This window comes from Rattus norvegicus, chromosome 3 (assembly GCF_036323735.1).
Source record: "Rattus norvegicus strain BN/NHsdMcwi chromosome 3, GRCr8, whole genome shotgun sequence".
Lineage (NCBI taxonomy): Eukaryota > Metazoa > Chordata > Mammalia > Rodentia > Muridae > Rattus > Rattus norvegicus.
This window is the reverse complement of record NC_086021.1, coordinates 57017339-57254981: the sequence shown is the minus strand read 5'-3', so window position 1 is coordinate 57254981 and position 237643 is coordinate 57017339. Positions and strand designations below refer to the sequence as shown.

General features: G+C 42.5%; 1 protein-coding gene, 1 long non-coding RNA gene, 1 other non-coding gene and 2 pseudogenes across 50 annotated transcripts; 4 read left to right on the top strand and 1 right to left on the bottom strand.

Annotated features, from left to right (window-relative positions):
- Positions 1 to 6458: 6458 nt before the first annotated feature.
- On the top strand, positions 6459 to 7161 carry Cdk4-ps3 (cyclin-dependent kinase 4, pseudogene 3; annotated as a pseudogene).
- A 6689-nt stretch (positions 7162 to 13850) lies between these two features.
- Positions 13851 to 14459, top strand: Myl6-ps6 (myosin light chain 6, pseudogene 6; annotated as a pseudogene).
- Positions 14460 to 14850: 391 nt separating this feature from the next.
- On the bottom strand, positions 14851 to 30068 carry LOC120101548 (uncharacterized). Its single transcript, XR_005502149.2, has 3 exons — positions 27162 to 30068; positions 23963 to 24050; positions 14851 to 15511 (listed from the first exon to the last, which is right to left on the bottom strand). It is a non-coding gene; the product is annotated as an uncharacterized LOC120101548 (long non-coding RNA).
- A 4161-nt stretch (positions 30069 to 34229) lies between these two features.
- Neb (nebulin) lies at positions 34230 to 232160 on the top strand. 48 transcript variants are annotated; one of them, XM_063283607.1, is made up of 166 exons: positions 34230 to 34351; positions 34912 to 34993; positions 35500 to 35564; positions 39165 to 39206; positions 40799 to 40999; positions 42662 to 42769; positions 43211 to 43315; positions 44244 to 44348; positions 44972 to 45076; positions 49671 to 49775; positions 53407 to 53511; positions 54109 to 54216; positions 57543 to 57659; positions 59025 to 59129; positions 59224 to 59331; positions 59436 to 59540; positions 59985 to 60083; positions 61176 to 61280; positions 62451 to 62558; positions 62784 to 62897; positions 63855 to 63956; positions 64051 to 64158; positions 64250 to 64354; positions 65530 to 65628; positions 67644 to 67748; positions 68284 to 68391; positions 69023 to 69136; positions 71447 to 71644; positions 73740 to 73847; positions 75940 to 76038; positions 76301 to 76405; positions 76486 to 76593; positions 78203 to 78514; positions 78591 to 78797; positions 79779 to 79883; positions 80605 to 80712; positions 82222 to 82533; positions 83454 to 83660; positions 85303 to 85407; positions 86973 to 87080; positions 87800 to 88111; positions 88990 to 89196; positions 89619 to 89723; positions 89825 to 89932; positions 90475 to 90786; positions 91935 to 92141; positions 94526 to 94630; positions 95495 to 95602; positions 96764 to 97075; positions 97207 to 97413; positions 97998 to 98102; positions 100619 to 100726; positions 104001 to 104312; positions 104508 to 104711; positions 108204 to 108308; positions 109438 to 109545; positions 109863 to 110174; positions 110516 to 110719; positions 110953 to 111057; positions 111139 to 111246; positions 119125 to 119436; positions 119833 to 120036; positions 120486 to 120590; positions 123517 to 123624; positions 125792 to 126103; positions 127904 to 128107; positions 128406 to 128510; positions 129911 to 130018; positions 131101 to 131412; positions 131838 to 132041; positions 132849 to 132953; positions 137411 to 137518; positions 138537 to 138848; positions 140076 to 140279; positions 141727 to 141831; positions 143097 to 143204; positions 144447 to 144758; positions 146250 to 146453; positions 147580 to 147684; positions 147823 to 147930; positions 148449 to 148760; positions 149367 to 149570; positions 150823 to 150927; positions 151850 to 151957; positions 153418 to 153729; positions 154461 to 154664; positions 155644 to 155748; positions 156369 to 156476; positions 157310 to 157621; positions 159621 to 159824; positions 160138 to 160242; positions 163444 to 163548; positions 163656 to 163967; positions 164839 to 164943; positions 166250 to 166348; positions 166513 to 166614; positions 166728 to 166835; positions 167495 to 167806; positions 168832 to 168936; positions 169047 to 169151; positions 169562 to 169666; positions 170605 to 170712; positions 170816 to 170929; positions 171351 to 171548; positions 171817 to 171921; positions 172615 to 172719; positions 172818 to 172922; positions 173204 to 173311; positions 175102 to 175215; positions 175699 to 175896; positions 176220 to 176324; positions 176904 to 177008; positions 177969 to 178076; positions 179642 to 179746; positions 181182 to 181289; positions 181800 to 181904; positions 182005 to 182109; positions 183032 to 183130; positions 183505 to 183615; positions 184202 to 184306; positions 184894 to 184998; positions 185440 to 185544; positions 187526 to 187630; positions 187761 to 187865; positions 188588 to 188692; positions 189845 to 189949; positions 191307 to 191411; positions 192051 to 192155; positions 193551 to 193655; positions 193984 to 194091; positions 195149 to 195253; positions 196652 to 196756; positions 197111 to 197215; positions 197885 to 197989; positions 198080 to 198190; positions 198810 to 198920; positions 199137 to 199238; positions 199330 to 199434; positions 201915 to 202025; positions 202503 to 202607; positions 203306 to 203410; positions 204748 to 204852; positions 207199 to 207309; positions 207774 to 207884; positions 208468 to 208581; positions 209484 to 209588; positions 210443 to 210547; positions 211147 to 211251; positions 211873 to 211965; positions 213023 to 213115; positions 214983 to 215075; positions 215519 to 215611; positions 216499 to 216591; positions 217497 to 217589; positions 219317 to 219409; positions 220205 to 220297; positions 220815 to 220907; positions 222511 to 222603; positions 222914 to 223006; positions 223336 to 223428; positions 224248 to 224355; positions 224686 to 224869; positions 225118 to 225210; positions 226175 to 226327; positions 226892 to 226998; positions 231377 to 232160. In XM_063283607.1, the coding sequence occupies exons 3-166, from the start codon at positions 35529 to 35531 to the stop codon at positions 231548 to 231550; spliced, it is 22665 nt and encodes a 7554-aa protein (XP_063139677.1). In that variant the 5' UTR covers positions 34230 to 34351; positions 34912 to 34993; positions 35500 to 35528; the 3' UTR covers positions 231551 to 232160. The 48 variants fall into 48 exon arrangements, with proteins under 48 accessions (XP_063139677.1, XP_038962186.1, XP_038962187.1 ...); XM_039106258.2 differs by lacking the exon at positions 191307 to 191411; XM_039106259.2 differs by lacking the exon at positions 192051 to 192155.
- Positions 197631 to 197703, top strand: Trnaa-agc59 (transfer RNA alanine (anticodon AGC) 59). Its single transcript has one exon. It is a non-coding gene; the product is annotated as a tRNA-Ala (tRNA).
- Positions 232161 to 237643: the final 5483 nt, after the last annotated feature.

Here is a 237643-nt window from a genome sequence, read left to right as displayed (position 1 = left end):
TTTAAAAAGTCAGATTCTCCCTTGCTTTCCCCATCCTATATAAAGGGGACGGTATGTTTCTGTGGTTAGCTTCTCCTGGGGTAATCCCCCAAAATACTCCATGCTATCATTAGGACTCCAAGACTAGGGTCACAAAAGCCCTGAACAAGAGTTTCTTTAAATGTTAAAAAAACAAAGTGTATCAAAGCTGAGGTTATCAAGTTGGCTACCATTTTAAACTATAATCTAGCTAATGACTTGGCAAACTACTGAAATTCATAGCACATGGTAGGTAGTTGGTCCTGAGTGATCATTCAAAGGAAGATAAAGCAAACCTCATATCTGAGGTCCTTGTGCCTACAAGGACACATCCCAGGGGCCAAAAGTTGCTGGATTTTCTGCATCCTATTGTTTAAACCACACCAGGCAGGATTCTGGTTACTGAGCAAGAGAGGTCAGTTTAGAAGTAGCAGGGCGCTCTTCTCTTTCAGTGACTGATGTGTGTGCTAGCTGCTCCAAGAACTTTTTTTTTTTTTAAACTTTTTCTCGGTTAAAATGGTGAACAGATGGTAAGTACATAGACACTCTTTCTATCTGATGACCTCGTAACTGTGGCTGACCCGGTGACTCCAAGTTCAAGCCATGGTTTCTCTGTTAGAAATAACTTAATTGGGATTTAAAAGCTATTTAGAAAATACAGCTTCTGGAGAGGCATAAACTGGGTACTTTTGAGGTTACACATTTTTGAAAACCTTTAAATGTCCGAAACTTCTGGAAACTTAGACTTAGTGACTTCGTTTCTCTTTTACCTTTCTACTTTTGTTCATCATCTTTCCATAACTGACTTCGGTCAATTGGCTACATTTGTGGTAACACTTGTGTTACAATAAATGGAAAGAATATAATATATCAAATCAAAATGCATTGGCAACATCACACCTACCGTCCACTTACATGTATATGTGCATGCACCTGTACAGTGTAGGAACAAGAAGGAACACTGAACTACAGCTTCCATAAACTCAAATGTGATCATGGCATTGAAGTCATTTTTTAATTGCAAGGATTAGTTTTGTAGGGAAATCAGTGAGGAAAATCAATATCTATAACTTGTCTTTAAAAAAAAAAGTCGCCCATGAAATTGGGCTTTTGACACAGACTTGTAGTCCAAGAAAGTTGAGGCAGAACTGAGTTCAAAACTAATCAGAACCACACAAATGATTCAAGGCTAGCTTGGGCGATTGAACAAGACTAGTATCAAAATAAAAAGTCAACACAGGGCTGGAAAATGGCTCAGTAGGTAAGAGCACACACCATTCTTCCATGGACCTCCCAGTCCCCATGTCAGACAGCTCTCAACTGCCTGTAATCCCAGCTCCAAGGCCACCCAACAGCTCTGACCTCCATGGGCACCTGCACTCACTCCCTCATACCCAAACACAAACACACATGCATATGCGTATTTTAAATATCAAATAAATTTGTCTAAAAAGTAAAAGCATAGCTGTATATACCTGGTAGAATGCTGGCCTAGCATGTTCAGGACCCGAGGTTCAATCCCCAGCACCACAACAAAGCAATACCACAACACCAACGCCAAAGGTCAAGGGCGGAGCTAAGGTCTCAGAGGTAATGAATATCACTGAGGCCAATGCAGTGGGACCGACTGTGGTCTCAGGCTCCACAATGTTCTCCAGATCGGTTTGCTGCTGCCCTGCTTTCTCATTTTGCACATTCACATTCCTACTAAATGAGAAAGAAGCTCAATCTGAATGAACTAAAGGTCAAAGTGGCACAGTCAGGGTGGATCCCTAACATTCTTAGAGACTCATCCCTTTCTCAAGCCTGCACTGCAGAGCAAGCTCTATACACTGAATGGAGATGAATAGCTCCCACCCTGTACAGCAGCTTAGTGGAGGCAAATGCAGTCAATGCAGACGAGCCTCTTCCTGGATCACCAGGGAAGCTGGGGAAATAGGCCATTCACCTGGACATTCAGATCCTTAAAGTGCTGTAGCGAACTGTCTCACAGTGCATTGACTGCACAGACATGTATTACTTCAGAGTTCTGAAAAATAAAAGTTAAGGTGGGGTGTTTGCCAGGGACAGGCTCCTTCTCTGTCCACCTTTCCTTCCTTTCTTCCTTTTTTTCCTTCCTTCCTTCATTTTTTCTTCCTTCCTTTCTTCCTTCTAGAGTCTGAGATTTGCTGTTGATCTATGGTGTTCCTTAGCTTTTAGGTGTGTCATTCTAACCTGTGGTTTCTATGCAATGTTCAGTCAGAGTCTCTCTTCTTGTAAGAGCAGAAACCATACTGGGCTAAGGCCCATCCTATCCCAGCATGACTTCGTCTTGACCTATTATACTGTTAACAAGCCAATGTCCAAATTCAGCCATAATCTTAGGTCCTGGGAACTAAGACTTGAACTTATAATTTTTGGGGGACACAATGCTCCGTGGTCTAGTTTGAAACACTAATGTTGTGGGAGACTCAGCTCTTGGCTTGTCTTTGCTCTTCTTCTGTTTCCGAGGTGTCCAACTTCGCTGAGTGTGGTAGCTTATGACTGTATTTCCAGCACTCAGAAGCCAGGCGAGAGAATTGAGGATTTGAAGCCAGCCTGGACTGCGTAACTCTGTGCTGTAAGTAAGTAAGTAAGTAAATAAATAAGTAAGTAATAATAAAGTAAGTAAGTAAGTAAGTAAATAAATAAATAAATAAATCACTGACTGACTGAAAAAAATATTTGAAACTGCTCCTACAGGATTAGGAGGGTAAAGTACTGCTGAAATACGGTAAAGTCTTAAAAAAGCGAAGTGACTTGTAACACAAAAGTGGCGTAATGCATGTATGTGACTCACAAAGGCAACTGAACCATAATGGTTGATAGTGTACTTTCAACAGTGGGATCTGAATTTTAAACTTCAGATGAGTGGTAATTTGAGTTCCCTTGGTTTATGTTTGTCAGCCGCCGTATGCCTCATTAGTCATAGCGTTGGACACACACCCTCAAGGTTCTTTGTGCTTGGAAGAAAGCCACTTATAATGCAGTGTTCTGGTTCTTTTTTCTCTACCTGCTGAGATAGCCCCCCACTGCCCTCTCTCTACTCCTGGCTCCCACTCCTGGCTCAGACCAGCATCTGCCCTCTCGCATCTGTGTCCTCTTTGTTCTTTGTCAGAGGGTGGACATGCTGGACAGCCAAAGCTGGCTGCTATTTACAGCAGTGAGCTCCACGGTCAGGCCTTAAGCCTGTGTGCTCTTGTCTCATGACTCCAGAGGGCACTAGGCCAGCATGACTCTTCTGACTGTTGTGAGTGGTCTGTCCCTGTAATGGTTACCATGCTAAATTCACCATGTATGACAGAGGGAAATGAGGACAGAAATATTTCCTGAGCATCTGTATGTCACAGGAACCACTGTCGTCCTAAGGTTGAAATCTAAAGCACAAAGCTGGCAGACTTGTCCAAGTTGGCGTCTCTGCTGAGCAAGATCATCCCTCATGGTGGTTAGAATAAAAATGATTCCCATATGCTCATATATTTAAGTACTCAATCCCCAGTTGTTGAATCTGTTTGTGAAGTATTAGGAGGTGTGGGCTTGGAGGAGGTCTGTCACTTGGAGGTTTGAGGTTTCAAGAGCCCATGCCATTCCCAACTGGATCTCTCTACCTCACTGCTGTGCCTCATGATGTAAACTCTGAGCTACTGCTCCAGGGCTGTGCCTGACTTTCTGTTGCACGCTCCAAGCTCCAGAGGTTATAACCCTCTGAAACTGTAAGCCCTAGGTTAAATGCTTTCTTTTATAAAGAGCATGCGGCTATCAAGGTGTTTTATCCTAACGATAGAAAACTAAGATACCCCAGACAGGTAGGTGATCTGACCCCAGAGATCAGACTTTTGACCACTGTGATTCTGCCTTGACTCTTTTGGCCGGCCATAACAAAATATCATAGACTGGGCAGCTTGTAAACAATTTTATTTTTCATAGCTTTGGAGGCTGGCTGTCCAACACCAAGATGCCAGCACATTTGGTTTCCACTAAAGGTCCGTCTGGTTATAGAGCACCATCTTTTAGGTGTAACTTCACAAGCTACAGCTTCTCCTCTAAGTGCACTATCCTATATCTGAGAACTTTAACTTCCAAAGGCTCCACGTCCAAATAATCTCACAGGGACCTGGATTTCAAGCTATCAATTTGGGGACAGATAACACTCAGACAACAGCAACGTACGTCTGAAAGTTTAGAAGCCTGATACGTTTTTAAGCTAGGATAGGAGCTAGATGGGGTTAGAAACCAGGTGGCCTGACAGATCCCAAGAAAAAGGCCAGTTCTTCATTCTCTCTAAATGAGACACCCCAAATTGCTCTGGGCTTTGATTCCCCGAAGTCTTGATGCCACCCTAGAAGGTTGCACTGCACACACCTATTGCCTGTTTGAGAGGCACCAGATTGGCTGTTAACGCAGATGTCCTGGGTACTTTGAGAAGCACTAGAGGGATCCAATTTGCATTTTAGGCTGGATTCAGAGACACCAGCTGGGAAGCCACATTGGTAATCCAGGTGGGCAATACTGATTGGTCTAAATGTGACATTGAAGGGGGAGGTGGAGAAATGAAAAAGAAAGAGGAAGAAGAAAGGAAAGAGGTGGTGTGAGAAAGTTTTAGGTCGAGGTAGTGCTAGACCTTTGCCAAATCTGCCAGTAATAGTTGCCCATATGCGTATGGTGAGTGGTGGGGAGTTTTGCAGTTGGACTGAAAATGGGGAGAAATAACTTCCCAGTGTAGCTACCATTGGGCCAGGGCATGTACATGAGTCAGTTAGAAGACTGTTAAAGTAAGGTTGCTGCATGGTCCTGGTGGTCCATACCTGTAGAACCCAGAGAGACCCAGGCAAGGGTCTAAGGCTAGCCTGAGCTATGAAGAGAGACCTTGTCTCAAAAACAAACACTGCCACCCAAACATTGCTGATCTTGAGACCACAATCGAAAGTCATAGTCTTGTGGAATGCAGAATAGTGTAGGTAGGTTTGGGTGTGACTTGTAGGATGTAGTTAGATGGAGGATGGTTTTGTAGGCTAAGGAGAACACTGTAGGTGAGTTAGGTAGTGTGGACCTGGCCACTGGGCAGCCTTCTGAAGAACTGGTGCAGGTTCTTCAGATCATGGTGCCTTCAGATCATGGTGCAGGTGAGGTGTTGGCTTATAGCTTGTCTCTCTGGCTTTGAGACTGTTTCTCCCTTGGGCTATACAATGGCTCTGGGAGAGACACTGTCTTGGAGTATATGGGATGATATCATTATGCAGGTGAGGCAGGTACAAGATAGATCGAGGCCTGTCATTGAATGAGAAGGAAGGATGGGCAGGAGAAAAGTTTGAGGGAAGAGGAGGAGTCTGGGATGAGAGGCAGAGAAGCCGCAGAGAAAACATGGAGGCTGATGTTAAGATTCCACTCTGTGTATTTACAGGTCGTTATGACTATTCTTAAGGGATGGATGGTACAGAGCTTTGTATGTTTAGGTGGGCAATTATATCTTATCAATTGGATCAGAGGTTATTGTGTTGTGTGTTCTTTCATGTGGCAATTTAAATTTAAGAGAATGTGCAGTGGCTGGGACACTAAGCCTCCACAGAATTGGGATGTGTGTTTCTGGCAAGATATGTAACAGATATCTTAGGGCACTATGGTGCTGGATCTAGTGGGGATAAAAGAGTTATATTTTTTATAGTTTTACAGCAACAGGAGTAGGTTCATCTGGGTTAGAGTGGGTGGAAGTAAATATATATCATTTACAAAAGGTAGAGCTGGCAAGGTGACCCAGTGAGTACAGGCATATACCTACCAAACCTGACCACCTGACCTCCATCCCCAGGAGTCACATGGTGGAAGGAGAAAACTGACTCCTACAAGTCATCCTGGCATGCAGGTGTGCTTACATACAAGCAAGCACACATAGACGAGCAAGTATAATTTTTAAAAATTAAAAAAAGCACAGGTAGGCCTGAGGCTATAGCTCAGGGGTAGGTCATATTTGCTGATCATGAACAATGTATCTTGCCTGGATCCCAGAATGTTTAAAAAAAAGTTAAGTTTAATTAAAAAAAAATCCCCTCTTGGTTTGGCTACCTCTTTGATGGCTTGTCACATGGTAAGAGTCAGGTGAAGGGACAGTTCTAGTAGCCTGTGTCTATGGTTGAGTCCATATTAGGATCAAACACAGGTTGCTCTCTACCCCACATCTCTTGGTCAGTTGCAAAGGCCTGATCCAAGAATGGCTACCTACCCCTTGATATGAACCAGTAGATGAAGTTGTTATTGGTTCCTATGGAGCAGTTGAAAAGGATTATGATTAACAAGGATTATGATTCCCTAGGCTACTTTGTGGCCATCAAGATTTGATATTCCTCAATGGAGAAGGTGGTGGTGGTGGTGGTGGTTGTGGAGGAGGAGGAGGAGGAGGAGGAGGAGGAGGAGGAGGAGGAGGAGGAGGAGGCCTTCCCATTAGCACAGTTAATTCAGTAGCCTCACTGAGGAGCCTGGAGGTTTCTGAGTGTCTCAGTGCTGTCCAGCTGATGGCGGTCTGTACCACTTCAATCTGACTGTGAGATCAAGGTGACCCCAGTGGTCGTGCATAGGAACCAGGACCTAAGGATGTATCTGGACAAGGCACCATTTGAGACCATCACAGATCTGATGTGCATATCTGGTACACGAATTGCATCATTTACTGAGACCTGAATCCAACCCAGAGAAAGTTCTAGTAAAAAGTAGTGGGACAGTCAAGTTGGCCAACTTTGGCCTAGCCAGAATCAATAGCTACCAGACAGCCCTTATGAGTGTACTGTCACACTCTGTACCATGCCACTGAAGTTCTGTGTCAGCTGTATCTTTGCAGAGATGGTTCATGGGAAGTCTCTCTTCTGCGGAACTTCGAAGCTGATCATTGGGCAAAGTCTTGGGTCTGATTAGATTGCATCCAGAGGATGACTGGCCTCTAACTGTACCTCTACCTGAGCCTTTTCCCCTAGATGGTTTCATCCAGTGCAGCAGGTAGTGCAGGAGGCAGAGGAGCCTGGAACACTGCTGCTGAGGGAAATGCTAACTATTAAGCCATGGATGGATCTTTCCTTCCGATCCTGCAGAGTTCTCCCCTACATGAGGAATAAAGCAGCTACCTTTCCCACTTCCTGACACTTAAACTGGAGTCCAAAGACGACCCCTGCCTTCCTCTAAAGCTGGAGTGGACAAGAGGGTAAGACAAGGGGGTATGAACCTGTTTAGAAGTACTTCCTTGGGGAAATTCCAATCTCTCTTTGTCAGGATACCAGCCGTCCAGTTCAGTAGTGTCAGGATAGCAAACCAAATCAGCAGCAGTGGCACAATCCAGTAGAAACTGCCAGTCCTCTGCCACCAAATCAGCATGACTCAGTGGCAGTGACCAGGACCAGCCAAGATGCAGAGGTCAGCAGTTCTCTGCAGTGCCTCTTTCAATGAAGCGAAGATCAGCAAAGATGGAGACGCAAGATCAACGAAGCATTGCAAAGCTAGCTATGCAAGCCCGCCATCACTGTCTGTTGAGTCCTACTTATACTCTCTCCACACATCACGTGTCCTGCCACATGTCTCGACTCAACAAAACACCATGTGAGGCCATCTTAGCAAAATACCGCATGAGTCTGTATCATCTGACATATCCAGAAACTTCCACTTCACTGGGAGGCCGCCTCCATATTTTTATGGAGAATATCTTAAGCTTTAAATGCATTGCCACCTCCTTTCCCTTTGAAGCTTATCATCTATCTCTTCATCCCTCCCTACTTTATACCTGGATCATTTTTAGATATAAAACAAAATAAAAGGAGACAAAGAAAACAAATTCAGGTTATCTGGGTATACTCGTATATGCCTACAATCCCAATATCCAGGAGGCAGAGGCAGGAGGATCATGTTTGAGGTCTGCTTTTAAGACAGACTCTCAAAAAATTTAAAAGTAATACAGCCAGCTCCAGAAGAAACAGCATGTTACATAGTAATGAGAAGGGAACTGCTAGCCAATACTGATGCTAGGATGAATTCAAAGCACAGGTCTCAAATTATCCAAGAGAATTGGGGTGTATACCACTCTGGGTAATAGGGGAGGCATATTAACTCCTGGGCATGTCTGTTCTTCTATTTACTCCATAGTAGCTTACCTTGGTCCTGGGCAAAGAGCCTCGTTCACCAAGATACAGATACTGGTTTTCGATGGGCAGAATGCCTTAGATGGATTGGATCTATTCAAAGATCCAAAAAAACTCTGTAAATAAAACAACATGTACCAATGATGCTCTTTGACAAGGTCTGGGCCAATGGGTGGCAGTGGTAAAGCAGCAAAAGGCATGGGATTCCATGTTCCTTCCCACTTGGGCATCTAGAGAAAGAGAGAGCCAACTGGGTGAGAGGAGGTAGGGTAGGAGGAAGGATCCTAAGGGTGCCAGGTGTGCCAGGTATATTTTGCCTCCAGAAGGAGGAATGGGTGTAGTTAGCCACTGCTGTACATAGGAAGGGTTTTTATTTGCAAATGGCTGATTTTGTTTGCTGCTGATGCTCTTTGTTTTGTCTGTCTTAAAAGCAAAAGACTGTTTCACGCTGAGCAGGGCCCCAGGGCTTGCTTCAGTTCTTCACTTTAGATGAGCACATTTCTATGGTAATTTAGTCTCATAGCTTCTCATTATTGCTTTTTCTCAATGGGGCATCTTTCCTCAGGGAATTAAGTACTATCTTAGTACTGCTTACTATTCTGAGACACCGTAGCATCAGTGGCTCAAATAATACAAATGTATTTCTCCTAGTTCAGTAAGAGAAGCCTAGGATCTGCCAGTGGGCTCTGTGTTGGCCAGGAGCCTCCTCCTGGTTTACGGGTGGCCATCTTCCCACTGTGCTCTTCCGCAGCAGAGCAAACGGTCTCTTTCTACTTCTAAGTACAGTAGTCTTGTCATGAGGAACCAACACTCTAATAGCTCATCTAAATTCAACTGCCTCAAAGCCCCATGTCCTGATCTCCCATTAGGGGTTACAGCTCTAAAATATGAGCTTAGGGGTGTGATAATTAACTTCACTGTTGCCTTGATGGGTTCCAAACTAAATAAAGAGAGAAATGAAGCTGAACACTGGCAGTCACTGCTCTCTTTTCTGACTGTGGGCACAGAGTGGCCAGTGTCCTCGAACTTCCTGCATTCTCCGCTAGGACAGGCTATGTCCACCAGAGTTATTGTTGTTCTTTAAATCTTGGCTCCCACCCCTATAAAGCACACCAAGCCAACATGGTTCCACGTGGAGAGGTTTAATGAGAGAAGAAGAGGAGAGGAGAGGAAAGGCCGGCCATGAGCACGTGGAGGGAAGGGGGGAGGATAGAGAGAAGGGACAGGGAAGGGGGGCAAGAGCAGAGAAGCGAAGAAAAAAGAGCAAGAGAGAATGAGGAGGGGGCAATCAGTCCCTTTCATAGTGTCAGGCACAGCTGGCTGTTGCCAGGCAACCGTGAGGCACAGCATACCTGGCAGTTCTTAGGTAGTTGTGGGGGTGGAGCTTAAACAGAATACCAACAGTTACGAGCCATAAAAATCCCCCCCCCCCTTTTTAAAGAAGTATATTTTACAAATTAAAAATGTTGTGTATAGGTGTTTTGCTTGTATATATATATATATGCCTGTGTACCATGTGCTTGTGCAGTGTGCCCATGGAGACCAGAAGACAAGGTAAGATCCCCAGAAACTAGAGGTATAGACAGTTGTTAGCAACCATCTTTAAGCAATCAAACCCTAGTCCTTTAGAAGAGCAGCCCAGGCTCTTAAATACTCAACCATCTCTTCAGCTCCAATATACCTTTTTCTTTGTAAACACCTGCCTCTTGTCAGGTAACTTGATCATGAGAATGAGAAAATTAACTAATCAGGGAAGCACACAAACATACAGTCAGAAATAGATATTCTTCCCTGGAAATTATATTCTCAGGTATCTACGTTGGATTTGTACTCTCCTTTTGGCTCCCTAGCCTCTGTAGCCTCATAATCACTTAGTGCTTGATTGGAATGGCGTTCATTCACTACCCTTTAGAGTTTAAGAGAATGAGGGAGGAACCAGATGTTTCTGTCACTTGTTAAACTCCTATGGTGATTGAATGCTCACAACAATAACTAATCAAGAGATGTGCTAATGATGTGCAAGGCATCTTCTAGACAGTTAAAAAGAAACAGAGGATTTTCAGGTTAAAACTCATCATTAGCCCCAGTGACTCCTGTTGTCTGAGTCCATTGACATTTCTCTTAGACATCTTCTGTCCTAAAAAATTTCACCAGGAATTGATTAGCTAGAGATTTTTAAGATATTTAGTTAAAGTAAAACTCAGGGCTATATGTTTCTAAAATAAAATATAGGTAATGTGTAATGTCATGGTTTAAAGACAGTAAAAACTGATATTTTTCCTTGGAGGTCAAATTAGTCTGGTTTGAAAGTTACTAAATGTCAGTCTCCAGCTATAAATTCATCCTGAGACCTGAAGGGAACATCTATTTATGGAGGGTTAGCTCTGGTGCCTGTCACTCATCAGCCCCAGGGCAGTGGTGAGGCCAAGTTTCTGAAGCGAGCCTCCCTCCCAGGAAGATATTTCATGCAATGGCAGAGTCCAAGGGTTTATGCAGTTCACTCATTTTACACATGAGGAAAATGAGTCTCCGAGCAGGAGAGGAACTTCCAAGAGTAACACAGTTAGTTGTAAAGCACATGGCGTGTGGCTCAGAGCCGGGAGAGCAGGAATCTGAGCCTTTCTTCCCAGACTTGGATGCCTCCTCTGTACTGGGCCATCCCCAAGGAGTTGAGTTCAGACTAGGGCTGCTTTCAAGTTTCTAATCTGGGTCAGAATCAAGGTGGAGAGAGACTCACGAAGCACAGTACAGGACAAGCTTTGACGACATTACTTGAAAGGATTGTTCCAAGCTAGACCAATTTTCAGACACTGAAGGTGAAATGAGCCAAGTCTCTTTGACATTGAGTTTCAGCTTCTTGGAGTCGTTACTGATAATGTGCTTGCCAATGGGGGAGGTTACAGCATTCAACTTTCCCACAGCTGCTGACAATGGTACCCTCCTCTGAGACAGCAGCTGTGGCACAAAGGCTCTCAAGAGCTCGTACTGAAAAGGCCCATCCCAGTTTTCTTGCTTACTTAGGGGGAAAGGATGCTACAGGGAGGTTTATGGAACCAGACTAACTTCCATTTTGGAAAATGATATTTATTCTCACGTGTCCCCAAGTCTTATATCACACTCACTCTGGACAGATGTCTGCTGAGAAAACTCTAGGGAAGCATCATGTGGAACTTCAGCCTGGCTCTCAGGTGGTCTGTTCTATTCATGGCCCAGGGAACTATCTTGATCCCTCCCTAAAGCACATCTCAGACCACTTCAGATCAAAGGGCTGACCTCGTCTTTCAATGGCCTCCAGACTCCTTGTGCTCAGTGGTCTAGCCAAACACTCCATGATGCACTGGGTAGGTTTCAGGACTAGACCCACACTACAGGTCTCAAAGAGCTCTAGGAATCAATCGGATAACTGACCACTATTTATCCATCCATATCTGTTATCATTAAACTTTGGACTCCAGATGTTGAGCCATGAAAAGTTAATGTAAACAAATGTGTTATTTTTTTGTTTCCTTCTGAAGAAAGCAACCTATTTTGGTGCCAACAAACAAACCTACTGGAGTTCTTTTAGTAACAGGGATGGGGAAATGATTTAGAAATTCAAACTCTGATGAGAGACTTTGGCATTCCTATAATATTAATTATCCCACAAAGAGCATGAATAAGTATTTTTTTTAAAAAATAATTATTTGGATGCAAGATGGCAGACAACATGGAGACATAGCCTGTTGGAGTCTCTAAGAAACCAGTGAGGGAAGCTGAATCACAGTGATCAGACCAGGTGGCTGGTGGCTCACTTTAGTGCAGTAAAAAAGTGAATGGGAAACTTTAAAATACTAACAAGAAAAAGAAAAAGATTGGCAGTTCTAGGAGTTTCTTTGACCCCGGGAAGAGGTGAGTGACTGGAGACACACTTAAGACAGCCTTAAAGCATGAGAACTGTTACTCTCAGTAACAGACATTTTTTCAAGACAGAGAGTAAGAGCAGGATGTGGAAGAGAGATAAAAATTGTAAAGACTTCAGGAAAACCTGTCTACTCAGGGTTCAACCAGAGAAGCAGTAAGAGTTCATTAAAGACCCCAGCAGAGTCAGCAGCGTTGAGGCCCCAGAACCTCCATGAATCACACTTAGAGGAAGTTCAGAGGGAGGGTCATTGGTCTGTGTGATGAAACTTGGGGGGGAAACTGAATCAGAACCGTGTGCCACTTAGGGAGGTAGAGACGTGTTTGTAGCCAGAGTCTTTAGGAGAACACTGACACAGTTCCAAGTGGCATGCATACAGCTGGGGACTCCAAAAGGATCGCTCAGAAGTGTGACCACTATCTGTGACTTGACCTTCTGAAGTGACCACAGAGAGAAGTGACAGTCATCTGGGAAGCGATGTTGAGTGTAGAGGATTCAACAAGCACTCAGGTGGCGCTGAAGCAGTCAGAGTCTACACCCCACCCCCACTTCCCACCTCCACAGTTAGTCCTTGCTTGGTACCGAGTGTCAGTTTAGCAGACCAGGTCTGTCCTGCTTGCTTCCCCTCCCTTTCTCTCTGTTCTTTCCTTTTCTGTCTTCCTTTTGATGGCCATTGCCCAAAACATGAGGTAGCTTGGTTCGTAGTATCTCAGTGTCTTTGCCTTCTGAGATTTGCACACATCATTCTATCACATCTCCTTACCTCTCCTTCATTCAGCCTTTAGCCAAAACTGCCTCCCTCACTCCCCTTGGCTTTACTCTTTGCCACTTTTATTTATCTTTCCCTCTTCTACTGTTTTCTATCAACCTAATACTGATAACTAGTCTTGCTTCCCCCCCCCCCCACATCACCAGAACCTAACATCTTGGTCCATACCATGCTCTCAGTGCCCCTTTGCTCCCTATAATGACTAGACTTTGAGGAGTACATGTTTGCTGTATGACCGCCTCTGTGTATTTTGGTGGCATCCTTCAGTAATAACTGGTTTTCAGACAGTATTTTACTCTCAGCGGGATTTGGGGAGCTAAGTCTGCTGCCCTGAACACCAGTCTAGAGAGCAAAATGACACCTGAACCATACCTACAACTCGGCCCTTTTTGAAGATTCTAAACACTTTCACTGGAAGAATAAAGGTTCTTAAAGAGCATAGCCCCAGTGGACAAGTCCCAACTCACAGACACAGGAAACACACAAAACAAGGCAACATGACTCATCCAAAATGACAAATCCCCCAGGTCTCCAACAAGAATGACTTCAGTGAAATTCCAAAGAACTCAAAAAAGTCTATAACTAAGTTTAAGGAAATAAAAGAGAACCAAGGTAAACTTCGAGGAAATTCCCAGACATCACTTTTGTGAAGTAACGAAGTCAATAATGAATACAGAAAAGAAATTCAATAATGAGAAATAGTGAAACAGAGACACACTGAACATTCAGAATATGAAAAAGTTATGCAAAAGGGCTAACCAATAGAATGAACCACAGAAAATATGAAATATTTGGGTTTAAAGACAAGGTAGAGAAATTTAGACATTCAGTCAGTGGCAATAATAGATTAATAGAAGTGTATAAATGCACATGAAAGATGTAAAGAAAACTGTAAAGAGGCAAAAAATATAAACAAAAGAAGAAAAATGTGTCAAAGTTCTAGGAAATATTTTCAATAGAACCATAGTTTAAAAAAAAAAAACAAACTACCCAACTCTAGAGAAACAAATGCCCACGCAGGAACAGTTAGCACTTAGAATGTGAAACAGACAAGAGTGAAAAAGAAGCTCCCACATCATAATATAGCCAAAATACTTTAAGTAAAGAACAAAGAATATGTACTGAGATTACTGCTGGAGAAGGTCCCACTCAGCAGCCGAGATGTGTGATTTCACCTCAGAATTCAAGGAAGCTTTCCAACTATTTGACCCAACAGGCAATGGCAAGATCCTGTATGACAGTGTGGGGATGTGATGAGGGCCCTGGGCCAGAACCCTACCAAGCTGAGATGCTCGGGGTCCTGGGGAACCCCAAGAGCGATAGGATGAATGCGAAGGTGCTGGACTTTGAGCACTTCCTGCCCATGCTACAGACCGCGGCCAAGAGCAAGCACCAGGGAACCTGTGAGGATTATGTTGAAGGCCTTCATGTGTTTGACAAGGAAGGGAACGGCACCATCATGGGTGCTGAAATCCATCATGTCCTAGCCACACTGGGTGAGAAGATGACAGAGAGAGGAGAGATGTTAGTGGTGGGCTATGAGGACAGCAACGGTTGCATCAGCTGTGAAGAGCTTGTCAGGATGGTGCTGAATGGCTTGAGGACATTTATGTATCTCAAGCCTATTCCTTGCCCAGTGTGAGATTTTTGGGTGACCCCAGAGACTCCCTTATCACAGCACCTTACCGAGTCTGGTTTCTTTTGGATGATGTTTGCCTTCATCAAATAAAATTTACTCTCTTTGTTCAAAAAAAAATATACTGAAAGCTAAAATAAAACCAGGCCACATATAAAGGCAGGTACATTAGAATATCAAAATATTTATTACAGAATCTTCGAAAATCAACATGACCTGGAATTATGTATTCCAAAGACGAAAAATAAATGCTAAGCCATACTCATATACCCAGCTAAATAATCCACCATGATTGAAGGAGAATAAAAAACTTTTCATGATAAAAACAGACTAAATTCCTAGCTCTGTGGAAGATATTTGAAGGAATCCCTTTGGTGCAAAGAGATCTGAGGGGGCTACAGAAAAGATAAAGAACACTGGAATTAGAACAGTAGCTAACCAATAGAGAAATAGAAAAACTTCAAAAGGCACAAAAAGCAATAACACAACAAAAATTAATATACACTTTCCTTTTGGGGATGTTTTATTTATTTAATTTTTCCATTAATTAATTTATTTATTCACTTTACATCCCAGTTGCTTCCCCCTCCCAGTTCCCCCAAACACTATCCCTTCCCTCATTCCCCTCCTTTCTCCTCTGAAAGGGTGGGTATTCCCTAACTCTGGCACATCGAATCTCTGCAGGGCTAGGCACGTTTCTCCCATCATGGCCAGAGAAGTCAGCCCAGTTAGGGGTACAGGCATCAGATTTAGGGATAGCCCCCAGTCCAGTTGTTGGGAGACATATATAACACATCTGCTATATATGTGTGGTGGATCCTACCTAGGTCCAGCCCATGTATGCTCTTTGGTTAGTGGTTCATTTTCTGAGAGTCCCCAAGGGTCCAGATTAGTTGGCTCTGCTGGTCTTCCTGTGGAGTTCCTATCCCATCTGGGTCCTTTGATCCTTCCCGCAATTCTTCCATAAGACTCCCCAAACTCCATTCAATGTTTGGCTATAGGTCTCTGCATCTGTTTCAGTCAACTGCTGGGTAGAGCCACTCAGAGGACACTCCTGTCTGTAAGCATAACGGTATCATTAGTAGTATCAGGAATTGGTACTTGCCCATGGGATGGGTGTCAAATTAGGCTAGTTATTAGTTGGCCACTCCCTCAGTCTGTGCTCCATCTTTGTCCCTGCATTTTTTGGTAGACAAGACAGATTTTAGGTTGAAAGTTCTATGGGTGGGTTGGTGCCCTTATCACTTCACTGGAAGTCCTGCTTGGCTACAGGAAATGGCCACTTCAGGTACCCTATTTCCACTGCTAGGAGTCTCAACTAAAGCTGCTCCTGTAGACTCCTTGGAGCCTCCACATAGCTAGTTTCTGGCTTATCCTATATACTCCCAACCCCCGCCCCCAGCCCTTACCAACCACCAATTTTCATTCATTCTCCCAGCCTTCTGGCCCTTTCTACTGTCTCTCCCCACACCTGATCCTGAACACTCTTACCCCCATTTCCCTTTCTATCCCCTCTCCCACCAAATTCTCCCCTCTATCTGCCTCCTATGACTATTTTATTACACCTTCTAAGTGAGATCCAAGCATCCTCACGTGGGTCTTCTTTCTTGATCCCTCCTTCTTGGGCCTTCCTTCTTGTTTAACTTCTTTGGGTCTGTAGAGTGTAGCATGGGTATCCTGTGCTTTATGGTTAATATCAACTTAATGAGAGAGTACATACTATCATACCATGCATGTTCTTTTAGATCTGGGTTACCTCACTCAGCATGATATTTTCTAGTTCCATCCATTTACCTGCAAATTTCATCATGTCCTTGTTTTTAATGTCTGAGTAGTACTCCATTGTGTAAACGAACCATTCTTTGGTTGAGGGGCATCTGGGTTGTTTCCATTTCCTGGCTATTATGACTAAAGCTCCTATGAACATAGTGGAGTACATGTCCTTGTGGTACGGTGGAGCATCTTTTGGTTGTATGCCCAGAAGTGGTATAGCTGGGTCTTCAGGTAGAACTATTCTCAATTTTCTGAAAAACCACCAAATTGATTTCTAGGGTGGTTGTACAAGTCCACACTCCCACCAGCAATGGAGGAGGGTCCCCTTGCTCCACATCCTCAATAGCAAGTGCAGTTGTTTGAGTTTTTTAATCTTAGCCATTCTGACAGGTGTAAGGTGAAATCTCAGAATAACTTTGATTTGCGTTTCCCCGATGACTATGGATGTTAAATATCTTTAAGTGTTTCTCGGCCATTCAAGATTCCTCCGTTGAGAATTCCCTGTAAGGAAATTCTTTGTTTAGTTCTGTACCCCATTTTTAAATTAGGTTATTTGGATTGTTGGTGTCTAACTTCTTGAGTTTTAAAAATATATTTAGGATATTAGCTCTTGTCAGATGTAGGGTTGGCGAAGATCCTTTGCTAATCGGTAGGCTGCCATTTTGTCCTAATGACAGGTTCCTTCGCCTTACAGAAGCTTTTCAGTTTCATGTGGTCCCATTTATCAACCGTTAATTTTAGAGCTGATTCATTTCATTGGTGTTCTGTTTAGGAAGTTGTCTCCTGTACCAATGTGTTCAAGGCTATTTTCCACTTTCTCTTCTATTAGATTTATCGTATCTGGTTTTATATTGAGGTCTTTGATCCACTTGGACTTGAATTTTGTGCAGGGTGATAAATACTGATCTATTTGCGTTCTTCTACATGGAGACATCCAATTAGACCAGCATCATTTGTCTGTAGGTGTGTGGGTTTATTTCTGGGGCTTTGATTTTATTCCATTAATCAACCTGTATGTCTCTATACCAATGCTATGCAGTTTTTGTTATTATTGCTCTGTAGTTCAGCTTGAAATCATAGATGATGATACCTCCAGATGGTCTTTCATTGTACAGGATTGTCCTGGGGTTTTTTTTGTTGTTGTTCCACATAAAATTGAGACTCGTTCTTTCAAGGTCTGTAAAGAATTGTGTTGGGATTTTGATCATGTAGGGAAATTGCATTGAATCTGTAGACTGCTTTTAGTAATATGGCTATTTTTACTATGTTAATCCTACCAATCCATGAGCATAAGAGATCTGCTAATCTTCTGCTAATCTTCTTCAATTTCTTCCTTCAGAGCCTTGAAGCTCTTGTCATGCAGATCTTTCACTTGCTTGATTAGAGTTACATCAAGATGTTTTATATTATTTGTGGCTATTGTGAAGGGTGTTGGTTCCCTGATTTCTTTCTCAGCTCATTTATCATTTATATAATTAGTTTTGTATCCAGCCACTTTGCTGAAGGTGTTTATCAGTGTAGGGATTCTTTGGCAGACTATCATATCATCTGTGAAAAAGCAATACTTTAACCTCTTCCTTTCCAATTTGTATCCTCTTGGTCTCCTTTAGTTATTCTATTGCTCTAGCAATAGATAGGGGAGGAGTAGACAGCTTTGCCTTGTCCCTGATTTTAGTGAGATTGCTTTACATTTCTCTCCATTTAATTCAATGTTGGCTATTGCCTTGCTGTATATTGTCTTTATTGTGTTTAGGTATGTGTCTTGTATCCCTCCAAGATTTCTAACATGAAGGGATATTGGTTTTGTCAAAGGCTTTTTCAGTGTCTAATGAGATGATCATGTGGGGTTTTTCTTTGACTGCCTGCTGGATGGGGCTATCCTGATGAGGGAACTGGCTGCTATTTGGATGCCTGAGGTAAATACCACCCACTTTTATTCTTTCACTCTGATGGGCCAGACTCCCTTACAACTCCTACACCAGGGAAAGAGGGATTTTGGTATTACAGCTGCCATCCTTGTGGCCATCATTTGCAGGCCTTGCCCAGGTGACAACAGCTGCTGTTGTCTTGACCCAGTCAGCCACCACAGTGGAGGGATACTGTCAATGCTGTAGTCTCTAAGGCAGCTGAGGTGTTACAGGCATAGGAGGTACTAAATCAACATCTTTATCAAACCATCTACGTTTTACAACAATAGATTGACTTACTTGCAGGGATGTCTGCATTGGCATGTGACCCCAGGTTTCATTTAATCTGCCTAACCCCTTACCAGGTACATAACGCCACTGAAGCCCGACAACAGTTGGCTCAGTATCTTTATTTTTATTTTTTTGAGCATTTTTTACTGGTTATTTTATTTATTTACATTTCAAATGTTATCCCCCTTCCCAGTTTCCCCTCCACAAGCCCCCTATCCCCTCCTCCCTCCCCCTGCCTCTATGAGGGTGCTCCCCCACCCACATACCCACTCCTGCCTCAGCATCCTAGTGTTCCCCTATCCTGGGTCATCAAGCCTCCACAGGGCCAAAGGGCTCCCCTCCCAGTGATGCCAGATACAGCCACCCTCTGCTACATATCCAGCTGGAGTCGTGGGTGGAATTCCTGTGTATTCTTTGGTTGGTGGTTTCATCCCTGGAAACATTGGGGGATCTGGTTGGTTCATATGGTTGTTCTTCCTGTGAGGTTGCAAACCCCTTCAGCTCCTACAGTCCTTGCCCTTGCCTTAACTTCCCCACTGGGGTCCCCCTTCTCAGTTCAATGTTTGGCTGTGTGCATCTGCATCTGTATTGGTCTAGCTCTGGCAGAGGCTCTCAGAGGACAGCTATCCCAGGCTCCTGTCAGCAAACACTTCTTAGCATCAGCAATAGTGTCTGGGTTTGTTGTCAGCAGATGGGATGGATTCCTAGGTGGGGCAGTTTCTGGATGGTCTTTCTTTTCAGTTTCTGCTCCACTCTTTGTCCCTGCATTTCCTTTTGACAGAAGGAATTCTTGATTAATATTTTTGAGGTGGGTGGGTGGCCCCAACCCTCAACTGGGGGCCACACTTATCCACTGGATATGATTTCTACAGGTTCTATCTCTCCTTTGTTGGGTATTTCGGCTAATGTCCTCCCTGTTGGGTCTTGGGACCCTCTTGAGTCCCTGGCATCTGGGATTTTCTAAGTGGCTACCCCCAATTTCCCCGCCCCCACGGCTACATACCTACTTTAAATTCCTGGCCCTCTGTACTTCTCCCCAGTATCTGAACTGGCCCCCCTCTTCCCTCCGCCCCTCCTCTCTCCTTCCCAGATCCCTCCTGAGTGAGGTAACCCAGTCACAAAAGAACACACATGGTATGTACTCATCGTTAAGTGGATATTAGCTAAAAAGAAGCCCGAAATACCCATGACACAACTCACAGACCATGTGAAACCCAAGACGAAAGATCACACCAAAGGGTGGATACTACAGTCCTATTCAGTAAAGGGGAGAGAATAATCTCTGGGAAGTAGAGGGAGAGAGGGATTTGGCTCAATATCTTAAAGGTACCTGGTCAGACAAATTCCTTAACTATTCTGTGCTGTTAAGGGAGAACATAGCCAGTGTCAATGCAACCTGGGTTATCTGTGCTCTCCCTAGATGCCAGTTTCTAGGGTAAAGTGTGAGACAATATTAAGAGGCTGTTTGGCCCCTTGTGGTATGATGAGAGGAACTGTCATACTGATAATTATTTTGTTTGTCTTGCACAGAATGTCTCCAGGTCACGTTCCATAAATAAGGTGACCCTCTAGGTGCTGATGGTTCCCAAAGATCCCAATTGTGAACCCCCTAAGGAAGTGATCAAAGCATGGATGACAGAGATCCATGAGACCACTGTGTAGGCTGTTCCTCAGTTCTCCCTTGTGTGGCATGCCTCCAGAGTGACATCTCATTGAGGGTTGGCAGTCAATGACAGGTAAGATCCTGGAAGACAGGACAGCCTAAGACAGGCACAGTCCAGTATACTGGGAATCCTTCCAGGTGGGGTCAACAGTGTCAAGGCAATGGGACCCTGGTTCCCACTAGGCTGTCAAAATCTAAAAACAAAAGGGTACAAATGTAGGAGAAATGACCTGGCCACCTCTATGGTAAATGCCAGGGGTGTGCAGCTGCAGGAGGACCTAATTGAAGACTGCCTGAGAGACCAAGGATTGCTAACACAGACAATGCCAGCCAATCAGAAACTGCTGTTTAGAAGAGATGCTCTCTTGAGACCAATGGGGTGCAGGTAAAGGATATTAAAGGAGCTTGCAGCAGTGTTCACATGAGCTTGCTGCAGAGTTCCTTACCTGCTCCCAGAGTCTGTGTCAATGACTCTGCACCACCTCATCTCCAACTCCCAAGGGCAGGTAGGGTCAGGTGGCAAGTAGTCCAGGGCACAGGCAACATTGGTGGATTACTTTGATGGATTCTTTTTTAATATTGAATCATCCCTGCATCCCTGGGATGAAACCTACTTGATCATGATGGATGATATTTTTGAGGTGTTCTTAGATTCAGTTTGTGGATATTTGATTGAGTATTTTTGCATCAATGTTCATAAGGAAGATCGATCCTAAGTTCTCTTTGTTGAGTCTTTGTGTGGTTTAGGTACCAGGATAACTGTGGCCTCATAGAATGAGTTTGACAATGTTTCCTTCTGTTTCTATTTTGTGGAATAGTTTAAGTAGTATTAGAATTATCTCTTCTTTGAAAATATGATAGAATTCTGTGCTAAAAACCATCTGGCTCTATGCTTTTGTTTTTGTTTTTGTGTTTTTTTGGGGGTGAGACTTTTAATGACTGCTTCTATTTCATTATGGGTTATAAGACTATTAAAATAGTTTACCTTATCTTGATTTAACTTTGGTAACTGGTATCTATGTAGAAAATCATCCATTTCATTAGATTTTTCCAATTTTGTGGGGTACAGGCTTTTGAAGTAAGACCTAATAATTCTTTAAATTTCCTCAGTGTGTATTGTTATGCCCTCGTTTTCATTTCTGATTTTGTTAATTTGGGTACCATCTCTCTGCATTTTAGTTAGTTTAGCTAAGGGTTTGTCTATGTTGTTGATTTTCTCAAAGAACCAGCTCTTGGTTTTGTTGACTCTTTGTATTCTTTTTGTTTGTTTCTAATTGATTGATTTCAACCCTGAATTTGATTATTACCTGCCCTCTACTCTACTCCTCTTGAGTGTATTTGCTTCTTTTTGTTCTAGAGCTTTCAGGTAAGCTGTTAAGTTGTAAATATGAGATCTCTCCAATTTTTTGTTTTATGAAGGAACTTCATGCTATATATTTTCCTCCCAGCACTGCTTTCATTGTGTCCCATAAGTTTGGGTATGTTGTGCCTTCATTTTTATTGAATTCTAGAAAGTCTTTGATTTTTTCTTTATTTCTTCTTTGACACAGTGATCATTGAGTAGAATATTGTTTGGCTTCCATGAATTTGTAGGCTTCTTTTGTTTCTGTTGTTGTTGAAGTCCAGCTGTAATCCATGGTGATCTGACAAGATGCAAGGGGTTATTTCAATCTTCTTGTATCTGCCAGAATTTCCTGAGATGCTGAGAAGAAATATATGTATATTCCTGTGAAATATTTTGTAGATGTCTGTTAGGTCCATTTGATTTATAACTTCTGTCACCTTCATTATTTCTATTCTTAGTTTCTGCCTTGATGAGCTGTTCATTGGTAAGAGTACAGTATTGAAGTCTTCCACTATTAATGTTCTATGTGTGATTTAAGCTTCTGTAGTGTTTCTTTTATGAATGTGGGGGCCCTTGCATATGGGGCATAGATGTTCAGAATTGAGACATCATCGTGTTTGATGAATATGAAGTGGTTTTCCCCATTTCCTTTTATTATTTTTGATTGTACACACACACACACACACACACACACACACACACACACACACACACACACACACACTTGAATCTTTAGTCCTGCTTATTGGTGCCCATTTGCTTGGAAAATCCTTTTCCAGCCTGCTACCCCTGGAGTAGTGTCTAGCTTTGTTGATGAGGTATGGTTTTTGTATGAGGCAGAATGATGGATCCTGTTTTCATATCCAACATGTTAGCTTGTGCCTTTTTATTGGTGAGTTGAGTCACTGATGTTGAGAGATATTGATGATAAATAATTGTTAGTTCTTGTTATTTTGATGTTGGTGGTGTTAGTATTTGTGTGCATGTGTGAGAGATTTTCTTCTTTTCATTTTCCTGCAAAATTATTAATTTCTCGTGTTTTCTTGGGTGTAGTTACCTTCCTTGTGTTGGAGTTTTCCTTTTAGTATTCTCTGTAAGGCTAGATTAGTGGAAATGAAACCAAGTGTTTAAATTTGGTTTTGTCATGGGATATCTTTGCTTCTCTATCTATGATGATTGAATATTTTGCTGGGTATAGTAGTCTGGACTGACATCTGTGGTCTCTTAGTGTCTGCAAAACATCTGTCCAGATCTTTCTGGATTTTATAGTCTCTGTTGAGAAGTCAGGTGTAATTCTGATAACTCTGCCTTTATATGTTACTTGACCTTTTTCCCTTGCAGCTTTTAATATTCTTTCTTTGTTTTGATTATTATGTGGCAGGAGGTTTTTCTTATCTGGTCCAATTTATTTGGTGTTCTATAAGTTCCTTGTACATATAGCCATCTCTTTTTTTAGGTTAGGAAAATTTTCTTCTATCATTTTGTTGAAGATATTTTCTGGGCCTTTGATCTGGGAATCTTCTCCTTCTTCCATTCCTATTATTCTTAGGTTTGGTTTTTTCATAGTATTCCAAATCTCCTGGATATTTTGTGTTAGAAACTTTTTAGAGTTGCCATTTCTTCTCTGGTATCTTCTATGCCTGAGATTCTCTCTTCCCTCTCACGTATTCTGTTGGGGGTACTTGCATATGTAGTTCCTGTTCTCTTTCCTAGATTTTCCATCTCCAGGGTTGTCTTCATTTGTATTTTGTTTATTGCTTCTATTTCCATTTTCAAGTCTTGAACAGTTTTATTCATTTCCTTCACTTATTTGATTTTATTTTCCTGTATTTCTATAAGGGATTTATTAATTTCTTCTTTATAGGTCTCTATCATCTTCATAAGACGAAATTCACGGCTTTTGTCATGCCCTTCAGGTGTGTTAGGATAACCAGAGCTTGATGTAGTAAGAGAGCTGGGTTCTGATGACGCCACATTGCCCTGGCTTTTGTTGATTATGTTCTTGCACTGGCCTTTGGCCATCTGGTTTTCTTTGGCTATTGGCTGGCCTGGTAGTCCCTAATGGCAGCAGGTCTCTGGTTGGCCTGGGTGGCAGCAGGCTTCTAGGGAGGCAGGCAGGGCTGTGGTCTGGGGAATGCAGTGCAGATTAGGGATTGCAGGTATAGGTGTGGCCCAGATGTACCAAAGAGTGGATAGGGCAGACCTCATGGCTGCTGAGCTTGCTGTAGGCCCAGCAGATGGGCGATTGGGGCATGTATATCTCTCCTAGTTTTCCTTGGTGGCAGTAGGCCACCAGAGAGGTAGGCTAAACTGTGGCCAGGGAGTGGATGCAGATCCAGGATTTCAGGTACAAGTGTGGACTGGAAGAATGGGCACATAGGAGATATGGCTACTGTACACTTTTCATTAATAACTTTGAACTTCAATGTCTAAATTCTTCAACCAAAAGCAACAGGCTAGCAGATTGGACTGAACAAACAAGCAAAAACAACACCCAGGGACCTCCGAAGAAGTAATAAATAAATCTTACCATCAAAGACAGATTCAACCCTAAGGTGAAAAAAAGAGGTATTGGGCAAAAGGACAAAGGAAACAAGCAAGTGCCACTGTTCTGATATCTGAAAAATCAAATTAAAACCAAAATTAATTCAGATGAAATAAAGATAAAGTACTTCTTACTGTTTATGAGAACACTCTATCAGGGCATTTCCATTAAAATATGTCAGTGCATATTAACTCTGACACACTAAATAATGGGTGACATTGATAAATTCTATTGCTAGCAATAGAAAAGACTCTGAACAAAACATAGAGAAACGTCTCAGTTGAATTACATCATAGATCAAATAAATCCCCCAAACACCTACATAACATTCTGTCCAGTCATTATAGAATACAATTTTTTCTCAGGATAGAACTTTCCCTAACATAGATATGGTAATATGGTACAGAGATAATCCTAAAAAATACAAATTGATATACTTCCACACTGTCTGGCTGCAGTGAAACAAAACTAGAAATCAATAGCAAAAGTAACTCCAGAAAATGCACAAACTTGTGGAGACTGGACACACTATTGAATAATGAATGAGTGATCAAAAATTAAGAAGGAAATAAAAGGTCAGAAGAGAATTAAAAATTAAATACAATGCAGCAAAAACAGTGGAATGCAATGAAAGCCCTAAGAGGAAGTTCATGGCTTTAAGTGTCTATATTAAAACAAACAAGCAAGCAAACAAAATGAAACAAACAAACAAACAAAACCCACTGCCAACAAAAACCGAGAGAGGAAGCCTGCAAGGACTCTCAAAACAACAGAAGCTTTTTTCTCCTGCTCTTGTTTACCTAGAACCAGATGGCAAGACCATACTGCTGGGACAGAGTCAGAAGCTTCCTCCCCACTGAGTAGCATCCATGCTTCTGGAGGGTGTGATGCAGGCTGTTAGGGGAGAGAAGTCATAAACAAGTATTCTTACCTAGCTATAGACTATGTACTATAACTCTGACCTTCCAGGCAAGATGTGCCCATTGGTACAAAAGTGTCACGATAGTGGTATCAATGGGTGCAGGTGGAAAGCAGCTGCTATCTGATTGGATTTGAGGTTCACTCCACAAGAAACAATATATGTTTGGTACTGTATATCTCGTCAAATGCCTAGGGCTGGGGAAGTCATAGGTCTTAGAACTTTATACTGATGTTTTGCTCAATAAATGTGTAGTCAAACTACCATTCAAACAGTTCTATTTATACTCTTAGACTAGAACTGCACTCAGCCTTGTACAGAGAAGCTTCTTTGTGAAGTGGGCAATGATTAATGCAGAGACTGGTAACCGGTCAAAGTGACCACTGAATACTCAATCTTGAATAAGATATCTATATCACTGTCCAAGACCCAGGGATCATCCCAAAAGAGGAAGCAGAACAGTGTGAGAGGCAAAGGCTTGGAGAGAATGCCATGAAACAGTGTCTTCTGGTTATGGCGTGACAACCATCAATACGCAGCAGTGGTGTCTACTCGCACAGACATGCACATCATCAACAAAGCATGCACACAGGACAGGAAAGTAAGGGTTCATTAGGAATAGTAAGGGCTAAAAGAAAGGAATGAGGGTGACCATATTACATTGTATGCATGCATGGAATTCTTTTTAAATTAAATAAAATTTAAACTATTAGATCTTAAATAAATTGCTTAGCACCTTAGGATTCAGTCAGATAGCAACAAGCCAAAACCCAAACCAGTAGATGAAAAGAAATAATCAAGAGTAAGACAGAAATTACTGAACTGGAAATAATACATAAAAGAATCAGTGGAAAATGAGTTGGTTCTTTGAAAAGATAAGTAGGATAGAAAAACTCCCAGCCAAATTAATCAAGACTCAAATTATATAAGACTCAAATTAATAAAATTAGAGATGAAAAGGGGTATATTAAGACAGATGTCAATGAAATTCAGAAAATCATTAGCGCATAACTTGGAGACATACTTCACTAGACTGGGAACTATAAGAAGAAATTAATTAATTTCTAGATGGATATGACTGACTAAAATTGAACTGGTACAAGCTAAACAACTTATTGAGATCCATAACAAGAAATGAGATTGAAGCAGTAATTTTTAAATTTCCTGACTTAGAAAAAAATCCCTCTAGACCCTAATGGATTCACTTTTGAATTCTATGAGACTTTCAGTGAAGAACTAATAGTGGTTTTCAAACAATTTCAGAACATAGAAAAAGAAGGTATTCGCCAAATTCTCTCACAAGTCAGTATTACCCTAGATCAAAAACCAAATAAAGTCAAAGAGAAATGGAGGGAGAGGGATAAAGTGAAAGAAGAGAGGGAGAGAGGGAGAGAGGGAGAGAGGGAGAGAGGGAGAGAGGGAGAGAGGGAGGGACAATAAATTATAGACCAATCTCCATGGTAAAAATAGATGTGCAACTTCCCAATAAAATACTTGCAAATTGAATTCAAGAATACATGAAAAATCATAATGATTAAATTAACTCCATTCCAGAGATGCATGGCTAGCTCAACATACAAAAATCAGAGTAATACATCACATAAACAGACTCAAGGACGGAAACCACATGGTCATCTTTGCGAAGATGCCAAAAATACACTGGAGAAAAGAGCAGCTTCTTCAATGCTGAAAAAACTTTTTGACACAATCGAATATCTTTTCATTTTAAAAGCCCCGACTATTCTAGAAATAGAAAATGCAGAAATCAACATAATAAAAGCTTATATGCCAAATCTACAACCATCATTATTCTAAATGGAGGGAACTCAAAACGTTTTGACAAAATCAGGAAATAGACTAGGGTGTCCCCTCTCCACAGTCTTAATACAGTACTGGGAGTCTTTGCTGGATCTTCTGTTGTTTTGGGATCAAGGAACATGTGACTTAAAAATCGGAGCTTTATAAATAATAAAACTTGATGAAAGAGCTCACTTACAAGACAATAGCCAAATCCCAGGACAATGGGCACGGGAGGAAAAGAAACTAGACATGAGTGTAGAGGAGGAGGGAGAGAAGGGGGAGGACAGAAGGAGGAGGAGGGAAGAGTAGGGGACAGGAAGAATACTTAGAAGGAAGAATGGACAGCATAGGGAAAATTGACTATGTTTAACACAGTCCTTAAAGAGCAGACAGTTCTCCATAGGACTGACATCCGGAAGCTCCCTTGACTGTAAACGGACCTGTAAGAGAGCTGTGTATTCTTACCTGTCTTCCCACTGTGTCACTTCATCTGCCTGTCTCACGGGTGAATGTGTGTAATTGCGTGCTGTATACTGGAGTTTGGGTATATTTCCACTTTGCTAGTGTCTGCCTGATTCAACGTGTCGCCTGCTGTTGAATACAATAGCAGCACGCCTGTGTCAGATGCTACCTTCCGGGGCTGGGCTGAGTGGGAGGCTTCTCTGGTATGTTGCTTCACAGCAGCTGCTTAGAAAAACTGTCAGATTCATTTCTCAATTCCCTCAAGTCATGCCACACACCTTCCACCCCAACACTACTAATGCCCCAGAACGTTCTTCCTCATCTCTAGCTCTCAAAGCCCTACCTAAAATCCCCCTAGAATCCAGTTCTATGCTGTAGATTCAACTTGGACATTCCTCGAAGTATCACTGTTTGACCTTTCTTATGATCGTAAAAAAATTGCAAAAAGTAGAGTTAATAATAGCGAATCAATATCAACAAATAAAACAAGAAACGATAAATAGCATTTGCTAGAAATTGCACATGAAATCTCATTCACAAAGGCAGCAAATGTGTTACTGCTACCGTACGATAGGAATGTGAGTCTGGTGACTGGTTGCTGTAATTTTAGCACTTGGGAGACTGAGGCAGGAGGATTGCCATAAATTCAAGGTTAACCTGTCCTACACAGTGGATTCTGGGACAGCCTGAGATATAGAACCAGACTCTCAAACAAAAAACATGTAAAGAAAGAATTAACAAAGAGAAAAAGCTAGAATGTAATGTAAGACGCATGTGAAGGCGTCAAAACTTTGCTTATGGGTTTTAAAGGGATCTGGGTGGGGAGATTAGTTGCATTAAAAAAAAAAACCAATGAGTAGACTCTAAACTACTTTTTTTTTTAAATCAAGTATCTGAGAGGCCTGGCCCTGAAATATCAAAGTACTCAAGTCGACCATAATACAAGCAGGAGTATTAGACAGACGATTTGAGGCAAGAGCCTGCACTTTCCCCAGAGAGTTATAAGTGGATGAATTTGCTGTTGCAGAAAGGCATTGTCAAGCCACAGAACGAAGGCCTTCTCGTATCAATGCTGAGTCGGACAGACAGGTTGGCAGGAGGACAGCAAACCCAGGAGCTCATGGAGATGAGGTCAAGAACGATGGCAGGAGAGACCTTGGCTAGTGAGGAAAGAAGATGGCCAATAGACACTAGGTAGTCCATTAGCTAAGAAAATAAGATTAAAACAGTCCTTATGTCACATAAAACTAACTTACAGGTTAAGTGAAAGATTTAAATGTGGAAGGTGAAACTCTGGGAGGGCATATGAAAACACCTCCATGACTATGGGGTATAAAGTCTTCTTTCTGAAAGCACTGGTCATAAAGAAAGCACCAATGAATTCGACAACATAGAGTGAGGAACTCAACATCCCTATGAAAGGTAATGAGTAGCCAAGAGGTGGGGTGAGCAGTCAAGAAGTGGGGTGAGCAGCCAAGAGGTGGAGGAAGCTGTCAGTCACACAAGGGATGGACAGATGAGCATCCAGGACAGACTTACAGATCAACAGTTAAAAAGGTCAACAATTCAGCCAGAAAATGGGCAAGAGTCCTGAGCAGATTCTGGTCAGACCACAGAAACAAAATTCAATGATGAAGAAAGCTCTGGAAAAGGCGGGCTGCTGTGGACATCATCGGTGGAGTGCTTGCCTAGCATGGGTTCAGTCCACACTACCATATAAATGGAGAGAGGGAGAGAGGAAAAGAAGGAGGGAAGGGAAGAAGGAGGGAGAAGGGAGGAAGGGAGAAGGAAGGGGAGAGGAAGGAGGAATTAAATTATTTAACCTCATGAGGTTTCATAGAAATACAGTTGAAATTAGAAAATTGACTACTACCCATCTGTCATAAAGCTGAACTTTGGAAAGTCAGTTTTAAGTAGCGGTGGGTGAGGAGTATGCTCGTCTTAATATAAATTAATGTTAACACTGAAAAAACAAGTGATTGAGAAAATTAAAGAGTACTCAACAAGTATTAAATTCTGCATCTCCTCGTATGTTCTGGTGATTTTTGGGTTTACCCACCTGAAGAACATCAGAACAAGCTATCCCCCAAATGTCACTCTGACACGCTGATTCTTTTGAATTGAAGATAATTGAGAAAAAAATATGTTAATAGTGCTCTTAGGAGGTCATGATAATGTGGGCCTGAAACTCTGAATCATGCAGAAAGCTAGCGCTCTCTCTCTCTCTCTCTCTCTCTCTCTCTCTCTCTCTCTCTCTCTCTCTGTGTGTGTGTGTGTGTGTGTGTGTGTGTGTGTGTGGTGTGCAGGGAGTCCTTTGAGGTCTGGAGGTTTATAAAAGTCACCCAAAGACTCATCTTTCCATGTGGGGGCTGACCAGATGATGTGAGTGACCGATAGATCAGGGAAAAGAAATATAGGCATTTTGTTAAACGTGTAGGGGAGTATAACGAGACAGTCAGTGCTGTGAAGGGGCTCGGAGGTAGATGCTGATTTAATTAACCAGCTGTATTCATTGCTTTTCTATTGCTGTGATAAAATATTATAACGAAAAGCAAGCTATGGGAGAAAGGGCTTATTCTGCCTTTCATTTGTTGAGGGGCTATGATACAACGTAGTCAAGGCAGGGAAGGCATGGAGAAGGAGTATGAGCCCATCCTGACAGGGTGGGAAGCAAATGACCACACTTCGTCTGCACATTGGAAGCAAGGAAGGACACACAGACAGACAGACAGACAGACAGACAGACAGACAGAACAGGAAGCCATCAATTTACAGGCTAGCAGTAAAACCTCAGATTATACCCCCTACCCTTGTGATACACTTCATCCAGGAAGGCACCACCTCTAAAACCATCCCACACAGTACCACCATCTGCGTGCCAGCCATACAAAACTGTTTGATTACTAACCTATGTACATATAATCTACTCAAAAAATGCATAAAGCTGAAGAAATTGCAATCAGAAAACTTCTATAGCAACCTCCCGTCAACACCCCATCTTCTCACAGGCACTGTTAAGGGAACAGTGCCTCAAGCTCACCTTCAGGGCTTCACCCAACCCTCCTACATTTTGTGGTCAACCCCCATCAGTTCTTAAATTCTCAGACTGGCTGGTTTCAGAAGTCTTGGGATATTTTGGTATTTCAGCTAAATGCAGGGTAGAGAAGTGAAAATTCGAACAGAAAGTTAAAAGTAGTTAGAACAACTTAAAAAATAATAGTAAACGTTCATTGATCACTCTATATTGCAAGGCATGTGACAAGTATCTGTCACTAAGCCAGGGTTTTACTCTTGTTCTGCATAAGAGGCCAGGAAAACAGGCCATTCTGAGAGGGCACAGTTCAGGTAAGCCTCTTCAGAGCTCACTAAAAGCATGGCAGGGCAGTGTACGCTGCTCCCTGGTATGTGTGTTCCTGGGTGACCATGATGGGACCATGACTAACTGTGACTCCCAATCCTTATGTGCTTTGCAAACTATTGATACAACAGAGAGCAGACAGATTTAGCTGGGAATTTAGGACTTTCATTTAGGAAGGATTGGACCCAAGAAGGGCAAACCCTTAGGTTTGAACCTAAGAATCAAGGTTTGAACCTAAAGGGTTTAAAAAAGAACCCTTAGGGGAAAATATTTTCATATGGGCTTACTCCCTGCCTTCTGATTTGTTTCAGCCTGATCCTGAATGTACTGTGTGTACACAGAGTTCAGAAGTTCCATTCCTCTGCAGTCTCCGTTGACTGCCATGGAGTTTTCAAGGTCCCGTGTCTGGAAAAACAGAAGACCATAAGCTGGGTGGGGTGTAGACAACAGAAATGGACTGCTCAGGTAGCACTGGAGCAGGAAGTCTGGGGCCAGGCTGGTGCAGGATCAGGTTCTTAGGAGGCTGCTGTTGCTGGCGGCACATTGCCAGCTTCTGGTATGGTGACATAGTGGTGGAAAGAGGACAAGACAGCAATTCCTTGCCCAAGGGCCGCACTCTCAGGTGAGGCCACCCAAAGCCTCACTTTCCAATAGGATCATATTAGAAGATAAGATTTCAACATGTTCATTTTCTGAGATGCATACACATTCACCCTTCAGCAGAAAACTGACTGTTTCCTCCAAATAGACTGTGTGCTTTACAAGACTGATAACCGTAAGGTAGCTAAGATGCACGCACAATGGATGAGCTTGTCTAGTTTGGATGACTATTTGGCAAAAGCTATCAATTTTCAAAATGTGCCTATAACCTGGGACTTGGTGATTTTGTTTCTAGAAATTTATCCCACAGATACATTCCATGCAGCTAAATGAACTTATGGTGCAGGGGTGCCTACTGTGTGTTGTGTTTTCTTTAAGGCTGTGCTGTTTTATTTTGTTATAGCAAAAAAATCAAGACCCAAAACTAAAACAAGCCATGGTGCAGCCCTGTGGTCCCTGCCCTGTGGAGGTTGGGACTAAAGGCCTTGAGTCTGAGACCAGGCTGGGACTAAAGGCCTTGAGTCTGAGGCCAGCCTGAGCTACATAGTAAGAAGTTGGGTCAAAACGAAACAGACAAGCAGAAGTAAAACAACACAAATGTTCACAAGTGAAGCAATGATTAAACAAACCATATCTATCCATTCAATAGAATTACCTGTGCCAGTGAGGTAGGACATGTCTGTGTGATTTTTATAAAAGGCTATTACAGTTCTTATGTGTAAATTTGTACTACCTCCACTAGAAATATCTGAAATTTAACACTGACTACCTTTGAGAAAGTCTGTGTTTAATTTTTTGTAATTTTGTACTTTAAAAAGAATAACGTTTCTAATGTTTGTTTTGCTTTTTAGACAGAGGAACCCAGATTGTCCTGAAACTCATGGGCAGTCTTCTGCTTCTGCTACTTGAATGTTGTTTACAGTATGTCTCACCATGCTCTTGTTTTTTTATTTAACTTGTTCTTTCTATAGTATATATTGAATAAGCAAGCTATGTTTCCAGTTTCCAGTCACCAAGAGGATGATCTCACATTATACAAATATCCCTTGTTCGTAAGGTTCACATGACTGTATGAGATGATCTGGTATATTTAGTTAAAATGATAAAGAGAGGATAAATATTATTTACTGTCATACAAATCGTGCAGCAAGGAGCACAGAGGGGTAAATATCTTCAAAGTATAAGACGGCTTTGTAATATTTCACTCAAAAAACTGTTTCCGTAAGATTGGTGTCAATGAGAAGACCCCCAGGGTTTAGGCCTTGGTTCAGAAGCAAGCCAGAGAAAGATGAATTATTACTTCTATATGAGTTTATAGTTTCTGTGCTTTGTATGACGACAGACAGACTATAGCCTTAAACAGCACACTAGATCAAAGACAGTAAGAATGAGGGTCTCAGGCAAGCTTTAAGGATATTGTTGGATGGTTTTGTCATTGCTGTTGTTATTTTGGTCTGTTTCTGATTTTTGATTTTGTTGTTTGTTTTTGAGACAGGGTCTCATGCAGTCTAGGCCAGACTTGATCTCCTTTCCAAGTGTTAGGACGGAAGGCTTGACCTACCATATCCAGTTGTTACATGGTTCTGGGCAAAGTAAGTGTCTTACACTGTGAGTTTTCCAGTAGACCATCATTTTCTCCTCCTGTAGTCATCTCCTGATTTCCAGCTGATCTGTATTTGCCATTCATAAATAGAGCCTTCAGGGCCAGCATTCATGATTTGCTTCTAGGAGGAGGGAGTCAATTAAATATATCAGCAACTCAGTTACCATGGAGAGGTGAGGCCTTGTATCCCTAGCAGCTGGGTATTTGGGGGGAAGAAGTTGGACCGAGCAGGCCACACCCTTGCCTCAGAACCAGGAAGTCAATGCGTCCATATGCTCTGATTACACCTGTGGCTATGTCACCCAATGTTACAACCAAATATTGTCACCTATAATTACATCGCATTAAAAAATTTGCTTCTCTTTGAAGCACTACTTGGCATCTCCTTCCTTGGAGGTCTCACTGTTTAAACATAACAGATTTGATAGCTTGTTGGTAAGGTGAGGTCCAGCTTGTCTCCACTAGGTCATCTTCATGTGAATCCGGTGGTTATACGGTTTTGTTCTAGGGATATTTCATTTTTTTAATAACGGTTTTAGCTGACATTCATGGAGAGAATGAATCCTTAGAAGTGTGCCACTAGTGAAAGGAAATCCTGTCTAGAGTATGTTTCTTTACAAAGCTGTGTCACACCATCCTTTGGGCCCTCTGCTGGAAAAGTAGAATCAAGTCTCAAATAATGCCTTTTAAATTGTATCCTCTAGTATTATAGATGTAGGACAGTACTGTATCATACCTCTGTGGATGTAAAATAGCTTGTACCTGCTTTATGATACGTAGTAGTGACCGTGCTTTATCAGAGCTGTTTTTAATGATGTTGCTCAGAATGTTTTCTTTCCAGATGATGATTGAGAAGCTAATTTAAAAAAAAAAATGGTGCCAGGTACCACAAGAGTAACAGAACTGTGCTGTTTTCTCGGGTTTTGTTTTTTTACTTTTTTTTTTTTTAATGGAGTGTGCTGGATGTCTCTACAGTTTTGTTCAGATGACTGCAGAACCTGGAAAAGCTGTTGCTGCTGTTGATGCATAACACACTGCTATTATTGGTCTTTTTATATAAATATAAATATATATATACAGATAAAAAAAATTTGCTTCTGACAGCTGGATGATTTCTGGATGGTGTTCCTCAGTTTCTCACACAACCGCATCGGTCTCGCACAGGCCTGTCCCTCTGAAGTTAGCATTCCTAAGGAATCCTGTGGACCTCTGTGAAGATCAGAAGGGGTCAGGCCAGCAACTGAAGAACCCAAGTTTCCAAATCCTGCTTAGTTCCTTCAAATCATTCTGCACAAGTTGGGTACTAAGCGAGATTGGAGAAAATGATCAATTAAGCCTGAACTTGACTATCAAGGGTTGGCAGTTAGGTAAAATTTCATCGCATTTGAATAGTTCTAAGCTAGCAATTTGTTACCCTTTATCCTTTAGTGGAATTGATGAACAGGTGGTTTGCAGAAGATCACCCAGTATATTTAGCTTCTGAAATTTGAGCAACTCAAGATCTGATTGGCTGTTCCTGCCACATGATAAGTTGGGAGCGCCCGTACTCCGGTGGCTTTTGCCTGGGCGTCTCAGGAGGGGAGAGCGGGGAGAGGATTTGCTGCTGGCCAGGGTTATTCACATAGCTCGAAGGTAAGGACCTTTATGTCTTCTTCTGGAGTGGTCTCCTGAGAAAATGTTCCATGACTCCCCTTGAATTATTTTCCAAAGTTTTGAGTATCTAACTGGGGAAACAGTGGAGAGAAGTGGCTAGGAAGGCCTTAGTAGTCATCTCTGACACAGCGTGTAGGAGTTCCTGCCTTCTCCAGCTATTGCTTGACCTCGTTGGCTGCCTAACCCCAATTTTCTTCTTCATTTTTGTCTTAACTATATTCCTATGAAGAAAGCTCTATGGTCAGTGTTCCTATATTTATCCCACCGTACAGAGCTTCCTCTGTTCTCAGAAGGACCAGCAGTTTCGCTAGCTTAACAAAACCAGCCACTCAGGGTATTGGTTTACAGTCAAGCATCTCTGGGAGAGGTACAGCTGCTCTCAGACATCACATAACTTGTATGGGGTGGTCATTCTCTGGCGTCAGGCCGAAGGGCCTTCAGCCTTTCCCCAGTTCCTGAATTAGAAATCTAGGCCAAAGACTGACAAGCTTATGCACACTTCAAGCAATGCTTCAATTTTTTTCTTTCTTATTTTTCAGACTTGAACAAGAGCTACAGAAAGGAAAAAAAATCCGTGGAAGCCAATGGTTTTCCAGAAGAAAATAACCCCGTTGCCTTGAGGTTTCTACTTACTTACTTCAAAATTTATGGAGAGATTTATTCTACATGGTCTAATATTAGATATACTTCATATAGCATTCTAGACCAAGGCAGAAAACTAAGTTAGTCTGCCTAGTATTGGGGGTTTATGAGGCAAAATTCCAAGCACTGAAAGCCACATTCAATTTTCTTCCGCTAAACATTTTGCTTGAAAATATTTTCTGTCTAAATGTTTGGTCATTTAAATTCCATCTCTTGAGTCTAAACTGCCTTATCCTTTTTTTAAAATTTGAATTGAGTAAATCCTGGATGGGTAACAGTGCTCAGGGTATTCTGAAGGTATTAGGAGAGAAAACTGAAGCTTTGATTTAGCCCATTACATTATTATTACTACTATTATATTGATAATATATTAATTAATAATGTGTTAGTAATATATTATTAGTGTAGAGTGGGTTGGTTTTGCATTTCTTTATGGTGTTGTGAGAAAATGCTAATATACTTTCATTTGTATGGCATGTGGAAAGTTTGTAGGTACCACTACTGCTCTGGAAAAATGGCGGATGAGGAAGAGTATGAGGAGGTGATAGAGGTAAGAAGAAAGCCCCTCTGGCAGCCAAGCACTCTGTGTAGCGACAGCTGGAGCCAGGGGGTGAATCAGCCATTCGAGAAAACACATCATCTATTATAATGTCCCAAAGACTCACCACTGAAGTACAAAGACGATCAGTTTCACCATAACTATGAGACCTAGAAGTGAAAGGGAATATCTACTTCCCAGCTTTACTTTTTCTTAAATGCTCAAACACCCACCCCCCAAATCTATCTGGGCACAGATAGGTCTTACTTTATCATTTAAAAGAATTGCTTTCCCACCGCCAGTGATCAAAGGGCCCTAGTCATGCTTCCCAGCATCTGTATCAAGAGAGAAGGAATCTGTTTCAACTAGCTAAATTGTATGGGGGAGGTGTTACACACAGGAGGAGCCATCTACGAGCTGCTTGTGTGTGGTGTGTGTGTGTGTGTGTGTGTGTGTGTGTGTCCATACGATTTCACAGATACACATGGGAACCCATGAAGGTCACAGAGACAGCTGGAGTCACTTCCGCACCAACTCTGTCATACTTAAGTAAACAAGACTAGCTTTTGAATCTTGACTGGGAACTAACTACAGCAGCTCTCTTGAAAGTGTACCCCCAAATCATTGGTGGCCACCTGTGAGGTTTGCAGAATTAATGTGTATGTCATGTTAGTATATCACATGGTTGTAACTCATTGTTCCTTCTCCTTAGCAGCTCTTACCTTTAACTTTATCTTCTAAAACAGAAACCCAAAAGCTGGTGGTTAATCCATGTGAATACATTGCTATGAAACTGAAAGTGCCTAGAAAGTTCCAATTAACAACGATCTAAACAGATGAAAATCTGTAATTTTTTTAAATGATTGAAATTAACTAGGAGAGCTGTCCCAAACAAAACTCTGATAAAGGTGCAAAATTTATATTTGCTAATTCATCTTTATTTAGGCAAAGAAAAAATTTCGATTTTTAATAAATAAAATTACTTATTGCTGAAGAGTATAAAGACCACATTGTGTCTGACAGAGGCAGTATATATCTCTCTGACTCCAGTCGATGGTGTCATGTCAGCTTTTCATGCATTGTACCATTGCTAATGAATGTATTAATGTAAGTTCTGAGATGTCAGAACTATTGAATAAACACACTGTAACTTAGTAAGTTAGGTTATAATTATGATTAATTTCTTTCCTGTTATGATAATCAAAGGAACACTTTCAAGCCTCCAGTCAGACTACCCCTTAGCTTTTGAAGTGTTCGTGTAATCCTGGATGTTTTGTTAGCCTTGACTGAGCCAACTAGTCACGGCAGTGGAAGGGGCTATTTTAGGCATTCCATCCCCGCCATCTTGTTCCCATTACTGCTTGTGTCTGACTAGCACATACTAACTAATAGATTGCCTGTCGGGGAGTGTCGAACTCCAGTCTCTTTGGTCTCAGAAAAGATCACAAGAATGGGGTAGCGGCAGATTCAAGGGAATTGGTTCAAAAACAGCAACCAGTCTCAAATTCATAGCTCTTGGGGATCTTGGATACCTGCAATAAAATTTTGCTGGCACTGTCTGTATGGACTAAAAGGAGAAAGGATCAATAATGTATGGTCTAATTAGCAGAATAACTCTAAAAACATGAACTGTGGCATTCAAGTCAATGCCAAGCACTTGGGCGAGGTGACTTTTTTTTTAATGATCTTACTTCCAAGACTCATTTCCCCATTGTGAGACCCCAGAAAAGGTGAAACCACGTTGCTCACAAAAGCTGCTTTTACTGGGATATTAAGAAAATCTAAAATCAATGGGAATCATTCATTGTAATTTATGATTTCTTTGCAGGCTACTCAGGCTGACGAGGAGAATAGCTCTGTTTGCCCTCAGTGCTAAATAGTATTTCTTTTTTTTTCTTTTTCTTTTTTTCGGAGCTGGGGACCGAACCCAGGGCCTTGCGCTTGCTAGGCAAGCGCTCTACCACTGAGCTAAATCCCCAACCCCTAAACAGTATTTCTTAAAGTGTCTAAATGGCCTTTGTCCTGTGCTGAAGTCTCAGGGCTAAAGAGCTCTCCTCTGTCCTGAGAGCTCATGACACCTATTACTATATATAAAGATGTATACATACAAAAATTAAATTCTCAATGGAAAATAAGTACAAGCAAAAGGAACATTAAGTAAGCTTTATATAGTTATAACCACAGTGAGTATTGTAGCTGGCCCAGGGCAAGGAGAGCTTACTGAACCAAGGGCAGGAGGAAGTAGGGCACTGAGGAGAATTTTGCTTCAGTGTACCTCTGCCCCCCAATTCTTCCATGTCAGAAATAAAATAAAAATTCGACATGCTTTAAAAAACTATTTTTTTGGCCAAGAAAACGGGCTAAGTGCTTCCTTTTCATCCCTCTGTTGAGTGTGTTGACTCACAAGAGCCGTGCCTTCCGTTTGCCCAGCGGCGCTGGATGAGGCTGGGGCAGGAGTCTACTCTCCTTAGACACCAGAGACAAAATGTCAGCCAGTTCCCCTCTGTACCTATTTATTACCCGTGATGTCAGAGGACAAAACTAGAGTGGATTTGAGTTCCAGGCTGCAGGCCCAGGGGCAAACTGCAGCCTCACTTCCCTAAATGCCCTGAGGTGCCTTTTCCTTCTCTTTCTTCCTGTGACCTACACCAACTAAGCCTCAGTGACCTCCCCTTCTCCCACAGATGTTCTACCCAGGTTAAGCTAGTGAGATCACCTAGTGCTCAGCAGAGGGAGGTAGACGAGTGCCGAGTGGGATGTGGGCAGCCTTCCCTCCAGAAGAAAGCCTTAGCGATCGGGGGGGGGGGGGGGGAGGGTGGGAATAACAGGATATTAGTAAACATTTGCTCACAGTGGGTCTGTGTTTTGTTTTATAATCAGTAGCTGTGAGTCCTGCCGTAGCTTCCCTTTGCACAGACAGCACCCTGAGTCCTGTCCCAAGCAGATTCTCTGAGATACCGTGCTGGTTAATTTCTGTCCACAAAATAGTTTTTGTCCACCTGGGAAGAGACAAACCTCAACTGAGGAATCTCGACTATATTATTGGTCAGTACGCAAGTCTGGGGACAGACCACTGGGGACAGAGCCATTCCTGGGCAGGTGGTCCTGACTTGTAAAGGAAAGCAGTCTGGGGCCTCAGGGAGAACAAACCAGTAAGCAGCGTTGCTCCATGGTCCCTGCCTCTGCTCCCGCCTGAGTTCCTGCCCTGACTTCTCTGGATCGAGGACTGTCAGAGGAAGTGTAAGCCAAACAAATCCTTTCTGTCCTAAGTTGCTTTTAGTTATGGTGTTTTCTCACGGCAACAGGAAGCAAACTGGGACAGAAATTCTAAGGGGCGAATGTTTCTTGCCCTGGGAAAATAGTTTCCAGTGGCTAAGAGGCCTCTCAGATCTCTCATCTTGCTGGACAGTTTTCAACTTTTTGTTAGATTGGACGTTTCCCAAGTGGAAATGGGTCCCAGAATATGAACTGGCCACCATCTCCTTCCTCCCTGCAGATATTCCACATCCACTCAGCCAAGGGAAGCAACCTCATGGGTTCAGTGGAGGGAGGGGAGGGCTGAGTGCTGGATACTCTACTTGTCTTATAGACACTCCTGTGTTCTCTTTACAGTACTACACCGAGGAGACGGTGTACGAGGAGGTGCCAGGAGAGGTAAGACAGCCCACACTTGCATGAACTGGTTCTCATTAGAGAAGAGCCTCTTTCCGCCCAAAGACTTCTAGAGCCAGAAAGATGAGGAAAGGGAGTCTTTTTAGGGAGTGCACTCTCCTGCCCGTGCTCAGAAGTTGGTATTAAAAGACCATACTCCACATTTGATGGGCTAAGTGACATGTTTTTATATCTGCTTATCCCAGATGGCAAGGAAGGGTTCCCTGCTGCTCGTGTAGCATGGATTTTTGTGTGTGGATAGATTTGAAAGAAAGCCATGTCAGTGGCTGCCTTCTGTCCCAGACTGCCATTTGAGGGATGGCTAGGACATGTGACTGGCACAGTTTATAGCAGTTTCATTACATAAAGTTGTAACGTGTAGGGTAAAGTCTCTGCCGCCAGGCGTGGTGCTCCTGAGAATTCCAAGAAAAGGCTCTCAACAATTCCAAGTTGGAAATCCCCCAGCCTCATACTTTGCTTTCTTCGTGGAGTTGTTTCTCGTTGAGCATGACACTTACTAATCAAAGCAGCAGGCTGTGAGGCTTGCCTAAAGAGCCCGTGACTGAATCAAAAGTAGCCTTGGTGGTTTGATTGGTTTCTCACACTAAGTCATGCTTTAGTAATAATAGGCAGAGGGGAGCCAATTAACAGTGGGGCTTGTCAGATTTACAGTCGCCTCAGCAGATTTTTCTTCCTGGTGCTGATGCTAGAATTTGGCTTTGGACCGGACCGAATTTGCCTTGAAGGACATGATCTTACACAGTTCATTGAAGCCTCTGCTGTTTACCCTCTTCCCCTGCATACCTTACTTCTAGCCTTGAACTGCATTTAAACCTTGAATCTTAGCTTTTCCACCACAGCCTGCTGTAAGAAACAATGGTTTCCCAGCTACTGCATAGCTAAGCCCATTGACAGGATACTTGCCCATTATGTCGCCACCATTGTTGTGGACCCCAGTGTAAATGGTGATGTAATTCAGATTAATGAGCTAAGTCGAGAGAGACTGATACAATACTGATGTGATTCGTTTTTTAAAGTTTTTGTTTTTCCCTATGATAAACAGTACGGCTAAATGCCTATAGGAATTGCAACTGGTCCTTCTTACTCACTTAAAAGTTAATATCAAGAATTTAAGCTTTATTTTTTAACAGCCTTTCATTTCTAGGTCTCCTTTGCTTTTGCTTGATCTAAACCACTTGAAAAGATTCTTCTTGTTCTGTTTTATTTTGATGGTGTTGGAGGTGGAGCAAAGGATCTTGTACAGCTAAGCAAGGGCTCTACCATTGAGCTTCAGCCTCAGTCCTCACTTAAGAAGACATGATTAAGACTATTTCTGATTTTTTATAGTCCCTTAATGTATTTGGTGATATCTCTGAAAATACAGGTCACAGATGATGTCACAGTCAATATCCAGTCTGATGAGAGTTACGTGTCCTCATATAGATGTGTGAATATAATATGCATCTTCCTGCCTTGGCTGGTTTTGTGCATGGAAAAGGAACACGAGGGATGTCCGAGTGACTGAAACTAGAACATTCTACACCAAGGTCGCCGTGTTAGTTTTTAACCTCATACCCACATGTTTCATTTTTCAGACAATTACAGAAATCTATGAAACCACAACTACAAGGACATCTGACTATGACCAATCAGAAACTTCCACACCAGCGCTGGCACAGCCACAACCAGCAAAACCGGTGGAGCGGAAGAAGGTCATTCGAAAGAAGGTGGACACGTCCAAGTTCATGACCCCCTACATAGAGCACAGTCAGAAAATGCAGGGTCTTTTCAGCCCAGTAAGTCTTAAAGCGCTACCTCCTATGCCAGTTGTATGATTGAGACGTTTTGTAGAAATGTGTCTTTGATGTGTGACTCTGGATTTTTGAGTGGCCCATCCATGCCCTTGCAACATCAGGACGAACCCCTATTGTTACCACGAGAAAACACAGGAATGCAATTATAAAACATGTGTTGCATAGCTAATCCAGAGCAATGACAACACAAACATGAATACTTAGTTATTAGAAGTCTGTTCACAGAAGCTGAGTTGCACAGTTAAACTGAGTGCAAGAGCCTTGTAGATTAGCCAATGGCATGAATGATTACAAAACAGTGACAAGAAGAAGAATCCGTCCGTGATGCAGAAAACCAAGATCAGACTGAACTCATTTGGAAGTGAGGCACAGAGCACTTATGGGTAGCCCAGAACCATGAGTTTTCTGCACAGCTACACCAGTGGGTTCTTCTACAAGATTTAAAACTACTAGTGCTCAGGGCATTCTTGTTTAACTGGTCTGAGGATTATGGACTGGTACAAAAGGAGTCTTCAAAGCTGCCCTGTGTCCTGATTGAGGATGACCAAGGAGTCGATGCTCTCTGCTTTGTACAGTTCCGTGACCATCCTGTCACGTACAGTGCCTGCCAGAGGAGCCACACCTATTTCAGTAGATCTGATTTGTTGATGTCCATGGCAGGCTAAGGTCTCTCTAGCTTGAGCCTACGTGTTCTGGATGCTTGAAGAAATGAGCTGTAGTTCAGAGGGACATTGAATTATGTGGGATCGAAACCAATGCCTAAAGCTTCCATGTGTGCTTGGCCTCTAAAGATTCTATTGTGGTTGTATCAACTCCTGAGGATAATGAAGTAAATTTTCTAATTCGGATCCTTGAATGATCTAACATGAAAGATTCTAGACAAGACTTTCTTGCCTCCTTCTCATTGCAGTGTTCAATAAGGACAAAATTATCTCATTAATTTATTGCCATATAGTCTTATTAATTTGGGCATTAGGAACCTGGAGTTTCTGGTATTCTGAGTGGAGTGCTGGCAACCCCCCACAGATTGCCCATGGTTAGTATCCAAATCAGCAGTGTAATTTAAATTGTTGACTACTCAAGAATATTCTTTGAGGGCCTTGATCGTTATAAATGATGCATGTTATTACTAAAGCAAGGCTCCACTGAATAGCTAGCAGAAATAATAACTTTGCATATCGTTATAAAATAGCCCATAATTCAGGTTTCCCATTAATTCAGCTGGCACCGTAGCTTTGTAACCACTGCAGTTCAGCTGCAGCTTCTAAAGTGAGTATTTTTGCATTGTCTTAGCAATTAAATCTTTTCAGGCCTAACTTGTTTTCTAGACTAATTGATATTCAGGCTTTTGTATATGTATGCAACCAAAAAGAGAAAATCAAGAGAATTATTTTAGGGCGTATCCAAGACAATTGTCTATATAACAACTCTCCAGGATCCTCTCCTGTTTAGGGGGAACAATTACCGAATCTATTTTAGTTTTTGCGGAGAGAATGTGGGACAGGACGGAAGCTGTTGCGGCTGATAATTGTTATTCCTTAAAGGATTTAAAGAAAAAAAAATCAGATGAGGATGCGTGTGTTGCCTGAACTTTCTGCTGCTGCCTGGTCATGTTCCGGGCTTAATATCTAATATTCTTTTCAGAATAAATACAAAGAGAACTACGAGAAAGCAAAGGGACAGCCATACGCCATCACAAGTGATACTCCAGAACTTCGCAGAATCAAGAAAGTCCAGGATCAACTCAGTGAGGTGGGCTTCAATCCTCATTCCTCGATTAAAGGAGGGAGCACTGTGTAAATATGCCTGGCTCTGGGATCCTGGGGCTCTAAGTGTAGGGGGAACAAGGAGACGGATCACTCTGAGCTAGTCCAGACATCTACATACGGCATCATGTTTGCTGCGAGTGAATCCAGAGAGACTTTGGAAACCTTGGCTTGGCAATCAAAGACGAGACTGTCTTCCAATTACGTCTTGAGTGGCAGCGGTCTTCCACATGGAGAACAGAGAGAAGCCTCAGGCTGGAAGTTCAGCCAGCAGAGCAGACCAATAGTAGTTGCAGGTTCTCTGTGGCTCTTCCTAGCTCAGATTCAGGATCTAGGCTTTGGGTTGCAGACATAGTTTCTGACTCGTAAGAGCCTTAGATATGCGTCCGTGCCCGTCATGAACTTCAGGCGCGTGTCGTTTCTGCAGGTTAAGTATCGAATGGATGGAGACGTTGCTAAAACTATCTGTCATGTGGACGAAAAAGCCAAAGATATTGAACATGCTAAGAAAGTGTCGCAGCAAGTCAGCAAGGTAAGGTCACGTGGATGGGTAGCCCTGGGATACTCAACAGCGTGCACAGCATCCATCTCGGTGTGGGTTAAGAGCCACAGTCCTCCTCACAGAGAGTGTGAACTGGATGTTTACACGCAACAGCAGGCTCCACAGAGGACTGAAGTGGCCTGTAGATTGCTGGGGGTGGGGGTGGGGGGGTGGATTGAAGATCTCTTGACTTACCTGAAGAGGCATTTGCTACTCTAATGGGGGTGGGGGTAAGGTGCTGCAAAAAATAAAATACAGTCCTGATATCTATCTATCTATCTATCTATCTATCTATCTATCTATCTATCTATCTATCTATCTATTCTTTCATTCATTCATTGCAAGATGAAAGCCAAGGTTTTATTGTTTAAACTTTGAAATAGATTTGTAAGTTACCAGATGTTGGCATTGAAATTTTCTTTTTTTTCTTTATTCTTTTTGAGTATGTTTTCATTCATTCATTAATTTAAAAAAAATTATTCTCTCATACATTACATCCATTACATCCTGACTACAGTTTCCCCTCCCTCACTCCTCCCAGCCCCCACCCCAGATCTACTCCTCCATTTTCCTTCAAAAAAGAAGCAGGCTATCTTATTTATTTTTAAAGGGGTTTAGAAAGCAAACTTTTTATGAGAAATTTCCAAATTCAAATGTGGGTAGCTAGTTATAAGAGCTTTAGAATATCATGTACGTCAAAAGAAAACTGAGTTAATTAGCTGATCGCAGTCTTTGAAAGGAATTGAAAATCGGAATCATTAGGTGGTGGTGGTGTTTAGTAAAAGCTTACTAATGCTGAGAGGGAATACGAGGATGTTGCCATGGTCAACACTTTCCTGCTAACCCATCAGCTACTTTTGTGTGAGGCCAACGTCACTGTTCTGTCTGTCAAGCCCTAGTCCACCTGTTTTCTCTCTAGGTTTTATACAAGCAGAACTGGGAAGACACCAAGGATAAGTACCTGCTTCCCCCTGATGCCCCTGAACTTGTCCAAGCCATCAAGAACACAGCCATGTTCAGTAAGGTGAGGAAGGCTAGCTCTTTCTAACGTCCCATCGCACACTTGGAGCCATAGCTGCTGAACTTTCAACGACTTGCAACGCAGTTTCTCAGTGTTTTTGCAAGTAGCCTCAGGACTTGTGTGGGGCTGTGACTTGACAAGGAGGACCCTCAGATCCTCTCGAGGAGCATGCTTGAGCAGAGTGGCTGAAAGTCCCTGAAGAACCTGAAACTGTGGGTGGGGGCCCAACATGGAGGGAATTAAGACACACCGGGGAACCGATTAGGAAATTGACCAAGCAGTGTCTTTTTTTTTTAAATTGTCATTTGTTCTTTGGATATCCCTGGCTCTCACTCTAATTAGAAGTTTGTTTTATGATAGAAACTGGGGGAAAGACTTCCCTGTCCCTCAGGCAGGAGGCAGGCGAAGTCAGAGACAACGTCTAAAAATAAGATTTTTCAGAAGTAGGGCAAGCTACTAACTAAAATAAATAATGTGGACTGGATGGAAAGGGGAAGGTTGTCTGTGACTTTCCCTGACCTCGGCTGTCACCTTGCCCTAGGTGCCTCACGTCAGCGGTGGAGGTCAAATGATGTGTTTCGTGTATGGCTTGTTTTCTCAATGTTCCTTGCCTTTCTCTGATCTAGAAACTGTACACTGAAGACTGGGAAGCGGACAAAGGGTTGTTTTATCCCTATAATGACAGTCCGGAGCTGAGGAGGGTCGCCCAGGCCCAGAAAGCACTTAGTGATGTAAGTGGAGGACACTGGGTACCATCTGACTGTGGGGTGGGGAAAGCCTGGGCCATGTCTTTAGGTCCTTAAGAAAGATCCAACGTCATTATTACAGAGGACTACAACTAGAGTCAAAATTTATTATGTGTCCTTATCTCAGCCATAATCTATACTTTATATTAGACATAATTTCGCCAATCCCTTTTTCTTTGATGTGAGGAACCTGAGCTCACATCAGCAGTGGCAGAATCTAGACTTAAACCTCAAGGCAAACGTTCTTCCCACCAAACCATGTATCATTTTCCCCCCTTAGCTCAAAGTTGTTTTGTGGTGATGGAGGAGTGGCATTTTTAAAAAGAGCCGTTGGAATCACACCCCTCCCTTTGCGAGTTTACTTAGGGTACACAGTCACTTCGTAGTAATTATCTCTGCCCCACCATCCACCGTCCCCTGAATGAGATATTTCTCTCTTCTGCATGGGGACTCTTGAGACCTGCTTACAGAGTGTATCCCACTGAGAGAGTCCAGAAATGCCTTATGTAGGGACCATTTTCAGAGTTAGTAAAAAAACCAGCAGGCCACTTGTCAGGATTTTTATGTCTTAAGCTTTGAAAGTAGTATATTAGAGAAACTTCAAAAGGCCTTAAAATTTTCAGCACTGGAACCAACCACAGCAAAGAGTCCCATGCCCTTGTATTGAGGGGTTTGTTTTCTTCCTTCTTGGATTTACTGGAAACCTTCTAGATTTCCAAAAGATCCAGTCTTTGGCAGAGAGCTGCATTATGAAATGGCCTGTTCCCTGATGTTCAGTTGTCGTCTAGAAGAACTCAATGTAGAATTATCAAAGCAAGTTCAGTTCAGTTCAGACTTACATGAGATTTACTTCCAGTAGATGCCAGGGCCCTAGATGAATCAACATCACCATTTCACAATGTCTTTAACTTTGAGGTCCAATGTTTGCTGCCTTTCTTTGCTACCACCTGCAAATTCTAATGGATTTGTTTTAATCCAACTTTTGATTAAAATTCAACTCATATAAATTGGTATTTCCATAGGGCAGGTTAGGAAAGAAATCAGAAAGGGACTTTGATTTCACCTAACACACATCAATTTTAGAATGTATTACTTCCTGCTTGTCTTTTAAGATAAACATTTTGGTTTTGTATCTCACAAAGTCACAATTTCGTGATGAGGACACAGTCTGGCTGATGAATAACTTACAATGATATCTGTGTTTTTTTATATATATCAAATGAATGAATGTATTGGATAGCAAAAAAAAGTGAAGGAACAAATAGTAAATAGCAGGTAGGCAGCAGAACATCAACTTTGGTGCTTACAACATCCAGCACGAATGACTGGAGAAACTTTCTGGAACATTTATGCCTGACTGAGACTTATAGGGAGAGTGTTATATGGATGAGCTTCTGGCTTTCTGTCCCCACTGCAGGCACTTCCTATCATGGCATAAACAATAGCAAAAGTGGTTGGAAATGGATGACCTTCTGCCTATAGAAGGAACCCATTGGATGTTCTGTTTTCTTGTCGTGGTGTCAGGGGCCAGCCTGTCCCTGGACAAGGAATCTCAGAGGACATGAGATAAATGCTCTTAAGCCCACTACAAGCCTTGTTCATAGTACAGGTCCTGATCACATCCTAAATAACTATTTATTGAAATTTTATTACATATGAATTTAGAGTAGGATGTGAAAATTCATCCTTTTCCTTTAAAATATCACACTGGCAAGATAAAAGTAGTGTATGTCAAAGAAAAGTAGAAAGACCAGAAATATCTGATTATGGCTTTGAGAAAGGACACACATGAGAAATGATAGAAATATGGGTGATGATGAAGAAATACATTTCAGGTGCAGCAACCTCCTGACCAAAGAGAAAGGGTGACATGAGTCTGGGGTGTTAGAAAACAATGTGAGTGGGTGCCTCATCTGTAGGGTTCCTATTACATTGCTAGAGCAGGACCTTAGGGATCAGACTGATGCACAGATTTGGACAACAAATAGTCCTGAGGTGCAAATGAGGACCACAGAACAAGGTAGAATCCGAAGAGACCCTTGGCAGTCAGAGCAAGGGAAAACTCGAACTTGGGAGTATTCACGGAACTCTAATTTGGCACCATAGAAGGAGCAAAGTGAAAGGAATCCTAAGATAATACATATTACGTGTTAATGACGGTGGATATTGGAGACAGAGAACAGAGCCATAGGAAAGTTTATTATCACATAACGCATGTGTTTAAACATACGTATTGTGGAGAAAGAACCAGGTATGAAATGACAGGGAAGTGTTTGGATCGAGGCTTTTTATAGTTAAAGTAGATGCTGAGGCTGTGAACATCTCATAGACATGAGATCCGGATAAAAACTTAATGTTTAAACCTTGTCAGAATAAATGTGATAGCTGAAGACAAGAAATGTATGAGGGCAACAATCGAGGACAGAGTCCTGGAGGACACTCAACTGCAGGACACCTAGAAAGGAGCCAGCACAAGAGGGAATAGGGAGGCCGAAGGGGAGTCTGGAAATGCTATATCATGAAGAGAGCACAGGGAGCTCATGAAGGGACCAAGAAGACACTCTCTGCATGCCTCCCTTTTCCCATAAAACAATGACTAAGAAATGGCCCCATACCACTTAGAGGTATGCTTCTGAGATATCACAAAAATGAACACAAGAACTTACAATAATGAACTAAAAATCTCCACTCTAGTCAGAGTGGGAGTTGGGAGTCTAGTGCAGTTGGGAGACAGCTTTTATTTTTACTGCTGACCAAGTATGCACCAAGTATCACATTACTAGTATGGCTATTAATACCATCGTTAGCAACATGAGCTGTTACAGTCACTAGCTCAGAGACCAGGGCGAGCCGTTGTCTACAGAACAGATTCCTGTGTGTGCACGTAGCCTTCAAGCCAGGGGCCTTATATTAGTCACTCTTGTTCTCTCTCTACCTTATTACTGCATCGCCTTAAATACTATTTTCCATGCTTTCCTGTTACCTAAATAGAGACAAAACAGTTTGCTAAGATTAAGAATGTCTTTAAACTGATCTGGAGCCCAGAATTCTAAGCAGACAGAACTCTGAGCATTGTTTGTGAAAAAAAAATGGAGACTGGGTGATCTGATTTCTCGGGAACTTTTTGACAGGTTGTCACACTTGATAAACATTTCTCCTGTTTGAATGCTACTTTCTCCCTAAGGACTTAGCAGTCATGGAAAAGTCCACTCTCCTTTTACCTAAAATAAAGTTTTCATGTACTTTAAGTTAAGCAGGGGAATGTATACATATTATCCATTTTTTTAATAAAAAGTCTTTATATCCCAGTTAATTTGATGGTAGTCATGAGAGCTGATGTTATAAGTACTAAGTTGATATTATTAAGAGACATTTAGACCTGGTTAAGTATAAGATGATTGTGGTCTTGGAATGAGCCAGTTTATTTTCTAAGATAAATAAGAATGCTGTCATGTTGAGGGAAAGGAACTGTGTGATAGAAGAGTTGGGAAGATGACATTCAAGTCTGGACTTCTGCTGGAGTCGGTCACTGACCACGCCCACAAGTTAGAAGATTCAGGAAGGCAGGGAGGAAAGGAGAAAAGAGATGAAGGGAGTCTGTGATTCATGTATACCAGACCCCTTTTTTTTTAAAAAAAGACAATAGAAGCTTTTATAGGCTGAAAAGAAGGAGGTAATAAGGAGGGAGAGAGAGAAGCTGTGAGATGTATCGGGGACAGCTGATGGAGCTCTGTACAATAGTCAAGCGAGGAGATGGCCGAAAGCTCTGGAGGCCCAGGAGGACTGCTTCTTAGAGCCAGAGCAGAAGGTTAGAGATAAACTGTGAGTGTAGAACCCCTCCTTTCTCTACAAGAGAGACCATTGGAGTAGCATTGAGTTGACTGAGGACTTACGGAAGTTCTGGAGTTGAGTCCTGCTTCTGGGAGTCTGGACACATCATGGGGTGTTCAAGTTTCACTGAAGACAAAGTGGCAGTTGGGCATCATAAAGTCAGAGTGCTAGACACAGAGGCCCAAGCAAGCCCCAGGTCACAAAACAGAAAATTGGGTAGACAACCTATAGAGTTCACTTTGGGTGCTTTGGCTTGAAGACTTACTCCCATACACCTCTTACATACGCCCTTCTTAACCCCCCTTATCATGTTAGCACCATCCCATCAGTAAGTGTGTGTGAGTCTCCTCTTTACCACTCAGCATTCTGTGTAAAGGAACAGAATGATATGTAATTAGGTTGTCCAGGAGTGGGCATGGCTAAGTAGGTATGAGGAAAAGGCATGATTGAGAGTTGAAGACGTTAGCGAAGAGAAACCTGGCCATTTCCAGGGATGCTGTGAAGACAGTTGCAAAGAAACAGGTGGAGGGGCCGAGCATTCTTGGGAAGGAAGAAGACTCAAAGAAACTGAAGTGAGTGGGAGTCCTGAGAGGCAGTTGTGTAAACCAGGGGACAGTCATGGCTAGACAGTACACAACAGCTAAAGCTCGAGAGAAAACATTGGCGGTGTGAAAAGGGCTGCCTTATGAAAACAAGGGCTCTTTTTCAAATGCACGTGAACATTCCTGCCTTTTATTTTTTTTGTCAGATTGCCTACAAAAAAGGACTCACTGAGCAGCAGACTCAGTTCACATCCCTGCCTGATCCTCCTGATCTGGAATTTGCCAAGAAAGTAACCAACCAAGTGAGCAAGGTAAGTGCAGAGAGGTGGACGAGCCCTGTCTCTCTTAAAAATCCTGCTGACGGTAGTGAACTTCAAGAAGAGACACAAATACTAAGGGTATTGTTGCGTATGCCCTGCCCCCACCAAAAAACCCTTACACCAAAAGCAGCCCATGTGCTAATCGCATAAATGACTTCAGTGGTTAGTAAACTTGATGACTCAGTGATTTTTTTAAATGTCACAGTCATCCCTTGATAAGGTAGCTTATTGCCTTATTGCCACTTGACATTTTCTGAGAAAGATACCCCAGTCAGTGACTAACTATTACGCCCTCTGTGGTGGCTGTGGTTTAACTTGGGGGATGGGGAGACACCCCAGAAGTCTTATACCCCCCCGCCCCCCCCCCCCGCATCCTCAATCAGATATGGACAGACTGTATGAGTGAACTCTCAGACAAGGCTCAGCGGCCAATGGTGGGGCCAGCACTTGAGAGCTTTGAAGACCTAGCAGGCTGCTTCTTTTGCCTATATTTAGCCAAATAAAGTAACTTGGAAAGGTGCAGCTGTGGCAAGGAATGCAGAGACAAATGTTCGGCTGGTCCATAGGCCGAGCTAGTCCTGTTGTAACAAGGTCCTGTCAGTCTACCTTCTGAGACCTGGCTACGTTCATGTACCTTTCTTTTCCTCTGAAAGTTGAGACTCAGTTTCCTCTTCTGCTTCAGTTTTGACTGAACGTCAAGGTTCTTATTTTTCTGTTGTTTTTTGCTAGAGGTAGGCTCTTGAATAGAGAAGGGGAAAAAAAGGTAGAAATGATGTCATCTCCCCCGAAGTGTTTTTAGCTTCTCGTTTTGATGAGTATTGAATGTAAAACCCAAGGGCTGTGTAAGTATAGTAAAATTAATGAGGACACTGGCAACCTTTCCCCCAGGGCTGAGGAGAGATTAACTGGGGAACTTTGCATATTGGAATGGCTTCTAGATGTGTCTATAACAGAGGAAAAGATAGAACAGAAAGGTTGTTTGGGAGACATTGTCTTCCATGTGGTCATTTAAAAACAATCCATTTTTAATTTGTATGTAAGGACTATCTCAGTTCAAGTAGAATTTTTTTTTTTAAATCTAATTTGAGCATGCAGTACAGACATTTGAAAGTGACTTTTAAAGGTCGCTTTCAAACTTTCCCAGTGTCACTCTCCACAACAATTTAGGCCTGCCAATGAAATTCGTGGTGTGCTTTTCAATATAGCGGCCTTTAGACAAAGCTGACAACAGAGCTCTTAAAACATGACTAGAAAAAAACTCCCGAAATTATTAGGGAACTTGGACTCCTACAATAAAGTCATATGCAGAGTGTATTAAACAGCAGACTTTGGCTTCTCAAAGTCTCAGAAAACTGCAAGTCAGAAAGAAGTGCCATCTCATTAGGAGCTAAGAATTCGATGTATGAATTGGAAGAGGGCACATATGTGTATCTGTTTCCCTAACACTGAGAGTCTTTCACATGGGACGCATATACTGGATCTTAAATGCTTACCATGAAGTAAAGACAAATGTAAAATAGCCCAGTTTTACACCGATTGTGTGCTAGAATGGTAGTGTTTGGATCTACTGGGTTAAGTAAGATATATTAAAGTTATTTTCCAACCTGTCCCTTTGCATCTTAAGAAGTAGGGCTTCTGGAATAACTTCGTGTTAGGTCTGTTTGGACTGCACACTGCTTGCAGAGGGTGACACTGTATTAGGTACTTGGAAAGAGTTGCCCACCCAAGTTTGACCTTGTAGACTAATCTGAGCTGAGTGTCTGTAACCGAAGGTCACTGGGTTTGGCCACGGAGACAAAAGTTATCCAAGTCTTACCCAGATTCCAAGTTCTTAGTGTCTATTGTGCATCAAAAATACCAGTCCATATAGCGAGAAATATTGTGCATGGTAGCCATTGCATCCAGCAACCAGGTACCCAACCACAGAGGCCCAGGCTGCCATGGTCTTGGGTATGCTCTGTTTATATAAACAGATATCTGCCACCAAGCTCAAATCAAACTTTGGAAGCTTTAGTGTTTATGGGTACTTTATTCATCTATCAGATTCTTAAGAAACCTGATTCCCGAAAGATTAGAAGTACTGCTACAGACAGCCTTGGCAAATCCCCAAATCAATTCATTCACTTTCATTCTGTGTTGGGGATTTACTTCAGCAGAGGAGGCGTCTTAGTTAGGGTTTCTGTTGCTGTAATGGGATACCGTGAGCATGGCACCTCTCTATAAGAAACACGTTTAATTGGGTCTGCTCACAGCTTCAGAAATTTAGTCCATTATCATCATGGCGGGGTGCATGATGGGTAGCACGCAGGTAGACATGGTGACGGAGAGGTAGCTGAGAGCTCCACATCTGGATTGGCAGGCAGTAGGGAGAGACAGACCCTGGGCCTGGCTTGAACATCTGAAACCTCAAAGCCCACCACCAGTCGTGTCACACTTCCTCCAACTAGGCCACATCTATCCCAACAAAGCCACACCTACCCCAACAAAGCCACGCCTCCTAATAGAGCCAATCCCCTTGAGACTTATTGGGACTGTTTTCATCCAAACCACCATAGGAGGGCACCTGAATTAGTTATTGGTCTAATTTAGATTACATTCTGTTTTTGTCTGTTCAGGTCAGGTCTTTGCATGTAACCCAGGATAGCTTGATCTCAAGATCCCCCTGTATCGGCCTCCGGGGAATACAAGGCAGATTCGAGTCTTAGCCAAATTCAGTTTCTCTTTCTGTCTGTTTGCCTCTCTCTTGTACATTTTACAATTTCTCCATTTTCCTTATGTTACTAGCTGTCATCTTTATAATTATTGCACCATATATTTGTTTAGTGCCATAGACATACAGACCATCTTTAGCTTATGATCTTGCTTCATCTTTCTAGCAATGTTCTGTGTAAAACACTGGGATTGAGAAAGTCGAAGTGTTGAAACATTAAGGCAAAACTTTAATAATGAGAGTGTCCAGTTATGGACACTAAAAATCCAGAGATCTAAAATGGACAGCTATAAAAGCGGCCTACTGAATTAGCATATTGACCCGTGCGAAAACAGGAAACAGGGCATTTGGGGGAAAGTTATACTTCCTTTTACACTGGTTCTGTGCATCAGAGCTTGAGTTAATGGCATAACAGTGAAGGACTTTCTGTTTCCGTGAAGAGTGGTGGAGGTATAGGTGCATGCCAGCCACCCGACAGTCAGTGGTGATGTCTTTGGCATAGCTATATGAGCCAAGGAGGAGAATCACTCTAACCCTGTTCTAGCTTTGCCTCGTGGTCCCAGATCTGGGTTGTATACCTTAATTCTGTTCCAAGAACACAGGAGCCAAGATAATTCACAACTATGTGTCTTGGGTCAGTAGTAAGATAACTTCTACACAGCACATTTTGAGCTAGAGTGTAAGTCCCCAAGGTTAGCAATGAGAGACAGTCTTCTTGTCTCTCTTTGTTCCCCTTACGTCAACTTTCTGACTGAGTCAATAGACTAGAGTGCAAGATAACTTGGAGATATTTATTGAAGATCTAATATGAACATCATCAAGATAGTTAATAGCATCCTATACTCAATTCCTATTTGTCATCTCTTGGATTTCATTTTTGTTTAATTTCTTTTTTTTTTTTTACTCCTCCAGCAAAAATATAAAGAAGACTATGAGAAGAAAGTCAAAGGAAAATGGAGTGAGACACCATGCTTTGAAATTGCAACAGCGAGAATGAATGCAGACAATCTCAGCACAGTAAGCCAGGAGCCAGGGCCAGATGTCCCGGGAGGGTAGCCCTTTCTCTAACAATTTCCAGCTGCTTGAAACATCTCAAGGAATTCTAGAATCCTAGATAATATCTTGACCAAATCACATAGTTTCTACCTTAATTTTCATAGGAACAACCTGGCGAGACCCTCTCACTAATTGCAATGTACAGTTAGCATGAGTCAAAGAGGTTCTTTGTACTTTATTCTTTCCCCCACTGAATAAAACTGTACATTTATAACATTGATCGCTTCTTGGCCTTTTGGCTAACATCAAACGTAGTATAACATTGATTGATTTAGCTTCAGTGGAAAACAGAAATCTAATTTTTTCATTCATCTGTTCTGGCTTTCCAGACCTCTTTCTCAGTGGGCCTTTCCAGTTTTTCTCTCAGCCTGTTCTAATTGTCCAGACCTCTGTTAAGCTGGGAACCATTTTGGCAATGCCCCTGCATTCTCTGATCAAAACCTGGCTGGCCTAAATGAAGGGGGAGGGGACATGCAGACTTGAGGGGTTCTGCCCAGTACACAGTGGGGTAGAAGTCTGTCTCCACAGCTATTCTGAAGCTTCTTTACTGTCTTACAGAGGAAGTATCAGGAAGACTTTGAGAACATGAAAGACCAGATCTACTTCATGCAGACTGAAACACCTGAGTATAAAATGAATAAACAGGCTGGGGTTGCCGCGAGCAAGGTATGCCATCTTCCCATTGCTCTTCGTGTTTTTAATGGGGTGGACTCAGAACTCTTGCCTGGGTAGATACTAAAAATGGTGGTGGCGTAGATTCTTAGGGAAAGTACCAAAGCTGAGACTAGTGCATAGCAGAATGCCTAAAACAGAAAAAAAAATGTGTTGCAATTACAATAGGATCCTTAGCAGCAACTAATAGCCACTTTCATTCATTTCATGGAGTGGAGGGCCTTTTGCTGGCCAACAACATAAAGGGAATTATCTTAGCTAGCGGTACGTCCACCAGAAAAAAGATACCTGGCAACTTTATATGAAGCCATGTGCTTCACACTCAACACTGTCACTGCTCTTGTGTTCTTACAAGTGGGTGATCACAAATAAGACCAGAAGCCCACTTTGATAAAGGGATTCTTCCTTGACATTTTAAAGTGGTATGAGTTTTATAAAAAGCATAGATGTCAAGGCCAAATAAACTTGTTTGACCAATGGCTTTCCTGGAGACTTGGTTTTGTCAGAGGGGAGAAAGAAGGAAGAGTCCATCACTTAGAAAGTGTAAGGCAATTGTGTTTTGGGTCAAGATACCAGCAGGACAAGGGGTGAGAAATATTTAGGAAATGGAGCACACTTGATTTGTTGAAGGGTTGGATCAGAGAAAGCTTTCAGACTGTCTTAGTTAGGGTTTTACTGCTGTGAACAGACACCATGACCAAGGCTAGTCTTTTTTTTTTTTTTTTTTGGTTCTTTTTTTTCAGAGCTGGGGACCGAACCCAGGGCCTTGCGCTTCCTAGGCAAGCGCTCTACCACTGAGCTAAATCCCCAGCCCCGACCAAGGCTAGTCTTATAAGGACAACATGGAGCCGGCTTATAGGTTCAGAGTTTCAGTCTGTAATCATCAAGTTGGGAACATGGCAGTATCGAGGCAGGCATGGTGCAGGAGGAGCTGAGAGTGCTACATCTTCATCTGAAGGCTGTTAGCAGAATACTTGCTTCCAGGCAGCTAGGACTAGGGTATTAAAGCCCACACCCACAGTGCCACACCTACTTCAACAAGGACATACCTACTCCAACAGGGCCACACTTTCTTTTTTTTTCTTTTTTTTTAATTAACCTGAGTATTTATTTACATTTCGAATGTTATTCCCTTTCCGGGTTTCCGGGCAAACATCCCCCTAATCCCTCCCCCTCCCCTTCTTTATGGGTGTTCCCCTCTCCACCCTCCCCCCATTGCTGCCCTCCCCCCAACAATCACGTTCACTGGAGGTTCAGTCTTAGCAGGACCAAGGACTTCCCCTTCCACTGGTGCTCTTACTAGGATATTCATTGCTACCTATGAGGTCAGAGTCCAGGGTCAGTCCATGTATAGTCTTTAGGTAGTGGCTTAGTCCCTGGAAGCTCTGGTTGGTTGGCATTGTTGTTCATATGGGGTCTCGAGCCCCTTCAAGCTCTTCCAGTTCTTTCTCTGATTCCTTCAACGGGGGACTTATTCTCAGTTCAGTGGTTTGCTGCTGGCATTCGCCTCTGTATTTGCTGTATTCTGGCTGTGTCTCTCAGGAGAGATCTACATCCGGCTCCTGTCAGGGCCACACTTTCTAATAGTGCCACTCTCTTGGCTGAGCATATACAAACCATAACACAGACTAAGAAGCTAGTTGCACAGGGTTTCCCTTGATGGATACAGGGAAGAATATAGAAGGAGAAGGTGATTGAAAGGGATCGAAACAGGAGTTTATCTTCAAACATGTTCCAGTTCAGATGCCTTTTAGATTTGCAGGTGAAAATATCAACTTGTTTGGTTGATTGTATGTGTCTGGAGTTTCAAAGTACGCTTACAGGAATTTTATATAAAATTAGGGTATGCTAGTATGTGGATAGTTAAGCCATGAGACTGCACAGCACAAGGGATGTAGAGTGGATAGAAGCACAGAACCCTGATGTACTTCCATGGGAAAATACCAGCCAAGTGAGAGAGGAGCACAACTGAAAGGTAGCAGGGTTGTTCCATCAAGTGCAAATGGGGGAACGGTGCTGTCACCTACACCAAGTGTTCCTACCCGGGTTTGCTTATGCATCCTCATCGGCAGCCCACAGAACAGTTTGGCTGTGTTTGCTTGGGTGATAGCTGAAAGAAAAGTTGGTAAGGAAAATATTTCAGGTGGAATACAAAGTTCCATGCTGCCATGCAGCTGGGAAAACCCAGTAGAGAGGTAACAGTGAATCGACGCTGAGAGACAGCTGCTTGATGCCCTTGAAGGAGGGGAGATCTGGTTTGCTAAAGAAGGGATGGCTTTGTCATAAGCCTTAACCATTCTCCCATGTAACGGAGGTAGGTCGGATTGTAGGATTTATGAATGTCCCTTCTGCTCAATCTGTTTTGCAAGGGAGGGGGGATTACAATTCCATGAGGTAGAAAGGCTATGTCGGTCTCCCATGCCCATAGAGTAGCCTCTGTGGTAGTCTGGCTAAGCAATAGGGTTGGCACATCCGGGTCTCAGTTGTGGATCACCTGCTATTGTCTGCTAAGCCAATTGGTTTTTTTGGTAAGGTTTTAAAAGATAGTGAATTACTTAGGTTGTACAATCCAATAAATATACTACCAAATAAAAGTCTCTGACTAGAGATCATGGTCAGAATCGGGATCAGTTTACCATTCTGCTCACTCTGGACATGGTCCTGGTTACAGGTTTTTCATTTCCCCAAGGCCCCAACTCCCTACTTCTATCTTGGTTGGAATTGAAAGTACAAGGTGGGAAGGGAAAGGAAAAGGTGAAGTTGCCACCATTCATCCTCCCTGCCTCCTTCTTGTCCTGCCTGTGTATTAAATACATGCCTGCTCAATAGACAACTACATGAAGGGCATAAACATGAAGTTAATGATGCTCCTAGCTCCCTGTCTTTAAGATGTACAGGCAGCTCGATCAGCAGCTGGGAGTTGAAGCCTGGCTGAAGGTTCTGCAGGAGCAGACATCTGGGACACAATGTGCTGTCACTATTTGTGTTTCTTCCTTTGCCCCAATATTTATGTGCCTCTCTCCTTTCGAGGACAGAGACCATATGCTGTTCTCTGCTGTGGCTTTCCCAGAGCCAAGCACAGAATCAACTCCCTCTCATATTTTTGAATGAATAAATGAACGAAAAGAAAAAGTTTCCTGGAAATTCATGCACTCTCCGTACTGCCGCTATGAGTTTCTGTGGGTTTTATGGTTATAAAATGTCAAGCTGCCATTTTTCTAAAGACAAATTGATTGTGGAGTCATGTCATAATTGATATAATGGAGTAGAGGACAAAAATAACCCGCGGAGTTACTTTATTATTTCATTTCATCCTACAGGTAAAATACAAAGAAGACTATGAAAAGAATAAAGGGAAAGCAGACTACAATGTTCTTCCTGCTTCAGAGAACCCACTGCTTAGGCAGCTGAAGACGGCAGGAAACGCCCTCAGTGATGTAAGTCAACCCTCTTCACAAATGGTTTTAAAACCTTAGCTTCGAGCGGGATGGAGTCTTTCTCCCTGTGTGGTACCTGTATGCCTGTGTTCAAGGTTATAGAGGCAGAGTCATAGCAGAGCTGACTAGAAGGAACATAACATGCCTCGGTGTCTGCAGCCAGTGGACTGGGTTCAAAGGTCAGGGAGATCATCGTCTGAGGAGACTAAATAAAGGTCAAAGATGAATTTACCAATTTTGACCATCTCTCTCTCTCTCTCTCTCTCTCTCTCTCTCACAGACACACACACACACACACACACACGAAATACACGTATAGACAAACATACACAAGCTAGATATGTGATCGGTTGAGTCTTTTTTACCAACAGATTATACAAAGCTTTTTCCAAGTTTCAAAGATTTTACACAGATTAGTTACCGTCTCCCTGCTCTTGAACTAAGTCATGGTAGGAGTGTGTGCATGGGAGTAGGAAGACAAGGAATAGGGTGCTAATCCCATCTTTCCAAATCACTCAGCTATGACCTCTACATGAAATGCTTCTGCCTTCCAGGTGGAGTGCATGTTTGTAAAACCAACCATCTCAGACTCAAATCTACTTTTGTTGCTAGAAACAGGAACATAAATGTATGACAAAGGAATAGGATTATTGAAACTTTGAAAATCCAACATGAAAAGGTGGTGACAGCAGCTTTCTCAGTCATGTACCTGAGACCAATAATTGACTGATTTTTGTTATTTTTAAGGCTAAATAAATGATAGCAGTCAAGGGAAGTTAGTGATGACGCATGCTTCAAATTCTTTATGAGGGTCTCTCTTTTTTTAAGGCTAGCTATGTACTTTTTCAAATTACCTTTTCATGGATGTTTACATGAAAAATAACAAGGCTATGGACTGGTATTATCATGGCTTCTGTGTACACAAGTCACAGTTGGTGAGGGGTAGGGAGAGAGAGAGAGAGAGAGACAGAGACAGAGACAGAGACAGAGACAGAGAGACAGAGAGAGACACAGAGACACAGAGACACAGAGAGACACAGAGAAAGACACAGAGAAAGACACAGAGAGACAGAGAGAGAGACAGAGAAAAAGAGAGAACAGCTTAGAAACACAGCCCTGCCACCAAGGCTCACCTAGAGGTAGTATTTGTTGGTTTCTTAAGTTTTTGAAAATGTAAAAAATCTGGTTTTACAATCATTGCTAATAATACCACATCACCCTGTGTTTGATTGTCAGGTTCTAAGGTAGTTGACAGGTAGTATCTTTTCTTCTTCTTTTGTTTGGTGTTGGAAAATGAGTCTTATAATCAGCGTGGGAGTGACAGGATCTATTTTAACTGCTCCCCTCCTCCCTCTGCTTTGGCAGAAACTATACAAGGAAAACTATGAAAAGACAAAAGCGAAGAGCATCAATTACTGTGAGACGCCCAAGTATCAGCTCGACTCTGTGCTACAGAACTTCAGTAGTGACGTAAGTGGTCCTACGGTCGCTCGTCCTGGTTAAAGGCTGTCTTAGTTAACGAGCTGCGGATCAGGTAATAAATGAAGAACATTTTGTCTTTCAGACTAAGTATAAAGATTCCTACCTAAAGAATATCTTGGGGCACTACGTGGGCAGCTTTGAGGACCCGTATCACACGCACTGTATGAAGGTTACAGCTCAAAATAGCGATGTAAGTCCTAAGCCCATTGTTTTCATGCTCTAAGTATGACATCATAGGCTAAAGGCATAAAGTAAAGGTTGGATCCTCACATCTGATTTCTTTCCCCCTCGTAGAAAAACTACAAAGCCGAGTATGAAGAGGACAGAGGCAAAGGCTTCTTCCCCCAGACAATTACTCAGGAATATGAAGCAATCAAGAAACTGGACCAGTGTAAGGATGTACGTTCACAGCGAGAGGCTGTGACCACCATGCCTCCTCCTACACACCAGGAGATGGGCCCAGATGTTGCTGCCCTCTGTGGCCTCTGAAGGTCAAGAAACACCTAAAATGTTGACCACTTTACAAATTTGCTCAAGTGACGAGCTTGTAAGAACCAGCCTCTATTTTGTAGAACATATACTTCTTTTCCTACCCCTAGCCTGGGTCCCAAGAGCTAATTCTAGCTGTGAAGGGCTCTCAGGAATCTGAAGACACAGGGGTGCTCCTCATGTTCACAGAAGAGCCATCGTTCAAGTGATCTGCAGTCCAGCTAAAAACAAAACCAATAAATGGTTAACCACAGGATTTTTGGGGTGGGATGGGATGGGTTCTTTTTTCCTAGCTCATAGACCACCATGGATTTCACAGACTCTACTTAACCAAATTCCTTTGTTTCCTCACAGCACACTTACAAAGTCCACCCAGATAAGACAAAGTTTACTCAAGTTACAGACTCGCCTGTTCTGGTACAAGCCCAGGTCAATTCCAAACAGCTGAGTGATGTAAGTTCTTCTAAGCATTTAGGGAACTAGTTTCAGGGGGTTGCGGAGACATTTCATAAATCCATACAGAAATTTAATTTGTTCCATTTTGCCATTTCTGGGATCAAACCCCAAGCCTTGTTCACGTGGGCAAACGTTCTACCATTACATTCTTAGCCCATTAAAGACCCAACTTCTTACATTATTTCACTTATTAGAAAACTTTTGGGGTTGGGGATTTAGCTCAGTGGTAGAGCGCTTGCCTAGCAAGCGCAAGGCCCTGGGTTCGGTCCCCAGCTCTGAAAAAAAGAAAAAAAAATAAAAGAAAACTTTTATGCTTTAGTTGTGTTTGCATCTCTCTAATCACTTAAAATAGTTTCCTACCTGGTGGGATGGAATCTTTTTCAAGTAGATAACACTTAGTAGAGTTGTTGATTCAAGGAAACCGGTGTAGCTTAAAGTTCTAAAAAGAACATGAATTCTAGATAGACAAAATTGGATTTGTATCCCAGCTTCCTGTGTCACAATAGTCAAGGGACTTAATCTTTCTATGCCTCTTTTTCTCTTACATAATTTGTTTTGAAAATTAACACAATAGGAGATGTGTTCAAAATATACAGGTGTGGTGAGGATCAGATATTTACCATGCAGATTTCTCACTGCCAAATAACTTTCTTGAAAATGGAAGCCTAGAGATAAATCTTAAATGGCCTCAGTGTATTTATGGCCAGAAGTGACAGTTTCAACTGCAGTGTCAGTACACGTGATATATGCAAGGTGACATTTATAAGGGGATCTCCAGTCAAGTGATGTCAGAGATGAAGAGGAGGCCAGGACAGTGCTTCTGTGAAAGGGCCAATTGTGAGAGGAATGTGAATGAAGAGCCACCTCATTCTGTCACCTACCATGGTGGTAGATGTGGTGGCTGTGATAGACGTGCTGACAGGAGTCCAGCCCACAGATTCAACAGTGCAGTCTTCCTAGGCTCTTGTTCTTGTGATATTGGCTGGTATTTTCCAACATGTCTGAAGGGGGTTTTGTAATTGGTAAGTCCTTTTTCTTCTGAACCTAATGGTCCTCTCTCTGACCCATACCCCGCTTCCCCCTCTTTAGCTAAATTACAAAGCCAAACACGAAAGTGAGAAATTCAAGTGTCATATACCTCCGGATGCTCCTGCCTTTATCCAGCACAGAGTGAATGCCTATAACCTGAGTGACGTAAGTACCTCACGTACTGCACTACAGATAGCTGTGCCCCTGGTCTTGAGTTGCTTCACTGTGATTCAATAGCTACATCAATGTTAAAAGATGGCAAGAGCCCTTAACAGTTGTACGTTTCTACCTTTCTACCAAAATAACTTTTAACTTGCCTTGTAAATCCTTACTGCCCGTGTGTAGTCATCTTACAGGCAGCTTCATTCAGTTGTTAGATAACCTTAAGACGTTCTAATGGGCCTCTGAAATATCACCCTGCGTGTGTATTTCATTGTAAACCTTAACGTTAGATCTGTTAACATTGTTGTGTGTTCTATACTGCGGTTCAATTTTCTTAGAATATAATCTTCTTTTAGGAATGATTTCCTTTACTCGCCAGGCCTACAGCGTCCCCTTTTGCACGAATTAGACTTATTTCTACCTGTAAGGAAGCTTATGCTAACGATAGCACAGAAGGGAGATGAAAAGGGCAGAACGCCACGAATCCATCGCCAGCTTTCATTTTCCAAATTTAATTTTACAGAAAAGTTAAATTACCCTCGGGAGAAGAGTGCGTCTTAACTTCTTCAACAATTCCCCAAACGAGTACTCATTTGTGATTATCCAGCCTCAGTGGGCAGGAGGATGCTTCCTGAAATGACCTCTGAGTGCATTTAGAGGGCAAATGGATGTGATGCCTGAAACCCCAGAGAGCAGGCTAACCGCAGGGTGTGTGTACCACTCGCTGCTGTCTAGCTCAGGGCTCAGATATTAGTGAGATCACTGGAACTCAGCTAATTGGATAAAATATTCCGATGGAGAACAGGAATCTTAGAAGCTCCAGCTTGAGGAGAGTTACCTCAAATATGCACAATTTTCTAGACAATGAACAAGGTCCATTTATCTTCTAAAAAGAATGAAGTGATATCTGTGTGGTGGTGGTAGTGCAGGTCTTTAATCCCAGCAAGGGGTGGGGAGGCAGTTGTATCTCTGAGTTCAAGGCCAGGCTGGTTGGTCTATAGAGTGAGTTCCAGGACTGCCAAGGCCATACAGTGAAACAAAATAAGTACATAATAATAATAATAATAATAATAATAATAACAACAACAACAACAACAACAACAACAACAACAAGTGAGTCCTGCTCTCCAGATGTGATGACAGGCATTTCACTTTTCCTAATTCCCTTCCCAGAATGTCTACAAGCAAGACTGGGAGAAGAGCAAAGCTAAGAAGTTCGACATCAAGGTGGATGCCATCCCCCTGCTGGCAGCCAAAGCCAACAGCAAGAATGCCAGTGATGTGAGTGTGGCCCTGGGCTGGGCTGCTGGGCTGCTGGGCTGGGCTGCTGGGCTGCTGGGCTGGGCTGCTGGGCTGCTGGGCTGGGCTGCTGGGCTGCTAGGCTGGGCTGCTGGGCTGGGCTGCTGGGCTGGGCTGCTGGGCTGGGCTGCTAGGCTGGGCTGCTGGGCTGGGCTGCTGGGCTGGGCTGCCCCTGCTGGGCAGTTAGCACGTGTGGTGTCCTTGCAGGTGATGTACAAGAAGGACTATGAGAAGAGCAAAGGCAAGATGATTGGTGCCCTCAGCATCAATGATGACCCCAAGATGCTGCACTCTCTGAAGACCGCCAAGAACCAGAGTGACGTGAGTTCCCAAACCACTTCGTTTTGATGTGGGGATCCTCACTAATTAATATACCCTCAGGTTGTATGTCAGCCTACACTCAAGTCTCACATTCACATGGCAAACTAAATGTGGAGAGGCGATGGATAGCAGAGATTCACTGTCAGAGATGTTGTCCTGTGGAGGACAGTGTCATCAATCTCCTCTATGCCTTTGTTTCATAAGGAAGAAACAAACAATAAAAACGCTGTTTTCTTTATTTCTCAGTAGTGGCCTAATGTTAGCATACACAGTGCGCCCAGTACCACTGTGGGCGTTTACTCAGTGCCTGAGCTGAGGTGTTTGCAAAGACGTGCGGAAAACAAAAGCAGGAAGCGAGATCAACTGAGAGGCAGAGTACAAAACCAGATGAAGCAGAAACACAGAAAGCAACATTACAGTCTTAAGAATTTTATAACAGAGAGAATGTGAGGCAAAATATGACAGATGCACTCATTGAAGGACTCAAAACCTTAAAAACTATAAGTCGTGGGTAGTTGCTATAAAGAAGATATAAGGCTGACAAAGGAAAAGGGACTTCCAGGGGTGTGAGAAGTGTGTGCATCAAATGCTAAGCTGGTGGGGTCTGTGGGACTGCCTGAGTCCTCAGGCCCATCTTAGGCCTTAGGCTTTATTTTACTTCAACTTTTTAAGCCATCCATGTTCTCCAGGCACACACCAATGGGACAGTTATTTCACGGCATTCGTGCCCCTTCTTTTTCAATCTGAGAAACACTGGGGTAGGTAACATGAACACTTGCTGTTATTAGCAACTGACACCATACAAGGCATGAGCTTCAAGAGTATCCTTAGCGCACAGTGGAAAAAAACGGGTGGAAGAGATCGTAACAATCTTCTTACAAGTTGTTCGAGTCTGGCAATGGCACAGATGACTGTTAGTGTGTGGGATATATTTTTCTTTCTTTCTACCTCTGACAGAGACTATACAGAGAAAACTATGAGAAGACAAAGGCCAAGAGCATGAATTACTGTGAGACCCCTAAGTATCAACTGGACACCCTTCTGAAGAACTTCAGTGAGGTTCGGAAAGCCGTGGCCACCCCTTGGGTAGGAAGGCTTTCTTGCCCATTGGAAAGTCGCTATTAACTCGAAACATGTGGGTTTTCTTCGCCAGGCTAAATATAAAGATTCGTATGTGAAGAATATTTTGGGACACTATGTCGGCAGCTTTGAAGACCCGTACCATACGCACTGCATGAAGGTTTCTGCTCAAAACAGTGACGTAAGTTTGAATCCAGTTCCTCCGGCCTTGCTGTGACGTTGTTTGGGGGCAACAGCCACGCTGAGTGGGTTTTGTTCTTGTGCCATTGCAGAAGAGTTACAAAGCAGAATACGAGGAAGATAAAGGGAAGTGCTATTTCCCTCAGACGATAACCCAAGAGTACGAAGCTATCAAGAAGTTGGACCAGTGTAAAGATGTAAGCCAGCGTCCCTGAGTTCTTCAGATTGGGTGTAGGATGCTTGTGACATCTAGTGGTACATTCAAGAGGAGTTTAAATGTTGTCACCTAGTCGTCAGGAGGAGATTTTTTTTTTTTAAATTTGGCTTTGGAGGTTTCTGGTTTAACACAGAAATTAATAGGAAGATATCTATTGCCTATGAAATTCTTTTAGGTTTTATGTCTACTTTCAGTAGTGTGTGTCTATAAATTCAGGGCAAAAGGAGACTACTGGAGTTTGTCATAACCAGAGTGTTCATTGTTCAACAAAATGACATAAGGAGCTAGCTTGAGTCTGACACTGTCCTCGGTCCTGGGAACTAGGGAACAAGGCGATCCGCTCTCCCGGAAGTTGGATTGGAGTGGAAGAGATGGGCAGTGAACAAGGAGTGTTCAGGGGCAAAAGAGAGAGATGATCCAATATAAGGGGGTGACTCAGAACTCAACCAGGGTCATGGGAAGAGACCGGGGGCCTGGAGTGATCTGAGGCAGGAGTGTTCTGCTACACCAAGATCAGGGGCAGAGAAGCAGAACGAACGGCCTCAAGAGGGAAAGAGGAAGGGGTTGGGGATTTAGCTCAGTGGTAGAGCGCTTGCCTAGCAAGCACAAGGCCCTGGGTTCGGTCCTCAGCTCTGAAAAAAAGAAAAAAAAAACGGGAAAGAGGAATGGAGAAGAGTTATGACCGGGATGTGCTAGGGGGAGGATGTGACAGAGGACGGAGTGTTCAGAACTTACAACTCAGCCCAGACTGAACACAAGCTTCACCACAGAGCCATGCCGACACTGGAAAGAGTGACTGGGTGGCTTAGAGGTAGCAGAAACCTCAATGATTTATCTGCCTTTTGGCTAATATCAAGTACAGAAAAACCAGGAGAGGGGAAGGGAAGAGGGAATAGAAGGGGGAGAAGAAATGGAGAGAAATCATGTAATTCTGTTTTAGTTTTTAAAGAAAGGTGGCACATCTACAATACAGCACTGGGGAGGGAGGGAAAGGAGGGAAAGAGGACTAGAAAACAGAAGGAAGTGACACTGGATCCATTTTTCAGGGCTAAAGAAAGCAATGTTTTGCATGTAAAGTCCCCTGTCCTGCTGTGGTATGGACAGGAATAGGAAAGTGCAGTGTGCGATGTACGCAGAGGCTCTCTTCTCTTCCAGCACACCTACAAAGTGCACCCTGACAAGACCAAATTCACAGCGGTCACCGACACTCCTGTGCTACTGCAAGCCCAGCTCAACACCAAACAGCTCAGCGATGTAAGTGTCCTGACTTCTGTGCGAGGGGGTGACCAGCGTGGGGCTTACTGAAACCCTCAGTGTCTTCAAGACCTCATCTACTTGTCATGCCCCTAATGCCATGTTTCAGATTTCGATTAATACGATGCAAATGTAGCTGCTAGCTTGAACCATAACCCCCTCCCAGCAGATTGTTGGACAGCAATGCAGTCACTGATACGTTTAAACAACTCACTGATTTTTTTCATAGGATCCCTTTACTTATTAAAACTGTGTCCCATGAATATTAGACTTCTGTGCCACTTGAGAAAACAGTGGCAACCGAGACATCTATTTGATAGGCAAAAGGGGGAGCACTCCTGTTCCGGTGAAGTCATAAAGACTTTAAAGAAAGAGAAGGTATTCTTATGACAAAGAGCTACTCCAGGCAGCGATCTGGAGACAACTGAGAGTTCAGTGGAGAAAGATGCTTGCCGCTAAGTCTGAACGTCTGAGCCTTACCCCCGATCTCCTTCCGCATGGTGGGGGTAGGGAACTGACTCCCCAGAACTGTCTTCCGCCCTTCACACTGGCTATGTGCACGCATGTGCACACACACGCAACTGAAAACTAAAAATGCAGCTTAGAACATATTAAAATGTAAAAGAGCCCAATACATATACATCCTCAACACAAATCCCTATACCTAAGGCTCAGGAAACATCAAGGAAGAGGTGGGTGGAAATATGCTAGGAGCCAGAGGACCATAAAATCTACTGTAAGATAGTGTCTCTTGGGATCGGCAGGCAAGCTTCCCTCGGGATACCTCAACTGTAGGGCTAGCTAAACCAGACCTGAACACTGACACCAACCGATGTGCTAATGTGGAGCGCCACCCCTAGATAAAAAACCACAGGCAACTAGGGCATGCTGAGAGTGAGTGAGGAGGAGCCCCCTGGTTGGTTATCCAGTGGTCAGCCCCGAAATAACCGTGTACACACACAGTACTGAATGGACTCAACAGGTTATATTTGTTTATTTATGTGTGTGTGTGTGAGAGAGAGCGTGTGTGTATGTAAAAGGAAGAATTAAAGAAGAGGAGGCCAGGGAGTTTTGAGGGAGTGGTAGGGGGTAGGGGGAATTGAAGGAAAGAAAGGGAATGCAGGGGGAAACAATACAATTACGCTTTCAATAAAACACTAAGCCAAGATGCAGGGAGACGAGTGGCGAGCACAGTGTGGAACAGACTGTGTTAAGGTGTTACTGGGAATCATTCCTGGCTTCCTTACTGCTCTGACTATAGGACGTGTGGGTTTTCCCGCCCTGCAGACCCAGTCCTGTGATGCTGATGACCTGTGTGTTAGTATGGTAGCAGAAATGTCAAAGGGAAGCCCAGTCACACCGCAATTCTCCTGAGAGAGGGAATGAGACGTTGACAAGATTAAATAGCTCCCTTAAAGCATTTTTCTTAAAGAGACACCGATACCTTCTTACATAAATTCAAGGAAATTCCTACTTTGAACTATTTGAATGTCTGCTGAGTCCATTTTTTGTGTGTGTGCTGAAAAAAAAAAAAAACCCACCCCGGGTCTGAGTAATTTATAAAGAATGGAAGTTTACCAGATATAATTGCCCTTGAGGGAAATCCTACCACTCAGGAGGCTGAAGCACGGGGATCTTGAGGATAGCCCGGGCTACCTGGTAAGACACTATATCTTATATAGTGTCACCTCGCCCCTCAAAAAGAGTAGAGGTTACTTAATTCACAGTTCCAAAGGTTGGGGAGTCTAAGAGCTTGGTGCCAGTTCCAGGCTTCTTGTTGAATCATTGCATTGCCCAGGAATTGCTTTAGGGAGCTGGAGTGCAAGCCCTCCTCAGAGCTCATTTTTATAATGAAGCCATTTCTGTGAGGGCGGAGCTCTTGTGAACCTGTCACCTCTGACGGATGCCTCCTGTTAAATACCACCAGCGGTGGCTTTAAGGGATTAAGTTAAATTTGGGGACACAGTCAGTCTTCAGTAACATACATTCTCCCTCCCTGCCCACACCCCCTTCAGCTGAATTACAAAGCAAAGCACGAAGGTGAGAAATTCAAGTGCAGTGTGCCAGCAGATGCACCGGAGTTCATCCAGCACAGAGTCAATGCTTATAACCTGAGTGATGTAAGTAAGAGGCCACATGCTTGCCTCATGTGTGGGAAAGAAGTGTGTGTCTGCCTTAAGACTCGGGCTAGACTCAACGCAGTGAGCTCTGGAAATGGTTATGAGTGGAAGTGAGGATTTCAAGTCTCACATACTGTGGGGACCTACTTCATTAGTAGATATCATTTCCGTGGTCTCTGCTATTAGCCCTGTGATAAACTCTAGAGTTTTTGAGATATCTCCCATGCAAATATCTCATTTTACCTTTTATAAGTCACTGTCTATAATATAATTATTTGTGCTACTTACAAGAGTCTTTAGAAGGTTTTTAGACTCTTAAAGCAGAGTATGATGTTTATACTTTTAGTGAAATAGAAGAAGAAACTATGTAATAAAAGAACCAATAGTTATACTGCTGTTTGGTTAATACATTACTCATAGGTAAAATAAGTTTACAGATACAAGCTTTCAATTTTTGTTTTTTTAAATAATCACTGGATTCATCTGTTTCAATGTCTTTTTTTAAAAACTGATTTCTTTTGTGAAACTTTCCCAGAATGTCTACAAGCAAGACTGGGAGAAGAGCAAAGCTAAGAAGTTCGACATCAAGGTGGATGCCATCCCCCTGCTGGCAGCCAAAGCCAACAGCAAGAATGCCAGTGATGTGAGTGTGGCCCTAGGCTGGGCTGCTGGGCTGTGCTGGGCTGCTGGGCTGCTAGGCTGGGCTGCTGGGCTGGGCTGGGCTGCTGGGTTGGGCTGGGCTGCTGGGCTGGGCTGGGCTGCTGGGCTGGGCTGCTGGGCTGCTGGGCTGCTGGGCTGGGCTGCTGGGCTGCTGGGCTGCTGGGCTGGGCTGCTGGGTTGGGCTGGGCTGCTGGGCTGGGCTGCTGGGCTGGGCTGGGCTGCTGGGCTGGGCTGCTGGGTTGGGCTGGGCTGCTGGGCTGGGCTGCTGGGCTGGGCTGCTGGGCTGCTGGGCTGCTGGGCTGGGCTGCTGGGCTGCTGGGCTGCTGGGCTGGGCTACTGGGTTGGGCTGGGCTGGGCTGCTGGGCTGCTGGGCTGCTGGGCTGCTGGGCTGCTGGGCTGCTGGGCTGCTGGGCTGGGCTGCTGGGTTGGGCTGGGCTGGGCTGGGCTGCTGGGCTGCTGGGCTGCTGGGCTGCTGGGCTGCTGGGCTGCTGGGCTGGGCTGCTAGGCTGGGCTGCTGGGCTGCTGGGCTGGGCTGGGCTGGGCTGGGCTGCTGGGCTGGGCTGCTGGGCTGGGCTGCCCCTGCTGGGCAGTTAGCACGTGTGGTGTCCTTGCAGGTGATGTACAAGAAGGACTATGAGAAGAGCAAGGGCAAGATGATTGGTGCCCTCAGCATCAATGACGACCCCAAGATGCTGCACTCCCTGAAGACCGCCAAGAACCAGAGTGATGTGAGTGTCCACCCCATTTTAAAGACAGTTTAACTGGCCACATGCCAGGGAGTAGAAAGATTTCGGTTGGAGGTTTTGTGCACATGGGCTCTCCTCGAGTTCATAAGACCCTGCTGTGAGCTTTAGAGGTAGAGTGTACCCCAGCTATCACGGGCCTCACATTTGAGGGAAGACATTACTGACGGAACTGTCACCCAGTCTACTTGGAAGACTCCACATTAATATTTAACGGAACATTAGTTTTTTGTTCTCAAAGGCATCCTAGAAAAAAAACACTAGATGTTTTAATCTCATTTAGAAATAGCTTTTAAATTGATTTTAAAACTGTCTTTAGAAAAAACTAATGAACTTCCAATATAAAATCAAGTATGGCTATCAATTCTATTGATTTTATTAATTGATTGTGACCTCTACCTAAGGAAAACATTCCATTGATGACAGGCCTTTTTAAAAACATGATTTTAAAACTATAAATAATATTTGTATGCTGTTTTCTTCATCATATGCATTTTCTGAATTTCGGGATCCATGGATTGCCAAATGGTAACCCCTGGGTCACCTGTCCTTTTCCGGCTATAATTTTTACTGTAGAGGCAAAAGAAAATCTGCTATTTCCAATTAAGATGCATACTGCTTGGAAGAGATTTTAGAAGCGGCTACAGTGTTCTGCATAGCTTACGAACACACTCGTTTCCATGGTAAAGAAGGAAGATGTGGCTATCACTTGCTTGTTTTAACCACGTGCACACATGTGTGCTCTTTAAACCACTATTGTGAGCACTGCACACTGCTCATTTGCATGCTCTGCCTGTCCACCACTCCTTACGCCTTCCACAGTTCAGAAGCTACAACTAATTCCACAGCAATGCCACGGAAAGTTCTAGCGTTCTCTGACTTCGTTTGTTTCCATCCTGTCCTTGAAAACATTAGACCGGTGGGCACCAAATATACAGACACATTCTTATCAGTTGATTGGCTTTAGCAAGTGAAAGACATTACCGATGAACTGTTCTCACACAGTGCCCGGGAAACTAAAGCGAGGAAGCTTTTTCTTAAAGCCATTTGCATATCTGACAACATTTCAAAATGGATTTCTTTTAGGATAGCATACAAGGTAACTTGACCACATCCATCACAGTGTTTCACACACATGACCTGTGTCATTAGACTTTGTTCTCAAGTCATCCCGGCACTGCCTTCCCTCATGTTCCCCCACACCCTCTGATGGGCTCCCTTCTGGTTAGTCAGTCCCTCTACCTTCTTATCATATATATTCCATTTTCCTCTCTGTTTCCCTGCTACTTTAGGGGCTTTATCCCTTTCTCACCCCCTTTGTAGTTTGTGACCTAGAAACCTACACCATCTGAACACACACACACACACACACACCACACACACACACACACACACACACACACACACACACACACGCACCCCAAAACATGGCGTTTGTCTTTCCGAGGCTGCCTTTTTCCACTTAACATAAAGATTTCCACCTGCATCCGTTTCTTCAAATGTCCTAAATTCATTTTTATTTATGGCTATACAAAATTCCATTATGTGGATGAACCACATTCCGTGTATCCATTTGACTACTAATGGACAGCTACGCCGGTTGCAATCCCTGGCTATTGTGAAGAGTGCAGCAGTAAATATGAACGCGCAAGTGTTTTCTTGGTGTGTTTTGACAGCGTTTTATAGACACTGATATGTGTCTGCTGCTGAGAACATAAACACAAGTGTCAAAACAATTCAGCTAGTCACTTCGCCCCACATGCCGCTGCAGCGTTTCCTCATTAGCTCCTTTCAGATGGGGCAGGCTTTAACCGTGGGCTTGCATGCCACAGCAGGTTTTGATTTTTCCCGTCCATCAGCCAACACTTGGATTTTCTAACGAATAAACTGATTCCCTGAGAATAACAACCCGCAAAAATACAAGAAGGCAGAACAAGTTCCCTACACTAACTGATAGCCGTTCTCTGACAGAAAACTTGGTGTGGTCGCTCACGATCATGACCCCCCCAACACTCAGGAGACTGAGGCAGGAGGGTGGCCATAGTTTGACTCTCGCTTGGCTTCATAGATAATGGGCCAGCCAGAGCCGCACAAGCAAGACCCTGTTCTAAAAAAAAAAAAAAAAAAAAAAAAACTAGAAAAATAAAATTGGGAAAGTCTGTCCACCTATCATTTTCCCGAGGGATTTGGTGACGTAAGACATAGACAAAATAATTACTCTGCTGTTTCTCTAAGTTATCCTGCTTCCTGAGAATTCACTAAGGACGTGTAGAACTAAGCAGACTCTTCTTACAGCGCGAATATCGGAAAGACTATGAAAAGTCAAAGACGATCTACACAGCCCCTCTTGACATGATCCAAGTCACCCAAGCTAAGAAATCTCAGGCGATTGCCAGCGATGTGGACTACAAACACATCTTACACAATTACAGCTACCCGCCTGACAGCATCAACGTGGACCTGGCCAAGAAGGCGTACGCATTGCAGAGTGACGTGAGTACCGAGCCTTTCTCTTCCCCTCTTTGGAGGGTGAGACGGGACAGAATCTAATATGAGCCTTGTCATTGGTACCTCCCTGAAGCATCTGCCTTGCCTGTGAGGAAGCATGGAGGCACTGGAAAATGGCTGGCCCCTGTGGTCCTTAGGAATGTATGTCCTCAGGGTAGTATTCATACGTCAGACATGAGCTCTGTTACTGTTTCCTTCTGGGAAAGTTACCAACCTTGCTGAACGAAGAGGCCTCAGTTGTTAAACTGAAGTCAAAACTAAAATTGTCTTGAGTGTTTAAATGGATGCCAAGGGCCAGCAAGATGGCTCTGAGGGAAGAGTGCTCTTAGATAGATACCCCGTTCTGTCCTCTTCTGGCCCCTCAGGAACCACCTGTTCCTGTAAACTGGCTATTGCAACATCTCACATGTGTGGAATTATACAGCATTTGTCTTCGGAGACTGTTTTTAGTTTCCACTTAGCACAATGCCCTCAAGGTTTAGACTTGTTTAAGCTTTCGTCAGATTCTATCTTCCTTTGAAAAGCCGAGCCATATTCCTTTATAAATATATGCCCTATCTCGTGTATTCATTCTTCTGCTGCTGGATGTTTGGATTGTTCCCACCTTTAAGCTGTTGTGAATTATGTTTCAATGACTATGAGCAACCAAATGCCCTTTCAGCATCTAATTTTAGTACTTTTGGGTCTATATTCCAGGAGTCAAATTGTTAGATCATAAGACAGACTCTTAGTTTTCTGAGACACTACTCTTCCAGTGACTGCATAACTTACACCCCTACTGTCGTGGGAATATTAACTGGTAAGGGATCAAGCGAGCATTCAGAGAGACAAAGGAAATGACTTGATTTCACCAAGGCACAAACCAAGCTCATGCTACGTAAAGTTTAGGTTTTATAGCTCAGGGAACTGTGTGACATCTGAACGTGGTCTCTTAAGGCCCTTGCTCACCAAAGGGAATTTCCATCACAGTTAGGCACAACGCAGGATCAAATATTTGCAAGTACACATTAAAACACACAAATGCTTGCAGATAGGAAATGAGGCATTCCCTCCTTGGCAATAGGATCCGTGATAGGACCTTTGATAGCTGAAGTATATGCCAGAGTCTGCCTTTCCAAGATGAGAGGAAGGGGCTTTAACAGGATAGCACAAAGAACTCAGCACACTTGAGTAAAACTCATTCTGTTTTCTAAGTCATCTCACCACTTCCCGGCAGGCATTTCTATCAGACTATCATAATACAGAGTAATAATCTGATTTTGTTAGGTACATATACTGCAAACAACAGTTCTACCATAGGCATGATCTTATTTCTTGGTTACTTAATTTTTCTATATGTTTTCATCATAGATCTATTTGAAGTTCCTCAGGGACAAGGTTGATTTCTTGATTTCTTGTTTCCACTCCAGTTTTTTGGTTTTTTTAAAATATATTGTAAAGAGAAACAATTTTTTTAACCTTGTTTCCAGAGATAAATTTCAGGTGTCATCTATGGTCAGATGACTAGAAGAGCTCGCTATTTTATTGGCATCTGGTGACTGTCCCCACATAGTAGCAACTCCAAATAGCAACTGCCTGTTTAAGCAACTTAACAAGTAGAGCTGTTTCCAGACATTTTATTGGTTGGCTCGGACACCCCCCTAAGATTGTCATTATACATGAAGGGCAGTGTGTGCTGAGGCTTTCACAGGCAATGACCATTAAGCCTTATTAGAAAATAACTAAGATCATTCACTGTTAGTAGGGCCATTAATCCAGACCCAGTTTGTCCACAGAGATACAACACTAAGAGTTGCAAGGCGCAAACCTCTACAGCCAGTGGTCCCAATGTAATTGTTCCATTTTATTCTTTAAAATACAGTTTGGAATCAAGCATTTTCTGGGCTAGGCTTCCACACATTTCCATTAGGCTCAATCTAAGGGGGACATGGAGGTCATGGCAACCAGAAATAGGGAATCCAAGTGTTCCAAACTATCACCAAAGAACAGCATTCCTACTCAAAACTACTGAACACGCCGCGTACAGTGTCCCCGGTGTGGTCGTGCCTGTGAAGGAAACGTGACTCCACTTCTGTCGTAGGTGGAGTACAAAGCCGACTACAACAGCTGGATGAAGGGCTGTGGCTGGGTGCCCTTTGGGTCTTTGGAGATGGAAAAGGCAAAGCGAGCCTCGGAAATTCTGAATGAGGTATGGCCGCTGCTGTCTTCGAGAGCACTGGGTCCTAATACGATGCCAAGTCGTAACCAGCATTTTTTTCTACTTCAGTTTTTGGTCGTTGCTGCTGAAAAGTTTGTTGAAGTGGAGATCATTCTTGTGCCCCTTTCTAATATCCAGATCTAATCATCTAGAGCATTCAGATACAGTTGAATAACTTTGCTTGCATAATGTAAAATTTTACTTGCTTTGAACATGTATCTGTGTACTGGCTCCCACCAGGACATTTTACAAATGGATTTGTGTACTCAGCTTTAAACATAATTCATGTATTTGTGTACTCACTCCCATTGGGACTTTTTTTTTCTAGTTTTGTTTTTGTTTAAGACACTATCACTCTGTAACCTAGATTGGCCTAGAATTCATTATATCACCTTCCCTGGTAATCTTCCCTCAGCCTCTGAGTATCAGGATTCCAGGCATGAGCTCTAACACCTACCTTACAAATTAATTTTAAAATGCTACGAGTACACCAGGGAGTTTCCTCAAAAAACAAAAACAAAAACAAAACAAACAAACAAAAAAACCCCAAAAACAAAAACAAAAAACCTTGCCTGTATCTTTAACCATGGGCCATTGTTGAACTGTTCTGGTGTCTATAGTTTTATCTTTCGTAAATGTTTCTTTGACTTCTGACTTCTTTTGTTTCTTATGACTCTTTTGCTTATGCCTTAAATCCATTCCTTTTCTTTTTGTTAAATTGTATAGTCTCCTTTTGCAAAGAAACATCACATATTAATGGCCTCTTGACCTGTTGTAGATGTGTGGTTTGTTTCCAGACTGGGGTAACACTGAGTGATACAGCTGTCAAGGGTTCTTCTTTAAAGAAGGTGGGAGTGGGTGGGTGAATGAGGGATGTGTGTGCCTGGAGAGCATTCTCTCAGAGGCAAAGGGGGAGGGGAGGGGTAAAGAACTCTGGAAGGGGGTACCAGAAAGGGGGAAACATTTAGAATGTAAATAAAATAATATAATGAAAAAAATTAGCAAACAAACAAAAGAATTGTGCCTTCGATTGTAGTCTTGACGACCCTGTATTAGTTTATAGATTGCCACTCAGCCTGAGGGAAAAGGTAGTGGTGGTCCTGAGACTGTTAATCTGGCCACAGTACCAGTGCCTTCTCCATCAACAGCTGGAAGCACACTGTTGTCACATGGCTGCATCTCTGAGGAAAGGGAAGGTTTAAGTGTCAGTGATGCAGAGTGAGCCTCTCTACCGTGTTCAAGCTGGAAGCGTTCTAGTTACTGTGTGCTGCTTTTGTTTGGTTTTTAGTGAAGGCAATTTTGCCTTTTCAATGATCTTTCAGAAAATAAATTCCTAGATTGGTAGGCTCCAGAAGTTTGGATTTGACAAAGCAATGTTAAATATATGTAAAAGTGGGGTGTTCAGTATGCTTCAGGGGTGTATACTGGGCAAATCACTAGAGAAGACAGGCATAAACGTAGTGACAAGGTGTCAGTTCCCCAGCTGGGCGACCGTCCCAAAGACTTTCTTTCTTCTTAAGCGTATCAGTGGTGCAAACATAAGAAGCCACAAAAAGGCTGCAAAGTGAAACTTTCTCTGCCTCATTGATCGTCAGCTGTTTCTCTACATTAACAACTTATCCCTCAGCCAGAAAACGTCTTTACTTCAGGTGCTGATAAGGTTCTTAGGGTCATGTAAAGTCTTCAGGAGGCAGCAACGAGAGGATCAGGAGTTCAAGACCATCCTTGGAAATTCACTGAGGCTGAAGCCAGCCCTGTGTTACATTTAGATCTGGTTTTTTTTGGTCTTCTGATAACCCTTCAGAGACCTCTCTGGACTCAACATAACAGAAGGCCCTTCTTTTATGCCATAAGCCAGGAACTTGAACGCAAGCATGTTTCCAGAGAGCTGTACCACAAGTCTGCCCACGATGACACCAATTTTAAAACATTCAGTTCTGTATTGTCTTCTTCCCTCATCCAGTATTATAAAACCGATAACTTTTAATTATCCCTGTGACTTTTCAAAGGAAACATCGAGGATTTCAACATTAGCCTGCAGTGAAAATTAATTGTTAGTCTTCCTTTTTGACTCTCCAAACAGAAAAAATACCGCCAGCATCCAGATACGCTCAAGTTTACCTCCATTGAAGATGCTCCCATTACAGTGCAGTCTAAAATTAACCAGGCCCAGAGGAGTGATGTAAGTGTCCACTGTGTGTGTGCCTTAGTAGCTGTTTACTGACGTACCTGCACGCGAATTCTCAGGTCACCTGACCGTAGCTATTTTATCATCTTAAGAGCCTCCTCAGGGCAGCCATGAATTCCCGCTGTCCAGTGATGCCACGTAGGGATGATCGTAGGGACAGTAACAGAGTGTCTTTCTTAATGTCGCCTCGTGAAATGCACCTTGAAATTATTTTCCAGTGCCTTCACACTTTGTGTCTGCCCGGTTTCTCTCCTAGATTGCTTACAAAGCCAAAGGGGAGGAAATTCTGCACAAGTATAACCTACCAGCAGACCTGCCGCAGTTCATTCAGGCTAAGGTGAACGCCTACAACATCAGTGAGGTGCGTCCATCGCTATCCTACATGCCCGGCCTTTACCGACGAGGCCTTGAGGTCCTATTCAAGGGGTGTTTCTCTTTCAGAATATGTACAAAGCTGACTTGAAAGACTTAAGCAAGAAGGGCTATGACCTGAGAATTGATGCCATTCCCATCAAAGCCGCCAAAGCTGCCCGACAGGCTGCGAGTGACGTAAGTCCAGCCATGGTCACGTGTGTAGCATGGGACCTAACGGGATACCCAGAAGTCACCAAGTAGGGTGTCCCTGACTGGAAACGAGTCTGAAAAGCACCCCAAACAGAGCTCAGTATTCTTGGAGGCAGAATTGGCATAACTATGTACCCATGAGCTGCCATCAAGACTTAAAACCACTGGGCAGACGTCTGCTACATTCACTTTACTCTGAAGCTAAGAAATTCAAGTTGAAATAGCCTCTAGATGGAATAATTTTATCACTAACCTTTATTAATTTACATGGTTTTCTCTTTCCCTTCTTTCATGCATTATGCCTATTTTCCTAGGAAATTCAAGTATAACTTCTTATTGAAATGAAGTTTTCATCACAACAATGTATACTACAATTACAAAAACAAAACAAAACAAACAAAAATGACAAAACAAATCCCCTAATGTCCTCGTTCAGAAAAGTCCTCCCACCTGAAATTTCTCCCTGAGCTTCTTTCTCGTGGATGGCTCCTCCAGCCACCCCACACCCAATTCTCAGAGTTCCCTTGTATCTGCCCTGGCTTTTCCAGGATCCTCTGCAGGTCTCCCTGAGAATTCCCAGTCCCCCTCTGTATCTAATGCAAAGCCAAATTGCATTCAGCATGACTGGGCTCCGAGTTTCTTTCTTAATAATCAAGGACTCAGAGCATTTCTTTTCTGTTGAGCCTTCAGCTGTCAAGTCCTCAGCTATTCCAGGGTCCTGTCAGCAGAGAGTAATAGGTAAAGAATGTGAAATGATGCTTCGTTTCATGATTTTTCCAGTGTCTATGGAGAAAGATACAGTTTGTCACTGATGGGAATTAGGGTAGCATCTGCAACCCAACTGCCTTTGGGTGGACAGAACTAGCTATAGACATCCAAGTGGCTTCTAAAGGATGTTTTATTTTAGCATACTATGTAGGAAGCTGGTCTTTCATATCCTCAGATTTCATACCCACAGATACCTAACTATGGATTGGAAAAAAAAAACCTTTAAAATTACATCTGTACTAAACATGTACAGATTTTTTATCATTATCCTCAAATGACACAAAACCATTTAGAACTTGTTAGATATTATAAATAATCTAGAGATGACTTGAAGTATATATGAGAGAATATGCTTAGGTTACACTCTCTCTTTCTCTCTCTCTCTCTCTCTCACACACACACACACACACTCTCACTCCTTTTCTTACACACGTACACTCTCTCACATTCTCTCTCTCTCACATACACTCTCTCACATTCTCTCTCACACACACACTCTGTCTCTGTCTCTCTGTCTCTGTCTCTCTCTCACACACACACACACACACTCTCTGTGTCTCTGTCTCTCTGTCTCTGTCTCTGTCCCTCACTCTCACACACACACACATACACACACACACACACACACACACACATACACACACACGACTAGCATATGGGTGGAGGTTGGTGTGTGTATGGAATGGGGAATCCTGGAACCAATCCTCTTGTTAGGGGAATATTTAAAAATTTCTCGGAAGCTCAAAATATTCAAATTACGACCTCAGCGTCCAGTACAATCTTAAAAGCTACATTTTAAAAATATGCCCGCCTTCGTTCCCAATAGATTCACTACAAGAAAGATTATGAAAAAGCTAAAGGGAAAATGGTTGGCTTCCAAAGTCTCCAAGACGATCCTAAACTGGTTCACTACATGAACGTGGCCAAGATTCAGTCAGACAGGGAGTATAAGAAAGACTACGAAAAGACGAAGACCAAGTACAACACGCCTCACGACATGGTCGATGTTGTGGCGGCTAAGAAGGCCCAGGACGTGATCAGCAATACCAACTACAAGCACTCTCTCCACCACTACACCTACCTGCCAGACGCCATGGACCTGGAGCTGTCCAAGAACATGATGCACATACAGAGCGATGTAAGTGCCATTCCCCAGGGCACCAGCTCTCAGTCCCAGTGGGGGCCGGGGTCTCACGCCTCTTCCCTCCCTATAGAACGCCTACAAGGAAGACTATAACACCTGGATGAAGGGCATTGGCTGGATTCCGATCGGCAGCCTGGACCAAGAAAAGGTTAAAAAGGCAGGGGATGCCCTGAGTGAAAAGAAATACAGGCAACATCCAGACACACTCAAGTTCACCAGCATCGTGGACTCCCCCGTGATGGTGCAGGCAAAACAGAACACCCAGCAAGTCAGTGATGTGAGTACAGAGGGAGGGTGTGTGCACACGCGTGTGTGCGTCTATGTGTGTGTGTGTGGGGGGGTGTTGGTGATGGTGGGAGCACTTTTAGAGTAGAGTACCACTTCAATGTATTGATGCTTATGCCAATGTCTTTTCATTTCTAATTTAATGTTAAATTAAAATTTAGACTTTATACACATATTTAGATTCATATACTATTAATTTATATGATTATCTATATTAAATAGAGAGATTTAGATTTAGATAATTAGAGTTTACCTAATTATACATTAAATTATAATTAGAACACTAATTATATTCAGTGTTAAAGCCATGGGAGCTGGAGAGATGGCTCAGTGTTTAGGAGCCCTGACTGCTCTTGCAGGGGACCAGTTGGTTCCCAGCACCCATATGGTGTCTGTCGCTCCAGTGCCCTCTGACCTGAGCAAACATGCATGCAAGCGAAATGCTCACGCAAATAAAATAAATACATCTTAAATCATTAAATAAATAAAAAGAACAGTTTTAAATTTAGCATAGGCATGTTCTCTTATTCCCCTAGCAACTAATTTAAAAAAACAAAACAAAACAAAAACCAAAAACCTCATTTATAAAATCTTCCTTCTCAACTGCCACTAAAAGGCTGTCTCATTGGAGACATTTGAAAATATTCTATTTATTGCATGGATAGAAGACGTTGAGACCCAAGCCACACCTCCCAATTCCCTTCCTCTACTTCCTCCCCGTCCTCCTCCCTTACTGGGTACATCTGACAGGCACAAAAAGTTACTCCAGACCTGAGGTGGTGGCACTCTTCCTCCCAGAACATGAGCGTCTGAAAACTTAGGCCAACCTCGGCTCCGTAGCAAAAGAGAAGGCAACAAAGGGAGGGTTTAAAGGGGCAGGCGCTGCCAAGAACAGCTCCATTGAGCGTGTAGTTAACGGGCTTTCCTCTCAGCGAGGCGTGGCAGGCCTTTCACCTTTGTGTCTGTGTCGCAGATCTTGTACAAAGCTAAGGGGGAAGACGTGAAGCATAAGTACACCCTGAACCCTGACCTGCCACAGTTTCTTCAGGCCAAGTGCAACGCTTACAACATAAGCGACGTGAGTACTGAGGGCCTCTCATGGCGTGGGAAAGCTTGGTGTGACAGGAAAGAGAGCTTTAGCGAAGCCTCTGGGTAATTCTGTATTCCCGCTCTTGGGCCCCAGCAAAGTGCATCTCGGGATGCTGGCTCTTGACCCTTGACCTTGAGCTGGCTCTTGGTGAGGAAGGACCCCTTTGTGGGTGTAGCACTCTGCTCTACACGGAGCCCGTTGCCTATTCCCCTAGCGCTTCTGTTTAGTTTTCTGGTTGGCACACGGGAGAGGAACTAGAATCCTCCAGGAGAAAATGAAAATAAATGAATTCTTATTCATTGGTTTACCTTTTTTTTTCTTTAACAATAGCCTTAAAATGTGTAAAGCTGGCCTCCAAGTCTCCTCTTGGCCATCCTTCATATGACAGGGCAGCGTCATTTTCTCTCACTACCCATCACACACCAGAGTTCCCACAGCCTTTACTGTGCCCTCCTTCATCCACTCTGGATTTTCAACGTCCCTCTTCTGTGTGTGCCAAGGCCAGATTTGAGCAAATATTCAGTGCAGAGACCAGTGATCTATGCTGGATACAAAGTGCGACCCTTGGCTGATGTGGTCTCCTCAGAGAGCACATGTGATTGGGGGATCTAATCCCTTAGCTCACACACTTGAGAGACCCAGAGAATGCCAGTGCTTGGGGGACTCTTGCGCTGACAGTGCACTGACCCCCTGTTGCTTTCTCCCCCAGGTCTGTTACAAACGGGACTGGCATGACTTGATAGCCAAAGGCAACAATGTCCTGGCTGATGCCATTCCCATCACCGCGGCCAAGTCATCAAGAAACATCGCCAGTGATGTGAGTAGAGTTTCAGGTGAAATTCGAGTAGCTGCTTTTTTTTGAAAGTTCTCAGATACACGCTTGCTTGGGCGTATACAGTTAATGTCATTCAACCTCTCCACAAAATATTGTTTTGAAAACCTGCCACCTTTTCAACATTGCCGCGACTTTTCCCCCAGATGGATGCCTTCAGTAGAAATGTCCTAAGCCTGACAGTAACTTTCTCCCCTGTCTCACGCCCAAAATTACCTCCATGGACGCATTTCCCTGACAGCTCGTGTTTATTTTCAGTGAGAACATGATCCGACTGACAGTACCATGGTAAATGCATTGCCCCTGCATTCAGTAGAGTGGAGAATGGAGAATGTTACATATCTGCAGATATTTCAGAAGTCAAGCGGGACCCCTGCCCCTCCTAGGATATAATTGCAATTATTCTAGTCAATTGATATCATTTCATCTATGATTATATGTATACACACACATATATATGTATATATATGAATATTTATATACAGTACACAGAGAAAGACTCTCATCTTTATAAACACATTTTTAGGCATTCCTGTCTTGCAGGGTGACAATCTTGACTTGAGAAAAGAGGAGAAACCAGCTGTGTGTGTAGCCTACATAGGAGAAAGGGGTGTAAAGACCCTACAGCTTCCCTTGCATGGACTGAAAATGCCTTCCTCAAAGCTTTGTACACTGTACCCATCCCTCTGAAATACACTCCTGATTTACATTGAAAGCAAAAGTCTGAAATATATCTCTGTCCCTTTCCCAGCCTAGCACGTTTACAGTGCATTCTCTGATAGGTCAAGAGGTAACCTTAGACCTGTTAAGTCCTTACTTATGAATTCCTCCTTACACTGCCAGTGCTCAGTGTCTGCAGGGTTCAGGTAGATTCGGATTCTCTTGAACACTATTGAGGGCTCGAGCTAACACAGGGTACCTCAGTCTGCATCTTAATGATGGTCCCAGCAGTGAGAGACCTCAAGCAGATTTGCTTTGGCTTGGGTTTTATTGATGGGAAACCCCACAGGTTTTGCTGGAGTTCCTTCATTCCTCTGTAGTTCCTTCAGTCATGAATTTACAGAGGAAGCAGCTGATGGAGGGGGCTAGGTGAAGGCCCAACTTACTTCCATGACTGATGTTCACCTCCATGACCAGGAATTACATACTGGATTAGAAAGCACCACATCCCCATGAAGCTAAAAGACATTGATCTGATATTTGGAAAGTGGTATTCCAAAGTGATATTCTGGCTGATTTTAAAATCCTGTTTACAAATCATCTGTAGAAGCCCAGCATAGGGGAAGGTTTTTACATTTTTCATGGGACTCCCTTGAATTCCGTGCAGAGTTTAAAGGTGTTTTGCTATACATTTTCTGGGAAGCATATGGTGTGTGTTTCGTTAACACACATTGAAAAAGTCATATATCCTGTTTCCTTCTCCGTGTGAAAAAAAAATGTTGTTCCTAGTGTTCCCAGTCCTAGGACTTGGCTAAGCGAGTTTTCTCTCCACAGTATAAATACAAGGAAGCTTATGAGAAGGCGAAGGGAAAGCACGTTGGTTTCAGAAGCCTCCAGGACGACCCCAAGTTGGTCCATTATATGAACGTGGCCAAGTTGCAGTCGGACCGAGAATACAAGAAAAACTACGAGAACACCAAAACCAGTTACCATACCCCTGGGGACATGGTTAGCATCACTGCTGCAAGGATGGCCCAGGACGTGGCCACCAATGTCAACTACAAGCAACCAATACACCACTACACATACCTGCCGGATTCCTTGAGTCTTGAGCACACGAGGAATGCCAATCAAATTCAGAGCGATGTGAGTACGCGCTTCATGATAACCCAGAGACGTCTGCCCTTAACGGATGAGCCTTTCCGTCTGTTTTATTCCGATTTAAAACGCAGTAAGATGCTTGAAAAAAAAGTACACATTAGAGTAAGCGATGCTCATTCAAAAACTTTCAGAGGTTTTGCTGATTTCCCGTATTTACCATTGTAAACATTGACATTGCTTCTGTTCACTTACGGGTGAAGCCAGGACCGCGTTCTTCTAATCAAATGAGATTCTTCGATTCTCAGTTTTAGTGGTAATAGCGGCGTGACGCGGAACTGGATTCTTTCTGAATCCAGTAAAGTTTTTCTTTTCTTTTTATTAAACTCAAGGTCACACTGTCATCCGTGTAAATCTATGTAATGAGTCATAGAGAATGAACTAGGAAGCTCTACTTGGAGCATGAATCACAGGGAGCCCCACAGGGAGCTGTTTAACATTCAGGGCATTCCGTTCTGCAGATTTCTGTAAGACTCGTCCTCTGCCATTTCTGTAAGACTCATTCTCTGCCGGGGGAAGAAATAGAATCTGGTCATTGAGCTGTCAGTGAAAAGCTCCTGCCAGCTGAGATCAGGAATAACTTGGGTGCGCAGTGTGGGTGAAACTCAGACCTGCCGATTTTTTAGTGAAATCCAAAGGGACCCCCAATTTCCTGTCAAAAGGGTCCAAAAGAGGTTCACCACTCCCGTGGAAACACATGACCTAGGTTCCCTTCTGCAGTGTATAATGAACTCTCCCAGCATACCTGCTTTGGCTCGTCCTCAGTTCCTGGTTAATAAGCGGAATGGAAGACAGAACCACAAGCACAGGGGAAATAATTGCTTGCGTTTCTTTGGGGTAGAATTGCTGGTCCCAGAAGCTTCCCTGTTGCCTAGGCTGCCTTCTCATACGAGCTTCCCCATTTGCAGAATGTGTACAAAGACGAGTACAACAGCTTCTTCAAGGGCATCGGGTGGATCCCCATCGGCTCGCTGGAGGTGGAGAAGGCCAAGAAAGCAGGCGATGCTCTGAACGAGAGGAAGTACCGACAGCACCCGGACACCATCAAGTTCACAAGTGTGCCTGACTCCATGGGCATGGTTTTGGCTCAGCAGAACACAAAGCAGCTAAGTGATGTAAGAGGTTTCCCATTAGTCCACGAATAAACCCCATAGCCAAGCCCCCATACCAGGCTCCTTCACTGAGTACGTGAGGGCGCATACGAGCCAGTTCAGAAACTGTTTTCAGAGGTTAAAGGCCAGACGACTTTGGAAGTAACCAGGTTGAATTTGAAGACAGAGAAAACAGGCAGCCTTTCCAACTCTGCTGTGTTTTCCCAACACATGTCATTCATAAGCAGGACCTGCACGTTATACATGGGAGATGAGTGTTTCTATTAGCATCTTCAATTGGGTCTGAATTGCAAAAGCTGTTGATTGCTGGGAGTTCTCCCAGATGCACAGAGAAATGGCATAATGTCCTACTCTTCTTGACTAACAGCTCGCTCTGTGAGGCACTCTTAAAATGAGGCCTCTGGGGACAAGACCAGTGGTCTATTTGGTGCCGTTCTTTCTGGGACTCAGGCCCCTTTCTTCCTGTCAGAGGCAAATTACTATTCTCAGTGTGTCACATCACCTAGTGCTTTCCAAGTTCTTTTACAAGTGCCTCCTTCAGGAAGAGAAGCAGATTTTAAAACGTAAGGATCATATTTGTTTTAGCCCCAGATGTAGGAAAGGAGGGCACACTTGCCTTGCCTCAGACCTGCAGGTCATCTGTGGGTTTCATCCCTTCAGGGCAGTCCCTGCTCTTGCATCACCACAGAGCTTAAGGATAGGATCACTTCAGTACTCAGAAATGCTGGAGATTCTTTTGTGTTGAGAAAGGCGTCGCTTCTCCCCAAGTTTGAATTAGCTAGGAAAATGTACTGTCTGCTCCACCACAATAAATACCACTAGCATACACCGAGATACTCAAGCCAGAAATGTGCTTGTCACTTTGGATGTAACCTCCATGCCCCTCCCCACATCCTATCTGACGCCAAGCCTGTGTTCTGAAGTCATCTTTCTACAGATTTTATCTCTGACCTGTTACCAACCGGAGTCTCTTGCCTGTCATGTCGATGGCTGACAAGTGACTTAGATTCACTGTCTGGGCTCTCCAGTAATAAAATGCCATCTTCTTGTGTGTAAACCCTTTAAGGTATTTCTCCTTGAACTTAGAATTCAAACTCGTTGCCTTGGGTGAAGAGGCCTCTGCTCCACGGATCGCTCTCCATCCATCTATGCCACTTCCAATCCTGAGTGTCAGGTTGTCCTGAGCTCCTCCATGTGGCTCTTCTAACCGTGGGGCTCTGGATGGTTTTCTGCCTGGTACTGTCCCATCCACCCAAGTCTGAGCACACACACACACTACCCCTCTAACTCTGTCTTGGCGACTGTACAAGTTCTTGTGGGACGGTTGTCGTATTTGCAGCATATCGAAAACTCAGCTCTAGTTGATAGTTTGCGTGCTTATGCAGAAACATGCCTTCTCTATGAGACTATGAGCTCCAAGAGGAGAGATCTGTTTTTTTTTAAACTTTAAACACAGAACCCCCCCATCCCAAGTGGTGGAATGAACATCCAAATATTCCTACCCCGGCTCCCTGCCCATGATGGTGTATGCATTTGTCTTGTATATGCAAAATGCCAACCATACCCTTCCATTTTTTAGGCATGGCTACATGATGAAGCTCATCCTGTGTCAGACCCTAACATTCACATGTCTCTTTCTCTGCAGTTGAACTACAAGGTAGAGGGAGAGAAACTGAAGCATAAATACACAATGGACCCTGAACTGCCTCAGTTCATCCAAGCCAAAGTTAACGCCATCAACATGAGTGATGTGAGTAGACCTGATAACTCGGAATAGTGCTTATGCGAGCAGCCTGTTTCTAACTCTGGGTAACTCCTGTACTGAGTCACTCGGGGGGGAGGCAAACCAAGTGTAGACCATTTGAAAACTCAGATGGGAGCCTTGTACCGCGGTGGACTAGAGGTCACAGTAACATTTTGCTTGGTGTATATTCTTTCTGTATAACAGCTGTGACTCACTGGTCGATGGGAAAGCCAGTTTAGAAAATGGCACCCCATTGTTGAGAAACACCAAGTATGGCAAAGGCTAGAAGTAACAGGTCCATAGTCTGCCCCAAGAGTGAGGGCCACTCTGTACAGTTTTGTTTCAGTTATTTATTAAAACTTCTCAAAGAGTTCAGCTCGCTTCTGTAATTGCTGTGACTTCTGAAACAACGAGTTATCAGCGCTTTAAGTGGTAGTCGGGGGGCAAGTAATTGGTTACAACCCAAAACTGTGAAGCCAGGAGTTACAACACGGACTTGCAATGTCAGGAGCTTAGGACACTGGTCCTTGACACTAAGGCTGAAGAATAGAGAGAATCTCAGTCCGGCCCAGGCAGCATATTGGGACCTTCTGTCAAAAAATAAAATAAAGCAAATAAATATACAATATGAATTATAATTTAAAAATGTAATTAAACCCAAGGGGAAAATCTATTTATAAAATAATCTATTATGAAATATATTTTATGTATATTCTAGGCAGGATCTCATTAAGTAACCAACACTAACTTAGAATTCCCTATATGGAAAAAGCTGACCAGGAACTCAGATCTAGGCAGATCTCCTCTGCCTCCCAAGTGCTAGGATTAAAGTGTGCACCACCATGGCAAGCAACTGCTTATGTCTTAATGAGGACTTACTTAAAAATAATAGCTTAGTCTTAGTTATTCTTAACATTTTAAGTATTTATTTTTTTTTGGTAATCTATTATATGCATTTGGTCCATTTGAAATTTTCTCTCAGCACAGCATTAAAAGCACTTAACAATGAAGGCCACAGGAGTGGTCATGTATCTGACTTTTAAAATTTTGATGACAAATTTCTCTAACTTTAAAATGCTTTACCCTGGAAAGTTTGTCCCAACTGTGAATCGTCTTAAAGGACAGATTGGAAGTACAGAAATGTATGGAATCTCACCTTACCTTCAAAGCAGGCCTTTCCATTGCCCTGTCACCCAAGCATAGACCCCGTGTCATTGGCTGAGATTATACGGTGTATTGTTCATTGTTTTCACTGGTTTCTTTTTTGAGTTGGATTTTGTTTTGTTTTATTTTGTTTTCTGAAACAGGGTCTTCCTGTATATTCCAGGCAGGCCTTAAGCCCACCATCCTCCTTCAGCCCTTCAATGCTATGACTATTGCCCTCCACCCCCAGCCCCTTTTACAGCTTACAAAAATAACGTAACAGACACTCGGGCGATGAACTAGTCACTTGGCCTCAGGTTCTCTTAGTAGAATGGAGTGTAGATATCTTGTGAAAGATACCTTGCTGTCCAGTTTCAATTTGCCCTTTCACCATGTCAAGTGATAAAGAAGCCCTTTGTTTCTTGCAGGCTCATTACAAAGCAGACTGGAAGAAAACACTTGCCAAGGGTTACGACTTGAGACCAGATGCCATTCCCATCGTTGCTGCCAAAAGTTCAAGAAACATCGCTAGTGACGTAAGAGAAATGCCGCGTGTTTTACCGTCTGCATATTGTGCATAAGACCGTGCTCTATAGAGGGAAACACATGAAGAGATTACAGCATGAAGTGTTTTCTTATTTCCCAACTGCCAGTGATATTTTCTTATTACTTCACTGAAAAAAATGTTTTAAAACTTCATTATAAAGAAGAAAACTACTGTTTTAATTTAACAATTTATTTATAAGAAAAATTTAGTGAAACAAGAGAAACTGGGAAGAACTGTAGGTTAAATAACAATGTTTTAATTGTTTTTAAACAAATTATGTGTTCTTGATGAATTGATATAATTATCATAGTAGAGTATGAGTTCATTCATTTTAAGATCAATACTTTAATTTGCAGTAGGGCTTTGCTGAAATGAAACCATGATTACATGATTTTTAAAAGTAGTGTAAGTTATTGATGGAAATAAGGTATAAATATATAACTACTTAATAAATAAGCCTTTTCAGGAGCCTTTAAGCATATCCAAAGAATCCGCTAGTGAACAATGAAGATATAAATTGCAAATTATTTTATTATTTATTATTCTCAGAGCAAGTGTTGTAGTCATCCATTAGAAATATTTTTCAAGTTGCGCATTAAAATGCTAAAGATATCTTGAGCATTCCCTCTATTCAGACTGAACTTGACTTTGTGTAGATTGTTAAATAAATTCAGTTTATATCAAACTGTCTGGCTCTCTCCCAAACAGTGCAAGTACAAGGAGGCCTATGAGAAAGCCAAAGGCAAGCAAATTGGCTTTCTCAGTCTTCAGGATGACCCTAAGCTGGTTCACTACATGAATGTGGCCAAAATACAATCAGACCGTGAATATAAGAAGGGATACGAGGCCAGCAAGACCCGGTACCACACACCCCTAGACATGTTCAGTGTGACCGCTGCAAAGAAGTCTCAGGAAGTTGCAACCAACAGCAACTACAGACAGCCCTACCACAACTACACCCTCCTGCCTGATGCCTTAAATGTGGAGCACTCCAGGAATGCCATGCAGATTCAGAGTGATGTACGTACCAGCCAGCAGTTGGTATGGTCAGCTCCCCATGCCCATGGGAGGGAGGGAGGAGCCACAGTCATCAGTCACCTTCATCCTGTACCTGACCTAGGTCACTGTCCTTCCTAGGGATTTGCAGAGTGACAGTATTTCATTCATGTAACCACATGTGACCCAATGTTATACAGGTTGTGTGTGTGTGTGTGTGTGTGTGTGTGTGTGTGAGAGAGAGAGAGAGAGAGAGAGAGAGAGAGAGACCCACATGTGATATGTTCTGCGACAGAATTAAGATCTACAATATTATTCCCAATGCAGTTTTAAAAATTTAATCCTGTTGTTGTTGTTGCTTTGTTTTGTTTTAGTTTGGTTTCAGTTTAACCTTACATTGTACATGTAGTACAAGCTGACTTTGAACCCACAGTCCTGTCTTAGCCTCCTGAGTGATAGGATTATAATATATCATCATGCCTAGCTACGGACGTTAGTTTTTTAAATGAATTAATACCTCAAGACTTCCAGAGTTTTTGTTTGTTTGGTTTTGAGACAGGGGTCTCTCCGTGTAGCCCTGGCTGCCCTAGAACTACTCTGTAGACCAGATTGGCTTCGAAGTCACAGAAGTCTACCTGTCTCTGCCTCCCAAGTGCTGGGATTAAAGTGTGCCGCCACTGCCCAGCTTGTTTGTTTGTTTGTTCATTCGTTTTAGGATTTTCAGATCAAGACCACCATGAATACAATCACTTTCGTAACTTTTTTTCTAAAAGACTGTTATGAGTAAATGTTCTCTGTCTTCTCAGTACCGCCCCATTCCCTTTGTAATAATAAGTCTTGTAGCCAAAGAAACCCAAGGTCTACTTCTTTCTGAAATGAAATATTCTCTCTTTATGATGAAGAATCTATACAAATCTGACTTCACCAACTGGATGAAAGGTATCGGTTGGGTCCCGATCGACTCCTTGGAGGTGGAGAAGGCAAAGAAAGCTGGAGAGATTCTGAGTGAGAGGAAGTATCGCCAGCACCCAGAGAAGCTGAAGTTCACATACTCCATGGACACCATGGAGCAGGCACTTAACAAAAGCAACAAGTTGACTATGGATAAGGTAAGAGCCCCTGGGCTAGCCTTAACCTGAGAAGCCAGCCCTCTGATGATTGCACAGTGGAGCCTACAGTGCCTTTTGTATGACTTCAACACTTTTGTATCATGGTTACGTGCAGGGTGTGTGTATATATATATATATATATATATATGTGCATGTGAATGCATTTATTTGTGTTTAAAGACTACTGTGGATTTCACAATTTCACTGTATCTAGAGAGCTCTTCTCTATTGACTTTTGATGAGACAGAGCGACCAAAGCTCCAGGTCATTGTAAAGGAGGGCAAGATGGTATTCATGTCAGGAACATGATTTTTCTCGGTCTCAGACTTAATCTCTTCCACCGTGTAGATGCGACTCTCCTCTTGCGCCCGTTGTTAGAAACCACTCCGTGGTGAAGTCACATGCTTGACTTCTTATTACAGAGGCTGTACACTGAGAAGTGGAACAAAGACAAGACCAGCATTCATGTCATGCCTGACACTCCAGACATCCTGCTCTCCAGAGTAAACCAGATCACCATGAGTGACGTAAGCATATGAGCAGCAAAGAAGAGGGGGGATGCTGGAATCAGGGGCCTTGTTGTGATGGAAATAACAAGGCACTGTTGTTTCTCTGGCTTCTGGTTTAGAAACTATACAAGGCTGGCTGGGAAGAAGAGAAGAAGAAAGGCTATGATCTCAAGCCTGATGCCATCTCAATAAAGGCTGCAAAGGCCTCCAGAGACATTGCCAGTGACGTAAGTGCTTCCACTGGAACCTTCAGGATGAGTGAGGACTCAGACAAGCCAGGCTTATGCCTGATCAGGAGTAGGGATCAGCTTCACTAGCTGGACACACCACCCTAAGACTTTATCCCTCCACACAGGCCAATTGCCCTCTAATCATTTGTTCATTGTACAATGTAACAATGATAAGGCCTTGCTAAAATAAGTTATATCAAGAGTTATGAAAGACAATTCTAAGCAAACTGAAGGATATGAGCTACATACTTTCCCTATGAGATCCATGGCCTTACCCTAAGGACACACTAAGGAAGTGCACTTACGGCCTTTTCTGTGCAATACAGTGTGGGTGTGAGGAGGAAATACACCACTTTTGAGATTACTCTCCATTTGATGCACAAAGCTATTGCTTCCTTGCTTGGCCACCCCCTCTCTGCCTCAGTATAGGAAGCTCTAAATTCTTTACCCCCACCAAAGTTAAGCGCATCCAGAGAGTCACATTTTATTCTCCTGCCTGCACCATGTATATGGTTGCCCTGTTTCTTTTCTGTCCACAGTACAAGTACAAGCAAGCCTATGAACAAGCCAAAGGGAAGCACATTGGCTTCCGCAGCCTGGAAGACGACCCCAAGCTGGTGCACTTCATGCAGGTGGCCAAGATGCAGTCAGACCGGGAATACAAGAAGGGCTATGAGAAATCCAAGACATCCTTCCACACCCCAGTGGACATGGTCAGTGTGGTGGCAGCCAAGAAGTCTCAGGAAGTGGCCACCAATGCCAACTACAGGAACATAATCCACACCTACAACATGCTCCCTGATGCCATGGGCTTTGAGTTGGCCAAGAACATGATGCAGATCCAGAGTGATGTATGTGAAAGTGATTCGTGTCTGTAGCGCCTTTGCTTAAGACATAAGCTATTACCTTCCTCATAAGGAGCTCCTGAGTGACCATACGTAGTGACACTGCAAAACTCCTAAAAGAAATGCGCACGCAATTTCTTGAAGAGGTGTTTTACTCATTCTCTTGGGCTGAATTCACTTCTTTTAATGAAGTGAGGTCTACTCTAGAAGCTAAAACCTAATCTCTCACTTTTGGTGCCGCAGTCACTATTGGCTTCTGAATTCAGCAACAGCAAATATATTTGGGTTTTTTTTTGTTTGTTTTGTTTTGTTTTGTTTTTGAGAGGATCCACTGAAGGAAACAAGCCTAGCAAATAGGACGGAATGTCTGAAAGGCTCTTGGTAGAAGGGTGAAAGAGAAAGACCAGCATGGTGGTGTACATCTGTCATCTCAGGACTTGGGCAGCCTCAGTGAAGACTCCCAAGCCACTGCCATCCACTTCTGTGTCCACACTTGTACTTCTGTCTGCTGCTAATGCAATAGTTAGGAGGTGATGGGCGAGGTAGTGTCAGGAATGAGTACAGGGCAGACAGGATTCCAGAATCATTCTAAAATAATGTGCACTACAGAAATAAAAGGAGACCCCATCAAGCCAAGTCTCGATTTCTCATTGGAATAGAAACCCGGGCTATGCATTGTCAGAGAGACACCAATGCTAACCGAAAGCACCATGTTCAGCTTTAGGGGGAAATGTCTCAGCTGAGGGGAAAACCCTACACAACAGTACCGAGTGCAAGTCAGGTTTCTGGTTGACATTAGGAAATCATGATGGTACACAATCAAACACTTAGTACTGGAGAGAAAAATCTGATTTTAGGAATTACCTATCTACAAAGAAAGCTTGACGAATAACGTGTAATGGAAATTGTAATCACACAGCACAGGAGTCCATGTCTTGGTTCTTAATGTCTTTGTGAAGACATCAAGAAAAATAAATCACCAAGATACTTATTTTTAATTTCTTGTGAGAAGAAATAGGAAAGAGACAAAGGATTGGGGTGTGACAAGTGGTTTTTAATAGGCTGCAAGTGGAAATGGTGGCATGTCAAACACATTTGTGATTCTCGGGAAGCTTGAGTCCTTCTGATTATTGATTGGTTTTACTCTCTCATAGAATCAGTATAAGGCAGACTATGCCGACTTCATGAAGGGCATTGGATGGCTCCCCCTTGGCTCCCTGGAAGCCGAGAAAAACAAGAAAGCCATGGAGATTATTAGTGAAAAGAAATACCGGCAACACCCAGACACTTTGAAGTACTCCACACTGATGGACTCAATGAACATGGTTTTGGCCCAGAATAATGCAAAAATTATGAATAATGTAAGTCCTGCAGAGGTGTGGTGCGCCCCACGCATCAAAGAGAATCCGTTACATTTAATCCGCAAGTTTTGTGAAGAGTGGGGAGAGACCATTCTTGAGGTTTGCCTCGCTTAGAAAAGGTCTTGTAGACTATAAAAAGATAGAAATTACTCTTAATTAGTAGTCCCCAAATGTTTAATGAATCGTCCACATCATTGACATAACAAAATGAACCTTGTTTGGTTGGTTGGTTTTGTGATATGCTCTCAAATAGCCCAGGCTGGCCTTGAATTTTCCTGTGACTAAAGGTGATGTTTACCTTTTACCTCCTAAATGCTTGAGAGTGTTGCCAGGCTTGGCTTATGCAGTACTGGGTCAAACCCAGTGTATGCAAGGCTTGTACTCTACTGAGCTGCATTCCTAGCCTAGGGTCTGTCCTTTGACTGTTCAGATTGAGAGCAAGTCCTGCCCGTGTCAGATGAGATTGTTGCTGCTAAGCCACAGAGCACCTGTCAAGAGTGGGAGCTTTAAGTAGCATCCTCACCATCTGACATAATCACAGGGATTATTTCCATCCCATGGCTGCAGCTTTGGAACCAGAACATTCCCTGGGCACCCCTGAGAGTAATTGCCCTACATCACTGCTTCCTTTGTCATTAATTATTTAGAAAAGCCTTACTGTTTTTTCCATACAATCAATTATCTATAAGTCTATACAACTTAATTATCTATAAAATGTCAAAACCAATAAGCATATCAAAAGTAGACATCTGCATTTGAAATTGAAATAAAATATTGTGCTAGCCCTGACTGTATCAGGATCACAATTAGAAATGCCTTTGATTAAGTAAAAACATCATTTGGACCTTAACACTCAACAACTCTAGAAAATGACGGCTCTAATTGACCTGGACAGGCAGCCTGTGTGTCTCCCCTGGAGGCTGATTTGTACAGCTGACCCTGTCCTTTGAAAGGGACCTGCCCAAAAAGCAAAGCATGGATCTCAGCACCTCTTTTTATTATTTAGAACCTGAGCTGTCACAAAGATGCATTTACCTTTTAAAATATTAAGTGAGACATTTTCAGTCTGGTAGCACCCAGGAATCTAAAGCAGGAGGATCTGGAGACTGAAGCCGGCCTGAGCTACACAGCACAATCCTGTTTTCAAAGCCCAAAGAAACAAAAATTAGATTTTTTTCTTTTGTACTTCTGATATTCGTGGTGAAAATGTCAGAATGATGATATTAAGGTGAGGATTATAAAATAATGAATGCTGCTGTTGAGAGAACTTACTGATGATCAAGTTTTCCTGTTGCAGAGAAGAGGAAATGGAGCCCCAGGGCAGGCACAGTACCTCTACAGGATGCAGTGTATCAGTGCCTGGCCTGGCTAAGACAAGGACTTCTAATGACTAGCCAGTGCCTTTGCACTAGAGCTATACCACCCCTATAAACCATAAGCCATGTGTTTGTAGTGTGCTATAGTCAAATTAATGTGAATAACTTAGCCCTCTTTAAAGTCATCACGGACTCAGGTACTCAGTGGCCCTGTTCGGCTTGGGGCTACCATATTAGCTTATGCAAAACATTTTCATCATCACTGACAACTCTACTGGATAACACTAAGCTAAAACAAAGACCAGCCATGGACAACATTGCCAGAGCTGTGCCATTCACCTTACCTGTGAGGGAGTTTACAGTAATGTAAAGTTTTAATTGATATTTGTGAAAACAAAAAAAAATGGGGCTGTTCCTTATCCCTCTGAAATCTTTGTGTGTACAGACATACACACACGGGTTTCTGAACAGAGATGCCAATGTGGAATTTGAGGCTTGCAATGTTTTTTTAAAGGATAGTACCAGCAGGAGAGAGGGCTGTTTCAGAGGGAAAAAGTGAGCCGTAAGGCAGGTTCAACAGAGGCTTGGCCAATGCAGCTGACCAAGGGAATCCACCTGCTAAAAGCTGGTCCTTCCTAGACCAGAAACCTGAGTGATATATGTCCAGGCACTGTCCCTACAGTAGAAACAGACTGGACAATACCAGTGAATGTCTACCAATGGAGAATTTCTTAAATCAGTTGAATTAAACCTCTGCCGCTTCCTAGATAGAGTAAACTATTTTCAGAAGGTTCCAAGATACCTAGCCCATACTTTGAAGTAAAGAAAGAAAAGAGCAAGCTGCAGGGCATCGTGTGATATATGGCTTTGAAATAGGATGCTTAGGAATCTCTAGGAGGGAGATTTCACCTCTAGGCTTAAGACCCTTGGTCTTGCACCTACTCCACCATGTCGGCTTTTGCTTAGGAAGATACCCAAAATAGCGGTTCCTGTGCACACATGAGGATGTGTGTGCACAACGTGAGATCCTTTTGTGATTTTTAAACGCACTCTTGTGCCTTCCTCCAGCATCTCTATAAGCAAGCATGGGAAGCTGACAAGACGAAAATCCACATCATGCCCGATATCCCCGAGATCGTTTTGGCCAAAGCAAATGCGATCAACATGAGTGATGTAAGTATACTCCCCTCGTCTCCATCTTTCTGTTTAGCCTTGTTCCCACCAGTAATAGAACATTAACTCTGATTTATGAGAAGGAACATTTAAAAACTAATAGACCTTGGTCTTTTTAAAGACAAAGGAGCATCTCTCCCTCCCTAATCTTTACTCTGCTCAAATTTGGAGCAAGGCCGTCCGAGGAGGCTAGGATAGCAGTTACAGCTTTGGATTTCATTTTGTGAGGTGCCCCTTGAGCTAAGAGACCCACCAGAAAGAGAAAGGCCTGGGGCTCAGCTATGAAAACTGTCCTCAAAAGAGTTAAAACAATGGAAAGAAAAGGTTGATATTTTGAACAAACTGGGACAAGCCCTACACGAAGGAATGTGAAACCTCCGTTAGAAAATGCATTTGATATTTAACTTCATTTGCTTCTTGACCTAGCTCTGCATGTTTGGTGGGAATCCTCCAAGCTTGGCAGTTTCTTTCTTTTCATTGTTTGAATTCCACAGAGATTTGGAATTGATGACTGTGGAATTTGCACTACTAAGTAAAAGAAACAACGTAAAACTAAGACGCCCTTTTGGCATGTGATGACAACCCCTTTGTAGGCGTTCCTTTGTCTCTTATTTGATAAAAATAAACCAGTAAGAGCCTGCTGGACTTCCTCATAGAGACCAGTTCATTTCCTTTCTGTAGTGATATGTTAAAACACATTTGAGCTTAAGTAGTCACTTTGTCTTTTCTCCCCCAACAATGATGTTTCTTAGAACAATCAACCATTGAACCACCAAGATCATATCTGCCCGACAGTCTTGCTCTCAACAGTCAGCCTTCTAGAATAAAGCCATGTTTTCCCGCTGCCCCTTCTTCTCTTCACAGAAACTCTATAAACTTTCCCTGGAAGAATCTAGAAAGAAAGGCTATGACCTCAGAACAGATGCAATTCCTATCAAAGCTGCCAAGGCGTCGAGAGATATTGCAAGTGATGTAAGTGTGAAGGGCGGCCAGCAAGCAAGCAGAGCAGTGCACCCGCAGACACCAAGTGAATGGGATATAAGAGGAAACTGTGATCCAGTGCTGTAAACAGTAGATTCACTGGGCTCTGCAAATGCATCTTGACAGCGTTTGTGTGTCTCCACTGGCATTTCTGGAAAACACACAAACAAGACACAATGGCATGTTAATCATGGTAATACCCTCACAGGCCTCAGCTTCCCACCTCAGGAAGTCTAGATGAACTCTCTGCTCCTTGGCCCTGAATTCCCAGCAGGATACTTCACGGAGTGTGGTTAGGGTTTTGATCATTGGTGCTAATGATGGCTGCTCTTAAATAGTGGGAAATATCCCAGAGATTGATAAACATTGTGAACTAGGGCTCCACACACCCCGGGACAGCTAATGTATTGGGACAAGACTCATATGAAACTTGATCTGGGCCCCAGAAATCTGCTTTAGCTTTATAATGCACAGCCCTAATCTCCTTTCCCACCCTGTCCTGCACCCTCCCTTCCTGTAGAACTCTCCTAGTGCTGAGAGCTCCAAGTTTTCCTATAGCGCACTGGAGTCAGTTGTCTTTCCTGGCTCCTCCCCTGTAACCTTCACACTCAACCCCATGAAAAGAAGCAGACTAAGGGGATAGCTCACTATCTCCCATCTTTGGAAGCTGGGGGGAACAGCAACATTTCTCCTTAGTTTTATCAGTTTGGTAAGGGGAAAAAAATCCTCCAAGATACAAAAAGGTGCTCTAAATTTTGCTGTGTGCCCCACATAAGCTAATATTTCAGCAGCAAATGGCCGGCGGATTTATTTCCCTGGGCAGCAACTGGCTGCTTGTTTTTCCTCTCATTTGCTGTGATCTTCCTGTAAGAGGAGAGTGTGAGCGAAAATCACTGTAGTGCAGGATGATGTGCACCCCAGTCCTCATTCGCCCCAGGAGGTCACTCAGCATGTCATCTCATACAAAATGGGGTCTGTGATAAGGACTCTGCTTCCAGATTTCACAGGCAAACATCAAAAATGTGTTTCATCAACAGTGAAGCTGTATACAAGTGCCAATGAAGAACTGGCAGTAGAACATTGATACTAGAATGATATTTTTTTTTTAGGTAAGAAAAATTGTTCTTCACGCTATTCACATTTTCTTCACAGTATAAATACAAGCACAGTTATGAAAAGGAGAAAGGGAAGATGGTTGGTTTTCGCAGTCTGGAAGACGATCCCAAATTAGTCCATTCCATGCAAGTGGCTAAGATGCAGTCTGATCGAGAGTACAAGAAAAACTACGAGAAGACGAAGACCAGCTACCATACTCCTGCTGACATGCTGAGCGTCACGGCTGCCAAGGACGCGCAAGCCAACATCACCAACACCAACTACAAGCGCCTCATTCACAAGTACATCCTCCTCCCAGACGCAATGAACATCGAGCTGACCAGGAATATGAATCACATCCAGAGTGATGTAAGAGAGTCTTCCAGCTGAGGGGTGGCTGGGTCCCCAGCATGGATGGGGACATCACAGAATTATATACCATAGTTTTGTGTCTCAATTGAGGACTTAATTGAAGTCAGGTTTATCTCTTCTCTTTATAGAACGAATATAAGCAAGACTACAGGGAGTGGTACCGAGGGCTTGGCTGGAGCCCAGCTGGCTCCCTAGAGGTGGAGAAGGCCAAGAAAGCAACTGAGTATGCCAGTGATCAGAAGTACCGGCAGCATCCTAGCAACTTCCAGTTTAAAAAGTTGACCGACTCCATGGACATGGTGTTGGCGAAGCAGAATGCTCATACCATGAATAAGGTAGAGAGAGTGGTGCTCTTCCTTCCTCTCAAGCAAGGGGGTTAAAGGGCAACAATGGCTTTTATTTAGGGAATTGAACTGAGATCCTGCATTTCTAGGACGTTGCAAACAATTACAGAACATTGCCCTGGGATGTTTTGATGACCATCTCTTACAGTGCTTTCTCTTATCTTTTCATTGGGTTTGAAATTGCTTAGACTTTTAATGTATATATCCTAAGTACTTTCGTTCTATTCTAAAGATGGGACAGATGCAAAATGCTATTTTTCCAAATCTGACATTAAAGCCAGGTGTGAGAGGACACTTGTAACCCTATCAATTAGAAGGCTGAGCAGGATAATGGGAAGCTCAAGTTAACATATATATATATATATATATATATATATATATATATATATATATGTATATATATCTCGTATATAACCTTTTTTAAAAAAATAATATGAATTTGTTCTTTATTTCTGTAATGAATCATAGCTTTCCTTACTGGTTTCTACTGTAAGTGCATTCAAACACTTTATTTTCCTTCCTATTTATAATTAACCATTATTCAGACTTAAAAGATCTCTTCTCTCACTCTCTAGCATTTATACACCGTTGACTGGAATAAAGATAAAACCAAGATTCATGTGATGCCTGATACACCAGATATTTTGCAAGCCAAGCAGAATCAGACACTTTACAGTCAGGTAAAGAATGCATGCACATTCATGACATGCTTTGTCTCAAAACATAATAAGTTAAAACCTGATGTAATAGGAAATAACTTCTGTAAATGCTGAAACAATTGAGAAAATCAAACTCTTTATTCTAGGGGGCTTTTAAGATACTGTTAGGACCATGTGCCTCAGCTGTGTACCTGGAGTAGGCAGGAGCTGTTCAGGGAGCTTAGACCTCCTTACCCTCATTCTTTGAAGGAAAGAGTGGAGGGAAGGCAAGACTTGGTCTTGCAAAACATTAGATTATTCTCTATAACAATGTTTACCTGTCTTGATTCTAAGTTACTCTGAAGCCAGAAGTTGCAGGCCTCTGGGTGAATTAACACTTGTCAAACAGCAGGGGATTGAGAAAAAATTAATTGATAGTATTTTTTTCTCTCTTGTTCACCTCTCACTTGTCAGCCCTGAGGGAGGTTTGGAGTAATAAACTTTTATTGAACCATGCAAAGAGAGTCGATGCTTGCAGAAGGAAAAACTTTTACACAAGCAAACATGCATAAACTCATATGCATTGATATATAAATCCAAACACACATACTCATACACCTTTATACACGTCTGTTGGGCTCAGCTACTTACTTATCTCAAACTTACATACTTATACACACACACACACACACACACACACACACACACACACACACACAAGTCCATACTCACATATGCATATGGAGCAAAAGTCCAAGCACACTCACTCATTCTAGATGAAAAATGAGCTCCAATCCTTAATGCATAAAGAAGAGACCTTTTTATTGCTAAATGAAGTAAACCCAAGTCTGTAAGAAAAAAAAAACCTTTGTCTTCCTTAGTAAGACTAAGTCTATGTTACTGTTAAGAAAAGACCTATTCTGTCCCATGAAAAGAGGCTGACCTGCTCTTTCTGCTCTCTGCAGGTTCTTCTTTGTCCCTCCTCCTTCTGCATTCTGTATATTGCTCTCTTCTTCTGCTTTAGCCTAATATCATCATTCCTAGTTTTGTGTAGCATTTTTAGGAGAATAGTTAACATGGTTTTTCCAAGCATCCTTTTTCTTACAAAAGTTCACTAAAAGTTTAAACATAAATTCAAGTCATAAATTAAATAAGAAGTTTACAGCAGAGATATTTACATGTGTTTCCATTAAGAGTATCTAACTAGACATTTATTTTCTGTCGCTAGCTCCACAGGTTTACTGAAAGTTAGAAACCCATAATTCTTGTGACTAAGTTAGCATTGGAGTTTTGTATAGATAAACATAGTCAATATTTTATCTTCTGTCTTTCTACCTTTAAATTGTTAGTTCCCTTTTTTGGTTAATCGTTTTAAAGCTTCTAGGAATGTGTTCTAGGTTGTAAATGCCTGCTTTCTATCTCAGAAGCAATTAACTCATGACATGTTAAGAAGGGCAGAATTCTAATTACAGTTTTCATATCACAGAGGGCTTTAATAGCAGTCCTAATATAAAGGACTTAACTAGTATAATTTTAGGAATTCTTATAGAATCATCTTTAAGAATGAAGAAATCATCTATTTGCTCATATAGCATCACTACCAGACAGTACATTTTTGTTGATCTGCAGAAATCTGCCCAATAGAGTGAGCTAATGCCCAAGAATTATATAATGTTAATTGTATAAGGACAGGAAAGGCACATTGGCTGCAGGAATCATTTCCTGAGATTTTGTCCTTTGGGCATTGCCTCTCAAAGGCTCTACCATTGTTGTTTCACAGTGCGACATCTCAGGAATATCACCTGCTAGCTTTTAGCTTTTGTAGATGGCTCCTGACACTATGTCTGTTCCATCCATATGTTCATAGTACTTTGGCACAAAATGGTGTTGCCATAAATAATTATTAAAACATAAAACTATGTTGAACAGAACTGATAGAAGTTTGGCTTTGGCACCTACGAGCCACCTATTCTGAAGTCTCTGGTTCTTTCACTACTAAAATCAGGACTTTTGACATTGGACTGCCAGGAGAAACAAATGAGAAATTCCATAAGGTGCCCAACATAGTACCTAGCATATAGGACGCTGTAGATGACTATTTTGCAATGGCGATTTTAACATCCCTCCAACAAAGTTGACTAGAACAGCTAGCACATTTATTGCAACTTACAAAAGGCCGTTACTAGTGTTATCATGTAGGTAGTTAAAATGGTGTTATCTGATTGTCTTTTCTAATTATCATGTCAGTGTTTGTAGTGATCCAAGGCTGTTGTTAACTACAGGGAAAAGGGGTACCTTATAAACATGATAGGACCATATGATTGCTAAATAGTGGAGGCTTTGTTCAAATAAATCATCACCCCAAAATAAACAAAAATCAAAACTACATCACCCGATGCTATACCAGTGCTGAGTCTAGTCCTGTCAAGTCACCTGCTTGGTTTTTATAAGTAAGGGTAGATGATTTTAGGGTTCTGTATCTACTCTCTTGATAAACTTTGGTGTGTCTGAGATTTAATAAAGGATGAATAGTGCTCAAGAGTCTCTTTACTTTTCAGAAATTCTACAGACTTGGTTGGGAAGAGGCTCTGAAGAAAGGCTACGATCTCCCTGTTGATGCAATTTCTGTCCAGCTGGCCAAGACATCAAGGGACATTGCTAGTGACGTAAGTCCTGGTAGGGGAAGAAGAATGTATTTTCAACTGGGTGAGAGATGTAGGGTTTGTTACTTTCTAAATGTACTTCTGTCCCTTCACCTCTTTCTACCATACTTACTCAGAATTGCCTCCCCTGTCCCCCAAACATCAAAGGGAGCTTTTCTAATCACCTAGTCGGCCAGAGTCCCTCTAAGACCCAGTACAATAAGGTGCTGTTCCAGATATCACAAAGAAACTAGATATTGTGGGGTTTTTTATGCTTTGCCTAAAATTAATATTCTTGTTTTCTATTTGTCTCTTTTACACAAATTCAGCCCAGATAATAAATTGACTTTAACAAGCAGATGTTGATAGTTTTTACCTGCATATGTCTGAAAATTATCATCACTTTAATTTAGCCCTTCCTTGCACTTGCATAATTATAAAAGTTAGCTCTAGGCATTAAAAATTCAGAAAGGTTCCCTTATATTCTCTTGGCTATTCAGAGATCTGGTTCATAGAAAAACACCATTTGTACTCCAAAGGGCAGATTCCACATATGACTGTAAAAGTTGGAACTTATGGTAACACCCTACATATGGTCCCCATATTCACTAAGTTTTTTTATAAATTATATTTCATTTGCATATAAATAAATATTTCAATTTGCTAATCCAAAAAACTAACTAGAAGAAATTCAGATAATCTTGGGTGGGTGAGAGCGCATGCCTGACAATCTGAGTTGAAGTCCAGCCTGAGTTTGGGCCTAAAGAACTACATGATGGAAGGAAGAATATGACTCCTACAAGTTATTCTCAGACTTCTATATGTATACTGTGGCAGAAGCACATTCTCTCTCTCTCTCTCTCTCTCTCTCTCTCTCTCTCTCTACTTCATGTATGTGTCTCTGTGTCTGTGTGTGTATGTGTGTTAATTTTTAAAATTATAGTTATGAAAACTGCAAAGGATCTTGGTCTTAGAGTAATTAATTACCAAAATCTTATAGGGATACACTACCTCTTAAAACCTTTAAACAACAGTTTGCAAACTGGGCATATTGTACCATGCTTTTATTCCCAGAACTCAGTAGATCTCTGCTACAGAGTTTGAGGCCAGCCTGATCCACCTAGTAAGTTTTAGGTCAGCCAAAGCTACATAGTAAGATCCTGTCTCAAAAAAAATAAACAAAACAACAACAATTTGCTTCCACACATAGGCTGAGGGAGGGAGAGAGCCTAAAAACATAATCTGATAAGAAAGTCGAAGAACACAGGGGAAACTCTATGTCATTTAACTGTGGCACTCCAAAAATAACAGGAAATAATTTGAACTCTCTGACTTTCAGATCAAGACCTCATTAAATCAAACTGAAATAATGATGAGTGCACATGATAACGCAAACTCATTTTCATTTAATGTTATCTACTAATGATAACGTAGCAATTAAAAGACCATCAACAATTTCCAGGCAACCCAATGGTCAATGTTTCCCTATTCCTCTTCTTGTAAACCCACTTGAAACTTTCCAGTTAATTTGACTACCTGTGAACTTTCCCACCACAGGAGAAACTGTATTCTCTCTCAGTTTCAAATGGTTCTTTTATCTGTAACATTTCATAAAGTTAGAGGTAGGTTTTAAGACGTAATTTAACAAGTTAAGCTAATGGAATTTAGAGTTGGAAGATAGAGAGGTTGTTCCATTCAATCTCTTGTCCGACATTCTGCCTGTCTTCATACATGGTGTGGAGAGAGGAGGCTGTGCTAGGATCAGCAGATACTCACAAGCATAAGACTTCCATTATCCAGCGGCAGAACAGGAGTCTTCTCCATGGGGTTGTGCCCAGCTATTGTCAGACTTCTTTCCATTTGTATGTGGTATTTTACAATTTGCTTTAAGTCTATATTCTTGAATATTACAACTTAGCTTATTTTTTTTCTTCTACCTGACATTTCTTGAAACACTCCTGTTTCCTTGTTCTCTTTTGGTTTTGGTTTTGTAACTACAATAACCTTCTATTAGCAGTTCATCCTATTTGTGATTTTTGTTTGTTTGTTTCATCACCTTAAATTGGTGCATCAAATTTTAGTGTTTTGTTTCTACAGGAGCTCAGGCTACTTTAAAGCTTCTGGTATGTGCTTACCTGGGCTCCATACAGAATTCATGGCTCTACTATTTATAAGCGGTTTTTGCCAGGATGTCTAAGTCAAGGACTGTGTTAGGTATCTTTTGTTTCACTGTGACCAAAACACCTCAGAGAGACCAGGCAAGACGAGTAATTTTATTCACAGTTCCCAAGGCTTCATCCATTCTGGCAAGAAGGCATACTGAGTACCTCAGTTTACATCACCACAAGCCAGAAAGATGAAGATAGGAAAGCTGACTCTCATCTGCCTCTCTCCCTCTCCGTTTTCATTCAGTCCAAGCTCCAGGTTCATGGGACTCTATGACCCACATGTAGAGTGGGTCTTTTTCCATCTGGAACTACCCTTACATAAACACCGAGAGGTGTGCCTTCAGTCTTTTAGATGATTCTATATCCAATCACGTTGGCAGTGCAGATTATAACTTCCTCAATGGTATAGTCACCGTAAAGTGTTTAAACGTATGTGATCTGAGGGAGCTGAGTCTGTTATTGAGAGTCCTACTAGATGCTTTGTGCCCAACATTAAGGAACTACCACTGCACTCCTTAGCAATGTTGTTGTCATTTGGTAGTAATGTAATTTCCCCAACTAGAGCTAAGGACTGGATTTGACTTCAGTTATCTTAAATCTGTGTAGCTTACTTCCACCTACTTGACAGGATGGTGAGCTCTTGTGGAACTTTGTCTCTAAATAACATATCAAGATATTCCTGCCTGTGCCCATAAGGTATAGGTTCCTGTGTAGACATATGATATAATTGTGCAAAAATTCCCCAGTCTACATTTTTGCCTGTTCACCACATCATACATCTTCATAATTTTTTTTCCTTAGCGTTCAGCCCCTATTTTTCTCATAAGCATGGAATGAGCATTTGAATCAATGTTATCCTGAAGGCAGACAACAATGTCTGACACTTCTTCCTGCCTTTACATAGTGCCAATTTCTCACAATAATCTCCCTTGGTACTCAGCTGCACTGCGTTCTTTGGATAGAGCTAATTAAGCATAGCTTACTGCAGGAAGACAACACTTCCTCTTAGGTTAGCTCAGAAATCGTTTTTCATATCCATTCTGGGGGAGGAAGTATAGCAACAAAGCAAGTTGAGTTTAATTCAGTTTTTGTTTATGTTGTTAAAAAAAGACTCTGTTTCCTGATTTCAGTTTAAATATAAACAAGGCTACCGGAAACAACTGGGACACCATATTGGATTCCTGAGCGTGCAAGATGACCCAAAGCTTGTGCTATCGATGAATGTAGCCAAAATGCAAAGTGAAAGAGAGTACAAGAAAGACTTTGAGAAGTGGAAGACCAAATACACCAGCCCTGTGGACATGCTGGGTGTGGTGTTGGCCAAGAAGTGCCAGGCCTTGGTCAGTGATGTGGACTACAAGAACTACCTACACCAGTGGACGTGCTTGCCTGACCAGAATGACGTCATCCAAGCTAAAAAGGTCTATGAGCTGCAAAGTGAGGTCAGTGTCCATCAAATTTGATAACTTAAAAATTATTCTACATATTAATAGCCATTTATGTGAGGAGAAAAAAACAGAGATTAGAAAAAAGGAATTATTATTGACTGCCTCAAACATACCTATCTATAACTAGCATCTCTTAATCATGGTGAAGGGGAAGATGGGGTTTTGATGACCTGTTTTGTCCTTTCCTAGAATATGTATAAGTCTGATCTAGAGTGGCTGAGAGGCATAGGATGGAGTCCCCTGGGTTCTTTGGAAGCAGAAAAGAACAAGCGGGCTTCAGAAATCATCAGTGAAAAGAAATACCGCCAACCTCCAGACAGAAATAAGTTTACCAGCATTCCTGATGCCATGGACATAGTTCTGGCTAAAACAAATGCCAAAAACAGGAGCGATGTGAGTATTTCCTTAGTAACATGCAGAATCGGCCATAGTGCTTGCTACCTGGCAGTGAGGAGTATTTGCTTAGTGAGTAGGGCAGCAGCTCACCTCATTTAGCATGGCATTATCTCTTATACTGGTCTGATCTGTTTGAATTGTCAGCCACTTGACACTAAATAATTAAGGGCAGTTTATTTTCAATCTTGCTTCATCCAAGTTTCCTTACTTAGCTAGAACGTAATAAAAATTGTTGAATTTTTTTCCTTGAAACTTAAATACATTAAGAGTATAGGTATTTTTTGGTTTTGAGAGAGCATGAAAAGTATTATAAAGAAACAAGTTTGGGGTATTGTTTTGTTTTGTTTTGTTTTGTTTTAACCACAGAGATGCATCTTCCTTAAAAGGTATATTCTCTAAAGATATTTATTTGTGTAGCATGCATGAAGTTTAATTCTCAGTACCACACACACACACACACACACACACACACACACACACACACACATTGATCTTAATACATTTAATCTATTTGAATCAAGATCATGCAATAATTGCATAGCATCTATTCTGCCTTTAATGTTCCTGTCCAGCAAAATACCAGTGCTTAGCATAGAACAGGTGCTTTAAAAGTACTGACTGGATGAGATAAACAAGTGTGGACCATTTCTGTACAGAGAAGAAGCAGATACTGTGGCTTCTCAGGCTAAGCTTCAACATTGCAGGATGCTGAGCTAAGTGTGGTGGGACTCTGGAGCATGCAAGGAAGGTTAAAGAGGTACAAATGTTAACGGTGTAGGTCTTGAGAGGCTCTTTGTGCACTGTGCTTCATGTGCCTTCCATTTTCAAGGCATATGTTAGTTTTTACCCGATACATAGGACTGTATTTTACAACAGATCAGTAGCTCTTCTCCCCATAAGGCGACACTCACAGGCAACAGTACTATTTTCCGAAAGCTCTAGGAGAGGCAAGCCTGCTGGTCTCTTTCTGCCTCAATCTCCAGTTCTTCTCTTTTTGTCTTTGTGATATGCTTTGAATCCAAAGGGTAGAACAAGAAGTCACATTTCGGGGTTTGTTTTTGGTATTGTTTTTTCCCCACCCCAACCCTTGAACATTGCTTCTTTCTTTCTTAGAATTTTAATTAGGGGGGAGCTCTGGATGGAAAAGATAAGCAAGGGAAAGACTAGGCCAGAAAGCCGACCAATGCATGTCCTGGCAATCCTTTCGGGGCTCTGCACACCCAGAAACTAGATCAGCTAGGATGGTCTTCTTTCGAATATACTGATCTAAATAACATTAGCATTCATTGTGCATTCTGTAGGATCAAGGAAGCATATTATATTGAGGAAATTTCTCTACTGGGAGACTCTTGCACCTTGGAAGAAATCTGACAGTATCTAGAAAGTTTTTCCCTTTGCTTGTTCTAACTTGGAGGTGGTGTGCTACTGGCCTCTAGTGGATAGAAAGCAGGCATGGCTACTAAAAATCCCCCATGACACAAGACTGTGTCCTACAATGATTATGAGGCCAAAAAGCACTGGCATTCCTCCCAGAAAGATTGGTGAAGAACTTAAGCAAACATATATTAATATTAATGGACCTTGTTTTAGTTTTGTCCTGAAGGCCTAATTAACTTCTCTGGCTCATTTGCATGATAGAATGCATATTCACACAGAAGTACAAAATCTAAGGAATTAATGAATCCTTAAAAGGTTTATATACTGGAGGGCTGGTGAGATGGGTCAATGGATAAAGGCACCTGCTACCAAGTCCCAGCACTGGCATGTGATACCTGGAATCCACAATGGTGAACAAGAAGCTGCTCCTGCAAGATGGCCTCTTGCCTCCATGATCAAGCCATGTCACCTGAACCCTACACACTCACATACATACACATACACATACATCCACATACACACACACATACATACACACATATACCTACATACACACATACATAATACACACACATACACACACACATACACCCACATACACATACACACATACATAATACACACACACATATACACACATACACATACACACATACACACACATACATACACACATACACCTACATACATACATAATGCATACATACACATACACCCACACATACACCCACATACACATACACACATACGTAATGCATACACACACACTACACATACACACATACGTAATGCATACACACACACATACACATACACACATACATAATACATACACACACACACACATACACATACACACATACATAAAAATACACATATACACCTATACCCACATATAGATACATACACACACACTAAATAAATGTTAAGAAATAGAAACTTATTCAGTTTTACTACTAATACCTTTTGTAGTAAAAGAAAAATGTTTCCCCTGGTTGACAATGCAATCAGAGGCCACACACAGTGCATCTATTCTGTCTGGATGAGTTCCTCACTACCTCTCTGTCTTCCGAGTCTTTAATGTTTGTGATGGGTGCAGCATCTCTTTCACCTTAGGTTTTCCAGGGTGTCCTCCTAGTGATTGAGATCATGCCTTTGCATGAGGACGCTACACACTGTGTCCGGCTCAGACCTCATGACAGGAAAGCCCAGGATTTCAAGTCCTGTTTCTGATCATTTGAACTTTTATCACTTGCTTAAGGTGCCAGATTCTTCTACTGTTGAGTTAACCATTTTATCCCTTGGAGAAAAATGTTAAGACCGAGTCTCACTATGTGTTTCTAGGTGAGCTGGAACTCACTATATATATATGTAGACCAGGCTGCCCTTAACCCCACAGAGATGACTGCCTCTGCCTCTCAAGTGCCAGTATTAAAGAGGTGCACTGCCACATTTGGCAACATATCACTACATAGACCAGGAGTGGGGTTCAAAATCTGTAATTGACTTCTTGTTGATAAATTTGATACTATATAAATATCCTATTTTCAAACTTTCACTTTTAGTAAATTACCAAGATATTTTAATTTGGATTCCCATGGTCTTCTGTTGAAGACAAACATGAAAATGGTTTTAGCACATCTAAAAGATTTTGATTTTAAACTGTCCTTTTGGGAAATCCCAGAATCTACATCAGTTTACTTATTCTCCAAAATAATTGTATAATCCTAAATAGTAAACCAAGATTCCCTAATTCCTAGGCATAATTTGAATAGGTCATCTTTTGATAAGACAGTTAAACACTAAGAGGGATTTTGATGGCCAAAAAAATTGGAAAATGCTATTCTATTTGATAGTATCAACAAAGTTTATATTTCATTATTGATTTCCATAGACAGTAGTATCTGTAACTTCAAACAGGTGATCCATAATCTACACTTGAAAGGCAGTTGTATTTCAGCTAAGAAAATCGTGTCTATTTTCTTCTTATATTGTCATCTTGTTATCAACTATAATGTTTAATGTACATGAACTTACTAATTCCATCTGAAGCCAACAGTTACCATCTGAGCCTGACAACGCCACTGAAAACATTACTGTTTCTCATTTTAGAGACTTTACAGAGAAGCGTGGGACAAGGACAAGACTCAGATCCACATCATGCCTGACACTCCTGACATCATTCTGGCTAAGGCAAACTTAATCAACACAAGTGATGTGAGTTTACAAGTTCAGTGCGCCTTTCCCGAAAGCTCGGCTAATCACCTCTAAGTCAGTGAGGTTGTTTAAAAAATCTTTTGAATTCCAAGTTACTTTAATTAGCAGACGAGTGACTCCAATTCCCTACTTGGTGGGAACATTGTACATGCAATGTTGGTACTCCCTGTCTCAAGCAGCATTAGAGCGCAGATCTCTCTATAGTTACATTTCCTTATTACATGTACTATCATAATGAAGTATTTACAGCATTCTCACTCTTCCCTGTGTGGGAAGAATCAACTTTCACTGGAGCTGTATTGCTTACAACGTTTTATGCTTCGCAAATAGATTCTAGATAAGGTTTTGAACAAGTACCACTGGAGGAAATTTTCATTTTCACCAGATTACTTTGCTGACAAGTGTTAGTCCTTCAAATGTATGGATATAGAAATTTAAATATTCAAACATAAATTCAGAGCCCCAATAGAGTGGTTTTAATGTCAAAGAATATGTGGAATAATAGTACAAAGACTAAAATATGGACAGCAGTCTAACATCGGTAGGCAATGGACTCCTGGGCAAAAATATAATTTGACTATATTATTAATTATTCAGCTATGTCACAATCTGAATGAGTAAATTATAAACATAAGGTTTAAAATTCAATAAAATATTTTTTTTAATTATGAGGGACCATCATCCTGCCGGAGGACAGTCTTCCTTTCAATGGCCCCGTGGGATGAGGTAGATACTGCCTCATGATGCACTAGCTACAAAGGAGGGATAGCCATTCACTATTTTTTTTCATAAGAGGAATTCATAAGAGGATTAAGACTGAGAGGCTTTCTCTGTAGCAACCTCTAATGGAACACAACATCATCTGGAAATGATCACTTTTGTCTGGTAACTTCTGTTGCATTTTCTAAAGGACTTGGGAATTTTGTGTATTTGGTCACCAGAGAGGTTTAAAATAAACAACAGGATCGTTAGCAATTCATAGACATACTATCCAATTACATTGAAGTGCTCTAGAGTACAGGGACGATTTTCATCAACTCTTGAAGTATGCAGTGTGTCGGCTTCCTTATCCGCCATATCGTTTATGGAGAATGGTTTTCCCAAAGTGATTGTCTTCATCTCTCAACAGAAACTCTACAAAATGGGTTATGAGGAACTGAAGAAAAAAGGATATGATCTTCCTGTCGATGCCATTCCCATCAAAGCAGCTAAAGCGTCCCGGGAAATTGCCAGTGAAGTAAGATATTATGCTCTGTACATAGTGCTTTGATTGCAATGGGCAGTATTTTAAAATGAACAAAAATCACCTAAGGGATCACAGATTAAAACAGGGTGATGATCCCAGACATACAGTGTAGGGTAGAAATAAGACCAAAAGTCAATTTGTTTGTTTGTCTGTGACTGAATTTAGCCTTTAATCTTGCCTATCACAAAGCAGAAACCTATAGGTCTCCTGGCTTAGCAAGATATTTAGAATTAATAAGTTTTGAAAATTGCTACAAAAGGTGGCAACAAAAGTTTTTAAAGGAATGAGATATTCTTTTGTTCCTTTAGTACAAATACAAGGAAGGCTTCCGAAAGCAACTGGGCCACCACATTGGTGCTCGGAACATCAAAGATGACCCCAAGATGATGTGGTCCATGCACGTGGCCAAGATCCAGAGTGACAGGGAGTACAAGAAGGACTTTGAGAAGTGGAAGACCAAGTTCAGCAGCCCAGTGGATATGCTGGGGGTGGTGCTGGCCAAGAAGTGCCAGACCTTGGTCAGTGATGCTGACTACAGGAACTACCTACACCAGTGGACGTGCTTGCCCGACCAGAATGATGTCATCCACGCTCGGCAGGCCTATGATCTCCAGAGCGATGTGAGTCTAAGGTTTTCCTTTGCTCAATGAAATAGTCTGTCTCCTTTCCTAAAATAGTGAGTTTTATACAGTGATGCCTAGTAATCCAAGAAGCATTAGTCTGCAAAGAAAGACTCTATGGTGCAATGTTCTGGATAGCTGATCTAAGCAATGAAAATTGAGCCGTTCTCCACACAAGTCTCTCACTTTGCAAAACATGCTTCTAATCTGAATTTCTGACATCATTCAGGAAGTCAAATGTTAAATATTATAAACATGTCTGTATTGCGTAAGAGAACATACACTCCTGTCTCTTTGTGGACATATACTTACATTTGTGATGTGTCACTTTGGGATTTCAGAATTTGTACAAGGCTGATCTTCAGTGGCTTAAAGGCATTGGCTGGATTACTTCTGGTTCTCTCGAGGATGAGAAAAACAAACGAGCCACTCAGATCCTGAGCGACCATGTCTACCGTCAGCACCCGGATAAATTCAAGTTTTCCAGTCTTATGGACTCCATGCCAATGGTGCTGGCAAAAAATAATGCTATAACCATGAACCACGTAAGTCCTTTCTTTCCCTGGGGAAGGTATTAAATGTTTCTGACAGGAGTGGGCGCAACACTGTTCCCGTAGAAAGAAAAATCCTGTTCAGTTCCTCTCGATAGCATTAAGGTGTCTCTAAAGGAAATGTTTCCTAGTGACAGCATCGTTGAAACCTGAGCACATCTTGACGTGAACCCACAGAATGTGGTTTCAAAGCATTCATTATGGACCTGTCTCCTTGTTGCTCTTAGCACCTCTATACAGAAGCTTGGAATAATGATAAAACCACTGTCCACATTATGCCGGACACCCCTGAAGTTATGTTGGCTAAACAGAACAAAGTAAATTACAGCGAGGTAAGCATTTGTAATGCGTGGTATGGCTTCCTTATATTACACTTTGTAAATGGAACTTACAGTGACTTGTGTCTCTTGCAGAAATTATATAAGCTTGGCCTGGAAGAAGCCAAGAGGAAAGGCTATGACATGCGGCTTGATGCCATTCCTATCAAGTCAGCCAAGGCCTCCAGAGACATCGCCAGTGACGTAAGTACACTGGGGAGATGAGGTGAGCCTTAGCGTTGGCTCCAGGGTCACCTGTCTCTCTTTGGTGTATAATGGGCCAAGCTATGACATTAAAATTGTTGTTAGTCATTGATCATGTCAGGAAGTAGCTTCAAATAATGAAACCAAACTTGTGACTTCAAGCTAGCCATTAGCCACAGAAACGAACCTGTAAGTGTGCCCACTGCATGCTGAACCAACATGCGGCATGCTTAACGAGAGTTGGGATCAGCTTGTTACTTTCCCACAGGATATATTCTTACAATCATACTTTTTTGTAGTTCTTCAAAACTTAATTCATGCCATATGAACTCATGAACCTGCGCCAACACAAAGTCCAGCCATCCACATGGGCCATGTGTATGTCGCAGCCTCCAGTGCCTGGCTGAAGATCTGTGTTTTCTTTATCAGATTATACTGGGTTACACATGGCCATTTGTTTTGTTTTGTTTTTCAAGGCAAGGTTTCTTAGTAATAGCCCATGGCTGTCCTGGAACTTGCTTTGTAGACCAGGCTGGCTTTGAACTCTCAGAAATCTGTCTGCCTCTGCCTCCCAAGGGTTGGGATTAAAATCTTGAGCCGCTATACCACACATGACCATTTTTAAGGAAGCACACACACGTGCTTTGGCCATCTTCCCTTACCCTGTACCATCCCCCTTTTCAGTCTTCGTTTTCTTTTTTTTTTTTCTTTTTACTTAATTTTTATTGGTTTTTTTTTTTTTAATTAACTTGAGTATTTCTTATATACATTTCGAGTGTTATTCCCTTTCCCGGTATCCGGGCAAACATCCCCCTCCCCCCTCCCCTTCCTTATGGGTGTTCCCTCCCAACCCTCCCCCCATTGCCGCCCTCCCCCCAACAGTCTAGTTCACTGGGGGTTCAGTCTTAGCAGGACCCAGGGCTTCCCCTTCCACTGGTGCTCTTACTGGGATATTCATTGCTACCTATGCGGTCAGAGTCCAGGGTCAGTCCATGTATATATATAGTCTTTAGGTAGTGGCTTAGTCCCTGGAAGCTCTGGTTGCTTGGCATTGTTGTACATATGGGGTCTCGAGCCCCTTCAAGCTCTTCCAGTTCTTTCTCTGATTCCTTCAACGGGGGTCCTATTCTCAGTTCAGTGGTTTGCTGCTGGCATTCGCCTCTGTATTTGCTATATTCTGGCTGTGTCTCTCAGGAGCGATCTACATCCGGCTCCTGTCGGTCTGCACTTCTTTGCTTCATCCATCTTGTCTAATTGGGTGGCTGTATATGTATGGGCCACATGTGGGGCAGGCTCTGAATGGGTGTTCCTTCAGTCTCTGTTTTAATCTTTGCCTCTCTCTTCCCTGCCAAGGGTATTCTTGTTCTCCTTTTAAAGAAGGAGTGAAGCATTCACATTTTGATCATCCGTCTTGAGTTTCATTTGTTCTAGGCATCTAGGGTAATTCAAGCATTTGGGCTAATAGCCACTTATCAATGAGTGCATACCATGTATGTCTTTCTGTGATTGGGTTAGCTCACTCAGGATGATGTTTTCCAGTTCCAACCATTTGCCTACGAATTTCATAAACTCGTTGTTTTTGATAGCTGAGTAATATTCCATTGTGTAGATGTACCACATTTTCTGTATCCATTCCTCTGTTGAAGGGCATCTGGGTTCTTTCCAGCTTCTGGCTATTATAAATAAGGCTGCAATGAACATATTGGAGCACGTGTCTTTTTTATATGTTGGGGCATCTTTTGGGTATATGCCCAAGAGAGGTATAGCTGGATCCTCAGGCAGTTCAATGTCCAATTTTCTGAGGATCCTCCAGACTGATTTCCAGAATGGTTTTACCAGTTTGCAATCCCACCAACAATGGAGGAGTGTTCCTCTTTCTCCACATCCTCGCCAGCATCTGTTGTCCCCTGAGTTTTTGATCTTAGCCATTCTCACTGGTGTGAGGTGAAATCTCAGGGTTGTTTTGATTTGCATTTCCCTTATGACTAAAGATGTTGAACATTTCTTTAGGTGTTTCTCAGCCATTCGGCATTCCTCAGCTGTGAATTCTTTGTTTAGCTCTGAACCCCATTTTTAATAGGGTTATTTGTTTCCCTGCGGTCTAACTTCTTGAGTTCTTTGTATATTTTGGATATAAGGCCTCTATCTGTTGTAGGATTGGTAAAGATCTTTTCCCAATCTGTTGGTTGCCATTTTGTCCTAACCACAGTGTCCTTTGCCTTACAGAAGCTTTGCAGTTTTATGAGATCCCATTTGTCGATTCTTGATCTTAGAGCGTAAGCCATTGGTGTTTTGTTTAGGAAATTTTTTCCAGTGCCCATGTGTTCCAGATGCTTCCCTAGTTTTTCTTCTATTAGTTTGAGTGTGTCTGGTTTGATGTGGAGGTCCTTGATCCACTTGGACTTAAGCTTTGTACAGGGTGATAAGCATGGATCGATCTGCATTCTTCTACATGTTGACCTCCAGTTGAACCAGCACCATTTGCTGAAAATGCTATCTTTTTTCCATTGGATGGTTTTGGCTCCTTTGTCAAAAATCAAGTGACCATAGGTGTGTGGGTTCATTTCTGGGTCTTCAATTCTATTCCATTGGTCTATCTGTCTGTCTCTGTACCAATACCATGCAGTTTTTATCACTATTGCTCTGTAATACTGCTTGAGTTCAAGGATAGTGATTCCCCCTGAAGACCTTTTATTGTTGAGGATAGCTTTAGCTATCCTGGGTTTTTTGTTATTCCAGATGAATTTGCAAATTGTTCTGTCTAACTCTTTGAAGAATTGGATTGGTATTTTGATGGGGATTGCATCAAATCTGTAGATTGCTTTTGGTAAAATGGCCATTTTTACTATATTAATCCTGCCAATCCATGAGCATGGGAGATCTTTCCATCTTCTGAGGTCTTCTTCAATTTCCTTCTTCAGTGTCTTGAAGTTCTTATTGTACAGATCTTTTACTTGCTTTGTTAAAGTCACACCGAGGTACTTTATATTATTTGGGTCTATTATGAAGGGTGTCGTTTCCCTAATTTCTTTCTCGGCTTGTTTCTCTTTTGTATAGAGGAAGGCAACTGATTTATTTAAGTTAATTTTATACCCAGCCACTTTGCTGAAGTTGTTTATCAGCTTTAGTAGTTCTCTGGTGGAACTTTTGGGATCACTTAAATATACTATCATATCATCTGCAAATAGTGATATTTTGACTTCTTCTTTTCCGATCTGTATCCCCTTGACCTCCTTTTGTTGTCTGATTGCTCTGGCTAGAACTTCAAGAACTATATTGAATAAGTAGGGAGAGAGTGGGCAGCCTTGTCTAGTCCCTGATTTTAGTGGGATTGCTTCAAGTTTCTCTCTATTTAGTTTAATGTTAGCAACTGGTTTGCTGTATATGGCTTTTACTATGTTCAGGTATGGGCCTTGAATTCCTATTCTTTCCAGGACTTTTATCATGAAGGGGTGTTGAATTTTGTCAAATGCTTTCTCAGCGTCTAATGAAATGATCATGTGGTTTTGTTCTTTCAGTTTGTTTATATAATGGATCACGTTGATGGTTTTCCGTATATTAAACCATCCCTGCATGCCTGGGATGAAGCCTACTTGGTCATGGTGGATGATTGTTTTGATGTGCTCTTGGATTCGGTTTGCCAGAATTTCGTTGAGTATTTTTGCGTCGATATTCATAAGGGAAATTGGTCTGAAGTTCTCTTTCTTTGTTGTGTCTTTGTGTGGTTTAGGTATAAGAGTAATTGTGGCTTCGTAGAAGGTATTCAGTAGTGATCCATCTGTTTCAATTTTGTGGAATAGTTTGGATAATATTGGTATGAGGTCTTCTATGAAGGTTTGATAGAATTCTGCACTAAACCCGTCTGGACCTGGGCTCTTTTTGGTTGGGAGACCTTTAATGACTGCTTCTATTTCCTTAGGAGTTATGGGGTTGTTTAACTGGTTTATCTGTTCCTGATTTAACTTCGGTACCTGGTATCTGTCTAGGAAATTGTCCATTTCCTGCAGATTTTCAAGTTTTGTTGAATATAGGTTTTTATAGTAAGATCTGATGATTTTTTGAATTTCCTCTGAATCTGTTGTTATGTCTCCCTTTTCATTTCTGATTTTGTTAATTTGGACGCACTCTCTGTGTCCTCTCGTTAGTCTGGCTAAGGGTTTATCTATCTTGTTGATTTTCTCAAAGAACCAACTTTTGGTTCTGTTGATTCTTTCTATGATCCTTTTTGTTTCTACTTGGTTGATTTCCGCTCTGAGTTTGATTATTTCCTGCCTTCTACTCCTCATGGGTGTATTTGCTTCTTTTTGTTCTAGAGCTTTTAGGTGTGCTGTCAAGCTGCTGACATATGCTCTTTCCTGTTTCTTTCTGCAGGCACTCAGCGCTATGAGTTTTCCTCTTAGCACAGCTTTCATTGTGTCCCATAAGTTTGGGTATGTTGTACCTTCATTTTCATTAAATTCTAAAAAGTTTTTAATTTCTTTCTTTATTTCTTCCTTGACCAGGTTATCATTGAGTAGAGCATTGTTCAATTTCCAAGTATATGTGGGCATTCTTCCTTGATTGTTATTGAAGACCAGTTTTAGGCCGTGGTGGTCCGATAGCACGCATGGGATTATTTCTATCTTTCTGTACCTGTTCAGGCACGTTTTTTGACCAGTTATATGGTCAATTTTGGAGAAAGTACCATGAGGAGCTGAGAAGAAGGTATATCCTTTTGCTTTAGGATAGAATGTTCTATAAATATCCGTTAAGTCCATTTGGCTCATGACTTCTCTTAGTCTGTCTACGTCTCTGTTTAATTTCTGTTTCCATGATCTGTCCATTGAGGAGAGTGGGGTGTTGAAATCTCCCACTATTATTGTGTGAGGTGCAATGTGTGTTTTGAGCTTTAGTAAGGTTTCTTTTACATATGTAGCTGCCCTTGTATTTGGGGCATAGATATTTAGGATTGAGAGTTCATCTTGGTGGATTTTTCCTTTGATGAATATGAAGTGTCCTTCCTTATCTTTTTTGATGACTTTTAGTTGAAAATTGATTTTATTTGATATTAGAATGGCTACTCCAGCTTGCTTCTTCTGACCATTTGCTTGGAAATTTGTTTTCCAGCCTTTCACTCTGAGGTAATGTCTGTCTTTGTCTCTGAGTGTGTTTCCTGTAGGCAGCAGAATGCAGGGTCCTCGTTGCGTATCCAGTTTGTTAATCTATGTCTTTTTATTGGGGAGTTGAGGCCATTGATGTTGAGAGATATTAAAGAATAGTGATTATTGCTTCCCGTTATATTCATATTTGGATGTGAGGTTATGTTTGTGTGCTTTTCTTCTCTTTGTTTTGTTGCCAAGACGATTAGTTTCTTGCTTCTTCTAGGGTATAGCTTGCCTCCTTATGTTGGGCTTTACCATTTATTATCCTTTGTAGTGCTGGATTTGTAGAAAGATATTGTGTAAATTTGGTTTTGTCATGGAATATCTTGGTTTCTCCATCTATGTTAATTGAGAGTTTTGCAGGATACAGTAACCTGGGCTGGCATTTGTGTTCTCTTAGGGTCTGTATGACATCAGTCCAGGATCTTCTGGCCTTCATAGTTTCTGGTGAGAAGTCTGGTGTGATTCTGATAGGTCTGCCTTTATATGTTACTTGACCTTTTTCCCTTACTGCTTTTAATATTCTTTCTTTATTTTGTGCGTTTGGTGTTTTGACTATTATGTGATGGGAGGTGTTTCTTTTCTGGTCCAATCTATTTGGAGTTCTGTAGGCTTCTTGTATGCCTATGGGTATCTCTTTTTTTAGGTTAGGGAAGTTTTCTTCTATGATTTTGTTGAAGATATTTACTGGTCCTTTGAGCTGTGAGTCTTCACTCTCTTCTATACCTATTATCCTTAGGTTTGATCTTCTCATTGAGTCCTGGATTTCCTGTATGTTTTGGACCAGTAGCTTTTTCCGCTTTACATTATCTTTGACAGTTGAGTCAATGATTTCTATGGAATCTTCTGCTCCTGAGATTCTCTCTTCCATCTCTTGTATTCTGTTGGTGAAGCTTCTATCTTCAGCTCCTTGTCTCTTCTTTTGGTTTTCTATATCCAGGGTTGTTTCCATGTGTTCTTTCTTGATTGCTTCTATTTCCATTTTGAATCCCTTCAACTGTTTGATTGTGTTTTCCTGGAATTCTTTCAGGGTTTTTTGCGATTCTTTCAGGGATTTTTGCGATTCCTCTCTGTAGGCTTCTACTTGTTTATTAATGTTTTCCTGTGTTTCCCTAAGGGAGTTCTTCACGTCTTTCTTGAAGTCCTCCAGCATCATGATCAAATATGATTTTGAAACTAGATCTTGCTTTTCTGGTGTGTTTGGATATTCCATGTTTGTTTTGGTGGGAGAATTGGGCTCCAATGATGCCATGTAGTCTTGGTTTCTGTTGCTTGGGTTCCTGCGCTTGCCTCTCGCCATCAGATTATCTCTAGTGTTACTTTGTTCTGCTATTTCTGACAGTGGCTAGACTGTCCTATAAGCCTGTGTGTCAGGAGTGCTGTAGACCTGTTTTCCTCTCTTTCAGTCAGTTATGGGGACAGAGTGTTCTGCTTTCGGGCGTGTAGTTTTTCCTCTCTACAGGTCTTCAGCTGTTCCTGTGGGCCTGTGTCTTGAGTTCACCAGGCAGCTTTCTTGCAGCAGACAAGTTGGTCTTACCTGTGGTCCCGAGGCTCAGGTTCGCTCGTGGGGTGCTGCCCACGGGCTCTCTGCAGCGGCAGCAACCAGGAAGATATGCGCCGCCCCTTCCGGGAGCTTCAGTGTACCAGGGTTCCAGATGGCCTTTGGTGTTTTCCTCTGGCGTCCGAGATGTGTGTGCAGAGAGCAGTCTCTTCTGGTTTCCCAGGCTTGTCTGCCTCTCTGAAGGTTTAGCTCTCCCTCCCACGGGATTTGGGTGCAGAGAACTGTTTATCCGGTCTGTTTCCTTCAGGTTCCGGCGGTGTCTCAGGCAGGGGTCCTGCCGCTCCTGGGCCCTCCCCCACGGGAGCCCAGAGGCCTTATACAGTTTCCTCTTGGGCCAGGGATGTGGGCAGGGGTGGGCAGTGTTGGTGGTCTCTTCCGCTCTGCAGCCTCAGGAGTGCCCACCTGACCAGGCGGTGAGGTCTCTTTCCCACGGGGTCTGGGAGCAGAGAGCTCCTGTGGGCCGGGATCCGCGGGCGTGGGACTTCCGGTAAACACAGGACGTGCCCGGTCCTAGAGGAATTCTGCCTCTGTGTGTCCCGATTTCACCAGGCAGCTTTCTTGCAGCAGACAAGTTGGTTTTACCTGTGGTCCCGAGGCTCAATTTTGCTCGCGGGGTGCTGCCCACGGGCTCTCTGCGGCGGCAGCAACCAGGAAGCCTTCGTTTTCTTTAAAAAAAAAAATTAGTTTGCTCACATCGCTGAAATATTTTTATCCAGGTTTTTGTCCTTGAGTCAAAAATACCTTGTTATTTTGTTTTCAAAATATAGGAAATGGTCATTACATTCCAAAACAAATGATCAGCATAGAAGAGTTTAGTATTAATCTATAACCGTATAATGACATGCCTACTATAATTATCATGCATGTTCATAAGGAATTCTAATGACATAAAAATGCTTATATAATAATTACAAAAAGCAGGCAAAAACCATTAACTTATGACTCATATTCTAATTATAGTCATTCATACAAAATCCACAAAGAGCTCTGTGCAGTAAAATAATATATTTGCTTTCCTTTTCTTTTTAGTGCTTTGCTTATTTTCTTCATGATATAAGATGTATACTATATATTCCAAGGAAATAATTACGTTTAATGAACAGGATAATTCTGTCCTCATGAATACATTTTTCTAAAGGTCAAAGCAGATGACTAACAATCTTTTTCTTCTTGTAGTTCAAGTACAAGGAAGGCTACCGTAAGCAGCTGGGCCACCACATCGGTGCTCGCGCTATACATGATGACCCCAAGATGATGTGGTCCATGCACGTGGCCAAGATCCAGAGTGACAGGGAGTATAAGAAGGACTTTGAGAAGTGGAAGACCAAGTTCAGCAGCCCAGTGGACATGCTGGGGGTGGTGCTGGCTAAGAAGTGCCAGACCTTGGTCAGTGATGTGGACTATAAGAACTACCTACACCAGTGGACGTGCTTGCCCGACCAGAATGATGTCATCCATGCTCGGCAGGCCTATGATCTCCAGAGCGATGTGAGTGTTGATGGTCATAAAGGCGGGATCAGTGAGTTTATTCCACAACAGAAGGGTTGAATAGATGGCTCAATGCTCACCCGTGCCTTCAAGTGTGTAGGGATAGCGTGCATGTTGTCCTTTTATATGCTAATCCTTAGCATTCATCCAAAGTGAAGTAGTGCTTGAACCGGCTACCTACTAGCTTTTTTTTTTTTTTTTTGGTTCTTTTTTTTCGGAGCTGGGGACCGAACCCAGGGCCTTGCGCTTCCTAGGTAAGCGCTCTACCACTGAGCTAAATCCCCAGCCCCTAGCTTTTATTTTTTAAGAGTCTTCTAATTTGATTTTATGTCCATTGGCTAAAATTGCATTTCCAGCATGGAGATAAATATTTATGGACAATTTGTGTGTCGACAGAACATGTACAAGTCTGATCTCCAGTGGCTGAGAGGCATCGGCTGGGTACCCATTGGCTCTCTGGATGTGGAAAAATGCAAACGGGCCACAGAAATCTTGAGTGACAAAATCTACCGTCAGCCCCCGGACAAATTCAAGTTTACCAGTGTGACTGATTCTCTGGAGCAAGTGTTGGCCAAGAACAATGCCATTACTATGAACAAGGTGAGAGGTCAGAGTTCAAGGAAGCCATGTGGGGCTCCTGAAGCTGAATCCAAGAAACAGGAAGCAGGTGGAGAAAAGAGTTTTACACACTAAGACATCTATATCTATCTTTCATCATTTATTTCTCTAATCTGTTATCTGCCTAGTGTGTTATTCATATTTTACTATTGATTTCGGTTATTATTTCTTGGTTTTGGTGAAGTAGCATATTTTGTGGAAAAATGATCACTGCACTAAAATACTTATTCTCACTATCCTTTTAATTTGTATGTGTTTTTAGACTATCAGAATATATATTACAAATATGCATTCCACTATGAACTAATCAGTTAATGGCATGTATATAATATATACATGTCTCCTTTGTTTATACATTTTCCGTGGTCTTGAAATGCCTATTGATTAGACACTGGTGTTTTTCCTGATGAATGTTATGTCTTCTTTGATAGCGTTTGTACACGGAAGCCTGGGACAAAGACAAGACCCAGATCCACATCATGCCAGATACACCAGAAATCATGTTGGCGAGAATGAATAAAGTCAACTACAGCGAGGTGGGAGTAGATGCCAATACTTAAAACTCTGTGCCAGTTTTCTCTTCAGTTGATCATCCCAGGGTTAGAAAGATGGACGGCACCTTTGTAAAGAATCACCTTTTCTTATTTCATGAGAAAAGCAACATTGGCATTTCTCAGTCACCATCATAAGCGCTACACTTTATGATGGGTTACAATTTAGGATAATTTCTTTTGCATTCATTATAAAAGTTAATGATTTCAGTGATAATCATAAGATGAAGTATATTTTCTTTTATTTAACTTTTTTCTTTTTTAAAAAGCATTTTATTTTATGTGTATGCATGTTTGTCTGTGCACCATGTTCATAACTGGTGCTCACAGAAGCCTGAAGAGGGTGTTTGAGGCCCTGGAACTGGTGTTAAGGATGGCTACTGATGGTTGTGAGCCACCATGTAGGTGGTGGGAATCAAACCCGACCCGGGTATTTTGGAAAGGCTGTCAGTGCTCTTAACCACTAAGCCAACTCTCTAGCCTGGTTGTTCTCAACCCTTGGGTTGCAACCCTTTTGAGGGCCGAATGTCCATTTCACAGAGCTTGCCTAAGGCCATCTGCATATCAGATATTTATATAATGATTTATAGCAAAACTACAGTTAAGAAGTTTATGGTTAATGGTCACTACAACAAGAGGAACTGCACTAAGAGGTCAGAGCATTAGGAAGGTTGAGAACAACTGCTCTACCCACCTCTTTATTAACCCTTGAAATTAAAAACAGACTATGTATGTGTCTCCCCTCAGTGCTTAGTGCAGAGCTTCATAAATATATTTCCCATGTCTACGATATTGCTTTTAAATTGTGCTGTAGTGATAAAGCTTATGACTTCTAAAGTATAAAAATAAATTCATGATATAAAAACCCCACAGCCATCAAACAATACATTGAGAGACTATGAAGGAAACTCTGCCAGGATTATATGTGAATGAGCCTGTTTATTTTTGTGGCTAGTGAGCATAGATCATGCATCCTCATTTTAGAACTCGAGTCTGAGGTAGAGGGAGAGATCAGCCCCTCTCCATGAGATAAACTGCACTCAAGATTGTGCCACCTTGGCTTAAGAATTCCCAGTCACAAAGAGCTTATTTCATAAGTCAACCTATTTGTTCTGGAAATTTCCATTAAAAAAGTATTTCTCTTGGAGTTCTCTCTTCGAACATCCCAAAGTCCTCTGAAACTGGCAGTACCAGAGATCCTGATAACCCAGTGTACTTCCCCTGTGGGCCCCACCCCAGGTTTTCTCTGCAATCTTCATATCCTTACATTCCTAGACATTTCTTCAGTTGGTCAGATGTAACTCCAAGCTGAACAAAATACTATGAGTGGGTTATGCTCAGGACTGAACACACAAACTGTTAGTGTTCAACTTTTGAACCCGTGGCCAGCATTTCTGCACCCTGCTGGAGCACTGGCTGCTATGTCAACGCTGGTGGTGTGCATGATCTTGAATCCTCTTAGACTCTGAGACCTTCCACAGGGGCTACAGTTCATCTCTGTGTCTGCTAGGCTGAGTACGCACATTTGTAATTTATATCTGTCTCAAAGATTGCGGTTCTTCTCTGTGTAATCCCTTCCTGTTAGCTTGAGGCTACAGGTTTAAGCCTGTGGAGATCTTGTGAATCTAAGATTCTGACAGAGACGTGTTATCTTTTATTCTCTAGCTTTGTGCCACCAGCAAGCCGAGCGCCAGTTCTCTGACAGTGCCGATCAATAGACTATTAACCTTATGCACAATGTAACTCGGAGACTTTAGACAGAATCACGGGTCTAAAGTCATTTTATTTGGGAAAGACGGACTGTAGCTGTAGTGATTGCATAACTAGCTCTCTACGGTCACCCAAACTGAAAATATCAAGTCCTCAAGAAATTCTGGAATGTTTGAACCTGTACGGCTGGAAACTTCCAGAGACACCACAGTAGGGCAACAATGCTGGTGAAGCATGGTGAAGGGATCCCTTGCCTGAGTGCTAGCCCACACAGTCTCTTTTCTGCTGTTCTCTTTACACAAATTCAATTTTTTTCTGTTTTCATTTTAGCTAAGATGGGAAAACGCAGTGTAAAATTAATTGTCCTCCCCACTGTAAGATTTTTTTTAGAAGTGAGGGACAAAGTCCACTCAGTACTGGAGAGACTGAATTCAGCGCCTCCGATGCTAGCAAGCACCTTACCGTAGAGCTCTAGCCCTCTCCCTAGTGCCATTTCTTACCTGAAGATGTTCTGCCCCAACTCCAAAATCTTTTCAGTCCATCAGACATTCCCCCCTCATCATTCCTTCATGTACTCTTCCTCCAACTACCAGCTTAGTCTTCGGAAGCCTAGTTTATCATTCAAGGTAGAACCCAAGGGCAGCCTTCTGCAGGGACTTCCCTTACTCTCAGATCACATTGAATAAACTCCTTTCTGGACCACTGCTGTCTCTGTGGTTGAACTCTGTGGTTAAATTGCCTCTTGTGGTTCGGCTTCGCAGCAGTTGGTCCCTTAAGTTACCAGGCTCTCATCACTTCTCCCAGAATGTCGAGGGCTGAGGGAATCCCCGTCTTCATCCCTACCATGTACACAGCATACATAGTCACAGGCACAAAGCCAGGCTGAATAGAGTAAACTACATTCTTTAAACAACAGTTCATCTACATGTTTCCGCCTTAAGTGTTAGCTTAATTTCTCTGGAAAATTTTTCCATGTATATCTGTTTATTTAATTCATTGTAAAAGTTTAGAATAATCTGATGTAATAATCTTCACGGGTATTTTATTTGTTGCTAAAGAAGACTTGGAACTCAGAAATCTCATTATAATAGGCACTATACAGAGAGTTCTATGAATTGTTTAAACCCTCTATTAGTTTTTTAGATGTGAACATCAACATCTAACCAATTGCTTTCTTTTGGGGGGGATGACCCAAATTTAGAGTCTGTATAAACTGGCCAATGAAGAAGCGAAGAAGAAAGGCTATGACTTGCGAAGCGATGCCATCCCCATAGTGGCGGCCAAGGCCTCCAGAGACATCGCGAGTGACGTAAGCTATTAGTTCTCTTCCTATCTGTGAGCAGCATGGTGTAGCATCTTCACTGCATTAAAGCTTTACAAAGTACTTTCCATAGGCTGTGCCTGGTGGTATATGCTGGTAAAGCATTTAGGAGGCAGGGGCAAGGAGTCTGCCTCTTGTTTGAGGTCAGCCTCCACTGTTCAGTGAGTACTTTATCCAGGGTGTCTTAGTTAGTTAACATTTCTATTCCTTTGACAAAAACACCATGACCAAAAAGCAAGTTGGGGATGGAAAGGTTTATTCAGCTTACACTTCCATATCACTGTTTATCATCAAAGGAAGTCAAGACAGGAGCTCAAACAGGGTAGGAACTTAGAGGCAGGAGCTGATGCAGAAGCATGGAGGGATGCTGCTTACTGACTTGTTCCTCATGGCTTGCTCAGCCTGCTTCCTTATGGAACTCAGGATCACCAACCTAAAGGATGGCCTCACTCACAATGGTCTGAGCCCTCCTTAAATGATCACTAATTAAGACAATGCCCTACAGCTAGGTCTTATGGAGGCAGCCTCTCAACTCAGGTCTCCTTCTCTCAGATAACTCTAGTGTGTGTTGAGTTGACCTAAAACTAGCCAGGCCACAATGTGGCTTACACACACACACACACACACACACACACACACACACACACACACACACACACACACACACAAATTACCTCCTTTGTATGAAAAATTTCAGAAGCCTGGTTTTGGATGGGATGGGAGAGTTGCTATTTCTGAAAAGGATTTGTGTGTTTTCAGAGGAAAAAAAATCAGTTCCCAGGAACAGAGTGTGAGAGAAGGCTAGAGCAGAGCAGCAGGCTTGGATAGTTATGTAAGAGTAACCATAGGCTCACAAGAGAAACTGCAGTGAAACCCACAGCCTACATTCTGTTGGGGAGCTGGGTCCAGCTTTATGTGGTGTTTTAATGCATAGTATTTAAAAATGCATATAACATTTGATGTTACAACTCACCCTTGTGGGATTGTGAAGAGAAAGTATTTACCAGTATGAGGTGGAGGCTCCTAGCCCAGGCTTACACCTTACATGTAGTCCCAGGTTATGCAGTGTAGCACACTCTTTCCCTGCTTTATCCCATGGTAAGACCATTCTTCTTTCCTGGTGCCTCCCAGATTCTTGAGGAATGGATACCTGCTATAAATACCAAGGGTTGCTGTTCACAAATATAGTGGTAGACTATTTTTTAATACCAGAAGTGTATATCAGCCCCCTCCTTGCCTCAGTAGAAGGATGTGTGCCAACAGTAATAGATAATTAAATAATTTTAAGAACGCTACTAAGATCGTTCTATGTATTATCTTCATAATCTACCAAGGTGGTAGATGCTTCCTTATCTCCACTTTATGAATTATTCAAACAGCTTTATTGAAATCAGCCTTAATAGCTGGTGACATTTAAACTAGACAAACTCATGCCTTCCCACTATGCCAGTCCTCTTCAGTTATCTTTAAAATTGGAAGCCTATACTAGAGAGCGTATTCTAGGCTTGGGTTCCCCAGTGGAGTCACTGAACTTATAATAATAATAATAATAATAATAATAATAATAATAATAATAATCCCACCACTGTTGACCTATGAGGACACAGAATACAATGGCCTTAAGAGCACACTTAAACAGATGGGTTGCTATAGCAATTTTACCAAATAACCAGTCTTTATGATGATGATAGAAATTGGCCAATAATACTGAATATGGGAATCTGATGTGGAATATCTCCTTTGTTGCACAAGCTAGCTTCTTTAAGCTACTTTTCAGCTTAATAAACACATAGTGTTCCCATGTACATTCCTTTCCAGCCATGCTTTCAGTGTGTAAGATCCGATTCTTCAGGATCCCCCTGTTTAAGTGTCCTCATTCTGACTCCTATGAGTTCCCCAGTGTGTGTGTTTCCTGTTTTTGGGACTATGTCTTAGTGCCAGACCATAGGTTGCTTGAGGTAACTAACCTATGTATGTTGTATGAAATCTACTTCACCAAATCTACTTCTTTAAGACTAAAGGCCAAGATGCTGTCTGGAGTTGGTGTTCATCAGAAAAGTTCAGTTAAACGATAATGAAAGTAATAGGATTTTGTACGAGTCTTTTACATCGAAGTGTTTATAATAGAAGCCTGATTTATGAATTTTCACTTTAGTACAAATACAAAGATGGCTACCGTAAGCAGCTGGGTCACCACATCGGTGCCCGCAACATCGAAGATGACCCCAAGATGATGTGGTCCATGCACGTGGCCAAGATCCAGAGTGACAGGGAGTACAAGAAGGACTTTGAGAAGTGGAAGACCAAGTACAGCAGCCCAGTGGACATGCTGGGGGTGGTGCTGGCCAAGAAGTGCCAGACCTTGGTCAGCGATGTGGACTATAAGAACTACCTACACCAATGGACGTGCTTACCTGACCAGAATGATGTCATCCATGCTCGGCAGGCCTATGATCTCCAGAGTGATGTGAGTATGATATTTATAAAAGAGCCTCCAAGCTATATGAAAAGGTCAGCCCTTACACACCACCCATGGGCCTATTCAAGCTAAAATTTTTTGGTTGGTAAATGGCATCCTTATAAGGAAATGCCGTTTCCTAACTACATTTGATTCTGTGAAGACAGAACTCTAATTAAATAAAATGTGAAACAAGAGTCCTCGAAAGGAAAACATTTTCTTACATTCTTCAGGAAGTTAGCTTTTTCGTAAAAGCGAATTTTTAGTTTCAAAAATGACTCTGGAAGGCTGGCAATGTAACTCAGTGGTAAAATGCTTGTCTAGTGTGTATAAGGCCTGGATCTAATCCCCTGTAACACATACACACACACACACACACACACACACACACACACACACACACACACTGTAGAATTTGCTGTTGGTTTCCTCGGCAGTTCTCGTCAAGGGACTGCTAACGCCAGTGCAGCGCTCAGTCTGCCCCCAGATGATGGACGAAGCTGCTGCTTTTGCAAAGCTGTTGGATGGTTTTGCTGACATTTGCTCCATTTGTGTAGGGTGTCAGCTGCTAATGACTAACCCGAGTGCCTCTTGGCAGCAAAAGGCCATCTTGGATCTGGATGTGAGAAGCACATTTCTAACACCGGGCGTTTGATAAACATGTGAAGCAATCACCAAGCATTAGAGAGCTTTGGAGAATGAGATAAATCCACAATAATCACACGTTAATGACTGAGCTCTTCAACCACCTGCTCTGTGCTTTGTGGGTTTTCCAGAAGGGGAGTTAACAGGGGTTAGCCGCATACAGTAGCAACAGTGATAGGCTGCTGGCCGCTGGCCACTGGCTGCCAAGTGCCAGTTCTGGATTGCTTTCCTCTCGCCGTGGCTGGTCTTGGTGCTACAGGATGTATTCACTGCAGACACAGCAGTACTGTGCTAGCCAGCCTTGCTGTGTCTCCTTAAGCATGATGAACAGGCCATGCAGGGCAGTACCAGAGGCTTTGTCTGTGAAATTCCCGTTTATCTTTGTGAGATGAATGACTCTACAAACTTGTCCTATGCCTCCTACCCTGAGAAAGGGGTGGGAAAGTGAAGGAAACCCTAGCCCAGTAATGTGCAGTATTTTTTGTCCCCAATCCTCGGTTGTATGGCAGCTGTCCACATTCTGGGAACCTCAAGGGTTCCTTATTGTATGCCCCTTGTTATGTTAAGTCAACTCATTTTTTTATGAAGATAACTTGCGATATAAGAAAAAGTGTAGTGAAGGCAAAAATCCAGTTCAACACAACACCCCAAAAATCCCTGCACTTGGGGTTTTCCAAACCACATTGCTTCGCATCCCAGTTTTCATTAAAAAATATATTACTAACATTTTTACATGTCATTATTCTTAGAAAGTAAAAGTTTTGATAGCTACAGAATATTCCACGTGGATAAGGCCATACATGGATTTCTGGGCAGGTTGTTGTGGGCCATGCATGATTCTTCCCATTCTGGGTTGGTGGGCATTCTGTCCTCTGCACGTTATTTATGAACGCCATTAGCATGACCCACAGACATTAGTGGGATCATTCCTTTCCTTACAGTTAAGTATTTGGCATATTTTTACTGTGAATAGGAAAGCATTTCTGGGTCATTTTTGAACATAGTCCTTCTGCTCATCTGCCTGCTTCATGAAGCTTGCTCTCTGTGAAAACAACAGAATGCCACTCTCTTATTGATGCCCTTTGCATCTTTACCATAAATGCACTTGGCACCACTCTTTGCCCTCGATGAAGAAGGGCCTGTGGCCTCTTTTCCTCTTCCCAGAATGTGTACAAGTCAGATCTCCAGTGGCTGAGAGGCATCGGCTGGGTCCCCATCGGGTCTCTGGATGTGGTCAAGTGCAAGAGGGCCGCAGAGATCCTGAGTGACAACGTCTACCGCCAGCCTCCAAACAAGTTCAAGTTCACCAGTGTGACTGACTCTCTGGAGCAGGTGCTGGCCAAGAGCAATGCCCTCAACATGAACAAGGTGAGGACGATACCTCAGACTCCCTAAGCACCTTTCCACCTGAGTGGCTAGTGGGTCCAAAGTCCCACAATGGGACAGGATCATATTTAACTTTTAAATTGTTCTTGACATCTAATAAGTCTCATTCTTTCCTGCTTGAGTCTGGGTAACAAGCAGTAAGACCCAGACCTCTAGATAATGCCTAATATTCAAGTCCAGCTTATTTTTCCTAATTGCATCAACAATCCCATTTTAATTTGACTTTCTGGAGTGCCTATCTTAAATGGTTTTATTTCAATGTCTTACCTCATTTTAATAGCGATTATACACAGAGGCCTGGGACAAAGACAAGATTCAAATTCACGTGATGCCTGATACACCAGAGATTGTGCTGGCAAGGCAGAACAGGATCAACTACAGCGAGGTAGGGGCTGCGAAAGCCGTGGGGAGATTCTCATACAGGGTGGTGGGAGATGTGGGCACTTGATAATATTGTCCTTTCATGTGAACATTGGCCCACCCCCTTCCATTTCTGGGTCAGATGTTACATTTCATGAGATTCTGCAAGCAAACTGAACTCTGGCCTCTTAGATGTTGAAGTCATTCCTAAAGCGAACCAATAGAACAAGGAGTAATTTTTGGTACTTCTAAAGGGTCAGCTTGCCAGATAAAACAGTGGCTCATTATTTACCCCAATAAATAATATTCATTTGCCTGAAATTCAAGGTGACCTGGTGTTAAGTATATTAATGTGCTATATTTTAACTGGCTAAGTCTCATAGTGCTAGCAAGGAGTCTTTATTAATGCACATCTTTTCCCCACATTGGTCTTGAATTAAAATGAAGGAGCAGGAACTATAGTCAAAATATCACTTAAAAAACTGCTAAAATTAAATCAAACAACACAGTGTATGTGAGAGTTAAACAAACTTGCTTTACCCAACAATCAGGATCAAGTTTCTCTGCTTAGGTACAGGCTATGCCAGAGGAGGCAGTCTGTCCTTTCTGGTCTTCAGAGACGCTGCCCTTCTGAGAGGGCAGGAGACTGGTTACTAAGAGAGAGGTGGAAATGTACCTGTATTCCCAGCGGGAAGACAGATAACTGTACCATCTGGGGCAGAGAGAAAAGCAAGGCATAGAAAGATCAGAGGTAAAGGAGCTGAGGCTCTTTTGAGGAAGGACACTCCAGGAACAATGCCAATGTCTGGTTTATTCACAGAAAGTGCAATTTTATAGACATGTTTTACTAATAGAGCCAGAATCTAATCTTAGAGTTGTAATTATTGTCCACGATGCCCAAAGTTCTGTCTTAATTTTTTACTCATTTTAAACACCGTTAAGGATATTGCCTGCTATAACAAAAGTTTAAATATAGAAGACATAAGTAAAAGCATATGTCATTTAAGTGAAAGGAGTAATACTGAACATACTGCTCCCCATTTTCGTTTTTACTTAGCAGCACATATGGGTTATATTTTATCAATCTATATTACTAAATTATATGAATCTATACTGATAGTCTTTAATCATTAATCTACACATGCTATATAAACTTACAATAATGAAATATCTAATAAATTCTATCAATTTTAATACCCATTACTATGTCTCATCTATTTTACCTGCCCCTACCTCCCAAGTGCTGAGATGACAGACATACTCCACCCCACACAGCTAAATACTTTTCGAAGAATCTAGAATTCATTTGCTTTTCCCTATCACTAGAGCTTAGATCGTATCCAGTTCTACCCTTTACAAATCATGTGGTGGAAGTCACTTGATACTCTTCATAACGTTGCCCTTGGCCCTTTTCTCTCTCCGTAGAGCCTGTATAAACTGGCCAATGAAGAAGCAAAGAAGAAAGGCTATGACCTGCGTGTCGATGCTATCCCCATCGTGGCGGCCAAGGCCTCCAGAGATATTGCCAGTGATGTGAGTAGTGACAGATAGATATTATGTGGATGGATGGGTTGGGGAAGCAGGCTCAGTATCACAGTGACAAGATGCATTCAGATGCCAGTTATTGTAAATCACACAAATACTTTTTATTTTAAAGCAAAATTCATTTTTATTTCCAAAAGGTTAATATCCAGGTTTAAGATTAAATCATAATCCACAGTATTTCATATTTGTAATTATGCAAATTTGATCATGTAACCTTCATAGGCATAGAAAATCCTAGAAGGTAATTTCGTATCCACTGTCCAACAGATAAAGACCTCGTAGGGTACAGGAAACTCTACCTTTCCCCAAACTTGCTCTGTAGTACTGCCAACTGTCCCTCTGGAAATTATCTGAAATGTACTCGTCAAATTATTTAATCAAATAGAAAGACAAAGATGAACAAAGTAAACAACGATAAGCTTGAATATTCACTCCTTCCAGGTCTGAAAAAGGAAAAGCTAGAATGTAGGCTACATTAATTTTTTGACATTTCATGGTGCTTTTGCCAGAGAACATCAGGGTAGCTGCTCCCCCTACCACTAAAATGCTAAACTACTCATGTAATTTTCCCACTTGTGGAAGCCTCATCTGAGCCATATTTGGCCCAGGACATGCAACATGGAGGTCCAATCTTACCCATTTCAAGGGACTCAGTGAATGTCATGAGAACTAGACTAGGGATGGCAGTGAGAGGGTTTGTGGGAAAAGAAATAGAATCTACCAACTAAAGAACAGTATTATTGAAATCACAAGTAAAATTCATGGTTAGTGGTTTTATTGGCTAAAGATGAAGAGAAGGTAGTATATAATTCTGATTTATCTTTTTGAAAAATGTCTCTGCCTTTATGTCCAGAGACTTGGTATATGCAAGACATAGGATACTTTAGCTTGACCTGAATTCTCACTAGAGTGTTGCTGTGCTTTTAATCCACAGTTTAGAATAGAGATAGGAAATTATCCAGATAACTTTTCTCAGTAAGAACTGGCAATTTAAAAATAACAAGATTTTAAAGTAATGAAATGCTTAACCCATTCCATTGACTTAAAAAAAATGACCATTTTTATTTCAGTACAAATACAAAGATGGCTACCGTAAGCAGCTGGGTCACCACATCGGTGCCCGCAACATCGAAGATGACCCCAAGATGATGTGGTCCATGCACGTGGCCAAGATCCAGAGTGACAGGGAGTACAAGAAGGACTTTGAGAAGTGGAAGACCAAGTACAGCAGCCCAGTGGACATGCTGGGGGTGGTGCTGGCCAAGAAGTGCCAGACCTTGGTCAGTGATGTGGACTACAGGAACTACCTACACCAGTGGACCTGCTTGCCTGACCAGAATGATGTCATCCATGCTCGGCAGGCCTATGATCTCCAGAGCGATGTGAGTGCTGAGATCTATAGGAGTCATGCTTATGGTAGTAATTCATAATAACATTTATGATTAGGTAGAACCCTCAGAGAGCTGGTGTGTCTTATTTCTGACCCTCAATTTTCAAATATTCTTTGCTTTTTTTTTTTAAAGGAGAGCATTTGGCCACAAGATGGAATTCTGTGGAATTCTACCATTATATGTTAAAGACATTTCCAAAGCTTACTTTCCTGATGTTTCCAGTCCTTATTCTTCATTCTGAGATCAAGTGTTGCAATGTGTTCAGTAGCACTTGTTTTGGTTCTCACTAGATTGTAGAGCATTTATAATCTTTTAGTGGACGAGGGGAAATGACTGGGTTCCCACTGGGTCTCATGTATCAAGGGTAAGACCAACATGGATTCTTAATGGTAACATCTTTTTTTGCCTCTTCCCAGAATGTGTACAAGTCAGATCTCCAGTGGCTAAGAGGCATCGGCTGGGTCCCCATCGGGTCTCTGGATGTGGTCAAGTGCAAGAGGGCCGCAGAGATCCTGAGTGACAACGTCTACCGCCAGCCTCCAAACAAGTTCAAGTTCACCAGTGTGACTGACTCTCTGGAGCAGGTGCTGGCCAAGAACAATGCCCTCAACATGAACAAGGTGAGGACCCAGATTAGGGAAAAATAAAGCAGGGTTGAATGAATAACCATGGTCTATAAGTTATTATTTTTTACTTTATTCAGTTAAATTTTATCCAATGTACAATGAATTGGTTGAGTTCTATATATCCGTATATAAAATTTTCAAATACAGACTGGATAATTTCTGCTTTTCTGTCTGTTTATGAAATGGATAGTATTACTAATAGGATTCCTTTGGACTGGAAAGATAGTTTAGTACTGAAGAGTACCTGTTGCTCATGCTGAGAAGTCAAACCAGTGCCCAGAACCCATGCCAGGCAGCTAATAACTGCCTGTGAGAACAGCTTCAGTCGATCTGATGTCTCTGGCCTTCATGGGCACTCACACTCATGTGCATATGCCCACACACAGACCTACATGCATGTACATGATTAAAAGTTTAAAAACATATTAAAATCAAAAGTCTGTTTGGGACACAACAAGTTTTAAGTCTATTAGAGTAGTATATTGTGTAATATATTGTTTGCTATTAAATCTTCTTAAACTTATGAAAAGAGTTTTAATACAGCCATAGTAAGCATGTAGATATTTAAATATGCTGTAGAAATACTTGATTTATGATATATATCATTTTATATATATTATGTTTATAATAGTATAAAGTCAAAGGAATTAAAAAGAGTATAAACAAAATATACTCTTTTGTATTTTGTTTGTACAGTAGACAAACAGGCTGGCTTTCAATTTCCTGATGATTTCTTCCTTAAAACTCATATTTAAAACAATGGTATTTGTCTGATCCATTTAACTGTTTTATCTTTCAAAGCGCTTGTACACAGAAGCCTGGGATAAAGACAAGACCCAGATCCACATTATGCCTGATACACCTGAAATTATGTTGGCCAGACAAAATAAAATAAACTACAGTGAGGTAAGACCAACCATCTCTTTGATTTCCCTCATCTGCCACATTGACTTTTGCTGTAGGAATATCGGACTTGTTTGCATCACAGTAATGGTGTGGTCCGCTGTACTTAGTTTGGTTTTTATAATCAATTTTTTACTTTAGAAAGACAAATACAAAAACGTCAGTCCTTAGAGTCAACACATAATAAGGCAAGCAAATGAACTGAGTTCAGACCCCAGGAAACCATTTAACCAAAGATATAGTAGTATCTTCATTCCAGAACTAACGAAAGATGGAGGGTGGATACAAGGGAATTCTTGAAAATTCCCTGGCCAGCTAGCCAGGCCGACACACAAGATCCTGTCTTAAACAGGATAGAAAGTGAAGATTGACTGTATGCAAGTGCACTGTGGTGTATCTGTGCCTGGACACACACACACACACACACACACACACACATACACACACACACACTCACACACACACATACACACACATACACACTCACACACACAACACACACATACACACACACATACACACAAACATACACACACATACACACACACATACACACACACTCACACACACATACACACACACATACACATACACACTCACACACATACACACACACATACACACACACATACACACACACACACATACACACTCACACACATAACACACACATACACACACACTCACACACACATACATACACATATACACACACACTCACACACACACATACATACACACACATACACACATACACACACACTCACACATACACACACACTCACATACATACACACACATAACACACACATACATACACACTCACACACACTCACACACACATACACACACATAACACACATACACACACATACACACACACTCATACACACACATACACACACACTCATACACACATATACACACACATACACACTCACACACACATACACACACATACACACTCACACACACATACACACACATACACACTCACACACACATACACACACATACACACACACTCACACACACATACACACACACACACACACACACACACACACACACACACACATCCAGAAAGATTGTGTTCTCCATCAAGTTAAAACTCCTTTTGAAATGTAGTCTGCATGTTTGTTCTCTTCAGTTACCACACCCATTAAATCTCTATCTAGAAACTTTTCTGTGGTGACAAAATGAGGTAAAATTGAGGACACAGGATGGGAACTAGGGCCAAATAGCTGATAAGTAAATTTTAATTTCTTTTGTTTACCTTCAAGTCACCATGAAAATTATATGTATTTAATATGTTTGGAATAACAAAGTCTATTAACAAGATCCAAATGAGAATTTTTTTAATCATTCTTTTCAAAATTTCCTGAGGGTGATGAAACAAATCTTTCTAGTCATTGAAGCTTCTTAGATACATTAGAATCTAGGAAGAGAATAATTATCCTTGCAGTACTGAATTACTGTTGCATAAACAGTACCTCCCTTACTTTCTCTTCTCTGAGTGAAGAATGTATCTGATTGATCCAGGCACACTAGTTCATTACATTTTTTATGCTTTCTACATTCTTCATTTTTAAGGGACATTTTTCTTTTATTTAACAGTGACATTTTAAGCTTTCCCTCTCAAAACTTGATCAAGTTTATATTTGGTCTGTATTAATCACCCCTATTCGTAATTAAGAGAGTCCTAAAGAAAGGCCATGCTTCCTACATCCTCTAGCAAAGACGAGTCATTGACACAGGGTATTTTTCTTCCTGGAACATCACAGGACAAACTCAAGAACAAACTCATCATAAATATCCAGCTGGGCACATTATAGTGGGTTTCTCCTCTGGACCTAGCCTCACTGAGCCTAAGGCCCAAGGAGCTGACTTCTGTCCTAGATTGTGATGAGGCTCCTGCTTACGTGAGGAGAAATGAAGTGGATGTCCCCCTTAGAATAGTAATAATATACTGGGATAGGTTTTTAATTCTAAAATTTTCCATTTGGTTTACTTCCTTTAAAATTTCGAGATGTTCCCAGCAAGGGTGGCTCATGCCTTTAATCCCAGCTCCCTGCCAATTTAGGAGGTAGAAGTAAACCTTTAGTCCCAGTACTCGGAAGGCTGAGGCAGGCAGATCTCTGAGTCTGAGGCCAGCCTGATCCACAAAGTGAGTTCCAGAACAGCTAGAGCCACACAGAGAAGAAGCCTTGTCTCAAAATAACAACAACAAAACAAAAACAAAAACAAACAAACAAAAACAAAAATAAAGAAATAAAGTGTCAGGATTAATTCTCCAACCGCTGTTTATGAAAATGGAATTTCAGAATGGCTTGCTTGAATGACTGAAAGCTGCCGGGGACCTTCATCCTACTGTTCACTCTGTGAGCAAACACACAGCAAACACCTGTCAACCTTTGCTCCTGTATCCTCATGTATCTATTCAAGCTCCATGTATCTATTCAAGCTCCATGTATCCTCATGTATCTATTCAAGCTCCATGTATCTATTCAAGCTCCATGTATCCTCATGTATCTATTCAAGCTCCATGTATCTATTCAAGCTCCATGTATCCTCATGTATCTATTCAAGTTCCATGTATCCTCATGTATCTACTCTAGTCCCTGTGCATGTGTAACTTCCCAAAACAAGATCCGAAATGCAGCCTTGGAGATAAGGAAAACTGCTGCCTGCCTATGAAATGTTGGAAAATTAAGGAAATCTGACTTGAGGTGATGAGACAGATCCAAAACATCTTCTCTGGGCTACCAGGAGGACATGCTTGAGCATTTATTCTGGAATGGAAAACAGTAGATGGGTTATATGATTTTCCAGTTATAAAAGAAATATTCTGAGGCTGCAGAGATGACTGAGTAGTTAAGAGCACTTCCTGTTTTTCTAGAGGGCCCAGTCCCAGCACCAGCAGATTACAACAGCCTATAGTGCCAGGGGATCTGATGCCCTTCTTCTCTAGCACATACACACACACACACACATACACACACACACACACACACACACACACACAGAGAGAGAGAGAGAGAGAGAGAGAGAGAGAGAGAAAGAGAGAACAGGAGAAAGACAAGCATAGCAAAAAGCTGGGTGTTCACTGACGTTACTTCGTCATGAAACTTTCCTACAGGTTTTCAAAAGAAGCAAATGCCTCTGTAAAGTATCAAAACATCCACTAAAATCTTCGCCCAAGCAGGAATACACAGCAACCTTATTTTTTTTAAAGTAAAAGGTGTATGCATGTCTCAAGCACAGCACTGTATATCTAAGTGTATTGAAACAAAAATCTGAAGACAGACCGTTTAAATCATCATCGCTTAATGTGCATTGCTGTGTTATTCAGTAATTCCTAACATGAACTGCAGAGCCCATTGTCTGCATGGGATTAGTGTTGCTTTAGAATAGAGCTGTGTCAGCCTACAGCTTGGGGAGGAGTATGTTGTTTTTACTGTGGAAACAGGAATATTTCCTAAAATAAATTTAAATTGGAGTCATTGTCATTCAAAGCGCAGTTAGCGTCTCTGAAAAACACATCTCGTTAAGAGATCTAGTAAGTTATTACGCTTTTACAATTAAAATTTGTTGATGAAAGTAAATATTTTGCCAAGCATAGTGCACATATTTAATTCAACTTACCTCAGCACAGAGGAACTTGAGGTCAAAGGATTATAAGTTCCAGGCCAGCCTGGGCTATATACATGGTGAGACACTGTCATGAAATCAGAGCGTTGGTTTTGATTTACTGATGACCAGTATTAGCAGTGACTATAAAGTCTACATTGTTTCCAAAGGATACACAGTTGGTCAAAATTTTTGGGAACAAAGAAAAAATTTAAGTCTTTTGTCTTAGAAACAACAGTGATGATGTTTCCATAGTTTTAAAGAAATAGAATTTTTTGGACTCCTAAGTCTTTGGGATGTGCTATATCTGCTATGAGCTTCCAACAGCTGAGACTGATTACTAATAAACAATTAAATGTTAACAGAGAAATATTATTCACCTAGCCTCACTGCAGCAGCTTTGATTATGGACTCATAGTGTTTTGCTATATATTATACAACGGTTATACGTTGAACAATTATACAATGAGGCTGGCTGTCAGGTAAAACTGTTCCTATTTCAAATCGGGAGTTATATCATATTTCTTGGCTGTTTCACAAAAGGAGTAAAGGCTGACTGCTTTGAACAACGCTGAGAACTGCTGACTTGGTGTCTAAAATATGTACGGATTTATGCAAGACATGCACAGATTACAATTTCCTGAATGCAAAATTTCCACTTAACCTAATAGCTTGGAAAATTCCTTTTTGTTTCTGCTGTGTTTCGTTCTGGTTTAAGACTGCATCGTTCTATATCCAAGGGCTGTCCTCTTTTTGACACCCCTTCCCCAAATGCGGTTTTGCTGTTAATGTGAATTCTGCGTTTGAAAGTGTCTTCCTTCTTTCCCCAGAGCCTTTATCGCCAGGCCATGGAAGAAGCTAAGAAGGAAGGCTATGACTTGAGAAGCGATGCCATTCCCATCGTGGCTGCCAAGGCTTCCCGGGACATTGCTAGTGATGTAAGAGCTGACTTTGGAACCAGTCGGGCCAGCCACTGGCTCAGGGACTCACATCTCTGTAATACTCTAGGAAGTCATAGAAGTCCTTTGAAGTCCTTACCACCCCCCACTCAGTAGACATGGGGTAGTGGGTAACTCACTCGTGATCCCAGACTCCTGGTCTGCTTGCACTGTGCGCCTTTGATCTTGGCTTTTTTATTATTGTTAAATAGAGCAGATGCCTCACAGTGTAGAGCCACTCTTGGAATCCCAGGATACCCTCAAGGCAATGAAGCCAGAAAGGAAATAGGTTTATCTGAGTTTGCCCACACATAAGAAGGGTGAAAGATACCCAAAGTCTAATGATCCCTTTGTTCTGAGGTTTAAAAAAAATCATTATTTCTGCACTCTAAAGGTGAAGATAACAGATTCCTAGACGTGATTAACGTAACTCAAAAGGTAATCTTTTCAAGCATTTTAGTTATGGTCCGAAAAGGTGAAACTGACCACAGTTAACTGTGGTGTTTGATTCCGTAGTGCTCAGCACTTCCCTACTGGAGGGCAAAATGTCTCTGTAACTTTCACGTTTTATGAAACCCAAGCTGCACACCTAACTACTGAGTAACAGAAACTGTCCATTTCAAAACTATATGTCTTGGGTTCCGTGACACTCCTGCAGCCTTCTCTGTAGCTTGAGTGACATTTGCGTTACCTTTCCAAGAGAGACACCCCGGAGCCGTATAGGCACATGGGCAGAGGTGCTCTCTAGCAGGCTGCCAGGTAGGACCTGTCGGGCACGGGGTTAGCTCGTGGGCATGGCTACACAGTTAACTTTGGGGTTCACTTTGGCTCAATTATTGCCACCGTTTGATAATCCAAACTTGTAGAAGGAACAGTGGGGTTCTTCTTGCCCAGAGCATCTTGCTGGAAGAAACTCATTGCCCTGTGATTTCACAGAAGGCATTCCCTTGGGAGCGGCAGGCTGTGGTCCTCTCCATCACCTCCATCTTCCTTATGCTCTGGGCTGTGTCTTTTTCAGTACAAATACAAAGAAGCCTATCGGAAGCAGTTGGGTCACCACATTGGTGCCAGAGCCGTACACGATGATCCCAAGATGATGTGGTCCCTCCACATTGCCAAAGTACAGAGTGACCGTGAGTATAAGAAAGAATTTGAGAAGTACAAGACACGGTACAGCAGCCCGGTGGACATGCTTGGTATTGTTCTGGCCAAGAAATGCCAAACCTTGGTCAGTGATGTGGACTACAAACACCTACTGCATGAATGGACCTGCCTCCCAGACCAGAATGATGTCATACAGGCCCGGAAAGCATATGACCTCCAGAGTGATGTGAGTATCCCTGGTGCAGGACAAGAGCATGTCAGAGACAAATCTGTGAGATTCTGATTAGAGACAAGGGCCTAGGATCTATATGTCCCTAGAGGTATGCAATGGATATCTGAAAGGAGTTTCTCGTTGGAAACCCCTCCAAAAGTTATGTGGGAGACAGGAAATAAGTACTATCGACATTACACAGAAACGAGCTCCCTGGTGATTCAGGCTTCATTTGCCTGAATCAGCTAAAGCTTACTCCTCAAAATAACATTGCTAACCCAGCCATGGTGACTCATGCCTGTAATCCCAGAACCTTGGAAGTGGAGGCAGGAAGGTCAGGAGTTCAAGGGCAGTCTTAGGTATGCAGTAAGTTTTCAAGTCCAGCCTGAGCTACAAGATTCTGTCTAAGAGAGAAGGCAGAAGTGAGAGGGGGAGGGGAAGGAAGGAAGGAAGGAGTTAAGGAAGGAAGGAAGGAAGGAAGGGAAGAAGAGAAAGAGAAAAGGAAGTATCATTGGTGAGTTTTTACCCAGCAAAACAGAAGTGAAAAGAGAGGGTGAACCCATGTTGACAGAGGGCAACAGAGATAAGAATAAAAGTACACTGTTTTATATTACTTTACTAACTGTTTATACTTTAAATTTATAGAAAAATATGACAACATTCTTGCTTTCTCAAGAATCTCATATTAATAGTTACCTTATACTAATAGCTTATCCTCTCAGGAATAAACTAGATAAATCCCTGATAATCTTTACATCGGTACGTTTCCTTTACTCATTTGACAGTTTGTGATTTTTAGAGATGGGAATTAAGGCAAAGGCTTTTATGATCTCCATACTTCATGCCATTGGTCTGCTCACATGCTTTTATTCGAAATAATTACAACACATTTTCCAGGGCTTTAAGAGCACTGGTCCTCTGTGAAAGATCTTGTAAAATTCTTAAGGACAGAACATTGTCCTCTTTATAAAAAGGGGGGGGGGGTCAAGAAAAAGTCTTCAGGGGACTCAACAGAGCGTTAGTCAGGGAACAGGCGTCTGAGTATGCTGGCAGCTTTCTCTACCAGCAGAAACATACTTCCTTTTTCATTGATTAATTTTAAAGTTTTTTTGGTATATGTATATGTTAAGCATATTTCTACCTATACTCGCCTACCTTCTGTATTCTGCTTCTTGAGTTCGATGCGCTTTGGGATGAATCAGTAGGAGAGTTAATATATCGTTCTTACCCGTTCCTCTTCAGAATCTGTATAAGGCAGACCTTGAATGGATGAAAGGCATTGGCTGGGTTCCCATTGGCTCCTTGGAAGTTGTCAAAGCCAAGAGGGCCACAGAGATACTGAGCGACAACATCTACCGCCAGCGTCCGGACGCACTGAAGTTCACCAGTATAACTGACTCGCTGGAGCAGGTGCTGGCAAAGAACAATGCAATAAACATGAACAAGGTGAGACTTGCCGTTCGCCATGAACCATCAAGGGTGGCCGCAGCACAAGTCAAAGACTCTGGCATGCTCTTGTGCCTCGAAGATTATTTTAAGGCTAATTACACCTTTTAAATGATTTTTACTTAGCATATTAAATGTGTTTTGGTAGCCCCCCTCATCTCTTCTTGCCCCACAGCCCTTCGTGTGTTATTCCCCCCACTCTCTCTTCTGCTTTTGTGTGTCGTGTTTTCCTTCTTCTTCCCATCACTTCCTCCACACTTTTCAGCCTTTCGTAGCCTTCTCTCCAGTGTTTGAAGGCTTTGCCTACATTTACACCCATTGATATTCTCTATTGCACTTTATTTTTTATTTACTTACTCACAGTGTATGTGTTTGTATATACATGCATAGCATGAGGTGGTCATAGACAACCTGTGGGACTCAGTTATCTCCCTTTATCATGCGAGCCCCTGGAATCAAGCTCAGGTTGTAGGGTTGGCAGCAATCACCCCTACCCAACTCCTTCTGAGTTTAGAATGCCTTTCTTAATTTTTTCTACTGAAATATATGCATTATTAGGTGATACTTCAAAATACTAAACTCTTGTTTAAAATACTATGAAAAAGAGGAATAATATTGATAGAGAAATGTTTTAGAGGAGGCCAGAAGAAGTTGGAGGGAGGATTTGATCAAGATACATTGTATGCTGTTATTATCGCAATGATGAAATACCATGACCAAAGCAACTTGGGGAGGAAAATGTTTATATAACTTAGACTTCCATATCATTGTTCATCATTGAAGGAAGTCAGGACAGGAACTCAAACAGGGCAGGAACCTGGAGGCAGGAACCAATGCAGAGGCTATGGAGGGCTGCGGTTACTGGCTTACTCCCCTTGGCTTGCTCAGCCTACTTTCTTATAGAACCCAGGACCATCTGACTTGGGATGGCACCGCCCACAATGTGCCATCAATCTCCTCCATCAATCACTAATTAAGAAAATACTTGCCTGAAGCTTGGTCAGCAAATTATCAATTGATGTTCCTTCCTCTCAAATGACTCTAGCCTGTGTCAAGTTGATGTAAAACAGGTCAGCACATACACACTTTCATTTTCAAAAAATCCATTCAAAATATTACTTAAAATACAAACATATTATATACAAAACCTGGCATGACGGTCTGTCCTTGTAATCTCAGTATTAGGGATGTAGAGACAGGAGGATCCAGAGTTCAGGGTTGTATGTAATGGACTTGAAGCTAGGAAACAACAAATCCTATGAGAAAATAATTCTTTCTCGGACAGATCATACATTGCAGAACTGTTGAATTCCATAGTTAAATATTTATTTATAAATTTTAGTAAGCAACATAGGAATGTAGCTTTGATAAATTCAGTTCTGCTTTGTATCAAAGAGATCACAATTTCTGTGGACACCAAAATCATTTCTCTCCCTTTCTTTCATAGCGCTTGTACACTGAAGCCTGGGACAACGACAAGAAAACCATTCATGTCATGCCGGACACACCAGAAATCATGCTGGCCAAACTCAACAGGATAAACTACAGCGACGTGAGTGTCCAGAGAGGGGAAATGACGGGCCCTAATGCTTCCCTTAGTTAAATGCGTTAACTACTTTATTACTTATCCTATAAGTGACGTTGTTGGCAAAAGAAACAGTTCATCCTTGATTTAATCTTGAGCTATGTGGTGGGTCCACAAAGAAGCCCAGCCCTCAGTTATCAGTCAGGAAGTGGAGTGCTTATGGGGAAATAGTCTACCAGGGCCACTCCTCTCAAACCTTCTCTTGGGTCAGCCATGGGTACAAGGTCTATGTAGTCAATTGCTACAAGTGTGGTCCTGCATCTGTAGATTTGTCCCTGGTTTAAAGATACGCAAAAACACTTTAACTCTTCTGAAAGTGTATTGTGTTTTTTTATTGTTAACATTCCCTGAATCATATGTAACAACTTACATAGATTTATGTTGTATTATGTTTCATAAATAACTGGGAGATGATTTAAAAATATATAGGATGGTCAGGTAAGGTAGGTCATGTCTATAAATCCTAGCATGCAGAAGGAAAGCTGAGGCAGGAGGACCATGAGTTTGAGCATACTCTGGGCTACATAACAAGGTCTGGGAAGACCTGAGCTTTTTTAAGACTTGAAAATGGAGAGCTATACTGAGAGGTGTGCTTAGATGCCTACCCTCATTCATATAAGGGACTTGGATGTCAAAGGACTTCGTGTGGGACAAGAGCTCCTCGAACAAACCCTTTTCAGGCACTGAGGTAAAACCATTTTCAGTGAGTTACTATCCTCTTTCTCTGGTTTTCATTTGGTATTACTGCAGGTGTTTATCTGGACCAATATTTTTATAATGGCAATGACTCCAAATCAACCATGTTCCGCTATAGTAGCCCACATGCACTGGGTTTTCCAAAAAAAAAAAAAAAAAAAAAAAAACCAAATATATTCCATTTTAAAAACACTCTTCTTATTCCTTCTTATTTCATATCAAGAGAGCATTTTTAATATCCTGAGGTACTAGTAAGTGCTGGAATTTTTGTATGTGCTCCTTTGGGAAAATAAAATTTCTGCAACCAAATGACAATCTACTTCCAAACATTTTTTTTAGATTTCCCAGTCAGGCAAGCCTGACTTTTCATACACATGCCTGCGGATGTGTGGGCTGTGAAACATGCTGTGGTAGCTATGAAGCTACCAGAACATTTAGGTGATTCATTTCAGTCATTGAAATGAGGACAGAAAACAAAAATGAACAGACAGCAGCTTCATTTCTTCGGGAGTGGTGACTAAGGGCTCTTTCCACAGAAACTCTACAAACTGTCTCTGGAAGAGGCCAGGAGGCAAGGCTACGATTTGCGTGTGGACGCCATTCCCATCCGATCAGCCAAGGCATCAAGAGAGATTGCTAGTGATGTAAGTTGGTTGTTTTAAAGGACACGTTTCATTCTGTAAAACTGTTGTAGGCTGGAAGCTTTCAGAGTGTTTCTTGCTAGAACTTGCTTATGTTTCCAAGTTTCATCTTTCTTGGCTGGCTCCCCTCCAACACAAAGTTAAAGGTCAGAAGGGGTGGGGTTGTGAGAAAACTGACCCCTGCCCATTATGCCTGTCAGTAAGATAAGAACCATCCGTTGTTTAAAGACCTACTGGTTTGTTTCCTCTTGTTTTCTGGTACCGGGGATGGAACCCAGGGTCTTGCTCATACTGGGTGATGAGTGCCACCAAGCTGTGTCCTGGTCCTTTTATTTTTGAACTTCAGAAATTGAGCAATAGATAATCCAGATCTGACATTACTGGCAAATGAATCAATGTGGGTATAGTCTTTTTCCTGTGGCATCCACGTATTTACTGTAACAGGAAAGAAAGAAGTCACCAGTGGAGGCCTTGGTAGATGGTGGGCATGGTTTAGAGTCTGTCCATCCTGTGTAACTCTCAGTGAACTCTTGTAAGAAACCCCTAATGATAGTGGACAGACCGTGAAGCAAGTGGGCCTTCTTCTCAGTATTCATTTACCTCTTCTCTCCCTGTCTGTGCACAATAAACACCTTCAGGGAGAGTCTGTGTTCTGTGTATCCTTGAAATACAAACTCTTCCCCTATACCCATCCCAGACCCTAAACCCTTCAATCATCACCATGTTCTCAGCTGCTGAGCTCTCTCTGACTCTCGTGGTAAAGTGGGTCATGGCACGTTGCTTTTTACCTTTAAGAGTAGATAGATTCTAAACCCCAAGGCATGACTTTCCTGGCAAAACGTCAGTGATGTTGACAGGCTAATAAGGAGAATAATTCCTTGACACATAATCTCTACCTAAGTGTTATGCATGTACTTGACCAAGAATCCATTCCATGGTCTAACAACAAGAGAGATATTCTAAACTAATCATAATGTTAATGGTTTAAAAAACCTATATCTCTACTTGTTAAGGAATCCAGTATACACTGGGTAGTGTAGTTTAGAGAAATGAGGAGAACAAAAGGCAAGAATCCCTGCAGTCCAGGCTCTGCCCTGCTACAAACATGGACCATGGCCATCTGGATCCTGTTTTATAAACAGGGTGGGTACTGTCCATCTTCGTGCTGCTTGATAATAGTGGGGGAAATACACAGAAGTAGTATGTGTTCTTTTTGTCAGATTGGCATACCTTTTCTTTCTTCAGTACAAGTACAAGGAAGGCTACCGCAAACAGCTGGGCCACCACATTGGGGCCCGGAACATCAAAGATGACCCCAAGATGATGTGGTCCATACACGTGGCCAAGATCCAGAGTGACAGGGAGTACAAGAAAGACTTTGAGAAGTGGAAGACCAAGTACAGCAGCCCAGTGGACATGCTGGGGGTGGTGCTGGCCAAGAAGTGCCAGATCCTTGTAAGCGACATAGACTATAAGCATCCTCTCCACGAGTGGACATGCCTGCCTGACCAGAACGATGTCATTCAGGCACGGAAGGCTTATGATCTCCAGAGCGATGTGAGTGTGTCTAATGTTCTTCAGCCATATGTTCTAATAGTTTAGTGGGGGATATTAAATTATCAGTGTTATAGAATCTTTGGGAAGTCTAATAAAACCCATGAACCATTCTCAAAGCAATGTCATAAAAATCATAAAATAAGCATTGGGCTCAAAGGAAACCAATCATATTGAGAATGATTATGAAAATATGTGAGGAACATAAATATTTTAAATGATTTACTTATTTTTATTTTTGTGCACTGGTGTTTTACCTGAGTAAGGCTGTTGGATCCCGTGGAACTAGAGAGACAGATAATTGTGAGCTGCCATGTGGGTGCTGGGAATTGAACTCCAGCCAGGGCTTTCTTTGGAAGAACAACCAGTGCTCATAGTTGTTGAACCATTTCTCCAGAGCCCTGAGCATAAATATTTTAAGAAATATGCAACAGCTACAATAATACAGTAGTGTCTATGACATCTGTTGCTTACCAGGACACATGTATTATTGATACTATTTTAATCTGCTGTGCATACCTTCACTTGCACGATACTATGTTTCAGTTAGATGCTAGTAAAAACGTGGCTGTTAGACTTAGTTCTGCTCAGTGGTGTCAGGTTAATAATTCCTGATCTAAATCAAACTGGTTTTCCAAGCAGATTGATTATATGATCCTTGTACTGATACCCTTTTTTAATATGAAGCATCAGTATTAATTTGTGAATGAACATTGAGGAATGCGTCATGCAGGTTTTGGCCAATTTTCTAGGAAAATGAAACATTATAATGACCTAAAACTAAGAGAGATACTTCTGTTGCCAACAGTAGGCAACCTGTGGCCTCTCAGACACCCCCTTATTGGTATAGTCAATTCTTGCCTTGACTAGACTCTTTGATTAAATAATTGCTTTTGAAATAAAAGTAATGATTTAAAAAAAATGCTCTTCAAAAACCATAAAAATAAAATGGCTTCCCTTCCTTGTAAGAAAAGTTCTCCTGTAGCTTACTATTTGAATTAATTCAAAGAATAAAATGAATTCTAAAACAAGTACAAAGACTCAGACTAAATACAAGGAAAATACGACTCAGAAGCATGGACATAAAATGCATATGAAAACACAACTTTTATTTGCACAAAGAAATATATTTATTCATGAACCTTTCCGTGAAGGCCACTGCTGAACAAGATAGGAGCCCACTGTGTTTGAAGAGGATTATTCCCACACAGGGAAGAGTGAGCATCACATGAGACAGCAAGTGCCTCACTCTAGAAGTCAGATAGTGATTTCCTCGATGTAGTTTTTTTACCACTGAAATAAAATGTTGAACGAGGCCTTGTGGCCCTTAGAATAACAGCACATATCAGCCAACTTCAGGGACAAGGATCTAAACCATTTTTAGCGAAGATGGGTCTTCCTAAAGTTGCACACACTGTGACTTAGTAGTATGTGTTGCATCAAAGACGCCAGGGTGACTAGGCAACGTCTGAGTGGTTGACGCTTTCATTGCAGGCTGTGTACAAGGCTGATCTTGAGTGGCTGAGAGGCATTGGCTGGGTTCCCATTGGCTCTGTAGAGGTCGAGAAGGTGAAGAGAGCAGGGGAAATCCTGAGTGACAGGAAATATCGCCAGCCTGCAGACCAGCTCAAGTTCACCTGTATTACAGACACCCCTGAAATCGTCCTGGCAAAGAATAATGCCATCACCATGAGCAAGGTGAGTCCCCAGAGGTTTTTCTGCCACCCGAGCCAGGCCTCCCAGGGACTTGGCCTGTGGTGTTGGAAACGGCCTGATGAGCCAGGGGGCAACAGTCAGGAAAGGGTCCGCTTCCTCAGCCTCCTGCAGAATGACTGCAGGAATACTTGCTAGCTCTCTATGCTTTGCTCCAACTATACCCTCTAACCATGTATACATGTGGAAGCCGAGTCTGAAGTGATCTCCTACACCAACGCGCCCGCCCTCTGACCTGCCCCTGCGTGGACCACTGGCCCGGCTGGAGCAGACAGAGGCCTCTAGTTCTCTTGGTCCGTGTTCCATGCAACAGATTAGTTGCCTTTTAGCTCTGTTGACTTAGGCTGTGAAAATGCACTTTTGAAACTGAGTTGTCATTGTTGCTTGCAGTATCAGGACACAAAAGTCCCATCTGTCTCTTTATCCTTTATCAAATCAGTGGGTACATTAACATTTCATTGAATTGAACTTATGTGAATTCTCCTAACTCTGCCCAGATGTCTTTCAGTCATTCTGGAAGTGAAAGAGTTAATAGAATAAAACTCTAGAAACTAACCATACCCATCTAGGACAACCACAAAGAAGAATACACACACACACACACACACACACACACACACACACACACACACAGAGAGAGAGAGAGAGAGAGAGAGAGAGAGAGAGAGAGAGTGTCAAACAGACACACAGACAATCTACTATCACCCAAGGCAATTTACATACCATAATATCTTAAGAACCACCAAAAGATATCGTCATTCACTTTTAAATGCGCATGTGAAGAGCACACACCCTTCTCAAGAGTCCTCAGCTTATAGCAAGTCAGGTCAAGCCTCATCCTGCGGCTGATTTCTCTGTGTTTGATCTGTGCTGTTTTGAAGATATGTAACCCAATGCCCCTCCAGAGATTTTATGAGGAAGATCAGGGTTTCACTGGGTGAAACCGATTCATAGCTAGACCACTGTATTGGTTTATGAGAGCTCTAGGGCCATGTTTTTCCATGTTAACATGTTTTACTGATTGCTACCTAACCAGGCTTTATTTGTAGTAAATTTGGTGACTGTAATGTTACTGGCTTCTACAGAAGGTTTTATTTTTCTTTCTCCACAGCATTTATACACAGAGGCTTGGGATGCTGACAAAGCCTCCATCCATGTCATGCCAGACACCCCTGAAATCCTGCTGGCCAAGAGCAATTCTGCCAATATCAGCCAAGTAAGAGATGCCCTTGGGTGTTGCTTAAGCCTTCATAGAAACTGTTAAAATAAATTTTCACCTTACTAGTGTCTTCTCTGAGAGTGGCCTACTGGGTTTCTAAACTCCATTTTCTGTTGTATTTTCCTTTCTACCTAGAAACTATATACCAAGGGATGGGACGAATCAAAGATGAAGGACTATGACCTGAGAGAGGATGCTATTTCCATCAAAAGTGCCAAGGCCTCCAGGGACATTGCCAGTGATGTGAGTTCCTTCCCTTAAGATTCTGTGCTTTCCGTAGTGCTGAGAATCCAATAGTCTGGCTAGTGGACCACTTTGTAATTGCTATGTGCCTTTCCCCAGACCTTGCCCCTGGTTTTTGCAGAGAGTACATTTTGGAATTGAATTGGCTGCAAGGAAAGTTCTCAACCATGAGAATGTATCAATCGTTACAGTCTCTTAAATTTAATTTATTCTATATCGTGCGTGTGTTCCTGTATGTATGTCCATGCAACATGTGAATATTGTGTTCAAGGAGCCCTGAAGAGGGCTGCAGATCCCCCTAGTGAGTTGGCATGTAGGTACTGGGAATAACACCTTGTCTTCTGGAAGAACAACCAATACTCTTAACCACTGAGCCATCTCTTCAGCCCTGTTATTTTCACGATAGCATAAAAATGTAAACATCGTACTGGACTGCCAGGAAGCTAAGGTTTGAAATTCTTGTACATTTCGTGTGACTTAAACCTGTTTTTTTTCTGAACCTGTTTCTGGCATTTTAGTACAAATATAAGGAAGCCTATGAAAAACAGAAGGGCCACCACATTGGAGCCCAGTGTGTTGAAGACGATCCCAGGATTGTGTGCGCCATGCATGCAGGGAAGATTCACAGTGACAGGGAGTACAAGAAGGAATTCCAGAAATGGAAGACCAAGTTCAGCAGCCCGGTGGACATGCTCGGCTTGGTGCTGGCCAGGAAGTGCCAGACTCTGGTCAGCGACATTGACTACAGGAACTACCTTCATAACTGGACTTGCCTGCCTGACCAGAACGACATTATTCAAGCAAAGAAGGCCTATGAACTGCAGAGTGATGTATGTAACATTCACTGGGGAAAAGGGATATAGGACGTGGGAATCTTTGTTTGTTGTTCAACCAGGACCCCTGAGTATAGATGGGTGGCCTATGTACAACCCAGGGAAGAATCATTCACACTGTTAATACCTAGATGCAAAGCCTTACTGTGGTCATATCTTTTATTTCCAAACAATTTTTTCATGTCATTTGTAATTTCTAGCAAATCAACCAGATATAGCAAATCTGAACACTAAAGAATAATTATCACCAGTTCCAAAACACTAAACACTATATGAGTCATTTATCACAGGATTAAAATGGAAAGAGATTCAACATAAGTTCCCTTTAAATCTTTTCAATTACATAATTGTTTTAAACTTTCAAATAGTTATATTGTGGCATTCATAAATACTATTAATATAGAAAGTAGAAATAACTATGCTTTTGCAAGTGACTTTTGTCGTCGGTATTAAAACCCCTGAATCCTGTAAGAACAAAGTTCTTCCTTGTGAAGAACCAACATTCTCCTTGCTTCCCGCCTCTTTTCTCAAACCCTTGGGTCTTCAGCTAGCAGAGGGGGGTGTGTCTAACATTCAGAACACTTTGGTCTGACATCTTGGCAGAGTGTGTATAAAGCAGATCTGGAGTGGCTGCGTGGCATTGGCTGGATACCAGAAGGCTCCGTGGAAATGACCAGAGTGAAGGGCGCCCAAGACCTTGTGAATGAGAGATTGTATAGGACACGGCCAGAAGCCTTGAAGTTCACCTCCATTGTGGACACTCCAGAAGTTGTCCTGGCAAAAGCCAATTCTCTGCAAATGAGTGAGGTAAGAGCCGTCCAACTACTGAGCTTCCGTGTTTCTGAACACAGTGTTCAGATGATGGTAGAGAAAGCTGAGGAAACAGACTGTTCTCTTCAAAGAACTCCACTGAGCCAACCAATCAGAGCTTCCAGGGACTAAGCCACTACCCAAAGACTATACATGGACTGACCCTGGGCTCCAACCTCATAGGTAGCAATGAACAGCCTAGTAAGAGCACCAGTGGCAGGGGAAGCCCTTGGTCCTGCCAAGACTGAACCCCCAGTGAACGTGATTGTTGGGGGGAGGGCAGTAATGGGGGGAGGATGGGGAGGGAAACACCCGTATAGAAGGGGGAGGGGTTAGGGGGATGTTGGCCTGGAAACTGGGAAAGGGAATAACAATTGAAATGTTATTCAAATACTCAAGTTGGGGTTGGGGATTTAGCTCAGTGGTAGAGCGCTTGCCTAGGAAGTGCAAGGCCCTGGGTTCGGTCCCCAGCTCCGAAAAAAAGAAAAGAAAAATAAATAAATAAATAAATAAATAAATAAATAAATAAATAAATACTCAAGTTAATAAAGAAAAAAAAGAACTCCATTGAGGGTGCAAGTCTGAGGCTCTCTTGACTAGCTTAATGCAGTCACATTGAAAGTAGAACTCTGATGGGGGAACAGGTCTTTCCCTTCTCAAGGGGACTTTAAAGCACTTAACTGAAAGATCTCACTCCATAGCTATTCAAGGAATTAAGTATTTAACTCTTATTAGTACTAAAATGTAGGACACGATACTATGTAATCGTGTAGTGTTGCATGAGTCAAGATTTCCCAGAGAAACAGGTCCAGAGGGATCTATCTACAAATGTATGTGTAGAAAAAAGAGATTCAAACTTTAAGAAAATGGCTCTACACAGGCTGGCAATTCCAGAATCTGCAAGACAGATTAGCGGGATGGAGACCCAGGGAAGAATGACTGCTCGATGCCATGGGTGGTCTGCTGACAGAGTTCTTCTCCATGTGGGGAGTTAGAGTATTACAGCCTTCAACCGATGGATGAGGCCCGTCCACATGATGGGGAGCATTTTGTGTTATTTGAAGTCTACTGAATAATGTCAGGCTCTATGTCTGAGTACCACTGCTTATTTGAATTAAAGGATCAAATCAGCCATTATAAGTACAGATGGAAACATTTGATTTTTAAATAAAATTGTTGCCAAGGCTTAAGGTTTCCGATATCCATTCTCTGCTGCTGAGTTAAAGGGCTGTTTCCTTTTGGTCCACAGAGGCTGTACCAGGAAGCCTGGAATAAAGATAAAACCAACATCAGCATTCCCTTGGACACTCCAGCGATGCTGCAGGCCCAGATCAATGCCTTGCAGATTAGCAACGTAAGAGAAAGAAGCATGGAGTGCAAAAGTCTTTATCTCCTAGATAATTAGTAAAGCCCATGGATTTTACTGCTATATTTTCCCCTTAGCGTCCCTAGAAAGAAGTTCTGTCTTTTGAGAGGTTAGCATAACTGCATGGCTGAGTGCCTAGACTATAGATGCTCTTTCTCTACAGCCTTGCCACCATCTTCCCATAGCCAGTGTCCGTGTCTTAATACTTAAATCCTAGTCAAGCACCATCTTGTTCAACAGCATCTACTGTCATCTCAGGCATTCTGGTAACATCTTTTTGTTTGACATCCCAAAGTCAAGTAATAGACAAGGGGAATTTTTGATCGTATTCAAAGAGCAAGAGATAATATTACATTCCCTCATCAAAAAACTCCTGAGCTTTGGGCAGTGGTGGCGCACAGCTTTAATCCTAGTTGTGGGGAGGCAGACGCAGATGGTTGGGTCTTTGTGAGGATGGTGTGGTCTCCAGAGTGAGTCCTGGGAGAGCCCGGGCTACACAAAGAAACCCTGACTCAAAAAGAACAAGGGGGCAGTGAAGAGGAGAAAAGTCTAAGTTAAAGGGCAAAGGGGCAAAATGAAAGGAAAACCCCCGATGGGTCTTCCTGGACCTTAATAGAGCATCCCTGGCTTTGCCGTTCGTTCTGACATCTCCGTACATTTGGGCAGGGAGATAGCGTCAAACACACATCAGGTTGACGACAGTAGGTGCTCAGCCATTGATACCGCTCGATGCTCAGCTTTAAGTCTTACATCAGAGGTTCCCTCTACTGCAAAGTAAACACCCAACCTCAAAGGACCCCAGAGACGAATGTCTTTCTTACACCACCATTACATCATGGTCACGATGTCTGGTATGTCTGATAGGAGTCTGTCTTTATTTCCTAAACAAACCTGTGTTCTGGCTCACTAGAAACTCTACCAAAAAGACTGGGATGAAGCCAAGCAGAAAGGCTACGACTTAAGAGCAGACGCCATTGAAATCAAGCACGCCAAAGCCTCCAGGGAGATCGCCAGTGAGGTAACTTCCTTCTCTTGGCTTTGGGGTTTTCTCCTCTGGAAAACAAAGACTTTTTTTTTCAAGAGTCTCGTTCTCTTATCATAATCCATGCAAACAATCACATTTTATCTTGGGCTGCAGGCATTCTTTACTTGAAACATTAAAGGGAATAAAAATGTTACAGTTAAAATAAGTATGGTGGACATAATTTCTGCCTTGATTTTTCAACAAGGAAACACCATAAAAATACTTTTACAATTTTTGGATGAAAACTCAGGAACCAATACGATGTCATTTTATCCCCAAAAATATTTCTGGCATTCTTCACAGTATAAATGAAGATCATGCCTTACACCCCTTAAGACTTGAAATCATATTTTATATCAAGTATTTTATGCTAGAGGCTTCTGCGTAATGTCTCAGTGATATTTTCAAGTTTGCTTCTCGATAATTTAAAATTTGCTCTCAGTAACACCATTATCCTCTAAACTGTCCCATGCTCCCAGCTCCAACTTTGAAACACTCCTTCCTTAAATCGGGCATGCAGGCATCTGTCTTTTAATCCCAGCACTAAGGAGGCAGAGGCAGGTAGATCTGAGTTCAAAGCCAGCCTGGTCTACAGAGTGAGTTCCAGGGCAGCCAGGGCTACGCAGAAAAACCCTGTCTCAAAAAAACAAACCAACCAACCAAAACAATGACAAAGTGCTCCTCCTTCCTTCCTCTGGGCCCAGTCTTGGAGTTACCTGCACACACAGTCCTCCTCAGTGCTCAGTTTTACCTCTTAACCACCCACACCTTCATCCCCGTTTTCTCCCTTTGATCTGAATATTTCCAAGCTGTCTAAACACAAGAGAAAAAAAAAAGGCACCATCTTCCTCCACGGCTTATCAGGTGAAAGCTCTTGTCCACAGACATCTCCCACTAGAAACCAGTGATCTTGCTTTATTAAAAATGTGTGTTTCTTCCCATCTCTAAAACCATGCCAATGACTCTTCCCTACCTTCAGGTCCCTTCGGCACCCTGGGGGGTCTGTCTGACTGAACCCTCCCCTTGCCCAGCAACCTTATTACCCCCCTCTACTGTCTTTCTTTTGAATTATAGGATATTGGAGGATCCATCTCACAACAGCACTAGGAGACTTAACTGTGATTAAAATTGCCACTGTTTATTTTTGAACGTAAAAAAATTCACCACTTTGGTATAGAAAAACCTCACACATCTGAAGCTCTAATAGTAGGTCTGGCAAACAGTGTTTGCTCAGAAATGTTAGGTTTTTGCATTATTTTAATTCACCATAATGTTTTCTTCCTGATTCATTCATCTGCCTAAAATAGCCCTGGTTTCTTTTAAATCAAATACATAATGGCTTCCAGGGTGGAGCCAATTTGCATTAAGATTAAGATTCTGAAATCACTTAAAGAAAAATATAAAATACATTTTTGTCTTTTGCTCTGCTTTCCCCCCCCCCCCCACAATTTTAGTACAAATACAAAGAAGGTTACCGAAAGCAGCTAGGCCATCACGTGGGTTTCCGTAGCCTGCAGGATGACCCCAAGTTGGTATGGTCTATACACGCTGCTAAGATCCAGAGTGACAGAGAGTACAAGAAGGCCTACGAGAAGTCGAAAGGCATTTACAACACGCCCTTGGACATGATGTCAATCGTTCAAGCCAAGAAATGCCAAGTCCTGGTCAGCGACGTTGACTATCGCAATTACCTGCACCAGTGGACGTGCCTGCCGGATCAGAACGACGTGATCCAGGCTAAGAAAGCCTACGAGCTGCAGAGCGATGTGAGTGTGTATTAGCCTCCGGGGAGATGGAATGTGTACGTTTAACTGTAGTATATGCTCCAGGGGCATCATTCGGGCAGCAATCTAAGACCCAAGGCATTCTGCTCAGCTCATGGTAATCATAGAAGCCATCCCAACATGAAGGATACTTGATGACGACAGGATCCTATTCACCAAGATTTAGGGGGGAAAATCAGTCTTACTCTGTGTAATTAAACAGAAAGTTTCAGTCCCCCAGTTCTGACCTTTGCGTGATCTGATATCCACATTACAGAAACAGATAAAAGCATATGGAAATATTAGTTTAACTCAAGTGACACATGTAGAAAATAATATGGAATTATTTCCTTACTATACATACATCTAAAGGGCTCCTTCCCTGGTATTCCTACAACTGTTATTCTCTGTGGCTCATGAAAGACACACTTCAAGTACTAAGCACAAAATCTCAACCTAGTACAAAAATAAAAACTACATGCCAGTGTCATCTATGGTTCTAGCCATTGCTGTCCGTCATCCCACCGAGTGCCACTTGTGAGCTACGCTCTAGTTGCCACAGGAGGCTGTGAACTTCTCCTGAAGACAGGTGGCAGAGATATAACATGCAATGATTCAAGTTTAATCCAAATGATGTCTGGCCGACGTGAACAGGGCTTATGGTGGTCTTCCAAAGTCAAGTTCTCCTGGCTGACCTGCATGTTTGCCACTGTGTGTTTCTCCCCTCCACACAGAATGTGTACAAGTCAGACCTGGAATGGATGAAGGGTATCGGATGGTTGACGGAGGGTTCTGTGGATGTGATGAGAGTGAAGAATGCTCAGAATCTTTTGAATGAAAGGTTGTATCGCATAAAGCCTGAGGCCTACAAGTTCACGAGCATCGTCGACACCCCAGAGGTGATCCTGGCGAAGACGAATGCCCTGCAAATCAGTGAGGTGAGCTGGTGTGGTGTTTCCAAGGCAGGTCTCAATCAAGGGGAGTTTGGTTTGCGAACCTCCAGTTGCCAGTAGGATCTGGGGCCCAGCTGAGTCCAGATGTTCACAGTCAGTTCAGCTGGGTCCAGATGTTCACAGTCAGTTCAGCTGGGTCCAGATGTTCACAGTCAGTTCAGCTGGGTCCAGATGTTCGCAGTCAGTTCAGCTGGGTCCAGATGTTCGCAGTCAGTTCAGCTGGGTCCAGATGTTCACAGTCAGTTCAGCTGGGTCCAGATGTTCACAGTCAGTTCAGCTGGGTCCAGATGTTCACAGTCAGTTCAGCTGGGTCCAGATGTTCGCAGTCAGTTCAGCTGGGTCCAGATGTTCACAGTCAGTTCAGCTGGGTCCAGATGTTCACAGTCAGTTCAGCTGGGTCCAGATGTTCGCAGTCAGTTCAGCTGGGTCCAGATGTTCACAGTCAGTTCAAGACAGCTGGGTCCAGATTCTGACACACATTTCAATTGCATTTGAGGATGCAAACTGAAACACTGCTTAACACTTTAATCATAAAATTGTCACCGATTTGTGGCTGTTTAATCATGACATCGTCTGAGAAGTCCCAGGGCAGTGCCATCTTTAGACATCATGACAGATACTTTGTCTAAGAAAGCGAAGTCCTAATTAGTTCTGTATGTTATCAGAATTTCTATAGTATAGACTTCAGAGTCACGTAATTGCATGTGGTAATTGGACAAGTATCTCTATTACCATATTTAAATTTACATTGTATTATATATGAATTATTCATGAAGTTATTTGGTATTTGTAAATAAAAATACTGTATATATACATTTATATTATCCTCTATATGTATATATATGTATAATATAGAGGATAATATAAATGTATATATATGGAACAGCCAACAGTAACTCTTAATTTTAAATGGAATTCATGTGGTTAGTGACTTTCTAACCTGCCATACTTTTCACATTACCAGCCATTGTATCGTGATGCCTGGGACAAAGAGAAGGCCAACGTGAATGTGCCAGCTGACACCCCTGTGATGTTGCAGTCCAAACTGAATGCCATCCAGATTAGCAATGTAAGAGTCTCTAGGATTTGGTTCACAGAAGTCTGTCTCCCAAACTTTTCCTTCCTTTATATCCAACAAACGTTAGGCAGAAAGCACGGCCCTTTTATTTCTAGTTTTTAAGATCCTAGATGTCTGTATGTCTCTCTCCATTTTTTATAGGGTAGATATATGTTCTTGTTGAAAAGGCAATGGTTTCTCAAAACTAAAACAAAATATAACCTAAAGGTATTTGTGGTGTAATGCTTTCCCTTCCAGTGAACTATCGTTGTTTCTTTCTCCTTTAAATGCCAAGATATGTAAAGTTTTATGATTTTTATTTTATTATTTACTGTCTCCGAAATTTCTGTCATAAGAAAATTATTGGAGATTCATTCCTTTGAATCTTTCATTTTCCATTGAAAATGCATGTGAAATTAAACTCAGTGTGAAACTTGTCTGTCCTAAAAACCTTAAGGAGATTTATGTACAGCAGGACTGTTAGCAGTAGTCCATTTTCTACGACCCTGTAATGTAGGGTTTTATGGTCAGTATAAAATGCCACTTGCTGCTAATAGCTATTCTCCATCAGTAATGACGACTCCGCAGCTCCCTCTTCAGACTGACTGTGGTATTGCAATCCCCATTTGCAGAAACAGTATCAGAAGGCTTGGGAAGACGTCAAGATGACAGGTTATGACATCCGTGCAGATGCCATTGGGATCCAGCATGCCAAGGCCTCTCGGGATATTGCCAGCGACGTAAGAGCACTTTCTTCTCCAGGTTCAACACACTGACTTATTCGCACATAGGGAGTTTGACTTAATTCCTCAGAGTTTAGAGTAGCGTGCCAATATTTTTTTCCTTAGCATATTATTTTAAAATTCCAAATTCCAGAACAACTTGTTCAATGTTTTGCGAGGTCCCTCCACGTGCACCTAGTTCTACAATGCCTATATTTATGCACAAAATTTCTCTTCTACTCGCCCCCACATCTTTTCAACATCAATTTATTTACAAGAACACACATTTGTTGGATTAGTGAATATTGAAAATTTTATCACCCTGAAGTGTGACACATATATTATTTGTGAATAATTTGAAGCAGTACATGGACAAGTATTTTTTAATACTGAAATTTATTTTACTATAACAAACATGCTGATTATCCTCTATATTATACATTTAAAAGTCGTTTTTAAATATCAGTTTATAATTTCAAAATAAACTTAAGCAATTAATTTCATTTAAAGTGACAGGAAGTACATGGTTGTGTTTGCTTATGACAAAGCATTTGAAAGCAGCTAACAGTGACTGGACCCTGGGGGATGCTGATGAGGCCTGAGGGGAGAAATGTCCAGGAGACAGATCTTATCTTCCAGGTGCCCACAGTGTTTCCAGACACGTGCTCTTAGAAAGCAAGTTGACATAACAAACAGTGCAAAAAAAAATGATGGCGTAAACTTAGGGGGAAATGGTGTCTAAAATAAAGGTGACCCAGGGAAGGCAGGATTGTTGTCTGTGGAAAAACACTGTCTATAGGAAAAGCAAATGTGGAAAACCTGATCTTCCGTCTTGTGCCCACATTCCCCAGTATCTGTACAAGACTGCTTATGAGAAGCAGAAAGGCCATTACATTGGATGTCCCAGTGCCAAGGAAGACCCAAAACTGGTTTGGGCAGCAAACGTGTTGAAGATGCAGAATGACAGGCTGTACAAAAAAGCCTACAATGATCACAAGGCCAAGATCTCCATCCCCGGGGACATGGTGTCCATCAACGCTGCCAAGGAGGGCCAGGCATTGGCAAGCAACGTGGACTATCGGCAGTACCTGCACCAGTGGTCCTGCTTTCCTGACCAGAATGACGTGATCCAAGCCAGGAAAGCCTACGACCTGCAGAGTGATGTAAGTGCCCCCCTGGGAAGAAGTCCGTCTGTGGCTTGGCATTCTTAGCCAGCCAGTGCTCTAGAAAGCCTAAGTCTCCCCATGTGAGCACACCCCTTTACTGTTTTGCCAGAGTTATTGATTGACTGTGTTGTGGCTAGATTTGTTTGGGAGATTCTGATTTTTCACTGATAAGGTGCTACCAGAATTTCTCTGGAGATTTGCTGAGGTGCTTAACACATACGGTTCGTTCGATGAAAGACTGTCACGGCCCTTCAGCTATACACTGAAGAACAATAGGGCTGTCTTCCTGGGAATTAATTTCAAAGGTTAGGGACGTGCTTGGAACTCACCTATTTCCCTGAGCAAGATGTTCTTGGCATCACAGTGTTTATCTCAGCCAAAACATTTTTAGATTTATTCATATGACAATTCAATTTTTCTAAAAAGTGATAGATCCTATAAGGTTACGAGTTTCTTCTTTAAATTATTTACTTGTTCATTTTATGTGTATGGGTATTTTGTCTGCATATATTTCTGCACACCATGTCTGTGCCTGGTGCCCACAGAGGCACTGGGACTAGAGTTATACACGGTTTTCAGCTGCCATGGGGGTGCTGGGATTGAACTTGTATCTTCTGGAAGAACACCAAGTGCTCTTAACCACTGCCCCATCTTTCCAGCCCAAAGCTATATATTTCTTGTGTAGAATGGACGTCTTCTTTTAATTTTCTGAACTCGGCTTCCTTTTCAAAGATGCTTATTAAATATTGGATGAGATGTTAGAGGTGGTATGCCTATAAATGATTTGGGTGGCCTGGTGACAGATGTAGATTGGTTTCAGCACAAACTGAGTTAGTATATTGAGGGATGTGTTTAAATCACCTTCTTTAAAGATGGGACCCAGAACTGTGAATTTTGGAGTGGTCTTATGTAAACGCCACAGTGTATGACATCAGTGTATGACATCATCCTTTGGAGATTTTCTAGTATTTTCAGCCTCTTACTCCCACCTGACATTTGTGTCCCATAGCTAGTTATTAAAATACCCTTTCTAACCAATGGCTTTTATATTAATTGCTGGTGTTTTAACAGTAGAACAGTTTAATCTGCTTAGCTTTTACATGTGGTGTGATAATCAAAAATATGCCAGATCCCAGTTGGAAGAGAGGGACTATCTTAGATAAAAGAAAAGTCAAGTAAGGCCAAAATTGTGCAGTCAGTTTTGAATTCTTAATTATCCTTCTAAAAATACTTATTAAGTGTGCCATGAACCAGGCATTGTCTTAGCACAAAAGATGTGACGGCAAATAACGAAGGAAAAGCAACGGTGGCTCTTGAGGTGAGGGGGTTCACAGTGATACAGAAACGCTTGCTAACGAGAGTGCCGTGAAAGTGAAACGGCTCGGAACGCGAGATCTGAGGCACTGTGGAACATTCCTTGGGAGGGGTGCTGATTTAGCCGGCTTATGATGGCGAAGGGGTCACAGAGACACTCAGAGATGGCCCCTGTGATCAGTAGAGAGGGAATAGGTGAAGGAGGTCGGAAGAGTACATGGTGACCAGCACTGGATCAAAGTCCATGATGATGATGTCCTTGATCCTGAGACCAGTGGGAGCTATAGGAGGGGGATTTAGTAGTGCCAGGTTTGAGCTGAAGACTTTGAAAAGGCCATTCTGGTTCTGCAGAGAGCCATTCTTACAGCTTTGAAACTCTACGTTGGCTAGTGCCACGATCACCTAGATATCAGTCAGAAATCATCCATGCATACGTCCAATGCTTCCGCACCTGTGCACAGGCGCCTCAGTGTAGAACCCTGGCACAGGACACGTTGAAAGAAAACACTGCTGTGTATGGGAGGTGGGGTGTGGGAGGGGAGGACTATGTCTGGCAATCGTTCTTTTAAAAGTGTTGCTTGTGAAATATAAAATGCTATATAAGGAAAATGGCTTCCTTACCTTACTGTTACAATCAGAAAGAAGTAATGCTGCTTCTACATGACTGTACCTTCTCCCCCAGGCCATCTACAAGGCTGACTTGGAGTGGCTGCGTGGCATTGGCTGGATGCCAGAAGGCTCTCCTGAAGTACTGAGAGTCAAAAATGCCCAAGAGATCCTCTGCGACAGTGTCTATCGGACCCCCGTGGTGAAGCTCAAGTACACGAGTATTGTGGATACACCGGAAGTTGTCCTTGCTAAGTCAAATGCTGAAAATATTAGTATTGTGAGTCACTATTGTTTTTCTATGTACTTAAAATTGAATTCAAGCTATAGGAAAAAATGTCAATAAATGTAAGAAGCTTCGATAGCATAGTTTTGGTTTCCTGCATTCCAAGACCTAAAATATTAATAGAGTACTAATAATTTCCTTACAAACTTTGAGTAAGTTATGTGCAAAAAAAAATTCGAGAAACCCTCACCTTAATATAAAAAGATAACCCTGGATTTGACCCTCCCAAAAAAGTGACAAGTTGTTCACTGAAACTAGCAAAATTTTCAACCATCTGATTTCTATTATTTCCTGGTTCCTTCCACAGCCAAAATACAGAGAAGTTTGGGACAAAGATAAAACTTCCATCCACATAATGCCAGACACGCCTGAAATTAATCTCGCTCGAGCAAACGCTCTTAATGTGAGCCATGTAAGTATTGCAACAGACTCCATCTTGCTCAGAAAGTCCCCCGGCTGCTGCCTCTACATGACCAGGGTATATCTGTGCAGCCAAGGGGGAGAGGATCGTCGATGGCCAAGAGCAAGGAGCAGAGCAGAAAGCCCAGGAACCAAGCCAGTTACTAGTGAGCCAATAGCCACAGGACAAAGGGGAGAGGAAAGAATAAAGAAATGCACAGGCTAGAAAAGGGACACAGGGGAAGGCTCAGACTTAAAATAGTATTTGAAAAAAATATATAGGCTAATTGCAAAACCTGTGAGATATTTCTTAGGGAAATAGAAATTACCAAAATGACTCTGCAAAAATCTAGAAAGCACATAGCAACAAAAGGAGTTTTATTAATTGCTTTGTCATCTAGTGCCAAGATCCTTCTAATCATTTCATAGGATTCCTTCGGAATTATAGGTAATCGACTACTGGCGAACCTCATACAAGAAGGGAGGCGTCATAGGCACCAAAGCTTGCTACAGATTGGAAACTGCTGGGCAATAACAACAGGGAAAGCTGTGAGACGTTAATAAGTCCAATTCAGCAGCGTGCTCAAGTGATAGGATGCAAGCAAGGGTCCAGGAATAGCAAGGGGTCCCATACCAGCCAAAAACATAGATACAGTAAGACATGAGGGAAAAAAACATGTGTACCTTAGTATATTGCATGCAATATCCATTCTTGTTCTTCAATAAAACCCTAGTGAAATGAAGAAATTAAGTTAATTTAGATGTGACATTCCAAATCTGTCTGAAAGCAAAGGCCAGTGCATCAGCTGTCCACTCAGCACCGATTTGACATTAACTAGGTGATCAAGTAAAGCCTCTCATTGATAACACAGGAGGAAGAATGATAAATGAAAGCAGGTACAAAAAAGGCCAAATTATTCTCTGCAGAAGCCGTGCTAAGCCCACAAGAGAACAGGGACAGCCCGCTGGCTAGTGAGAAAGATTCAGTTACGTGATTAGCTATACATTTCAAGAGAGGATCATGACAGATGCCATCATAACCCAGAAATTGCCTGTGGGTAGAATAAGTATGACCCATTAAAAGGGGGTTCCGATCTGGAACATTTATTTTCTTTGTGAGGGAACGAGTCAGCCAAGCAAAAGTTCCTCTCCATGTGTTCAGCTCTGTCAGCCCTGCTGCAGTGAGCTACGCGGAGGTGAATGTTCTGGAACTTGGGAGAACAGTGCAACTGGAGGGCACGCACGGGTGTCTCGGGGGTTGGAGATCCAGTATCAGTGCCATAGTGTGGGACGCTCTTGGGGAATTTCTATACCACAGTGAAGATGCTTCTTTTATTCAGTTCGTAGCCATTTGGACAGAGGAGTTCTGAAAGGTCACATGTGCTTGTTTTTAATATGACAGAGTTCTCATGTGAGAATTCTAGAACCTTATCGTGAATATCACAGTTGCAAATTAGCAGAGTGTGCTAAGAGCAAACTTAGGGGAATAATGACAGTGGCTCACGTGGCAGAGAATCAGATGCCTCATTGCAATGCAAACCGCAATGTCCATTTTCTTTTCATGGGACATTACTGTCATTATAACTGATAAGGTCTGCTATTCACGATGGCGTCCATCATTAGACCAGTAGTCCTCAGCCTGTGGGCTGTGATCCCTTTGGAGTTGTATATCAGATATCCTGCATATCAGATATTTACATTATGATTCATGACAGTAGCATAATTACAGTTATGAAGGAGCAACAAGATAATGTTATGGTTGGGGATCACCAGGACATGAGGATCTTTATAAAAGGGTAGCAACATTAGGAAGGTTGAGAACCACTGATTTAGAAAGTATACCTTCTGCAGAGCAAAAATCGCTATATGCGATTTTATGAATAGCAAAGCAAATTCACCTTAAAGGGACTCAAACTCTATTGGTAAAATGGAGTAATTTTTTTCTTTAGTTAGATAGGGAAGTCAAAACTGTTAAAAGTTTGGAAATCTGTCCTTATTCTCAGAGTTATTAGGTGAAGAAGTTAGATCGTATGCTCGGGTTTGTTTCAGTTCATTGACAGAAATTTATTTGACCTTGTAAACAAGAAAGAATAAAAATATAATATGACAATAAATAAGAAAAGCTAAAGACAAAAGTAAGGTCAAAGGTAATATGGTGACTTATTTACGTGAATATGCTCTTGAATAATATATTTAAATACGGAGGTCACTTTTTCCTCTTTACAGAAAGCAAATCAATTTTTAAACTAGACCCACCCAAAATTCACACAGACAAAAATCTCAAGTAAAAGTTCATACATACTTAAAAGTATAAAATTCACCTAAAGACTCAGGTATTCCAAATTTAGGACACAATGGATAGCTATGGCACTATCATGTTTTTCTTCACTGTAGAAATCCCCGTGCTGATCAGCAGGGTTTTTAAATTATATGTTTAAATTACTGTCATTTCTGAGTCCTTCTACCATGGCCAATGTAGAATGTAGGCATTAAGATGTGTGTGACTCATGTATGTCTCAGGCACTTACCAGCCAAATGCCATAGCTTTTGATATATCACAGTCCTCAGCCATGCAAAGAAACACATAATGGAGACTCTGGTCTGTCCTTTGCTCTAACCTTTTATGGTAGTTATGGTCATCTGACTTTTAAAGTAGAAAATAAAGACCTTGGAGAGAGTGATACATTACTAATTTATTTCAATTGTAACAACAAAAATATATATCTCAAATATATATATATACACACACACATATATATATATATATATCTCAAATACACACACACACATACACACACATATATATATATATATATATACATATATATATATATATGTCCAGTTGTACTTATCAGATCTAGTATCCTTGAACAGTGTGCGCTATCAGTCATAGACGAGTGGAAAGGTTATATTGGAAAGAACCAATTCAAAAGTGTAAAGCCTCTGCAATTGTAAGAGCAGCAAAGTTGAGCTGAAGATACAGACGGTAGCCTGTAGCGTCTAACTTATCCCACCGCTATCTATGCGCTGACACTAAAAGGGAAATGAACCAGGCTTTGGAGACCACATGTCATCTGTGGTTAAGGTCAACAAGAAAGCTGCCTCGTTGAGTCTGGGTCTTGGACTGTAGATACGATTTCACATTCCAGAACAATGGTGTAAATTAAAAAAATAAATAAATAACTTCACCTCTTCTACCCTTTCTCCTCCTCAGAAACTCTACCGTGAGGGGTGGGATGAAGTCAAGATGAGCTGTGATGTCCGGCTGGATGCCATCCCCATCCAGGCTGCCAAGGCCTCCAGGGAGATTGCTAGTGATGTAAGTGAGCCTTTTATACCTCTGAGTGGGTCTTTTCTTTCCAACAATTTCTCTGTGTGTGTCTGAGGACGCTCTATGACCCATCTGCCCTGCTTCTTCATTTCCAGTATAAATACAAGCTTGACCACGAGAAGCAGAAGGGACACTACGTGGGCACCCTCACAGCCAGGGATGACAACAAGATCCGGTGGGCCCTCATCGCTGGCAAGATCCAGAATGAAAGGGAGTACAGGCTGCAGTGGGCCAAATGGAAGACCAAGTTCCAGAGCCCCGTGGACATGCTGTCCATCCTGCATTCCAAGAAGTGCCAGACGCTGGTCAGCGACATTGACTATCGCAATTACCTACACCAGTGGACCTGCATGCCTGACCAGAACGACGTGATTCAGGCCAAGAAAGCCTACGAGCTACAGAGCGACGTGAGTGGACTGTACTGTATCGTTTTCCCGTGACTCCCAGAAAGTTCACAGCATTAAGTGCCTTTGTCACAATTTCATGTCTTTACCCGGCCATGAGTTTGACAGTAGTTAGGCCTTGCAGTGTGGCATCAGCATCAACAATGCCAGGAAGGATCTAAACTTCTTGTGAAAAAATGAATGGCAGTGTAAATGAGTGTAGGTCTTGACAGAAGGACAAAAAAAAAACCCACCTACTGTGGGAAATCAATGGGAAATTTGTGGAAGTACACGTCTATAATCCTAGCACTTGAGGGTCAGAGGCAAGAGGATTTCTGCACCTTCAAGGTCAGCCTTGGTCTAAACAGAGAGATCCAAGCCAGTGCAATGGACATGTAGTTTGATCCTATTGTGAGGAGGGAAGGGATGAGATGGAATTATTATGGAAAATTATTATCTATAGCATTCATATAACAATCAAGGCTTATATTTAAAAAACTATTAACAATTCATACACAGAATCTAGGCCCAGATACGCTTTTTCCACTGACACAATTGTTCAGAGATCTTGAATTAAGTTGTCGAAATTTCAAATCAGCAAAAGATATTTTTTTTAAGCCTAAGGTTTCCTATTACTCTTGAGAATTCTGAGCCCCAGATAGTGACTGCCACGTGGCAATCATAGCCTCGAGCTGAATTGAGGCTCTCTCAGATTCAACAGAGAGAATGTCATCCTGCTGTGACAACCTGGCCTGGCCACTTGTGTTACATGTCCTGCACCGATGCTCAAATATATCTTCTGTTGCTTCTACACTGTTTACCTTGTGTTTCCTCCTCAGACTAATAGGCTCCAGGAATTAGACTTCTTAAACGGACTCTGGCCTTGTTTTCACAGGCTGTTTACAAGGCTGACTTGGAGTGGTTACGTGGCATTGGGTGGATGCCAAACGATTCTGTCTCTGTCAATCACGCCAAACACGCTGCTGATATCTTCAGCGAGGTAAATCCAAGGCTTTGCCCGGACATTCTGCACATTTCCTTAGGAAATGAGCACAAGACAGGAATCAAAATATAATCACCTTGGGTCAGCATTTAAACTACTTTTTTCAGGGCTGTTAATTTGAGTCAGGCATTTTTCTTTCTTTTTTTTTTTTATTAACTTGAGTATTTCTTATATACATTTCGAGTGTTATTCCCTTTCCCGGTTTCCGGGCAGACATCCCCCTAATCCCTCCCCCTCCCCTTCTTTATAGGTGTTCCCCTCCCCATCCTCCCCCCATTGCCGCCCTCCCCCCAACAATCTAGTTCACTGGGGGTTCAGTCTTAGCAGGACCCATGGCTTCCCCTTCCACTGGTGCTCTTACTAGAATATTCATTGTTACCTATGAGGTCAGAGTCCAGGGTCAGTCCATGTATAGTCTTTAGGTAGTGGCTTAGTCCCTGGAAGCTCTGGTTGCTTGGCATTGTTGTACATATGGGGTCTCGAGCCCCTTCAAGCTCTTCCAGTTCTTTCTCTGATTCCTTCAACGGGGGTCCCGTTCTCAGTTCAGTGGTTTGCTGCTGGCATTCGCCTCTGTGTTTGCTGTATTCTGACTGTGTCTCTCAGGAGAGATCTACATCCGGCTCCTGTCGGTCTGCACTTCTTTGCTTCATCCATCTTGTCTAATTGGGTGGCTGTTTATGTATGGGCCACATGTGGGGCAGGCTCTGAATGGGTGTTCCTTCTGTGTCTGTTTTAATCTTTGCCTCTCTATTCCCTGCCAAGGGTATTCTTGTTCCCCTTTTAAAGAAGGAGTGAAGCATTCACATTTGATCATCCGTCTTGAGTTTCATTTGTTCTAGGCATCTAGGGTAATTCAAGCATTTGGGCTAATAGCCACTTATCAATGAGTGCATTATTACCTATCATACTTCGGGACCGTATCCCTAACAGCATCAAACATACTCACTGATGCATGGAATAACACAAGTGGAAAATTTCTCTTGTCAACAATAGCAGTTTCCTGGGGGAAAGTTTATCCATTGGGGGAAAAAATGGAATATTATGATTCCAGTAATGATGAGACCTTGGGAGGTGAGAATCCTTCTACTTTAAAATCCTTGAGGCCCTGGATTCAAACCCCAATATTGAGAAAATAATCTGTAGGCAGTATATAATAGGACAGTCTGGTTGTTTGAAAAATATAAAACCAAATTGCCAAGAAAACGCCATTCACTGGTAGTACTTCGTGCCTCTGACAGAAACCCTTAATTTAGGGTCTCTCCGCTCACACATCCAGTGACTACAGTTTCTCTTTTCCTCCTAGAAAAAATACCGCACGAAAATAGAAACTCTCAACTTCACTCCTGTGGATGACAGAGTGGATTACGTGACAGCGAAACAAAGCAGTGAGATCCGAGATGACGTAAGTAGATAGTTGTAAAATCGTACAGCAATGCCGAGACTGTGGCCAAAACTCTCCTCCTGCAATGATTGAGCTAATAGTCCCATCACCGAAATTATCTATGCTAGTAACATAGAGAGATTTCTTAACATCAAGTAATTTCCCTCCATGCCTCTCATTTTTAGATTAAATATCGGAAAGATTGGAACGCCATCAAATCAAAGTATACCCTTACAGAAACCCCACTGCTGCACACTGCCCAGGAGGCTGCCCGGATCCTGGACCAGGTAGGGATTTTGCAGATGCCTCTTGCTTGGAGATGGGTCTGTAAACTTATATGCGTGACCTCGTCTTCCCGTGACCCCACACTTGACCCCTCTTGTGGCTCTTTGTCTTTTAGTACCTCTACAAGGAAGGTTGGGAAAAACAGAAAGCCACGGGCTACATCCTGCCACCTGATGCTGTCCCATTTGTTCATGCCCACCATTCCAGTGACGTTCAGAGTGAGGTAATTTATCCCAACATGACTGCACCCTGCAGAAGCTGGACCTTGCCGGAAAGGGATGCACATTGTAAAATACAGATGTCAGCTTGAGGATGCTCCATCTCAGCTCGGTAGACCAGGCTGAGCCGGCTGAGGCCTGAAATAGTCCCTCCCTTCTAGGTCTTTTCACTTAGGTTTGGGGCTTGTTTTTGTTGCCTGGTTGGTTTGGGTTTTGCTTCTTTCTTGTATCATCTGGCTGCTACAAAATCCGAAGACTCCCAAATAAATAGCCACAATTAGAGAGCAAGGATATGGGCGGATGGAAGTTCTATTTAAAATGCTGTTGCAGCCAGGTGTTACCACACAAACCCATAATCACAGAACTTAGAAGGTGGAGGCATGAGGATCGGGAGTTCAAAGCTACCTTCAACTGTGTATGAAGGCCAGCCTCCTTTTGGTGAGCAGAGAAACAGTCTAAAGCAACAGCCAAGTGTGGAATAGCTATTTCTTCATGTCTGTTTATTTCAGTGGTATTTATTTATTCCAGTGGTTTCCTTTTTAACCTCAGAATAGAAGTGTCCAACATAAAGCTGTAGGCGAAAGCTGCTGCTGTTCTTCCTTCAACCCTGCTTTGCGCTGTGGGCTTATCAAAGCCTTGGGTTCTGTGTTCAACCCCTCTGCAGCTAAAGTACAAGGCTGAACACGTTAAGCAGAGAGGCCACTACGTCGGGGTTCCCACAATGAGAGACGACCCCAAGCTGGTTTGGTTTGAGCACGCAGGCCAGATTCAAAATGACAGACTCTACAAGGAGAGCTACCACAAGTCAAAGGCCAAAATCAATATACCTGCTGACATGGTGTCGGTTGTGGCTGCCAAGGAAGGGCAGAGCCTTGTCAGTGACATCGATTACCGTCAGTACCTACACCAATGGACCTGCCACCCCGACCAAAATGATGTTATTCAAGCAAAAATTGCCTATGATCTTCAGAGTGACGTAAGTAAATGTCATTTCTCGTTACCTAGACTGTACTGTAGGTACACTGGGAGAATAATACGCAGCATTCCCTCTTTGACAGTTTAGACCATAAGCATTTAGTTTTATCCCTAAAAGGGGATGATGCTGGAGGCTAAGCTGAGGTTTTAGCACTCACAGTCATAGACAAAGACTGAAAAGCCTCCTTCCTGCTTCCTATATCACTGAACAGCTTATTCTTTAAGACACTTAAGGAACAAGAGATTCAGAGAGAGACAGACAGACAGACAGACAGACAGAGACAGACAGACACAGAGAGAGAGCTCTAAGCTGCACGAATCCAGCATCCGTCAGGAAGAGCCTTAGTAAGGCTAAGACATAGAACAAAATATGACACAGGCCACTGCACACAGAAGCCTGAGCACACGTCACAGTCCTGTCTCAGACGCAGAAGACTCAGCATAGGTCCTTTCATCATTACCAGGGAGGAAAGGAGACTGCTTCATTGATTGCTACAAAATGACTGGTGTCCAGCTTTACTCCAGTCATCCAGTCTTCATTTTGTCTGGGGAGGGCTGGGGGAATCCAGGAGCTAGGGCAGGGGGGAAGGCGTGATGGGAACAGGCAGGCTTGTCCAGACTAGAGGAGACGCTGTCCCATTCCCTAAGCCGCCATGACCATTTACATGCGCACTCTCCTTCCTTCAGTCCAGGTAGCTAACCATAGCAAATGTGGGTACCCTATCTCCCTAAAACTGCAGCCTCTTTGGTAAACCTTTCCCGTGTCAACAGCTCCTTAACTCCATTAGCACTCCCGTGATCTAGCTCTCATAGCACGTCACCTTATACTGATTCCTTAAGGCACTGAATGCAGGGCCTTGTGCAGTCACAGGCTGAAGAAATAATGCCAGGCAAAGCTGTCCCTGAACGAAGGGGACAGCAGCCACTAAAGAGAAATCCATCTAAGTCTTCTGAAAAGATGGCCTGGAATCCTCTGTGGTTATCCGGTGTCACTTACAACTCCTCTCATCTCTCCTCTCCCCTCAGAATGTCTACAAAGCTGACCTGGAATGGCTCCGAGGAATTGGCTGGATCCCTCTGGATTCTGTGGACCATGTGAGGGTTACAAAGAACCAGGAAATGGTGAATCAGGTATGAGAGCCTGTTGGATTTTTAACCAAAAGCTTACTTTCCTTACCGGCCACATAGGGATGGGTGTCTTGTGAGGACAGAGGTATCTCAATTGTCTCCCTTCGTTTCAGATAAAATACAAGAAAGACGCTCTTGACAACTATCCCAACTTCACAAGTGTGGTGGACCCTCCAGAGATTGTCTTAGCCAAGATCAACTCAGTCAATCAAAGTGATGTAAGTTCATGTTGTATTGAAGTGGCCTCTCTGCTCAACGTGTTCAGCTTTGTGATTCAGCTGCAGAGAGGTAGAACATGGAGCTCATAAGCTTTGATACGATACAGTATTGATTGTACTGCATTTGTTCATATTGAATGATTAGCCCCCTTAAGTCTAGATAGCTGATTATTAGAAACTGAGAGAGGGGCGAGTCGTAAGATAATCTTTGGCAATGGTATACACCGCGCCCGCTTTCAGGTATCTGTATTCTTGACGAGAATATTCAGTTAGCTAAGATGAATAGAAGAAAGTCAACGTCAACCAACTGGTTAGTTTTAAGTATGTGTAGATTATTATGTTTTCAGTATGTCTTAAGAAATTTTAAATATATGCTTCTACTAACCAAAAGGTTTCTCCCCTCTTCCTAGGTAAAATATAAAGAAACATTCAATAAAGCCAAGGGCAAGTACATGTTTTCTCCAGACACACCGTACATCTCCCACTCCAAAGACATGGGGAAACTCTACAGTACTGTGAGTTCTACTTTGTTATAACTTGTCTCCCTTTTTTCTTTTCTTTTTTTTTTTTTTTTTTTTTTTTTTTTTTTTTTTTTTTGGAGCTGGGGACCAAACCCAGGGCGTTGCGCTTGCTAGGCAAATGCTCTACCACTGAGCTAAATCCCCAACCCCATAACTTGTCTCCTAATTAAGCTCGTCTGTATTCATAATCTTGACTGACTTTGTAAACTCATGAGCTCAGAACGTGACCAGTTGTCTTCGTCTCTTATGCTGACACAAATAAATGGGTAATGGTATACACACACACACACACACACACACACACACACAGAGAGAGAGAGAGAGAGAGAGACAGAGACAGAGACAGAGACAGAGACAGAGACACAGAGAGACACAGAGAGACAGAGAGAGACAGAGAGAAGTGCTGTCAGGGACCTGGAGACAGCACAAAGGATGGAGCAGGTACCAAAGGGGGGTGGAGATTACATCCCTCCTTAGTAATCATATACACACAGTTCCAACCAACAAATGGAAGGTGTTTACTTCCTAATTCCTACTTAACTCAGCTAATTCAAAGGAGGGAGGGAGGGAGAAGGGAGGGAGAGAGAGAGAGAGAGAGAGACAGAGAGAGAGAGAGAGAGAGAGAGAGAGAGAGAGAGAGAGAGAGAGAGAACATGTGTGTCGATACATAACAGCGTTTGGTAAATCCTTGTATAAAATTTCTCATCTTTTTTTTCAAATGGTAGAAATACAGTCAACTTTGTATTAAGATGTCTCAGTTGTAGATTTAATCAGATAACTACCCTGTTCTCCATTAGGCATGCTAATGACTACCAATAAAGTTTTCATCCTTGCCTTGAACGTAAACCTTCCAACCCAGCTTTAGTGGTTGTATTAGTGCTATCGGAATATAGTTGGGTACGGTTTTATTAACACATGTTTCTTCGTTCCAGATACTATACAAGGGAGCATGGGAGGGAACCAAGGCCTACGGCTATACCCTGGATGAGCGCTATATTCCGATTGTTGGAGCCAAGCATGCTGACCTGGTGAACAGTGAGGTCTGTTTGATGCTTTTCCTCTCTTAGGATGAGAGTCTTTACTGGGGAACAAGAAGCTGAATAGAAAACTCCAGAAGTTCTCAATGTCGAACCCATTTTTCAGCTTAAATACAAGGAAACCTATGAGAAACAGAAAGGTCACTACCTGGCTGGAAAAGAAATAAGCGAGTTCCCTGGTGTGGTCCACTGCTTGGATTTCCAGCAGATGCGGAGTGCGGTAAGCGAGGCTTAATTCCCTGTAGAGATGTACAACCTCAGTGTGCTCTTGTGTCTGCCCATGTATAGCCTTCCCTGTGACTCAAGATTAGCTGGGGAGAGAGTGGTATGGGGCGGTCATCTTCCAGATTTCCTCACCCTCACCTGTGAACCCTTGAAGTCTGTGGACATTGTCCTGCTCCCCACCCCCACCCCCACCCCCACCTCGTTTTTTTTTTTTTGACCAAACACACTAAAAGCTTTGAATTGGCAGAAGGGGAAAACACAGCATGATAGAGGGGTAAGAAGAGTATTTTATAATTATCAGTGCTATCTTAAACACTATTCTATATGTACTGCTCTACATGGGAGACTAAATAGATTGGTTGGGATAATTCAAGTGTTAATCTCGCAATAATTTTTGTCTTTAAAAACATCTTTAGTTGAACTACAGAAAAGACTACGAGGACACCAAAGCAAACGTGCATATTCCCAACGACATGATGAACCACGTGCTGGCGAAGAGGTGCCAGTACATCCTCAGCGACCTGGAGTACCGACACTACTTTCACCAGTGGACGTCACTTCCTGAGGAGCCCAATGTTATCCGTGCCCGAAACGCCCAGGAGATCTTAAGTGATGTATGATGCCCTTTCTGTAGTTACACCACTAAGTGGCATAAGTAACCTACTCCTCCTGTCAGAATCCCCTTAGAGCCATAGGGCACTTGTGCTGAATATTTAATCTGTTTAGTACTACCCTCAGACATCGTTCCCCCCTCTGCGACATCATTCAGCCAGGAAGTCGCTTTCAGCTGGCTGAAGGCCAGGGAGCAGTAGAAAACCATCAGACAATGACCAACTGTAAGTTCTGAATGCCTGCCACCTCTCCTGTCCCTTCTTCTTGCAGAATGTATATAAAGACGACTTGAACTGGCTGAAGGGCATCGGCTGCTATGTTTGGGATACACCCCAGATCCTCCATGCCAAGAAATCATATGACCTCCAGAGTCAGGTGAGCCCATCTCCCTTTACGGACCGACTATCCAGATGTCACTGTAGTCCATGGTAGCATCTGCGGGCTGCTGTCGTAAGCTCTGATTGAGAGACTGCAAGGAAAGTGTATGATCTACGGCAAACACATTGGTCCCAATCAAACCTCTGTGGTGACCTGCTCTGGTATGAGTCTGCCCTAAGCCTGAAGGTGATGCATATTTATACCAGGAAGTTACCGGGGGCGGGGGTGGGGTGTTGTTGGTGAATGGTGAACTCAGGCATCGGCATCTTGGCTAGGTTAACATGCAGAATATAGGAAGCAAAGTATGTTTTGACAACAGGTACATATGTTTGGAGGGGGAAAAAACATCATTATCTGGGGCATGTCCCAGCATGTGGCTGAGCTGTGATTGGGCAGGTCTGATGGACTATTGGCAAGGCAAGCTGCTGCTAGGAGGACTGGGAGGTGACTTGGAGCAAGTAATAAGATAAAGAAGGACACCTCACAGAGACCCAGACCTCTCTCTCGGCCGAGGAAAGCTGCTGCTTGCTTTGGCTGTCACACAAAGTCATGGCGAGCTGTAGTGGGTTGGCAGCCGGTTTCTTAAATTACAGCGGAAACCCAGATATAAAGAAAAGGGTGACTGGGTTGCTATAAACAGCTAACGCTGCTTTTTTTACCACTTTGGGCGACTTTGGTTTTCCTTCACAGCTACAATACACAGCAGCAAGTAAAGAAAATCTGCAGAACTATAACCTGGTCACAGACACACCAGTTTACGTGACTGCTCTTCAGAGTGGCATCAATGCCAGTGAGGTATGGTGTCCTTGGCCTGCCTTGCAGGGCAAGCCCTTTCTTGTCTTAAGAGATCTCCCGCCAGCAAGGCCACAGAAGCCATTCTCGTTTGTCTGCAGGTGAAATATAAAGAAAATTACCATCAGATTAAGGACAAGTATACCACAGTGCTGGAGACAGCCGACTATGACAGAACCAAGAACTTGAAGAGCCTGTACAGCAGTGTGAGTTGTCTCTTCCTCATGCTGAGCTCTTTCCCCCTTCAGAGACAGTAAGCAAAAGGGATAAGACCTTTCCCTAAAGTGTTGTCAATTTCCCCCTAGACTGTAAAATTCCAACTGTACCTACAAATTCTCACTATACAATCAAACCTCAAATCAAAGAAATGCATGCCCTGGGGGTTGGCAAAGTCCATCTGAGAAGGACAGAGACTGGGGAAAACTTGATGCTGTGGGAGTTAACCAGAATTCAGCTCCTGTATTCACGAGATCTTTAACCCTTCTAGAACATATACAAAGAGGCCTGGGATAAGGTGAAAGCCACCAGCTATAACCTGCCAACCAGCACCTTGTCCTTGACACATGCCAAGAACCAGAAGCACCTGGCCAGCCGTGTAAGTCGAGTGCAAACATCATAGCCTCCCCTCACCCTCTGTTCTCCTCCGCTCCCCATACCAAGAATTCCCTAGACTGTTCAAATGCTGCCCAGAAGCACCCCCATCACTCTTGGGGGTACCTGACAAATACTTCCAGTAGCTGGGCACCAGAGTCTGTTCTCACTTCCTCTCAGGGCCCTGCGGTCCCTGAAGAGTCACAGATACCAGTCAGGAGGACACGGGTGTGATCTTTCAAGCTACCTATGGGCAGACAGCATGGGTAGACAGCCTCTGCTTCCGCCAGCAGTGAAGAGGGAAAGTAGACACCAACTGCCACACAGAATAGGGAAGACACAAATAAATGTCAAACAGGCCTGGAGGCTGACGACTACAAGTCCAGCACTTTCGAGACTGCAGCAAGAAGATTGTCTTTAGTTCAAGGCCAGCGTAGCCTACCTAGTGAGTTCCAGTCTAGCCTACACTACAGAGTAAGAAAGACCCTGTCTCAGATATCAAAACCAAGAATAGGGCATTTTGAGAGAATTAGGTTTGATCTGGCAGAAAGCTAAGCTATTGTATTTGGTAGCTTGTTATCACACCATTACCAAATAAATAAACAGATGTGGCCAAGGAGCATGCCTCTCATTTGGATTTTTGAATAAATTTTACAGAGCTCGGTAGAGGCTTTTCTTCTGTCGCAGATCCTTGGCAATGTATTGTTGGAACAAGGAGTGAGGGGCATAGGAAAATTAAGGATCCTAACATTAGTTGGAAATATTTTTGTACTTATATATATTTAATTTTTTATTTTTTATTAGTTATTTTATTTACATTTCAAATGTTATCCCCCTTCCCAGCTTCCCCTCCAGAAGCCCCCTGTCCCCTCTCTCCTCCCCCTGCCTCTGAGGGTGCTCCCCCACCCACCCACTCCTGTTTCGGTGCCTTAGCACTCCCCTACTGTGGGCAGCTGGAAATATTTTTAAGGAGAAAAAAAGACATTCCTTTAGATGCTAGTTTTTCATAGCTAAAGGAGTGATCAGTGCAAAAAGACTGAAGTATTCTGTTCTGGAAAGTTCCAGGGAGGATTCTGTTTGGCCTCTAGTTGTTGGAGCAGTTTCCATTTCCTCTGGGTCCTGAGAGCCTGTGTGTTACTCCTGTGTGCTGGGAGGACAGCTCTTGCCTTTCCCTTATTCCCAACCTGTGGAGTTGCTGAGTGTCTGTTGATAGGTGGCGCAGATTGGAACTCAAGGCAGGCTGAACTGCCTTGTTGAAATACTTGGAGAAAGTGAAATCCAAGAATTATCAATCGTAAGATTAAGATTCCAAGCATAGTCTGAACCTTCCACTCAGGATAGTAAGGATGATAAAACCACATCACCAAGAGATTACTGAACAGTCACTTACTAGAAGCTGGGAGTGTGGCTCAGTAGTAGACCCTTTGCCTGGCAGGCTCAAGGCCCTGGTTTTGATCCTTGTCATTATGAACATTTTAACCAATTAAGCATATTCCTAAAAGCAATGTGTAGTGACAGCAGTATTTGGCACGGGCACTTAAAACAAACAATACAATTGTATGCACTATCCAGTATAAAAGTGCTTTCAGATAGGGCCTGATATCAGTCTCACAATGACCCTTGCTGGCTCTAGTGTCTTCAAGGAAGTGATCGCTGGGAAGTGATCCAACCCACACCCCACCCCCGCATCAGCTGGATCAGGCACCTCCTATTGTTTCGTGGTTTGTTTGTTTGTTTTGTTTAACAGTAGGTCTCTACTCTTCATGTTTTAGCTTCTCTACTTGTTCTCTGTAGATCAAATACCGAGAAGAATATGAGAAGTTCAAAGCCCTTTACACGTTACCGAAAAGTGTTGACGACGATCCGAACACAGCACGGTGTCTCCGAGTGGGCAAGCTTAATATCGATGTAAGTAAGAGGCTTTCGTGCACACAGAAGCTGACCCAAATAGCTCTGTGTTATCAGAGTACTTTCCATGAAACCAGGCATGTGACACTGAGTGTACACGTACACAGAAGCTAAGTATCACCTCAGCCTAGGGGTTGGAGAGATGAGATGGTTCAGAGGGTTCCATGGTAAGGATACTTGCTGCTCTTAGAAAGGACCCAAGTTCAGTTCTCAGAACCCAGATCGAGCAACTCACAACTGCCTGGCACTCCAGCTACCGGAGCCAACATGCATGTGACACACACACATTCATACACTCACACATACACATACGTAAACATAGACATAGATCTTTCCAAAACGTCCTGGTATTAATTTATACAAAATGCGAGAAAATTCCAGCCTCCACCCCCCACCCCAGCTGCTTGCTCTGATCTGGAGAAGACAGACATTCCATGACAACGCAACGGTTTTCCTGTAACTGGGTCGTAATGGCTTTCACAGCGCTTGTACAGGTCAGTGTACGAGAAGAACAAGATGAAAATCAACATCGTGCCCGACATGGTGGAGATGGTGACGGCCAAGGACTCTCAGAAGAAAGTCAGCGAGATCGACTACCGCCTGCACCTTCATGAGTGGATTTGCCACCCTGACTTACAAGTCAACAGTCACGTCAGAAAAGTGACAGACCAGATCAGCGACGTAAGCCTGTGGCTTAGAAGGACCCCCATAGTTGCTCCAACATACTCACACCCCAGCATTGTTGAGAAGCAGGCTCGCCTGCATATCCACCTTGGCCTTTATCCCTCTTGTGTTCTGATTACCCATGAGTCTGAGGGGATTTTAGAGCCCTCCCTGGAAGCAGGGTTGGGCAGATCTCTGTCCTCTCAGCCTCATGGCCGATAGCCTTTGCTTTTTAGTTCCCTCCCCATGTCACCTGGGTCTAGGGTACACCTATTCTTTAGTACTCAAGGGATAGTCAGACTTTTTTTTTCTGATCCTCTGCATCTGCTGAAACCCCCTAGATTGTGTACAAGGATGACCTCACCTGGCTGAAGGGCATTGGTTGCTACGTCTGGGACACTCCTGAAATTCTCCATGCAAAACATGCTTATGATCTACGCAACGATGTGAGTATCCTCGTATTGTTTGTCAGTATAAACACACCTCCCTACAGTTTAGAGTCAAGGAGACAATGTTTAAAGTGAGAACAGTGCCTTGGCCCGGTTGTGAATTTAGTCTTATTGAAGACGTCATTTCTTAGCACCACATTTAGCATTTCTATCAAACAACCTGTACCTTGCTGCTCTGTGGAGAAGTCACTCCAGGATCTTCTCTCTTTTAAACTATTTTAGATATATTTAAACTATTTTGAATATATTAATGAGCACATAAATTTTATTCTATGAAAAACTCACTCGTTAGGATGATCAATGGGATATATTTGTGAGATACGGGGGAATTTACCCCACAGTCATATGATAGTGAGGATTTCAGCAAGAGCTTTGAGAGGCAAGCAGCCATCACACCACCTGTATAAGTCTAATGCCCTGTGTTAATGTAAACCCTGGTAGTGTGGGATGTTATAAAATTCACATCCATGGGCTGCACATTATTGACGGGAGTGACCCTCGAGCCCTCTGTAAAGTCTTGGGCTATCTGGTACAATGGGTGTTCCAGCATAGTCCTCCTTCTTTGCTTCCTGTCAGATCAAGTATAAAGCTCATGTGCAGAAGACGAGGAATGACTACAAGCTGGTGACTGACACACCGGTGTACGTCCAGGCCGTCAAGAGTGGGAAGCAGCTCAGTGATGTAAGTCCTCCCTGGGGAAGTGACTCTGGGTAGCAAGGAAGACGGGGCACAGCTCAGCCAAAGACTGGGCGAAGGCAGCGCTTCCTGACTAGGGACTACGCTTGGTACCCAAGAACGTCCTCGAAAATCTCCCTTTCCCTAACATCTGAAGTGTCAGTAGTTTGCAGAGGTAGCGTTGTGAGCTGAGTCTGTGAGATGCTTTGTACGTTAGAGCATCCAGCAGTGCACATGTGTGTAGATGCCCTGTCATGCCTGTGACCAGGCGGGGCAGAGAACCACCAAGCTGTCCTTTCCCAATTACATGCACAGGCAGCAAGTAAATATTAGAGCCCGCTGGTTGTCTAATCTAGTTAATCTAACCAAGTCTAACCAGCTGTAGGATCTGATCCCACCTATCACTTTGAACTTCTGGAGGGGACATGCCTATCCCTGTCTCTGACACATGGGTGGTGTCAGTACTTCTCAGGGCTATGTGCAGTTGGTTCTGAGTCCACTGCGTAAGACATAGTCACACAACAGAGGTCTCTAGGTGCGTTTGTTCCTTTTCCTTCTTTGTGACAGAAAAAATGGAAGAACTACTTAATTTGTCTTTCTGTTTTAGAGAGTTCAGTCAGTGGCTTCTTGGCCCTGTGTGTTTGGGCGGATACCATGGTGGTAATCGCATGGGGTGAAGGCTGGTTCTCTGCCTTGTGGTAGAAAGGAAGGAGAGGAAGGGATGGGAAAGCAGGCCTGGGTCAAGAATCTGCCCCCAATGACCAATTTCCCCCCAGCTAGGTCCCCGCTTCCAAAATAGTGCAACCGGTTAGAGTCAAAGGGGTGACGGCAGTAGGGGAGGTCATATTGATAACACTGAGCCAAGGGAAGCAGGCTGCCCCCTTTTTCACAGTCTTAAATATGCAGTCCCACTTAACAATGCAACTGCAGTCTGAATGAACTTACCTTACCTCTCTCTGCACCCAGGCTGTCTACCACTATGACTACATACACAGTGTCAGAGGCAAAGTGGCCCCAACTACCAAGACTGTGGATCTGGACCGGGCCCTCCACGCATATAAGCTTCAGAGTGAGGTGGGTGTCAGGAAAGGGGAATATTGACTGAAAGCCAGGCTGTGGGACCTATAGGGGTAGGTTGGTTTATGTGTCTCTCGTAAGAGAGGCAAATGCTGTTCTATTCTGTGAGTTTGGAAATAACGAACGAGCAAAAACAAACAACTTACTATTAAACTCTGTGAGTTGGAAACAAGAACCAATATGTCTTCTTGACTAATGGGATCCTCGTAAGAAGCAGTCAAACAAATAATAAACAGGCATGTAGTTGACCAGTATTTCCAAGTCGGGAAGAAGAGAGCTGGTATGCCATCACTCCTCTTAAAAACCTTAAAATCACAATGGCAGAGTTAAGTAAGGCATTTACTATAAAAGGCTACTAACGGTAAGAGACAAAGGTAGAAACTGCCACTTGAGTTTGGAAGATGATAGGGCCCTACCTCTCATTCCCTTCCATGTGTGACCTCAGGAAGCTCTTTACTGCTGTGTTGTATTTTGAATGTATCAGTTGTTTTTGTTTTTCACTCTGAACACTATTCTTAAGCTTGGTGCTCCCCGGGGTTGGGGATTTAGCTCAGTGGTAGAGCGCTTGCCTAGCAAGCGCAAGGCCCTGGGTTTGGTCCCCAGCTCCGAAAAAAAAAAAAAAAAAAAAAAAAAAAAAAAAAAAGCTTGGTGCTCCCCTGAGAGCCAGAATATTTAAGAGCACAAACAGACCTTTGCCGTATACTCCTCCACCAATATATCCGTCTTGACCTCATTCTGTGATGTCTCTATACCTGGGGAATACAAGAGGACAATATCAGAAGTGCCACATGAGAATGGCTGTCTCAGGAACCATCAATGGCTTGAGTGTCTCCCGAGGGTGTGGTTAATGGCAGAGATGGTGCTTGACTGCCTATCTTGTCTGCGTGGCCCACATTCTTGCTCCATGTCAGAAGGCCAGTCAGGTACATGTTTGCAAGCACAAACACCCTCTTTTCTATATGCCGTTTCCCTCTTTCAGCCTTGCCTTAATTTTTCCTGCTGCTTTCAGCTTTCAGGAAATACCCTGGCAAACATAAGGAGAAAAGACTGTCTTGGTTCACAGTTCAGGGGTCCATGTCAGGGAAGTCATGATGGCAGGAATCCGAAGCAGTTAGTCATATTCTCTGTTCACAGTCAGGAAGCAGAGGGAGATGAGTCCTTGTACTTAGCTAGCGTCTTCCTTCTACACAATCTAGGAGCCAAACACAGGGCACCCTTTAGGGTGTGCCTTCCCACTCTGTAAAGCCAATCAATACCCCTCCTGGATATGTTCAGAGGCTCACCTGGTGTGATCCCTCACAGGTATGCCTCTCAGGAGGTCCGGTAAAGATCCTACAGAGGTGACAGTGCCAATCCCTATGAGTCTTTTTTCCCAATCCAGTAAGACAAGAAGAACATGACTGAATTCATTATTCTTGCAACTGAACTTCTTGAAATCAACTCAGAGAACATAAATAGATCAACTGTCTGACCAAAAATCTAATGATCTGCATGTGATGTGTTCAAGTACACATTATTTGGTGCTAGAAGACATTTTTACTTGCTCTTTTTCATCCTGGCAGAATCTGTACAAGAAAGGCCTGCGTTTCCTGCCTACTGGGTACAGGCTCCCCGTTGATACCCCTCATTTCAACCACACCAAGGACACCCGCTACATGAGCAGCTATGTGAGTATTCCTCATTCTGTCAAGGTCTGAAATTTGAATGTGAAGAAATTAATATTAGTTAGTAGTCTCTTCTCATGCTCAAATTGTGCCCAGAAAGCTCAACGTGAAGGTGGAAAGGGCAGGGGCAGACGTCATGTTTCCTGGGGATGTGATGGCATTGGCTGCCTCTCCAGTTTGGGTGTGCCTAACTAGGATAGTGAGTTAGAACAGGACATGGCAGAAACCTCGGTGCAGCATTCAGTGCTGTCAAGATGCCTCTGTTTCAGCTGGCCTTAGGCTAGAAACATCACAAGCACTCCCCACATCGATTACTGGAAATGCAGCTTCACATATGCCCTGTGCACTGTGGATATAAACTTAGGAGACATTACTGTGTGTCCCTTTGAGAAGACTTCTTGCCAAGACACTGAGCCTGACACTTACCTTGCCTTTTACCTCTGTGCTCAGTTCATGGGCAGTGTCTCTATTCCTGCTGCTAGTAACTTGCCATAGGTTGCCTCTGGCACTGCCCTTTCCTGGGTTTTGTCAGAGGCAGCATAGGCCCTGAGACATGTACTCCAGGGGCAAGCCTTAGAAAGGTGTGGTAGTCTACAAGCCAACTATTGTCTGGAGAGCACGATTAAGCTCTTTCTCATGATGCTCATCTTCAGAGTCCTGGGAATTGATTCTGCAAGACAGGGCCAACATGACCCAAGAATGCACTTCCAAAGTAGATGTTAAAAGAGTTAAGAATGAAACCTGTTATTTTTAGAAATCACTCAATAAGCCATCCATCAGTATTAAAAAATATCGTCTTGGTCCTTTTTATATTTCCTAATTTTCAAGATACTTTGAGATTAAAGTGATAGGGTTTTTTTCTTGTATTTTTGCATCATATCTTACAAAAATATTTCACCTGGTAAGGGTTTTTTTTTAACCTTTCCAGACATGTCTTTATCATCCAACTAATAACTTCCAAGGCTTAAGACCATATTAAAATCATGTCATTGGGGGGGCTGGGGATTTAGCTCAGTGGTAGAGCGCTTACCTAGGAAGCGCAAGGCCCTGGGTTCGGTCCCCAGCTCTGAAAAAAAAGAACCAAAAAAAAAAAAATCATGTCATTGGGGCCAGTGAGACAGCCCAGAGGGCAAAAGCATATGTCATCCGAACCGTCACCAGGTCCGACTCCAGAGCCCATGGAAGAGGAAACAGACCCCAGAAATTGGCCCTCTGGCTCTGGATGCATGCCATACACATTCTTCACCCACAGGCATATATCATGCACGTACACGCAATAATAAAGAAATAACATTTAATTTATGTCAAGGACTAGCTCTTACAGTTGATGTTTAAAGCATAAATTTCAAATCAAGGCACAGTCTCTTTTCTAATTGAGAGATACAGTATGGTTCTTTGTTTAGCCATTACTGATTTCCATCTGGCTTTGTTTTCTCAGTTTAAGTACAAAGAAGCCTATGAACACATCAAGGCAAATGGCTACACGCTTGGACCCAAGGACGTCCCATTTGTCCATGTCCGGAGAGTCAACAACGTTACTAGTGAGGTACCGTGAACACGCATTCTCTGGGAAAAACACTGAATTTCAAAATCATGGCTTTGGACAACAGGATGAGGACCATATTTTAGTTTTGTTGCCCCTTTTAGTGGGTGGGTTTTTTTTTTCTATTAGTTAAGTCATTGTAGAGGCTTGGTTCCACAGACTATGCTGAGCTTTTTATTTTTCTAAAGAAATGATTCATTTTGGTATTTGTGTTAAATCTTTTGATTGTGTTTGTGTCTAGCTCACCACCCTGATTCTCATCAGCTCTATTTGTGTATCTGCCCTACTAAACAGCCATCGCATGGAATGTAGACTATGTGTACTCAGAATTCTTCACCTAAATGAAAGAAGCATCTTCTCTCATTCTAATCTCAAATCATTTTGTCATCCCCAAGTTTCCTCTCTTGCTCCTTTGTGTAAAGTAATTAATTGTTTGTTTAGTTTGTTTAATTGTTGTAAGATGCCCTTGTGATCCGGCCCTAAACATTTAGAATGGTTTCTCCTTTGCTGCAGAGACTATATCGAGAACTGTATCATAAACTGAAAGACAAGATACATACAACTCCAGACACACCTGAAATCCGCCAAGTCAAGAAGACACAAGAGGCTGTCAGTGAGGTAAGAGTGTGGGGAACAGAGAGACCATCTGTCCAGGGAGCAATGCTGGCCCTTTGCTCTCTAACATTATTATGTTCTTCCCCACCCCCTCCCGCTTTAGTTGATCTACAAATCAGACTTCTTCAAGATGCAGGGACACATGATCTCGCTGCCATACACACCCCAAGTGTTGCACTGTCGCTACGTGGGAGACATCACCAGTGACGTAAGCATCTTGTAGACTCTTTCAAAAGGAGTCCTACCAAGAAGTAGCATCGCTTTCAACATTTAAGATATTCGGTGTGGGCTTTGAAAAACCTTTCCCACTGCATATTTCTTAATGAAATGTACAATTTGGAGGTAAAATTGTGAGGAAATTTCCACATTTTTCTGGCCACAGGAAAAGTCATGAGAAAGCTAGAGGAGGAACAGGGATGGCTTGCTTGTTCAGTGACTGCCATTATATGTCAACATAAGATCTTCACCAACTACTCCTACTGTTCTTGTGTCCTGTGTCCTTGGTCATATTAGGTTTCTTTCGCTCCTGATCCTGTGGGCACTCCCTCTTAACATCTTCCTACTGCCATTAAAATAAAAAACAAACAGACAAAAGCTTCTTAAATATCTCCTTTTCCTGGTGGACCCACCCATTGAATCTGCAAATTTTTCCTAGACCGGCTAACACAATATCATTGTTCTCCCTTTGGCTCAGGGTTAAAGATTTAACTTACAATTTGGAAGCAGGCAGTGTAAGAAATGAAGGTATACATGTTGAATCAAGCTGAAAATTCGAGTGCCCCCTCTATCTGTAGAGGAAATCTTCCATAGACCATCAATGGATGTATCAAACCATGACTCTACTACATACTCTTGATAAAGTTTAAATTGTGAGTAAGGCACACAATATTAGTCTTAACAACTAATAATACAGTAAAGTGGCCACAACAATATACTAAAATAAAAGATATAAGTGCACAAACCACTTTTTTCTGGAATTTTCTATTTCATAGTTTTACATAACAGTCGACAATTGAAAACTGAAACCACAGAGAGCAAAACTGCACACCAATAAAGAAGTGTGGCTGTCTGTGTCTTTTTGTCTCATGTTTACACTGGCTCATAACCAGCTGTCTGCTTTTGCCCCGCAGATTAAATACAAAGAGGACCTGCAGATCTTGAAGGGACTTGGCTGCTTCCTGTATGACACCCCTGACATGGTCCGCTCCCGGCACCTAAGGAAACTCTGGGTGAGGACACACCTTCACAGTACACAGCTTGCAGCCATACACCCCATTGCTAGCTTCCAGTCAGGGGAAGAGCAGAAAGAATCTTAGGCCTACATCTACTTTTGAGGAGGAATTTGCCATCAACCCACTTGAGTAGGTCATAATTTACTTATGATCTGTGCCTGTCATAAAGGTAATGAATCCAAGTGATGGATGTTTTTGTTCTTGTTTCGTTCCCCCAAGAGGGGAAAATGGGGTGGAAGTGATTGAGACTTTTAGCATCCCAGGACACATTTAGAGCCTTCTCAGATTGCATATGACAGCCATTTGGAAGAGATGACACACGGTCCCTTAAATGACTAACCAACTTGAGTTTCTGACTTTCTTCTTCTAAGTCGAATTACCTGTACACGGATAAAGCCAGGAAGATGCGAGACAAATACAAAGTGGTGCTTGATACCCCAGAGTACAGAAAAGTGCAGGAACTGAAGACACATCTGAGTGAGGTAAGGAGGCATCGTTTGCCACTACACGGGAGGCAGACAGACCAGACGGACTGAGCTACTCAAGACTCTCGGTTTCTGTCTATGATGATCAGTACTCATTGATGACAGGGAAAGGATGTCCCTTCTGTGCTTGACTGTAGTGTCCCAATGTCTGTGCAAATCAGTAGGCTCTAGTTATTTTTCAATTCTTGTAAAAAGGGACACTAATAGTTGCCCGTCTATAACTAGGGTAAATAAGAGGCTTGACAGGACTTTATAGCTTAGAAAGTCTTTGTCTTAAACAGTTGTCTACAAACTAACATTAACTCAAGTTTTTCTGTCTTGAGTATGGGACCAAGAATACAACAACGGGGTAATTGACTATTGGGCAGCTTGATGCAATGTCTGCTGTGTTGATGCAATGGTGAGGAGGGAGAGAAAGTTCAGGAGGCAAACACTCCGGAACCATCAGTTTAGAAGGAAGAAACTTAGCCAGTTGCAGCAGCGGCTCACCTGCCTTACCCACAAGCAAGCAGTCAGGGCATCCACAGAACAGTAGCCATGCCAGCAAAGAGGAAGTGACAAAGGTGTCTCGTTTTGCTTCTAGCTGGTTTACAGAGCCTCAGGCAAGAAGCAGAAGTCCATCTTCACTTCAGTTCCCGATACCCCTGACCTTCTAAGAGCCAAGCGAGGACAGAAGCTTCAGAGTCAGGTAATGCCTATGATTAATGAAAATTGATTAGTCTTCCATGCGGGAGTCATGTCTACTTGACCGTCCTGGGCTGGTAGCTGACTGAGTTGATTGTCCTTGCTGCAGCCTACATCCACAAATATCGCAGTTTTCTTTGGGACTACCATAACTGCTCTTGGGTTTTCACAGGCAAAGGGTACCCTGTCTTCTGTGCTAAGGGCTGTCTGTTTTTGTCCTCAGATGAGTGGTCATGAGCTCTAAGTAGTAAAAGTGGTTCTTTGCTCACTTCAAGAATGTATCTGAAACTGTCACATATGCAGGCAAAGTTAAGGAGAGAGGATGCTGAAGGATCTCTCAGAATCTGCTTATTCTTCCACTGGCATTCTTTATCACATGGCTTTACACTGGATCAAGTGCAGCAGAAGGACTGTTAGACAGAGGGTTCCTGGATATGTGTTTTCAAATGTCATGTCCAGAGAAACAAATTCACAAACACATACACCAACAACCTTAGACAATCAAACACACAGACCTAGATAAAGACTCTCAAGGAAGAGGACAGACTGAAGCTTCATCTCTAACTCCTCCTCCGCTCTCTTATTACCCAGTATCTCTATGTTGAGCTTGCCACTAAAGAGAGACCCCACCACCACGCTGGGAATCAGACCACAGCCTTGCAACACGCTAAAGATGTGAAGGACATGGTCAGCGAGGTAAGATGAGGACTCCATACCAGCCCGTCCGTCAGCTAAGAAATACTTCCAAGCCTTTACCTGCTACTTCGGTGAGACTTTGCCCACTACCGAGTGTGCTCACCATCACCCAGACACAGAAGCTGTGCTCCAAGAATGAGAAGCGCTGTGCCTTTCCCTTAGATTTGTGACTCGGGTGTGAATTGGAAAGGGTTAAAACTCGAACTTGGGCTGGTGCCCTGGTGCTACTGGAAGAGTGCTTGCAGGAGAAGCCTGACGCCTGGAGTTCAATCCCCAGAACCCACATAAAATTGGGAAGAGGACTAACCCACATAGTTATCCTCAGACACCATGCATCTGCCACATGCATGTATATACACACACAAACACACACAAACACGCCACAATAATTGTAATGACATTTAAACTTGCTTGTCTCTCCCTTCTCTTTCTCTACCTTAGAAAAAGTACAAGATTCAGTATGAAAAGATGAAGGACAAGTATACACCAGTTGCAGACACGCCAATCCTCATCAGAGCCAAGAGAGCTTACTGGAACGCCAGCGATGTAAGTGCCTCTTCCTTCCTCCTGCTGTGACTGGGAGAGCTGTTCTGTCACAGCCATAGCTCAAAGTCATTGCCCACAACATGGACCAGGAAAGAACACACAGAGAGAGAGAGAGAGAGAGAGAGAGAGAGAGAGAGAGAGTGCATCACTCCAACCAAGTAGCTAAGAACTGTGTTGAGATGCTGCAAGCTATTCGTTATCTCCTGGGCAACATCCTGGGCAACAGCGTGACCCCTCCTTGTAGTTCTTGGGTGGTAACCTAGAGATACTTGATAGCTAATTTATTTAGACATAAAATCATGGTCTTGGGTGCAAAAAAAAAAAAAAACCCCACAGATTTGATTCATTGCCTGTTCTTCAGTTCTATATAATTCGTCTAATTTTTCTATATATGAAATAGGATGAGAAACATGGTAATGAAATAAGACTACACACAAAAGAAATGTGAATAATGTGTCTGTTACACTTCTGAGCTTGTTAGCGCTTAGAAAATGTTCTCTTTCTTCTCTTAATTGCCTACTGTAGAGTGTGTGAGGGCCAGGACACAGTAGCTAGAATCAGAGGAGGGACTTCTTTGTCCACCTCATGAGGGGAAAGTGTGCCTTCTACTGGTAACGACTTTATGTGTTTCCGAAGATAGGAATATTAGTCTGCTTGAGGGAGGGCCTTCTGGCTTTTCAGTGCCTCAGAACTCAACTGCAGATTTGCAATATCTATTACTGCAACTCTTAGTGGATTGGACAACTGGACTTACACCTATCGGAACCCCCAGCCAGCCATACATATCCACTGTAGAGCTCTAGATCTCATGGCTGCGTAAGGTAATTACTAGGAAAAAGACAATTCTACTGAGTGCTTAAAGTGCAAGTTGAGAAAACCACAGGTTTATTTCAAAAACCTATCCTTCAGCACAGTCTCAGTCTTTGGCATCCCCTGTCTTTATCATTCAAGGTTACAGCTGAGTTTCTCCCACTTTGTTTTGTTGACCAGGCTTTTACTTTTGTACCCCAGGTGGCCTCTCACTGTGTAGCCCAGATTAGCCTCAAACTCACCAGTCTCTCCCAAGTCCTGAGAGTACAGTTTGAGCCTCTGTGACCAATACTTGTCAATATAACTTGTATCAAATTTAATTTTCTTTGCGCTAGAGTAGCCATGCACTGAAATTGATCCCAGGGTCCGACTGTTCCCTAGAGCTGCCCCCATGGCAATTTTTATATCCTTAATCTTTAACAGTCCTCAGCACTAATTCTAAGAAACCTTAATCTTTAAAATTACCCCAGTGCCACAAGGATGTTAGATTTCATGTATCAAACATGGCTGGACCCACAAGCTCATTTTCTGACATCACCCATTTGAAGAACAAAATAGTTCAGAAAACGCATCTCTCACTGAGTGCTTGCTCAGGCAGCCGCCTAGAGAAGCGTCTGTCTTATGCAGATGAGACCAGTAGAGTCATCGTGTCACAAGACAACAGTCATAATAAAGTGAAATTTCAAGACTGCTTAGTGGAAAAGTATTTTAACAGCAGGAGGTGGGAGCCAAGACATTATTAATATGTCTTAGACAAAGCAAGGCTATGGTCTTCGCTGTTGTTTGTTTCCTCCTCATCCCCAAAATAAATTCTTTAACATTGACATATTTTTTTAAGTTAAGTAGTCTTTGATTTAAAGAAAAAGAGCAAAGACGTAAGAGAATTCTAGCCTGCCCATGGTTTTGCCCATCATTATCAACATTCAGATATTTACCACAACCGTGAACCATGGCTCCATCCATTACGATTCCATCAATCCATGTAATTTTTTTTAATTATGACATTTTCTTTAGTGTCCTTTTCTCTTCCCACATCTGGAATGGCTTTTCGAGCTTTCCCCTAATTTTATTCATGGGGGACATCTAAGAGAGCACAAGAGCTCAAACTGAACAGACCAGAGTCATTTAACATGGTCATCTTCATAATCAGTGTCCTATTCTCTCTCAACAGCTTCGCTACAAAGAAACATTTCAAAAGACGAAAGGGAAATATCACACTGTGAAGGACGCCCTGGACATCGTGTATCATCGCAAAGTCACCGACGACATCAGTAAAGTATGTCCCTGGATGTGACTGCTTGAAATGGGTTCTGTGACCCAACACCTTTTTTTTTAAGCAGTCTCGCTTTTCTAAAACTACAGGGAGATGTGCTTTGCATTAACTCTGAGTCGGCTTTCTACAACAGGTGAAATACAAGGAAAACTACATGAGCCAGCTGGGAATCTGGAGTTCCATTCCTGATCGCCCTGAACATTTCCACCACCGGGCAGTCACTGATGCCGTCAGCGATGTGAGTATTATCGTCAATTTTCACAGAGAAATCCATGCTCCCCTGCATGAAAACTGCTGCAACACTCACCTAGTTTTGCAGGGGTAGGGAGTAAGTATCTCATGCCAAGGTACATGAGAAACAGTGAGTGAATGTGTTGGGTTCAAAGGATAACTTGTTGGTTTTCCCACTACCATTAGAGTTCTTTGTGGCGTCTAGCTGGCCCCACTTCCATATTTTTTAGATCGTGGGGATGGTTATTCAAGTCAGAAAGTTTAATTACTAAGTGACTAACTAAGCCAGAGCTTAGGAGAAGAAAAATTATATTCAAATTTGTCATCCTATGTCCTCTATGTCACCCTATGCCTTCCTCTATGACTCAAAGCATAGTCTGTGCCTATCTTGGATCCTTTGAAGAGAATGCAACGGAAAGCAAGGCCCCTTTCACTGGTCTGCGTGAAAGCTTAGCTGCCAAGCCAATGCTATTCTCTATAGAAAAGTATACTGGTTAAGATTGATTTTAGTCAATAGTAAAAATGAAAATTTCTAAGTATTATAAAAAATAGTCATAAGAAGAAGCCAGTAACTCTGGAAATTCATTTAAACAAAGCAGGCTATTTTAAATCTTCCTTACTTGACAAACTTTGGGAATCAGAGTTTCCAACCTGTTCACTTGGATGGCTCCTAACCTATAACAATTAGAGATGAGTTACTAAAACGCCTTAATGCTCCTCTTCTTGTAGGTGAAATATAAAGAAGATTTGACCTGGCTTAAAGGCATTGGCTGCTATGCCTATGATACCCCTGACTTGGCATTAGCTGAACAGAACAAGACTCTCTACAGCAAGGTATACCTGTCTTCCCCATGAGAACAGCTTCATCATTAAATGTAAAGCTGAGCTCACAGAGATGAGCACTATGGGAAAGCCTTTTGTAGCCTCATCTCTGTCCTCACTTCCAGACCCTGTAACGAACTCCCATGCTGAAATATTCACTTTCTAGATATTTTCAAGTTTGTTTTGGTTTGGTTTTTGACTGGGTGTTACTATGTAGCCTGGGCTGGCCTAGAACTCACTCTGTGTATTGAGTAGCTGGCCTTGAAATCACAGAGCCCTGGCTCTCTCTGCCTCCTGAAGAGCTAGGATTAAAGGCATGTGCAGTCATGTCTGGCTAGAGATTTCTTTAGTGCTGATCTCATTCGCTGGAGTTTTATTTGTATTTGCTGAAAAAGTATCTAGTATGACTATTCCTGACTATTCCGGAATTCCCTCTCATGATGTGATGTGACTAACTCGCCCAACTAAAGCATTAATACAGCAATAAATATCAAGTGTGGCTATTTTAATCTACAATGTGGTATATGAGGTGAATTACAGTTTGGGGGGGTCCTCATTTTCCTACTTAAAAAAATAAAGCAGTTGAATTTTCCTTTAAAATAAAAATCATCCAGTTTATGATAGGTGCCAGACAGAAGATATTTTACAGTAGACTTGCTGGGTCGCATGTATTATAGCATCTATTTTCTTCGTTAGAATCGTTTAAATTTACATTTAAAAATATTCTTAATTTGTAGAACTGATTACAAACAGGTTGCAGGGTAACTAGGTCATTACCCACTCTGCTCTGAAAAACTTTAATCATCTGATTAGTTGCTAAGAAACTATAGTCTAACTAATGGACTAAAGACTGCTTTCACGTGGCCCATCAAAATACATTAAAGTAGAATTGTTGTACTATGCCAGAACAAAAGAAAAGGCTTTAGGCCTTTGATCACCATGGAATTTGTATTTGGTGACCATCTAGTGGGTGGTTTATACTACGTATTTAGGACTATTTTCAAGATGTCAGCCCCTCTCTTCCCAATGCTCCAGGAAATAAGAAAAAAATAAACTCGATAAAGACTTGTTAGCTCTGTGAATGCATCATTACAAGTGTTAAGATAAAGAGCATTGCTCCTTAAGATTGGATACGCAATCAAATAATTATGTTCTTTCCCCTAGTATAAGTATAAAGAAGTATTTGAAAGAACAAAGTCAAACTTCAAGTATGTTGCTGACTGTCCAATTAACAGGCATTTCAAGTACGCAACTCAGTTGATGAACGAGGTACGTAAAACTAATCTGATTAAACCTATTTGGTTCTCTTATATTTTTGGTTGTGAGCCTAGCCTTTAACGGTTGAGCCATCTCTCCAGCCCCCTATTTGGTTCTCTTAAAAAATTTGCAGGGCTGTTTCATTAAAACCTGATATATACCATGACAGGAAATCTGTCCTAAATGTTCCTTCCATATAAGGGCTTGGAAAGACTGTACAATGTCACTATCTGGTTGGCCCTGCCCAAACTTTGAGTAGATCCACGTTCACCTTCACCTCTGTAACACAGTCTTAAGGTGCCAGAGAGAGGAGGAAGGATTTTGTGGACGATCCACTAACTGCCTTTAACCCATGTAGAGCTTGGAGACCTGGATGGTCAAGGTTGATTCAGTAGCCCCACAAAGGCACCAAAATGGAACTGGTCAGAACCCTGACGCGCTCAATGGGGATAGTTGTGTGACTCATGCATTCAGACACATCACTGTTACTCCCACGGAATTGGATGCATACGGGTATCTATTTACACCTCCCTCTATATTCTACTCCGTCTTCCCTATACCGATTTTACAATGATGTAATTTGAATATAATTCGAGCGAGCCCAAATCATCAAGCTGTGAGCCCTAAATTGGGGAGTTTTTATAATGTTTAGATGTTTTCATAACTAAACTTACGCTTTTCTGCTTTCAGATAATACGTGGACTTGCATAAGTTCAAACATGTTAGAATATTACTAGAGGGGCACTAACAATAAGACTGTAGCCAGCGGTGCATTTCCGTGTGGCCTTTGCCAATTTCAGTTCATTTTTGTTTAATTACTTCATTTCAACACATTTCCAGGCAGGAAAAATCTAACACCAACACCATCAGCAGCTTCCTAGGACAGTCTTGATATATTTTGTTTTTCCTGTTTCATGAATAATTTCCAGGTATCTTTTAAATCATCAAGTAAATCAGTACAGTTTTCCTTGAGTAAACCTAGTTACAATTTTGGATATTATAGTTAGTTACACCTCTGTATAGCATTAATTATACTTTTAGACTCTTGCTGCCTTGTAGATGAAACTTGTAGATTATTGGCACCTCATTTTAAATACAGTGTAAGATTCCGTCCAGCCTGATGTCACTAACATGTATAATGAAAAGATAGAAACGTGACCCTACCATACCTCAGCTTGCTCTCTTCCAGGCCTCAGCCTCTCTCCGGAAAAAATCTGTGTTCGCTTGTCATTCCTACTCTCTATATGATCATCTAAACATTGTCCTGGGTATTGCTAGGTTTCAGACTCTCTGGAGTATTCAGATTGAGACATTACCATGTGCCCTCAATGTCATTTTCTTGCTATAATTTAATATGATGTTTGAGCAGAAAAAATACAGAGCTGATTATGAGCAGCGGAAAGATAAATACCACCTGGTAGTCGATGAACCTAGACATCTGCTGGCTAAGACGGCAGGCGACCAGATCAGCCAGGTATTGTGATGAGGCCGGCAGCTTGGCCCAGACAGGACTGTGCTCCGATTTCTCCCAAGGTGTCGTCCCGTCTGCTGCAAGGATGTCATAGGTTCCACCTATGATATTGGACTGTTCTGTTTCAAAATATCTGTCTAGCCACCCAAAGAGCCCGTGAGCTGTTTGAGTGTGCCAGTCAACGCTCTGTGTCCTCACTTGTGCCGTGGTGAAGGTGAAAACAGAAGCTGAGGGCCCCCTCCATTCTCTTCTTCTGCAGTACCCGTTTTGTTAACAGCAGCGGTAAACTGCAGATGGAGTTGTTAAAAACTAATTTTTAAAGTTATGGGAGAAAAAAGACAGAGGAGATCCCTACCCTACTCTTCTGTTCTGATGATGTCCTCTCCATAAGGCAATCAGGGTGGTGACATACATACTGTTTACCTCTGTCCTACCCATTTGCGAGGGTCGTGGAGGGTCAAAGCCTAAATATTTCCGGCCATTCTCCTTGCGCTCCACACGGGGGCTTCACCACACAGCTCTGTGAGTACGCAAAGTGTGTTAAGCCTACATCTCTTCACTCGGAGGTGACTGGGATATAGAGCCATGTTCTTTCTGTCTTCATGAGTCTCTCTTGTGCTTCACTGCTCTTTGCATGGACAGAGAAAATATAAGTCTAGTGCCAAGATGCTTCTGAAACAAGGCTGTAATGAGATCCTGCGTCCAGATATGTTGACTGCTCTCTACAATACACACATGTGGAGCCAGGTAATGTCCAACAGGGTGTGAAGAAGCAGGCTTAGACCTTCGGCGCAGCGCCTTCTATGCTCTCTTTGGTCCCCTGACCTCTGCCCCTGCTGCTTCCTCATGATAAAGCATATGAATGTTCATTCCTTAGAAGTAAAATTTGATCATGGCTGGGTATACTGGGCAGCCATTGTCTGCACATCTAAGGCTCAGAAATCCTCGAAGGTCAGCAGAGTCTCCATGCATTTTTTTTTCAAATTGATAGATATAACATTTACTTAATTTTTTTTTAGTGTTTGCTTTGAAAGGCAGATTGCTTAGAAATTAAGGTTCTTCAGTAGATTAGTGGCTTTCAAAGGTCCGAATATTTAATGTTTTCTTCCAATTGCCCCATTGCTCAGCTCTCACTGCAACTGTTTCAGAGAGCTGGGGCTAGCCACGTAGGCCCTGGACATTGGCAATATTCACGTCAGTAACGTTGTCACCCAGTGAGGTCCACTGAGCATGCACTGCCACCTTTCTCACAGACCGGAAGGCAAATGTGGTAACTCAGTTACCCACACGAACGTTAATGAAATGCCACTGCCTTGGCCCAAGCCAAAAGGGCTCCAGCCAATCTTTCCTGTTAGCAGATTGCTTTGTAATCTTAGTTTGTTGTCAAGTCAATATTTATGAAAAGGGATATGTCCTCACATAAATATCCTTGTCCTTGATAGGATCATCCAAACACTATGCATGAAAGTTTGTTGGTCTCTGTATCTGTCCTGCTTTAAACAGCTTATCTGCATGACAAACAAAACAAAAAAAATGGGACTTGGAAATTTCCAATAAAAAATTCATTTTGGATGTGGGGGAGAGGGAAGGTGGGAGGACTGGGAGGAGTGGAGGGGGAGGCTACAATTGGAATGTATTATATGAGAGAAGGATAAATGAGTAGAGAGATCACAGATAGATGGGTGGGTGGGTTGGTGGGTGGGTGAGTAGATGGATGGATGGATAGATAGATAGATAGATAGATAGATAGATAGATAGATAGACAGACAGATAGATGATAGATTAAAAATCTAAAATACTTTAAAAGTCATATATACTCATTTTATTGGACATAGAAAAATACCAATGTAAAATGGAATGTTAGAGTGAGGTTGTCAGTTCAGAGAAGAGTCTAGCCTTCCTCTGAGATTTACTATACACATGCCCTTGGCTCAGGTTCCTAACCTCTGAGAGCCCCTTTGCTTCCGTGTCTATGAAATACATTGGAAAGCGTCTGTCCATGCTACTACATTACGGCAATGAAATGCAAACGTTAGTAAACACCTCCAGTGAGCGAAGGCAGAAGCCACCCTCTGATATTGCATGAGATTTCTTTAGGACTTCTGTTCTGGAATGTAACTTGTCCTTTCCTCCGTGATTTAGATCAAATACAGGAAAAAGTATGAGAAGTCAAAGGACAAATTCACCTCCGTTGTGGACACCCCGGAGCACCTGCGCACCACAAAAGTCAACAAGCAAATCAGTGACGTAAGCAGAGGGCAAAGGGCCTGCATCCTCAGGCTCAGCGCATCTGCCCAGGCGGGGCCCACTGTAGCCTGCCAGGTGTCTGAGAAGCGGCTGTGAGGGGTGGGAGGCAAGAGTGATGCATGCCTGCTGCACACAGGGCTCTTCTGTCATACGGAAGCCTCATCATTCAAATCAGCAGGCAAGCCAGGAGACACAGAGGCCTCAGCAGACAGCCTCTCTATTGGGTTTATAAAATTGCCTTTGCTTCCTACTCACTTTCCATGTGTATTTTAAGTTGAAAATGGAGAAGCATGATGTTGTACCTTCCCACTTTTCTGATCTGCTTCAGATACTTTATAAGCTGGAGTACAACAAAGCCAGACCCAGAGGCTACACCACCATCCATGACACACCCATGCTGCTCCATGTCCGAAAAGTGAAGGATGAAGTCAGTGATGTGAGTACCCGTCCTTAGCCCCTCTGTCTTGGACTTCCAATGTGATGTAGTAAACACCAGATGGTGACCTGTGGAAAAACCACTTGGCAACCTAGTGCCCTAAAGTGGCAGCCCTCCCTCTGTCTTCCTTATGATTCTGAGTTGACTGGACACCGCAAAATAGGTCTGTTGCAAATGTTATTGGCCGACAACGGGGGGAACGGGGGCACAGCTAGGCCAAGACCCAAGGTGGCTCTTCCAAGACCCTTTCCCAGTGTGTCAGAGCCACACTGATGTGGATGTAAAGGGAAGGCAGATCCAGAGACATAAAGTGCAGTTGGAGAGAACTTAGTGGCAAGGCTTAGCCCAAGGCAGCAAGACAGAGCAGATCCCTACAGTTTGTATCAGAGGAAGAGACATGGGTCAGGTCAAAGGCAACTTTATCAGACCCAGGAATGTACCTGTTCCTCTTGAGATAAGGTCGGTTGGGCATGATGGCACATGTCTTTAATCCCAGCACTACAAAGGCAGAGGTAGGCAGGTCTCTGTGAGTTCTATACCAGCCAAAACTGCATAGTGAGAGCCCATCCCCAACCGCAAACAGTAATGTCAGAAGGTCCCTCCCTGGCACCAGCCTGTGGTTATAAAGGTCTATATGTCACTCCAGTGATTTTTCTCCAAGTGTTCTGCTAGGAAACATTGCAGGAAAAACTGAACTGGGTGGCCAGGGTGACCCTGGGACAGACGTGGCAGATACAATCAAGATGAGCATGGCTCTGTGAAGCTGAATGCACAGAGAGCCGTACTCACACAACTGACAGCTGATGGGCTTCTGTATAAATGAGGCCCCTTCTGTGCGTCTTTTCCATATTGCTTCCAGAGGTCATGAGTTCAATTCCCAGCAACCACATGGTGGCTCACAACCACCTGTAATGGGATCTGATGTGCTCTTCTGCTGTGTCTGAAAACAGCTACCGTGCACTCATATAAATAAAATAAATAAATCTTTTTTTAAAAAAATGTTTAATTAACTCTCTGGAGAAAAAAAAACTAACTATGTCATTGTTGTCTCCCGTAGCTGAAATATAAGGAAGTTTACCAAAGGAATAAATCTAACTGCACCATCAAGCCGGATGCTGTTCACATCAAGGCAGCAAAAGATGCCTACAAAGTCAACACGAATGTAAGTCACACAGCTTTCCCTGTCCCCATCCAGCCTTCGTCCCCTTGCTGCAGTAACAGAATACCTTTGACTGGGTAATTTGCAGAAGTTATTTAAGTTCTAGAGATAGGGAGGTCAAGCGTACGTGAGTATCTGTCGCTGTTCCCCTTACTGCATTCTCCCATGGTGGAGAGCACATGGGGCCGGAGAGCAAGTGGAAAAGTCTGAGAGTGAAGGCTTGTTCTCCTGCAGCATGAGTCTCAATCCCCCTGGAGGCTCTGCCTTCCACGCCACAGGGCCTACTGAAGGTCTCAGTGCCCCCTGCCATCCCAGTGGCAGTGAAACCTCAACACAAGTTTTAGAGATTGCTGTGGTTTGACATTTAACTGTGGGGACTTAGCCACCTCAGCAAGCAGGTGACCTTACAAATCTCTTCATGAGACGAAGCTCTGCCTGTCCAAATGAAGAGCTCATCGCCAGGAGAACGAGTAGTGAATGATACTAAAAACCAAATGATTCTGCTCTTCGTGAAGGGGCATGAAGAGCCCAGGGTGGTCTCGCTAGGCCACACGCTACATCTCCCTAGTGTTTGTGGGGCAGATGAGTTCAGATGTTAGCTCTGAAACAAGGGCAGCACTTTGGAGAGCACATCAGCATCTTTCAGTCTTTTCTCCATGCTCTCCTCTCGCCCTAAGCTCTGGTATCTGCTTCTGAAGGAGAGACCAGAGTCGCTAGCTGTCTCGGGTACACTGTCTAGACGCTCCACTTGCTTCGGTCTTCCCTATGTTGATAACATTTCTTTTGCCGGAAGGCCCTAAAAATCTCACCCACAGAAGCAACTCTGTAAGCTTAGATGGGCCCCAACTTCTTAAAACACATAAACTAGTGTCACAAAACGTTAGACATCCAACTGATTCTCGTTCATTCCAGAAGCATCCATTTCTAGGGGCAGGTAGATTGAGGTGTCACAGAGAAGCTGGCAAGAGTCTTAAGGATGCGCTGGTGGGCAATAAATGGGTAAACAGATGTGGAAGATGTGGGAAGGAAATGTAGGAAAATAGACTGTGGAATCTGGGTGGTGGCCGTATACCGTGTCTGTGATACTCTGGCCTCTTTTACAGAAATACCTGTAACTTATTCACAAATCAGCAAGTAGTTAACAATGCAGGCGATGAAGGCAGAGTTAAGGTAGACTGTGGAATCATTTCACCTGGAAGTGTTCCAAAGCTTCAATACCAATTTGGGAGCAAAGAGGACACGAGTGACTGACAAGCTGCATAGAGCAGACAGTTTTATCAAGGGTTCTATGAGCTGCGATTTGTGGAACGTTGACTGGCGAGCGTTCCCCCCCTCCCCTTGGGTACTACATATATGTGTTGACTCAGCCTGACCGTTGTCTTTCTGTCACACTCAAAACAGCTGGACTACAAGAAGCAGTATGAGGCCAATAAAGCCTACTGGAAGTGGACACCCGACCGCCCAGACTTCATCCAGGCCGCCAAGTCATCCCTGCAGCAAAGCGATGTAAGAGAGGAGACAGACCTGGGGCTGTCTCCAGCACTCACTGTCAGGGCACTTGCCCCGGCTGATTTGGGCTCTAAATTAGAAGGAAGTTTGAGGGGAGAAGCAAGTTCATGAAACAAACCTGACTGTGGAGCTGTCCTCTGACAACTGGTCCCAGGCATGGGGGCTCAGAGACCTGAAGCTAGAGAGAGAGGGAGAGTTGGTCCCAGCCTTGGTTCCTGGGCTAGAAGGGATGAATCTAGCATGTGGTAACAGTGAGAGGCCAGGAAGCCCCTCCCTTTACTCTGAGAATGGGTATTCCTTCTGAAGATGCCTCTCTGGTTTAATCAAATGACCTGCTTCCTCCTATCGCAGTTTGAATACAAGCTGGACCGAGAGTTTCTCAAGGGCTGCAAGCTTTCTGTCACTGATGATAAGGACATGGTGTTGGCCCTCAGGAACTCCTTAATAGAAAGCGATGTAAGTATCTGGCCTTCTACAGTGTCTACCCTGACTCAAGGCCATCTTGTGCAGCAGCCGTCTCCAGAAACATCCAGGACAGGACAGAAGCTCCATCTGTAGGTGATTCTAGCACATGCTGCCGCCCTCGGTGGCCGTCTATGAAATCCCATTGAGCCTGGCATGGTTCTTGGCTTGTACTGCAGCCGGCAGTTAACACAGCACAGGGAATCTGAAAGACCGGCTGGATTCTCCCCTGAATCCTAAGTTTCTGTTCTGTGGGATCCTATTCTTCCTACTTTATACCCACCACCTCTGTAAAGGAGGAAAGATTGTGTTTCTAGGCCCAATGAGTGTCAGATGACATATTTGAGAATGCGTTCAACTAAAGGCAAAGATTTACCGTGAGGTTTTCATCTTAATAAAAACCTCGGGGTTGGGGATTTAGCTCAGTGGTAGAGCGCTTGCCTAGCAAGCACAAGGCCCTGGGTTCGATCCCCAGCTCCAAAAAAAAAAAAAAAAAAAAACCTCAAGTTGTCAGGAGAAACCCGTTTTGAACGAACGTTAAATCCTTCGGTGCGGTCCTGAGTGGTGGGACCCTCTCAGCTACTATTGAGGGATTTGCGAACTGAATGAGCAAGATATTTTTTAAAAAGCTAAAAAAAGTCCCCTCCCCTTCTACTCCCACAGCTGAAATACAAAGAGAAACACGTAAAGGAAAGGGGAACCTGTCATGCTGTGCCTGACACCCCACAGATCCTCTTGGCAAAGACTGTCAGCAATCTGGTGTCTGAGGTAACCCACCCACAGCCCATCTGCTTCCCTTCCATCTCAGGCTGAGGCCCCAAGCAGAGTCATTAACAAGCTCTTTGTGGATTCCCCCAGAACAAGTACAAGGACCATGTCAAGAAGCACCTGGCCCAGGGCTCATACACAACACTGCCAGAGACCAGGGATACAGTTCATGTCAAGGCAGTGACCAAGCACGTCAGTGATGTAAGTGGCCAGCCACGGAGCTCTTGATGGCAACTATGAATTGGGTCAAGGACAGCCAGCCCCCTGCTTACAAACGCTTTCCTTTACGCATCTGCACTCTTAACCTGAGTATATGAATCCTAACTCCAGTTTTATTTTAAGTGTATTGGTATTACAGTTGTGCAGGTTGTAGCAGATGTGGGCTTTGTTCCATAGCACATTTTGCAATATAAGGCATAACTAATGCTATTAGTGGGAAAAAGCAGTGCCGATCAAAAGTGGCCTCTGCTGTCATTAAGCAATGTTCAGTTTGAGAGCTAAAAATCGCCTGGCATACCTCAGGAGTCTCTGCCAGTGCACTGCATCCTGCTGTTATAACCTGTGACAGATATCTTAAAGGTAAGAGTTAGCAATGAGCATTGAGCGTGCTTGAGTTCCGTTCTCTAAGCTTGCTGGATAGTTCTGGTGTTAGTCCACGAGAGAAAAGACGGGGAGGAAGTAGACTATGACCCAGAGATCAAAGTTCCACCCCACACTGCGATCGGGAGTCATGGACTTTCCTGAAGATCTTCTCATATTCCTCAAATAAATCTTTCCCTCACCTTCCTCTGCTCACACGAACAACTCTGATGCCGTTTAGACAAACTACAAGAAGAAGTTCGTCAAAGAGAAAGGGAAGTCCAACTACTCCATCATGCAAGAGCCTCCAGAGGTGAAGCATGCGATGGACGTGGCCAAGAAGCAGAGTGATGTAAGTTCCCGCCTCAGCATCCTGAAGGGTCACATGACACCGTGGACCGCAAATGAGTGCATGCTCCTCATGCAGTGATGTCCCTGTCTGACGGTTTTAGAAATACAGGGGTGGGAATCGGCTTACTTTTACCAACACACATGCTGTTTGTATTTAATGAAGACCATTGGAAAATTCTGTCGGCCTCAAGTAAGCGCTTTCTTCCCTCAAATCAAGGTTGCTTATAAAAAAGATGCCAAAGAGAATCTGCATTACACCACAGTGGCCGACAGGCCAGACATCAAGAAGGCCACCCAGGCAGCCAAACAGGCCAGTGAGGTAAGAGTGTCATTAAAGTTCAGTGTCACAGTGGCACTGTGTGTGTGTGCCACCGAGACCACACTTCCCACTTGGGGTCTCTCTGATGCAGGTGGAGTACAGAGCCAAGCACCGCAAGGAAGGCAGCCACGGGTTAAGCATGCTTGGCCGCCCAGACATTGAGATGGCCAAGAAGGCGGCCAAGCTGAGCAGCCAGGTAATACAAAATGGCATACAGGGACCCCGGTGTGGGAGTTTCAAAACTAGTCAGGGACAAGCGATTCCCAGGAAGAGCAGTGTCAACGAACCAAGAGACACAGGGTCTTAAACTGTACTACAGCATTTAAACAGTTCAGAAGGCCTTGACTCATTTCTTGCTAACCAACCTAGGCTTTCTAGCCTTCCACGTCTCCATTTACAGGTTAAGCATCTAGCTGTTTTTTGATTTAACCGCTCTTGGCGACTAAGGGTGCTTTTTGCCAGGCAGTAAGATTTAGATCCAGAAGGTCTGCTTTGAAATTGAGTCACCTGGGAGAGACTTGGTACTGTGTAACCATCATGATATTCTAACTTTTAAAACCTGACCATGTAAAAGAACCTTTCTCCCTGCATTTAACAACAGATACGAGTGCCCAGGCTAGGCATGGCTGAGTAGGGGTGAGCAAATGTCTTCAGGTTCTTGTCTCTGTAGTTAAATAATACAGTCTTGTATGACGAGAGCTTGGTCACAGTATGCACAGGGTGTCAAGAAGAATGCTTCATTTCAGCAGACTTTGTATTATTAAGACAGGCTCAGAAATGTGTTGTCCAAAGCAGACTGCCCACACTCCCTAACCTCTGCAATGTCTCCAAGTTTATACCGGTTTTTAGAGAGCTGTAGTCTAATAGCAGCTCTCTTAGGGCAACCTTTGGTCCATCTGAAGTACCGCGATGAAGCCTTTTTCCTTGGGTGTCTTTGTGTTAATGACCATTGGTTGGAGGAGAGTCTGTGGCTGTCTTGGTTGAAGGTTGAGGGACCCTAGGTTGTGTCACAGACACTTCCTGGGTAAAGGCAACACACCTCTCCTCACTCCAGAAAGGGCGCTCAGGAAAGACCAAAGTAATGATTGCAACAAAGTCCAGTTTGGTGAACAATGAGGTTTTTGTTGTTATTGGGGGTTATTGCTAACAAGAGTATGAAAGAAGGGGTACATCCAAGGACCAGGGATAGCTCACAAACAGATGCTTTAAAGCCCACTGCAACATGGCGAGGACCCTGGACCTCTCCCCCAGCTTGGCGGCAACCGCAGTCTGAAGAGCAACCTTTCCTTCTGGAGCTGGCTGCTCGGCCATTGTTTATCCTTTTATACTGTTGGTAGGGACCTTAAGAATCTTTCAAGGTTCATTCCCTTACCCCCACTGGCCTTTTGTTTACCCCCTGTGTACTTCCTGGGGCAAGGGTTTCCATTGGGATGGACTGTTCCAAGCCTAAGAGCCAAATGCTGCCTTTTAATTGGTTTAACCTGTAGTAGAAGTTGTCTGCTAGTGGACTTCCAGACTTGATCCTCTAACGTCAGTGATAAAGGCATCGATATGTTTGTCAATAAGCCAAGTTTTGTGTCACTCGTTATTTGGTTGAATTGTCCAATGAGCAGCCATCTTTTTCTGTCTTACCTGAGCACAATGGCCATCTCTTTCTTTCACTCACACTTTTCCATATCCTCAGTCTCATGTACTCCAGAAGTACAATGAATTTTACATCCCCTGTTATTCTCAAGTATCTCACTTTTTCTTTATTTCAAACCTGATACCCGCTGATCCATCCATCTTGTTGCCCCCTGTGAGTATAATAATAATAATAATAATAATAATAATAATAATAATAATAATAATAATAATAACAAGAAGAAGAAGAAGAAGGAGAAGAAGGGGAAGGGGAAGGAGAAGGAGAAGGAGAGGAAGAGGAAGAAGAAGAAGGAGGAAGAGGAGGAGAAGAAGAGGAAGAAGGAGAAGAAGAGGAAGAAGGAGAAGAAGAGGAAGAAGGAGAAGAAGAATTATTTATCCTATTTTAAAATAACAAATTTATCTAGCTTAACAAATTCTTACTTCTCAACCTTTGCTACTTACAACCTGCAGATCTCTGATATCTGAGGTATCCAGGTAGGGAAGCCAAAATGACCCCAGTATCACTGATAGCCTCCCTAACTCCAGCCTAAAATCGTTTTGCTTGTTTGTTTGGTTTGGGTCTGGGTTTTGTTTTTCAAGACAGGATTTATCCGTGCACCTTTGACTGTCCTGGAACTCACTCTTTAGACCAGGCTAGCCTCAAACTCAAAGATGCTCCTGCCTCTACCTCCCGAATGCCACGACTATAAGTGTGTGCCACCATCACCCAGCAGGCCTAAGCTTTTACCACTTAGTCTTGACGTGTATTAGCAGGATGCCATGTTGATGTCACCAGAGAATATGATGGCAAAGCCAGTGCTGTCTCCTGTGACTTCATATCATCCCTGCTTGTCTGTGACCCTGTGTAACTGGAACAGTACTCTCTTACACCCTTGAAACTGCCCCACTGGTGTAACAAGTTCCGTGGTCAATTATAACATGGACATAATTATAACATGGACATAATTATAACATGGACATAGTCACAATTGTTTATGTTTCCCTGGTCAGAAGCTCGGGATTGATCTAGATGTTTGCATTTGTCATCGTTAGGTTAAATACCGAGAAAACTTTGACAAGGAGAAAGGCAAAACACCCAAATACAACCCAAAAGACAGCCAGCTCTACAAAACTATGAAAGATGCCAACAACCTTGCAAGTGAGGTATGTCCTTTAATTGCGGTAAAGGTCATAACATACTGTCTGCCATTTTAATCCTACTTAAGGAGCATTAACCACATTCACGGTGCTCTCCAGTTACCACCACTATTTCCAAAGCTTTTTTATTGGCCCCAAACAAAACCATGAAGCAACCCTTACTTCCCTAAGCTCCTGATACATGGAATCCTACAATATTTCTCTCCGTGTCCTATTTTATTTAGCACAACATTTCCCAGTGCAGCATTAATTAGCATTGCAGCCCATTTTATGGCTTAGTATCAGTCCCGCGTGTGTGCCACCCTTCTGTTGACGACACCCATTATGTATCTACACTCTGGTCATTTCTTCTTTTTGGCAACTATGCACAAAGTGGTTTTCCTTTGCAGCCACCCCAGAATTCGTTTCATGAAGGGGTATCTTGACTATCATTTTCCTTAGCGCTATTTCTCACTTCCTCTTTATGTGATTCTTTACCACTAGGTCAAATACAAGGCTGACCTGAAGAAACTCCACAAACCCGTGACTGACATGAAGGAATCCCTGATAATGCATCACGTCCTGAATACAAGCCAGCTCGCCAGCTCTGTAAGCTCCATCACTGGTTCCTCAGGCACTGGCAGCTGGCTTCCTCCTCTGGGCTCCTATGGCCTCCTCTCTGTTATTGATACATTCTGCTTACCACAAAATTACTATTTGGTGATATTCCTCCAAACTACACTAATCTACCAACCAATTACCCATAAAACACCATTGGCTGCAATGCCTCTCAGAATGTAAGAATGCTCGTTTGGGCTGGGGATGTAAGTCCACAGTGTTTACCCATGGGTTTGATGCCCAGGAGGAAAACAAAAAAAATAAATAGCTCCAGTTCTTGTAAGGATGTACAAGAGTCACCTGAAACAGCCTCTTGCTTTCAGTGACAGCCACTTAGAGACAGCCACACCACAGCAGTGTTTGCATCTGGTATTTACCAACAGTACCGCACGTGGTGTTTTACCTATCCAACCATTTCCTTTTCTTTTGGCGGGAGGGGGAGGGGTTGTTTGTTTATTTGTTGGCTTTTGGTGGTGGTAGGGAGATGACAGGGCTTTCTACATAGCCCTGGCTGGCCCGGAACTTGCTGTGTAAACCAGTCTGGCTTTGGACACGCAGACATCTGACACCTCTGCAGGGATTAAAAGCGTGTGCCGCGTGCCTGGCCCTTAAACACCTAATCTAAGCAGGGACGCCTGAGACTTTGCGGAACCTTCCCACTGATGTGTTTCTTTGCTCCTTCCCCTCAGTACCAGTACAAGAAGAACTATGAGAAGAGCAAAGGCCACTACCACACGATACCCGATAACCTGGAACAGCTACACCTCAAAGAAGCCACAGAGCTGCAGAGTATCGTAAGTCTATCAAGATGGCCTCCCCACACTGAGCTTCCATTTATCACAGTATTAAAAAACAGTATCAAGTCCACTCTAGGAACGGGTGGACTCATTTTAATAGCCATTGTTTGAGAAAATATTCCCCGGTACTGGGGCTTGAATTGGGTAACATTTTGAGATTGGTTTATTGACAGTATTTATATATAATAGAGAAATATACAGCTGCCATGTTTGTTATTCATGACAGTGCTGGAAGCCTGGCAGTTAGTTCCCCAGAGAGACAAACCTCTCACAGCAACCCTATGTCCTCAGCCAGGAAACACCAATAAATTGGACAAGTGACATGATCACACCCAACACTGTAGGAGTCTCTGAGTGTTATAATTATTCTTAGAGGAAAGAACTTACTAGTAACAAAGTCTTGGTACCACAAACTCATCATTATTGGGTGTCCTGGGGTATTAGCCAGAGGGCTGAGTTATGATAGGTGCTTCCCCATCATGTGTAAAGCAGTGTGTGTCCTCTTCCTGTGTTCCATCATGACCAAGAACGCTGAGTTGAGCAACGGCATTGAGGTTATGGGTGGAAGAGCCCTTGTCTTTCTACCTCTCAGTTTCTCCTCATGCCATTATCAATAGTGTGTTGACTATAAGGAAGAGACCATTTTACCTGCTAATGTCAGGCTTACTCAGTCCAGCTGTGAATTGCTTTCCCCTTAAATGCTAAGTTATCACAAATAGTAAAGTACATAGACACTGGTGTCCCAGAGGGAGCTGTTTGCTTTTAAAGCCTCACATGTTCTACAGTCAATGGAGACCACAGGTCTTTGGTAATAATAGTTCTTATGAAAGAACTAGAGGCTTTATCAGAAATATCAAAAGATGCTATTTATTGTCAAAATTCATATATCCATATCAAGTCTTGGATGGCCTCATATACGGGCAATTTTCTCCAAACAGCATTTCCAAAAATCAATATTTTTGCCAGATAATTGTTGCCAGTGATTCTTTTGTGTCTCTAAATTAAGTATATATTAAATCTAATTAGCTCGTTCTTTTCAGATAGCATTGATTCTCCATCCACAGGCATCAGCTCAAAACGGTCTACGCCTGTAACACAATAGGAAAGTCTTTTGGCTTTGCAATAAGATAAGCCACAATAGACACAATCGAAAGTATGTAGGAAGCTGAGGCTAGAGGATTCTGAGTTCAAAGCCAGCCTGTGACACATTGTGAGAACCTATCTCAGATAATATTAAAAAAATTAAGTAAACCAATAAATTGCTGCCTGTAAATAGTGTCTCTGTCTAGGAATTGACTAGTGGCAAAATACTCAATAGACCTTCTCATCACTAGGTGAAATACAAAGAAAAATATGAAAAAGAACGAGGCAAGCCCATGCTGGACTTTGAGACTCCAACATACATCACTGCCAAAGAGTCTCAGCAGATGCAGAGTGGGGTGAGTCCTACACCGCACAACAATGACATCATCAGACCAAAGAGCACTGGCTCAGCCCCGGACCCTTCCCAGCCTCCTAGAACATTACCCGAAAGTGGTAGGAGGTACAGTTTGTAACCTAAAAGCTTGCCCACTGCAGAAATTCTACAATCCAGTTATTTTCTTTAAGATGTTTTGAGTAGTATTCGTTAGACATGATTGGCTCCCACATTGTCATAAAAATCAGAATACGCTTATTTCTAAAACTGAAAAAAAAAATATGTGGAATACAATTTGAATTTGTCTTCACTGAGTGAAAAGTTCCTACTGCACAGATGCATGTGGCTTTTCCATGAATGTCACTTGGTGGGACGCCCCAAGCCAAGCAAGAGTGGATCCACACCGGCACATGCATGGTTACCATGCCAACATTCACTCCAGCCAAGTGAGGCGATCGGCCTACTTGCCCATCAGCAGATTAATAGATACGGGAAAGTGATGTCTTATATACACAGAGGAGTTCTACTAAGCCATAAAGAGGGAGTCATGTAATTTGCAGGGAAATAGACACAACTGGAGGTCCTCATGTTAAATTAAATAAGCCAGACTGAGACAAAGGTCCTATGTTTGCAGAATCTAGATTTTTTGAAAGGGCATGAGAGAGGGGAACAGTTTGTGAAGACAGGAAGGGAAGAAGGGGAAAAAAGAAAGACAAAGAGATGTAGCCTGAGATGGGGTGAGGGACGCAGTTTTGATCAAAGTGTATTATATACATGTATGAAAAAATCAAGTCAAAATGCCATATTCCCTATAATGAAGAGCAGAGATATTCTAAAAACAAGTCTTTTTCACTTTGAATCATAATGGAGAATGGAATTTTACTTAGACTCCCAGGAAAATGAGCCTCCTGGGGTCTTGTTTGCCTCTTCTCCATGAAGCCTGTCTCCCAATACAACAGCATCTTTTTTTTTTTTTTTTAAGAAAAGTAGTTTGTGGACTTTCCTGGTATATGGAATGCAGGTCATAGAAAGTTTAAAATAGGTTCAAATATTGGTGACTCTGAATTAGGCACTATAGGAGTGCTCCGGTAACTTTGGGGGAGATTTAAAACTCTGTGAAGAAGTTGGGAAAGCACGCTTCTAATATCTGTTCCTGCTCTCTGTGAGAGTGGAGTTGAAGGGACCAGGGGAGGGGACAATAGCCCTTTCTCTCCATCATGGATGGAACCACAGAGTCCTATGCTACTGCCTCACTGTTCACCTCGTCTGTTCAGAGGTTAAAATAATAAGCCATGAGCCCCTTGATGCTCCCCTAGGGCCTAATAGGGCATGACTATGCCTGACACTGTAATGCCGGAGCCTAACAGTGCTGGCACATGGTAGATGCTGACTGTAAGGGAAGAGATAGTAAAGGAGGGAACAATAGGGCTGGTGGTATACACCTGTAACCTCAGCACCCAGGAGCCTGGTGCGGGAGGATCATGGGTTCAAAGCCAGCCTACCGCATGTCAAGGAAAGTCAAACGCATAAGGATGGGCAGTGCCAATGAGATTCAGTCTCCGAGGCTTTTCCTTTCTACTCTCATATCCTGGAGCTGCTGTAAATCCTGAAATAAAGTACTTTGTCCCTTTTAAAAACGGTAGTGAAGGAGCTGGAGAGATGGCTCAGGGCACTGGCTGCTCTTTCGGAGAGGCTCCAGGTCTGATTTCCAGCACCCACGTGGCAGCACAGAACTGTCTGGAACTCCAATCCTGGAGGAATCCAATACTCTCTTCTATCCTAAGCAGGCACAACCCCCATACACATAATAAAATAAAAGGAAGTTTAAAGTGCTCGGTGTAAAGCACGGGAAGCAAAAGCCCAACTACCCGAGTTCCATCTTGAAGACCCACAAGTCCCAAGGAGAGAAATGGCCGCTGGGAGTTGCCCCTGCCCTCCAGCAATGCACGGTGGTGTGCACATTGCAACATACGCTGTGGCGTGTGTTTGCTCCAGCGCTCACCCACAGTCACCCCTAGTAACGGAGATAAAAGTAATAAGTGGAACGGTCTCAGGAAGAGAGTAGATTTCAAGCCGGCGGCCCATCCATCTCCCCATTATGATTCGGGTCAGCTCTGTCACAACCTCAGGCGGACTTCAGGGAGAGTCATCAACAAACTTCAGAATTGCTTTGGAGCCATTCGCTGCCAGAAAAGTATTTCCAGAACAATGAGACAAGTTTCCAGCTTATGACTTTTGTCGGGACTGTTGATTAAGAGGCCAAACCCTGAGAGGAAACATACTTTTCCTTCTTTGGACTGAAACGTAGATTCTAACAGAGCCTTTTTTTTTGTTTTGTTTTTTTGTTTTTCCTTCCTACTCATATTAGAAAGAATATAGGAAAGATTACGAAGAGTCCATTAAAGGCAGAAACCTGACGGGCCTGGAGGTCACGCCAGCATTGTTACATGTCAGACATGCAACCAAAATAGCGAGCGAGGTAGTAACCACGTGGTCTTCCCCTCCCCCTTCACCCAATAATCACACTAATGACTCATTGCTGTGCTCCTGCCTGGGTTCACCTGACTCAGGCTTCCAGTTGGCATCCCCATGTTTGGTACTAGTGTCTAATCCATGGCCCGTTTTAATTCTTCTAATTTTTAAAATGGAATATCTAATAAAACATACCTACCTTAGTATCCTGTAGGGAAAAAAATCTAATAAAACATGCCTACCTTAGCATTCTATTAATTCCCAGTCTTGTATTTAATTATTAACCTCAACTGTGAACCATACACCCTGCATTTACTCACGTTTTTACTTACGCAACCACGGACTGCTAAAAATTGGAATAACTGTCTCATTTATTCATTCACTTGTTTTGGTTTGGTTCTGGTTCTTTTCACCTAAGAGAATGATCCGGGCTTTCTTGTCAGTTTTGTTGATTTCATTTTTGTAATATAGAAAGAGTATAGGAAAGACCTAGAAGAAAGCATCCGGGGCAGAGGTCTCACTGAAATGGAAGATACTCCCGAAATGCTGAGAGCCAAGAATGCAACTCAAATCCTCAATGAGGTAAGACCGTTGTCAACTGCTGTGCGTATATAATTGATAATGCACCTTCATCCTACCCAAGAAAGACCGAGAGAGAGAGAGAGAGAGAGAGAGAGAGAGAGAGAGAGAGAGAGAATAATCTTTCATTCTAAACTTTATATCCAGGCTAATTATTAACCGCTAAATAAAATAGGCATCCATTTCTGATGAATAGATATGAAAGCAGCATGGGCCTATAGAAGTTGTCATAACCAATTAGTGGCTAATATTACTTGACTTAGTTGTGATGTGTTCACAATGCTCATTCTAAAGGAAAACATCACACCACGCTGGGGTGGTTTGCACCTAAATTTAATCCTAATATGAACCTAACCAGATTTAAATTTTACTCTCTGTGCTAATGGGTTTCCCTTGGTTAACGTCACTGCACACGGAGCAGGAGGAACAAGCATGTCATACCGTCCACTGAAGGTAGCTGGCAAAGACAGCACCGGCAGCTACGGAGGAGCATGTCACGTGGACTTTTAACTCATGCAGCGCTGTCACCTACTAACAGAAGGCAGGGGACCTTTTTCTTTAAAACAAACAAACAATTCTTCTACAGAAAGAATATAAGCGAGACCTAGAGCTGGAAGTCAAAGGAAGAGGCCTGAATGCCATGGCCAACGAGACTCCAGATTTTATGCGGGCCAGGAATGCTACCGACATTGCCAGCCAGGTCAGCGCTTCCGGGAAGGCACGCCTGTCCAAACGGTGGCCTTGGTTATAAGAATGTACTGTTGGTCCTCTGTCATCTCCCTTGTTTGACAGTGACATTATATATTTAGCATCCTTAACCATCTGCTTGATGAAACATAAAGCCCAGGAACCATTGTCAGGCTGCTTCTGTCTCTGCCTTCCTGAGTCTACAACCACTGCGGACATCAGATCAAAGTGCGGAAGCTGGAGGACCAAATTACTGTGTGGAACTGGGGCAGATTCTGACATTCTCGTATCTTAGTCAGTCCACTCCTTCTGTGGCACTAAGAATGCCTTCCTTAGACTGTGTTCTTTTTTTCCCCCTGCTTTGTAAACCTACATTTTAAACACATCCTTTCAGGCATCCAGTGTTGTCTGAGGCTCCCTAGTGTCTGGTCTTTATGTAAACCACCCCTACTCTCCTATCTATCTACCTGATTATCCCTTTGCCCATAGTCACCTACATCGATCTAATCGGACAGTCAGTCTTTCAACAGCCAAGACCTTGCTGAGTCTCATTCTTTAATATAAAACAATAAACACGGACAGGAAAGATGGTTCAAAAGCACTGGCTTCTCCTGTGGAGAGCCTACATCAGAACTGCAGCACCCTCCAATCAGCTCACTGCCCTGTATAAGCTCATCTTCAGGAGATCCCACATCTTCCTCTGGTCTCTGTAGGCAGCGGGGGTGCACATGACGCACAGACATACCTACAGGCACAACACCTACACATGCAAAAATTACTTTGAAAGGTATAAACACAATAGAAAGAGATGTATCGAGTGCCAGGAAAAAATATGATCGCCTCTTCATTCAACCAAGCTAAGAGGTGCTGTGCATATTGTAAGCGTTCACCGGACTGTTGGGTGTCCTTTTACAGATTAAGTACAAGCAATCGGCAGAAATGGAAAAGGCCAATTTCACTTCTGTTGTTGATACCCCAGAAATTATCCATGCTCAGCAGGTCAAGAACCTCTCTAGCCAGGTAAGCATGTCCCTTAGGTCGAAGGTCTTCGTATTCCTCACATGCTGTTTTCTCATATCCCAGCTTCCCCCACCAAAACAGAAGGCATTACTTCCAATGCAGGTCTGAGCGAGAACGGAGATTTCTGATCAGATTTAAAGATAGACTGTAAGAAGGGTTTGGGTGTGGGTATCTCAGTGGTAGAGTGTGACGCCCTGGGTCACTAAAGCCCTGGAAGAAAAAAACTCAAAACGCTGTGTGGGAATTTCCAAGCGCTGAAGAGGGTATCCGTGATCCAATTCCTGATTCATAAATATCTTAGCATCTGTTATGATGTGGGTTTAAGGTGTGTGAGCACAAGCGGAAGACCCAGTAGTAGACCACTTGTATTGTATTGTACTGAATGAGTAACTTGAGCCACACAACCTGCGTCATCCCAGGCTGGATAGCGTCTACCGTCTACCTCCCTGCAAATCCTGGGACGGAAGGGATGGAAACTGGGTGGGGGAGGGGGGTCACACACCTGTAACCTCTGCGCTTGGGGAGAATGGGACAGGAGGCCAGTGTGGACTGAACAGCAAGACCTGGCCTGGCAAACCAAACAAATATAAAAGTGAAAATAAAGACAAACGGTGTCCTCTTCAGTGGTGATTAGAATGTACCTGCATGGGCAGGATGCGAAGAACCTCCCATCTGCTGTAGTGGGAGGCCTGTCTTAGGTTTCCTGGCACACACACACACACACACACACACACACACACACACACACACACACACACATATATATATATATATATATATATATATATATATATATATATATATATATATAACTATGGGGCTTATCCTGTCTATTTCTTGGAACCTTTCCCCAGAAAAAGTACAAGGAAGATGCAGAGAAGTCCATGTCATATTACGAGACTGTCTTGGATACCCCAGAGATGCAAAGAGTCCGTGAGAACCAGAAGAACTTCAGCCTCGTAAGTCTCTATTCCACTAAAGCCCAGCCCACAGGTGGGATCCAGCAGCTAAACTGGGGTGGCTTTGGGGACACTCGCTTGGCATCTCATGAGGACAGAAGGGTGCACATGAATCTTCTCCAGGCTCACCTTGTGTTTTAATCCCAAGTGAGCATGACAGTCTCTCCTGATCAGTAGGTGTCCCCTTGTCATTGAGTACAAACCATTACTATCTTTTAACCAGTTTTTCAAACTGGTGATGTGTCCTTCTAAAACTAATTCTAAGCAAGAGATACTTTTAAATTTTTTAATGCACTTTGGGTTCTTAAAAATTGGTTTCTATTTCCGGGGGCACACGTAGCTTGGTGTTAGCGCGTATGTGCTTCGTCAGATGTGAGGTTCCAGGTTCAATCCCAGAAAGTCTCTAGCAATACCCCAGCACTAAAACTGATTTCTCTCCAAACGTATTAAAGAATTGACTTTGGCCGCCGCTTTGTGGTTGCCGTGGCGTGGGCTTTCATTAATGTGAAAGTTTAACCTCCCGGCCACGACACAGAATAATTATAAAATGTGTAAGAGAATGTTGAAATCTTAACGGGACCTTTACTCTTTTTTCATAGCTTCAATACCAGTGTGACCTTAAAAACAGTAAGGGGAAAATTACAGTGGTCCAAGACACGCCAGAAATACTGCGTGTTAAAGAAAACCAAAAGAATTTCAGCTCGGTATATTTACTGTTTCCTTTCCTTCTAATGCTAACCTAATAATGCCGTTCTCTTCAAGAAGGGACACGGGCCCATGCTGACCCAGGCAATTAACCTCTAACTTGCCCAGTTAATGCTAATGGGTCTCTGATAAAAGCCCCCAAATTTCTAAATCATTACTCCTGAGAATATTTGGAATAACTTAACTCTAACCAAATAACTCTTCTCTTTGTATTTTTAATCTCAAAAAGTAACTCAGACAGTAACACACATTGTCTTGTTCCAAGAAGGTGGATTTCTTTGTGATGTGGTTTTCTTTTAATAGCCTTCTCCAAAATAACTGACTGACCATGCGTTTCTTTAATGAGTTCTGTGGTTTTTTATCGTGTTTTTTTCTCATCCTGTGTTAATATCCTGTGATATTCTAAATAGAACTCTCAAGAGCTGGAAACTGGCCGGCCTGGCCTATGTGGTTTCAGGCTTTGGTTCTGACAGGAGGACATCAGATGCTGTCCTTCAGCTCTTGTCTGGAAACACCGTGTAGTGTCTTGGTTTTCACAGAGGCCTGGCACTGCCCTTTCTCCAGGCACTGCCCAGGTTCCCCTCTTTGGGGTTAACACTGTCCTGATTCTGAATGCCCAGGTTTTATATAAAGAGGATGTGTCCCCGGGAACAGCAATCGGAAAGACTCCGGAGATGCTCAGGGTGAAGCAAACTCAGGACCACATTAGCTCGGTAAGGACACGTCCGTCACTCCTGCCATTCTCGACCTGATTCCGATAAATCTGTGACTTCTGAGTCATACTCAAAACCTGTCACCAGAAACAGTGTCCAAGCTAAAAGCAAGTGTCTGCGTGTCGCTGTCATCACGTGCTACATGCTAGTGCAGGTTCTCACAAAGAGGAAGGTCCATGGGAGGAAACAGAGGCTTATGAGAAACTCTATTAGCCTCAGAAAATGAGCCTTTCCGCAGACGCGTGTGGGGCTACGTCTGTCCTAAGCAAATGGACTGTTGCTATGAAGAGGCTGGCGGACAGGAGGCCTCTTCCTACTTTTGCATTCTCTGATTCCTGTCGCCTCCCAAGCCTCCCGAAAATGTGAAATGGAAAGCCCAGAAAAATTATCCTTTCTGATAATATAAATAGCTCCCATCTCATCCTACCTGGGGCGCGAATCATCCCTTCATTCAGTAGAATCCAGAAGTGCACGCTACCTGACCTCAGTAGCTGTCTGCACCGCCAGATTTTACTACTTCAGTGTTTGTGAGGAGCAATGCTAGCCAGGCAGGTAAAACGGAGAGCTTCATGGTGCTCCCTCCGTGTGAAACAGCAAAGTATTGCACAAAAGAAGTAAAAATGCCAAATGCCAAGGTTTGTAACCTTGGTTAACAGAATAAATTTTATATCTGGGAACTTGAAGTGGGGGGACGGGACCCCATGCTTGTTTGCTGCCATACCTCAGAACAGCAGAACAGGAAGCTACCATGCATGGTAAGCACTCAATTAAGAAAAAGGCTGGTGTGCGGCAGCACATGCCTTCAGCCCACCACTCAGGAGGCAGAGACAGGTGGGTGTCCTGTGAGCCTGAGGTCAGCCTGGTCTACACAAGTGAGAGCTTGTCTCGAGACTACCCAAAACTGAAGGAGAGCTGTGTGTGACTCCCTGGTAGGATGTATACTAAACATGCACCATCTCCAACCCCCCTGAGCAATACAGGACATTTATCAACCGTACATATGTGGTGGGAAGAATTCAGCATGGAGTAACACCCTGGTGTCCCCATTTCCATGTAGGTCAAGTATAAAGAAGCAATTGGACAAGGAACTCCCATCCCTGACCTGCCCGAAGTGAAGCGCGTCAAGGAGACCCAGAAGCACATTAGCTCGGTACTGCCCCCTTCTTTGCTCTGCGTTCTTTGCTCTGCGTTCGTAGAACTAGCCACCTCTCAGCCAGTACCCTAGTTTCACCCATCCCTTCCTTCTGTCGAAGGCCTCCCTCCGGTGCCTGGGGATGCTGTGACTCTCCCTTGTCCCCCTCGGGTTGCAGAAGTCGCCGGGAGACTTCAGTCATAGCCGTAGCTCACTCGTATCACTCCTTGTACTCTAACTTCTCGGTGGCCAACTTCCTGTTGAACTCTGTCCACTAACCTGAAAAAAAAAAAAAAGCAAAACGAGCCCAGGGGTTCTGTGTTGCTTTGGGTTGCAACTCCTTGCCTTTCTGTAATTTTGTGTGATTCAGGCGCTCCAACTGTCTCTGCCCCCATGTGCGTTCATGGAGTGTACCACCATGCCAGGCTTAGGCTGAAACTTAAGGCAGCAAGGAGATAAGAGATTTAGAAAGTGGGCATTCCTGAGAACGGGACCCCCGTTGAAGGATTCAGAGAAAGGACTGTAAGAGCTTGAAGGGGCTTGAGACCCCATATGAACAACAATGTCAAGCAACCAGAGTTTCCAGGGACTAAGCCACTACCTAAAGACTATACATGGACTGACCCTGGACTCTGACCTCATAGGTAGCAATGAATAGCCTAGTAAGAGCACCAGTGGAAGGGGAAGCCCTGGGTCCTGCCAAGACTGAACCCCCAGTGAACTAGACTGTTGGGGGGAGGGTGGTAATGGGGGAAGGATGGGGAGGGGAACACCCATATAGAAGGGGAGGGGGAGGGGCTAGGGGGATGTTGGCCCGGAAACCAGGAAAGGGAATAACAATTGAAATGTAAATAAGAAATACCCAAGTTAATAAAGATGGAGGGAAAAAAAACCCTCTCCCAAAAATTAAAAAAAAAGAAAAGAAAAAGAAAAAGAAAGTGGGCATTCCTTACTCTTTAATTTAAAGTCAGTTGATGATACCGCTAAAAGAAAACATAGATTTAGGGCAGGGACGGAGGACACAGTTCAGTGGTGGAACATTTGCCTACCGTGCACTAGGCCACCGAGATCAGTCCTAACAGTGCAAATAAAACACAAAAATAGACACAGGGAAAATAGACCGACCAACAAACACTGGCTTCCTCAATCCTGTAATCATGGCTAAACATTTCAGAGGAACAAAATACAGAGTATGCCCACTCATATCACTGTCCCACTAGGGATGGCCTAAAGCTTCCTTAGAGCTGGGAGTGATACGTGCCTGTGGTCCCAGCACTCAGGAAGCTGAGGCAGGAGGAATCCTGGGAGGTTAACACAAGTCAGAGCTAAGTAGCCTAAGAGCTTGTCCCAAAAATAGTGATAGAAATAGAAGGTAAAATGCTAAGGATTATATCAGGAAATACACAAAATTCTCAATGACTCAGAAGAAGTGAGGATTAGAACATCACGTGGTTAGAAAGTTGTAAAATAGACAGCATGTGCTTTGAGTACAACTATGTAGGCACACTTAGGCTCCAGACGTTAAGCCTGGGTGCCATGAAACGGTTACCTTGGGTTGCTTTGGTTTCATTTTTGTTTTGGAGGGGGTGGTTACTGGAAACTGAACCCAAGGCTTTGCAGGTGCTAGTCAAAAGGTTTTCTCACTGTTTATGAAATTTATTATCATAATTTAATGCATTTTAAGTATTGGCTGTAGGAAATGCAAATTTTAGTTTCCAGTTTTCTAGATGGCTACAAATATTTATGGACTTCTTTTCCTCCGTCCCTGAGTTCATTTTACAAAGGCAGCTTGCTTTCACGGATGCTCACCACAGCTGCCTCCCAGAGCTATAATCTGAAGCATTTGTGGTGACTCCGCTTTCTGGGTCTTCTAATTATTCTGCAGGTTATGTACAAAGAAAACCTGGGAACAGGCATCCCAACCACTGTCACCCCAGAGATTGAGAGAGTCAAACGCAATCAAGAGAACTTTAGCTCGGTATTTACAGATACATGAAATAAATTCTTTCCCGTTAAAAAAAAAAAAAAAACTACCAGAATAACCTACTGTTCAAAGTAACAGCTTAACAGCTCTGTGTGTTTTATGTATCTCCTCTGATGAAAACCACCTGACCTGGTTCAGAATAGCTCCTCTTCTCATTGCTCTCTAACAGTTGCAGCAACTGACTGGTGTGAGCTAGACCTGAAACATGGTTAGCGGCATTAACAAGCTTCCTTGGGGTGCTTGAACCCTAGATCCCAGTGCTTCCTACTCTACCTTTCCCAGACATGGCGGTGTAAAAGCTGATGCTGTGACTTTCAAAGCCTTATCCTGACTAAATACTGCTCTCTCAAAGCCCCCTCCTTGCCCACCCACCCCACTCCCTTCCTCTGTCTCTGCTTGTTTTGAATGTTTTCTGGATACTTTCTTGTATCTCCCAGGTTTTGTACAAAGAAAGTTTGGGAAAAGGAACCCCTACAGCTGTCACTCCAGAGATGGAGAGAGTCAAGCGCAATCAAGAGAACTTTAGCTCGGTATTTCTTAGGGGCAAAAAAAAATCCTGAACCCCAATTCTTATTAAAATAACGGTCGCATTAATGTCCTTAACAAACAAATGTAAAATTACTAAGTTCATATAATGAAGGAATGATGCCAGTTTTACTTCAGACTTCAACCCAAATCTAATGAAAGTTTTAATAATGGTGTGAAATTTTAACTGTTTTCTTTAAATCACTCCCATTAAAAACTATAATCCTCGGTTTCCTTCCCCCAGTCTAACTAGTATGGTAAAGGTCAAAAGTTAAATCTAACATCCTTCCCCAAAGGTCAGTACTAATCAGAATTGAATTTTACTGTGGCGTGATTTTTTTAAAAATATTTGTAGCTTTTCCTAAGCAGTCATGATTCTTAAACATCTTCGTTTGAAAACAGACCAATTCATAGTAGCTCAGAAATATTTACTTACGTCAGGGAGTTTTGTTTGTATATGAAACATTACAGGTAAGCTTTCCCTTGGAATGTATTCAGGGTTACTGGAGTTGATATTTATGTAGTTTTAATGTTTACAAGGATTTATTTAATCTCCCCAAGTCCTCTTTTTTTGTTTTTTGTTTTGTTTTGTTTTGTTTTTTGTTTCAGTGTTGTCTCTAACTCATTATAGATAGTAACTTCTGTTAGCTTACATGCTGCTTTATAAAGCCCAATCCTCTATATTTGAGAAGGTATGTGTATGCATTGGTGTCACCACTGTAGTGTAGGGACAACTTAATGTACAAAGGCAGTCACAGTTGGTCTGTTTCTTAGTTTTACTTTACTTCTGTGTAAGAACAGGAACTCGTGGTGATTTAGGATGAAATCTGAGATGGATTAAAATGGAAAGATGGATCCATGCTAATATTGACTGTTGGTTCTGTGCACGCAGATATTGTACAAAGAGAACCTGAGCAAGGGGACCCCCTTACCTGTCACTCCAGAGATGGAGAGAGTCAAGCGCAATCAAGAGAACTTTAGCTCGGTATTTCTTAGGGGCAAAAAAAAATCCTGAACCCCAATTCTTATTAAAATAACGGTCGCATTAATGTCCTTAACAAACAAATGTAAAATTACTAAGTTCATATAATGAAGGAATGATGCCAGTTTTACTTCAGACTTCAACCCAAATCTAATGAAAGTTTTAATAATGGTGTGAAATTTTAACTGTTTTCTTTAAATCGCTTCCATTAAAAACTATAATCCTCGGTTTCCTTCCCCCAGTCTAACTAGTATAGTAAAGGTCAAAAGTTAAATCTAACATCCTTCCCCAAAGGTCAGTACTAATCAGAAATGAATTTTACTGTGGCGTGATTTTTTTAAAAATATTTGTAGCTTTTCCTAAGCGGTCATGATTCTTAAACATCTTTGTTTGAAAACAGACCAATTCATAGTAGCTCAGAAATATTTACTTACGTCAGGGAGTTTTGTTTGTATATAAAACATTACAGGTGAGCTTTCCCTTGGAATGTATTCGGGGTCACTGGAGTTGATATTTATGTAGTTTTAATGTTTACAAGGATTTACTTAATCTCCCCAAGTCCTCTGTTTTTGTTTTTTTGTTTTGTTTTGTTTTGTTTTTTGTTTTGTTTTGTTTTTTGTTTCAGTGTTGTCTCTAACTCATTATAGATAGTAACTTCTGTTAGCTTACATGCTGCCTTATAAAGCCCAATCCTCTATATTTGAGAAGGTATATGTATGCATTGGTGTCACCACTGTAGTGTAGGGACAACTTAATGTACAAAGGCAGTCACAGTTGGTCTGTTTCTTAGTTTTACTTTACTTCTTCGTAAGAACAGGAACTCGTGGTGATTTAGGATGAAATCTGAGATGGATTAAAATGGAAAGATGGATCCATGCTAATATTGACTGTTGGTTCTGTGCACGCAGATATTGTACAAAGAGAACCTGAGCAAGGGGACCCCCTTACCTGTCACTCCAGAGATGGAGAGAGTCAAGCGCAATCAAGAAAACTTTAGCTCGGTATTTGCGAGAGAGTTCCTTTAACCCCATATTAAAAAGAATTCCGATAAACAAAATTCTCACCATTTGTCCGTTTATAATAATTTAACAAATACTTGGGGGGAAAAACACACACACACAAACAACTTCACCAACTGAATCCTTCTGCCTTGGATATTTTACTCACCATTTAATCTCAATGCTTTGTATTTTCTGAAGTACCCCCTAAACCTTCTTCATGTTAGACGTGTAGGCATATCTGTTCTAACTTTATGTCTGTATGTGGTGTTGTGAATTGGACTCAAGGCTTTGCATGGGTTAGGCAAGGACTCTACTGCTTGGGCCCCTCCCTTAATACTTTGAATTGGTTCCTTTCCTTTTCAACTTTGTTAGCCTTGGTCCTTTTGAAATTAAATGACTTCCAAAGGACCCAAAACCTGGAGCTCGTATTTACTTGGAAATCTTTCAGTCTGATGTTTCTGGGCTAGTGCAACAACAAGACACTGACCAAAGGCTGTGTGGGAACAGCTTACCGGCTTGGATAGTGGTGGATGACTTTATCACAGGTCCCACCAGCATGGATAGTGAAGGAAAACACTTGGTATTGGAACCAAAAGCTTTGATAGGTGCTCTAAACGAGCCATTTTATGACGAGAAACCTATGCTTTCCACTTTGTTTTAAAGACAGGCTCAGACTGTGTAGTCCGGGGTGGTTTTAAATGTACCACTCTCCTGCCTCGGCCTCCCTAGTCCTAGGACCACAGGCAGGTTTGTTTTTTAAACATGCTAATTAAATCAGAACGAGCGTTACATTATTGTTATATCGACTGATATTCCTTTAAAAAAAACTATCATAATAAATAACTTGGTATCCTTCCATACAAGGAACTTCTAGGCTTGAAATGGAAATTCACGTATCTTCTGAAAAGGTAGTTGGATCCACTGTTGGGGAGGCGCGTTGACCTGAAAGGCGCTTCATCTTGATTGAGAACTTCCTAACAGCTGGCTCTCTCACACAGTCGAGCAGTAACTCCTTTCGAGTCCACTTTGTATTTTGTCCCTAATTACTACTCACTAACAATGTCCCAATCTCCATGAGTTTTCATTGTATGTTGACATGTCTTTTGGGGTGTTTACTGTGCTGTTCTATGAGCTCATTATTCCTATTTTTTTGGGAGAGGTATTGCTGTTTAAAATTATATTTTAGTCATTTCTATATTAGTGTATTCTTGTATATCTATTTGAAACTATTCTAATGGCCTGGACAACTTTTTCTTTGCTAGAGTATGATTTGTGTCATTTACACAGGTTATGCTAGACAGACAACATTGTCCAGTGGTGTACAGGCTTTCTAGGTACGATAGGCAAGACTGTGTGGTAAATGTAGACTTTTAGATTTGATGACTTCTGTAACCTTAACAAAGACCAAAGTAGCCAGAGAGCACAGACTCAAGTCTGTAGTTGTAAATGTCTGGTATGCTGTAAGACAAATGTTTTATGTAGAAAAAAAGAACTATTTGCTAAGTTCATAAAGCTATGTCTTTCGAATACTGAGCATGTCCATGGCCTTGTGTAACTGTATTTCTCCCTTAATTCTGTAGGTTATAGTAAAAAGATGAGCAACGATTTATCACACAGCCATGCAGGGCAGTGGGTGTGGTCTTTCCTGCTAGATGTCTGTATCTCATAGGCCAAGGGGCTACTCTAACTGCTTGAATTCTCCTCCAATGCTTTCTTGTGCCATACAGGTGTTGTATAAAGAGAACCTTGGAAAAGGGATTCCGATCCCCATCACTCCAGAGATGGAGAGAGTCAAACACAATCAAGAAAACTTTAGTTCGGTATTTAAAAAAAAAAAAAACAAAAAAGCAAAAAAAAACAAAACAAAAAAAAAAAACAAAAAGCAAAACCCAAAACCTTTTAACTCATCCCAGTTTTTAAAATATGACCTGTGCTGTATCCAACTAATGCTACCATTCCTTCTGGTTCAGTCTCCTTACCTCAGTTAAACATTAATCTGATCTTTAAAAGTACTCCAGCTTTTTAAAAAAAGAAAAAGAAACAACAGCTTTGGCGTTTAAGCATCTGAGTTTACCTTGCTTTGGCAAATGTAATGTGAGCACAGAGCTTCAAAGCCCCTTCTGTGAAGATCTGACCACTGGCTCATTTCCTCTCCTAACCTCCTTTTCCTGGCACTCACATGGTCCCTCTGAAGTCTTCCTTCGCATCTTATCTTACTCTAGTGACCTTAAAAGTAACTGTTCCCAATATGCTCACCCAGACTGAAAGGTTGACTTCTTCGGAACGTCAACAAGAGTATGGATGAATCGCCCCATAGATTCTTACAAAACTCAAACATCCTTTTCCTGATTTCTGAAAATAACTTTCTTGGTTTGGTTTCTGTCTCTGTCTTTTCCTCATAATGATGACAACTAACGTCTCCTTCCGTAGTGTTCTTTGTGTGTGCTGCAGACATGAGCGCCTTCCTGCAATCCTTCTGTCTTCCAGGTCGAAGCTTTTGGCATCTCCCCCCGTCTCTAACTCCTCTTCCTCCGTCCCCTCCCACAGCCAACTGCTCCCAGGAGAGGAAGAGTGACTGACAGCTTTCTGTTCTGCATGCTTTTCTTATCATACAGGTGCTATACAAAGAAAACCTGGGGACAGGAATTCCCATCCCCATCACTCCAGAGATGCAGAGAGTAAAACTCAATCAAGAAAACCTTAGCTCGGTATTTCGAAAGGAAAGGAGGGGGTCAGACGCCATTTAACTGCAGAACCTCGTTATTAAACCCTCTTCCCTTCCTTTGCTTCTAACATCTCTTTGTTAAAGGATATCCTTTCTCGTTTTATGTTTTGATTTTTTTTTATTTCACCTGATGCTTTTAAACATTGTTTTTAAAAAGGAGTAACTATTCTAGTTTGTAGATAACAAAACCAAGTTCTAACCATCTCAAATCTATGCATTGCCTAGGAGGTATCATGCTCACAAAAAAGAGGGGGGGGGACCCAGACAGCGTGGATGACTCTAATAGCCTTTCCTAGCTAGCAATTTAGGTCCTTGCTTCTGTAGCTCACAGCTTCCCTGCCCAGTAACAGCCTCCTTAAATAGAACATGGTATCCTATGAGCATTTAACTCCTGGCTCCTGTAATATTTTTATGCCAAAGAAGTTGACCTTACCCTTAAATTTTCACAGCAAATGAAATGTCACTTACCATTGTTTCTCTGATACTTTTTTACCATACAGGTGCTATATAAAGAAAACATGGGCAAGGGAACCCCTTTACCTGTCACTCCAGAGATGGAGAGAGTCAAACACAATCAAGAAAATATTAGCTCGGTACTCTGACAAGGGAAAAAAATGACTTCTTTCGTGATTTTAAAACTACCTCAATGACTTAAAATAATTCCTATTAATCCTATTTTAAAAGGCGTCTTACATCTTGTCCATTTCTTGGCTACATTTATCCTTTGTTCCTACCTAGCCTTAACTTCATAACAGAATTGCCTTATTGCCTTTAAAATTCTAATATCGAGGTAACAGATTTTCCTACAAAATATTCTTCTGCTTATCTCTCCTGTACCCAACTTCCTCTCTGCTATACCCAAGGTCTCTTTGCATGCTTGAGAAATCGGGGCATTAGGGACCTTGATGGGTGAAATCAAAGATATAATGTGGGGGTCTTTCTTGGATGTTGAAGTCTTTGATGACTCTGACTCGCCCCCACTAGATTTGACTTTTGTAGTACATATGATCAGTCTGCGGGGCTTTGCACGGGCTAAGGCATGTTCTTACATGGAACCAGATCCCCAGTCTTGCTATGACAAACGTGGGCAAAGAGATCTTGGGAAAATAGCTCCTGATCCTAAGCCGTAGATAATGATGTCAACTTGATATGGTGTTTTCCCAACTGCATAAGTTACTGAAAAAGGAAAGTGTCAAGACTTTTTGTCTTAGTGGTCTTAATTTTGGTTTTGTCGTCTCTACGATGAAAGTCAGTGCTAACTGTAACAGTGTATTTCTTTCAAGCGTGTGCTCTCTGGTATTAATCTGTCAGTGGCTGGGGATAGAGTCTCTGGGGACTTTAGCTCTCAGTAACTGCTCAGCATTTACACTGCCTCAAAGTTTCTCCTGTTCCTCACAGTCATCTGAATGCTGGGTAAAGCAGGCGTCTGGGTCTGGCCCTTGTTCCCTATTTTGTCAGTAGCTGCAGTGTAGAGCAGAGAACGGGCATTTCTAGTACATTCTCAGCTGATACTGACCAGCTATTCAAGGACTTAGAGACCTGCTGGGGGAGAATCCCTCCTTAGTGACAGTTCCCAAATCTCCCAGATCACCTAGAAGGACACTGAGGAAGACGTTTGAGGTTGAGGGTTTATCATGACCCAGATCTATTGCTTTTACATGCTGGTAATGTAATTGCTGAAAACATCTCTCATGGCTGATAAGTGTGAAATATTTGGTGACTAAAATAAGCAAAACATAAAGATAGAGGAGTAAGAGAAACACTTGCCTGGGGGTCTACAATTTTACTCCCTATGAGTGCCTGTGTTGCAAAAGTACCAGTTAGAGTGTTGTTGTATTGGGGCAACTTCAAAACACAAACAGCCCCACATGGTAACTCCCAGTTAGGTGATGTGTCATGGGACTGATAGTCACATACTAGTGGTAAAATGATGGTAGGGCTTCCTCCTTTCTGTAACATCACAGCCCTCACAGGGCAAGGTTGTACTATAGGAATGTGTGCCTTACTCTAACTGCAGTCAGCTTCTCCTTTGAAAACATAGATTGCTGTCTAACCTTAGTGCCTAAATGACTTGGTACCCAGAGCCTCCTCAAAAGTTAATGTACTATTCCATTTCTTCTTTTGGTAATTGTAACTCTTTTTTTGTTGTTGTTGTTGTGTCTCCTTTTGGATTTTCGGATCCACTGACTCATTTAGGTTTTGTACAAAGAAAATGTGGGTAAAGCCACCCCAACCCCTGTCACTCCAGAGATGCAGAGAGTCAAACGCAATCAAGAAAACATTAGCTCGGTATTGTCTTGAGAAATGAAAGTGCTTCTGATTTTACAAAGTAACTCTTGCAGTGTGGCCTGCTCTTAACCCCCATCCTAGGTTAAAACCAAATAAAATGCCAGTTGTGCTTTCAGCTCCTCTAAACACCACACAACATTCATCATTGCCATTAACTAATTTGGCTTTCTTTTTTTCTTGAGAGCTGTTCTCACTAGTAGTCATAGGTTACACCTAATATTTCCCTCTCCCTCCTGCAACTGTATTTGTATTTAATAGAGAATATTGCCTCCTCGTGAGTGACTTGTAGGTCCACCTTTGTTTCTAACAGGTGCTATACAAAGAGAACCTGGGGAAAGCAACCCCCACACCCTTCACTCCTGAGATGGAAAGAGTCAAACGCAATCAAGAAAACTTTAGCTCGGTATTTGAGAGAAAAAATAAACCATTAAAATTCTAACAAGCCTGATCATCATGGCTACACCACTAATTCTTCTCACAGCATTTCCAAGACTTGATACCTTTTCAAACTCTTCCTTGGCCACTTAAAAACAACCACCCACCCTTGCTAGTTCGCACTGAGTTCAAGTCTTATCTCTCGCTTTCTACTGTAACAATTTCATGGCTTTCTCCTCCTGAAGTGTTTCTTATACTGTGTGACCTAATTGGGCCATAATGATAGCTGGATGATGACTTCTTAGAACTGTTTTCTTCCTTTGCTTTCTGATGTTGGGATACTCTTGGCTCTCCTAGGTATTGTACAAAGAGAACATGAGAAAAGCAACACCAACACCTGTCACTCCAGACATGGAGAGAGCCAAACGCAACCAAGAAAATATTAGCTCGGTATTTCCCAATTAAATAGAACAGTCGAAGACCTTGGAATTAACATTTTAACATCATGAAAACATGCCTTTCTCACTCAACTGAAAAACACACTAAAATTTAAAAACACTGGATAACGTAACATCTTGGAAGACTTTTTTTTAACATCATAAAAATGTGCACTTCTTTCACTGAAAATGTACACTAAAATTAACACAGCTCTGCTTTTTCCATTTCAAATTGTACTAAACATATAATAATCAGCTATAGTCTTATTTCTCTTACATTTGACTCTAAGGGAGTTTTTCATAACCAGCTATAACAAATTGACCCCTAACATCTTCCACCTTCTGTTGTTATTTCTAAGGTACTTTATGAAAAGGGTAATACTCTGAAATTTGTCTTCACTTTGATATTCTTGTGTCTGGGAGACTCTGATTTTTGATTCTGGCACATTGGTTTATGTAATCTGGGCATTATCTAAGAAAAATGGTCAGTATCAGATCTAGTGTGAAGATAACATCAAGCATTCTGGTGCTGTATCGCAATTCCTAGTAAATCCAGGAGGGCACTTTCTTCCTCCTTCAGACTTACACCGTGCCCTTTGTCTTTGACAATGAAGCATTTTCATTTGCAAAGTCAAAACAAGTCTTGTGTCTTCTGATGCAAGTCTAGCCAGTTCCTTGAGCTGATCTGGAACACTTGGTCCAAATATCTGGCTACTATCTTTTGACTTAAATTAACCTCACCAGCTTCTTTCATTTGAATCTGTTAAAGTCTTTGAGCTTAAGAATTAGAACAAGGCTATGCCATGCACTCATGCATGTCTCTCCTCCATAGGTTCTTTACTCCGATAGCTTCCGGAAACAAATACAAGGTAAAGCTGCCTATGTGCTAGATACACCAGAGATGAGGCGGGTTAGGGAAACCCAACGGCACATCTCAACAGTAAGTCGAGAACTCTTGCCTAAATGTGTATTTTATTGGTGTACCTATGTGTATGTGTACATGTGTATGGTGTGTGTGCAATGCAATGTGTATATGAGTGGCCAGAAGAAGGGTATCAAACCTCCTGGAACTGGAGTTACATGTGTTCATGAACTACCTCATGTGAACTGGGAACTCAACGCAGATCCTCTGTGAGAAAGTGTGCTCTTAACCGTTGAGCCATTTCTCCAGCCACAGAATTCTTTATGATTGGCTGGCCAGCCTGCTGAAATATATTCAAACAGAGATGGTCACGCTACCATATTTTCATGAAGTAAACTCGTATTTCAGGTGAAATATCATGAAGACTTTGAGAAACACAAAGGCTGTTTCACACCGGTGGTGACAGACCCTATCACTGAACGAGTAAAGAAAAACACACAGGACTTCAGTGACATTAACTACCGAGGTATTCAGAGAAAAGTGGTGGAAATAGAACAGAAGCGGAATGACCAGGATCAAGATACCATTACAGGTAACTGGGAACAAGGTGACCGAATACCAAATGGAAGACAAAGGACCCAAATCTGAGAACAAAAGCCCCATTAGCCAGTTTGCTCTGAGTTGAGCTCTGAGAAGTATCTTCTGTTATCTTTGTTCTGAGAAGACCAGAACCTAAGCTAAGTAGGAGTAGCCCAGCCTTCCTGTGATTGCTGACACTCTTGTTCTCAAGACACAGATAAATGCTAGAACATTTGTTCTGAACACTGGCTTTCCTTTCAGGCCTGCGTGTCTGGCGGACTAACCCTGGTTCAGTTTTTGATTATGACCCGGCAGAAGATAACATCCAGTCCCGAAGTTTGCACATGGTCAATGGTACGCACGCCCACGGCTGTCTAGTTGGCTAGAGCCAATGTTCCTTCCCTCCAGGGTCCTGCATCTTCTGAGCTTGCTCATTGACTAGTGGGCCAAACTGAGCATTGATTGGTTTGAGGAAAGATTTTGACAAACTTTTATTTCATGACTCCTTCAGAGGAGTCTCTATATTCTTCTTCTAACGAAAACGTTAGTCTTTGTTAGAGGAAAAAAAATGCACGGGCAAAGGGAACATACATGTTCATCCGGAACGTTATGAACTATTTGTGTTAGGGAATATTCATACTGTCTGCTCATGTAGAAAATAAACTGACAGGCCAGGCGTTATTGTATACTCCTTCAATCCCAGTATTCAGGAGGCAGGGGCAAACAGATCTCTTTGACTCCAGCTTGTTCTACACATTGAGTTCCATGCCAGCCAAAGCTATATGGTGAGACTTCTTTTTAAAAACAGTAAAGTTTCATGCCGTGCTGTTCTTTATAAAGAAAGCTCTGCTGGTCTTTAAACACTTACACTGTAGTCTGTGGCTAGAGACCATCAGTAACCTCTTGTTCTACCCTGACATGTATACAATTTAAGGTTGTGCCTATAAGACCATGGAACATAGGAAAGGAACCTTCATCCATCTGGAAATGAGGGAGGCCTTTCTGGAGAAACCAAAAATGAAGTATGAATATGACTGCTCTCTCTGTTCACTGAAGTGAGCCAGGAAAGGGGTGTGGTGGCAGAAGGCCCATAGTTAAAGACAGATAACTTGAATCTGATACCTCCTCGAGCCACTTAGGCCAGCTTTACCCATTTAAATTCTCTCCCATAAGAACAACAACCGTACACTAGAGGAACTGTACGTCAGCCATAGGAAGCTACTTAGAACTATGCTTGATAAAACGAAACAAAATGAAACAAAACCGCAATGGAGGAATCACTCCCATAGAAATCTTATCTTTGCCATGTGTCTCCCAGTCCAAGCTCAACGCCGGAGCCGGGACCAGTCCAGATCTGCCAGTGCACTGAGCATCAGTGGGGGTGAGGAGAAGTCTGAGCACTCGGAGGCCGCAGACCAGCGCCTTTCCACATACAGTGACGGAGGTGCCTTCTTCTCTGCAACCTCAACAGGTATAAGGAGACCTTCCCAGATGGGCATGGTCACGCACACCTGTAATCTACCATTCAGGAGGCTCTCACGGGAGGATTACAAATCTGAGGCTAGCCTATGCTATATGGAGACTTTGTCTCAAACAAGCACAACAACAAAAACCATGAAATGAATGGTACTAACAGTCAGAAGGTCAGCTCATTGAAAATGAATGGTACTGGGCTGGAGAGATGGCTCAGCGGTTAAGAGCACTGACTGCTCTTCCAGAGGTCCTGAGTTCAATTCCCAGCAACCACATGGTGGCTCACAAACATCCGTAATAAAGTTAAAAAAAAAAAAAATGAAGGATACTAACAGTCAGAAGGTCAGCTCATTGATTGTTCTAAGCAATGTGTAAAATTTAAAAGTTACTACTTCCCTGAGGAAAAAAAACTAGAATTATGGAGTTGCATGTTTAATGACCTTCATAATTTTACTAGCTCATCTCTCCACAGGAGTCACTGAGAAAAAGACACTGCTTGGCTGGTAAGCACAGATGAGCTGTCTACCACATGCCTTTACAACCTTCTTTTTCTTCCTTGTAGCTTACAAACATGTGAAAACCACCGAGCTCCCACAGCAGCGATCATCCTCAGTTGCCACCCAGCAGACAACACTGTCTTCCATCCCGTCACACCCATCTACTGCCGGAGTAAGTAAAGAGTAATGGGCACAAATTACTAGACTTGTGTGGTTTGTTTTTAATTCAGATTATAGCATGTATAAACACTCATGTATGTGGCTATTTGGTATTAGCCAATTAAGGGGCTCATTCCAGGCTAATTCTTCTCTCATCAGTTACCTACAGCTCTTCAACTAGGGGTATAGCCTTATGCTGTCATTGTTCAGTCTTGTTCAGGTAGTCATATGCTGAGATTTCATGGGTACAGCTTCCCTGTCCTATATATTAGGCACAATCTTGTCTGTAGTAGCCCTGGTCCTGTTGCTTCTTTGATGGGGGATAAGGGCTATACTCATCTGCAGGTATGAAGGTAAATGTTTAGAATGCAGTTAGAGATTTTACTGGATTAGGGAAGTGTCAGTATTGGGTCCTCCTCTAGCCTCCATTGGGTAGATGGCTAGGCATAACTACTCTCCATTGAGCTGGCCTTAAGTTCAGTTAGATAGCTATTGGTTGTGGCTGAGATAAAAGTGCTGTTACTGCCTTTTAGGGGTATCTTGCTGTGCTGGTCATTGTTGTGATTTCATAAGCATCACAGCTGGGTAGGATTGTAGCTTTTCCTCCCTTGGCAGCTTGAATATCACTTTCAGATGTTATGAGAGCTAGAAGGGACTTTGAGGTCAGATCCGGCTGGATTTCCCTATGCCCTGTATCTGAAGTGGGTATGTCTTCAGCAACAGAAACCCAACCCTACTAGAAAGCAACAAAGGCAACAGGAATAGCCTATATGGTTTTGGGGATCTCTTGGCCCCCTCTACTGACAACTCCAAAGGAGGTTTTTCATTCCCAATACTGGAGGATTTTTTCCTTAGGGGTAGCATTGCTATTCCAGTGAAGTCATCAATAAAGAAATACATTTAATTTTTATAGTATATATATTTATATATGTAATTTTAGGTAAACATAAAATAATTCCCCATGTTTTTTTTCCAAACATTCTCGGTCCTTTTTATCCCTCCTCTCCTTTCCTCAGCTAAAGCCCTCCCCTTGATTTCCCCATTCACAGCACCTGTGCCCCGCTGTTAATTCCACCCCCAATCCATGTTCCTCCTCACTTCCCTGGTTTCTGCAGTTACTCCAGCATATACATTCATTCACTCACACACACACACACACACACACACACACACACACACACACACACACACACACACACACACACAAACTTGGAGCTAGGATCTAGGATAATATGTAGTCCAACCATTTCCCTGCAGGTCTTCTTTTTGAGCTGAACAGTGTTCTATTGTGTGTAGGTACATACTCCTTATTCTTTCATCAGCTGAATGGCATTAAGTCTTTGCAGGTCCTAGCTACTGTTGAGTAAAGCAGCAGTAACTATGGCTGAGCAAGTGTCTGGAGAGGAGGGTCATCAGATGCTTTGGGCACATGCCAACCAGTGGACTAAGTGGCTCACACGGGAGCTCTACTTCATATCTCTTTAGATTCCCCACGTGGATTTCAAGAGTGGCTGCATCCATTTACAGTACCACGAACAATGAGGGTTCTTCTTTCCCACAAGCTCACCAGCATTTGCCAATTGTCTTCTTGATCTTAGCCATTGTGATTGGTGTACAATGAAATCTCTAAAGTTGTTTTAATTTACATTTTCCTAATTGCTAAGGATGTTCAATACTTTGAGATAGTTCCTAGCCATTTTTATTTCTCCTGAGATGTTTCTGTTCAGAGCCACAGCACCATTTTTAAAATTATATTGTCGGTTTTAACTGGTGTGTTTGGTTTTTGAGTTCTTTATGTATTTTGGATATCAACCTTCTATCATAAGTATAGCTGGCTAAGATTCCTCTACACTTGGACATTTCATTTGCTACACCGAATCTTTTCTGAGCTTCCACTTGTCAATTGTTGGCCTTTATTCCTAGGCAAATTGATCTTACTCAGAAGAGTCTTTTCCTATGTCTACATCTTGGAGAGTACTGCCTACTTTTCTTCTAGCAGTTTCAATATTTCAGATTTTATATTAAGTTCTTTGATCCATTTGGAGTTTATTTTTGTGCAGAGTAAGACAAGCCTAATTTCACTCTTTTACGTGTGGACAGTGTTCCCAGAACCATTTATTGAAGATGCTGTTTTCTTCAATGCCTGTTTTTTGGTACTTTGGTCAAATACCAGATGGCTGAAGTTATATGGACTTGTTGTTTACTATTTTGTTTCACTGAGCTGCATGTTTGTCCTTGTTCCAGAACAATACTGGTTTTATCACTACAGCTCTGTAATAGATCTTGAAATCTAATGGCAATTCCTCCAACTTGTTCTTTTGAGTTGCTTTGGCTACCCAGGGTCCTTTGTGGCTCCATGTGAAACTTCTAGTGATTGTGGTTGGGACTGCATTGAAGCTGTAAGCAGCATTTGGTAGGACAATCATTTTCACAGTACTAACCCTACCACTCCATGACCATGGGAAGTCTTTCCGTTTTGTAGTGTCTTTCTCAGTCTTCTTCAGTGACTTCAGTTTTCATAGTCAAGGCTTTTTCCTTCCTTGCTTAAGTTTATTCCAAGATATTTCTCTTGAGATTATTGTGAATAGGAATGCTTGTATGATCTTTCTCAGCATACTTGCTATTGTTGGCTACTGAGTTTTCTGAGTCAATTGTGTCCTGGTACTTTACTGAAAGTGTTGATTATTTCTAGAAGTTTTCTGGAAGTTTTGGGATCTATGTGTAATAGCTGCAAATAAATATGATTTGACTCCTTTTCCAACTTGAATTCCTTATCTTATAGCTATAGCTAGTGCTTCAAGGCTGTGGTTTTGCCAAACACTGCCTTTGTTGTATTGAGGCATATATTCCCTCCACACACACACCCACTAAGACTTGTATAATGAAGATATTGGATTCTATCAAATATTTCTATATTCATTAAGATATGCATATAATTTTATCTGAAAGTCTATTCATTACACTTACTGACTTACATATCATCCTTGCATCTCTGGGATAAAAACTTGATCATGGTCATCTTTTTGATGTGTGGCTATACTTGATTTGTAGGTATTGTATTAAAGATTTCTGCCTCCATACTCTATTGGCCTGTAATTTATGTTGTTTCATCTTTACCTAGTTTGGGTAATAAGAGTGATACTGTCTGCATAGAAGTTTGGAAGTGCCTTGTTTCTAATATAGCTAGTTTAAAGATTGTCTATAGATCTCTGAAAATTTGGTAGAATCTTTGCTATTAAATATCTGGGCCTGTCCTTTATTAGTTGAAAGGCTTTTTATGATGGTTTCAATCTCATTTGTTATGGGCCTGTTCAAGATTGTGTTCTCCTTTTCATCTAACTTTGGTGTTCTTTTAGATCTTCTAGCTTTAATGGAGAATAGATTTTTAAAATACATTCCCTTATAAGGCACAATTTCTTTGGTGTCTGTTCTATTTTCCTTGTTTATCTCTGATACTGTTCATTTGAGTCATTTTTGTCTTGGCAAGTTGGGCCAAAAATCTGTTAGTTTTATCTCAAGAATCATCTCTTACATTCATTCTTTTTCTGTGCTTCTCTCCTATTAATTATTGCTTTCATTTTTGTTTCATTTTTGTTTGGCTTATTGTTGCTTGAGTATCATAAAATCATTTACTTATGCTCTGGTTTTACTTAAAAATATTTTTCTTGCAATATACTTTGATCATATACTTTCCCCATCCCTAACTACTCCCAGGGCCTCCCCACCTTCCAACCCACACACCTTTGTTCTTACAACTGATTTTAATGTGCCCCACAAGTTTTGTTGTCATTTTAATTTCAAGATTTTCCTTTTGACACTATCATCCACTAATGTGTTATTAATCTCCATTGAATTGGTATAATTACTAGGTTGACTGTTGATTTTAAGATCCATTACATTGTGGTCAGAAAAAAATGATTTTGTTTCAATTGTTCTGAATTTGGTTAACATTTGGTTTTTGTCTCAATATGCAGTCTATTTTAGAGAAACATCTATGGGCTGCTGAGGAGAATGTATATTCTTTAGTATTAGTTGAAAAGTATTCTGTTGATATCAGGCCTGGTTGATGTGTGTCATTCAGTTCAGAATTCATTTATTAATGAATTAATTTCACTTGAGAGTGAAATATCTTTTCCAGTTCCACTTGACTGTTCACATAGAGAACTCCTTTGGGAAAGTCTTTATTCATAGCCTTAGCATCCTAAATACTTTGGTTGAGTCGGAGGCCTTTATATATTCCAGTTATTAAACCCACCAGTAAATGACTTGCAGATATTTTATAGGTGTCTTTGTAGTTGTTTTGGTGGTAGCTGCACATTGTCTTTTGTAACTTGAATTTGTGGGAAAAGTCATGCACTCTTACTTTCCTTTTTCCTCATCCCCATGAATAGAAAATCTTCCGTGCCATATATGACTATATGGCTGCAGATGCGGATGAAGTGTCCTTTAAAGATGGAGATGCTATAGTGAATGCTCAGGCGATTGATGAAGGCTGGATGTATGGCACTGTGCAGAGGACCGGCAGGACCGGCATGCTCCCTGCCAACTATGTGGAAGCTATTTAAGCACTTCAAGATCTCCATCAGTCTGCAGTGTCTGCACCTCTGCAGGCAACATCTCAGTGGAGACTCCAATGTACCCATGGCCCTCAAGCTCTCTAATGTTTTCACCTGTATCAGAATCACTTCATGGTTTCTCTTCTACGGAAACCACGGTTATTCTCCATGGAACCCAACATTAATTCAGTTCTTAAACTAGACTTACAACTTCATTTTTTTTTTCTGGATTGATACATGAAACTAGAGACAGTAAACATGTAAAAGCTTATTTCCAAAAGAAGCTTTTACATCATGAAACCTGTTTTAAAGTAAGCTGAAATTCACAATAGAATTTTTAAACGCTTCTGTAGTATAATGTAACCAAACCAGTCCTTCCCAATTATAAAAACATTGACCTTATTCTGAACACCCAAACAGTAAAAGAAAAACAGAAGGGAGAACCACCTTTCTCTTGTTTACTAAGTGCAAAAGCTTGTGTTTCTAATTTCATTTCTGTAAGCTATAAAGATGACAGTCAATATAAAATGTTGAGAAACTAGAAACTAATAAAACCTATAGTACCAAAATAAACTGTACACGGCTAAACTTTAATAAAGTCTGAGTTTAAGTTACCTAACAGTGAGTTGGTGTTCTTTGTGCAATCCCCAGCATCCACATGGCAGCTCACAACCATTTGTTACTGGAGCCCCAAAGGTCACACACACTTGGTACACACATACACATGGGCAAAACACCTATGTGCATAGAAAATAAAATTTAACCCAACTCTCCCATCAAGTTATCTAAGTTTTTTTTTTTAATGTACTGATAAAAATGAAGAGCAGACATTCTTAAGATGATCCATTTTACATATATTTTGGCGTCTGTTTCTTAATTCCTTTGGCCAACCTGTGTCTCTTGATTTGAGAATCGAAGCAATCCCAACCTTTTTAGGTTGGCATTAATCCAGACTTAGTTCAGCAAACTTTCCTTGATAGCGTTAGGGAGACCTGTGGGAAGCAATCTTAACTTGAAGGATTCCTGCCACCTGAATCCAAAAGGTTGACGATATGGGCAAAACTTGTGTGAAGGGACAGGAGGTTTCTACTGTCTTTCTAGAAAACCAGCAATGAACACCTAACCATTTGTTTATAAACTCTCCTTGTGAAAGATCTAAAAACTGCTCCATAACATGATAACTACATCAACACTGTTATCTGAGCAGGGTTTTTAGTTGTGTTTTGTTTTGTTTGTTGTGGGCAATGTTGGAGATCAAACCAAGGGGCTTGGGTATGCTAGGCAGGTGTCACCTTTTCCTCACATTCCTATATATGATTCTCTGAGACTTAAGGGGTTGAGTACTCTAGCAAAAATCACCCATTTGTAAATGGGGGGGAAATACCTGTATGTCAGACACGGAAAGTCATATTAATGAGAAGTCCCAAGAAAAGGCATACTATACCTATGTTGATTGTTCCATTACTACAACAAAACTGCTAAAGTAACTTAATACTTCCAGAGTCAACAGTTTTGTGAAGACTTCGTCCAATTAGTCCAGATGGATTAGAACACGATGGATTCTAATCTTAGTGATTATAAAGCCAAAATGAACACAAGTGGCAAAAGAATAGAGATTACCCACAAGCAAGGCCCCGCATGGGAATCTTTCCTATGTTCTTCCCCCAACAAAAGAAGGTTAAGGAATTTATCAAGGAGGCCATCTTCATTTGCTGCCTATTGTGATAAAATATTCTGACCAAAAGCTACCCGGGGAGCGAAAGGAGGTTATTTATCTTACATTTCCATGTCACTGAGAGAATCCAAGGCAGGGCAGAGGCCATAGAAGAATGCGGCTTAATGGTTTGCTCCTCATGCCTTATTCCCCTTGCCAGGAGTCGCAATACCCCTATTGAGCTAGATCCTCCCACCTCATGAACTAAGATGGCCCACAAATTGCTCTACAGGCAATCTGATATAGGCAATCCCTCTTCCCAAGTGACTCTTACTGAATCGAAAAGCCAAGAGACCAAAAAGCACCCTAACCAGAGCAAAGGCCTATGTTTATTCTTAAAAGGCTTTGGAGAGGGTACATTCCTGGACATACCCAGTTTGCACAATAGTGTTAGCCCAAAATAAGAGCATCATAAAGGTACATCAGCACAGGAGTCTACCCTTTTCAGCTGTTCTGCTAGTCACTAACAAGTCCCATTACCTTATGGCAAAGCAGAACCATCATGATAAGAGCATATGACAAAAGAGGCTATTTTGTCAGATAGTTGGTGTCTTAGGGTTTTACTACTGTGAACAGACACCATGACCAAGACAACTCTTATAAGGACATTTAATCGGAGCTGGCTTACAGGTTCAGAGGTTCAGTCCATTATCATCAAGGCAGGAACATGACAGCATCCAGAGTTCTACATCTTCATCTGAAAGTTGCTAGTAGAATAGTGAGGCTAGGATGAGGGTCTTAAAGCCCACACCCACAGTGACATACCTACTCTAACAGGGCCATACCTTCTAATAGTGCCACTCCCTGGGTGGAGAATATATGAACCATCACAGTTGGAAATAAAAAAAGACCAGAGTACCATAGTCCTTTATGCCTCCAGCCCCATCATCCACCAAAATCACCAGGGAAACCAGGCCTTAGTAAAGGTCTAATAAGGTCTTAGAAAGCATTCTAGACCCAAACCCTAGCAATGCCTGAATCTTCCAATGATTCTCTCTCACCTTAGTTTCCAAGCTTCATCTCCACTAAGTGAAAATCCGAGTTAAAGTAAGCATTAATCACATTATGCAATGTTCCTCTGGGTCAACTATGATAACTTAATACAGAGATTATCATGGGCCAGGAAGCCCTGGCAATCAACTGAGGAAAAAAAAGCAATAGCTGAATCTATGGGAACAAAAGCAGAATTATTAACATTCTGGAGTAGGAGGAAGAGAAAGGTCATAGGACACTCCTGGGATTGCCACAGTTGCAAGAGATTTGGGACAATAGAGTATACAGGAAGAGGAAGCAAGCCATAATGTAGTTCCCATGAGGTTGTCGTATGTGCTGGACGGTATTCCTAGACTCCTGTAACCCATCACCAGCTCACTTACACTTAGGTACATTTGTACTCACTCACTGGCTCCTACTTGGGGCGAGCAGATATTGGGAAACTTAGTAGCTATCATTAAATTCTGGCAATACCTAAAGTATCTGCTACACATTCAGTACAATGAGCTGAGCATATCTATATGCCTTAGTCATATTTATCAACTGCTAATATAAACAAATCTAATTTTAGATTTTTCTTAAAGCCTTAAAAACTTGCAATGTTTGTACAGAAGTAGAGAACACTCCTCTATCAGCTATCCTCAAAAATGTTTAATCTTGCTGCTTTGCTTCCCAGCCAACCAGTTCACTCCTCCCATAACTTCAAGTAAATCTAGCTAGTGAGATTTCACAATAATCCCACAGAGGATTCCTAACATTAACCACATCCTAGAAACTGACATCCTTTTCCCTTTCACCCATCACAACTTTCACGCAATCCCCACCTTGGGGCTTCCCCTCCCTACATCTGCTTATTCTATTTCCCAGTATAATGGGAGCATCCTGAGTCATCTCCACTACAAGCAGGACTACCAAGCTGCAGAGGATCTCAAGACCAGTTATTTCACCTTTATTGTATAAAGAGGAAAAAATTAACTCATGCTTAAATGTTGTGGATTATATCATGCCCCGCCCTGCTCCGTTCATGTTTAGATGAGATTAGCAAAATAGGTCTGCTGTCCTTTCAAGGGAAGTAAATGTGGGCAAAAAGGCACACCAAAAAAGATACTAAAGACAAAGATTGGAGTGATGCTTCTGTAAGCCGCTCCCCTCCAAACCCTGCTCTGCTAGGACGTGACCAGGAAGCATGGAAAGAGGCCCAGAACTTGATCAGTGCTGTTAGCTTGCTTTCTGTGATCCTTGCCATGACCTCAGCAACTTGAAGCCAAGTCAGGAACTCAAGGTAGGAAGAAGCAAGAATTAAGTTGAAGGCCACGGTGGAAAGCTCCTTACTTGGTTTGACCCCTATGGCTTGTTTGGCCTGTCCTCCTATTATACACCCCAGGAGCATCTGGGCTGGTCCCTCCCATACCAATTATCAAAAAAAAAAAAAAAAAAAAAAAAAAAAAAGTTGGGCTGGAAAGATGGCTTAAGTGGTTCTTCCAGTGGTCCTGAGTTCAATTCCCAGCAACCACATGGTGGCTCACAACCATCTATAAGGAGATCTGATGCCCTCTTCTGGTATGTCTGAAGATTAACAGTATACTCACAGAGTATTTCTTTAAAAAAAAAAAAGAAAGAAAGAAAGAAAATAACTGGAACTTGTCTACAGGCCCACCTGACACAGGTATTTTCAGCTGAGGTTCCCTCTTTTCAAATGGCTCATTTGTGACGAGCTAAAAAAAACTACAGCCCAACTGAATCCTTGTCAATCTGACACACACAACCAAATCTGTTTAACTATAACCTTATACTCAAATCTCAGGTCAATAGGCAAATCAATTAAAAAAAAAAAAAAAACACCAGTCCATCATCTTTTTTTGTAATTTTAGGCTGGCTTCACTTCGCACCTACAACAGTTCTGGACTCTTCAACCTCATAGCTTCCATGCTAGTTGAATGTGGGATTTACTCAACTGAGAGCTTGAGATGACTCCTTGGTGCCCTCAGGACCACAACTAGTTGCTGAACACAAAAAAAATACTTAACCAGATTTCACCTCAGTGATGCTGGCCTTCACTAAGTTCTCAACCCCAGCTAGACAACATCAATTCTCAGTAAAATCAATGGTTCTAGTCTCTGGAGTTCTAAAGCACTACAGATTCTTCAGTCTTAACTGATCCGAAGACAGATTCTTAATATAAAACACTACTCAAGGGGTTGGGGATTTAGCTCAGCAGTAGAGCGCTTGCCTAGCGAGCACAAGGCCCTGGGTCCGGTCCCCAGCTCCAAAAAAAAAGAAAAAAACAAAAAACAAAAACAAAAAAAACAAACAAACAAAAAAAAAAGCACTACTCGAATGAGTACTTGAGGGTCTCAAATTTCCTTCTGAAACCTCACCAAAAAAAGGCGCAATCACCTGCATTTCTGTGAGCATTCCTGTCTTCTAAGTGCCCACACAACAATCAATGGCTTTCCCATTCAATACTTCCAAACATGTCCTATGGGAAAACATGTCTAGGTCTGTCACAGCAATATCCCAAACGTCTATTACCAATTTCTGTTCTGGTCAGAGTTTTTAAATCTGATACAGGGTTTCTCTATGTAGCTCTCTAGCTGTCCTTGAACTTAAAAGAGATCCCCTGCCTCTGCCTCCCAAGTGCTGGGAGATTAAAGGTGTGCCATAACCCCTGGCTTTGTTGAGGGATGGGGGGATATTCATTGTGATTTAGTCAGCTTACATGCAGTGATGATCTGAATAAGGTTTCCCATAAAGCTTGTGGGTTATCCTGAATATCCTGTTGGCTGTTTGGGAAGGATTAAGAAGTGTTTCATTGGTGGTAGAGCACTGAGGGAAAGTCTTGAGGTTTCGCAAAAAGCTTCCCCCTGTCCCCAGCAATATTTAGACAGATCAGGATGTGAGTTCTCAGTTGCTGGTCCGGTGCCATGCCTCTTTCAAACAAGTCCCCCACCATGATGAATATCAATCCACTACAATTGTAGGCTTCAATTAAGCCTTTATAAGTTACCTTGGTTATAGTATTTTATCACAGCAATAGAAACATAACTAATACATACTGCTCATAGTCCATCACTGAGGAAAATCAGGGTAGGAACTCAAGCAGAACAGGAGTTGGAAACAGGAATGGAGCAGGGACCATGGAGAAACTCTGGTTCAACCGGCCCGTCTTTCATACAATCTGGGACTAACTGTCCAAGGGTGGCACCATCCACAGAAGGCTGGTCTCTCCCACCTCAATCATTAACCAGGAAATGCCCCCAGAGACCGGTCTACAGACCAAACCAAACTGATATAGTCTCTGAATAGAGGTTACTGCTTTCCAAATGATCATAGTTCAAATGACCCTAGTTTTGTGCCTATAAACACTGGAACATAAATAAGTGCAGAATTTTATA

What these genes read in the sequence shown, in the direction of transcription:
- Neb (XM_063283607.1), top strand. Translation starts at nt 35,529, where the DNA reads ATGGCGGATGAGGAAGAGTATGAGGAGGTGATAGAG. An exon ending in CAAGGGACATTGCTAGTGAC is followed by an intron (nt 100,727 to 104,000) that starts GTAAGTCCTGGT and finishes TCCTGATTTCAG; the next exon opens with TTTAAATATAAACAAGGCTA. An exon ending in CCCAGGAGATCTTAAGTGAT is followed by an intron (nt 171,549 to 171,816) that starts GTATGATGCCCT and finishes TTCTTCTTGCAG; the next exon opens with AATGTATATAAAGACGACTT.